This window comes from Trachinotus anak, unplaced genomic scaffold (assembly GCF_046630095.1).
Source record: "Trachinotus anak isolate AG129_WGS33_773 ecotype Australia unplaced genomic scaffold, CSIRO_AGI_Tana_v1 ptg000019l, whole genome shotgun sequence".
NCBI classification, from domain to species: Eukaryota; Metazoa; Chordata; class Actinopteri; order Carangiformes; family Carangidae; genus Trachinotus; species Trachinotus anak.
Genome location: NW_027273870.1, coordinates 3,982,799 through 4,268,839, shown reverse-complemented (window position 1 = coordinate 4,268,839; position 286,041 = coordinate 3,982,799). Strand labels below are relative to the sequence as shown.

Below are 286,041 nucleotides of genomic sequence, written 5' to 3'. Positions count from 1 at the left end.
AACTAGTGGGCTTCCAGTGTGTGTGTGTGTGTGTGTGTGTGTGTGTGTGTGTGTGTGTTCATGCTCCATACAAGAGCATTTGTGGTTTGCTTTTATGACCAAATTCAGGGAGAAAAAATAAAACAAAGATGCATAAAGAAACCCTCCCTCCAGAGCTAAATTGCATGTCATAATTTCATCTATAAAATGATTAAAGTCAGTGGAGAAGTTACATGTTAGTATAGTATGATTTACAATCAAAGAGAAGGCAGTATTTTAAATCACTGCTTTTCAAAGCAAGGGTCGCAACCCACCCATGGGTCATGGGAGAGTTTGAATGTATCCCCAAGAGGTCACTGATGAATGAAGTATTAATCAGCTGTTGTCAGCTACAGGCAAACGCTCAGTCAAATACTTTACAGTCCCCCAGCTGCCCACAAATGTAGTCTCACTTTGAAAGAAAGATTCTTTATTCATTCCTTAAGCTCTAGTTGAGGATAAAAGAATTCATCGTCATGGCACACTGTATCTAAAAGCTGCTTCAACGTTGCATCAGGCTAGTGTGGTGGAAAGTCTCAGAGCTTTATGATACTGACAGATGTATAAACGTTAGTGCCCGGAGCCGCTGGCGCACACACTCACAAAAACAGGATCTTTCCATATGGAAACGCAGTCGATGGATCATAATCACACAGTTGCAGTTGCCGTTTACATCCTGAGACTCAGTCGGGAACAGAGACAGAAAAAGCTTTGGAAAAGAACTTTGGAGCTTTTCATTGGTTTTTAACCAACTCTGGTCAACTCTCTCATATTACTTTATTTTCCATGCGTCAGTGGTGGAAAGTGGAGGAAAGCTGACTCTTGATTGAAGAGTGAGGAGATTCAACTTTCTGTGTTGCCATCCACTCAGTTGCCACATCCTCTGTCCTCCCCCTCTCACATCCTTTTCTCCTCTTTTCTCTTTCGAGTGTCAGCACGTCCTGTATGTTGACTTTTCTAATATTTCTTTCTTATTTACATCTATTTCTATTAATTCCTATCCCTGCCAGAGAGATGTAGTGTCTGTAGTCTAGCTCTGCTGCTCCAGTCCAATACTCTTAACTCTTAACCTAATACAAGTTCATGAAATTAAAACAGGGGCAAATGTTACAAATTGCATTGGGTTACAGAGAGTTCATGGGTAGTGGGTTGTGCAGCCTTAGTGAAAATGTACAGAATTGCCTCAACATTGCTCATGTTCATATGTTTTGTTTTGTTTTTTCTAGTTGAATTACTGTAAATGGGCAAATAATCATATGTTTTCATATGTCACTATTATTGATGGTGGGTCACTACAGAACTATTAATTTAATGATTTATATCCCAATGATAGCAGTGACAATAATTGCAAAGAAAATAGCTGATTTCATTCATTCACAAAATAGTTTTTATTTTGTTAAACATTTTGTAACAATAAAGAGGATCATTTCATTTCCCCGACTAAACCACACTAAAACATATATGTTGTTTGCTGTGACAAACACATAAGGTCATGAATGTTGTGTTTTGTACATGTTGTACCAAAGTTTCTGTCTGTGGCTTTCGATCAGTCTGAACGCCTCCCTCTTTCTTCTGCTTTTATACCACGTATTTTTAACCAGAAGTGCTTCTCAAACTTTTTCACAACCTCAAGTGGCTTCCTTCTGACGCCACAAACACCAGTGATATAATGTCACAAGGAAGAAGAGCGGGCCAGTAAAAGTGTGTTTGCACTATGTGTGATTAACATGGCCTGTTTTGTGGTTTAAGTTTCTAGTAAAGAGCTCCAAAGCCATGATTACAGACCAGCCTGACAGTGGTTTGTATTAACGGTGCCCAGCAACAAGCAGCAGCAGCCTCTTTGTAGCCGGATGGAACTGTCTGTGTTTTAATGTGCAACCCTACTTTTAAGTCTGAAAAACAAATATAGTCAGAAAAAAAGCTGCTTGTAAGAGAATCAAAATTAATTCACTGAGCACATCAACTTAAGATAAACCTTAGTGTGTCGTGTCTGCTGAAGTCAATCTAAGGCAGGCGTTGAAAATGGTGTGAAAATGCGCAGCTTTACAGCCGAGAATAGAAACAGCAGAAGCAGCCGTGTGTAGACGCTCACAGTGCACATGCAATCTCTGATGCAAAGGATGAACCAACATTTACCTACAGTATAGAGGCATGTGTGTCTGTATTAACCAGCATTTTAATACAGGTCCATCACAGTTTACAAAACAATCAAAAATTTCAACTAGAAATTTCTTATAGGGCCTCATAAAATTGGTGTGATGAACATGTATATGGCTATTTACACATCCAGCAGTTACAACATTATCATTAGTTTGGAGTTGTGTTTGTGGTGACCAGGTGAATGTCAGTTCCCCTCCTAGCCCTGTTTTCAGTCTCCACAAACTGAGGGGAATCTCTAACTTTGTCTCTCTGCGGTTTAGTTCTGGGCAAAAGCCCCAAAAACAGAAATCTATTTTTCCTTCTCATCTCTTAATTTGTCTTGTGACCCCCTGAGGGCTCCTGACCACTTGGTTGTGAGCCGTCATCTCTGGTGAATATTAGCACTGATTGGTGATTATTGTGTCATATGCCAAGGTTGAGCTTTAAGCAGCTTCATATAATATTCATCCAGATCAGATGGAAGGCCAGAAAAATAGTCCCTCAATGCAGCCTATAGTATTTCCTTGTTTGGCCCAGGGCCTACTCCTTCCTGTCAGCAGTTAAACCCCATTTCCACAGACTTCCTCTCTCTGGACATTCGACCAATTAAACACCAGTTTCAAACAGAAACATTTTATTAACACGATGCGAGATCAGATTTAAAGCAGTGTGTGATTTGATGCCGACACAACAGACTCTACATGCCGCTCTGTATCGCCCCATCAGCCTGCCTTCCTGGAGAAACTGTTGTTATAATGCTGCCACGCCGCAGTGTGTCCGAGTTCACCCAGTGGAAACCATAGCAACAGACTTGACAGGCGCCCCCCTTCCACCTGTCACTTCCTGAGGAAGCTCTCACCTCATTGGTTCCTTCCTGAATGATCTGATTTCCCCATATTATCACTGCAGGGCCAAAAGCAGTGAAACTTTTCAATTATTACTGGAATATAGAGTGCAAAGAAAAATGAATATTTGGGAGCATGTTTCTTTCCTTGTGCATGACTGATACAGCCAGAAGACTGACCTGTTTTTTTCTCTCCTGGCCTCTTAAGGCTAACATAAGCAACATGTGGTCCAGAGTAAATGTAGCACTGTTGTGTACTCCTACAGTAATATAAACTAATGTAATGCTTCTGAAATTGTGACAAACTATCTGTGTGAGTGTGTGCGCAAATCCTATTTCTGGAACGTCATCTGAACTGCTATGAATCTCTCTGTTTATATCAGACTCCATTAGAGAGCATATGTCCACGTCTAGTTAATATGTATACAAAGGCACACACAGAGGAAGAAGGGGAGCAGATTTAATGAAGTACAGTTTCCTCCCTGTCAATGATACATTCTTTCTGTCTTTTCCACCTTGGTGGTTCCTTACCACTCTAAGTTAAAAATGTGTATGGATTTCCCCCCTTTACTATCCTCTTATTTTGTCCCTCCACCCCTCAGCCTGTCTGTGAAGTGAGGGGGTGGAATGAGGTGACAGAGGGCAGATGTTTCCTTCCCAGCTTTGAAGATGCTTGTAAAGATAGAAGGAGGAAGAGCGGTAAGGGTAAAAGCCTGTTACCCGGTGGAGGTGGGGTGTTTTACGAGGGGGGGCCCAACCACACACAGCAGACACAGGCTTAGCTGTGTAATGGTAGCTCTCTTGCCAATCTTCTGCTGCAGCCACAAACCCTAAATGTCGAGCTAACACCTCATTTAGGCAGAGCTGCTTTGAATTTTTTGTAACCAGTTAAACCATCAGTGCGTCGTTTTGCAACATGGATGTTTGATCAAACTGAACTTTGCCTGTTCACAAGGAGTTTACAGTCCATATTTACACAGAGGACGTTTTTTCTTCCTTTTTTTTTTTTTTTTTTTTGCTTTTTTTAATAAAGGATGACATGTAGTCATCTGGAAAACAATAGCTTGTTTGACTGTGCACTGCATCTGTCCCTCCAGTTGTTAAGGGTGTGAGGGCTCAGATTGCTTTTCCTTGGCCGGAACACAACATGTCTGCTTTAAAGCTACATATTGCCATCATGTGGTTAAAGTGATGCATGTTTCACATGTAAAGGCATTCACCTGGCAAAACATAAAGGGACTGTACAAAAATTACTTGGGTTGGGGGGGTTAACCATGATTCACATTTTAAAAAAGCAAGGCCCTCCCTAATTATGTGGAAATTTAAAGTTCCCCTCCAGACAAGTTTTTAATTATGTAAAAATACTATTCATACTTTGTTCAACATTTGTTTATGTTGTTTGTTAGCTTGTAACTGGCAGTGGCTGACACAGTGTTAGTGGTTTAGTTAATGCAAACCCTTGCTCTTTGTAGTGACAAGGGTTCAGGTTTATTTTGCCCACCATCCCCGCAAGTTGACAGGATTGGCTCCATAGGTTCGTGGCGTATTATACGCTGGCTGACTGAATCCATTTTTGTGAGACTGTCATTGGTTCACTTAACTTCCAGTGTGGAAATACTTAGTTACAGCGTTGGCTTGCTTATTTTAGTCAGGAAATGTCTTGCTTGTAACATATAAAAACACAATATGAACATGTTAACAACGTTAAAAACTTGATTCATCAGTTTAAAGTAAAATAGGAAATTTGGAAAATTTTGCTTTTCTGTGTTTCTTAACATTTACATAGCGGGGCGTCCTGTTAGCTACCAATTTTACAAATAAAAGTCTGTTTATAAGATGGCCTCAAATCATCTCTGTCCTCTGCACACAGCAAAGTGCAACTTTTTGGTATAATGATTTTGATTGAACTATTTATGTGACTATCAACTATATTGAAAGGGAAGACTGAAATTAAAAAAAGCCAAAAGAAGCACGGCCCCCTCCCACCTTTCTGACCCTTCACCCTGACTAATAATTTTTCTACAGTCCCTAATTTGGAGACACTGTAAACACCAATTTTTAAAAATATTTTCATCTTTATTGAGTTGGGAATTTGATGGCATAATAGAGGCTTTTTTTTCCTTTTTTTTTGAAGTAAATCAGGGTTGGTTGTTTCGTGTCCTCCTAAGTTTACACAACAGCGTAAACTTAACAGATGACATGAAGGGAGGAAGATAGGGTGCAGAAGCATTCCAGCTGAACAAACCACTCCCACGCACCCTGCAGGAGCTCCAGAGAAAAACTTTCCAAGGACATACATGAGATAGGGGTAACAATAGCAACAGTGTCAATTTTCTATAAAAGTACAAAATTAACTCTATATGCACAATAATACCAAACATTTCAACTGCTTTGATATCTTTCACCTTCATACATATATATGAATGTATTAAATATAATTTTCTGTGGTTTCAGTATTAACCATGATGGATCCAGGCTTGGAGAAATTGTAAGCTCTGCATAGATGGTTTGTCAATCCGACACAGTGTGATCACAACGGATTAAGCTGTAAAAGAAAAAAAAGAAAAAAAGGAGACGAGACATGATTAGAGAATAAAAGAAAGAGGAGAAAGTCAGTTCAGTTATTCTGATGGAGTTTAAACTGGCCAAGCCTAAACACCATCTCACCCTTTATGATGACTTTGGCCAGTGCCTCGCTGGAGCCGATGTGGTTGGTGGTGACACATTTGTATGTTCCACTGTCGCTCAGTTTAACGTGGGCTATCAGCAGCCTTCCATCCTTTGTGGTCTCTGCTCCTGCAGGCATGCTCGCCCTGCCAACCCGACTCCACACAAACTGGATGGGGTGAGAGCCGTGGGCGAGGCACTGCAGGCGCAGGGAGTCACCGGGCTGAAGCCTCACCTGGTCAGGGAGGCAGGTGGCATATGGAGGAGCTGTATGAAGGAGAAGACAATTACTCTTAACCTGTGCAGTGACAAAGAATACGGATGTGCAGTATTTGTGTTATTGTCCGTTTTGCTCACTCACTCTCCACCTCCATCTCCGTGTACGCCTCACTGTAACCATGTATGTTGGTAGCATTACAGATGTACTGTCCCGAGTCTTGGCGGCCCACGCTGGTCAGCGTCAACACGCCGCCAACCATTGTGTGTTTCCACGGCAACGGTGCTCGAAGCTTGGACCAAGTGATGATGGGAGGAGGAGAACCTGGAAGGACGAAGAGAAAGCAAGGGCAAAATGAAAATGAGAAGTGAGAGCAGAACTGGGACGTATTAAAGCATACGGACATCTTACCACTGGCCTGACACTCCATTGTGACTGTGTGGCCCTCCACCACTGTCATTTCTGTGTTGCTCACTGTAGCCACTGGTGCCCCAGCCCCCCCTTCAACAATCATTTCAATTTTGACCTCTGTCAACCCTTCATTGTTCTCAGCGTGGCAAATATAAACTCCTGAGTCCTCTGGACGCACGGCAGCCCACTGAGGAAAGAGATCACAGTTATGATGTTATATTTATCCAGTTAAAATGTGCGAAGAAACAAAGTATAACTTAAGCACGTGTCCATGATTTACCTGTATGGTGTTGACGTCGTTTGTTTCCGAGGTCACCAGCTGCAACGTGGAGCCTTGGCGTTTCCATGTGACTGTGGGGCGTGGCCTGCCTGTGGCGTGACACTCCACTGACACAGGGACACCCATCCTGACCCGCAGGGGCCCTGTTGGTGTCAGCCGCGCTTTAGGAGCGTCTGAGCAAAGGACACAGGGACAGGACTGATCCTTTAAACCTTACAAGACTGACATGTCATGACCTTTTAAGTTGATAAGCCCAACTTGTTAGCAAACAGCTGCCTAATATTCACTCTCTTTTAGCTCTGTGTTGCTCTCTTCTAACTCCTCAGGTAAATGTCTGGCTCTTTAACGGCTCAGTGCTCCACTATGTTCACCATCTAGTGTCTAACTGTGTCAGTGTGCTGTTTGGTTTTTTTTTTTTAGAGCTTTATTGCAGCTGAAAACGACACTATGAAAGAGAGTGAGAGTGAACCAAAACAAAGTTACACTATTCTGAAACTCACTATGAAGCTCCATAAAGCCACAGCAAGCTCCAAATTTGGGTGATAATTCTCTGTAGGTTCATCACTACCAGAGACCCCTTTCACATTGTTTTCACGTGGTTACACTAATACATAGCATAGGTGAAAAGAATCTAAAATATAGCTGATGAACTCAGTGTAGTATTGACCTCAGGGGCCCACAGCTGGAGGAGGGGTTTATAGGGGCCAATAAGTGTAAATTTTGTCAGCTACTTTTAGACTTAGTCTTAGTCCAGCGATCAAAAGTCCATGTTAGTTTTAGTCACATTAACCCCACAACCCCATCCTTATTATTTCTAGTCAATTTTCAGTCTACTAAAATATTTGACATTTCAGTTTCAGAGGATTAGTTTACTAAAATGTTGTAAACATTTTAGTCATGTATTGTTGTACATGACTTGTAAAGAAAATATTTGGCGAAAAAAATTTAAAAAAATGGAAACTGAAATTCAAAAAAATAAAAAAATCGAATTTAAAAAAATGTATTTATTTATTTCTAATAAAAGGGAGCCCAGATAAAATACTCTTTCAGGAGCCCCACAGTTTCTACCATTACCACTGCACACACACACACACACACAGTTGGAGAGATACTGAAATGTGAAGACAAGCTCACGTTTGACATTCAGCACAGCTGTGGCAGTGCTGCGGCCTGCAGAGTTGGCTGCCACACAGCGGTACTGGCCCTGGTTTCCAGGTCGGGTGCTAGCAAGCGTCAGCACAGAGCCATCAGGACCGATCTTTGCATTGTCTACGGGAAAAACAGAATTCAGTTAAACTTCACAGATGATAATAACAGTGATAATGTGAGAGCAAGGCTTATGCTTACTCCTCACCTGGTAACGCTTGGTTATTGGCTCTCCTCCACTCCAGTTGGACTGGCTGTGCACCTCTCCCCACTTGGCACCTAAAGCTGACAGACTCCCCTTGGCGCACAGTAGCAGTCTTGGGCTGCACAGAGACGACAGGAGCCTGGCCAGCCACTGCACAGAAAAATGAGGACTGGTGATACCACACATACACACACACACACACATACAGTGCTAGTCTGTGAACCTTTAGACAGGCCTGGGTAAAATACAGTGTAAACAAAAACCACCCCAAAGCAAACAACCTGAGCAAATACACCGATTGAACAAAAGTGCTATTTGATGACAAAGCAAAAAAGAAAAATGTTCATAAAATATCTACAAAGTTCTCTAAAGAAGACATATTCCTCACATGTTAGATTGATAATATTTTCACTTCTAAAAACTTCTATATTGTTATATCAAAGGTTGATTTACCCAAATGAAAAAATGATGGCCATGCAGATTGTTTTGGTTTGATATGCCCAGATTTTGAGTTTTCTATCTTGTTTGTGGGGCTTAAAAAAATGTATACGACAACGAATCTTTCCAGAAATGTCCCTGTTTTTCTGGATAATCCAGAAAACACACTTCATAGGGGACTGTTTTCCTAATGAAAATGTGGTTCCTATAAAAACTGTTGAAAACTGCAGAAAAGTCTGTGGATTATCCACAGTGATGGAGAAACACAGCTGTTGAAGTTTATACACATATTTATCTTATTGCCGTGTGAGCTCCAGTTTGTGTGACTCTTTAAAGTACAACAGTCATACACATCTCTACAGACATGAAGCAGATGAACAGACAACTGTCAAGATAAAAAGCCTCATCTGCTAAAGCTGCCGTATTGCAGATGTTTGTCTGCTGTTAAAATGAAATCAGATTCATTACCTGCACATAACAGAGAACACAGGATCAGAGCCCTGGGTGATAAGTCCATGATGAACACAGAACAATCCCACTTTCTCCCCAGTGTCCAACCTCTGTCTCTCTCTGACTGTCTCTGTCTCTTTTTCATACAATCACTTTCAACCTTTAACCCCAGGTTTACCATTACCCCCTCCCTTATTCAAACACCGTCCACAAGTGCCAGTCACGTATGAAGCGTTTCACTGTAATATTGTGTTCTTGCAAAGAAAAAAACTACATTTTTTGAGCTAGTAATTAATAATTACTTACAAAATCCAAACTTGTCTGATGAGCCTGACTGATATCCAGAGTGTAGGCTAAGTGCTAATAAATATCTCATGCCACAATAATACATGCACAGAAGTATATACTGATGAAAAGTAGAATAGCTGGACTTTGTGATTTAAATACTTTTTAAGTGTGTTTAACTGCAGAACATGGGGGACATTGATTTCATCACTTTAGTCTTCAGAGTATTATTCTGCTTTCCAAGAAAATGATCTCACTGCAGCCAAACTCTGCATGTGTCTGTATTGACCACTGGGCCTACAGTGATAGCGGCTGATGAAAGTGAATTCAAAGGAATCTCAAAGTACAATTGTCCTTTGTTTTTTGTCCTGTTTTTTTATCACAGAATTTGAGAGGTGAGTGAGTCAGCTGAAGTAAAGGTGGAGACACACCAAGCACACCAAAGAATCACCAGAAATCACTGAGAAGAGTGTGATCACTATTTTTTTCTCACTCATTCTTAGATTCATTTGGATGAATTCTCTCATAGTACACACTGGCTATTAGACCTTCTGTATGAACTATGAACTATGAACTATGAAATAGTCCTCCTTATTATAATTATTTTAACCGCAGGGAAGGACAAGGACATTTAAAAGCAATTAATTATAATGTTTGCAGAATAACAGAATACAAAATCCATCTAAATGGACTGTGCAAGGGAAGAAACCTGTTAATTAATACTCCAGATGTTATATAATTATAATTGCATCATCATCCTATGTAAATTGAATTGTGTCAAATCCAAATCACAATAAATGACATTTGCAGTGATTTTTTTAACTAGAATTTTTTCATACTCAGAAGCTGAGTGGCACTTTCTACATTCACAGATAAGGACAAATGTGCACCTCAGCAGTTCCTATAGAAGATAAATGGCATTCATATCTACTTCAGATCTAACTTCATCAGCTAGATTTGAAACCTGTTCTCTGTTTGTCAGGTCTCAGGAATTTGTTGACATTCACCACTGAAGATAAAACTAAAGGAGCTACAACAAGAAGAAGAGGTGAAAACAAAAAAGACAGAGAACAGGGGTTTGTGGAGGAAACGTTATTTGGCGAGCCTGGTTAGGCAGGAAAAACAAAAATATCCAGCAGCCAATTACATGTGGTGACAGCGCTCAACACCAGAGGGCACAGATGAATAAAAACACACATGATCCCATAAGTAATTTATGAGATTATGAGAACCATTAATGCTTAATGGCTTAGTAGTTCAGGTGTGCACGTGCACACAACAAACTGGGCCTGATCCCTTGGGTCTAAAGCCTGTTCAGTTTGGTTGCTTCAAGTGCATTTAAAAAAATACAAGTACCTGTTAAATGCAATATTGTATTTACATTGACAGAATAAATAGAAGCAAATACGACACCAAAATAACACAGGAAACAAAAATGTAATAAGTGACAATGTGTTTATTCATTTTTGGTTATTTCTGCCATTTAGATGTCTTTGTTGAACTGTGTCTATACATTTTCTATGACAACCTCTTCCTTAAAAAGAATAAAAATAAATAAATTAAAAAAAGACTATCCTAGTTCAACATCTACATGCAATGTTTCTTGTCCTTTTTTTCTTATTTTAATTCTTTAAATTTAAAATGATGAATCCACATTTGGGTCAAGGCCACAAACAAGCCCTGACCCTTCATAGTGAAGCAGTACTTTTTAGAAAAAAAAAGTTTTTTTTGATGAGAATAAAAATGTGATGAGTTATTATTTTTTTAAAATGTGTAGTGTCTACACATTTGTTAGTGTGTGAAAAGGTGAAAAACTCATGGGAGAGGCAGAGGATAGGATCAGCACCACGAACCAAGTTTTTAAAAAGAGTTGAAATGTATTTTTTGGGAAATGCTGGAGAGCCTGTCTGTGGCTCAGCTGGAGGTCAGCCTGCAGTCCAAGTTTGTATTAGTTTGAGGAGCAGGATGAGGAGTGGGGAGGGGTGGAGGTGACGGTGCACACTGCCTGGTGCTCGAGGTGAAGGGAGGGAGCACCACTGTCCTGTCAGCCACCATCAACCTGCAGAAGCAGACATTCAGAGCGGGACAGGATGTCAGCTGTAGATTCACTGACCGTGTTCATAAACACAAGTTCAGTGCATCATTCTAAATTTAAAAAGGGTCACATTGTACCACATGCAAACTCAAAAGGCTGTTACCATGACTACTCAGTGGGAGAGTGTGTAACTATAGCAACAATATGTAACCATGTAGCTACTCACAATGGAGACAGTGGGAAGATGGTTCCTCATAAGCTCACATCAGGAGTGTAACACAGAGCTTGGTTAGGGTTAGCAGATTTTACACACACACACACACACACACACACAGAGAGAGAGAGAGAGAGGATTTTAATACAGCCTCAACACAACCTCAACCTAACCTAACACAAGCTCAACAGAAAGGGCCCCACATTCTGACTGGGGGCTGGCAAGACTCCTCCACAGATGAACAGGAGCCAGGATAACTTATTATAAAATTAGAATCATACAACCATATGAATGACCAGGTTTATTTTATTCCATACACTGAATGTGATTAAAACCAGGAAAAGACATAACAGAGACCAGTGTGCATTAATAGGCACTAACTGACAGACTTGACGATGACCAGGCAGATGGTGCGGCTAAAGCGCTGAGCAGTGACGAAAATACTGAGATATATGGGATATAACGCTGCAGGAAAGACACCTGGTTGCAGTCCTAACTGAGGCTGCACTGGAAAGGCTGCTGAAGTGAGGAGCGGATGATTTATAGGCCCTTTTCAGGAAAAATGGTGTGTGTGTGTGTGTGTGTGTGTGTGCGTGTACCTGAGTTTGGTGTGGCTGGGGAGGTGGCTTGGCTACTCTGTGAAGACACACTAGCAGCATCCACCGCTGTTGTCATGGCGTACAGATTAGCCTCCTCCTGGAACTTTGTGATGTTCTTCTTATACCGAATCCTCTTGTTTCCAAACCAGTTGGCCACCTGGGAGAGTTAGAGAGGTAAAAAAAAAACAAAAAGACCAAATTACAGGCCAAGAGATTCATCTTGATTCATTACACTAAACCGTTTCTAAGTACTAAATCTGTGCTTCATCATTTCCTTTATGATCCAAAGTCCCCTTTTTTTCCTCCCTTTGTTTTATGCCCTGACCTGAGCAACAGTGATGGAGCACTTCTTGGCCAGCTCCTCTTTGGCCTTCTCACTGGGGTAGGGGTTTGCCAGGTGGGAGTAGAAATATTCATTCAAAATCTCTGTCGCCTGCTTGCTGAAGTTTCTTCTCTTCCGCCTGTCAGAAAAGCGGCGATTGCAACGAGTAACCGTCAGAAAACAGCAAACACTCTTGCTGAAAGTCCACTGTTGTTCACACTGGAGGACTAAAGTTAAGAGGAATCAGGAAAGTAAACAACCTGGCATCCATGAATCTGGAGCGTAGGATCATGACAGCTTCACATGTGCTCTGCTTTAACTGCACCTGGATAGCGCTGAACTTGCGGTGGATGATTTCCACCGTTCGCTCGATCTCTTTGGGTGAGATGGGACGTGTGCGGGACTGTTCCCTCAGCAGGTTCATCACATGGCCGGTGAATTCACTGCACGCCTGAGGGGTGAGAAGATCGCACACGTTAGATGTTGTTCAGCCGTTCACTGCATTTCCAACCAAAACCCCCAGTGGGAGTCATACATTTTGCTTCCCTGGCATCTCAAAACAAAAATACTATATTCAGAAAAAACATTTGGTCCTCGGTTCTGAGCGGTTCAGTCATATGGAATATTATTATTCTGTAAATATTACAATTAACCAGTGTATTTTTTCTTATCATAGCAGCAGGTTTTCTGTGAAACCTCTTGAGATTCTTGCTGAAATATCAGACCTGTTCATATTTCTCCAGCTCAGCATGGTAGAGCTGTCGTATCTGAGCAAGCTTCTCTCTGTAGTCTGCATGCTCCAAGTCCCCATCATCGGGCAATCCTCCAGCTGCTGCTGCAACAGCTGCTGCCGCTGCACAGGCCCCGCCCCTCTCTGGACCCGCAACCCCCTCCGCTAACAGCATGTTGTCCAGTCGCAAGATTTGAGAGTCCGGAGGGTCCTCCTCTTTGACAGCTCGGATACTCAGGGCTGTGGAGATGGATAGAAACTGTCATGGCCTCATCAGGTGTGATTTAATCCTCTTTTTGCCAAACAAGAGCCTTGTTTGGTAGAAAACTAATTTTCCCACATGTGCTATCAAAGTCAGTTACCACGTGCTTGGCACTCAAGAAACAAGCTCCAGTTTTTTATCTCACATGTCCCAGACACAGGATTGGGCCAGTCTCATCTAAGACAACACATAACAACATCTATTTGATGATCTTATGGTGGTAACATTAGAGCAGTGGGTACAAACCTTTTTCAATTCACAGCCCATTTGAAAATCTTAAAACCGTGTAACAATACAGAGGCCACATAGAGCTCTTTTTATTTCAGTGATACTGGCTGAACATTCAGGACTGAAGTAAAAGCAGGGGAAGCTCAGGTTTTCTTTTTTTTTGTTTGACATGTGGGTGGGGGCCCACTTGTTGATTCACCAACCGTCTCTTGACTCTCTCTTTGTAATTTGTCCTGTTGCTATCCAGCCATGTACTCTAATACTCCAGTTTTTACCATGGACGTAATCTTTTAGCACACAGACTGAGATAGCAAACAAGCAAACAGTGTGGCCAGGTGGAAGAGTGGTTCAGCCGGCCACAAGATAAAAGTTCCTGTCATTGGCTTATCACAGTGACTGGCCTTTATATGAGAAAAAAAACTATGAAAGTATACAATATTTATAATGTCATAAAGATCATTTCATTTAAAAAAAAATGTAAACATTATATATGTTTGTTTTTTTAATTATAATTACAAATTGTACAGTTTTGCTAATGATTTGTCGGGCCGCTTGCAATACCTTTGTAGCCCACCAGTGGGCCCCAGCACACAGGTTGGGAACCACTGTAGTAGAATAACCTAGTTTTCAAGTTTTCCCAGAAAACACTAGAACACTACAGCTCTTCACTGGTTCAGTCACAGAGCCAACAACACAGCTGAAACTCAGGGAAACCAAGAAGACCCAACAACATGAACACTGGATGTTATGAGAAACCTCATTTACACCTCTGTGTGGCTGTGTTCACTGTAGGCAGTAGTGGAGACCAAGTCTAAGGCAGCATCTGTTCACTGGGGCTACTGGAGTGAGAGAGCAGAAGACGGAGACAACAAAAACACACTGGGGGCGGGGAGGTTTCAGAAAATAGCAACAGTAGCTGTTGCTATGGTAGCGACGGCAGCTTTCTTTGGCATCCCCAAACCAAAAAAAAGACGAGGATCCCTGCACACACACACACAGCCGTAATTAACGGCAGCTCTTAAGGAGTGAGTAAAGATCCTGTGAAAAATGAGAGCTCATTTGAGAGGTCGTTAATTTGTACTGTTATGCAAATTAGGTGGCAATTACAAGGTAGGTGCAGGGATGGTTTCACATTCATAATCCCATAATGAGGGCAATCAAAGCCTCTGCATCTGGCTCACCTCTACAGCACACACACACACACACACACACACACAGACACACACACTTTTTTCTTACCCCTCAATCAGACTCAAGTGATAATACACCAAGTGCACTGCAGTGAATCCTGATATTACATTTGAGGAGGAGAACACTGCTCCGAACACACTGATATGGCAGATTATGCCGGTGTTAACATAAATGTGCCGTATGTGCACATGTCTAAGTGACTCCCATGGCTGCAGACTATAAAGAGGGTCACCCTGTGTCTCAGAGGTAAGGATGAAGAGAGAGGGGGGGCGGGGGCGGTATGACCCATTTACAGTTTACAAGGATGTGCTGCTCCATGTCTCCACCCCTTTCCCTTCTTCCTTCATTTACACATCCCTACTTTCCAACCCCTCTATTTCCATCTTTTGTCATCTTGTTGCATCCTGACTTCTGTGAGTTCAACTGCTTGTCTAGAGGCAAAAATTAAGTTGTAGAAAAAAGGGAGGTGAACAATTCAACTTGATACATGTGAGAAACAAGGTAAAAAAAAGATTTTTAATTATACTGTGTTGTTATTGTGTTACACTGAGAGATGTTTCTGATATGACTAAGAAGTCTGAGGTGACTAAATATTAGAAACACCTCTTAATATAATATAACACGATTCAACAGCACCACAAACTGCAGCCTCCAAAATAACTGAATTAACACTCTTTTAAAAACACTTCAACAAAACCTTCACATCGGAACATGTAATGTTCAAGAATGGAGGATTATTGTAGCACTATGGAATTAGACTTCTAGACAGGTGTACCTAATAAACTGGCAACTGATTGGATAAGAGGGGCAGGAAAGTGAGTGACAGACACAGAGTGGGTGAGAGAGGAAGAACCATATTTTAGGGCAGTGAGGCCTCATTAATGTCAATGAATCCATAATTGGTTTGGGGCAACCTCCAACACTACCCACTGACTGACACTGGGCAAACATTCACACACACACACACACACACACACACACACAAAACACACACACACTCACACACACACTTTGTGAAGTGAGCAGATGAGCAATGGCAGAGTAAATCCAGCTTTGCGAGTCCAGTTGAGGCAGTGGGTGGTGAACTGTCCCCCACTGAGAGTCTGTTTGTAGCGGAGGCTGACAGGACTCTGGGGTCTGGAGATTATCGACTCTCTGCTAAGCCATGACACACAACCATTACAGCCTCCACCTCCAACTCATCCATCAAGCTGTCCCTCCCTGACCATATTCCCCTCACTCTATCTCCCGTCCAGCAGCTGCTGTCACGTGAGGAGTTACACCAATGAGTGCATACCGATGACATCATCTTTTTCACACGGGATTTGACCTGAAACACAGAGTGTAACCATCACATTCCCTCTGTTTCTGGTCTTTATGCTATGCTAAGCTAACTGTTTGCTGACTTTGATGTGAGATGTGAGAGTGGTATCCATTTTCAGTTCACTTCCTGCCTGAAAGCCAATAAATGTATTAAACTATTCCTTTAAAAACACATCAGCGAGCCACACAGTTGGCTCAACATTCATCCCCATGAACAAGGCCACTTCAGTTTATTTTGAGTCGATCCCACTTACACTGTCCTGCTGCCATAAACACTCAATTAAGCACCAAATGTGTTAATGCACCACTGAAAATATTCCCCAACAAATGCACTGTTCACTTATATTGGAGCAACTTTTGGAAAAACCTACGGGAACTAATCTAAGAAATTACACACCCCTTTTAAAAGTCAAATTATATATTTGTGAACAATTTTTAAAGAATTACATCTACAGTCGGAGCAAATGGACTTGGGGCTGTGTGCCACAAACAAGGGGAGTCAGAAAGCACTGATGGATGGACTAACTGTTGGTTCGGAGGTTTTCGAGGGATTCGCATCTTCACAATTCTGTAAATTGAAGCTGCGAGAGGGTGAAAAAGCTGAATGACAGTGAGGAGGGAAAACAACAAGTTGCACCAAGAACTTATACCTCCTGCTGCAAACCACAAGCTTCCCTGTTCCAAGATAAGTGAATGAAATGAGTTACAGTAATAATAAGCTCACATGTCTCTGTACTTTGTGTGGAAGGAGCGCTCCACTCAACAGTGAAGTAAAGGCTGGTTACTGTAAATTCAAAACCACTGCTGTGCATCAGTGGGGTGGGACTGAACGAGCATGACTCAGTCAGGAGCTAATATTTAAGTATTCTTAGTTACAAATCTATGTATCGACCATCCTGACACCGCTCAGTTTATCCATGTAATTAACAAGAAATTAGAGCCACTGCGACATTCATCTTAACTTCCTAATATTAATCACCCAGATTGGACGATCCTGTTGCTCCCATGAATTTCTCAGTCAAAAGCGTCTGTTGTTATGACGCTCCTCCAGCTGTAGCGCCTCTAGCCTTTTCACCATCTGAGCATTTGGAGGAGGTCATCACCACAAACCACCAAGGCAGCCAGCAGAGGATGAGTTTTAGAAAAATCCCACCACAAACTGACGGCGCAAGAGTGCGACACACTGAGCACAAGAGCAAGAGAGGGAGAAAGAGAGACAATGCATTAATAACAAGTGGCAAGAGGTGGAATGAACGCTGGGGAGAATGGAGCTGGACTAATATGAAATCTGCTCATCTGTCTCCAATCTCTCTCTCAGTCTCTGTCACAGATGTGTCATCACAAGACTCACTATCAAACATATAAATTACAGTGAATTACATTGTCTAAATATCGTGAATTTATTTTTATTTCCCCTTTAAAACCTTTATCCTTATAGTCACAGTTTGACCCAGTGCGAAGCCTGAGACAGGAAGTATGTAAACTGTGTCGCTATGCTAAACTGCCATCATGAATGGACTGAAAAAGCTGAACCTTATCAGCATGCAACCTTTTTCTTCACTGCCTTAAATGAAAAATAATAAAAAAAATAAATAAAAAAATAAAAAAACAAGTGACAAATGGACAACTTACCTGTCTTTTCTTTCATCTCACACAGGACACTGAAGAGGGCTGGTTTCATTCGGTGGTAGTTTAAAGCGTGTTTCCTTGTATGGAAATGAAAGGCAGAGAAACAGCTCGTTACGTTATTTGGTGGATTTTACAGTCTACATGTTACAGGCTCTGATATCCGACAGCAATAGATCATGCATACGAATAACAAGTAAGTGAGCGTGTAACCAGATCTGTTCAGGCCTCTGACTGAAAACAGGCCCGAGCACAGGTCTGTCGAATTCACCTGAACTCACTGAGGAAAGAGAAAAAAGGGGAGAAGAGAGGAGGAGAACATACTGTGTGCCGGTAGACACGTTGGGGGCAAATAATCACTATTATAATAAACTGTGAACCTCAAGGTGTGTGTCCTGTAAAGCATAAAAGGGAGAATCTGCCACTGGTTTCTGCTGCATTACTGAAGCAGAGGTGTTTATTTTTTTTTCCTTCCAGTTTAACTTTCAAGTGTTTTTTTTTTTGGCAGATTTTCCACACAGCTGTTAAAAGTTGAAATTCTGGCACATGCTCATGTTGCTGTGTGGAAACGTGTCCACTGAAAATGCTCCTATATGCTCTGCTCACTTTGACTCAGGTGTCTCCAGTGTTCTCTAAAACTGAAGGTCCTTCTCAATGTAGCAGATGAACCTAAAAGAGGTTTAATTCCTTTTCTTTCGTATCAAACTTAAGTATCTAGTGAATATCTAACCAGACAAAACAAACAACATTTTCACTGTTCTCTGGTACCTCTTAGATTAAAAGAGGAATTCATCCATCTTTACTTTGTGTAAGTGCGTTTCCACTTCCACTTCTTAGACACAAAACAAACCACAGTATCATCTTATAACATTATCTTGATACTGCAGTATCATGGAGGTCCTTCCTTCGTGTTGATATAATAAGTGATAAATCAGAGAGGAAGCAGCTTCACAGGGATCACAGGTCAGAATTAGAGCTCTACAATGAAACATTGATGAAAAACCCTTTCTTTGTGCGTTGGTTGTGTTACTCAACATTAAAGTGGGTCTTAAAGCAAAACAGCATGGTGATTTCTCAGAAAATAGAACTGTTTTTGCTCCTAGCAGAAGTTATCAATTGCCCACTGTCAGTGCTGGCTCAGCTTTGCATCCAGTGCTGATGATCAGGTATGTGGGGCTAAAGTTGGTAATGGTTGGTGGTCCACAGTTGGAGAAGTTTAATTCCAGGAGTATTGGGGGTGCGGGTTGTCATTACAGTGTGTTACAGTACATGTTGTTTCTTCTGGTCTTGTACCTCTGTTATTACCTGGCCTGGGCCTCATCCAGACTCTCATCCGTGATGGCCATGATCTGCTGGAGGATGTCGCCAATGTGCTGCTGCTGCTGCTGGCTGTGGTTGTGATGTTTCCTTATGTCGTCAGGGTCACCTGCATCCTCCTGAAACAGTCCAGTTAGCCCAGCATGACCCGACACCAGGCTGGCCCGGTCCTCCATATCTCCAATGTGGCTCTTTTCCTAGTGTAGAGGGAGAGATGGGAGGAGGAGGGGGTCTACAAAGAGGCTGCTCTCTCCAACTTTCAGAGCTTAGATCAGTGAGTGTGAGTGGTAGAAAAGTTCTTCAAGCTTCAGGAGCAAATTAAATGTATGGTAGGCGGTCATGCCAGCAGAGTGGCTTTGATAAGAGCAACAAAACGGCAACAATCACCAAAAGTGCACTGTTACACAGCGAACTTATTCCTGCCCGAGATGGCACAGCCCTCCCAAACCGCAGTCTCTTAAATATTTAAAAGAGAAAGAGACAGAAGATTTAACCAAAGGGCTGAAAGATGTTAAAGGTTATTATCTAATGAGCTGGGAGTCCCTCTGATGTCTCCGTCTCTGCCTGCCCCCCCCCCCCCCCCCCCTCCTCTATTCATGAGTCCCGTATACCTGCTTGGTCATTAAAAGTGTGAACCGACACGGGCACCTACAAGCCGGTCTAAGAAAGGTATTCCCGGGGCCCTTCATCCATCTGGCTCGGTCCTAGTCTCACACACCGGGTTCGTGCCATAAGATGTTGCCTATTCCTGTTTCCTTTCCCCACACGGCTGTGGGCTTCGCCGCTCCACTCCTCCCAGAGAAACACCACGGAGCAGAGCCGTCCACTGTCAAGTTACACCACATGAATACAGGCAACTTCCGCTCAAACATTTCAAATTAATAGGCTACACAAAAAGTTTGATTTGACAGCAGGAGTCGATGTAAAATGTCAAAACATCAATTAATTAATTAATTTATTTATCTATTATTCCATTTATTCATTTAACCTTAGAAAATCATTGAGGTTTCCCTCTTTTACAATGATGTCGAGGTAGATAAAAAATACAAATTACAAAATACAAAAAAAAAAAAAAAATGCTCTGGTCAGAAGACAGATAGAAGAATACAGTCATAAACAATATTAATTGTTTCACAGTTTTTACAATTGCATTAGTTGCCAGGTCTGTGGCTGGATTTCTGGCTTTTATTTCTACTTATCATCACCTGACAATGGCAGAATTATTACATTAGCATAATAATATCCATCATCATCCAAATAAACTGTACCCAGCACTACACAATGGTAGAGAGGAGAACATACTTTGGACAAGTCAAACATATATTACAGTGCTGCAAGAACACATATCACCCTAATCTACTAGCCTTCTGACCTCTATTGTGAAAACATTATGTTATAAAACACCATTACGCTATTTTAGAGCACAGACAGCAGGTATGGCTACTGCACCACAGACTTGTCCTGCATTTCAGCAGTAAAATGATTTTTTACAGCCTTCTCATGTCAAGCCACCCAGACTGTGATGGTCGCTGAAATACAGGGACTGTAGAATATTCATAAAAACTTCAGAAACATTACTTACATTCATGTTTACTACCTTACAAAAACAGATAACCAACACAGAAAGGAAACAGTTTTCCAAGCCTGATTAGTTTTATCAATTTTATTTTGAAATCAACATTGATTGAATTCCGGTCTTGTTCTGGCTGTTTGTGGTTATCTTGATGCAGCTCTCCATCAGTATGTCGGCGGCTCCGGGGGATGCTGCAGTTTGATTTGAAACCGGGAAGAGGCCATCATTTCACCATGGAAACAATGTTGTTGTTGTTGTTGTTGTCTGTAAATAAATTGTACTTCGACAGGCCGTTGTGTTATGTTTCTGTGCAATTCAGCATGTGTTTGTACACAATGGCGTACAAATGGGCTGGTTCCCAAACTGGGTTGTAGTACAGACTTCAGTTTGCAGATCAGTTTGATGTTTTGTTTTGTTTTGTTTTTTTTATGTAAAGATTAATATTCAGATCAGATATTTGAGGCTTCACTGTTTTATTGTGTCTTTACTGTGCTTCTGATATGTTACATATCTTCACCACTGATTCATATGTTGTGTCTTGAGTTTGATTGTTTCTGTTGATGATGCTAGTATCGTAGTGCTAAATATATTTAACACAAAAAATGTTTCTTCAGTGACACTTTGAACATGAGCGAGCCCCAGGATACTGTCAGAATTATACATGTATGTACAAGTTGTGTGTACAAGTTATTTGGCTGACTGAAAATAAAAGACGCAAGTATTTAGGGTTTTTTTTGTGTGTGTGTTTTTGTTGTTGTTGTTGTTTAAAATCTTCGGTTCAGTGTGACTGAGGCTTCATGCTTCCGAGGAGCTTGTGCTTGTGTCCACATGAGTAAGAGCGTGTGTCTGCTGCAGATGTGAGGCTGGCCTGATGGAAAAGATGAATGAATTGCAGCACCCAGCATAGCAGGAAGCACCAGAGGAGCTAAAGGTGCTCCCTCGCTCAGTCCATCACTCTCATATTTACTACCACTCACACACAGGCTGATTCACAACCAGCAGGCATCAGCACACACACAGATGCACTCGCTGGCAACTTGCCTCCCTTTACTCCTGTTTTAGTCTCAGCAGATTACAGACGGCTCAGTTTCATTCATTGGCCAATCAGCGAATAAAGCTAAATGCTCTGAATAAACACAGATCACCTTCTTCATCAAAATGGAACAGTCCACATGCTTCAACCCCCGCCCCCCCCATAACCACCCACTGTGGTCTGCTCGGAGTGTTGCCATGTCAACAGGGACCTGAGCACCTCTGGATGCTCCAATCAAGTGTCCTCTAGTCAATTTCACACTCACACACAGCATTAAAGCTAATTCAGATAAGTGTGTGTGTCTGTGGGGAGTGTGCATTGTCTGTAGCTATCAAAGGGCCTTAATCCTAATGACATACTGAACTGAAGTCTTTAGACAGAGCAAGCCTGTGTAAACAGCTGCCTCCATGTTGCGTGAGGAATATAATAAAATATGATCATGATGTTGTTCACATTATTTGTGCAAATTTAAATTCGTAATTAGTACGCACAACAGATGATAATTTCACCTTGGGAATAATAACGTCAGAATACAGTCCTCAGTCAAACATTCTCTCCCTGGATTTGATCCAGCTGCAGCTGTTAATATTATTTTGTGTTGGACCACAAAGGGTTCAAATCAAAACAGCAGATTAAAAGATGAAGCTGGCGCTATTCTATATTTTTTATTGTCAACAAATCCCATAAAAAGACCATAATCATCAGTCCATCTACTCCAGTCTTATCTCCCCTCCCTGTGGCACTCAGTTCCATGACACTACTGCTGATTTTAGCCGGAGACAAAAACCTTTTAAAACAGCTCTGAAATATATGGTTTCATTTCATAAAAACACAATTGACACAATTTTTTAATTTTTTTTTTAATTACTACAGGAGTAAACAGTGCTTTTGTTAGGGACTACTTTCAGCTGTGGCTGAATAGACATTTTATTAGTGAATTTTACAACAGCAGTGCAGTGTATGTGGGAGGGATGTAAAATAAATGAATCAAGGTAATGAAAGAATATGTCACACAGTGCAACAGTATAACTCACTATTGTGTTTTTGTATTGTTTTTAGATAGAAACTGAGGTCTGTTGCACAGAGGAATGAGCTAAAGCAGCAGTTACCAACCTTTTCAAACTCATGGCTCACTTGGAAATCTCAAAAACGCTGATGTCCCACATCTGAAACCATAACAATACAGAGGCCAAATAACTCTTTCTCAGAGCACCATTTATTTTAATGATAATGGTTAAACATTCAAGACTGTACTAAAAGAAGAGAAAGCTCAATTTTTCATTTTTTGTTTTCGGAGGGGATCACTTGTCCATCCACCATCTGTCTCTTGACTCACTTTCCTTTTCATTCTTCCTGTTGCTAACCAGCTATCATTTTGTTTTCGTAACGGATGTTGCACTATGAGACTGAGATAGCAAACAAGTGCATGATGTGGTCCAGCGGCAACAACATAAAAGTTCCTATCATTGGCTTATCACTTGTTACAAGAAAAAAAAAATTAAAGGAGTTTTAGAATATTTCTGTTTTTAAAGATCATTTCGTTTTAAAGCATTTAAAAAGATTATTCATATATTTGCTTTTATTTATAATTACATCTTTTCACCAACATTTCACTATTTACTGTATTTACTATTTACTATTACTAAAAGAAAGGCAACATAGCCGTAGTGCTGCCCTCTTGCGTTCACACTTGAGTTTGCATTTAATGACGCCTGACGTCTTGCCCCGTGGTATGACGGGAGTTGGAGTCAGAATGGATTCAGTACTTCCTGCTTTGACGAGGAAGACCAAGAAATTTCGGCTGATAACTAAAAAGTTGTTTCCTTACCTAACCACAGCACCTCGGAGGGACAGAAGTGAACACGGACGCAAGGTAAGTGTGCGTTTTTATGATTTTATTCGTGGACTGGCGAAACAAAAGGAATTGAGCTAATTCTGAACAAGAAACAGCGAAGTTTTGTCAATGGAACAATCGCTGCTATTGTAAAGCAAACTGAGCTTGTCATTTAAGTACAGGGGATATAACTCTGAAACAGTCTTCATTCATAATATACACATGTATTACTATTATTATTATCATTATTATGAATAACTCATAACTTTGGAAAATATAAAAATGCTGATGTCAGAGTTGCTGGTAAAGCAGTTAAACTGTCAAAATCGGATTGATTTACCCGCATCTGGCTGTTATTGATTTCCCTCCCAGAAGCTGGAATAGATTTCCTCAGTATCAGTGCCACGTAAGTAACCGTGGGCGAGTCAATCAATATCTCCAACATCTGCAACATCTTCACAGTTCACAGTAAATGATGTTAATTCATCACTATCTGACATTTGTTGGTTTAAAATGAATCCCTCATTGTCATACTTTTTCTTCACTGATTTTTGATCTATTCTGATTTTTATTTAATCCTTTTTTTTTTTTTTTAAACTTTGCCTCATCTGTGAAAACTGAGGACAATTGTCATCCTCTAGACATATGACAATAAAATCTCAAACAGTCACAACCTAAGCGCGTTGAGAGTTGCTGCTGTACTGATGGTTTGTACTTGGTAATTAAATAATATACCAGCAGACAATATAAATTTGTTTATCAAATCAATTAGAGAGACTGCTGTGGATATTATATGATTTTTACACATTGTAATTTTGTGCTTTGATTTGTGGCGTATGTGATCTGGATCTGCCAAAACCACAGGGTTGTTCATTTCAAATTAATTGTACAGAAAAGGTAGAATAAAACAATATAGCAATACCAATATCATGATATAAAATTACATACACCTTGATTTTTATTCAACCTTCAGCCTTCTTTCTACCAGAATGGGGGTTCTTAGAATATAAAAACCACTTATACAAAGGGACCTGCAGAACTTCCCTGGGCAAACTGCCACTTCCTTATGAACTAACTTGCTGCTGTAGTTTGGGATGAACTCTCGCACTCAACAGTTTCTCTCTGTCCCTGAACGGATGACGATAACCCGACTATTTAGACTGAATTGGGTCTTTCTGTCCGAGACAACGTAGCCTTGGGATAACATGAGTTCTTGGACTGAATCGTAGCCTGTTTACCTCTGTGAGTCCCCACTGTTTGTCACATGGACACAATGACTTGGCTCTCGTGATGTAACAGAGAGAGCACATCCTGTTCACACAAAAAGTTAAAGACGAGGAAAGCCTCTGCCACCACAATAGTCTTATTTGTACAATCATGAACGGACTAAACTTGGTGTTTAAATACTTTTATTTGAATGATTTTAAAATGACTGAAAACTCTGCAGGCAGAGAGAAGACGGACAAGATTTTATTTATGCATTCATGTTTGTGTTCTGACATACATTTCTTTACGTTTCTTCCTCAGATGTCTTTGATGGAGCATGGGGGAGTCCGGCCAATCACAGCAGTGGCGTGGACCTCCAACACCAGCACCTGCCCCAAAGACTTCACCATGGTAGGAACAGAGATGCAGATTAAAGGTTTATAAAGATTTCCAGGTGTAATAGTTCATAGGTGAAATACCCGCTCCCCACTCTCTTCTGTGCTGTCGTCTGAGGCATAAGCCAATCTAAAAAAAAAAAAATGTAACCAGACAGGCTACAACAAGGGTGGTATGATCCATGTCCCGAGCCTCAGCAAGCACAGGAGCAGCTGTATTTATAGCTTGGCTTTGCTGAGTGGTAAACAATTAATAGATTCTTTCTGAAGGCCAAGAGGAAGAGTGTTGCTTTTGGTCAGCTTGGTTTCCGACATTCAGTTTTGTCTCCTTGTCACAAAGGTGTGTACAGTATTTTGTAAACGGAGGAAAGGTCTGACGCTTGCACTTTAGGATTAAAATGAAGAGAAGATGAGATTTTTATATCCATAATGCAACCTCACAGTGGATGGAAAAGCGGAAAACACATGCAGTGAAACACATATGGATGGCGCTGAAATTTGACCAGCCATGTTATTTCACTCAATACACAGCATGTCAGCAAGGTCCAGCACTAAGAAAATGTTGCCTCTGAATCAAATGTTGTTGGAAACTTTAAGTAGGACAGTGTGAGTGTTTTGATAAGCTGGAAACTTGACCTTTTAGAGACAGGTTGGTTGTTTAGAAGTGCCGCCAATTTACTGTAAACTTCCTTCTCGGAAGATCGAGTCAGAAAGAAAAGGATGTTGCGCAGCCATTGAATGTAAAAGTTTTAATATTCGTAAGCATCAACGAACTATTCAGTATTAACTGTAGTCTTAATTGTACCTATTGGTTTGGTTTTTTCATCTTCTTTTCATGAGCACATTTGTTCTTCTTAAGCACTGCCTGCTTCTAATAAACAGTTACACACTCAGGAAAGACGCAGCCTGAATCACAGTCTCATTCTGTGGACTGCAGGTAGCTGGGAGCAGTGCCTGAAGGGAGGCAGTCAACTGAATCAAGTGTCACCTGTTGACCAACTGTCAAACCACCACTAACATCAACCGCTCTCTTCACGCCTCAGCTCGTCATGACTTGTTACTTGTCTACTTTTAATTTAATGAGGCACGATGTCAGATGTGGTATATCTAACTGGAACCCCTTCTCTTCCCTGCCCCTCTGCAGATCAGCATCACGGAAGACGGAGCAGCAGCAAACTTTACACGCAGCTTTGCAATGAAGTCTGGATATTACCTCTGTTACAGCAAGGTAACAGTGATGAGATTAGAACGAGCTTTGCATCGTTTTTAAAATAAGGCGGAATGATATGTAAAAAGAAAAAAAAAATCATATTGTGATTATTTTGGCAGATATTTGGAGATTTGAGTCATGATTTCAATTGGAATGGTCATTTTTTACATTGAATTTTCACAGAAAAAAAATCAAGAATGATGATAATGTGATTTTTGCTGGGTCTTGTACCAACAAGCATGTTCCCATACATCTGGAGAATATGATTTGTAGCCCAGGGCACATCTGTAGCACCACAATGTTTAATTTATGCTCTGTTGTGACACATTTTACCTTCATCAAAAAGTAGCAGCTCCTGCAATTTGGATATTGCGCTTGGCCATATTGCAATTATATTTCAATTAATTGTTCAGCCCAACTTTTTAATAACTATATTACCTATGCAGCACCACAATACATCATGTATCCCACCAGCCCTTGCACTTGTCCTTCACATACGGGCTGCATCTCTCTCTCTCTTTTTAGGACTTGACAGGTGGTATGGTAGTGTCAGACATTCAGCTGATTTCAGACAAGGACTCTATTCCTCATGGTTACTGCTTTATAGCAGAGCACCTTGAACCCAGTGAGTACATACACAGTTGTACACACACATTCCTAATATTTGTTGCAGATTTCATAAGTATGTTTCATTGACTCACTGCTTTTCTCTCTTTCTCTGTGCGTCCAGAGGCCTCTGTTTCGAAGAAGAAGCGGGTGTGTGTCCGCGTCGTTCCGGTCGGCAGCGTGGACACAGCTGTGTTGGATATCAAACTGACAGCCAAAAGCAAAATGATGTTGCAGCACTACACATATGTGGGGTTGGTTAGCACTCACACATGCAAACGTTTGACTTTCACCTTTTTTTTAATCAATGCATTCCAAAAAATGAATCAATGCAACCATTTCCTTTCAACTTGTGCAGTTTTTAATGTATCATTAAATGTGCCTTTTCTCCAGAGACATCCATGGCTACGTATTGTGGAGCAGGAAGGGACATTTTTCCAGCCCCATGCCCCAAGCCAAACCCCGCAGTGTGAGCCTGGACCTGCGCAGACTCTCACTGGAGCAACCGTCGCCTCTTCTGCCCCTCAGACCCAGGTATAGTGGTAATGTCGAATATAGAGACTTTTATTGGAGGATATTGTACAGCTCCACTTCTATACAGGTGTTTAAAACATCGTCATTTCAGAACAGGCCCCTCTTTATAAATTTATAGGTGAAAATAAGAGAGAGGATGTATTTTATTTTACTCTTGTTTACTCGTGTTTCCACAGCAACCCTCCTCCTCCACTGCCACCTGGTAGACTGAGTCAGCGACGCTACAGCCTCAATGCCAAGGACAACTTTGACAAACCTGCTGACGCCAGTGTCCAGGGAATCACAGGTACTCCAAATGTCTCCTCATACACAAGATCACTGTTATCGGTGTATCACAGTTTCTCACTGCTGACAGTCCGCTCACCTGTAACCTACCCTCTCACTCTCTGCAGCTCTAGATGGAGTTCCCTTTTGTCTGCACCCAAAATTTGATGTCCAGGTAAGTGGGACGGTACGTTTGACATTTTCAACGATGCTAAAGTGAAGGATTCCCCCTCACTTCATCGCTCCTTCTCTCCTTCTTCACTTCAAGCATCTAATAAAAACATGTTCTCTCTTGTAGACTCCTCAGCAGAACTCTCAATTAAACATTCGTATAAAGTCTCTCCAAGACATTGAAAACGAGGTAGGCTCTCATCTGACTCTTGATTTCAGCCATATCATTCTTACTTGGAAAGTGAGTACATAAACGTCTCCCAACCAATAATATACTCTGTTTTCTTTTCATTTTTTCAGTATACCTACACTTTTGCTGTGGAGGAATCTGCTGCCAAGAGGACAAGACCGTCATTGCCAACAGGGGGCACCTCACCAGCTCAGTGATCTGTGCACTTACACAGAGCAATAATTATTTTGTTCTGTCCAGAGGGTTTTAGGATGACATCTCAAGTCATGATACAGATGAAGGATGATCATGCCTACATTTAGATTTATACTATGCAGCTTTAAATGGCTTTGTGTGTAAAGAATTTATCATAATGGAGTCAACTGAAAGGTCATTTAAAGGGCACTTCTATTCTACATGAGACAGACAATCATTTAGATAGTTTGGCCGTGTCATTTTTTTTTTTTTTTACCCAGAATTACTGTCTTCAAACATTCCAACTTTCTGTTTTCCAAAGGCAAGACCTGTTTGAATGAGGTCATAAATGTGATTATATTGTCTTAACGCATCTTTAGATTGTTCACCGTCGGTTGGAAAACTGCCTTTAAAAATGTTACAGGTTTAAAGATGTGAAGGATTCATGAACCTCTCGAGTATCAGCTGTGTGGGGCTTCTCATCATCGCTGCTTTCAAGATTTAGAATAAATGTTAAAGATGAAGATGCACTCGCTTTATTGAAGATGTGTTGTTGTAATGGTTTCAGTTCGTAATCATGTCTGAAGAGTAGCTGTAATATACAGGCAGCGCTTTTCTTTGTGGATGAACCTTGCTGCAGATGTTGTTTAGCTGCACTCAGCAGATACACACACACACACACACACACACATATATCTAAATGTAGGATATAGTGAATTTCTTGTGTGAAGAGTAGCCTATTATTAGGTTTGTGTTATTCCCAAAAAAATAATATGTCCTATTTTAAGGTGAAAGGAGGAAGGTTATATGTTTTTTTCTTTGTGTTAGTTTTTAAAACAAGATATGTTGGGAAACAGGGAGAGAATCTGTTTTTTTTTAACTGTTTGGTGGAGTTAGGGCCAAATATTTATCTGTCTCACTGTACAATATATAATATTATTATTTTGTTGTCTATATGACTGTGAGGCAAACTTTTATTGCATGGGAAAAAATAAAAACCTAAGAAACACTATTTCAGGTGTGTTGGTTTTTGTATACAGTATCACCATTCTGCATTTAGGCACATTTCAGAAATACAGTTTGAGAATGTAAATTATGTTCAATATAGAAACATGCAGTTGGCCAATAGAAGAGGTGTGGTACAGTATAGGTAGACTTAGAGCTAAAGGCAGGAAGGTGCTGGAGCCAAACTGGAGGTTCGACGTGCATCTGTCTGCAAGAGTCTGCAGGAAGAAGCAGAGTTTGTTGTTTTAATCTTGCTTTTTTTTCTTGGTTAATAAAGTTTGAAGTGATCTTGAATCAGGTAAGGTTAAATGAATTCGTAGATAAATGTTTTAGTTTCATGGTGATTGGCTTTATGGTAATTAAGTAGTAATGAGACAGAGGTAGACATCATTTTTTTTAGCAGTGGTCCTCACAGGAGTGACAGAAACAGGATCCATTGTAACAACACTGCAAAGCAAAACATCAGTCATGGGGAGGGCTGACTTGAAATGTCTGGTGCTTAAAGTTCACGTTTCTCTTGGAAACTATCTTAAGGAGTGATGTGAGGTGACTGATGTATATCTATCTATCTATCTATCTATCTATCTATCTATCTATCTATCTATCTATCTATCTATCTAAAAATTTAAACATTCATAGATTCAACTTGAGTCATTGTATGAAGTCAACTCACAGGGAAACAGCAGAAGACATTTATTTAGCAATTCAATTCAATTCAATTCAATTTTATTTGTATAGCGCCAAATCATAATATACATTATCTCAAGGCACTTTACAGGGCAAGGTCAAGAGCTTACTTTGTTACAGAGAAAAACCCAACAGTTCCCTCAAAGAGCAATGAATTCAAGCATGCATAATACGTTATTCCTTTCATTATCATTTCCAACCAAAGCAGTGACACTTGCTGGGCATTTGTTCTTATGTATGTGGCCACTTTCTTTGCAGCACAGTAACAGCATCCACACAAAGACAAAACGACAAATCTTAAAATGCTTTTAACACCTAAAAAAAAAAATGATGTGCATGACTACATGAGTATATTCAGGTTGTTTTTGTTTGGGGTTTTTTTGTGAAAATGTCCACATTGAAATGCCAAAACAATAGAAAAACTTGTAAATCTCTTCTTGGCAATGACAGGCAGACTTCTGTGCCAGGTCCCAGGAGGTTAAGCCTGTTCCATCCCTTCCTGCTCTCCATGATAACATGTAGCCTACTGTATTTTAATATGGCCAAACTCACAATTAAGCTGATCTCATTTGCATGTTTTCGGTGACTGTTTTCAAACAACTGTGTAAGAACATAAAACAGGGACTTCATTGGTCCTGATCATTTCTACCTGTGAATCTAAGGTGAAGAGCAATGTCTGCACTGGCGCACTGGGGAGAGAAGAAGTCACATTCCTCACAATTCAAACCAAAAGAACGTTATTGTGAAACAAGAATAATTATCCTACAGAATAATTCACCCGAACATATTTAACACATTAATACATATTCACATTCACAGTCACATCACAATATGATCATGAAGTCATCTGGCAAAATAAATTAAGATGAATGACAACATTGTGTGATCGGCTGAATTGGCATGGTGAGAGATCCGGAGGCAGAAAAGGAGTTTTCTGAGTGTGTTGAGTTTACAGTCCTTTTTTATTCCAAGTAAACTTGGAATATAACCTTTTGATGAAGTTAATGCAGGAGGCGAACTCAGAATTCCTTTCACCAATTTATTGAACAAGCTTCCACAAAATTAAAAGAGGATTGTTACAGAGCTCCGGGTCCAAACTATTCTCTTCCTGACAGCAACATGCAGCTGTGCCAGTTCATGAAGTCTGACACACTAACTTCCCCTTGCCCAGTCTTTTTTTTAGTTACACAAAGGAAATAGAGAATGTAGGTTGAAAATCATAAAAATCATATTAAACTCATATTAAAATCATACTTTTACTTTTACTGTGTCCCCGTGATCATTAAATGAAAAATAAGCAAATAAGCAGTGTGACATATTCTTCGAGTGCATCTGAGCAGGCACTCGTTATTATTTATGAAAATCAGAATCAGAATCAGAATCAGAATCAGTTTTATTGCCAAGTATGTTTTCACATACGAGGATTTTTTTCTGGTGATTGGTGCAATTGATCAGCAACAGTGGGGCTCTCTAGCCTTGTTGATGAGGCTGCTAGCAGATGGGAAGAAGCTATTTTTTTGGCGAGAGGTTTTGGTCCTGAAGGACCACAGCCTCCTGCCAGAGGGGAGTGACTCAAAGAGTTTGTGTCCAGGGTGGGAGGAGTCAGCTACAATCTTCCTTGCACGCCTCAAAGTCCTTGAGGCGTACAGGTCCTGGAGGGATGGAAGATTGCAGCCAACCACCTTTTCCGCAGAGTGGATGATACGCTGCAGTCTGTTATTGTCCCTCTCCGTGGCAGCAGCGTACCAGATGGTGATGGAGGAGGTGAGGATGGACTCAATGATGGAGGTGTAGAAGTTCACCATCATAGTCCTTGGCAGGTTGAACTTCTTCAACTGCCTCAGGAAATACATCCTCTGCTGAGCTTTTTTGATGAGGGAGCTGATGTTCAGCTCCCATTTGGTCCGCATTGAGGTGAGGAGAGAGACAGGGCAGAGCAGAGCAGAGCAGGCACTCGTTATTATTTATGAAAAGCTCACTTTTCCCCATCCACACTAGAATCCAGCATTTTCCACATGAAAAATGTGGGCTTAGTGTGGATGTGAGGCCAAAACAGACACAAAGTGTGGATGTGGTTTCAGTAACACTTATGAAGACTGTCCTGGCTCTGGTGAGTCTGGATTGTTGAGTTACAGAAGCAGTTTCATTTCACAGATCCAGAAGTTTGACTCGTCACATGGTTTATCATTCCAGTTTCTTTCCATATTGTGGTGCATCACTTTCACACAGTCTTCTTCTCTGTATTCACTGCCATCAGGCTCATTAATTGCCCAGTAGCTGAAATCCAGCAACAAAAAAAATGCATTTTTAGGAAAGAATACAACCCAAGAAACATTTAATCTGCAACTCAATATCAGTTCAGTCTTTTATTGACAGTGATGCCATTTTCAGAGACTGAAAAATGTGTGAACCTTGTTTCCAGTCGAGTCCCATCAACCCATTTCCATGTCCCCTCTGTCTCTGTGTCACTGAGTCCAATCCACACATTATCCTTCAAATGTCTCATGAAATCCTTTTGATGCAGAGAAAAAAAAAATCATCAATAAAACTGTGAATTTAAACAAATTTGAATTCATCCTCTACCACAGTCAAGGTGGATTCATCAATGTGTTTAAATACATAAACACACACACACACACACACACACACACACACACACACAGTACCTGTTCTTCTTTGCTGTCGATAATAATCAGGTCTGCACCTTTTTGAAGACAGTCGTCTCTACTTCCTTGCCAGGTTTTCTTGGTAGCAGAAATGTAATAGACACTGTTGCTGAAATACACCCAACCTTTTTGAGCATAGAGAAAAACAGAAACATCTCATTAATAACAAGAATTAACAAATGATTTCTTGTTGGGGTGAAAGGGTAATTTGTTATTTGGGAAAAAAGGGGAAACAACAACAGCTACTGCTGCTGTATGAATGAACTGTAACTATGTCCTGTGCTGTTAATGTAACAGACTTTGTTGTTTTAGTGAACAGTCTGAACCTTGAAGTAAACGTGTCTTTACTGTATCAACAAGAACCTGTGACACCACAGTGACATCAGTATATTTCCTCCAAACATCAAACTGAGCTGATGCCCAATCTGCCAGAGTAACTTCAAACACCTGTGTTTCAGAAGCACAAGCAGACTGCACTGAGCTAACACGTCAATTAACAATGACAATTAAGAAAAACACAAGTTGCACACTCCCTAGCATCTCCACAGTAAACACAAGTAAAACCAGAGCTGCTTCTGCTGATGAGGTGAAAAACCATCAGCGGTGCAAGAAGTAGATTCTTCATTTAAGGAAAAGTAAATATACTTTTAACATAAAAGTGTTCATTACTCAAAATCTTATACTATTATATATGAATGATGAAGCTAACTCTCCTTAGTACTTTATGTGTGGCTGGGTCATTTTGTTTTATTTTATTTTGTAAGATGATCTTATGTTTTGTTTGTAAAATTTCAGTCCTTTAAAGAACTAATCAGAGTAACTTTCAGGTAAAAGCAGTAAAAAGTAAAGTATTTCTCACTGCAATGTAACAAACGAGGTATAAAGTAACATACAATGGAAATACTCAGGTTGAAACTGTGTGTAAGTGTAGTACTTGAGTAAATGTGCCTCATTAAGTTTCACATCTTTGGCTGAACACAGGGTCATGGACTGCCAACAGCCTGATCATCATCATTGATTATTGGTTCAACTCATTTCAATCTCATACTCACCTGGGGTTTCCACTATCTCCTTCAACTCGTCTTTCCGTTCAGTCAGGGAACTATACTGTGAAGCTTTCATTTTAAGTGGAGAGATTACAATTATTTTCCATTTCAATCAGTCATGTTCACAACCAAACAGTCAGTTCACTTTGAAACTTAATTTCCATATTACTTTTATTTATTTGTTTTATCATTAGCAATTTGTTTAGTTCTGCGAAGACAAGCTATTTGTGTTTTTTCATTATTACATACTTACCAAGGGTATCCATCTCCCTCTTCCCCTCAGCAGTCGTTATTTCATAGTCTGAAACAGAATTTCCACAGTCTTTTGCATCAATCTGTCAGGTGCATTGTTGGTTTCTTCTTGTTGATCTAAAACTCTATCTTTAGCTTTCTCAAGTCTACTGGAAATTAAATTTATACAATAAAACAAATATGTTTTGTAGGAAACATAATTGCCACTGAAGTATAACCCATAGTCATGTTCATGAAACCAGTTTGAGAGGACCTTCGCTTTGTGACATGATGCATTTTCATACTGGATGTAGCCTTCAGAAAATGGTAAATTGTGGCCACTAATCATTTAAACCATGATTGATTGGTATCAAGGGGCCCAGCTTGTGCCAAGAAAACATTCCCCACTACGTGACACCACCACCAGCAGCCTGGACTGTTGACAGGTTGGGTTCATGGTTGTTCATGTTGTCGATGCCAAATTGTGACCCTGCCATCAGCTGCTTCAGCAGAAATCCAGATTTCAACACCATTTGGAATGAACTGTAGAGACTGGTGAGTGTGAAAATCCCATTTAGTTTCATTTAGTTTGCTCACAGATGGTTTACTAGCTTAGTTAACTGGCAGCTTCGTTACTGTAAAACTAGTTCACAGTGTTTTTTCATACTGATGTGTTATTTAGGATGATGTAGATATGTTGTTGTGTCACACTTGTTCTATTTAGATTTATCTTAAACTCAAGACCATTTATATCATATGTTTATTTCAGACGACACAACTTCACATCCCTGTGCTGTTGATATCACCAAGTTGTGGGAATAAAGTAACTCTCCAACAACAAAGGGTTCTCTGACCAGAGTCATTTCCATCATGTAACAGGTCATACTCATTTACCAAGGTTACACTTCCTCACAATGCCTCTTGGAGGCAGCAGTGTGTGTGATCACTGAACCTGTGGTGGTAATCCACTGCACTTTCCTGAGTTTAAGAGGTGAGATGTCAAATTAGAAACAAAGATTCAGGTTAAGAGTACTCACAGAGAATGATGGCAGTGATGAGAAGAATGAAAAAGATATGCAGTCCAAAGGTCACAGTAGGCCGTGTGTACCATTTTACTCCTGTGTGTCGGACACACACACACACACACACACACACACACACACACACACACACACACACACACACACACACACACACCAATTCCCTGGAGACTTACTCCTAACCTTCACATTTCTCTAAGTATCACACATTCATCAGTATGTGAAATTATATCACAACTTACACATACACTTGCAAATACATTGGCAGATTGCAAAAACCAAAAATTTTGACTAAAATTACATTTAAAAAATATAATCACATCTGCATTTGATACTGAGATAACCATTTTTCCTTTGTAGGATTTATTTCTAGAATTCTAATAAAAAATGTTATACACAAGATAAGATTATTGTGGACATTTTTGTCCATGTTGCTGTTTTGTAAGACAACCTCAAAATGATTAGGATTTCTGCCTCACCAGGTGCTGCAGCAGGAACTTTTCTGGCTCTCGCAGAGCGACTCCTTGATGCATTGCCCCTGTCTGACAGCGTACGTCCCTCTTCAAGCGTAGCCATCTCCATATGTCAGCCTCTGGTGAGTGATGAAGCTAAGGTGCATAAATGGTGCTGGTCTTCTTGTTCTTCCTTATTTTTACAGGAAGTTGTCTTTAAATCACCACCTCTGAAATAACTGCAGAGTTTCACCTGCACAGTGTCCACAGGCACACACTCCTCCTTCAGTGACACAGTATTCTTATATCAAATACTTACTCTTTCTCCCTGTGCCACCCCCAGCCAACAGGTTGGCACATGCCACCCTTATAATCTGATCAGCCTCCACAAGTGCCCCCCCCCCCCCCCCCCCCCCCCCCCCCCCTTATCAGGGTAAATAAGGTGCCCACCCAAAGTTTGCAAGACATTGATACCGTTGGGCATGAGGTAACTTAAAATGAATTTATTTCTGCGCTTTTAAAAAACCCTGGCAAAGATATCACTCAAATAGAGCATGGTCCTGCCTGTTACTGGCTTTGCTAACATGTCCGTTTGAGAGGATGTAAATGCATAATTTATTATACATCCAAATGTAATATCTGTGTCAAGAATAGGCATATAAGTTTCAGCTTTAGGAAATATATAATTTTGTGACTTGACTATGTAACTGAACAATAAGCACAGTTATTTCTTCAGGGACAGAGAGTAGACACACAAGGAAAGAACAAGCAGCAAGCAAGGCACGTCATGCATGGAAGGACCTGTGTATCAGTAGATGGTGGAAATGTTGTGAGCTGGAGAAAAAGACAATCACCAGGAGTTCAGGTGTCTCAGAAGTATTTTTGTAAGTGTGGCAACGCGAGTGCTAGGGGGAGGAGGACACACACCTCTAGGTTTTATACATTACAACAAATACTGTAATCCGACAACGCCACCCTGGGAATTTCACCCAAGGAATTGCAAACCCTCAATTGATACCAGATATTTCAAAAAAGGCATACAGGTTCGTTATACTCAGGAGGCCAGAGACATGGTTCCATCCATCAATAATATTTATCAACAATTTAGTAACATAAGGATGATCATTAAAAACACAATTCACTCAGTAGCAGGGTAACTGAAAGTAACTGGAGCTTAGGGGGCTTACTAGTGGCAGGGTAGGTCCACGGAAGAAGGATCCCAGGAGAAGTCACCCGAAAGCACACATGCATACACACCCACACAAGTGGACTCAATACTGGGAGACTCAAGACACTGCACACAAAAAGAGGGCTCCACCACCAAAGGAGTACACCAGCCCCACCACCACCACCACAGGTGCCCAGCTCCTAAAACGAACAACATAACTAGGGGATTACAACTTCCAACATAAGATATAAACCATGCAGTGGCCAAATGCTGAAACATTGACACTGGTTATCAGCAGCTCTCAAAATGGCCTCCTGCCAGTGGTGTAACCAGAGAGAAAAAATAAAATAAAAAAAAAAAAAAGGAAAGGACAGTAAACTAAAGAAAATAGACTAAAGAAAACAAGAAACTAATTACTGCTAAACAGTCAACTCAACAACAGCCGGAGGCAAAGCAGCAGCGTCCTTACTGTGTGCGCCACCGCAGCAGCCGTCGCTCCAACAAGGCTGCGCACGCCAACAGCAGCCAGTTCCTACAACGCATACAAATCAAATTAAACCAAAATGATAAATAAAATAGAAAACTGATGTCAGAGCAGGCTACATACCAATCGGACAGCGTGAGCTCTCACCCGCAGGAGGACAAGGGAATCTGCAGGCACTGGTCTGATACAGCAGTCAATACCGAAAGCAAAACTGTTTGTAAAATGCCACTTTCAGGAAGTTTGCGCACGATGAAACTGGGGAGGAGCCTTCCAGCGGTGATCAGCAGGAAGGTCACTGCTCAGAACACGGGAAGCAACAGCCAGGAGATCGATAAAGTCATAAGCAAGAGCAACCGAGAGTGACCCGCTTTTATAGTGCGTCTCCTTATGGTGATTGGCCAGTGATTCCCGAGTGGTCCAACAGAAAGATCCTCTGAAGCCAAAAGCTGCTACAACAAATCTCTATTCTGCTACATAAGCTTGGAGAAAATAATGAGTACAGAGTCATAAGTACAGAGTCAGCATGTTAATCACAGTAGTGCCACACCAATGTCCTGAAGATGTCTTGTCTGACGGTGAGTCTATATTCCCAGGTCTCACCGCACCTTACTCCATGTGAGGTTAAACTTTATCCTAAACATTCATGTCTTGGAGCGTGAGTGAGGGTTAGGAAAACGAGAGGAACACTGGAGTGAGAAAAATCTCCTTCACAGTGGGCGGTGACCGCTCAGATCACCAAGATATAGGTATCAGCCGTGTGGGGCTTCCCGTCATCTTTGCTTTCAGGATTTAGAATAACTGATAAAGAGGAAGATGCACTTGCTGTTCAGTGAAGATGTGTTCTACCTGCTCTGTTGTATGTTACCTGATATCCTGCTACGCATCTTTAATGGTTTCAGTTTGTAATCATGTCTGAGGTGGAGCTGTAATATTCAGGCAGCGCTTTTCTTTGTGCATGAACCTTGCTGCAGATGATGTTTAGCTGCACTCAGCAGATACACACACACATATCTAAATGTGTAGTGAATTTCTTGCATGAAGGATCGCCTATTATGAGGTTTGTATTATTCCTATTTTAAGGTGAAAGGAGGAAGGTTATGTTTTTTTCTTTGTGTTAGTATTTAAAACAAGATATGTTGGGAAACAGGGAGAGAATCTGTTTTTTTAACTGATTGGTGGAGTTAGGGCCAAATATTTATCTGTCTCACTGTACAATATATAATATTATTATTTTGTTGTCTATATGACTGTGAGGCAAACTTTTATTGCATGGGAAAAAATAAAAACCTAAGAAACACTATTTCAGGTGTGTTGGTTTTTGTATACAGTATCACCGTTCTGCATTTAGGCACATTTCAGAAATACAGTTTGAGGATGTAAATTATGTTCAATGTAGAAACAGGCAGTTGGCCAATAGAAGAGGTGTGGTACAGTATAGGTAGACTTAGAGATAAAGGCAGGAAGGTGCTGGAGCCAAACTGGAGGTTCGACGTGCATCTGTCTGCAAGAGTCTGCAGGAAGAAGCAGAGTTTGTTGTTTTAATCTTGCTTTTTTTTCTTGGTTAATAAAGTTTGAAGTGATCTTGAATCAGGTAAGGTTAAATGAATTCGTAGATAAATGTTTTAGTTTCATGGTGATTGGCTTTATGGTAATTAAGTAGTAATGAGACAGAGGTAGACATCACTTTTTTTAGCAGTGGTCCTCACAGGAGTGACAGAAACAGGATCCATTGTAACAACACTGCAAAGCAAAACATCAGTCATGGGGAGGGCTGACTTGAAATGTCTGGTGCTTAATGTCCACGTTTCTCTTGGAAACTATCTTAAGGAGGGTGATTGACCACCTCTTTATACTGCATTCTAAAAATTTAAACAATCATAGATTTAAATTCTGTCATTGTATGAAGTCAACTCACAGGGAAACAGCAGAAGACGTTTATTTAGCAATGAATCCAAGCATGCATAATACGTAACACTCTTCATTATCCTTTTCATTATTTTTCCCAACCAAAGCAGTGACCCTAGCTGGACATTTGTTCTTATGTATGTGGCCACTTTTCCTGCAGCACAGTAACAGCATCCACACAAAGCCGACAAATCTTAAAACATTTTACTACATGAGCATATTCAGGTTTTTTTTTTTTTTTTGTGGAGATGTAAGTCCACATTGAAATGCCAAAACAACAGAAAAACCAGCCAACATCTGGTGAGGAGAGAGACAGGGCAGAGCAGAGCAGAGCAGAGCAGGCACTCGTTATTATTGATGAAAAGCTCACTTCTCCCCATCCACACTAGAATGCAGCATTTTCCACATGAAAAATGTGGGCTCAGTGTGGATGTGAGGCCAAAACAGACACAAAGTGTGGATGTGGTTTCAGTAACACTTGTGAAAACTGGGACTGTCCTGGCTCTGGTGAGTCTGGATTGTTGAGTTACAGAAGCAGTTTCATTTCACAGACCCAGAAGTTTGAATCGTCACATGATTCATCATTCCAGTTTTCTTCCCCGTTATAGAACAACAATTCTCCACAGTCTTCTTTTCCCAAATGATCATTAGGTTCACCACTCAGCCAGTAGCTGAAATCCCAAAACAAAAAAAAGCATTTTTAGGAAAGAATACAACCCAGGAAACATTTCAACTGCCAAGTTGAGATGTATCTTTTTCTTGCATAGAGACTGAAAAATGTGTGAACCTTGTTGTCAGTGGAGTCCCATCAACCCATTTCCATGTCCCCTCTGTCTCTCTGTCACTGAGTCCAATCCACACATGACCCTTCAAATGTCTCGTGAAATCCTTTTGATGCAGAGAAAAAAAATCATCAATATAACTGTGAATTTAAACAAATTTGAATCCATCCTCTACCACAGTCAAGGTGGATTCATCAATGTGTTTAAATACATAAACACACACACACACACACACACACACACACACATACTGTACCTGTTCTTCTTTGCTGTTGATGATCATCAGGTCTGCACCTTTTTGAAGACAGTCGTCTCTACTTCCTTGCCAGGTTTTCTTGGTAGAAGAAATGTAATAGACACTGTTGCTGAAATACACCCAACCTTTTTGAGCATAGAGAAAAACAGAAACATCTCATTAATAACAAGAATTAACAAATGATTTCTTGTTGGGGTAAAAGGGTAATTTGTTATTTGGAAAAAAAGGGGAACAGCAACAGCTGCTGCTGCTGTATGAATGAACTGTTACTATGTCCTGTGCTGTTAATATAGTGAACAATGACAATTAAGAAAAACACAAGTTGCACACTCCCTAGCATCTCCACAGTAAACACAAGTAAAACCAGAGCTGCTTCTGCTGATGAGGTGAAAAACCATCAGCGGTGCAAGAAGTAGATTCTTCATTTAAGGAAAAGTAAATATACTTTTAACATAAAAGTGTTCATTACTCAAAATCTTATACTATTATATATGAATGATTAAGCTAACTCTCCTTAGTACTTTATGTATTGCTGGGTCATTTTGTTTTATTTTATTTTGTAAGATGATCTTATGTTTTGTTTGTAAAATTTCAGTCCTTTAAAGAACTAATCAGAGTAACTGTCAGACGAAAACAGTAAAAAGTAAAGCAAAAGTAAAAAGGTATAAAGTAACATACAATGGAAATACTCAGGTAATACATATGTACCTTCAAACTGTATATAAGTACAATACAACAGCCAACAGCCTGACATGCAGTTCAAATACTAATAATTTCTCATGCAGAGTAGAGATGAGAACTGTCAGATTATACAGTAAAATCCTGTGAACTCATTAAAATGACTGAATATTCAATATGCATCATTTACAATCGTGGCTCATCAGACAAGTCTTTGTGACTGTACATATTTTTCCAGTGTTCCACTCATATGTCTTTGGATCATTGATTATTGTTATAACTAATTTGAACCTCACACTCACCTGTGGTATTCATTGCCTTCTTCAACTTGTCTCTCTCTTCAGTCAGAGAATTATACTGTGAAACTGTCATTTTAAGTGGAGAGGTTACTATTATTTTCCATTTCAATCAGTCATGTTCACAACCAAAATATCAGTTCACTTTCCATGTTTTTTCCATCATCACATCACATTAGCTTTCTTACTCTCTGTTACTTTATGTTATTGATGTAGAGAGTTTCATCATCTTACTTACCAGAGGTATTCAGCTTCCTCTCCAGCTCATCTCTCTCTTCAGTCAGTTTTTTACATCTGGCTTCAGCTTCTGAAACTGTCATTTTAAGCGCAGAGATTACCATTATTTTCCAACTCAGTCAGTCATGTTCACAACCAAACAGTCAGTTCGCTTTATCATCACATCACATTGGTTTTCTTACTCTGTGTTACTTTATGTTATTGATGTAGAGACAAACCTTAAACTAGAATATGTAACTGGGAACTTTATAAGAAACATAACACTTAGGACTTGCATCCTCTGAAATCCAAGCTCTTATTACTGATTCTGAGTTTCATCATCTTACTTACCAGAGGTCTTCAACTTCCTCTCCAGCTTGTCTCTCTCTTCAGTCAGTTTTTTACATCTGGCTTCAGTATCTGAAACAGAATTTCCACAGTCTTTTGCATTAATCTGTCAGGTGTATTGCTGGTTTCTTCTAGTTGATCTAAAACTCTAGCTGTCTATATGCAACTCTTAAGTCTTCTAGATATTACATTTATACAGTCAAACAAATTTGTTTTGTAGGAAACATAATTGCATATATTATAAACCACACCTCATTTTCTATTAACATAATGAGGAAATGTTCATTTACATAAATGAGTGTAATATAAATGTTCAAACTCAAAGCCACTTTTACTGTACCACTTATTTAAACTTTACAGCAGTGGATTTTTGTAGGAGTCATTTTGTTGGCAACCATTAGTAAAAGCTGTGACACAAATGTGCCCAGTATTGTACTTGCACCCCTTCAGATCCAAGCTGTGACTATTTGGAATAGTTGTTTCCTCATATTTACCAAAGTTAAAGAGGTTAATTCAAAGAATACAGGTTTTCTATAGGCTAATCCAATAATCTATCAATCATAAATAGTATAATTAATATTTTTAAACAAACACCGTTCTCTCATAAAGTTACAAACCAAGACCAGATGCCACGTGGTAATCTGTGACTAAACGTACTCTGGGCTGTAACATGGTTTACTGGCTGATAATTGAGACACTGGTTTCATTTTACTTTAAAGGAATAGTTTGACATTTTGGGAAATACATTCATTCACTTTCTCATTGATAGTTAGATGGGAAAATTAATTACACACACATATAAAGGAAGTGATTAGTTTAGCGTAGGATAAAGACTGTAAGCAGTAAAACAAGTGGCAACCCGCTGTGACATCATCCATTGGTTTGTGAACTGCTGTTCTGAAGCTCTGCTCTATCCTGATTGTCAGGCAGGTCGCCATGTGTGCTCCAGTCTGTCAATTACACGGTAGCCCCGCCCTCATGCATACCCAGCTTTATCATCTATTTTCCTCTAAATGGGATCATAATTTAAAAAAATGAACAACATGTTGTATAGAAGAAGACTTGAAACTAGTGATTGAGACCATAAACTCATTAGGAAACATTTACTGAGGTCATAAATCAAGTGAGAAGTTGGGCCATTTCCCCATAGACTTCAATACAATAGGACTTCACCCACTAATGGTCATTAGATAGAACACAGGTTTAAAGAGCTTCTGCATTGGCCTCACTTCTCTATGTCCATTTTAATATACAGTCTATGGTAAAAACATGTTGAATAACATAAAATAAAAAATAGATTTCCCCCTGTTGGTCTGTATAAGGAACACTAAGTGATAGAATTACAAAGTAATCTACAGGTGCTGTGGTTGCAAATAAGACTAGTATTTGTTTAAAACCTAGTTTCATTCCTTCAGATCTGAGCTCTGTTTATTGGAGTAGTTTCATCCTCAAACTTAGCAGAGTTGATCCTCTTCAACTTGTCTCTCTCTTCCGTCAAGTTTTTAAAACTGGCCTCTATAGCTGGTTGATGAGTTACCAACACTGGCAACACAATGAGATTATACTGACAGTCAAAGAGAGAAGAGTTACTTTAAAAAGTAATTTAAACATACTTCCATTAATCTATTAATGATATTTTTTAATATTTGTCAGTATAAACCATTAAGCTGTACGGCTATAAACTGAGCCCAGTAAAAATAATCAAATAAAGTGTAATATAATGAACATCAAATTTGTTGCAAATTAAGCAGGTTCAGTATTTCTTTTCGTTTTGACTATTTCTGTTAAATGTGTTGACTCTGTTTGGACTTTTGGTTGATTTCCTGTTTTATTTTGAAATGACTTCCCTTGTGTGTCTTGTGGTTATTTTACAGTTATTTTATTGTATGAGTCATTTTGTTAGTGACTGCAGCTATCGTGATGTGTAACATGTGGGATCCAAACCATAAGTATTATTCATCTTCATTACCAGAGTTGATCCTCTTCAACTTGTCTCTCTCTTCAGTCAGGGACTTACTCTGTGAAACTGTTGTTTTAGGTGGAGAGGTCACAATTATTACTTTGAAACTTCATTTCTATATTACTTTTATTTATTTATTTTATTAGTAGTTTGTTTAGTCCAGTGAAGACAAACTGCTTGTGTTTTTTCATTATCATAAACTTACCAGAGGTGTTCAGCTTCCTCTCCAGCTCGTCTCTCTCTTCAGTCAGTTTTTTACATCTGGCTTCAGTATCTGAAACAGAATTTCCACAGTCTTTTGCATTAATCTGTCAGATGTATTGCTTGTTTCTTCTAGTTGATCTAAAACTCTAGCTGTCTATATGTAACTCTCAAGTTCTCTAGATATTACATTTACACAGTAAAAAAATTTGTTTTGTAGGAAACATAATTGTACATATTATAAACCACACCTCATTTTCTATTAGCATAATGAGGAAATGTTCATTTACATAAATGAGTGTAATATAAATGTTCAAACTCAAGGCCACTTTTACTGTACCACTTATTTAAACTTTACAGCAGTGGATTTTTGTAGGAGTCATTTTGTTGGCAACCATTAGTAAAAGCTGTGACACAAATGTGCCCAGTATTGTACTTGCACCCCTTCAGATCCAAGCTGTGACTATTTGGAATAGTTGTTTCCTCATATTTACCAAAGTTAAAGAGGTTAATTCAAAGAATACACATTTTCTATAGGCTAATCCAATAATCTATCAATCATAAATAGTATAATTAATATTTTTAAACAAACACCATTCTCTCATAAAGTTACAAACCAAGACCAGATGCCACATCGTAATCTGTGACTGAACGTACTCTGGGCTGTAACATGGTTTACTGGCTGATAATTGAGACATTGGTTTCATTTTACTTTAAAGGAATAGTTTGACATTTGACATCAGCAGAGTTGTTCCTTTTCACTGAGAAAATACTCATTTATTTTTTTCATTATCACAAACTTACCAGAGGTGTTCCACTTCCTCTCCAGCCCTTCTCTCTCTTCAGTAAGGTTTTCACATCCGGCTTCAGTATCTGAAACAGAATTTCCACAGTCTTTTGCATTAATCTGTCAGGTGTGTTGCTGGTTTCCTCTAGTTGATCTAAAACTCTATTAGTTTTCTATATGAAACTCTCAAGTCTTCTAGAAATTACATTTATGCAATAAAACAAATATGCTTTGTAGGAAACATAATTCCATATATTGTAAACCATACCATGTTTTTTTATTAACAATAACTGTTTTGTAGGAAACATAATTGCCACTGAAATATAACTCATGGTCATGCTCATGAAATCAGTTTCAGAAGACTTTCACTTCGTGTCATTATGTCTATTGTGAATTTTCATTCAGGAAGTAACCTTTTGAAAATGGTAAGTTGTGGCCAACAATCATTTAAACCATCATTGATTTGTATCAAGGGGCCCAGTGTGTGCCAAGAAAACATGCCCCACAACATGACACCACCACCAGCAGCCTGGACTGTTGACAGGTTGGGTCCATGGTTGTTCATGTAATCGATGCCAAATTGTGACCCTGCCATCAGAAATCCAGATCCATCAGACCAGACTACGTTTTTTAGTTTAGTGACCCTGTGTCCACTGCAGCCTCAGGTTCCTGTCCTTGGCTGACAGAAGAGGAACCTAACGTGGTCTTCTGCTGGTGTAGCTCATCCACCTCACCACAGTTGTAAAGAGTGGTTATCTAAGTTACTTTAGCCTTTCTGTCAGCTCCAACCAGTCTGGTCATTCTCCTTTGTGAAAGAACTCTAGAGACTGATGTGTGTGAAAATCCCATTTAGTTTCATTTAGTTTGGTCACAGATGGTTTACTAGCTTAGTTAACTGGCAGCTTTGTTACTGTAAAACTAGTTCACAGTGTTTTTTCATACTGATGTGAGTTATTTAGGACGATGTAGATATGTTGTTGTGTCACACTTGTTCTATTTAGATTTATCTTAAACTCAAGACCATTTATCTCCATATGTTTATTTCAGACGACACAGCTTTACATCCCTGTGCTGTTGATATCACCAAGTTGTGGGAATAAAGTAACTCTCCAACAACAAAGGGTTCTCTGACCAGAGTCATTTCCATCATGTAACAGGTCATACTCATTTACCAAGGTTACACTTCCTCACAATGCCTCTTGGAGGCAGCAGTGTGTGTGATCACTGAACCTGTGGTGGTAATCCACTGCACTTTCCTTTGTTTCAGAGGTGAGATGTCAAATTAGAAACAAAGATGCAGGTTAAGAGGACTCACAGAGAATGAAAGGCAAGGCAATGATGAGAACAGCTAGCAGGATACACAGGAGTCCAAAGCCCACAGCAGCCCGTCTGTACCGTGTTACTCCTGTGTGTCAGACCCACACACACACACACACACACACAAACAATCAGATCCATTTTTTTAAGTTACATTGACTTACATCAATTCCCTGGAGACTTACTCCTAACCTTCACCTTTCTCTGAGTATCACACATTCATCAGTATGTGAAATTATATCACAACTTACACATGCACTTGCAAATACATTGGCAGATCACAGACCAGGGGGCAGATGCATAAATGATGTGTACACACAAAAACTGCACACAAACCACCACTTCCTGCACATGAATTGGTATTTTTGAACACAGAATGTACAATGAGACTCTCCATTACTGCACATGGAGTTATTGAACTAAAGTAAACTGATGTGCTCCCATTTGTTATCTGACCAACAAGTTGTGTTTCTTTTTTGTCGTTCTTTTCTGTGTCATACCTGATAACTTGTGGCACAGACAGTGTTTTTGTCTGTAAACTGATGGATTAAGGGAGAATCTTCCTCCATTTACAAACAAACAAACAAACAAAAATCTTTCTAATTAATTTAAAAGTTCAACATTTGTAGGAATCTGGTCTCAAATGATTGCAGCAAGGATTTTAAAAGACTCACTAAAACTCAGTGGTTTGAACTGCAAATATAAAAGTTGCTGAGGATATAAGCAAACCACACAGTAGTCAGGCTAGTGAATTGTAAATCATCATGTACATGTAAACTATCAAACATGAGCCACCTCTGTTGACTTTAACAAGTGGTCTAAGGTGAGCATCACAGCTACATGAAAATAAAGTAAAGCAAAACAAGAAAGGAGCTCAAGATGCAAAAATGCATTGATGATCAATGTAAAAGCAAAAATGTTTGACTAAAATTATATTTAAAAAATATATTCATATCTGCATTTAATACTAAGATGATGATTTTTTCCTTTGTGGATTTATTTCTAAAATCCAAATAAAAAATGTAATACACAAGATAAGATTATTGTGAACATTATTGCCCATGTTGCTGTTTTGTAAGTCAACCTCAAAATGATTGGGATTTCTGCCTCACCAGGTGCTGCAGCAGGAACTTCACTGTCTCTCGCAGAGCGGCTCCTTGATGCATCGTCCCTGACTTTAGCATAACGTAAGTTCTCATACAGCTCAGGTTCATCTTCATGGACAACCATCTCCATATTTCAGCCTCTGGTGAGTGATGAAGCTGTGGTGTATAAATGGTGCTGGTCTTGTTGTTCTATTTCACAGGAAGTTGTTTTTAAATAACCTCCTCCAAAATAACTGTTTCACCTGCACAGTGGCGAATAGTACACCGCACCACCCCCACCCCCCATCCCACAGGAAGAAGCAGAAGCAGGTAGGTTGCATGCAGAGGCTGTAGTTGGTGGTTCAGGTGGCCACTGCTGGGAAGAATCTGCAAATGAAGGGGCAGTGCTGGCAGCTTGAAAAGGCCGTGGGTGAAGATTTGGATTGCAGCTGTCTGTCTGCAGGTGGAGGAGACAGAAGGTGGAGCTGCTGCTGCAAGTTGCTGGACATGGCAGGAGATGGAGGTCAGGACTGCAGCTGTCTGACAGAATCTGAAGGTGCAAGTTTCTGGCAGCCAACTCATGAAAAATTGGAGCAAAAACAAAAGTTTTGCATTTTTATTTTTGTATATACCATGACCGTGCTTTTTACAGATGTCATGTCAAAGACAAACTCTATCTGCAAGTTATGTCTTGAAGAAGTGGAGCAAAGTGAACATTCAGCCCAAATCTTTCCTCAAATTATAATATTTCAATCAGTCAAGATAATTCACTTGAGCAACGGGGACTCTCCTCCTTCAAGATGTTCATATGGTAGATATGATACGAACTGAACTGACAGACCAGATACAGGCTCAGTGAACATTACACTTAGACAGAAGACATTAAGAGCATATTTTCCCACAGAAGAAGTGACAGGATGTGGTCACTATGGGACAGATGAGGTACCAAGAGAGCTGCTGTTCACTCAGAGGACTGTTTTTGATTAAATGGTCAGTGTAAAACCAGAATTTCTTCACTAACTGTATACAATGAATGAATATACATTATTGTCCTGGCTGAAAGAAAATGCTACAACAACACAAAACTCTTAACAGTATTTTTACACAAAATTTTACTCACATTTTACAAAATTTTTTACACAATTTTTTACACACATTTTTACACAAATTTCAAACTGAGTTTGAAAGAATGGAGAAGGAGAGTGAAATTACAGGGCAATATTTTAACAAAGGACATACATATGATGTAATTTTTTGTGAAGTCCACATTGAAATGCCAAAACAACAGAAAAACCAGCCAACATCTGGTGAGGAGAGAGACAGGGCAGAGCAGAGCAGAGCAGGCACTTGTTATTATTTATGAAAAGCTCACTTTTCCCCATCCACACTAGAATGCAGCATTTTCCACATGAAAAATGTGGGCTTGGGCGTGGATGTGAGGCCAAAACAGGCACAAAGTGTGGATGTGGTTTCAGTAACACTTGTGAAAACTGGGACTGTCCTGGCTCTGGTGAGTCTGGATTGTTGAGTCATGGAGGCATTTTCATTTCACAGACCCAGAAGTTTGTATCATCACATGGTTTATCATTCCAGTTTTCTTCCATTTGATTCAACTTTACTTCTCCACAGTCTTCTTCTGTATGTTCATGGCTGTTAGGCTCATTATCTGCCCAGTAGCTGAAACCCAAAAACAAAACATATGTTTTTACAAACCAAGAAACATTGAATCTGCCATGTTGAACTGTAACCCAATGTCAGTTCAGTCTTTCATTGACAGTAATACTATTTTCAAGCTATTTCTTGCATAGAGACTGGAAAATGTGTGAACCTTGTTGTCAGTGGAGTCCCATCAACCCATTTCCATGTCCCCTCTGTCTCTCTGTCACTGAGTCCAATCCACACATTATCCTTCAAATGTCTTGTGAAATCCTTTTTATACAGAGAATAAAATTTATATATAATTGAGAATTTAAACAAATTTGAATCCATCCTCTACCACAGTCAAGGTGGATTCATCAGTGTGTTTAAATACACACGTGCACACACACACACACACACACACACACACAAACATACTGTACCTGTTCTTCTTTGCTGTTGATGATCATCAGGTCTGCACCTTTTTGAAGACAGTCGTCTCTACTTCCTTGCCAGGTTTTCTTGGTAGCAGAAATGTAATAGACACTGTTGCTGAAATACACCCAACCTTTTTGAGCATAGAGAAAAACAGAAACATCTCATTAATAACAAGAATTAACAAATGATTTCTTGTTGGGGTGAAATTTGTTATTTTTGTGTAATTTGTTATTTGGAAAAAAGGGGAAACAGCAACAGCTGCTGCTGCTGTATGAATGAACTGTAACTATGTCCTGTGCTGTTAATATAACAGACTTTGTTCTTTTAGTGAACAGTCTGAACCTTGAAGTAAACGTGTCTTTACTGTATCAACAAGAACCTGTGACACCACAGTGACATCAGTATATTTCCTGTGTTTCAGAAGCATGAGGTATAAAGTAACATACAATGGAAATACTCAGGTAATACAGACGTACCTTCAAACTGTGTGTAAGTGTCGTACTTGAGTAAATGTGCCTCATTAAGTTTCACGTCTTTGGCTGAACACAGGGTCATGGACTGCCAGCAGCCTGACATGCACTTCAAATACTAATAATTTCTCATGGTACCAGAAACAGAAAGAGCAAAATGTTGGTAGACAAGCTTCCATTTGAAAACAAATGTGACTCTGCAGCACAATGTAGTGTTGGCCTGATGGTATCAGCAGAGTAATAATGAGAACTGTCAGATTATATAGTACAATCCTGTGAACTCATTAAAATGACTGAATTCAATATGCATCATTTACAATGGTGGATCATCAGACAAGTCTTTGTGACTGTACATATTTTCCCAATGTTCCACTCATATGTCTTTGGATCATTGATTATTGTTATAACTGATTTGAACCTCACACTCACCTGTGGTTTTCATTATCCTCTTCAACTTGTCTCTCTCTTCAGTCAGAGAATTATACTGTGAAACTGTCATTTTAAGTAGAGAGGTTACTATTATTTTCATTATTTATTATTTTCATTTTTTCAAAAAGTTAGTTCACTTTAAAACTTAATTTCCATGTTTCTGTGTTTTTTATCATTACATCACATTAGCTTTCTTCCTCTGTTACTTTATGTTCTTGACGTGGAGACAAACTATTAACTGTTAACTACTTTCTTCATCATACTTACCAGAGGTCTTCAACTTCCTCTCCAGCTCATCTCTCTCTGCAGTCAGAGAATTATACTGTGAAACTGTCATTTTAAGTGCAGAGATTCCCATTATTTTCCAACTCAGTCAGTCATGTTCACAACCAAAAAGTCAGTTCACTTTATCATCACATCACATGAGTTTTCTTACTCTGTGTTACTTTATTTTATCGACGTAGAGACAAACTATTGACTAGAATATTTAACTGGGAACTTTATAAGTAACATAACACTTAGGACTTGCACCCTATGATATCAAAGCTATTTTTACTGATGTGGTTTCATCACCATGCTTACCAGAGATATTCAGCTTCCTCTCCAGCTCATCTCTCTCTTCAGTCACATTCTTACATCTGGCTTCAGTGTCTGAAACATAATTTTCATGGTCTTTTGCATTAATCTGTCAGATTGTTGGTTGTTGGTTTCCTCTAGTTGATCTAAAACTCTGTCATTAGCTTTCTGTCTCCTACAAATTACATTTATACAACAAAACAAATACATTGTGTAGGAAACATAATTACATATTTTATAAACCATACTATGTTTTCTGTTAACATGATGAGGAAATGTTGTTAGTTTACATATTTGACCCTTGATATTTTTATGCATGATGACATGATCGCATCACATAATTTCTGTAGATTTGTCAGATGAACATTCACGCTGACAATCTTGTGTTCTACCAAATCCCAAATGTTTTCTACTAAATTCAGATTAAACATTGTCATGTTCATGAAACTAGTTTGAGATTACTTTTCTTTTGTCACATGGTGCATTATCATAGTGGAAGTAACCATTAGAAAATGGTCAATTGTGGCTTTAAAGCAACAATTATTCAAACCATGATTGGTGGGTATTAAGGGACCCAAAGTGTGCCTAGAAAGCATGCTATTCCACACCATTACATCACCACCAGCAGCCTGAACTGTTGACACATCGCAGGAAACAGCATTGATTCATGCTGTTTTTGCCCAGTTCTGACCCTACCATCTGCAGCCTCTGCAGAAACCCAGATGCATCAGACCAGGCTACATTTTTACAGTTTTGGGGAGCCTGTGCCCATTCCAGCCTCAGATTTCTGATCTTGGTGCCATGGTCTGGCCTGAAGGGACTCTTTCTGTGGACTTTTGTATGAACTTTATGTTTGGATTTTGCATTTTTCCTGTTTTACTTTGAAATCACTTACCTTGTGTGCCTCATGATTGTTTTACTTCCTGCCTTTGACCAGTTTCCCCTATTATGATTGCCTGTCCCGCCCTGATTTGTTTCACCTGTCTCCAATCATCTCTGCCTCCCTTGTGTATTTTAGTCTGTCTCTTTCCCTCAGTATTTCTTACTTCTTACTGTACTTTTGTTTTTGGAGTTTGGTTTTGCAGCTTCATTTCACTGGATTTGTTTCTGCATCAAGAAAGACTTTTCTGTTGTTCTTTGTTTTAGATTTAGGCCTCCGTGCCCATAATAGCCAGAGCCGGTTAATTGTTTTCAGGTTGTCTGTCTCTCTGTCCATACGTATGTACTGTATGTAGGTATGTCCATCCCATTCTCGTGGACGAGATATCTCAGTAACACCATGACAGAACTCCCTCAAATTCAGCACAAACATTCACTTGGACTCAAGGATAAAATTATTTGATTTTGGTGGTCAAAGTTCAATAACTTAAAAAAAGGACTCACAGAGAGCAAGACGCAGAGAAATGTTGAGAGCAGCCTGCAGGATACACAAGAGTCCCAAGCTCACAGCAACCAGTCTGTACAGTTTTACTCCTGTGTCACACACACACACACACACACACACACACACACACACACATCAGTGCAGACTGCTTCATGAATGTCCCCGACAGTCTTCACATCAAAACATGTGATTAATATAAGGTGAGCATCACAGCTGTATGAAAATAAAGTTTTAAAAAAAACAAAAAAAAACACAGTTTTCAAAAATGCATACATTAACGACATTACAAAAAAGTATTAATATCTGTTTTTAATACTGAGACGATTAGTTTTTCTTTTGTAGGATTTATTTCTAAAATTCAAATTTAAAATTTAACGCACAAGATAAGATTATTGTGGACATTATTGACCATGTTGCTGTTTTGTAAGTCAACCTCAAAATGATTAGGATTTCTGCCTCACCAGGTGCTGCAGCAGGAACTTCACTGTCTTCTCCAGAGCGGCTCCTTAACGCATCGTCCCTGACTGTAGCATCATCAGTGCTGTCACTGAAGGCAGACTTCTCAGGTTCATGGGCAACCATCTCCATGTTTCAGCCACTGGTGAGTGATGAAGCTGTCTGTTAAAGTGTGCTCTACAAATAGTGCTTGTCTGTGATCTGAAACTTCCTTTATATTTTGCTCTGCTAACACAGCAGTGCACTTGAGCTTGAGCTTGAACTTCCTCATTTTTTTTTCAGGAAGTTTTCTTTCTTAGAAGGCTTTGACACACTGGGTGTCTCAGTTCAACACTAACACCTGTAAAACAACTATCATCAACAAGTAACCCTCCTCCTCTGATAACACAGCGTCCTTATCACTTAAATATTTTCCTTTTCTCTCTTTTATATTTTTGCACTGTCACTTTCCAAACACAGTTTTAAATCATTTCCCCTATATATGTGAGATGTTCTAAGCCTTTCCATAACTTTGTACATATATGTCTCAGCAGTTTTTGGTGGTAAAATTTGGTTAAAAAAAAATTTTGATTTCCATATTCTTACTCCTACTGTATGACTGTATTAATAAAACAGTCATCATTAATGGCCATCATGAAATAGAATCTATTTTACACAAGAGTAGTACAACTGGAATTGCCATGGCACATTTAGCTCTCTCTTTAAGTGAGTGATAAACCATAAACTGAGCATTAATCTGTAAATGAGCTTGTATTTCTTGGATGTGTGGCCGAATATGAAGCCACATAAAAGGAAACTCATGTTTTATTTTTTGTGGTGGATGACGTCCAACCCAACCTTTGAGGGTGGCTGCTCGATAAAACTCAAATACACTACTACACTATAATGCAAGTTTGTGTAACTTATTTGTGCATCACAATCTACCAGCAGAACACACGCGGTTGAATGTGTGTGTGTTGTGATGTGATGATGATCTGATGTTGCCACATCTGCTCCTCTTTATCAAATTGTGTTGCTTGATTTCAGACCTTGACTGTGACAGAGTAAGTGAAGGGAATGTGAACAGCTCTGCTAAAAAAAAGTGAGCCACACCCATACATACTAGTTGCACCAAAAAGCAAAAGTAATAATGTGACAAATGCCCTTACCCACGCTGATCCCTACTCTTCACAGAGACATCCATTAAAGGATTCTAGAGGCTTGCTTTCTTGTGTAGTTAGAGTTATATTGTACTCCTTAACTTTAAATGTATAGCATCTCCAAATACTTGCTATCAGATAGATGGCTTGTACTTTTTAATTGACTGACACACGTATTTTTCATGGTAAAGGAGGAAGTATCTCTATCTGTACCTTATCTATTCTACAGTGAACACATTTTCTCAGTTCTGTGCATAACCACATGTTGCCATTTCTTCTATCTCACTGTTGATTTGGTAAACACTGATTTTTGTCAACAGTTATTTATGGTTGTGTTGTGTGTTTGAGAGAGTGTGTGTGTGTGTGTGTGTGTGAGGGGAATGAAAAGCAAAACCTTGTGTGTGATTTCCTGGTTTTAGTTGGTACGTTCTTAGGTCCAGATCATTTTCTTGTTTTCTGAGTTTTAATTACAATAAATTGTCTCCATATCAGACTTCAGTGAGTTTTATATTTTACCGAGTGATGATTTTAGATTTTAGAATTGATGCTGGGGAAAATCTGAGTTCCTCTGGCCCTGGTGGAGATTTATTTCTAAAAATGTAAACAATCATAGATTTAAATTCTGTCATTGTATGAAGTCAACTCACAGGGAAACAGCAGAAGACGTTTATTTAGCAATGAATCCAAGCATGCATAATGTGTAACACTCTTCATTATCCTTTTCATTATTTTTCCCAACCAAAGCTGTGACCCTAGTTGGACATTTGTTCTTATGTATGTGGCCACTTTTCCTGCAGCATAATAACAGCATCCACACAAAGCCGACAAATCTTAAAACACTTTACTACACGAGCATATTCAGGGTTTTTTTTTTTTCACATTGAAATGCCAAAACAACAGAAAAACCAGCCAACATCTGGTGTGGAGAGAGACAGGGCAGAGCAGAGCAGAGCAGGCACTCGTTATTATTGATGAAAAGCTCACTTCTCCTCATCCACACTAGAATGCAACATTTTCCACATGAAAAATTTGGGCTTAGCGTGGATGTGAGGCCAAAACAGACACAAAGTGTGGATGTGGTTTCAGTAACACTTGTGAAAACTGGGACTGTCCTGGCTCTGGTGAGTCTGGATTGTTGAGTTATGGAGGCATTTTCATTTCACAGACCCAGAAGTTTGAATGGTTACATGATTTATCATTCCAGTTTTCTTCCATGTTATGGAACTTCACTTCTCCACAGTCTTCTTTTCCAAATTGATCATTAGGTTCACCACTCAGCCAGTAGCTGAAATCCCAAAACAAAGAAAATGCATTTTTAGGAAAGAATACAACCCAAGAAACATTTAATCTGCCAAGTTGAGATGTAACTTTTTCTTGCTTAGACACTAAAAAATGTGTGAACCTTGTTGTCAGTGGAGTCCCATCAACCCATTTCCATGTCCCCTCTGTCTCTCTGTCACTGAGTCCAATCCAAACATCATCCTTCAAATGTCTCGTGAAATCCTTTATATAAAAAAAAAAAATCAAAAAAAAAAATCAATATAACTGTGAATTTAAACAAACTTGAATACATCCTCTACCACAGTCAAGGTGGATTCATCAATGTGTTTAAATACACACACACACACACACACACACACACACACACACACACACACACACACACACACACACACACACACACACACACACACACACACAAACACACACACACACAGATACGGAGACATACTGTACCTGTTCTTCTTTGCTGTTGATGATCATCAGGTCTGCACCGTTTTGAAGACAGTCGTCTCTACTTCCTTGCCAGGTTTTCTTGGTAGCAGAAATGTAATAGACACTGTTGCTGAAATACACCCAACCTTTTTGAGCATAGAGAAAAACAGAAACATCTCATTAATAACAAGAATTAACAAATGATTTCTTGTTGGGGTGAAAGGGTAATTTGTTATTTGGAAAAAAAGGGGAAACAGCAACAGCTGCTGCTGCTGTATGAATGAACTGTAACTATGTCCTGTGCTGTTAATATAACAGACTTTGTTGTTTTAGTGAACAGTCTGAACCTTGAAGTAAACGCGTCTTTACTGTATCAACAAGAACCTGTGACACCACAGTGACCTCAGTATATTTCCTGTGTTTCAGAAGCATGAGGTATAAAGTAACATACAATGGAAATACTCAGGTAATACATATGTACCTTCAAACTGTGTGTAAGTGTCGTACTTGAGTAAATGTGCCTCATTAAGTTTCACGTCTTTGGCTGAACACAGGGTCATGGACTGCCAGCAGCCTGACATGCACTTCAAATACTAATAATTTCTCATGGTACCAGAAACAGAAAGAGCAAAATGTTGGTAGACAAGCTTCCGTTTGAAAACAAATGTGACTCTGCAGCACAATGTAGTGTTGGCCTGATGGTATCAGCAGAGTAATAATGAGAACTGTCAGATTATACAGTGAAATCCTGTGAACTCATTAAAATGACTGAATTCAATATGCATCATTTACAATAGTGGATCATCAGACTTTTCTTCGTGACTGTACATATTTTCCCAATGTTCCACTCATATGTCTTTGGATCATTGATTATTGTTATAACTGATTTGAACCTCACACTCACCTGTGGTTTTCATTATCCTCTTCAACTTGTCTCTCTCTTCAGTCAGAGAATTATACTGTGAAACTGTCATTTTAAGTAGAGAGATCACCATTATTTTCCATTTCAATCAGTCATGTTTACAACCAAACAGTCAGTTCACTTTATGTCTCCATGTTTTTTATCATCACATCACATTAACTTTCTTACTCTCTGTTACTTTATGTTATTGACGTAGAGACAAACTATTAACTAGAATATTTAACTGGGAACTTTATAAGAAACATAACACTTAGGACTTGCATCCTCTGAAATCCAAGCTCTTACTACTGATGTAGTTTCATCATCATACTTACCAGAGGTCTTTAACTTCCTCTCCAGCTCATCTCTCTCTTCAGTCAGAGAATTATACTGTGAAACTGTCATTTTAAGTGCAGAGGTTACCATTATTTTCCAACTCAGTCAGTCATGTTCACAACCAAAATATCATTAGCTTTCTTACTCTCTGTTACTTTATGTTATTGACGTAGAGACAAACTATTAACTAGAATATTTAACTGGGAAACATAACACTAAGGACTTGCATCCTCTGAAATCCAAGCTCTTATTACTGATTCTGAGTTTCTTCATCATACTTACCAGAGGTCTTCAACTTCCTCTCCAGCTCATCTCTCTCTGCAGTCAGGGAATTATACTGTGAAACTGTTATTTTAAGTAGAGAGATTACCATTATTTTCCAACTCAGTCAGTCATGTTCACAACCAAACAGTCAGTTCACTTTATCATCACATTAATTTTCTTACTCTGCGTTACTTTATTTTATTGACGTAGAGACAAATTATTAACTAGAATATTTAACTGGGAACTTTATAAGTAACATAACACTTAGGACTTGCACCTTATGATATCAAAGCTATTTTTACTAATGTGGTTTCATCACCATGCTTACCAGAGATATTCAGCTTCCTCTCCAGCTCATCTCTCTCTTCAGTCAGTTTTTTACATCTGGCTTCAGTGTCTGAAACAGAATTTTCATGGTCTTTTGCACTAATCTGTCAGATTGTTGGTTGTTGGTTTCCTCTAGTTGATCTAAAACTCTGTCTTTAGCTTTCTGTCTCCTACAAATTACATTTATACAACAAAACAAATACATTTTGTAGGAAACATAATTGCATATTTTATAAACCATACTATGTTTTCTGTTAACATGATGAGGAAATGTTGTTAGTTTACATATTTGACCCTTGAGATTTTTATGCATGTTGACATGATTGCATCACAAAAAAGTCAGTTCACTTTATCATCACATTAACTTTCTTACTCTCTGTTACTTTATGTTATTGACATAGAGACAAACTATGAACTGGAATATTTAACTGGGAACTTTATAAGAAACATAACACTAAGGACTTGCACCCTCTGAAATCCAAGCTCTTATTACTGATTCTTAGTTTCTTCATCATGCTTACCAGAGGTCTTCAACTTCCTCTCCAGCTCATCTCTCTCTTCAGTCAGTTTTTTACATCTGGCTTCAGTTTCTGAAACAGAATTTTCATGGTCTTTTGCATTAATCTGTCAGATGCATTGTTGGTTTCCTGTAGTTGATCTAAAACTCTGTCTTTAACTTTCTATATGCAACTCTCAAGAAATTACACTTTTACAACAAAACAAACACATTTCATAGGAAACATAATTGCCACTGAAGTATAACTCATGGTCATGTTCATTATGTGTATTTAGCATTTTCATGGTGAAAGTAGGCTTCAGAAAATGGTAAATTGTGGCCAACAATCGTTCAGCAACAATCATTTTAACCATGATTGATTGGTATCAAGGGGCCCAGTGTGTGCCAAGAAAACATGCCCCACAACATGACACCACCACCAGCAGCCTGGACTGTTGACAGGTTGGGTCCATGGTTGTTCATGTTGTCGATGCCAAATTGTGACCCTGCCATCAGAAATCCAGATCCATCAGACCAGACTACGTTTTTTAGTTTAGTGACCCTGTGTCCACTGCAGCCTCAGGTTCCTGTCCTTGGCTGACAGAAGAGGAACCTAACGTGGTCTTCTGCTGGTGTAGCTCATCCACCTCACCACAGTTGTAAAGAGTGGTTATCTAAGTTACTTTAGCCTTTCTGTCAGCTCCAACCAGTCTGGTCATTCTCCTTTGTGAAAGAAATGGGTTTTTTCAACACCATTTTGAATGAACTACAGAGTCTGGTGTGTGTGAAAATCCCATTTAGTTTCATTTAGTTTGCTCACAGATGGTTTACTAGCTTAGTTAACTGGCAGCTTCGTTACTGTAAAACTAGTTCACAGTGTTTTTTTCATACTGATGTGTTATTTAGGATGATGTAGATATGTTGTTGTGTCACTGTAAGATGGAACACTATTACGGTTGGACTGTACAGCAAATAAATGACTCACAGGCAGGTTTTGCAGGTGTAACCGATGAGGCCTTTTATTTATCCCTCTTCTGGAGCAAGCAGCCCAGCATCAGACCAGCAACACACAAGTTGTTAAAATGGCGCCTTTTTATACTGTGCACCGGCCAATCACCTCGGGAGACTCCACCCAGTGCTTTCTCACAGATTAACACCTTTTTTTCTTTTCTTACAACCCCACACACATACATATTCTCACACCCTCATACACACACTCACTTCCTCACTATCAAACGAAACCCAAACTCACACTACATCTACTACAATAAAATACATGTTTCTGAATCACCCCACACCAATTTGGTTTAGCCCGGAACTATAAAACATGGGGACCGTTGGCAGGGGAAGCCTTTTGCCCGAACACCCTGCAGACAAAAGACTGGTAAGTAGTTAACCCACTTATGCTCCCTCATTGCACCTTCACAGACTTATTGCACATACACATTACATCCACCATTACATTATTTTGGCTCAACTCTAAGTTTATTGTCTTGTTCCTTAACACATAGCTGCACATTTACTCACATGTCCCTCTTTTCCAGGTGGAGCTGCGTGGCCTTCACAGCACCCGCCATCCAATCACAATTAAAAAAGGACAAAACCCATGGACACAAATATTCCAATCAATTGTGCAAAGTCTAGCCATACCATGTGCAAAATGCAATGTTGTCAAATGTATTGTGCCAATCTTCAATAAAGTGCATGTGTTCCTATTAAAGTGTCTGTGCAATTATTGAGGTGCATATGTTCCCATACCCCTAACAGTCAAAGTGCATGGTGCCATATTTACATTGTCTGGTGATGAAGCGCTCTTCGTCACAGTCACACTTGTTCTATTTAGATTTATCTTAAACTCAAGAACATTTATTTCCATATGTTTATTTCAGACGACACAGCTTTACATCCCTGTGCTGTTGATATCACCAAGTTGTGGGAATAAAGTAACTCTCCAACAACAAAGGGTTCTCTGACCAGAGTCATTTCCATCATGTAACAGGTCATACTCATTTACCAAGGTTACACTTCCTCACAATGCCTCTTGGAGGCAGCAGTGTGTGTGATCACTGAACCTGTGGTGGAAATCCACTGCACTTTCCTTTGTTTCAGAGGTGAGATATCAAATTAGAAACAAAGATGCAGGTTAAGAGGACTCACAGAGAATGAAAGGCAAGGCAATGATGAGAACAGCTAGCAGGATACACAGGAGTCCAAAGCCCACAGCAGCCCGTCTGTACAGTTTTACTCCTGTGTGTCAGACCCACACACACGCACACAAACAGACACACATACACACATAGACACACAAAATCAGATCACATTTTTTAAGTTACATTGACTTACATTGAATTCCATGGAGACTTACTCCTAACCTTCACCTTTCTCTAAGTATCACACATTCATCAGTACGTAAAATTATATCACAATTTACACACATTGGCAGATTGCAGACCAGGGGGCAGATGCACAAATGATGCGTACACACAAACTGCACACAAACCACCACTTCCTGCACATGAATTGGTATTTAGGAGCACAGAATTTGGGGTGAGACTCTCCATTACTGCACATGGAGTTATTGAACTAAAGTAAACTGATGTGCTCCCATTTGTAATCTGACCAACAATCGGTGGCAACCAACTATGCTTCTTTTTTCCTCGTTCTTTTCTGTGCCATACCTGATAACTTGTGGAAGAGACAGTGTTTTTGTCTGTAAACTGATGGATTAAAGGAGAATCTTCCTCCATTTATGGCGAACTGTGGGACTGATAATGAGGCTTGTGCCTGTGCCCAATTTCTCAACAAGTGAGATTTATAAAACAGACTCCTGCGTACACACACCTTGATAATTCTGATGAATAGAATATGTATGAATTTTTCTAGTTTTGTGCACACACATAGTTTTAGTAATGAATTTACACAGAGCTTTATGCATCTGGCTCCTCCCTGAAGTTTGGTCTTTTGTTTTCCTTCCTTTTCTTCTTCAAAAATGAAAACAAACAAACAAACAAAAATCTTTCTAATTAATTTAAATGTTCAAATTTTGTAGGAATCTGGTCTCAAATGATTGCAGCAAGGATTTTAAAAGACTCACTAAAACTTAGTGGCTTGAACTGCAAATATAAAAGTTGCTGAGGATATAAGCAAACCACACAGTAGTCAGGCTAGTGAATTGTAAATCATCATGTACATGTAAACTATCAAACATGAGCCACCTCTGTTGACTTTAACAAGTGGTCTAAGGTGAGCATCACAGCTGTATGAAAATAAAGTAAAACAAAACAAGAAAGGAGCTCAAGTTGCAAAAATGCATTGATGATCAATGTGAAAGCAAAAATGTTTGACTAAAATTATATTTTAAAAATATGTTAATATCTGTTTTTAATACTGAGACGATTATTTTTTCTTTTGTAGGATTCATTTCTAAAATTCAAATTTAAAATTTAACGCACAAGATAAGATTATTGTGGACATTATTGACCATGTTGCTGTTTTGTAAGTCAGCCTCAAAATGATTAGGATTTCTGCCTCACCAGGTGCTGCAGTAGGAACTTCACTGTCTTCTCCAGAGCGGCTCCTTAACGCATCGTCCCTGACTGTAGCATCATCAGTGCTGTCACTGAAGGCAGACTTCTCAGGTTCATGGGCAACCATCTCCATGTTTCAGCCACTGGTGAGTGATGAAGCTGTCTGTTGAAGTGTGCTCTTCAAATAGTGCTTGTCTGTGATCTGAAACCTCCTTTATATTTCACTATTTATATTGAGCTTCCTCGTTTCTTTTCAGGAAGTTTTCTTTTTTAGAAGGCTTTGACACACTGGGTGATCAAAACCAGTTTGTCTCAGTTCAACACTAACACCTGTAAAACAACTATCATCAACAAGTAACCCTCCTCCTTCGATAACACAGTGTCCTTATACCTAAAATATTTTCCTTTTCTCTCTTTTATATTTTTGCACTGTCACTTTCCAAACACAGTTTTAAATCATTTCCCCTATATATGTGAGATGTTCTAAGCCTTTCCATAACTTTGTACATATATGTCTCAGCAGTTTTGGGTGGTGAAATTTGGTAAAAAAAAAAAAATGTTTGATTTCCATATTCTTAACTCAACTGGAATTGCCATGGCACATTTAGCTCTCTCTTTAAGTGAGTGATAAACAATAAACTGAGCATTAATCTGTAAATGAGCTTGTATTTCTTGGATGTGTGGCCGAATATGAAGCCACATAAAAGGAAACTCATGTTTTATTTTTTGTGGTGGATGACGTCCAACCCAACCTTTGAGGGTGGCTGCTCGAAAAAACTCAAATACACTACTACACTATAATGCAAGTTTGTGTAACTTATTTGTGCATCACAATCTACCAGCAGAACACACGTGGTTGAATGTGTGTGTGATGTGATGTGATGATGATCTGATGTTGCCACATCTGCTCCTCTTTATCAAATTGTGTTGCTTGATTTCAGACCTTGACTGTGACAGAGTAAGTGAAGGGAATGTGAACAGCTTTGCTAAAAAAAAAGTGAGCCACATACTAGTTGCACCAAAAAGCAAAAGTAATAATGTGACAAATGCCCTTACCCACGCTGATCCCTACTCTTCACAGAGACATCCATTAAAGGATTCTAGAGGCTTGCTTTCTTGTGTAGTTAGAGTTATATTGTACTCCTTAACTTTAAATGTATAGCATCTCCAAATACTTGCTATCAAATGGATGGTTTGTACTTTTTAATTGACTGACACACGTATTTTTCATGGTAAAGGAGGAAGTATCTCTATCTGTACCTTATCTATTCTACAGTGAACACATTTTCTCAGTTCTGTGCATAAACACATGTTGCCATTTCTTCTATCTCACTGTTGATTTGGTAAACACTGATTTTTGTCAACAGTTATTTATGGTTGTGTGTGTGTGTGTGTGTGTGTGTGTGTGTGTGTGTGTGTGTGTGTGTGATTATTTCACCAAAGAACATAATTTTTAGGGTTTTTAATAATTGAATTAACTCCTGTGGGTGAAACGCCTAAAATGAGGTGTTGAACACCAGTCTTTAACGCTGTTAAATCCTCTGTGTCCTGCTGTTAAAACATGGCTGAACCTTGTAAGTTTGAAGATAGTAGAAAAAAATGGGACGATGTAAGTAACATGTTGGATTTACTCACAACTGCATAGATGTTGTCAATAAACAAATCCAAAGTAACAACATGACATACTGTATCAGTGTGAGATTACATAAAGGGTGCTGACATTTTTAATATCATAGATTATTACACTTTATTATTATTAGAGCAACACAAATTAAATAAAAACTTAATTTGGCTTAGTTGGTTTTGTACAAACATGTTTGAACAGGATTTGCTAATTATGTTTTGGCAATTCAGGGTTAACAACTGAAAAATACTGGTGTATTATCAATTCTCAATCCATTTTCTTCATCATTTCCATTATATCCAAAATGTAGTATTTAATTTCATCTGCAAGTTATGATGCATCTTTACACAAAAACTTTACTCCTGCAGTTGAAGAACATTTTTACAGCTCTTGATGGTCAGATTTGTCAATGCAGATGCAGCATCCTGCCTTTTTACCTAATGGGAGTTGGATATTCACATAATGGTACATTACTGCCACCTGCTGTTTGTGCTCAATGTTACATAAACTGCACATTGCCTTTTATTTATTCTCCCACTGTCTCCCTGTATAGCTAACTGTTATCCAACCTGCAATTTTTCATACTTTTTGTTGAAATATTATCTTTTGGTTTCAACTGTTGTGATCAAGGCAAATTGAAACTTCAAACTCTGTGTGTATATTTGAGGCTGCAACTTTACTTTGATTATGAATCTACTGATTATTTTCAATTACTAGTTATCTATATTATATCTATAATTGTGCATTATCTATATTCATATTATAGTTAGGCCTATATTTTATATAACAAGGTACAATTTTTTTATATAATATAAATAAAATCTATCTATAAAATATATAAAAGCAGCTGTGACTTTACATGTGCTGTGTGCAGTAAAAAAATTAATAGTTTTGTTTGATTAATAACCTTAATGTATTGTTTCTTTTTTGTGGTAATTTTAGTTATTAATCAAATGTACTGCTCAGAGGTTAGGGTTAGGGTTAACACGGTTCATTATGAAAGTAAATTAAAGCAGTATTATATCATAAAATACAATTACTGCATGTCCTTAGAGAAATAAGGTGTGTGTTTTTGTTTTGATAGCTTATTGACAAACAAATGAATTAACTGAATAATATAACTACAGTGACATGATGGACCTGAAATCATCAGGCAGACACACTACAGTTTACTGTCATTTGAATAGTCACTTCAATTACTGATGTTCATATCATAGGTTTTGAATTCTATTAATTGATTAATTGATTATTCGGAACATGAAATATTGTTAAGCTGCTTGATTTGAAATTCTAAGTATTATTTCAGCATATGTGTGATCTGATTCACTGATTTCAGCTCTGAAATGAACACGTTTTCTTATTCTTGCTGATGAATTATGTGATCACGCAGCCGCTTGCCGACATGTGCTCTGCGAGGATCTGATTTGTTCCAGTTACACACTGACTCTTGCTGGTTTGTTTGTTCTGCTTTCCGGAAAACGGTCTCTGATTCCAACCAGCTGTTTCCCGCCTCACACAGATCAGCTGCACACACACACACACATAGAGTAGTAGGCGGGGGCGGCAGACACACACACACACACACACACACACAGACAGACACAGACACGTAGTAGGCGGAGGCAAGAGGCCACACACACACACACACACACACACACACATTGGAGGGAACCCCATCAGCTGTGGGAAGCAACACAGCGATAACTTACTTTTATTTTTCCAACTCGTCGCCGCTCAGATTCGCCTTTTTTTTGAGGTGGAGCTTTAGACATTGCGCCGTCGAGGAGCACAGCGAGAAAACGAGCACCTTTATCTTTTAGCGAGGGGAGCAGAGGAGGGAGCAGCAGACAGAAAACACGGACCCACAGGAGGTGGCTTTGAAAGCATGGAATATTTCATGATGCCGACAGAGAAGATACCGTCCTTACAGCAGTTCAAGAAGACGGAGAAGGATGTGATAGGAGGTCTCTGCAGGTGTGTGGCTAGCTATTCCTTTCTTATTTGTTGTTGTTGTTGTTGTTGTTGTTGGTACCGAAGTGCTCGCATAAATCATCTTTCGTGTGACCGTAGCACTGTGTGTATGTGTGTGAGGGGGATGCAGTGTGACTTCAGTTAGCATGCTAGCCGTTAGCTTCGCCGCGATACCTTTGGCAGCAGCAGCGTGGTTGTGGAAATTAGCAGCTTGTTGTGCCAGCTGCTGCCGCCGCTGGCGACCGGGGACGTGGGGGGATCGGTTCACCCACATTATTACATTTGTTGGCCGAGTGACACGCAGTGACCCACGGAGCACATTTGCAGCCTTTCGGCTCAGAAACATGTAAATCGATGGGATGAAATCGATACATCTGCGTCCAGTTGAACACCAACCACGTGGTGGTTAACGTGCCGCCTGGCTGCTACACACAGCATCACATGTTTGTAACGACATACTTTATTACATTATTCACTCTTTTCTCCGATTTACTTGCGTGGACAATACATCCCACATGTATTAAAGAAGGAGGTGGGGTGATTGGGGTTTCGGCTGCTGTGTGTGTGTGTGTGTGTGTGTGTGTGTGTTTTTGAAGTAATGCTCCGCGCAGCAGCCATGGTTGTGTCGTGTGCTAAAATTAGCTTAGCGTGGCTAACGAGCTAGCTATCACTGCGCAGTCGTTTCCTGACAGCTCCGTGTACGCCCTCGCTCATTGTTACCCACATATACTGGCTTCACTAACTGTAACACGTCGTCTTGTAGGTGTATAGCAGTGGACACATGGGTGTATCTGTGGGTAGCGGGTTAATAAGTCGGGGCTAGCTCGCCGCTAGAGGTGGAGCGCATTGTTCTCCATGATGCCAGGGGGCCTGCTGCTGGAGCGGAGTCACATTTCGCTGCTGCCGCCGTCCAGACGCGCCCTCCGCCGGCCATGTTGGAGGACCGCAGCTCCTGGCAGCTACAGATGACAACAGCTGATTTCCGTCCCTCAACTTCACAAACCAGATGTGGTTGTTCCCCCCTCGCTCTTTGTGGTCAAATATCTGATAGATCCGCGTCAGTTCATAAAGCAACATTTGTGCCAAGGATGCTAAATGTACACAGTTATAAAAATGTGTTGTATGAATGTACAATATACATCAAATTACTATCACAACACTTCTTATTTGGTGATGGATTAAAGTGGATCTTTCATATTTACAAAACATAAATTGGTCATTTTTGTTTCACTACATTTTTAACAGATGGTTTGTGCATTGCACAGCACCAGGGGATAAAACCCCCTCATTATATTCCCTGAAAGTCAACTTAAACATCTCATTAAGTGAGTATGTGATCAATAAATAACTTTTGTGATTGAACAGTTGAATTCTAATAGATCAAATTAAGCCCTAGATATTACTTATGCTCATGGGTCTGCTAGTACAGTGATCATAAGGGGTTTAACCGGTAGATTAAGATATATTTAAGAGAGCCGTTCCCATAGCTTTCAAAATAGGCTGAAAATCGAGGCACAAAATTAAGAAATCCAAGGACCCAGAGCTTATTTTGAAAGGCAGTGTGGGCGCGATTTTAGGCTCCTTTTGACGTATGTTATGACTGTCTGTCATAGCTTTTGCTTAAGCTGATGTCACTCACTTGTAAACACACAGTTTTAAATCAGATCAGACCACTCAAATTCAGCCCTGACTTTAGCACAGCCCCCACGCTCATCTTTTGTAGAAAAGAGCTATGCAAGCTGTGGCCGCTGTCAGGCCTCTCTCATTTTTGTAAACACTGAAGATCTGGTTCTTTGGGTTTGTTGTCTGCTTGGTGTCATGGCCGTTTTTTTTTTTTTCCCTTAATGGTTCACCCATTTCTCCCTCAGAGTAAATAAGACAGAGATCGGTTTTGCCACCATAACATCCAGCCTCATGGGGTGGAGGTGTGCGAGGGGGCACTGAGTTCAGACACACTCAGAGACCCCCAGGCAGCTAGACTGAGGAATGTAGAGGTCAGGACTAACGCCTGGTGAAGTTCCAGGTTAAAGGTTTAAAGTGTCAGATATTGCAGCTGATTGCGGATTTTATTGTTGCTTTGTGTTGGTATTATTTGTTTATCTAGCCTAGAATTGCAGATTTCTCTCAAGGTTGTGTATCGTTGGCTGTAGAGCTGCAACGATTAGTCATTTTAATCAAGTGGCAAATTGAAAGAAAGTGAATCACCAACTATGTTGAAAATGGATTAATTGTTTTGTGTATTTCCAAGCAAGAAAAAAAAGCAAACATTTGATTCGTCCAGGTTCTCAAATGTGAGAATTGGCCACCTTTCTATCTGACATTAGAGTAAACTGTATATTTTGGGGGTTTGGGCTGTTGGTCACACAAATGAGATGTTTAATCATGTTGCTTTGTGCAGTTTTTTTTGCTTTTGCTTTGTGGTGATTCTTTGCAAACTATTTTTTTTATGGCCGAATTATCAATCACGAAAATAATCAGCCAACTAATGTGTTTTGAAAATAATAGTTAAATTCCTCCTTTTCTTGTATCTGCATTGTCTGTGATGTTAATTGCTTGTTGAAATAATTTGTAAGATTAATTTTCCACATTTTGCATAAATCAAGATTAAGCAATCAAACATTTGATCAGACAGGAGCTTGTACGGCCTTGTTGCACACAAAACAGTTTTTTTATGGACAGAATAACAATCATCTTTCTCCCTGCAGCCTGGCCAACATCCCCCTCAGTCCAGAGACGGCCCAGGACCAGGAGAGACGAATCCGCCGGGAGATCGCCAACAGCAACGAACGCCGGCGCATGCAGAGCATCAATGCAGGCTTCCAGTCCCTGAAAACACTCCTGCCCCACACAGATGGAGAGAAACTCAGCAAGGTGCAGCCAGCACTGCAAACACTCACACATAGAAAAGACCTCTTTTGTGATGGTGTAGATTATCACATGTGATGATGATGATGATGATGATGATGGTGGTGGTGACGACTTAAATGATTGGGCGCAAATGTTTAAATGAATGGCAGGACATTTAATTTTCAACACTCTGGTCTTAATTTGGGTTCCCTACAGTTTTATAAAGTTAAATGTCCGTGCACTGGTCCTGTGTTCACCTTTTGGCTTCACCCCTGCCAGGCGGCCATCTTGCAGCAGACGGCAGACTACATCTTCACCTTGGAGCAGGAAAAGACGCAGCTCCTGGCACAAAACAACCAGCTCAAACGCTTCCTCCAGGTAACGGCCTGTGCCGCTGTTTTTCACCACATTTGTGTCTCCATGTGGATAAAGTTGGGTTGCTTAAATGACAGTATGGGTTGATTTAGTCCATTTTATATAGATCACATACACCTTACATCACCACTAACAACTTGTTAAGTCAAACTGTATAGATTCCTTTCTTTCAGGCTTTCAGGTGCATTAATCTGCAGAGATTTAAAACTTGATCACACTAAACCTCATTCATGTCCTCAGTTTGCAAATGCATTACAGTCTATAAATGCATTAGAATTTATAGACTGTTAAAACTGTTCTTTCAAATGCATTACCGCCCAAAAACTTGACTTGTGTTTATTGTGATGGACATCTCACAGGCAGTTTTTGAGATTCCTGAAAACAATATGTAGGTTAAGTGAACAGTCACAATCTAATGGGAAAAAAAATTCCCTTTCTTGCTCCTTCCTTTGGAAAATGTCATGGATTTTAATGTAGAGGCAGGTAGGAGGTTTGTTGCTGATTCACTATCAAACGGCTCCATGTATGTGATGGATGCTCGGATAACACTTAGTGTTGAGGTTGAGTTTTTGTTAAGCAGCTAGAAACAGACAAAAGTCAGGTGTTGAACATGTTCACATTTGCTGCAACCACCTGCAGCCTCACGCCACTTTGATATTTGGACAGCTTGCGACTGTTGGCAGTGACAGTACAGTGGCTTTTCAATCTGTATTCAGTCATGCCACGCTATGTGAAAAATGTGTGTTTACCAGTCTCCTTTGTTTATTGTGCTGTTGGTTCACCTGGTGTTTTTATTTTCTTGCCACTCTGGCCGTTTGTCTAACTCCGTGTAAGCAGCATGTGTTGTCTTTGAATGGAGAAGGAACTCCTGCTCTGCCGGTGGGGGTATTGAGTTTAAATATGCACTCTGCACATTCACTGTTTCACATTTAACTTAACGCGGCCTTCGTGTCACTTCAGGAGTTCAGTGGTTCCTCACCGAAGAGGAGGCGAGCAGAGGAGAAGGATGAAGGGATCGGGTCTCCGGACACGCTGGAGGAGGAGAAGGTGGAGGAGCTGAGGAGGGAGATGTTGGAGCTGCGACAGCAACTGGACAAGGAGCGCTCGGCTCGTATGCAGCTGGAGGAACAGGTGAGATAAAGGGCGGAGCCGGAAGAGGTCCTTCATGATTCGTCACCTGTTCCCTCCTCTTCACTCTGATTGCTCTCAAAAGATTCTTAACATTAATTTCAACTGTGGAGGACTGAAACCACACAGATGAACATAATGAGCTATGAGGACCATAATTCATTTCTCTTACTACTTTCCACAACTACTGCTTCTTTTCCAAACTTCATTTTTGAATGTCAGAACAAATAATACCTCAAGCTTTAGTTCAGAGAGACACAAAACAGAACAGGTGAACATAAAGAGGAAGAGATATCAGTTGAATTTAACTCCACATTTCCAGGCTACACAGTGATCTTGTCTGGAGGTCACAGTGGACGCTAACACGTGAACAAACAAACTAGTTTTTCAGGTTTACCTGCCTTTTCCACTTCTAAACAAAATGCAGATCGTCCTCATGATCACTAGTCCACTTTAACGGGGTGGGAGGGGGTGGGGGTGGTGGTGACACCAGCCAGTTCCTCACAATGTCACGCTCTGGATTCCCCTGAACAGCAGGTTACGACAGAGGAGACTGGTCAGTTGGTGAAGACAAACAGAAACTTAAACAGGAAGTGAAAGAGAGAGGAAAGTAAACAGTAGGAACAATGCAGGGGTGAGAGTGTGTCAAATGAGCTGGGCATTAATTAAGTATTTTTCTGTGATTTGGATTAGACAGAGATTTAGCTTGGCATTTTAAAGTTAGATAGTTCACAAGAAACAACAACCCAAAAAAACAGCAGCAGAGGACTTTTAGTTCCTCGTACAGGTCAAGCTGCAAAAACACTGGATGTTAGATTTTGTTTGCAACAGGTTGAAGTCTCAGCCTCAAGCCAAGATAACCCTGTTGACATCAGGGCTGTTCTTTCAAACCTCACAAAGCTCAATTCAGAGCCACAGAAGATATTTCACAACAATAGCACTCCCCCCCGTCATAAGCAAGCTGATCTTAATGTGTAACAACCAACAATTGTTGAGGTTATTATGACTTTTTTCCCATGTTTGCTCAGTAATTTAGAGGCCCTGGATATGTGTGAGTTGGTATTAAATTGGTGCTGAAGTCACACTTACCTTTGTGTTGTGTGTTTGTGTGTGTGCACAGGTGCGCTCTCTTGACACCCAGCTGCACCCAGAGCGTCTGAAGGTGATCACCCAGCAGGTGGAGGAGGAGCAGGCACTCATCCAGAGCCAGACGCTGTTACGGCTGCAGCAGATCCATGCTGCCGACAGACAAACACACAGTCCACAGGTTAGAGCCACACACACACACACGGTAGGCATCTTTGCTGCAATTCCCAAACCTCAACAGGCTACATTTTGCTCAAACAGCTTCTGTAGTGAGGTGTTCAGGATAATGACGTACGATGACTTCAGCACTGATAAGTCTGTCATGTGAATATAGATCATTGTGCGTCATGAAAAACAAATTTTCATTTTTATTTTATTAATTTTTTTTGTCTATCCTCCAGGTGCTGGCTCCTCCCACTCCCCCTGCCCCAACCCACCACCCCACGGTCATCGTCCCAGCTCCGACACTAACCCAGCACCCCCACCATCACGTCACTGTGGTGACCATGAGCCCGTCTGTCCACACCAGCACTGTGTCCACATCCAGACAGAACCTGGACACCATTGTGCAGGTACGTGCTTGTTGTCTTGTCGTGTAGAAGATTTTTTTTTTTTTTTTTTTTTTTTCAGGAAGTTTTCACTTCATAGTGAAAATATTTGTTTTCACCTTATAAATGTCGGTGTTTCTCGTCCCCTCCTCTCAGGCCATCCAGCACATCGAACGCACTCAGGAGAGGAGAGCCAGCGCCGAGGAGGAGCAGAGACGAGCCGTCATCGTTAGCCCCGCCCATGTCGCCATGGACACCGCCTGCTCAGACACAGACACTGACACAGAGGGAGAAGACTGCTCAATGAAATGATCCACTCCATGAACCAACACATACACACAGACAAACACACACAAACACTTAAAAAAAAAAAAAAAAACTAAACAAAAAAAAAACCTACTCACTGTAAGATTCCCTCCAGGAGCTCGACTACTTTTAAACAAACAAATCTGTCTTTGGCATTATCCAAACTCCTAAATCCAGTGGTTAAGCTCAGTGTCAGTCTTGTACTGTAAAATCTCTGAAGATTGAAAACGTAGGATGGTCAGCGTGCAGAGGAGGCCCTGTGGGATTTCTAGGGGCCGTTTTTCGATGTCTGAGCCGGCGTCTCGGGGTCTCCTCGTGTAAAAAGCTATCAGCATCCATCCGTCCTCCACGTGTGTTTATGTGTGCTGCATACAGTCACAGTATCAGTTACCCGTCGTCACTGGCACGCTGACAGTATTATCTGTGCTAGAAATTGATGGATTTAGCATAAAGGAGAGTTGAATGTAACAACACAATAAGCACGCAGCTCCTGATTCTGAAAAGGGGCATGAGCTGCAGTTATTTCTTCCCCAGTCTTAATTTTGTTTTTCTTTATTTTCGCGGTTCCTTTATTCCAGTGCCAGTGGCCATGAAACCCAACTGAAACTACAACTGAGGGCATTTCTAAATTTAAAAGTTTGGGAAAAAATACACACTTAATTGCAGAGTTAATTTTGAGGATACATGTGGAAAGAAATTCTGTCTGATTTACTTGAAAAAAAATAAAATAAAAGTTGTGTTTTTGATATCTAAATAAGCCCTTAAAAGATAAGCTGTTGAACAATTTACATTGATCATATTTTGGTTTTAATGTCGTTCATGTTTTTGTTAACATTTTCTTTTTCTGTCAGGGTTACTGAATGTTAAAGGTGAACATTTTGTTATATTGAGATTAACAACTTAAAATTGGAGGTTTGTCAGGTTTTTCACAGGGAGCCGGAGGTCTTCACATAATTTCCTGAGCCCGTTTGACTTGTTACCTGCTGCTGATACTGGTTATCGCACCCCTCACTTCAAAAAGGAAAAAAAAAAAAAAGAACCAAATGTTGGTTCGCTGCTTGCAAACATCTGCCGGCATTTTGTTACTGACTGGTGTTAATTTTCAGTCAGTCTCCAACAATTTCTCCGAATCAGACTTGAAATATGGAAAGTTTGTCTGATGGGAAAATGTCAAAGATTCGCACACTAACAAAGCGTGAAGGCTTCCGGTTTCCCTCCAAAGACTTCAGTCTATCTTCTGGTCTTGGTTTGTTGATTTCAGTGACTATGCACTAGAGTTTTTGCTATTTATGCAATCCCATCTTCAGTACATTTGTTGGTGTCATTTATACATGAGGTGAAGTTATCTATGCACCGTTTGGTAGGTGTGCACATTACACCTACAGTATATGTCTGAAACTTGACATGCTTGTATCAAAGAATGTAGTAGTCTCTACGCGAAAGGTGCTCTTTATCAACCTGGTTCTCTGCTGACGAGCAGGGAGCTGAGGCCAAAACCCGTCATGTAACTTCACACTTGATCACGTTTCCTGATTCTTTTTCTTTTTTAAATAAGGAAATAACGTTTGTCATTTCCACATTTTGGAATTGCTCAAGAGAGTAGGGGAGCAGGGAAGACACATTTTGTGTTGTCTTGTTAAAAAAGTGACTTTTAGAACATAGTAGGTTCACATTTTAATGGACTCCATCCCTCAACATCATTTTTGAAAAGAAAACTGTAAAAAGAGATTTCACCAGCTTTAGTTGGAAAACTAAGGATGCAGTGATGGATTGATGTTTTTTTTTTTTTTTTTTTTTTCTTTTTTTTTCAGTGCATCAAATGCCACAAAAAATGCTAAATCATTGTCCAGGGAGAAAATAAAAAGGACTGAGATGAAATGCAGATTTTCCCCTACAATTCCTATCTCTCTGTAAAACGCACCAAATCTGTCCACCTCATGTTAAGTTGCTTGTACTTCTCTCGGGAATTTGACTGGAAATCCCTGCTTGGAGCCTCTGTCCTGTCATACTCGATTTGATACGCTGACTTGACGCTGTAAACATTCCTTTTTATTTGGATTTGTATCTGTCTTTTGATCTCTTACATGTTCTGTTGCCAATTGAATGCATGTTACTAATTGCTGTTTCCTCTCATCTAAAGCGGGCTTTTGTTTTGACGTTTTGTTTATTTCCGGGGGGGGGGGGGGTTCTTTTTTTTTTTTTTTTTTTTAATGATCACATGACTGATGTCTTCAGTGTGAAACTGTCTTGTGTGCGACGTGTGGACACTATTCATTCACTGATATCAGTTTTATATCTGGTTAGATTAGTATTTTTCATGCCAAATGAGGGAGGGGTGGGTACTCGGTTTTTTTTGGTTTTTTTGGGGGGTTTTTTTGTTTTGTTTTTTTTGACGCTTTGTTAAAAGGGTTTGGTGTTCTGCTGACAGATGTTTAGCCACAGCTGGAGTTTAGGTGAGGTTTGTTATTGGTCAGAAAAACATTTTGCCCTCAAATGTTTCTGTACATTGTGTTGCAGCACTGCTGTCTTTTGGTGGACTTTAGAGATATTTGATATGAAGCACTTGCTGTTCTGTACTGCCTGAATCAGTGATGAGGAAGATATTATTTTGTAAGCTCTTTGCTGTGACGCAATTTAACATCTGTTTATTGTGTTCTGCCTTTTTGTCTTTTCATTTGTCTTTCTTGTCCCGTTTCCTTATATATATTTTTTTTTTTGGTGACAAGCATTTTTTCTATTTTTGTGTGTTTTATTTGTTTGTTTTTTTTCTTTTTTTCCCATCAGTCCAGGTCGATGAGAAGCTGTTATATTTTGTTTATAAAAAAAAAACTTGGGTAAACAGGCCTTTGTAAAGATGAAAAAAAAAATAAAATTTGTACTTTTTTTATTACACCCCTTCTGTCTGCTGGTATACTTCATTCACACGTATTCCCCTTTCTGTCCACCAGGTGGTGATATCGAGCAACTTCTCATTTAGCGGTGGCAGAGTTCACATAAACACAGGTGGCGCACAGGCCTTGCTTGAATCCTTTTAATAGGAATACAGTAACCAGAGATCCTCAACTGAGAAATGTGTTTATTATGCAGCCATATTTGAATTTCATATGAATGTTGATTAAAGAAATAGTGGTAACTCGAAGGTAAAAGTTGCACATGTAAGCTTATCAACACCTTTGGCCTCTTACTAAATCAGTATTTTTTTACAATTAGTATTAAAACTGCGAGACCACAACATAAACAGCCAGTCTCTTCCTGTTTCTTTCTGCTCTCGACCTTCCTGATTGGGCCAGGCAGCTGTTCAGACACACACTGGCTGATATGGGTGCAGTTGCTGCGCCCCGCCTCCACTGGCATGCCCTCTGACCTTCAGCCGGAGCAGTGTATATATAACAGGGGTGGACGAGGAGAAGGCCCCTGGCAGTCAAAATGAAGTCGCTGGTGTCTGTGTGCTGCATGCTGTCTCTGCTGGCCCTGTCCGCTGCAGGTATGGTGGAGGGCGATGGGCTTTGGGTGAAATACTTGAGATCTGTACCTCTGTTAGATGCATGAGGGGAATTATTCAAACAGGTGTGTGTGAAATTGAAATGCTGATTCACTGCATTTGGATGGCTACATATGAATTTGGTCTGTGTCGGAGCTTTGTATGTTATGTATGCCTTGCTGAGACTCGGAGGGGACTGTTTGTAGGGTCATTACTGGTGGAGCAGCTAAAAGATATGTATCCATTGAATGCCTACACATTGATATTGCACAATCACTTCAGTTTTATGTTGTGAGCAAATGGGGTCAAGGTGAGAGCTGCATTCTCAGGTTGACGTTTGTCAGATGCCCACACAGCTTTTCCTTAGACAACAGCATTAAACTATTCCGCATTTCATAGCTTAATATGCCAGGAGTTGTGTGAAATGACAATATCCATAAAAGTTTCCTGCATGTTACCATGTGGTGCAGAGTTTTGTGGTTGTACAAGGGGAAATGTCAGGGCTGAGGTGGGACACCAGCTGATGGAAACCGTCCTGTCTGCTGCTTATTCTCTCTCCCCTGGAGAGAAACACAGTGACAGCACTGACAGAGTGACTTGGACTTGCTACAAAGAGTCACACACTCTGCTGGAGCCAAAGCAAAAGCTGGCTCAAATGATGCTTTTCCCACTGGATCTGTTTTTTAGTTTTACTGTCATCTCACTGTAGTTTCATGCACGTATGTAACTCCTCTCCACCAGTCAGTGCTTAAGTGAGTTTGGCATTTCATTTCACAGCCGCTCCATGTTTTACAGGTTAAACTCTTATTCCCTGTCACACTTTAATGGATTTTTAAACTGAGTAAATCAGAAATAACAGCCACGACACACTCATTCACGGTTTATACATTGCAAATACCTGCTCTGCTTGTTTCCACAAGTTTCAGGAAAATGTCAAGTGACTTGTGATACTTGGTTAAAGCTCAGGCAGAGAATACCCTTGTCTGTCCTTGCGCTGGTTCATTTTGGTCCCCACAAGTTGCCGTAGTCAGGTGTCAGGCATCAGCCAGACAAAGTCGTCACCAGATACTGTGGTCATCAATGCCATGCGCTGATACACATCTCTTTTAGACTCTCAGGAATGCGCACTCATGTTAATCATGTACATATACACAAAGATTCGCTCACATGCTTGAAGTGATAAGACAATTACAAAGACATACATGAATACAAATAGACTCCATATATATACAGCTAAAGCCGGATCTGCATTTAATGCCTCAATAAAGCCTCATCACTCCCACTCTGCTCTGTCTGCAGAGCTGCTAATCTGTCATTCCAGTCAGCAGGGTCCATGTCCAGGGGATGTCCCAACTAAAAGAGGCATGAGAGAGCTCAGCAGAGGGCATGTAGGACCAGAGTACAGTAGCCTAACAGTTGGTCTCTTTAAAGTTACATAACTAAATGATCAAGTACTATTAAAAGTTGAGGTAATTGGAAGTTTATTAGAAGTGAGCTCAAGTGGCAACACCCCCCCCCCCCCCCCCCCCCCCCCCCAGTTTGATTTGAGAGAGTGGGCATGTTACAGGACAGTGACAGGCAGAGCTAAAACTGGTTGTGTGGAGTAAGAAATTAGAAAGCACCCATCTACCTAGGTCTAATGAGCCATAATTAATTAGCATCAAATAACCAGAAATGCAAAACCACTGCTGCTTCCATGCTTGTTCCTGATTACTTTAGAAACTGATGACTAAAAAGGAGAATTTTGCATGTATGGAAGCATACTGACTTATCATTCATTCAATTATCCCCAAGTTACACAGTCAACAGGTTGTCATCGCTCCTTGTGCTAATGCACTTACTGTTTTTGGTATTTGAAAAGATCCTGCGTCACGCACAGCTGCAAACTGTTGCAGGAATGTGAGCAATAGTGCAGCAGAGCTGCAGGCCAGCCTCATGACAATCACAGGGAGGAGAGGAGCGTCACACTTCCTGAAAATAGGAGTGGAATTATCCCTCCTTCTTTTCACCCACTGAGTCATTGTGGGACTATTTCCGTCTCAAAGATGTACCATCCAGCACCCAGGCACCTGTCCCACTCTGTCCCCACCACACTGCAGCTCTGCCTAGGCTTCACTGCAGCAACAGCAGGTCCTAGGAACAGCCTCAGATGAGACGCACATTACACTATAGTGACACTTTGATGGTGACAAAAACAGGCAAAAGATCTTCACACTGGACTGATAACTCCTGATGTAATAAGCTGGTTTTGTAATTGCACACTCTTCATTGACTATCCTTTGTTACTTCAAAAATGTTCAGGACCAAGTTGCACACACATTTTGCACAGGATTCTTGTCTGTTGATATTGTACCTTTACATTCTTTAAAAAAAAAAAACTTTTATTTTAATCTGTAAGAATGTAAGATGTAAGAAAAGACTATTAAAGGGCTCATTTTAATGCTGCACTGATCAAAATTCCTATATCCACAATGGATTAAATGACTTTGTGTGATGTGAAAGGATTCAATCATAGTGACTAAGCCACTGAGTATTGTAACCCAACTCTGCAGTTTCACACAACATTATGTTGCCGTGGTTCTGTAGCTTGGAAATGTCAGTGTCACCACTCTCATTAACCTTGTGTCACAGCAGGCAGCTGTGTTCAGCAACAAAACGTTACCTGCCCAGCAACAGCACACAGTCAAAGTTAGCAGTCGTGAACACAGTGGAGCATTCAGCAGCTAAAGAGAGAGATATTCCCCTCAAGAGGTGGTGGAGAACAAAAAAGAGCTAAAAAATAGTTAATATTGGACTTAGATTTGGTGGCCAGACACACAACTCCAACTCAATTCAAATGTTGCTCAGTACCTGCTCGATTTGTAGACAGTTAATTGTTTGCTAACACAGTAGCTATAAGAACTTGCTATAACAGAAATTTTCAATTTCAATTTACAATCAGTACCTGCCTTAGAATCAGGTTTATTGCCAAGTAAGTTTTCACATACAAAGAATTTGCTTTGGTGTTTTGGTGCATAATAAGAGAAAATGTAGAGCATTGAGCTAAAGGCCAGCATTGGCATGCTAATATGCTAACAATGACAACGCTAACATGGGGATCTTTAGCAGGTATAATGTTTACTGTGTTCACTATCCTCGTTTAGCAAGTTAGCATGCAAATATTTGCTTATTAGCGAGCCGCTGTCTTTAGTTTTGCAGGTATTTAGTCATTAAAAAAATGTAGTGGACAAATTGTTATTTTGACCTGTTAGTGCGGCTGAATGAAATGTTAAAGGATCCACAAAGTAATCTGAAATTTATCCTGTGCTGGATGTGAATATTGTCCTATATTTTAGGGAAATCCACACAATAGTTGAAATAATTTCAGTCTGGACCAAAGTGAACAAGCAATCAACCAACAGACTCACATTACCATGTGATTGGAAAACTGCTCATTTGATTCTCTCAAATAATATAGTAATGTATTATTATTATTATTATTATTATTGTGCATTGGTCTGCTAACCCTTCCCTCTTTAATATCTTAATTGTGACAGAATGTGTCTCAGAAATCCCACAGTATGATTTTCACGTGTATTATCTTTCGTATTTTCCTCCCCCACTGGCCCATCTTTTTCCATCCTCCTAATTATGTTAACTTAAATTTGATTTGGCCATCACTAGCCACTAGCACAGTGACAACGATCTCTTTCGTTTTATTTTCCAAACTATCTCAAGGCATGCAGTGTGGGGGAAAGCCAGTAAACTAAATTTAGCTTCTATGATTGCAAAGGCCGCGAGTTTATATGATTCATGTGAGTAGCATTTTTTTTTTTACACTGTCTACTCTTTCTGCAGTTAGCAAGACAGAGGGTTCATCTCTAAATCATGGCATCACAGTGTAAAAAAATTCTGCTTTCTATGTAAACCATGCAATAAATGGATAATTTATCTCATCAGATAAAGAAACAAACTGGTAAATGCTCATTGGGAAGTGACCTTGTTATGTAGTGTCACCTAACTTTGGCAGCCCATCTTCAACAACTCATGTCAGGATCTTGGCCACTGCTGCTGTTCATGTTACAATGCAGACAATGCTGTAGCACTATGTCTTTGGACAATATCCACACTTCCCCCATCCAACCACTGTCCTCAGGTTACCCCTCACTGATCTCCCTCTCATTTGTTTTACTCATTTACTGACACCTACAGTACACTTAAGTCTGGCCAAGACACTTTTTACGAGCCCTTGGCCATGCTGAAAACCAGGGTGCCGGACAGCCATGGCTCACACCTCGACCTCTGCCAGTGACAGCCAGGGATAACACAATGAGTATGTGACTGTCTCTAAATCATTTGCATCCGCTTTGCATCCACTCACTGTCTCCCTGAAGTTGTCAAAATCACACTCAAAAGAGCAAATCTAGCTTTATGCACAGGTGACGTGCTGGACTTCAATCTTTATTTCTCTTTATCTCTGTTTGGTTTTGTTTTTTAATTTGGGGCATTACCCAGTTAGAATACATTACTATTGTCATCAGTGATGGCCAAGCCAAACACTGGCAATCCATTGCTTTCAATTGTTGTTGGACTGGGTTGGTATTATAATTCACTGTGGCCTGCCATAATTGATTAGTGCATAAAACATTATAGAACAAAACAGATTTTCAAATAGTCTGCTCAGAACGTGGATGCTCAGGAAATATAAGCTTGATGTTCTGGTCACTAACACTGACAATCCCCCAAGAAGGTGATAAGCTAACAAAGCATCTAGATATTAGAAGTGACAAGCAACATGATGAGAACAAAATTGTCTGATGTGTGATTCAGGGTCTTAAAATAGTGGAAAGAAAGCGTCATGGGGGATGGTGCAGGAACAGGAGAGTACATGGAGTCCTGCTAGCATCATTTAGGACAGCTGATTGAGTGTTAAGCCCTCCATCCAGACCCAAAATACAAATATATCTTGACTCAGAAGCAGCTGATTTTGGTTTGGTGGGCTCAGCTTCAAGGTGTCACACTGGTACTTTCACATCCACATGCACAGCAGAAACAATGGACTTAATAGGAATTTAAGTTTTAGTCAAAAACTGAGGTGGTGTGTGATTCAGAGGTCAGGAATTTAGTTATCTTGATACAGGAATTTCATCCAACAACTTCATTAACTTCATTAGTCGGCCACAGTGATTGAAAACACTTGTGTGGGTGTGTGCGGTCGTTAAACAGTCAGGACTGCGGGCTGGTTGGTTGGTTGGTTGGACTTCTGGTTCAGTATCATTGGTTGTATTCTCAGTGTAATTATGTGGAAATAAAACAATATATTTCTTGAAAACTGAGTACATTTAAAATAATGAAATTCAGGTTGATGATGCTGGGTTAGTCAATAAATAGTGGTTAATATCCAGCCTTACTCTGGTGGTGTCAACCATCATTTTGGGAAAGAAGGAATTACTCTCTGAAGAGGATTTGGCAGGTGAAGGGGCTAACATTAAAAAACAAAAAACTAATTAAATGTAACTAAATTAATACTTAAAGCAACATTTTTGTAATAAAAATGCATCAAATAATAATTTGAAAACAATGTGATACCGTGAAAGCGCTCGCTCATAGTGATGAGAATTATCACCTGAACCTGCAGCTCCCAGCAGCTTCATGAAGCTTCTTCCTTAGCATTAGCCTGTGTGGTCACGACGGCACTCTTCCAGAAGCTTTACAAACGTGTAAAACCCGTACCAGCTTCCTCCAGCTGTTATTCTTCCTCCCTCACACCAACTCCATCTTGTAACATGGACTGTGGACATACATTTAGCTGCCTCATATCACACCGTGCACCTCTGTGTGTTCCCGTGTCTTAAGACCACACTGGCAGTTATAATTAAATAGAGGTCATGACCTTGTGCCCTTTGCATACTGTGGCAGTGAAGAGTGTCTATAGTACATGTATCATATGCATGTGGCGTAACAGAGAGGGAGACCCCTGTTTTAGATTGCTGTGCAGCCATAGTAACTGCAATCCGCTGTATGATGTTGAGCGGTGCATGTCTGTTCGCCTCGATGTGATCTGTGATCTGTGAGCGCAAACAGCTCGTAAATGTCTTTGTCTGTAGTTTAATGACCCTAAAATAGAATGAAATTATCTTTCATTTTGATCTTGAAGAAAAGTCATGTCAATAAAAATATAAGTCTGAAGTACTTCAATCACTAAGTTACCAAAGATAAATGCACAGAGTTATTTAGGGCGAAGGCTAACACATAAAGTCAATGCTGAGTTAACTGGCATATATACAGGAAGTGTATGCTCTGTGTCAATGGCAGTCCTGAAGCTCATTTGTATACCATTATACAAATCATATACAATATTGTTATACAATATCATTTGTAACATATTAAAAAGAGATGTCATATGCATGTTTTATATCTATTATAAATATTGGTAGTACTCTTGTAGTTTGGGTATCAGAATTTCACTTTCACATAGTGACATGCTGTTTTATTCTAGGGAAAGCATTGGATAACTCTATTTACTTTGCAATTATCAGATTTTAGGCATGTTGAATATCAGCAAAAAGTATAGGTACAAAGTGTTGTTTATACTCGTCAAGCTCTAGAGTCATCTTACAGTTTCACATTCAGTTTGGGTGGCGTTTACATACTTAATTTAAGTGGTTAAATCAACAGCAATAAATCTATGCAATTGCAGTGAATACATTATTCTATTCCAAGCCGTCCTGTCCGCTCAGCTGTCTTCTTTGAGATCCTCTACACAACTGTCCACTGTGCGCCAGCCTCAAATAGTCCATGCCTTAGTGTGGCCATTCAAGGAGCTGAAATCTGAGTCTTGAATCAGGGATGTGCTGAGTTTCAGATCTAGTACAGTGACTGAGCACTGGTCAAGTGCTGATGTAACGAACAAAGGTGACCAGTGATTGCAGATGTCTGGGTAGTTTACAGCGTGCACTCTGATTGGTCAGATAATCATTCCAGTGCATTTGTTTTATTTCATGTTTTTCAGCCTTATGGGTGCACATAACTTTGAAGAAAACATCTGTCATTGGATTTGCCAAATCATTGTTGTACTCATTAACATTAAAATGAGTCCACTGAGCTATTTGACATACTGACTTTTTGCTAGACCTTGTTAGTTAATAGGTGGAATATAACAGGATTACAGGCCTCTGTTGTTGTGTATAGGTTTTGCTGATGAGGAGGGAATTCAATACATTTTTACATCAAGGTCGGTTTTGCAGTAAAATATTGTTAAAATGTCTGGCAGTCAAAACATATATGTAAGCTGAAGTGTTTCAAAAACAGAAACAAGCAAGTCTGTCTAATCACATATTCTTTCTTCTTTCGCCCTCAAAGATCTCCTGGCAGGGCCGTCCATCCACGATGAGGAGCCACTGGTGCGTCTGCAGCTTCAGCAGCCAGAGGGAGATCTCTTCTCCTGCAGATGCGACACAACAGAGGAGCACTCCAGCCAGAGCTCCTCCAACGACACCCCGGCCCCAGAGAGGACCATGTGTCAGCCCTGCAAAACCCCATCAGCTTTAAGCGCTGATGCTGAAGTAGAAGAGCCAGCCTCCACCTCAGAGCATGAAGAGCAGGAGGAGGAAGCAGCTTCTGCCGAGGAGGTGGCAAGTGAGGGAGAAGAAGAGCAGGAGGAGGCAGCTTCCCAGGAGGAGGTAGTAGAGGAAGAGGAAGAAGAAGAGGTGACGTCTGAGGAGGAGGCTGAGGAAGAACCTTTGGAACATCAAAGTGTGGAGGAGGAGAAAGTAACTGAGGAGGTTGCATCATCTGAAGAAGAAGAGGAGGAGAAAACAGAGGAGGGAGAGGATGAAGCAGTGGAGGAATTATCTCACGAGGAAGAGGAAGTGACTGAACCTCAGGAAGAAGTTGCAGAAGAGGAGGAATCTGCTGCTGAGGAAACAGTTGAAGAGACAGTTGAGAGACCAGAAGGTGAAGACACACCGGAGGACAGAGAAGCAGCAGCTGAGGAGGAGGAAAGTGTGGAGACTGCCCTGAATGAGGCTGTGGAGGAGGAAGCTACTGTTGTTGGCGATCCAGCTGAGGAGGAGGTTGCAGTGGCTGAATCTGAACCAGAAGCAGAACCTGAGGATGTTCCTGCAGCAGACTCTGAGCCCGAGGAACCAGAGCCAGAAGTCACAGCTGAATCTGAGGCTGAACCTCAAGTGAAGTCAGAGCCTGAGATTGAAGTGGTTTCAAAGCCGGAACCTGAGCCAGAAATCATTTCAGAGGCAGAACCTGAACCAGAGGCGATTCCTGAAGTCGAACCAGAGCCTGCTGTGGAGGAGGTTACAACAGAACCTGATGAGGAAGTAGCTTCAGTGGATGTACCAGTGGAAACCACAGTGGAGGAAGCTCTTGTGGTGGAGGAGGCACCTGCTGATGTTGTTGGGGAGGAGGCAACAGTGGAGGAGGTGACTTCAGAGAAGCCCGTGGAGTTTCACAGCAAAGGTACACAATAATATAATACCATATGACATTTTTTACAGTGAAGCTGCATCAGAGAGGTAACTTAAATCTTTTCACTGACGCCACGGGCCAATATCTTGTCTTTATTCTCAGCTCCAAGTAGAGAAGGAGGGATCCTGTTACAGTAAATCTGTCCCCATCCTGTTGGTACTTCTGTAATTAAAGAAGCATGCCATTATCTGGTGTCTGGGTGTTGACACCTGCTATCGAAGATGAGGGCTGAGTCTTAAAAGAGTTTCCTATGTCTTACCCTGGTCCCACTTCATTACTTCATTCATTATACTAGGGTGTGTCAGTGGAGGTGGTTTAATGTAATGTGTGCTGCCCTTTTTTGACCTGGTCGTTGAAAATTCTTTGGACATTGAGGGTAATCATTTTGGAGTTAGGCAAAGCTTGCTCTTTTTATTGTAAAATGAGTATTGTCACTTTTTAGTTTTTGATCCTCTATGCACAGTGAGTTATATATATATATATATATATATATACATAACTTATTATATATTTATTATCTTTATATCTTTATATTTTATTTAATGTGATAATAAGACAGATTTTTGTGACCTTGACATAAGTTTTTAGTTGTTTGGGCCATATTGTTTAGTGATGATGAGAGACTACCCTCTCGTTATTTTGTGATGTCTGGCCTGGTTCAATATCAGATATAAATACTTCAGGTCAGCCTAGGTTTAGGTAATAATAAGGACAGGTCCTGGGTTTACATGTTGCGCAAACCTGGTGTGGCTGATGTATTCATTTTCGAGAATAACTTGCTTGGTCTTTCTAGCAAAGACTTGCTGGGAGAAATGGATTGACATCTTAGAAAATACTAACTTTTTACATTTTATTGCCAAGAGTTGGATGAGAAGATTGATACAACTTTCTCGTCTGTATGTTAAATATGAAGCTACAACTAGCTGCCAGTTATCTTAGCTTAGTGCAAATACTAGAAACTGGGGGAATCAGCTAGCCTGGCTTCCATACTAGTGTAAAAATAACATGTTGTGCTTTTATGCAGGGTTCTGTGGCGAGAAATAGTCTGGCACAAAACCCCACCTAAAACCACAACATGTGGTTTTTACACTTTGGTTTTTGTACAAATGAAACAATAGATTTTAATTAGTGGCCTCAACAGCCAGGCCAGCTGTATCCCCCTGTTTCCAGTCTTTATGCTAAACTACACTAACCAGCTGCTGGCTGCAGCCTCATGCTGTAGAGATGTAAAAAGTGTTGATCTTTTCATCTAAGTCTCAACAAGAAAGCATGTTTCTCAAACTAGTCCTTTAATTCATACAGATGATGCCTCTGGATGGACCATTCAATGGCTAACACTGTGGAAATTAGTCCACTTATAAATCCACTTATAAATGATGTATTCACATTTACAAAAAACAAATAAAGCTGGGAAAAGGGAGCATTCAAAGCATTCAAAGGGAAATTTTCACAACCTGGCAATGCAAAAGTTGTTAAAGTGCTCATAAATTTTTATAAAGCCATTACTAACAACTTACAAACCTAATATAAAGCATGCCTCGTGAGAAAGTGGAAGCCTACTAAAAATTCTATTTGGAAATATGAATCTTGTTTCACTGGATGCATTTAACTGATATGGGTCATGATTTTACAGCAAAGATCTCTAACCTTCTCTCTCTCTCTCTCTCTCTCTCTCTCTCTCGCATGCTAAACCCCCAGAATATGACACTGTGTGTAGCTAAAGAGGAATTAGCAACAACCTCTTGTTACAGAAATAAGCAGACTGAAATAGCAGAGGAAAGGAATAGAGCAGATAGATGGACAACAGCATGATATAACAGTTGGAGCTGTTCTCAGCCCAGCTGGTCTGGTCACTCACAACTAAAGAAGTCATTTACCTGAGGGGGGGCGGGGTCACATTCATTTTGTAACCACGTCAGCTGAGTTCTGGTGATTAACTTTTGAAACCTTTGGTGGATGAGAGGCTGCGGTTCATTCATTCATTATCAGTGTATGCCACAAAAATATGCAAAATTGTTTTCACTGCCTTTTTTTTGTCAGATTAAGCATTAATAATTTCCTGCAGTCATGTGTAAACGCATGTCAGGGCCTTTGACCTGACCAGTTGTCTGATCCCCTTGTCAGGACATGCGGGTGATGAGGCAGCAGGCCCGAAGCTGAGGGACCGCTCCCATATTGAAGAGACACTGCGACTGGCCACTGCTGAGCCCTCAGCAGAGTTCTCCGGTAAGAAACAGATTCATATCATCTCAGAAATCACTGACATGAGAAAATATACACATCTAGTCCTTACATTTGAAAGAGTACTAACACTACTACAAGCACCAGCACCCATACATGCAAACACATCCTCCTGCTAAAAGACTGGGCCTCCAGTGATAACACTGCTCTGCTTCCCACCGTTTCAAATGTCTCTTGCAGCGGAAATGCCTGAAGTTCTGGACTGAAATGAAAACGCAGCAGAATGTTTACAGCTACTTTGTCAATGGAAAAGAAAAACAGATGTTTTTGAATGTGAACAAATGGAAGTTTGAGACAATTTCGGGGGCTTTTCTGCTGAAGCTATTCCGGAAAATTGCTTCACGATGTCTAGGTCCCGAGGGCTTTATATGTGAGCGTGTGTGTGTGCTGTATGCGTGCATGGATTGACGCGTGTATGTGTGTGTGTGAGTGCAGACATGTCTTGAGGCAGGTGATTAATCAGTACAAATGTGTAACTCTCTCCTCAGCATGAAAGCCCTCTCTGTTCTGTTAAACCAGATTCATTTCGGTGGAGGCCAAAGTGCTGCAGCAGAGCCAGTCTCTTAATCACCTCAGCTCAATTCAATAAACTTATTGAGGGCAATTCATCATATACTGCCAAAGCAATTGTTGTAATCAGTAATAGTAGCTAGAACATTAATAATACTCTTGTCCAAAATGTCTTCTCACCATTATAATCCAATCATTTCATCCCAGTTCCTCTCTCTGTCTTTTCCTAGCTGCTATGAAGAAGCTGTTGAACAGCTACCACACGGCCATCAAGCCAATGGAGCAAGCCTACAAGTACAACGAGCTCAGGCAGCACGAAGTCACAGGTAACAGGTTCCTGCTGGAGATTAAACAGCAACGTTTCCAGTGCAGTTCTGTTCACTTGTGTTGGCAAATATCTCAAACAGCATATCAGCTTTTTATTGGTCCGCTTCAGCAGCACCGGTTTATGTCTGTTTATCACGTCAACTGTGGTTCGGCTCATATAGTGTAAAGTAAACTCTACATTACACAACAAGTAAAAAAGTCTGAATTTCAAATGCCTCCCTTCAACTGTCATAAATCATCTTGTTGTGAGTGCGTGAGTGAGTTGCCACAACTCTGGCACCAAGACAAATAAAACAGGAAAAGCAGGTACCACAGCGTTGCAATTCATCGGATGATATAATTAACTTCTCCTGTTTCCTTTTCAAACAGTTAACAGTCGAGTATAAATCCGTGATCAACACATCATAAGTGCTCACCTGCGTGCCTTTATCAGTTAACCGCACATTTAAATACATACAAAACATGGTTGCACAGAAACAGTGAAGTTAAGAAGAAAAAGAGCTTGGACCTGACATTATTCGAACCAGGCACACAACGAAACACAATAAGTTCTCTGTCTGCTGAAAATTAAAGGGAACGTTGTGTGGGCCAGACACCCAGAAACTTTGTTCCAGCACTTGAGGGCAGAAAGTATCATTTTATGCTAAGGAGCAGAATGAAGCTGGATGTATGGGGCTCTGGGACACCTGGTGGTGCAGAATGGAAGAACACGTTCACGTCATTCAGTCGTTATTTAAACAGCACTGTATCTATCTCAGAGTTTATCATTCAAAACCAAATGGTTCTATTCCTTTTGAACAATTTCTTTGGCTATTTCATGGCAGCTACCTGTTGTGCAATGAGATATAAGCTGGTGTGCTGAGCTGGTATTTTGGGTGAGGCTGGCACTAGAGAGCAGCTCATATGATGTCAGGCCAGAAGAAATGACCTCAGTATCATTTGATTTGGATATTTCCTGTGGACAAGTTAAAGTTTTAACCTAACTAACCCAATAACTCTGAGTTCCTGCAAATGTCACAAGAATTTGGTGACACGTGAACAAAGTGCTATATTCAGCAAAGTCAATTTGTATCATGAAAAAAGGTGCTTTTTGCCTTAAGGAGTCCTTTTTTTTCCAGTTTGTTCCTCTTCTCTCAATCCTTCTTGTTCTGTGTGTGTGTCCCTCTCACACAAACACTGCAGATGGTGAGGTCACCTCTAAGCCCATGGTTTTGTTTCTGGGACCCTGGAGCGTTGGCAAGTCCTCCATGATCAACTACCTGCTGGGTCTTCACGGAACCTCCCAGGAACTCTACACAGGTTCGCACTGAAAAAAAAAAAACAGTCATCATCAGGCAGGCTAAAAAACAGACCCAGCTACTCTCCAGTGATCACGGGTGTAAATCACCAGGGCTGTGATGAATAACAAGTTGCTCACTCTTTCACATTATGTAACTATTCATGAACAGCAGCCCTTATGTTCACAAGCAGCAACTGCAAAATAATTAGCTATATTTTCCATTCTTCTCATGAGTCAGTTGCTTTAAAGAGATCATCATTAGGCAAACTGACTGAAAGTGAGTGGAAAGAAAGGAAGAAACAAAAAACATTTCTCTTAGCTTCTGGTTTTACTTTTGTAATAAAACCCTTGAAATGTTTACCTGTTACATGCTAAAAAAGAAGTGTAACAGTAACGCAAGAAGAGAACAGTTTCAAATTCAGAGAAAGATTAGCCACCATAAGCTAAGGAAGGCTGTAACTGGGGTGTATATTGTATTGAACATGAGTTGTTTTGATCCTTATTAGTTCAACATTTCATCTATAAGTTAAAGAATATTTTATCTCTTCTTTCTCTTTATTTCTTCTTTCAAATTTACACAGTGACACTTTAAAAACTCTATTGCTAATAAACATTAGCTCAACATCTCCAAACATGTTAGTTCTTGAGAAAATATGACGGCTTTATTGTGTCATTTAATGCTTAATAAGCTAGTAATTGAGCATTAACTAGTTCATCCAAAATTACTAGTTAATTAAGCATTTTTTAAAAGTTTTTTTAAGTAAAGTGTTACCATATGTATACAACCAGGTATCAGGTAAAATGAATTTAAACCATAGATGCAAATAATTTTAAATCATTGCCTCTTCATCTTTCCACCAGGTGCTGAGCCCACCACCTCTGAGTACACCGTCATAATGCACGGTGAGAAGTTTCGGTCCATAGAGGGCATCGTCATGGCGGCAGACAGCTCACGGTCCTTCTCTCCCCTGGAGAAGTTCGGCCAAGGCTTCCTGGAGCGGCTGGTGGGTATCGAGATGCCCCACAAGCTGCTGGAGAGGGTCACCTTCGTCGACACACCGGGCATCATTGAGAACCGCAAACAGCAGGAAAGAGGTGTCTTCATATCAAAGCAGCCAATGTTCATTATCTTTATCTTGTTCCATTGTCAGGCTAAAAAAAAAAAAAGTATTCTCCACCTGAATGAAAAGGCTTCTGAAAACAGCATCTATGACTTTTTGATTTTCCACAAAAAGAAATTGCAGTAGCTGCCGTTTCTGGCAGGGTGACTCACTCCAATAAAACTTCAGGCTCACACACACAGTTTTGCTGCAGTGGTTAAGGTGGAATCTCAGTCGATCACTGACAGAGGGCAGAGTCTGTTTTCAGTGTGGGCACACTCAGTGCAACGGTATCTGCAACATCAAACAGACATCATCTGACAGTGACTAGCAGTCTACACACAACATCAATACAACACACACAGACATACACAGACAGGCAGGCCGCAATCACTTGTGAGCAGACACACAGATACACACTTACCACAACCATTATAAATAATACAATATATTCAGGTTGTGGAGTGTTGTAGGATTATTTATAATGTGTTTTTAACAGACGTCTTCACCACTAAGAGTTGTACAGAGAACAAAGGGTGCAGACTAATAAAACGCGCGTGACTCATGTTTAACAAACCCATTTATGTCTATTACAGTTTGAGTGTGAGATTGTTGCACTGAAGTTAATAGTTTGAGCTGAAAAACATTAAATGTGTCTGGGCTTGAATCGTTTGTCATTTTAGAAAAGCCTGTCTTTCCTGGTTTTCTCTCCTCTCTTGCTATTTCATGAAGAAAACAATCCCATTAACAGTTTTGAATCCAGAGTTTCACGTGTGCTTCTGATGGAGAATTACTTGTGAAGAAAGTTTCCTATCTGCTAAATTTTGTGTCTTGTGTCCATCACACTGCATTTTGTGTATTTCGCAGAGTGAGAAAATCTTAATTTTTCATGTTTTACATCTCCAACATCCCTCGCCTCCCTCAGGTTACCCTTACAACGAGGTGTGCCAGTGGTTCATCGATCGAGCTGATCTGATCTTCCTGGTGTTCGACCCCACCAAGCTGGACGTGGGCGGGGAGCTGGAGATGCTCTTCAAGCAGATGAAGGGCCGCGAGTCCCAGATCCGCCTCATCCTCAACAAGGCTGACAGTCTCACCAACCAGGACCTGATGAGGGTCTACGGGGCCCTGTTCTGGAGCATGGCTCCATTAATCAACGTCACAGAGCCGCCGCGGGTTTACGTCAGCTCCTTCTGGCCTCTGGATTACGCTGCAGACACCAGCCGAGAGCTCTTCATGAGGGAGGAGATCTCACTGCTGGAGGACCTCAACCAGGTACGACTTCCCGACTTGTTCATGTTTACAGTAAGATTCCTTGAGTAAAGATGCACAGAAATATGTTTAATGATTGCTCAGCTAAACAACAGGTTCGTTCATCCTGAGATAGACTGGCAACAATGTCTTTGAAAATCTGAAAAGTAGACAAAAACCTTGCAGAACACATCTACTTTGCCTGTTTATCTTTGTGTAAGTGGTACCTGAGGTGAAGATTGCATTAATAACTGTGCCATTTTCAGCTCTCCATATTTCTATAATTCCCCTGTTTATCTCTTCTCTCACACCTCTGTTCCTTGTTGTTTCTCTCTCTCTTTGCAGGTGATTGAGAACCAGATGGAGAATAAGATCGCTTTCATCCGCCAGCACGGCATCCGGGTGCGCATCCACGCCCTGCTGGTGGACCGCTACCTCCAGACCTACTACGACAAGATGGGCTGGTTTAGCGACCCCTATGAGGTGTTCCAAGACATTGTCAATGACCCGGACAAGTACTACATCTTCAAGTCCATTCTGGCCAAGACCAACGTCAGCAAGTTCGACCTGCCCAACAAGGAGGCCTACCAGGACTTCTTCGGTGTCAACCCTGTTTCCAGCTTCAAGCAGCTCTCCTCCCACTGCAGCTGGAGCGGCGGATGTCTGCTGGAGAAAATAGAGAAGGCCATCTCGCACGAGCTCCCAGCTCTGCTCAGTGGCGTCAGCAAGGCCTCGGGCACGCCCGCCCCAGCGAAGGCTGCACCAACAGCCCCGCCGCCGCTCCCTGGTACCTGCGAAGGTCCCGGGTGTGAAGAGAAACCCAAGAATCGCTGGAGGAGGCAGTGAGATGGAGGAGAAGGGTGCAGGAGGAGGAACAGAAGAGGCAGATGGCGACAGCAGCAGCAGCCAGAGGGTTTCCTGAAGTATTCCCCACTGCTGCGAGTTTTCGGGACTGGATGTGGGGGGGACTGAGCAGAGAGAGAGAGAATGAGGGATGAAGAGAGTACAAAATGTGCACAGATCTAATGTACCAAGCAGACCTGAGTCAGATAGTATTTAAGAATACTTCTTAGTGCTTGTTTTATCTGTTCAATGTACCAAATGGATGGGTTTTACCATGATGGGACAGTGTCGATAAGTTGTAGATGACTGAAAACCATGAGGTGTAACTATTGTATATTGAGACTGGGCTTGTGTAGGTCGAACCAGCATTAGTGTCATTATTTAATAGCCACACTTCCTATACCCAACTTTTCAAATACTTTTCTATGACTGTATAACAACCCTCTGCTACACATTGTCCTATCTGACACCGATCTAGCACTTGTGCAGGTCAAAACAAGCAATGAAAAGTGTTTGCATGTAGTATTTATGACGACGATTTGGAAGAGAACAAGTGTAGGAAAGGAGACATGTAGTCAACTTTCTGTCTGCAAAATGTAAATGTGTGGAGCAGGTAAAAAAAAAAAAAATATCAAAGGCCTTTATTTCTACATAACTGCTCATGATATGCTGAGGAAATCTGAGAATTCTCACAGTTTCAAGTTTGTACATTATTTATTCAAGTTTCTTTCATCAGAGAAAGGTGCTGGCAGCGACTACACTCCTGCCGCTCTTATGTCTCCTGTGTTGTTTGCAAAGCCTGAAGATTCTGTCAAATCTGCTGTGCTGTGTTTTTCCACTCAAACCAGTGTAGGTCAGTGTCATGTCAGGGTACATATTTTTAAAATAGGCAGAATGGTACTCTCATAGTGTTTTATTTATTGCCGATTTAGCCATCTGTAGTTACTGTATTGTACTGCACTACTGTATATTGTTCTGTCATTTTTCTTTGTATGGTACTATACTAGATTTATGAGAAATTATATTTGACCTTTTCTCTGTACTGCACAGGGACTGAATTGACTGAATACCAAGCCGTGGTATTTTCCTCAAAATTCCATCATTTCATGGTAACTTTCTGTCCATTGAAGTTTGTATTGGCTTTTTGAGCCCTCTGAACTGTTGCTATACATGGCTGTGTACCACATGGGCATTTCCTTTAACATGTAATCTTTTCCTGAGTCTTTTAGGCCTGTTTGTAATTCTCTGTCTTTCTTTTGTGTGATTTCTTTGGAATAAACAACAACAACAACAACAAAAATAAATCTGCCAGCCTGTTTCCTTTGTGAGGCTACAAAGACATTACAGATAAAACCTCTTCCACTGAAACAATATATAATTCATATCATTTGGTTGTTTAGCAACAAAATGCAGTGAAAGAGGGTTTGGGAAATGTGGGACATACACAAGATAAAAGCAGCTTCAGATGGGAGATGCTGCTGAGTGCTCTCCAGGTTTCCAGGCTAATTTGTTCGCACATGAGAGCATCATATGGATTAGAAACGTTACTAAATGTGTAACTGCTGGATGAGCACACATGCGCCCACAGCCTTAACAACAGTCAAATAAAAATGCTGTTCTTTTTTTAAATGCTGTTGGTTAAATGTCCCCTGCAGTATCAGGAAAAAGGCACCAGGAGGCGCCTCCATTCAATGTGTTGATCAGACTGGCTACAGTACAGAGGCTACGGCAGAAGGAAAGATTTGTTTTTATCAGCCACTAAAGTGAAACTTTTAGAACAGGAAACGACCAAAACTAGGGGAAGCACGAAGGAACAACACGAAGGAAGCATCTCCACCTATATCTATAAAGTAATACTGATGGGTTTTACAATATGCTGTATGCTAAAATAAAAATTAATCTAGTACAGAATTAAACAGTCCAGGATATTGTGTAGACAGTAGAAACAAACCACATTATAAATGTGAATTCAGTTATGTCAAGTTGTATTTGCACACAGCAACTTATTATAAATGGTTAAAATACTGTAACTATGACTTTCTCTTTGAGGAAACATACATTACGACATTAGAATGACAATTAGCCACATCATCATGACAGATAATGTCATTGTTGATCAGATTATCACTCCCAGTAGTAACTAGTAGCTAACTGGCCAATTTGCTTTAACTAATAGTTCATTTCTACCTTCCGATTTACACTGTGTGTGCTCACGTGATGATTAAAGTTGGTACACAGTGTGTGGTTCCGAAAGGTCCGAATCACCGCCCACATCTCAGATTTGTTCTGTGACTCAACCAGAATAAAAAAGTGAAACAAAGTGACAGTTCAGTCAGTAGATCGAGGCAAAATCTTTCTGTTCTGTAAAAACAGTGAATAAAATCTTTAAATTGGTAATAACATGAGCAGTATTTCAAACTAACTGTTTCTAAAAACTGTTTTATCCATATAAATACATGCAATGTAAAAGGCAGATTCTGAGCTTATTATGGAAAAGCTAAATATAAGATATTCTGCCACAAACATGTTCGCTCTCATGATTTTCAGTGTCACCTGGAAACCTCCAGTACAGTAACATAGATATTTTTGAATATTTACATTTTGTCTCCTTTTATTCATGTTTTCACAGCGGGTCTAGAAAATACACTATTTGGATGGATCATTGTTCTTTTGGCTTGTAAGTGCTGAGTTCAGAGAGGGACACTTATGGGCACTAGGAGGCCACAACATGCCGGTTGGTGGAAATGATAATAAACAGGATAGTCTGTCATTTTTAATCAGTATAGATTCAATTAGTGGGTTTATTTAATTATCTTACAAAACATTTGTTTGAATGATCTAAAATAAAATATAATATGAATACTAATGAATGGCCCAGCAATCCAAGTAGTATAGCCTGGAGCTGAGTCATGCCACCAGAGGCAACACGAGTATGTAAAACAGAACAAGTCTACAGCCAAGCCAGGTGCCTGTGTGAGCTTATACACAGTCAGAGTAACATGTTTACATGTTAACACTGACAGCACCAATATACTGATGTTTAAAGGGTATACCATGTATATGATCATACACCAAAATCCTGGACAAATGAACAGTTTGACCTGATGGTGGCACTAGATGAAAAGTCAGGTTATCAGAGTTGTTAGATTTTATCATGAAGGACGGGAATGTTTGCACCAACATTTTGTGACAATGTTCTAATATTAGTGGGGACATCTCACGCAAAACCCGTCAGTCTCATGGTGGCAAAAGAGGAAAAGTCAGAGGATCACCACAGTTGTTTGGATGCATCATCTGGGAACCATAAAGGCCTGACAGTCCTCCCAATAGCTGTTATTTCAGTCTGGACCAAAGTGGAGGAACTACTGACCCACTTTGCCATCCTCAAGCTGCGGTGCTAGCACGGCTAAAAGTGCTAATACTGTCCATGGGCTTTTAAGAAGTAGATTGCATTTAAGGAAAAGCCCTCACTGTTTCATAGGAGGAGTTAAGCCATTTCTTTTTTTTGGTGGCTTGTTCCAACATAAAAATGTCTCCTCAACGGTGCTTCTCCACCTGCAAGACAACCTGCAGCTGTCCTGCAGCTCACCCTCAGCTCTAGCAAGAGGTTAATTTCCCCACAGCGGCACCAACACATCTGTGCACATGCAGTAAATATTATACATGTAAATATGTGTTTGAGCTCATATTCTGTGTATAATCTGTGTTTGCTGAGCTGACAGGCAGCACTCCCAGGTTTTACTCACAGTGTTAACACAGACTTATCAGTGTAGCTTTATCAAGTCTGCAAACAGGCCTCTCTTGTAAGCTCTTCAACATAAGCGGGCACATGTACACACACATACACACACAGAGACACACACAGACAGACACACACACATACACACTTGAACAATGCACAGAGGATTACCTGCTTTATTGGATTCAAAGTTTAAACATTATTGCTTCTTCAAAGGAGGACACACACTCACACACACTCACACACGCACACACACACACGTGCACACACACTGAATCAGCATCAGCACTATGACCCTGTGTTATCTTATTTATCTTCTTCCTAATTACCTGCTGTTCACAATCTCATCTCTTCACTATCTCCAGCTAGAAAAAAACAGTGTGGCCCAACAATAATGAAGCACATATCACCTTGGATACTTGATACTGAACATGCCTCAGTCATAAATAACAATACTTCTGTGTTTCCTCTGCAGTGCTTGCCAGGAATATTTGTCGTATCATAAGTCACAGCACAGTAAACAGTCCATCTTTCTTCTCATTGTTTTCCCTTTCTTGGTAAATTTGGCCTTTAAGATTGAACTTTTCCCAAACTGACACCTTCCTTTCACAAGTCTTTTTTTTTTATTTTATTTTTGTGGTCATTTGCATTGTGGAAATGTGATTTTGAGCCCACTCTGAAACTGTGTGCTATAGGTACAGTATTTAACAGTGGTGTACTTCCACTCCCCAGACAATATTAACTGTGCCTCAAATTGCATTTTTAAACATTATATCAAAGTATAATACATAAAAAATGGAAAATAAAATTCAGAATGGTGAGGAAAATGTATAGGATCTATCTATCTATAACATTACTTTTGTCAATATAAAGACCACATTAAATTCCTTTTATTGTTGTCACAAAAATCACTGCTTGAAATGTGTTCCTCGTCGGAAGTGGTTTTTCCACCTGGCTTTTATTTTAAGAGCAGATTCTCCACCAAACCTGACGCCACTGCAAATACAATCAAGAGCACTAATAAAGTTAAAAAGAGTTCCCATTTCAAATATTAGATATACATATAAAAGGTAGGCTAACATATTAGATTTTATATTTTTCGGCTTTATTTCTATTTTATTTGTGTGCACAGCTTGAGCATCCTCAAAACAGCCATGGAAAGATATATACTTGATACTGTGTTGATATTTCAGTACAAGACAGATGTAGCCTAAGTAATATCATCTGCCTCTAACAAGAAGAAAATGGTACATATGAAGTATTGGATCACATTTTAAACAGGGTAAACAATAACAAATTGTTCTTTTTTGTAATTCAAGTCGAATTTTAGAACCATGTTTCATTCATGTCTATAGAGAGTACACTACAGCGATGTCAAATACTGTGATTAAGGCTACGTTTAGTGGAGGCAGTTATACCCAATACCTATATATCAAATTAGAAAACCCATGGCACTTACATCTGGTACTTGGTTAGTCAGTACAACAAAGTTTAACTCATTAACAAATTCCCTCCAGTGTATAGTGTTGCTGCACTGCAGTTAGTAGGAAAAATAGGAAAGACTGACACCTATGAACTGATACCTTGAACGCACCAAATGACCCCCCCCCCCCCCCCCCCCCCCCGTTCTAAGACGTTATAGCAAAGCTTTATGTGTCATGAACGCACCTCCAGTGTAGACACCCAACACGATCATCGTCAAGTTACACAGAGACAACCAGGGAGATACCGCAGGCCTTCAAAATAAAAGCTCTGTATTTTACTTTGGTGAAAGTTACATTTCAACGTCACAGTTCAGTTAATTCTGTGTCTCAGGGTTAAGGTCAGCATGTAAGACTTGTTGCTGGATAACCACGTCGACATGTTGCTAAATTATACCTGTCTAGACACCTGTCTTCATTTTTTTTTCAAAGGAATAAGCAGTGTACAGTAGATAGCCTAGTAAACAGTAGATAGATGAATCATTTTAAAAGCTACTGTCAATTAAATGAAAACTACTCAAATGCAAACATGCTTGACTAAATGGATTTATTTCTTGGGGATAATGCTTTATCCGACATTCAGGTTGCCTATTTGCATAATAGTTTGTAAAATAAAGTCACAAAAATTGTATAAAGTTAATAAAGCTGCATGACATAGCTAATATCAGCAAACAGCGAGTTTTTAAGTCTAAGATCTTGGTTCAGTTATTACCTTTTACTATTCCCTATACAGACAGAAACTCGTGATTTTGAATAGTTTCTTTAACCAGCTGAACAGTTTATTGCATTTCAACGCCTCCTGTCGTCTGCAGCTTTGCCACCACCACCGTTTTGTAGGTTTTAAGCCACTAGGCTACACGTCAAAATATTGAACTATAGACTAAATCTTCTTGGCCTCCTTGAAAGGCAGACCGGAAACCGTGTTTTTTAAAAGTGTGGTTCGCTTGACAGGCTGGTCCCCCCCCCAACCCGCACCGCCACAACAGCTGGGGGAGGATTTCCGACCCAGTCACAGCGAAGATGGTGGCGGCTACAGGAGTGGAGATTGTACGTTTGCCCGCATAAGACGGAAAACCAGCCGCAAAACTCCCGCTGCAGGTCTGTTTCTGTTTCGCCCCCAACTCCAGCAGAGAGATATATCGGGGGGGGGAAAGGGTGGCAACCAGCGGCGGACGGAAGAGGACGCACCACAGCCAGAGCGCACAGTGTTGTGTTTGTTGGACACATGCATGCCAGCGAAAACTAGAGCTATCCAGACCCAAGGAATTGCTTGAGATAAGGAGACATTGCTGTTTGTGGGGGCGGTTTTTGATAATCCCACCGAGGACACATCCAAGGGGTTTCCTTTACTGCTCTGGGGATTTTCTACTTCTTTGCTCTGGGGGGAATGCGAGGGGAGGAAATCCAGCCCCAGCTCCAAATAACCAGAGACTCCTAACTGGGTCTCCTCTCCAAACGCAGGAAATACGGCCTGGGAAAAAAAGTTTGGGAGCTTTTGGAAGCGAGAGGGGGCCTATCGCTGACGTTTTGCACGCGTTTTCCGACTTGATTTTTAAGTTTTACTTTTTGTATCAAGCGCTCCTGCTAGTCCGCAGAATAAGTTGAAGAAAAGCATTCAAATGTTACACACCGTTGGTGTTGTTATTGCAAGAGTTTTGATCATCACTATTTATAGACCAGCCTGTTTCGACCAAGGCTGTTCCTCATAGCTGTATGTTTTGCCAACTGCGCGCAACAAGTTGCAGACACTCCCAGCAGAGGCAAACCTACGCTAATTCGGGCCAGCGGATGGTATTTTCTGCGCTTCTCTTTTCGGATTACGCGTCTTTGAATAGCGCATACCCCTCCCCGACCCCCTCTTTGGAAGGCAGAGGCGGAATAAACGGTGCAGATCCGGAGAGGGAGTTCAGGAAAGGACGGGGCTGGATCCGTGGGAATAGGCCTGTCTGTCAGGCCTCTTATGATCTGATTCCTGGACTGGACAGGGCTCCAAAATAACTCAGCCCGGAATATTTGCAAAGGCCCGCTGGAATAAAGATGGAAGGAGAATGTATGAGCATAAGAAACGCAAATCCTTAGGACACTGAGCAATGCATGAGAAGGGATGTAGTGGAAGGTAAAGTCTCCTTAATTACAGATCACCCACTTTCTTTTTCTTAATTAACGGAATTAACAGTTTAGCCACATTTTAAGGTTGGCATTACTTTACACATTCACAGCATATAAAGTCCGTGTAAAACGATAATGCTTCTTTTATAAGAGAGGGCTGATTGTTACTTTCTTTTTTGACACTATTTTTTCATTGAAGCTAGTTTTGATGCTTTCTAATGACAGAGCTCATGATGTCCACTCATTTCTGTTCTAGCGCTACGAGCTGCTCGTAAAGACTTGGGGGCGTTTTTCAGAAGGGGAATCGACAATTCGTCGCGCATGTTGTGGAGATAAGAGGACAGTGTAACTTTTGTTGCCACTTGCTGTGCACAACGCCAACTGCTGACAGCTTGTATCTGTGTCTGCTCATACAATGAAGCCCTGGACCTGAACGCTGTTTTTTCCACGCAAACAGAGTTATTTCGGAATGAAGAGAAATCTGGGCATTTTTCCTGAAGCTGTCTGACTTTGTAATGTCAGCAGTATCGAAAGATTGCGCACATCCAGAGGAGGCAATTTCCAGTCATGTAACGTCAGGACTGACTTGATGAAGGCATAAAAAAAAAAAAAAAAAAAAAACCGTTGCATCACTAACCAGTCCTTTCCGAGAAGGATGTTCAATTCAGGAGGCAGTAAGAGTGATGACAGTGTTTTTACCGCAGCCGGAGAGAAAGCCGGGCTCAAACCCAGAGCCTCTTTGGAGAAGGATACATGTAATGTGAGTACTGACGCAAACCCGGGGTCGGATAATGAACTGCTCAAGAAACTGGAACGGCGCGTCTTGTGTGAGTGAGTGTGCAGGCTGCTGTGTGCGTAGCAAAGACGTCTGTGCCGTGCTCGCCATTCATGCAGTGTGATTATTCCAACAAACACCTTTGCTCTCCCCCCCCCCCCCCCCGCTCTCTGTCTGCCTGCCTGCCCCTGTCCCGCAGCCGCGCTCTCCCTCCTCTCCCGTGCCACATGTGCACACACACGGCGCCCACGCACCGCGTGTAATCGCCTGAGCGCCATCAGAAGATATCATATTAATATTTAACACCTCTACCCGCACCCCACCCCCCCTCTCCCGCGTTTCCGCGTCACACCAGTCAATATGGCCACTCTGCAACATCACCGGCAGCTTCTCATGCATGGCACGGAAGTGAGCTGCGACTCCAGCGGGGATGGCGCCGTCACCGTGCGGATCACCAACAGCGCGCCACACATGCATCAACATGAGCCACTGAGGGCTGCCAACAGTGGAGCAGCAGCAGGAGGAGGAGGAGGAGGAGCTGCGGGCTATGGGGCTGTGAGTAAAATGAACCCTAACCTCCACAAATACAGTATCTCTTCCAGCTGCAGCTCAGCAGACTCCAGACCCGCCGTGACCTCCGCCCCGAGGGTGCGCAGGAAGGCGCCGCCGTTGTTCGAGCGCTCTGCTGCGCAATGCTGGGACCCCAAGTTTGACTCCCCCATCCTGGAAGAGGCGTGCCAGGAGAGGTGCTTTCCTCAGACACAGCGGCGCTTCCGTTATGTCCTGTTCTACCTTGCAGTGGCAGCTGTGCTCTGGGGGGTGTACTTTGGGGTCAACAGTGACCGCTGCGGCCCCATGACTTTTCTAGCCCCCACGGCCTCCTTTTTGCTCCTTCTAGTGCTCCTGTTTTTGTTCACCTTCACCCAGACATACGCACGGCTGTACAACCAAACCTCCTTGTTCCTGATAGCGGTCACCTTCGCCATCACCTTAGCCCCACAGACTCAGACTGCGGGGTACACTGAGCTGGAGTGGGCCGGCGGTGGGAACGGCTCACGTCTCTCACTAGATGAAGTATCACCATCTTCAACCCGTTGCATCTCCCCTGTAGGCACCTTCTCCCTGTGCATGGAGGTTCTGCTGTTGTTATACAGTGTCCTCCATGTCCGTCTGTATGCCTCGGTGATGCTGGGGCTCCTCTATTCTATATTATTTGAGGCATTAGGGTGGCTACCATTGCTTCGGAGGAGTTATGACGCTACCGAATGGGGAACAGTGTCCGGGGGTTCTGGTTGGGAAGGAGACACACTGCGCTGGCTGGGCCCGGCCAAAGCTCTGCTCCACCTGTGTGCCCACGTCATCGGCATCCACCTGTTCATCATGTCGGAGGTGCGTTCCCGCAGCACCTTCCTCAAGGTGGGCCAGGCTATCATGCATGGCAAAGACTTAGAAGTGGAAAAGGCCTTGAAGGAACGCATGATCCACTCGGTCATGCCACGGCGAGTCGCAGATGAGCTGATGAAGCAGGGTGACGATGAGGGCGGTGGTGAGAACTCCGGCAAGCGTTACTCCTCTGGCGCCTGCTCGGCCTCGGCTGTCTCGGTGGGTGGCGGAGGGAGTGGCGGGGCTTCACAAGCCCAAAGTGCCACAAGCCCCAAAAATTACCCTCACAACAATCACAAGCGCAAGAAGACCTCCATCCCCCGCGGACAGATCATATTTAGGCCCTTCAACATGAAACGCATGGAGCCCGTCAGCATCCTCTTTGCAGACATTGTGGGTTTCACCAAAATGTCTGCCAATAAGTCAGCGCCAGCCTTGGTGGGGCTCCTCAACGACCTGTTTGGACGCTTTGACCGGCTCTGTGAACTGACCTGTTGCGAGAAGATCAGCACTCTGGGAGACTGCTACTACTGCGTGGCGGGGTGCCCCGAGCCGAGACCGGACCACGCCTACTGCTGCGTGGAGATGGGCCTGGGCATGATCCAGGCCATCGAGCAGTTCTGCCAGGAGACGTGCGAGACTGTCAGCATGCGTGTCGGCGTCCACACGGGCACCGTCCTGTGCGGGATCCTTGGAATGAAACGATTCAAGTTCGACGTGTGGTCAAATGATGTCAACCTGGCGAACTTGATGGAGCAGCTGGGTGTGGCAGGCAAGGTCCACCTGTCAGAGGCCACCGCCCGGTTCCTGGATGACCGCTACCAGAGGGAGGATGGGCGGGTGGCAGAGAGAGCCGGGCAGAGCGCGGTGGAGAAACTGAAGGGTGAGTGTCCCTTTACATCTGACTTCTATGGATTTTTTTTTTTTTTTTTTTTAGATGAACTGAAAATCAGGGTACAGAAGTTAGATATTAAAGAAATTGAAGGCAGTTACAAAGAGAGAATCACTGGGCTGGAACAAGGGTTCAGGTGATTCATGATTTGACTTTGAAAGATGAATTTGTAATTTAAAAATTATCTATAAGTTTATCTCCCAGGTTAAGTGGGCTTGTGATAACATGCTGAGCTGTGAACTGTGAAGAAGTGCAGTAAAGGCTAAAAATGCACGATAAGAAGAGGCCATTGCATTTCAGTAAATGCACATGATAAAGGTTGAACGTCTACATTGTCTGAACATGGTCATCGAGGTTGAGTGGGGTCACTGCAAGCCTAGACAGCACTAAAATATGTTATCTGACCAGTTAGTCCTGTTGACACAGTCGCCCAACAGAAGCAGATCAGGCTACAAGATGCAGAGATTAGAGCACCAGGAAGAGAGAAGCGTTTTGGTTTATACCAACTGGATATCTTTCAACACTCAGTTAATATTAACTGCCTCTGTCTCTATACCTGTAGAATATCTTTCTTTAAGAAAACAAACCAATTTAAGTCATTTAACACGTGAAATTTAGTGTAGTCAGCACACACATTTAATGCCAGGACATATATTACCCACTGTAAAAGGGTGAATTCCCTTATGCGATCAGCATTTTTTGTACAAATTTGAATGAATTATTTGTTTGTTATTTTGGAGGAGAACGCTACAGATTTGTTTTGGAGCTCCATATTTAAATGACAGAGGGTTGTGATCTTGAGATTAGAACCTTTAATCTCTAAATACAACAAACGGATGTGAAATCCTCGCTACAGACAAATGTTGCATAGTAATACTATTAATGGATAGTTACAGCACGAGGACGACATGACAGCTGCGTGCGACTGTGACACACACTGATACATCTGATCATTTCAGTGGTTCAAACGAGGTTAGTTTGGCTTCACAGATCAGGCCTTCTCTTGTAAGTAACCTCAACAGGCTGTTTTGTCCTCCCATCTCTGACTGTGTTTGTGGCTTGTTGTGTTGTGGTCGGCCAGAATGTTGGAGCTAGAGATCGCAGTTGGTACGAGGAGGGCTGGCCGGCTTTACTGTTCTGAGGCAGGTATTGTGCTGGATTCCACGGGATTAAACAGTTGATCACCATATTGTGTCCGACACTTGTAGGATAGGAATAGTAGTGGGATGGTGCACAGGCTAGACAGACACCAGACAGAGGCTGGTAAAATATATGGAAAGAAATTTGACTGGGCTGTCTGCAACTTGTCCATCATGCTATTTGCTAAGTGGAAAAAAAAAAAAAAGGAATTAGTTTCAGTGGTTCAGTAGTGCAGACAACTAACATAGTCCTGTGTACTTGGCAGTGAATTAAAAAGGCATTTAACGGGAAGACCTTGCAATCTGGTCATTCATCAAATAAAAAATAAACATTTCGATGGTTACAGCCTCAAAATCGGCAAGATTTGCTTGCTTTTCTCTGCTGCTGGTTCGATGAAGTTAGGTTTTCTTTTTTTAAGACATCACTTGTGGCTCTGGTAACACGATGGACCTTTGTCATAAAACACACACACAAAGACACAGACACACTCAGCCTGTCTCAATACTGTGAAAAGCAGCATCAATGGAGCTAATCTCTCCAGCAGGGAATTCCTCGTGGACCGTCTAATCTTAGGTCTCTTGCGAACAGAGACTGTCTGTTCTATTGTCAGGCCTTATGTCAGAGTATATTCACACTTGGCTCTAAATGGTGCCATCACTCTCTATTTCCAGACGAGTGAACAGTGACAGAGTGAGATATTGACATGCAGCTTTTGTTCAGGGAGAGAAGGGAGGGGGGTTGGCATCTCGTTTCCAGCTGAAACAGAGACCCACAGCTTCCTGCTCAGAGAAAGAGATGCCCTTAACAGTTAGCTTCTGTAGCACAGACGAAGAGTTTGACTTAGTCTCATTTTGAGAGAAATCAACATACCACCTCTTGTTGATGTAACTACTGTTTTGCACAGGAGGCTGAGTGGTTGGAGAAATCAGATTTTTTTCTAGGTGTTCATGTTGTTGTCCACTCCATTTCAAACTCACAAAAAAAAAACCCACTTAATACCTGGTCAGTTATTTAGTTTGAAAAGAGTTGCACAGTATTTAAAAATTCAGTAGAGGCAGGTTCAAAATTGAGGTTTTAGAAATCATTTTTCCTGTTTCCCTCGTCTGACACGTTCTGTAGAAGAATGAGTGATAAACCCACTCACGACGACTGAGTGTATTTCTTTCATCCCCCATCTCCCTCTGACTGTCTGTCCTTTTCTCTCGTTCCTTTTTTCACGCTCCCCCTGCTTGTCCTTATCCTCGTTGTGTTATCACATTCATTGCCCCAGACTCTCACCTGTCACCCCGGCCTGTGCATGTGGTCTGTTGTGTAACACTGCTTTAGCGCTGTCTGCCTGTCTTTAGTCAAGGCTTTGCTCCAGATCCCCCCAGCAGGCTGAACGATTCGCCTCAGATAGCATGTTTTCAACCTTTCTCTCTCTGTTAGTCCCTGAACACCCATCGCCCCGCTCCGCTTTAAACAACAAGCGCTGAGCAAACCGAGCCTTTGTTTGACCATGAATTCTGCCAGTTGGTCCGACGCTGTAGTGCGCCAGTGGTTGTTTCAGAAATGCACTCTAAGTGATCTATGTGATGGATTGTGAGGGATGATTGAACCACAAACAGTGCAGTGCACGGAAGGGATGAGTCATGTCTCCGTTGACAAATGCATTAATTATGCAGGTATGCAGTGAGGGGTTTAACTACGAGGCGAAATGAGCGAATATTTTGAAGGCTGGAAGCACTTCAGAGATAGATGAGAAGTTTAGGATGAAGTGTGAACTGTGCAAACTCCTGAAAAGTAATCAGATACAGTGTACTTGTATATCATATCCACATTAATAGTTCTGTTTCATGAAATTAGAATATAATAACACAGTTGCTCTAAAATAGAAAAGGTAAAACCGGACTTTGTTCATCTGCAGACACAAGCAAAGGCACTGACTAGCAGTTACTAACTAGCAGCAATGGAGTGAGAATTGGCCACGTATATGTAGATGGCAACAGGTATGACATGTCAGATATTTTAGGAACATTGCAGGATTTCCAAAACCACTTTAAAATTTGCATGTTTATGGCCGTATTCAGGTGATTTCATTAGGTTGCAATGATTTTATTAGATCTTAACCCAGTGATCATCACACTCTTCTCCTGCCTACACTTCCTTCATCCCATGTGTATCTCTGATCTGTCTCACGATAACGAGTTTTAGGTCAACACATTTTTTTTTTTACATCGTACATCCGTTTATTTCCAGAGATAGACAATGATTTTACATCCTCCATTTTCCTGTTTGGCCTTGTATCTGAACCTCACTTGTGTCACTGGTTGCTCCCTGTCCTCCCCTGCTTGACTGCTTGCGTCTCCTCCATCCTCTATAATCCAGTCCTGCCATGTCTCTTTCGGTTCCTAGCATGGAAACACACTTGTATTTCACTGCAGGTGGTGACGCCTGCAGTTTTCTGCCCTGGGTTTTTGTTTGGCTGGTCTCAATATCCTGCTTGTATCTGCTGCGTTGATGCCTTTTTAGGCTCCCCTTGCTGAGTGTTGCAGCTTGGGGAAATGAGGCTGTGGAGTTTCCAGGCATGCCAAGTGTGTGCATCAGGCTGTCTAGATTTTTATTTTACAGTGGAGAATAGCAGGATGTTGCACATCTGGAGACTCAAGGTTTGGACCCTGAACTGTTCTCATTGTATCATAGGTGACGCTGGCACCCTGTCAGTTTCAATCTGTGTGGGTCTGGAGATACTTTCTGTGTGTGCGTGTTTGTGTGTGGCGCATGTCTGCAAGTATCATGTATTCCAGTCGCAGTGTGTTGTGGTGAGAAGTCTGTGCCCTCAGGCTGGTTAATCTGCGCTAAATCAAATGTGTCACCTAAATATGTGGCAGCAAATGGCAGATCCTTAATCATAACCAGGCCGGCCCCAGTGGGTCATGGGCTTTGATATTCTACTCTGTATTCCTGTAAAGTTATTTGTAACTGTCTCATTTTCAAACATCGGTGACATATGCGTTCGCCAGCTGGATCATTTCGTTGTTAAAAAATCTGTTCATTGTCAAGGTACCATATGTTGTATCATAGACTTGCCAGTAGTGTTGTTGGTTGGCAAATCCTTCTCTGCAGACTGAGGACAGTGAAAATCCCCTCTTTCCTCTTGTGTTCTCCCATGAAGTCATGGAAATTCTTCATGTAGATCACCGTAACACACCATCAGTTCAACGACTCTGATCTAAGCGCCGCATTTCGTCGAAATACATTCATGAGATTTTGTGAAACCCAGTAAGTTTCAAAGGAGGAGGCTGATACAGTCAGTTCTCTGATGGTGACGTTTTCCTCTCTCATCCATGTCATGTAATGTTTGACTTAAATTCAGGCTGCACTGCTCTGCTTTAAACTGCTCACATCAGACGGTTTCACAGACAACATTGTGACATGTCACAGAGGGAAAAGCACAGGTGTATATAATAAAATGAATGATGGCTGAGTTCCATTTAGCTGCTTCAGGGTCCTGGTATTATTCATGCCGCCTCACTGTCACACTGCTTTCTGGGACACTTGAATAGAACAGAGCCATTGTTAATATTTTTAGTAACACCTCTGCTTCTCCTGTTGTGACAAGTCAAAACTTCCTCTGGATCAAGTGATCAGCTGACGAACAGACAATTCTCAATTGACAAACTTAAATAAAAAGTCTAATAAAAAAGTCATGTCCAGGCAAAGCTCAAATAATTTGAACAACTACTTTACCCATGACGCACTCCTTCGACACCACTGAAAACAGCCAGTTTTTCTGCTGTTTGTAGTGGATTCAGGTTTTATTGCAGAACATGGGAGAAAGAAGATTTGAGCAGGAGAGAGTCACAGCAGAGACAGACTCCAGCCCGTTTGTTCTCTCTGCTGCATTATACCTGCCTCCCCTCCGCAGATCTTCAGCTGTCAGTGAGTGTGTGTGTGTGTGTGTGTGTGTGTGTGTGTGTGTGTGTGTGTGTGCGTGTGTGTGTTTTATAATAGAGATAAGACATCCAGGACATAAAACAAAATTACTGATGGAAGTCTTTGTGACTTCCATATATAGATGCACACAGATTTATCACTGAGATGTGAGCACAGAGCGCAGTTAGAAACTGATGTGGGTCTTTAGATGTTGTCTTTGTGCAGTGAGCTCATTTTCTATCTTTTTTTTCTTTCTCCCTCTCTGCACACACCATCTTAAAGATACTCTCTCTTTATTTGTATACATGCAGCACATCTCTCTTCCCCCCGCGTGTCTGTGTGTTACTCGTGCGTTTGTGCGAGAGCGATGCTCTGTACGAGGTTGAGAGGAGACAGTTGCCCTCAGGCTCATGACCCATTGTGGCGTTGCTTCGCCCCTGTTACTCCTACATCACCGGTTCTCAGAATCACTGTCACTACAAGGTTCAAAGGTCAACTGTAATCACTTGACTAGCTGCTCTTGCAAGTGTGTCTGTGTGTCTCTGTCTGTGTGTCTGGCTGTCGGTTTGTATGATGACAAAATGAAAAAGAAAAATGCTGCCCTGTAGCATCAGAGCTGAACATGTGAAAACCGAGGAAGGACAGAGACCAGACACAAATTTACTGGTGAACGTTGCAGTGGTGATCACCTACAGTAGGTTGTTGTTTTGTCTTTACCCTGCGAGGGACAGTCATCTCTGTGGCAGGAGTGCTGGCATCCAGGGTTCATGTTTTATCGCTCACTTTCTCTCTTGCAGTGTTTTCAGGGCACTTGGTGGTGATAATATACTTGTAAAAAAAACACTTGTCTGCCTTGTAAAACTGCCCTTTGGTTCCACAACTGTGTGTGTGTGTGTGTGTGTGTGTGTGTGTGTGTATTTAATAGACACTAAAGCAGTTTTTTGTTACTTGATATGAATCAATCTAGTTCTCAATGGTTATTTTTTATTGTATTCAGGATTGTTTGACAGCTGAGATGAAACTGTGGAAGGTCAAGACAGGAGGAAGCAGAGTGTGTAGTACAGGGAAAACACTGCCTTCAGTGTGTGTATGGAGAGCTCTCTTTTCTTTGTCTGTTCAGCCACGGCACATGTTGTTTGTTGCATCAATATTCTCTTTGTTTGAAACTAACTAGAAATATAAAACTTTTAAGAACAGAAAATGTTAATTGAAAAAAAAAATGCAATGCCATTCAATTAAAATTTAAACTTTCAAATGTCCCTTGTCCAGGTGTTAAAGTCTTTTAGACAATTAATCATATTACAGCATTGATTACTAAGTCTATTATGCATTGATAATCTGGTGTTTATTGCTATTGTAGCCCATTTACTTCAATCTGCATATATTCTACATTGTTTTCTTCAGCATATCATGTGCTTTTCCAGGCATGAGGTGTTTCATTCAGTGTGCTTCGGAAGTTAGCGTCCTCTACATTTGACAGTGCTCAGTGAGAGCAGACAAAGGTAACCTGTGTAAAACAAAGAGGAGACAGTATTACTCGAGTGACTTTCCAGTGCTGCACACACACAAACTGCACAGGAGTGAACCCACAATTACTGACATTATGCTCTTCTACAATATTATATTAGGTACATCCTAATTCCTTATTACATTAATGCTGTGTGTTGGTGTAGATCTGACACTAAATCATAATTTAATAGCTATTAGCTGATGAAGCAGCAGAATATAAGGGGAGGCCAGTAGCTCTGATAGCAGGAACTTTCTACAGATAGTTCTCCTTTTGCTCCTAATAGAAATCCTTCGTTTGCATCCGAATATGCCTGTAAGAACACTTTCTGTTGTCCTCTGCATCTCCCTCTCTTAATGCTTCCGTAGTAACCTTCAGTCATTCTCTCAGTCTCCCACACAGCTGCCTAATCACCTCTCTTTTATTCATCCACCCCACATATTTCACGAGAAGTTTGTCATTCCTATTGCTCAAGAATTTGTTGAGTCAACTGTGTTCTCGTGTGCGTGTTCAGTGTTGATAAGCATGCCCAGCCCTGTCCTAGTCTGATTGCAACTGTGTAACACACACACACACACACACACACACACACACACACAGACACACACTCACTCAATCACTCATTCACTCACATTCACATGTACACTTTGACTAGTCTTTGCAGAGCGTTTGCTGTCACTGCAATACACTGTGCTATTTTTGGTAGAATTTCTGTGATCAACTGAATTCCAAACAGATGAGTCACCTGCTCTTATTAGATTGAATTATTTTGACAGGTCTGTCCAGGTGTGTTTGTGTGTGTGTGTGTGTGTGTGTGTGTGTGATAGAGACCTAAGGTTGCACATACTCATATTTGTATGAGAGTAGTCAGGTCATTCACTGAAACATTACATAACAGTGTTACATACAGTCTATACATGTGTGTGTTGCCTATGTTTAACAGACACTATTATCACAGTATTATCTAACAGGCTTTATCACGGCCACATGAAGCCGTGTAATGATTTACTGGAATGTGACTTGCTCCAGTTAGATTCTCTCACTACTTGCTCTCATTTGCTGTTTCATTGCACACAAGGTGATTCGTGTCTTATTTCCAGGTGCTGCCATGCAGCAGTTCTGGCTCTTAAAATACCCCGAAAATATTTCATTATTTCAGTAGATATTGATAAAGCTGGCTTGCATCAACACTCAAGTCATGCGAAAATATAATAAAATCCAGTGCTCTGTCAGTGTGGGCTTCTTTGGGCAAGATTACTTTAACGTCATAGCGTGCAGGACAGAGGCAGAAAAGAAACGTGGGAAAGAAGCAGGGGATAACATTCATCGAGGTCTGTGGCAACGGACATTGTGGTTATGTGGTCAGCGGCAGCTCGGACAGGCCACCATCAGTGGCTTTTTTTCAAAACTTCTGCAGGCATGTTATTTTGGGAAAATGTTTGAAATGTTGAACTCTACCTTAGCGTGCACATTATCGCTCATCAGACTCTGGAAAGTCCTGATAATTCACTTCCTGTGGACAAAGGCCTACCTGACACGCCTGCCAAACTGTTACTAATTGACCTGCTCACACAGAATGCATGACTCGCAGCATAGCTGAGGTAAAAATTTGAATGTGTGTGTGTGTGTGTGTCTGTGTGTGTGGTTCAAGGCTGGGTCAAGGCTTGTGAACTTTCATTTTAGGTTTGCACACAGGGTCACAGGACCACACAGTTCTGCAGCACATTAATATTGTATTTTTATTTTTGCCAGTTATTTTTATTTGCATTTGTATGTATGTTATATGACAACTCTTTAATATTCAACTTCTGTCACAGCTGTGTGTGTCTTTGTATGTGTGTGTGCGTGTGTGTGTATGCCACCAACAGTATGCTGAAGTCTGAAAAACATGCAGTGACATTTTTATAGTTTACATTATTTATTTAACTGTTCAATTGTGTCCAAAACCAGAGGTTTACAGGTTTAAAGTGTCCCACACAAAATTCCAGACAAAATCACAGAATATATTTTTTAAGAAAGCATCACTTTGTCCCAAAGTTCATTACTTTCATTATGAAAGTATCAATTTGGATAGCATCTATTTTTGACCATATGGAGGTAGACGGGGCTTGTATCAGTGTTTATTCATGCCTTCCCCAACAATGTGTGTGTGTGTGACTTCATCAGGACTCACAATCTGTGGTGAATCTCTGGAAGGGAGTTGTCTGTTTACCAAAGGACCTTACTTGCTAGATGTACCTGCTTCTCCTTCCTGCCTGCTTCAGTCAGTAGTTTTGCCAGTGTATCCTTTGTTCTCAGAGAATCATCATGAAGTTGTTTTGTTGAGTATTTGTTGATGTAGCACAGTGAGAACCAGAGAGCTTTACATTACTGCTCATGATATATCCTGTCATTTCATTGGATGCTGGTCAGTTGAGTGGAAGTTGAGAGGAGAAACCAGCATCTCTACCTGTGCTTTGGTGGATTTCTGTTGAAGTGTTGAATGTTGATGCAAATGAGTAAAGCTGTTAGCATGAACATGGATGTATGTTTTCAGATCCACTGTTTCATTATCTGAGATATCTTTTTTTTAAAAATACATCTACCGGCCTTCAAAACCTGTATCAGTCAAGTCCTACCAGAAAAAGCATGTAAAGCTGTGTTCCCTGTTGGTCTGAGGAAAGAGAGAGTCGTGTGACATTAGAGGGAAGAAGAGAAGAGAGAGGGAGAGAGAGAAGAAGGAGAGGGAGCATGTTTTCTGGTCATAACCCTTTCCCAAGGATTTCCCACAGTCTAGCTTAGGGCAGTGGGGGAGGTGTGTGCGTGTGTGTGTATATGTGTGTGTATGTGTGTGTGTGTGTGTGTGTGTGTGTGTGTGTGTGTGTGTGGTTGATGAGGGGCATCGTGAATCCATGTCATACAACAGAATGAATCACCCCATGCAACGACTGTGTGACTCAAATGAGACGAGCACATTTGTGCTCACCTAAAAATATGTCATGTGGAGATAAGGCCTTATAAGGAGAATAAACATCTGGCACCCTGCTTTAATACCATATACCGTTAACCTGGCAGCATGTGCAGAGTTAATATGTGGCCAAGCGTGTGAACATGCATAAAACAAGGTGACGTGCCAGTCGTCATCAGCGTCCCCTTTGCAGCAGGACCAAGGTTGGTCACTCCCCGCTCAAGGACCGTCCTCCGCCGCTGGGCGACAGATTCCCCGAGAGGAACTCAGAGCCTCTGTGAAGCGAAACGCTGAAATGCCTTGTTAACAGCTGTGAGTATGCGTGTGTGAGTGTGTGTGTGCCTGTGTATGTGTTTATCAGAGTGACGCAATGACACTTGGAGTGCGTCACTGCTCCTGTCAACCCACTGCACTACATGTCACAGACACATACACACAGTCTTGTAGGAGCTCCACAGAAATGGTGGATGTTGTAAAAGGGACACGTGTTCTTTAACCACTTTGAGGAGGGAGAGGGGGCAACTCGTGTTTGATTTTATTCCAATTCTGCTCATCAATATGTTGTTATTGAGCCCGGGTTCCACTTCATGTCATGTTTACTTTCAGCAGATTATAGGCCTGCAGCTGTAAATCAGCAGATGGTGCTGTTTTTTTTGGGCTGATTCAGGTGAGAACCAGGTCCTGATACCCCACCCTATGTTAGGGATGATGTGACACAGGTCCTGTGTTTGACCCCAAACCCAAGAACTCATGGCCACATGGTACATGATCACTGATCCACCGGACTACCCACAGATGCTTTCTTGATTCCCTAGAGTGTGATTTAAAAAAAAAAAAAAAAAAAAAAGATAAAGGAAGTGGAGAGAAAAAAAGAAAGGGAGGAAGGAGGGGGATAGAACGAGGAACTCCCTGGACTAAAATGATGGCACAAAAGAGGGAAGGGGGAAGGGATGGATGGATGGGAGGGAGGAATGGGAGGGTATTTTGAAGGAGGATCGTGTGAGAGCCTCATCCCTCGGTTCCATCAGCGTGTCCAAATATGGAGGCATGTGCTGTTGCATGAGGCCTGTAGTCGAGACCCACCAGGAAGACGGCTGAAAAATGAGAGAACAAGACAGCAGAGTAGCTAGATGTAAAGAGACGTAGCGAGAGGTGGCAAGTGATGTGAGGTTCGGCAAGACTAAGTAGAAAACGTTGAAGACCGAGGTCAGAGATAGATGAGGAAAGTTGGGACAGTTGGAAGGCCAAGTCTGCGAAAAGGGAAAACAACTTGAAGAAGTCTATTTTTAGTGCTGAAGTTGTTTATTTTCTGACTGTTCCAAACAGCAAGATGAAAGTGAAGAATGGGAGAAAAGGTTAGGCGAAGCTCGAAGAGAAAAGGGGAAGTTTAGCCCCCTGTCTGTCTTCTCCTTCTCCTCTTCTGCCTCGGTTTTCAGGTTGACTTGAGCTGCTTTGATGCTTAATTGGTTTGGCTAAATGCTGAAGTGCCTCTCTTCGCCTCCCTCTGTCTCTCATATTCACGCACATGTTCATTTTTCTGTGTGTGGGACCAGAGGGGCGCTGGTGACCTTTGGGTCACTGGGAATAGTTTTGATCATGTGGTTGGAGGCCGCCATCAGGTCAAAGGTCACTTGTCAGGAAGTGCAGAGTCCGGATTGGGACGGCCCTGTGGGGATTATCTGAAATGTCAGCTACAGTCTAAAATGTTCAGCCAGACACTCAACAGCAGGACTGCTGAGCATTTGTGGATGGACTGTCTGTCTTACAGCAGTGTGTCTGTCAGTGTGCAGCGTGGTTAGAAAGGGGTGAGTGTGTCAGTATTTGTGTGTGTGTGTAGGTATGCAAAGCTGTTGGCAAGAGCTGATGTGCAATGTAGGGCTGCAACTAACAGCGATTGCGACAGTCAAGTAATGATTTTTCTTCAGTCCTTCATTCAGTTTGGTTCAGTATAACGGCGGGACTTAAGAGGACATCTTCACGTAGGCTGTTTTCTCCACGAGACAGCCCCAAACCCCAAAATGTTCTGATTTACAATGATATGATGAAGAGAAAAGCAGCAAATCCTTGAATCTCAGAAGCTGGAGGCAGCAAATGTTATACATTTTTGCTAAAGAAATGACTTCAATTCATTAGATTTCCAGTCATTTCAGCACGAGTGCAATGTGTTTGTATGAGTATGTGTGTCAGTGTTAGGAAGGTGGAAGGGTGTCAGTGATGTGATCTGTGTGTGTGTGTGTGTGTGTGTGTGTGTGTGTGTGTGTGTGTGTGTGTCCACAGTGTGCAAAGGTCTTCACGTGTACATGTGGAATTTGACGGCTCGGCTACGCTTCTTCTCCATTCATCCCTCTGTTCATTCATTCATTCATCGATTCATTCATTCATGTGTTCACACTCAGTCCTCTGAAAGTGACTGTGCATGAGGTGTGTGTGTGTGTGTGTGTGTGTGTGTGTGTGTGTGTGCATGCTAGATGGATGTATGTTGAGGATGTGAGAGACAAAGACAATCACACTGCAGGATGAGTCATACACATAGTAAATGCCAGGTGTGTGTGTGTATGTGTGTGTGTGTGTGTGTGTGTGTGTGTGTGTGTGTGTGTGTGTGTGTGTGTGTGCGTGCGTTTGTGTGTGTGTGTACCTCCTGCCTGTTCATCCATCCAATATGTCTTAGGCAGACAGATGCTCCATATTTCCTGGAAAAGGTGTCTTGTGTGTAAAGCCCTTCAGATGGATGTTGGTTGTAGATGAACTCACACACACACACACACACACACACACACAACACTGTACAGATGTTACTATTTTCATATGATTTTGCACATGTAGAACAATATGCAACTTGTCAAATAAATAAGTAACAAGACAATAACGATTATAACACTGTTTATAATATGACTTAATACTGTAGTCGCTGCATCATGGACTTAAAGACCGGTGACAAATCAAAGGAAAACCTGAATAAATCAGTGGCAAAAAATAACTACTGCAGATGTTCTTCTCACTGAATTGTTTGAAATGATGAGTATGAAAACGATGTTTCTCATTTGCTGTGGCATTCGCAGTCACCAGATTTCAACCCAATTTAATAGCTGTGGGAGATTTGGGATTTTTAGACAGAGCTCATTAGCACACATTAAATCACAGAAGAGGAATCTGCTGGGGTGAAATGACATCCTGCAGTCTCTCTTTATTGCTCATCCCTGATGTAGGGGTCAGATGTGGCACTTCAGAATCAGTTAACAGTCTTGGTATGTGGTAAAGTGCGTGTTCAAGCCCAAATTAGTGTATGCCTGCTGCTGAGACCATCTTCAGAGTGAGGGGCTGGATTGAAGGACAGACTCTGCTTTTTTTTTTTTTTTTTGTCCCCCAGGGAATTCAGGCTGCAGGTGTATCTGTAATTACCAGTGGTAATGTCTATACTGTATGTAACCTAATCTTGGTGTGATTTCACACGTGTGGCTTACCTGTTTCTCATTTGCAACAAGCTGCTCCCAACCTGGGTTTAACACAAGTTTTGACTTGAGCAAGCTTTATTAGAGATGGGAGTTTTTTTTAGGTGACATTATTAACCTTAATTTACTTTAAGAAACTAGTGTTAAAAAAAAGAGATGTGTGAGAGAGGGCAATTGTACCTGAGTGGGAGAGCGAGAGATAGAGAAAGTGCTCCTTAATTTGATTTGTAGTGATCTTTTTAAAGGTTATTATGTGTAATTGTATGTAGTTCAGTGGTTTAGCAGTGGTGTGTGTGTGTAACTGCAGGTGCAGACTGTCTCACTGCATGGCATCAAACTTAAGGTAGTAAAGTCTTCACTAATTTTAACTTTTGTCCCTGACTTAAAAAACAATTTCAGCCCCTCACACACCCTAATTGTTTGCTCAGGTCAGTTTTACAGAATATTTACTGTCATTAAACGCTGGCGTTTTATGCATTTAAAAAATCAAGCATGGTTAACAACCCAAAACTTTCAGATAAACCCACAAAAAATCAGTCTTTTGCATGTTTTATTCACATTATCAAACATATCATAGTGTAGGTTGGGTTGAGACCTCTGGTCCAGCTATTGTGGTTATGAATGGGTTGATGTTTATACAGTATAGGCATTTCTGTCTATTTTCTTGTGTGTAGTGGTAGTAGTAGTAGTTGCTGTCCTCAGATGAACCCTCCCTGCTCCAGCCAGCTGGTCTAAATCAATAAAAACCATTGAGCTGCATTGAGACTTTAGAGTGCTGGTGTCAGTTTCTTTCCCAGAGTGCTGCCTTTACAGAGCCTGGAGAAGATCAATACCCAAACACACACATGTGCAGATACACACACACACACACACACACACACACACACACACACACTACAGTGTGTTACTATGACTTTGGCTGCAAAGACTCAGTTGTAAAGGATTAGCTTTGCTATGCCTTAGAGCTTGGATAAACACACAGAAGCTACATGTGGCACTTTAATCTTGAAGGTAGTCGACACAAAGGTAGTTGATACCTTTGCACTCAAGCATACGCACATTAACCCACTGTGCACTTGACTGTCGGAAAACTACAATTTTCACACCGTAGTTTTGTCGAGGCTTTCAGCGCCCTCACAATTCAAGGCCTGTTTTAGAGTTTAGAGCAGGGCTGTTGATAAAGTTAGAAGGATGAAATGGAAGGAGACAAGGAATGTGGGTTATGTGAGGCATGCTAAACTCAGTGACCTTCAAAGTGCTCTCGGTCTCTTCCTCCCCCTCGCCGTCTCCACGCCGTTTGCCACTTTGCCTTTGCTATCTCCTTTATCTCTGTGTCTCTGACTCATTAGCATTTTGTCTCTCATGCGGGACACATGCTGGAGTAAGAGTGAAAATGGCAAAAAAAAAAAAAAAAAGCACCTAGTTCCCCCCCACCCCTACATCTCAATCAGTGGGCTATGCTTGATAGATTCCGTGTGAGATTTTGCATTGGCGTAAGTTTTGATATCCGCCTGATAGATCTCTCTCACATCGGACATTTTGACATGTCACAGTTGGAAAAGTGCAGGTGTAAATAATGAAATGAATGATGGCTGAATTCCATTTAGCTGCTTCATTTTAAATGTCCTGGTATTGTTCATGCTGGTTCACTCTCACACTGTTATGACTAGCAGAGACATTTAAATTAAACAGAGACATTATGACCAAGGCCTAGCCTCCAAGACAAACATTACAAGAAGCAAAATAAGTTGTTTTTTTTAACTTCTTATGTAATAAAAATAATAATTTACTGTGCTTGTAGTTTAAGATAATTTGGGGGTTTTCCCGGCCAGTTCAGTACAGTCAGATCTTTCTTGAGGGAAATTGCATCTGAAGCTCCTGCTGCATTGGCTTCAGTGTTCGGACATGGTGATAACTGCTTGGGTGATATTTAGCTGCACCGCATGATAAGCTGGACACATTTTCTATCGATCGTTCTAATGGTACACAGTTAAAACCTGGGATGGGAGTCTGTCTAGGAAAGCAAGAGCTGTTCAGCCAGATCCTCAGGTCCTACACTCTACACTCCTTTCTGCTGATTCTTATCTAATCTGTGAGCCGAACATCGTTCTTCCAAAAGATACTCAGTTCGGTAGAGACCTGGTGACTGCGAAGGGCACGGCATTTAATTCACATTATTCTCACTCTGTAAAACCATTCACCCCTTGTGCCCTGCATTCCTTAATGTTTTCTCCAACTATTTATTGTTTTTTTTTCCTTTTTTTCTTTCTCTTCTTTTTTTTCTTTTGTCATCCATCTGTATACAATCCAGCCAACAAACATCTGGTTCAGAGATTCTTTGTAAGGAGATAGTAGTTCAGGATTTTCATGGGAAAGAATGGTGAGCATAAAAAAAAAAAGAAATTACACTCTCACTATCCTATGATTATTTTTTGTGTGTTTTCATGTCTTTTTACATCTTTCTGTTCTGCCCGTGAGCAGACTCACCTTCCGTCTCTGACAGGGGCCTGCTCTATGTAGGTTTCTGTGTGACAGTCGGTGAGAGATTGAGGATCAAGAACAAAACAGACAGAGGCAGACATCATTAGCCAATTCACAGCCATATGCTTCACTTGCTGTACAGAAGGCCCCTGTTAACATCCATTAAATTCTGATGGAGGAGTCATCTCCTGCCTAAGAGCTAATGGACAGCAGAGGATAGCAGTGAACCTTTGCATGAATGTGTGTGTGTGTGTGTGTGTGTGTGTGTGTGTGTGTGAGAGCGAGAGAGAGAGAGAGAGAGAGAGAGTGTGTGTGTGTGTGTGTGTAGCTCGAGATCTCATAAATGGCCTTTGTCACTTGTTTGGCAATGGACTCAACCCCTAAGTTAGGACTGTTGCTGTCCTGAAGGCTTAGGACATCTGCCAAGACTACATTGTCCCAGGGCCTGGAACAAAACACACAGAGCCTCCAGACTCCCAAGATAGGTTCATTGTTACTTACGCATTCATAACTAATTTTATTTATGCAAACAAGGAAGCAGGACAAAAAGCTGTAGTGAAACTCAGCCACGGTCATTGGTCCCACAGTGACCAGCCTCTGGCGTATTGTTGTATGCCTGCAGCTGGAGGCAGATTAACCCTGGGTTACACCAAATCTTAGAAACTGACTTTAGTTCTGCCAATAATGTGATCAGTTTGAGATTTTTAAGACAAGTTCTTATTCAACTTTATTACATCTTTGTGTTTCCTTAGGCTATACAGCATTTACTGGCATTCAAATCCAGGGGTGGTGGTAGCAGTAGCAGTAGTAGTAGTAGTAGTAGTAGTAATACAGCTGCTGTGCTTCATGTCCTGTGTGTATACAGGTTTATTTAAGGTGTTAGTCTACTAGCATATTAGATTTGTTTTACGCTGAGTAAAAAGTGGGAGAAGTGGAGGAAGTAGAAGAAAAGGAGTAACATATTCAGAGAAGAGGGATGAAAGAAATGGAAGGATGATTTAAACTGTAAATGCATCCAGTGAAAGGAGAGACAGACATCAGGGGGAGTGTGTGTGTCTGTGTGTGGGTGTGGGTTTGACTCACTTACATATACCATAGGACATAGACCTCCATACGAACACACCCACTCAGCATCAGACTGACGCACATGAGTTGGGAGCTCATCAGTCACACTTACACAGGCTGACTGACACAACGTCAGAAATATTTTCCTCTTTCTGTTTAATATAAAAATTGACATCATGCATCAAAGAGTTCAAAGGTGAAATGCTCTTGTGCCAGAAAGGGGCAGGATGAACTTCTTTAAAGGATAATGCGGTATATTAACAAACCAGTTTCACCCAGCCCCTTGGGATCATTCACTCCAGAAAACATCTCTTAATTTGATCAAATGGAAGCTTCTTTGTCCACAGTTAGTTACTTGCAAATTTCTTCTATACTACAAGTAAAACACTATATATTGAGACAATACAAAAGTTTGAAACATTTGATATTTTGAAATGAACTGCAGTGATAATCCAGTCAGAATACGCCAAAATTCTTCAGAAATTCATAGACAACACTGAACCTCCTGGAGTTCTTAGTTACCTAGTGAAGTAGGATTGAGTGATTGTAGGTTTGTTGCGAAATCAGTGCAGTATTGAAAATTGGCTTCAACTCATGCCCATGGAGAAGGGATACCAAATGAGGAGTTCCTTTTCTGAGTAAATAGTTTCCACAATTATAAAGTGTAGGATGGGGCCGGGAGCCCATAAAGACAATGTATGGCCTCCAGTTGCTCCTCCAGTCATCACCGTGCTAACATGGTTAACATCTTTAGCTGTTTGAACAAAGAGGCCAGCTAGCCAGGTTTCTGTGTGCTTGGTCAGGCTGATAGCGGCTGGATATGGGCCACCACTCTAATCCACTGTTTGTGTATTTCCTTGTTGGCCCTGCAACAGTGTGAACATGGCCTGAGCTCAGGGCTGATTTGCAAACATTGTTGGTGAAACACCCAGTATTGCATTACCACCTGCTTGTGCATGAAGAAGGGTGGTTGATGAGGGAATGTCTGCAACTACCCTCTATTTATTTATTTATTTATTTTTTTACAAAATAGCAAAACTCATTAATGCTCATCACTCAGAAGTTATGATCGCAGGTCCGCTTTAAACTGATCAGCAACCAAAAAACATTGATTTAGATCATATAAAACAGAAAGAAACACAAGGTAATTTTAGCACTTGAAGCTATAACCAGCACGCGTTTGGTATTTTTATTATTTTACAATTGATTAGCAAAATTATAGATTGTAGACTGACTTAATGTTTCAGCACCAGATCAGAGTACGCAGATGTAACATGCAGCAATCTTCACATTAGAGGATTAGTTGCTCATAAACAGTTTGCTTATTACTTTGTGGTGGCCAAGCCTCCTGTGCCAACTCCTGTGTTGTTGAAAGGATTTCATTCTCAGTGTAACCATCGAGACTAATGAATTTTAGGAACGTCTCGTTATCAATTGCCACTATTTTAATCACTGTAGATGACAACAAAATACAGGAGTACTGAAATGCGACCTCTCCTGTGCCACTGATGACTTTCACTTTTGTTTTTCCTGTCACTTTTAAGCCTAACCAAGAAAACTGAAGTATTAAACAGAGGGAATTTTCTATTCTTGCTCCCCTTAGGACTGAGGACCTACCTGATCTCAGGGAGGAAGGTGGAGCATGACTTCCAGTGTGGCTGTTCTCAGGTGGGACTGCCAGGTGGGGACTTTGTGGGAGTCGGCCTGCCACCCTGTCCTCAACCCCACACACCAGACCTGATCCCTGGAGGAGCGCAGGCCGCCGAGCCCCTGCTGCCCCACCAACCCTCAGACAGGATCGGGGTAAGTGAGGTTAAAAAAACTCTGACGATGATTGTTGCCTCTGTGTAACTAACAACTCAAACTAACATTCGCTCTGTTTGTGCATCTTATGATGAATAAATTACATAAATAAATGATATAAGTAATTTGTTGCTGTAACAGCTGTGCAGCTGCTCTGATTCTTATTTATTCACCTAGTTGTGGATGAAAGGACACTGAGCTCTGACATTGTGAAAGTGTTTTTTAAATATCGGGTGGTGTGTGACCTTTTTCGTTACTCCCTAATGTGGCTCATGCTCCCAGTTATTCTGACTCCATATCTGCTCATATTCATTTCTGAGTGAGGGAAGTTATTGGGAAAGGTAAAGATGTCAGAGACTACACCCTTTGACTGAGTCTGACTAAACTGTCAGTCATGTATAAAGTGATGATGTTACACTTCATGCTCCTTCTGTATGATGTGTTTTTATTTGTCAACCACTCCCCCCACTGTCGTTTTCTCCCTCTAGCCTCCCTGTGTGTCCCGTAGTGTGGCCTTGTCTGTGGCAGCAGAGCAGGGTGATGATGTGGCTGTGTTGAATGGCTGCCAGGACGAGCACAAAACTAGTAGTGCAAAGGTACAGACGGGTGTTTGTCATTTAAGCTACTCAACAATCGTCCCCGCTGTCACTTCCCTGTCGTGTCCTTTTCCTTTGCTCCTCTTCCCCGCCCTCTCCTCCATCTTCCGAATCTTGTTCCCCGTACCCTCTTCGTTTTCTTCACCTTCTCCTCCTCCTCCTCCTCCTCCAGTTCATCCCGGGTCACAGCCCCAGGGCGGCCAACGGCCTCCTGAGTCCTCCAATGGATGACCCAGTGCGGGCCAGCCAGAGCTCCCTGTGTGACATGCTCCAGGAGAAAGAGAAGAAGACCAGCACCAGCACAGGGACCGGCACCAGTCTAGGCATGACAGGTGGTACGGGGACAGCGGGTCCAGGTATGGACCATTCCGCCCTGATCCAGCTGCGTGCCAAGAACTTCAGAGAAAAGAGCGACGCCCACTTTGTGGATGTTATCAGGGAAGACAGGTGAGCAGAGACGTTAAAGGTTGAATTTATGGCAGATAATGCCACTCAAGGGTGTTAATGTATGATTAGAGTGATAGAGTGAGTAGAGGTGAAGGTATCTATTAGGTAAACATCATTTATCTGAATAATATAAACCTTTCTACTAAGGGTGTGTATCTATCCGCTGAACCATTTTTCAAAACCGCCAGCTTATCCCAGCATGCACTGGGTGATGGTTTGCCAGTCTCTCACAGGGATAATACACATCATTAAACAGATTAAAGATCCATTCTTACATCCTACATGTCTTTGGAGTGTGGCAGGAAACACGCACGAAGGCCTCAGGGTCCAGTCTGTAAAATCGTACCACTCTACTCAAAGACATCTTATAATCTTATTCATACTCTGGAAATCTTGGTGTGTTTTGTTAGCAAAGGTGTATTTTTTTCACTACTATTTAATTTCCACATATGACCTTATATCTGCTCTTGTTTTTTCCCCTCTGGTTCACAGTCTGATGAAGGATTACTTTTTCAAGCCACCCATCAACAAGATCAGCCTCAATTTCCTAGAGAGACCTCTGGAAAAGGCCTATCGCAGCAGCTACAAGGAGGAGGTACTCACACACACACACACACACACACACACAGACTGCCATCCTCAGCGCTAACCTTAAATCAGTTTCCCACCAAACAGAGGCCTGGTGAGATATTCTGACCTCAGAGACTTTTCCTCATTTTCATATCCCTGTGATGATATTTGTTATAAATACACTGACGGAAAACAGAAGCACAAACGGATCACACATCTAGGGGTCTTGGTCAGTGTTTTTTTGTCTATGTGTGTTTGTCTTTGTGTGCATATTTGTGAGTGAAGGGGGAGGGATTGTTGTAATTTGTTCCCTGTATCCCAGATTTTATGCCACATTAGTGCCACTCTCTCACACACCCAGGACCAGTTCCAGTTGGCCTGCACTGACCTCACAGTCTTGCGGCCCCCTGCTGTTAAACCACTGTTACTACAGAGAAAAAAAAAATCTTTCCGGTGCCTGTGGTTCATTTGGCTTTTAGCATCTCTCAACAACAAGGCAAATCAAAGAACTGTGCGTTACAAAGGATATAAAAAGGCAGATAGAAAGGCAATCGATAGAAATAAGATAAAATGGAATGAAACAGAATAATAAACTAAAATGCAGTTATAGTACAGTGAGTGATATAGATAAACAGCCTTTTAGATGAAAAGTTAAGTCCCAGCCGTTACCTTTTAATGGATTGATGTTGTTCTCTATCTTTGATTTTAACTATCTATTAATGAGGCTTGTCAGTAAACCTGGAGCTTTGGTGAATATTACAGCCACAGAATGATAAGGAAAAATAAGAAAGCAACATAATCTAATATAACATCATCAAACAGAGGCAGGAACACGTGGAATTTGGATGATACAGGAAGAATGATGTCTGACTTTTTGGTGTGAAACCCATCATGTTGGAAGGTTTTTGAATGAAATTGTTTGTTCTGTCCATCTAAACACTGTAATCGTCTCTAAACAGCCATGTAAATACTGGTAAAATATGAATATAGAAGCAGTGTAAGGTGTAAGCATAATTTCTGGGAAATTTGCATCTCCTCATTTTCCCATCCGTCTTCCCCTGCAGGTGAAAAACAAGGCTCAAGTGCAGACATTTGCGAGCTCCACCTTCAGCTCCTTCCTGGATGTTCTCCTCAGCTGTTTTGTCTTCCTGGCCCTGACCCTGGCCTGCTTCCTTCCACCTCTCGTGAGCCCAGTCACGGTGGGCCCTCCTGCCCCCGCCGCCCTGGCCCTGGCTCCCCTGGCTGGTCTGTTGGAGCTGGCCTCTCTGGTGCTGTCCATACGGTGAGGAGGCTCAGGCACATGTCGTGGAGATGGACTTTGTGCTTGTGGTTGTGGCTATCCTGTGTGGGAGTGTGCACACATCTTTCACAAAAGTTTCAACCAATATGTGTTTTTAAGGCCAAAAAAACACATATTCATATCACATATCTATTGCCTCAGGCTTTGACCGTTTTATGAAACAAAATGACCGTGGGTTCAATGTTTTCCACAGATTGATGTTTTTTCCTGGTGGGATGGAAATCCTCTGTCATTCAGGTTGTTGTTGTCAGTGCTGTGCCATCGGGGCCCAAGCAAGTGTTTGTATCGCATCAGCTGCTGCAGTGTTTGGTGGGAATAAAAGCCTGTATCTCTTGGGCCTCAGTGGCACAGTATGGAAAACCACTGATAGATCCCTTTAGCACCACAACTCCCCACTGAAACCAAAGCTAATTATTTTATGTGTTGGTTGGCTCCCACACCACAACGGATTAACTTCCCTGGTCGGACACAACTGGCTCATATTCAGCTTTTTGTGAAAGACCAGTATTGATTCAGACACTGGTATAATGACATACTGGTACCAGGTACAGTCCCAAACCTGCAAAAACAATTTCTAGTTGATTTTTCCAATATTCGAGCGCATTAGATGGTTTTTATTTATTCTGTGGTGTGTTTTCATGGGTGTGGATGTGTCTCAGTGGAGACTATTAAAAATGAATCAATTTCCACTTATTGCCACTCCTAAATGGGCAATAAATCTCCATCCTCTAGCTGGGAATTTGACATCATAGTTGTGTTTTAATAATGTGTCTCAATTAAGTCTGATGAGTGCTGCAGTTTTTCCCCTTACTGAGTGGGAAGAGGACTGAGGGTGTAGTGAGAGTTACAGGGAGAGAGAAAATATCTTTTTGCTCTGCTTGCTGTGTCATTTTGTTTTTGTACAGTACACTCATTCAGACAAGTTAAAAAATGAACCGATACTGGTTTGGAGTTGTGTTGCTGGAAACTCATCCTCATCGTCTCCTCTCCTCTCCTCTCCTCTCCTCCTGCAGTATGGCCTTCTATTTGGAGGAGGTGATGAACTGTACTCACTCCCTGCTGCTGGTGGTCTCTGGATGGATTCCCCGCCATGTAATTGGGGCTGTGTTGGTTTCCCTCCCTGCCATCTCTGTCTTATCCCACCTCACCTGCAGCGTCCACCTACCCCTCCAGGTAAACATCAGCATTGGAAAACATCGTGTCCATCACTGTTTTAAGAATCCTGCTCTGGACAAAAGCGTTTTGTATCTCTTTATTCAGCTTGGTTGATGTCTTATGTGGTCCTAAAACAATTAGTTGAATAATTGGAAAGTCAATTAAGAGGATAAGCAATAATTACAGTAATACCTTTAATTTTAAGTAAAATGCTGGGCCAAAATGTGCATCAGCCACATCTTAACTCAAACTAGTGCCTCAGTAGATGATAATGGGATTTGCAGCACATGGTTATATTAGGAGCATCAGTAATACTTTAGTTTATGGGTTTGTAAATTCCAATTTATTTACAAATAATCCTATGAGATTTCCTGGAAAAAAATCTCATCCTTTACTACTAATTCCAGGTAAAATAGAGAGGGATCAGTTGGTTCAATTCCAGTTACTCCTAAATGCTAAGGTATGAGAGTTTTATTCAGAGGATAAAAATGCTAAATGTGAAATGTGTCAATAAACAAATATTTTTGCTTATTTTTTTGTCTATCAGCACATGAAAAAAAATCTTTCCACACTTTGACATATTTTATATCTCAATTTTAAAAGTAAAAGTGTAACTGTCCCTACACTTGCTGCTGCACTACATGCTGCAAGACACTGCTTCTTACTACTATTTTAATGAAATGAATGACATTGCTGGTGTCAGCATTACTGCTCTCACAGTTGTGCTACCTCTGCTGTCACAGGGGCTACTGCTAATTGTAGCAGTGGTAGTACTTGTGATATTCAAGCTATCATAGTTTGCCCTCACTGATATCTCGAAGCTTAAGTAAGCAGAGAGGAGTCAGGTGGTTTGAAATGTTGCCCATAGTGGTCTGAAGCCAGAGATCCTCGGAGACCAGCGGAGCCGTTAGCTGGCATTAGCACTGGTAGGAGCTGTAGAGGGAAAACAGCTAGGAGGCTTCAGGAGGTTTTGACTGTGGACCTTGGCACCAGAAATGTTGACATTTCTTCTGCCCTGAGTCCTACATGTGAGAAGATTGAGAGCAGCCATACTTTGCAACGTCTTTGTGCTGTGTCGAGTCAAGGCCACATCCAGCTCTGTATAAGTTTGACTCTCACCTTCCAGCTCTGAGCCAGCGGCTGCTTGCAATATGTGTGGTGTTTTGATAACTTGTTTTTCAAGGATTTTCAACACCCCATTTCTCTCCCCATTTCTCTCCCACCCTGCTCTTGTCTATCCTCCACTCTCTCCATCTCTTTGGGGCTTACAGATCAAAGCAGCAGTCTCATGGAGAGTTGTTAATTAGACATGCAGTTTTCTGGACTTTAATGCCTTTGAAGATATTAAGACCCAATAAGAGTGCTGGGGGGGGGGGGCATGACTAGGAGAGAGGGAGGACATGTGTAGCAATGAGAGGGAAAAAGATTTTATCCTGTCAATGTAATCTTAAACAACCTGTGAATGTCCCTAAATTACTACTGCTGTCTCCATGTTTGTTTGCATGAATCGATCCATGCACGTGGCAAATTAGCATGATTCACATCAAATCCTCTACTGACCCTGAAGGATCTTTCCCATGGTTTGACTTATGAATGCATTTTTTTTTTTAAATGCAATATGCTCAGGGTTTGGTTTATATTGCATTTGACATTTAGACTTTGGATACCCGTTGAATTGCATGAGAAGACTGGCACTGCAAAAGTAATGAGTCATATCTCCAACTAATTAGATATATTTGTCTTTGTCTTACTTGTAACCAGTGTTTTTATCTGTAATAAAATAAAAATAAAGTTAGTAAAAAAGCAAAAACAAAACAACTAAAATAAAACATGTTTGACACTAGTATTATGTTATCCTGAGTTGTCTATTCTATGTTACTGAACGATAAGTGACCAAGGTTAAAATCATTCAGGTCAAGATATGACATCAGGACCATGAAGGTCTCTGACAGTAAACACAGAGGTTCAGAGATTTCACTTTCAGTTTATTGGGTGATTGTTGACTTTTATTTTGATAGGACTGCTTTTTCTCATACATCTGGTTAATCTCATGTCTGAATATTTAGTTATCGTTACCTTGATAACTCAATATTAACTCTTAATATTGTTTTAAATAGTCAGTGACCTGAGTAGCTGCTGTTTGACTTTTATATGTATCATTTTATATACACAAACAGTAAAACCCCAGTTTCATGTTTTGCTTTTTATAGTTCATGATCAAAGTTGTGAGTGAGACTCGAAGAGCACACATGAAACTTTCAGTCTTCATTAGAAGAGTCATCCTTTCACTAATCTTTAATCCTAATAAAAAATGCCTGATAATGAAAAAAAAATACAAAAACAAAAACTGAAACAAAGAAAGTGAAACTAAAACTGGTCTTAAAAAAATGAAAACTGAAACTCTGAACAATCTGAACTAACTAAAATGAAACAAGGACCGAAAACCTAACCTCAACCTTAAACCTTTAAAAATTAAACGTACAGATTTTAGCACCACTAGTTAGTTTGCAGTGTAATAAAGGGGAATGTTATATGAATAGACAGATAAAAGTCAAATGAAGTTGTCTGTAAGCTTTTTAAAAAAAAAATATTTAGTGACAAAGGCTATTGTACGAAAGGGTACAAAAGTTGTTTGCTCAAAACAAGTGAAAGAAGAAATTTGATTTATGTTGCATGATAAGATAACCAAAATTTTTTTTAGACCAAACAGGCAAACAAACACATGTTAACACATGTTGTTTTTAATTAATTTAATGATTTTTTTTAAAAGTTACATTAGCCCACACTGACTGAAGCCTGTTTATTTTTCCCTGTGTTTCTTTACTAAGTCACTTTAACACCCAGCTTTTTTTTTCCTCAAGGTGACCATGTTCCTGTGCTGTGCCACTATTCTGGCCATCATCCAGTATTGTAACTTCTGTCAGCTGAGTTTTTGGATGCGTTCAGTCCTGGCCACTGCCACAGGGGTCGCTCTGCTGCTGCTGCTGTACAGCCCTTTACACAGGTACAGGTGAACAGTTCTTATTTGCACATGTACACAAATACCAAATGCAAACCAAACATTGACAGATATACATGCAGGAGCTCACGTACTCCTGTCTGTATCCATGGTATGTACCTAGTGTGGGATCTAACATTACCTGCAGTTAAAATACTTGTAATTCAGTCTGAGCTCTATTATGTTCATGCACATGAAATACATAATGATCATTGTGCAGTTATACAAAATGCTCTGCTATCTAAGGAACCAAAAGCAGTGCTTTAAAGTGAACACAAAGTGAAAACACAACTTTACAGCTTTGTTTTTGACATGTAGATTTTACACATACATGTTACTGTGTATAATCCTCATCCACCTCTGTCTTTGAAAGCCAAAGGTTTGGCCTTCAAATATTACTTCCTGAATAAATTTTTACGTGAATTCATTGTTCATAAACATTGTAACTTACTCAGTTGCTTTGGTGCTACATACCTCCATCTACCTCCGCCAGTAAGGGTGATTTAATATGTATTTAAAATGTGTATTAGTACGTGCATTCATGTGTGTGTATTGTGTATACGTGTGTGTCTGTGTGTATATATGTGACCGGTGCTCTCTCCTGACTGACATCACTCTTGTCGCTTTCAGCTCCAGTAATAACAGCTTGCCAGTTCATGGGTGAGTGTCTCCGTGGTAACAGCGGGGTTTGATGGATGAGTGACATTTGAAGGGTCAACATGAGCAATGTCTCTCTTTTATATTTTTCATTACTCCAGCTCTTTCTGGCTTTGCTGCTCTTTGTTCCTCTATCCTTCTCTCTCTCCTCCTCCGTCTCTCCTGTGTGCACCAGTAGTAATGGCTGCTAAATGTCACTAGTGGTGAAAATGACTCATGCAGCCTGTGCTGGCTTGAATTTTGTATTAGAGAACTAACTACACAACTGAGGAGGAGAAAGACACTGGTAAAAACTGTTTCTTCATCACTCAGCATTTTGGATTTAGCCGCGTCAAAGAAATTAAAAAAAACAAATTCAGCCAATTTTTTCCCCCATTCAGTGACGGATCACTGAGGCCACAGCCTTAGTGCTGAGAGTTTATGATGCAGTTTGCAAAGTTTCAGTCAGAAGAAATTCAGCATTTATTAGTTTGTAAACCAGAGGTTTCCAACAAATGAAACAATATATCTCAGGGCTTCATGTGCATCATCCACTATATTGTACTCCTTGTTGCTTTGTTGTTTTTTGCTGTTGTTTTTTTCTGGATGGAAATCTTGCTATCAAACTTCTTTAAGGCTAGAGCAGAAAATTTCCATCATGATGGCATGACGTCTAGATTTAGCTCACGTCACCTCATGCTTAACTGGAAATATCTGTATCTCCTAGCTTTCCTTCTCTTGTCACTTCCTTAATCATAATTTTATTTATTCCCACATCCCTCACATTCCAGTTTCATTCCCCCTGTTTTCTCTCTCTCTCTCTCTCTCTCTCTCTCAGACTGAACATCTCCACACTAAGTGATGGTGGTTCGGAGTCGGGCCCTGACCCTCCCCCACGGCCTCTTGACCTTTTGGTCCCAGAGGCTGTGCTGGCCTTCTTCCTTCTTCTTCTCCTCGTCTGGTTCCTCAACCGTGAGTTCGAGGTCAGCTACCGTCTCCATTACCATGGCAACGTGGAGGCCGACAAACATCGCTTCAAGATCCAGACGATGCGAGACCAGGCTGAGTGGTTACTGGGCAACATCATCCCCATCCACGTTGCTGACCAGCTCAAGGTTTTCATTGTTGTTTAATCAAAAATCTAAGACTTATAATAGTTACGAAGGTTATCAGAACAATACGTCATAGTATTATATATATACAATAAACAACACGACATTTTTAATGATATCCAAAAATACAGTCTTAATGAAGGAGGAGAACGATTCTTAATTTTAATCACTGTATCATCGCTCATTATTAGCTCGTCTTTGTTTCCTCAGGTGACCCAGAGCTACTCCAAGAACCACGACAGCGTGGGCGTGATCTTTGCCAGTATTGTAAACTTCAGTGAGTTCTATGAAGAGAGCTACGAGGGCGGGAAAGAGTGCTACCGTGTCCTCAACGAGCTGATCGGAGACTTTGACGAGCTCCTTCGCAAAGACGAATTCAAAAGTGTAGAAAAAATCAAGACAATCGGGGCCACCTACATGGCAGCGTCGGGACTGAACGTCCGACAGATGGCTGAGAATGACGATGACTCTCCGCACGCTCACCTAAGGGCTCTCTTCAACTTTGCTCTGGAGATGATGGGTGTCCTGGACGATTTCAACAAGAACATGCTAGGTTTTGGTTTCAAGCTCCGTATTGGATTCAACCATGGGCCCCTGACGGCGGGGGTGATCGGCACTACTAAGCTTCTCTATGACATTTGGGGAGACACGGTCAACATTGCCAGCCGCATGGACTCCACTGGTGTGGAGTGTCGGGTTCAGGTGAGCGAGGAGAGCCACGCTGTGCTCAGCGCCATGGGTTTAGAGTTTGACTACAGAGGTACAGTGAATGTTAAGGGCAAAGGTCAAATGAGGACCTTTCTGTACCCCAAAAGTGGGGAGAGTGTATGTCAAGATCGCACAGAGCAGGCGATCAGAGTCGGACCCTCGTCCGTGGCGTTACCAGCCAATAAGACTTCAGGATCTGTTGCCCAGGTAGCAGCTCTTCCTTCTTCTTCTACTCTCCCTTCCCTCTCTTTTTCCACACTCCCTCCTCAACCCCAAAGTGCTGTAAGGCCTTCAGGAGCAGGGCCTGAGCCTATTCCAGCTAAGTCCACAGAGGTGAGAGAGGAAGGATATAGGGACGCTCCACACCTCCACGGGCAGTCCCCTGCCACAGACATTCGCACACCTCCCTGCTCTGAACTAGGCCCAGGACCTAGTGCAGTACAGGTGGCCTCCCAGGTGCAGCCTGCTCCTCTCGCACTTCAAGAGGAGGAGGATGAAGAGGCGGAGGCCAATGAGCTAACACAACTCAATGAGGAGTTTTATGCTCGTCTCTGATCCACCCTCTCCCCTTCCCCTGTCTTCTGTCCCCCTGCTGCCCCCGGCTGTGGCCTCTTCAGGACTGTTTGCAGGTGTGGGCAGGATGTCCCTTCCATTAGGCATGTCTTCGGCGTGGATGAAGAAGAGGGTGTTTGTCACTCCAACGCAAAGGGTGGCTACAGTGGCTGATAAAATGGCTACTAACGTCTTTCATGGGATTGTTGCCTGAGTGCTGGGGTGGGTTGGACCTGTGTTGAGCACAGCAGTTTAAATGGAGAACCGGCTGAAAGAGGGTAAGAGGGAAAAGAAGATTTGTTGGTGTTATTGTTGATGTTTTTTTCTTATTCATTTTTGTTATTAAGTGCCTTCAGGACTAGAACAGTGAACGAACAAATATGAATACTGAACAAAGTTTTATCAATCTTAGACTACGGAACATGCTGTGGTTTCTTACTCCATGCTCTTATTTTCAATGCAAGTATTTCTTTAAAAAACATTATTGTTGTGCCATATCATTTGTTTTAACTTGATCAAAGTCTTGACCTTACTTAAGGGAAAATCATTTTAGATTCTATAAGTGCCAGTGCAGCATGATGGGCTGAGCAGGGAATTAATGGAAGAATGAGGGAATCACATGAAGCAGTGTTAATTTATGTATTCTGCTTTGACATGAGGGCTTAATACATTATTCATTTGTGCTAGAGTCTCAGTTAAAGGGGACATGCTACAAAGCAGGCTGCATAGATTTTAGTTTGTGTAGCAGCTAAATGCACATTTTAAGCACGGGTCTTGCACAGTGTTTTCTCGACCACTTGTATTTGGTAGTTATTACCGTGTGAAAGCTTTTAAGAGTTTAAACAGAGTTCATGTCTTTCACAACAAGTACAATCAAAAGCACAAAATCAAATCAGATAAGGGAATACAGATTTGGAAGAAGAGGTGGTTTTAAAAAAGTGAGATCATACAAAAGCAGGAAGGCACTTTAAATATACTTTAAGTGATACTCTACATTTGAGTAAGAAACACTCACCCCATGTAGACCTGACAGGTGGCTGTAAAAACGTAGGTTTGTCCTAAAACGCATATGGCGACTGTGATCAACTCGAGCTGACGGTGGTTAAATTGGATTCCACAGAAACTTCTCGAACAAGTCCTGCACTAAAATCCACTTTTCTGCTGTCGTACATGTATTTCTACAAGAGCACGGCTAAATACTCTGCTCCAGTGTCAGGCGGCTTTTTCATTAAGTCAGAACCACTCTATTGGAGCTTACTTACAGGCCAAATTGAAAGCTGTTATGCTGTATAACAAAGGCAAACTAAAACCTTTTTACACCCACCGTTCGGGGTTAAGACTGACAGTAATTGTATATTTTTTATTGCCAAAAAAATACCATGGAGACCAAAACTAGTATGTGTGTAAATGCATCTCTCAATACTTTCACACTTTCCTTCCTGTCTGTGGCTCACAGCCCAAATTTTAGTATTTTTAGGGGGGGCATTATATGCCTTTTTTTTTATTATAGCAGACAATAAAGTGATGGCAGGAATTAAGTAGAGCAAGAGAGAGAAAGAGAGAGAGAGAGATGGAGAATGCAACAAAGGTCCCTGGTCGCACATGAACTGAGGATTTTGTGTTTTATGGTCAGCACCTTAACATACAAGCCAGCAGGGCAGTCAATAGTATTTGCTGGGAACTATTTTCAGTGGCGATTTGGTGCAGAAGTATTTATGGTAACAGGACAGTGTATGTGGGATTAACTTAAAATAAACTTTGTTTGTTTGTTCTATGAAGGAACATGTCACCCAGTCTAACAGTGGACAACAATGCAGCTCTAAGGCACAGAAAGATTAAAAAATATATATACTCAGACAATATATGTTTGTAGGATCAGTTCATTGTTAATAATTGATAAAAAAGCAGAATATTACCAGACTTTAAAACCTACAGTGGGGTGAGAGTTTGATACCCAAACGTTTTTGGATGGAGTAGCACTTGAAGTGGGACTGTGAGGGACAATCACTGTGTAGTTTCTTGATAAATGATAGGGCGGTCCACATTGCTGTTGGTTAACGTGTCAAAGCACAGATCATCTACAGTTTCTACAGTACTGTGTGTAAAACCTCAGACGTTTCATTCGTTGCCTTCATTTGTTAGAATAAAGAAAACAAAACATGGGTCAGTCCATCACCATAGATTTATTCAATAGTTCAGTATTGTCTGCCTTTAGCTGTGTGATTTGCTGTTGAAGGGGTGGGACTTTTCACTTTGATCCTGTCACGGCCTCTTCACTGAGGGGAGCCTCTACTGTATCAATATACTTAAATTGTGCCACTTTAATTGAGTGATCTATAGGTGCAGTGCAACCTAAACTAGCTGATTGTTTTTGTGGTGCCTAAAAGTATGACTGTATTTTTGAGTACTTTGGTTTTCTTTTTTTTATCATGCTGTTGTCATAATGAGGATAGATAATGATTGTATGTTTGACAAAATTATGGTCGTTGTGCAGGTTTTGCTGCATTTTTCTTTTGACAAATTCCATCTATTGTTTTTTTTTGTTTTTGTTTTTTTTTTCTCTTTTCTAGTTTTTTCATTCAGTCATTAACCAGCGGCCTGGCATAATGTGGTTGAATATCTGGCACCTCTGTAGTTCTCTTTGCTCTTTACTCACTTCATGCTTTGTCTTTACTCTTGAAAGCACTTGTCTCCTCCTTGTACTTTGAGTGTGTGTGTGTGTGTGTGTGTGTGTGTGTGTGTGAGAGAGAGAGAGAGAGAGAGAGAGAGAGAGAGAGAGAGAGAGAGAGAGAGAGAGATTTAACTTTTAACTTTTACTCAAAGTCAATAACAAAGAAGAGATCACTGTCATGTGATCAGGAAATCATTCAACTACATGGCCACTGTTTATCTGTCACTGCCTTATCTGTAGAGGAATTACATGCACAAAGTTGTATTCTTTGAAAGGGAGAAAAGAAAAAATGTATAATGATCCTGCAAACGCATATCGCCACCACCCCTTTTAATGACAGATTAACGTTTGGACTAGAATCTTGCCTTGAGAAGCTATGGCCACACAGACGCACAGATGGCATGAAAAAGGAGGAACCATCTCTATGTAGTCGTCTACATCTGTAGCATAGAAAGCATCTCCAAACATACACAACCAGTGCCTTTTCAATTAGGAATATGTGTGCTGTTATTGTTTGTATCAAATAATGGTGATAAACCTAGTAGCGTAAATACCCTGAAAATCCAAAGAAGAAAAAAAAATGACGGGAGATCAACTTTGTTGGCCAAAATCTTTTAGACTATTTTCTAACGAGCACATCTCTCCTTGTACTCTTGTAATTAATATCGTCAACATGCTCACGTTTGTCAAACCTAATAAACCATAGCACACAGAGTTATGAGACTATCAGGTATCAATTATGAAGAAAGGTTCTTTTCACTGCAGGTCACTGTAGTTATCCATATCCGAAACTATCCAAAGTAAATTTGAGGTGTGGGACTCCACAGGTTGATGGGCACACCACCTCTCCCATAGCGCACATCTGTACACACGTATAAATAAAGTATTAAAGTGAACACTGCTGGCTCTGTGATCTGTGGTACAGTCGGGGGAGAAGTGAGCGTGATCTTGTTTGCATGGGAAAGAGTGAATGATTTTCTTCTTTGCTGGACACACTACAATTTAAGTTTGGTTCTGCACCATACTCTCCTCCTTTTATTTCATTCCTGTATCATTCTCTCTACAGTTACGTTGAACATTAAGCATGTACTGCCAACGCGCAGGATTCTTCAAAATCACCAAGCTTGGCTCACTCACATAGTTATTTGGATTTCGTTCCTCTCTTAACAGTGTTTTGACAGCTGATGTGTGTATGACAAGGTTTCTTTTAGTTCTGGCAGAGGGAAAGAAGCGCCCCCCCCCCCCCGAAGTCAAGCACTCCAATCAAAAAAATGCAATCAAGAAAAGATGCAGAGGGGAAGTTTAAGGCATTCGGTCATCCCGTTTTGTCGAAGAAGTGTGATTCTGCTCAGTGACAGAAGAATAAGGGAGAGGCATAAAGGAACTGAGTGTTTTATTAGCACTTGTTAAAAGCATCACAGCAAAAAAAAAAAAAAAAAAGCATTGCCTAATCACTCATTTAAATGGTGACAACTCCACATGTTTTCATTATAAATTTTCAAGTAAATTCTACCCGTATGTGTTTTTAGTTACACTGGGACAAAAATTAGAGTTGTTTGATTTTTAAATCTTTGTGTATTTGTTTTTATGTTTATGAATGAGATGTATTATGTATGTTTTGTGCACATTACCCATGTATCATTTATCAACACATGATCGTAATCTGTACACATTTGCACAAAGCACTCAGTGTTTGTACATATGCAGTTATTTTATGTCACGTATGATTTTTTTTTTTTTTTATACATGTGCATGTGTCAGATTTTGCCAGAAAACAATGAAAAGAGACATATTATCAAATTGATTCAATGTGTGTCTATTTGAGTAAGTGTGAGTGTTACGACTTTATTATTCTTTATTTCAGTATGAGAGAAATAAATCTCAAAGGAGAAAATAGTTGAGTGCACTGTGAAGTATGAAGTGAGGACGGGTTTATGTCAAACCATTAGCCAGATAATCAGGCTGAATTTTCATTGTGTTTTGTTTTGTTTTTTGTTTTCTTTTAAATCAGAGGTGTGGAGCAATATCGAGGTCTGGAATCAGGATGTATGCACATTCCAAGTTTGACCAATGTTAGGATGGCTTACCAAAACCAACATGGTTCCAGTGCTGTCTGGAGGGTGGGGGTCTTTGATCAGCCAGCTAATGGCTGACATGAGGCTTACCCAGTGTGTATCTATAGTTTATAACACTAAGTATTCACTGCCAGAACCTGTATATAAGTGAGTAATTAGCTTTGCACATCTGCAGGGATTCACTTGTAGCAGCAGAGTAAAAGAAAGATGTGTTTATCCATCTAAAAATAACACTGATCAGTAAAATGTGATCCAAAAGAAAATCAGTAAACTACACGACCACCAACTCACAGTTGGCATTTTTTGTCTATTTTTGTTGTAGCAGGTAGGACTGACAAGCTCTGATGTACTCAGCTTTACATTTGTTATCATATTATTATATATAAAAAAAAAGAATTATTTATTTTTCCTTTTTAAATCAAAAAGATGTGTTACCCTTGTTTTATTATCTACTTTTTAAGTGAGCCATAGCTCTAGGCCTATTAAATGTAATCTCTAATGTAATGAGTAATTTAACAAGAATTTGACTGTTTACTACATAAAGCACAGTTTTTAGATACTTAATTTAACACGTAGTTCATAATAATATTGTTTAAACATATTTACACGTAATTTATGTTCATGCAGTAATTAATTTCTGAAAAGGTTTGAACTGACCTGGTTGTATCTCCGGCGGTGCTGTGGCGCCCCCAGCGGTGAACAGCAGCGGTGTTTTCACGTAGGGCGTGATTGCGCGGCCCCTCCCCCTCCACCGCCGATCTGGAAAAGAAAAAAAAACTTTTTTGTATCGAAGGAATCAACAGCCGCCATCTTGTCGTGGCTCGGAATTAGGATTTCGATCCAACACTGGTTTTTACGTAGAAATCGAGCATCCTTACCGCGATATGAAAGCGTCCTTTCCCCGAAAACGAAGTCTTAACATCGCCTCGGAGACATTTTGTGAGAAAAAACGGGAATTGGATCGGTGGTCGTCGGGCAGAAAGGCTCCGTATATCTGATTTCCCCTTCAGAGTGCGGCGATTCAGCCCCTGTCGCCGTTCGGGAGCAGTATTGTTTACCGTGGGCAAGCGGAGACCAGATCGTGACTTTCGAAGTGATTTGCAAAAACACGGCATTTTTATGCAATTGTGCATTTTTGTGGAGCTTCGCGCGATTTTTGCATGAAGAAATTTGACGTCACGCAAAATGGGTACTTTGAACATCTAGAAATTACGACTTTTGCCCCGGAATGCAGCAATCCTCTTGATTTTATTGGATTGTCATTTTGAAGTTCGATTTTTACATGGGGAATATTTCAGTCCGGGTTATTTAACGATAATAATGTGGGTGTTGGGTGTTGGATTATCATGGGGTGAATGGCGGTGGCGAAGCGGGGCGCTATTGCATCTCTTTTGAAAGACACTGACTCTCGCAGTAAGGAGTAGCTAACGCTAACAGTTAACTTAGCTGGTAGCAGGCAATTAGCTAGCTATTAGCCAGTTAGTTAACGTTAGCAGGCTGTCAGCTTGCTAATGTGCTAACCGGGAAGGTTCTGATTGATAGAGCAACTTCCCCGTCGTAAGGTAATCACAACTATCATCTTGAGCAACCAGCCGGACCAGATAACAACTATGGCTGAAAACCTGCTGGACGTCGGACCTCCCAACTCCAAGCGGCCGAAGCTGAATTCACCTGCCCTGTCAGCGTCAGATGGACAAGGTAAAGGCCTCGACACTGTCTGCACATGTAAACACCAATATCCCTCAGGTTTGCACTTAACGTCCCCGTCACCGGTTCTGAAATCCACTGACCACCCATGCAGCGCAGATTGAAATTAGCAGGGTCAGCTGAGTGTGTTGAGCTGTTTATTGGCGGTAGTTATTGTGATTTTACTGCTTTTGCTGCAGTGTTGTGGTTATGTTCTGTGGTGAGCAGGTAATTGCTAGGACCTACGCTGTGCACTGCAATGCCAGTATAACACAGTCCTAATAACAGTCCTGCAACTAATTCTGCCTCCACGACTTAAACCGTGATTCACTTGCAACAAAACGAGCAGGCAGCCTCCAAAATGACCACACGGATAAAGCAACGCGACTCTAAAACAGTTTCAGTCGAAAACTGAGCGTTAATGGAAGCTGGTTTTCTTGCAGTGTTGTTGCATTAAGCTGCTGAAGTTTTACCGAAGTATGCCTCACAGGCAACTGAGCATATGTGCGTGTTCGCAAGGAGCATGGCTTGCATGTGCTGGAGTTATAGTTAACAGCCCTGTGTTGGGAGTATTAACGTTAGAGATGATTATTCAGTAGAGATGTGGGTGCATAGCAACACTGTGGTGGTCTGACACATGCATAACATCAGGTAATGATGAAGACACAGTGATATGTTAGACCAGATTATCTCACATACTCAAGTATTGTAAAGTCGCCTCTAAAATTGCACCCGTTCTAAAGTCAGATGCCACTTCAGTCCATTGCGCACTGTGCATCAGACATCTGCATCTAATATAGCTAATCAAATTTCCAGGCAGGTCCTGTTAAAGTGGTTCCATTCATTAGATGAGAGATAACATTTTATTTATGTGTTCAGGTCTGCCGAGTATGTTGATCAGGCCTTAGTTGCCAGTGAGAGGAAAGAAACAAACAATGTTTGACGCTGGTGCTTCATTCATCTGTGAAGTGTAAAAACATGAATTAACAGAAACACAAACTCCGGCATCTGTATGGCCACAGCGACTCAAGGCAAGTATATGAACCCATACACTAATCTGGATGTCAATGGACTGCATTTGATTGTGCAGTAAATATTTTGCCAAAGTTCTTGCCGATTATGTTTGTGCAAGCTTCAGATGTGAAATTTCCCATTGTAGACACATGCACCAAGACAAATCCCTTTTCTGGAGTACTGTCTCTGCATGAATATGTTTGAGATGAATAAGACCATAACATGCTGTAGGCTGACTGCATGTCAAACATATTTTACGTGTTTTGTTCAATTTGAATAACCTTACAGTAACTTAACACAAATTAAATAACTAAATGAGGTTGTTAGTTGTGCAGTAAACATTACACACTTCATCACATACTTGCACACACTCTTGGAAGTGGTTGGGTTGAGGAAAAACATTTGTTCTCCTCAGGCTTGTCATTATGTGATATGATGATATGGTTCTCTGTGACAGGTGTTTCTTGGCCGCTTCACAGATGATTCTCTGATACATTACTGAGTCAAGAAGGTTGTTAAGAATTTATTTTCTCTGCGACACCAAAACATCTAACATTAGTTAGCAGACAAGTCCTGCAGCCCAAACTGTGTTTACTAGATGCTTTTGGGACTCATTTACAAGAGCAGAAAAGATACTTAAGAAAACTTTTGCCTACTAATTTAAATCATAAGCAACCCATGAATGAAACACTCTGTTTAACCTGCATCAGCCAGCATTTTTGATATTAAGTTAAATTAAAATCACAGAGACTTGACTCTTAGCCCCACGAGGGTCATTGCTTAAGTTTGTAGCCTGCAGATTTACTATATGATTGATTGTCAACTGGTCTCATTGAACCCTGTGGACAACTGTTTCCACCAAAATATGCATTGGTAAACCCACTGTTCAGCACCAAACAACAAAGTTATCAAATGGTTAGTGAGCAAGAAGTCAAACGTCTATCTGGTAAAGTTATGTCAGGAGTTTGTGAAAACTAAAAAAGCACTTAAAGACCATTAAAGACCAACATTAACACAAATATGTGTATGAATGATCAGAGCAGTTTTTTGTAACATATAAACTGTAAAAATCTTTATAAGCCACTGATATATACTGGCTGTTTGTAAGTCAACTGGGTTTGAATTTTTTTTTTTGCCTCCTACTTGTAAAAAAAATGAGTAATAGAGCTTTAACTGAACTGTGGAACATGAGCTGGTACTTGCTTGGCCTGTTGTGGTGAGTGCTTAAAGGTGTAGTCTGCAAATATAATGGCATCCTCATTATTCATAGAAGTTTTATCAGGGGGAAAAGTCTTATACTTAGTCCAATAAAGTATGTTTTGCAATCTATATCATATCTAAGTAAAGTTGCAAGGCTGTAGAACCCCTGTTGCACATTGTACATAAAGCACTGAGTAAGATGTATGTTTTAATATGCTCTTGTGGCTAAGCTAATAGTTTTCTTGAGTATCACATGTTGTCACATGGCACGTGTTCTTCGTTGAGTTTAATTTTGTCTAGTCTGCCAGAGAAATAATAAGCTGGACAGCCTCTGAACAAAAACAGCAGTAACAACAACAATGAATACCAACGCCCATCACACATGGCAAAAGCACCACATGTCTGCAGTGATCAATCATTAAACTGGCCCCGCCTCCTTTTTTATAGTTTGCAGTTGGGACTTAACGGACCCCATGGGACAGCACTGGGCAACACTATCATCAGCCATAAATTACTGCAGATAAAAAGTTGACTTTCACTCTTTTGACGACTGTCACGCCTGGAGCTTTGACATTTGGCCTTTGCCTTTGGCTGTATAGCCTGCTTTGAGTTGTTCGTCCCATTTTGAGGTGTAATGTAGCACATTTTATGGGGAATGTTTGTGCTTTGCATACTTATGTGTGTGGTAGATCATGTATGCCTGCGGTGGCGGCTCACTTGTGATGTTTTTATGTCGTCAAGTTTTGTGTTCACTTGGGGAGGTTCCTTTCATTGTAGTGGCAGAGAGCAAACACGTGCCCCCTGTCTGTCTATTCACGCCATCTGTCAGCCTGCAGGGTGCCTCAATTCCCCTTGCTCCCTTGTCCACAAAAAATACATATGTTGTGTGAATAGGTTTTAACAAGATGTCTTGACATTGTAGTGCCTCATTGGAACCCGAGACAGTGGCTGCTGTTGTTTAAAAATGTGTTGAAGCACATCCAGAGTTTCTGTATTTTGATCACATTTTAATCAAAGTCTGATGGTCTTTGGCTAATAGACCTCTTTTCTCTGGTAGAGTTCGGGGGGGGGGGGGGTCTCGGTGCAATCGGTGTTTGTCTTGTTGATCAAAGCCGCAAGTGTGCTAAAAAAGTAACTAGTGAATATTTGTTACGTGCCTTTCTTAGATCGTAGTTCAACTCCATGTGTCATTCGTGGCCATGTCAGTGAACTCCCACACTCACCCCGCAACATCCAAATATTCCCTTACTACTGCACAAATGGCATCTTGAATGCCCAGCAGGCAGACAGTAAGCTCATGATGCAGGCGCTAATGGAGCCATTTATGCTTCTGCCTGCGGGCAACCAGAAAAACCCTGAGAAAAATGAAGGGGGAGCAGACGAGGGGGGATGGAAGGTAGTGTGTCACCGCCCTAAAATCCCCCCCCTTATATAAAGTGTTTATGACAGCGTCTCCTCTTTTTTAGATGGTTTAGCTTGCCGCATGGGCTGATGAGTAATTTTGGAACGGCAGTGTTTATTTTCAATGCCTCTCATTGCTTGTGTCCATGCTTGTGTTTCAGGCTGTTTTCCCTGTTGTAAAAATGTCTGTTTCCATCAACCAGTGTTGTTCCTCTTGCTTATTGCACTGACATCTGTGTGTGAGGTATAGCAAAGTGAGAGTAAGGCTGAAAAAAAAAACACATTTTTGTTTCTGTAGACAATCTAGAAAGTTCTGCTTCTTATTGGGCAAACCATTCTATGAAAACAAGCTGACTCGTCAAATGTAAATTTTCCACCACAAACTTTTATATATGAAAAAGGAAAGAGATCTTTTTTAGTAATTCTGATTTGTCCTAAAGCATTAAGCTTGCGAACGCAACTCTATCCAGCAGACCAGAGAGGAAGCATTGCATGATTATTAAATCTCCTGCATTTCCATTTGGCCAGACCTCCTCACATTTTTCATCGGGAGAGTTTGCCTTACTCACTCCAGCATGTGGCAGTTCTTCACTTTGACTTAGTAATTACTGAGGTGTTTAACCTAGTGAAGATACAAATCAAGAAAGTCCTATGAGGATAGAAAATTAGATTTCAAGAATGGATTTCAGATGGAAATGCATGAATCAGCTTTCCAGACAAAAGGCAGAAAAACAGAATGTGTGGCGTAAGTTTTAAAGGACAAGAAAACTGAAATCTGAGGAAAGAAGATGGAGAACTTAATTAAAGTAACTATAGAAAGTAGGAGTGATTAAGTGGAGTTTGGCTCTTTGAAAAGCCAACTAAAAGCGACTATAATCAGTGTTCTGAAAATGACAGTGCATCAAATTGCAATGTAAAAACAATGTGAGAATGTGAAAGGGGTCAATCATAGTTATGAACCTACAGAGAATTATCACCTGGACCTGCAGCTCCGCTCAGCTTTACAGAGCTTTATAGTGAGTTTCATCTCCCTGTTGTACGGCCTGCAACCTTAGGGCTTTGGTTCACTCTCACCACTGTCACAGTGTCGTTGTCGGCCAAGGCAGGCAGCTGTTTCATGTTTCAAACTCATCGTACACTACTTGCCCAGCAGCAAACAGCAGGCAGACATAATTAGCTTGTGGACACAGTGGAGCATTTAGTCTCTAAACAACCAAGTGTTTCGCTCAGAAATTGGTAGAGACCCAAAACATAGCTCAAAGATTGAATGTTCGTCTTACTTCCACTCGGTGGTCATAACTACTGGATGTGTAAATAAGAGACTCTTGGCTACATCAACCTAAAAGGTGATAATATAATATTTCCCATACATTGATTTATTTGTGGCAGCCACCACAGTATCAATATTGACTCCCACATATAATTATCATTTATGGTCGCACTGCTTCTCTGTCCTCCGTTCTTCTCTCTGCCCGAGGCAGGGCTGCATCCTCCGTGCATTTTACACACACACACACACACACAAACACACACACACACACACAGCAAACACACAGCAAACAGCAGAGTAGAGAGGCTGCGGTGGGCACAGTGAGCCAGGTGAAGTGAAGATAACTTGACTTACTTACTTACAACCAACCTGTTCTTCATTCTCTCTAATCATCACTCAGTATTTTGATGTCAGATATATCATTGATTTCACTGACATTTTCATATTTAATTGTAATTATAATATAAATCATCATTAATCCTGTATTTTATTCTTTTCTAAAACTGATGAGGGTATGGATAAGATGGAATCTGCTCAGCTGGTTAGTGGCTTTGCCCTGACTCTGGCAGGGTGAGCAAATCGGCTAAAATCCTTTCACAATAAACCTTGTTTAACCAGTGTTATTTAGTGATTATAATTTTTTCTAATGGCGTGCAGTGCTATCACTCAAAGAAATGTGACGGCTAACTTAATTTTCCCCATATTAAAGTTCAACTTCAGTCATTTTATTTGTAAATTTTGATAGACATTGAATACATGAAAGTTAGGTAACAGATTAATGCTTCCTCTGCCGTCGCTCATGTTACAACAGTAACGTCGGCTGTCGCCATTTCCTTGGAGACACTTGCACATCCGCGTTTTAGCTTGAGTAATGGCAGTCGGAGCCACTGAGGGAGACAAAATAATAAAAGGTAGTCACGTTATCGCAGTGATATGGAAATTGTTTGGTTTTGCAAGGTCTAACGTGGAACATACCGCCATGCCGTGTAAAGTTTTATAAAACTTATTTCCTGGCTACAGGCCAGTCTGAGTTGCGTATGCTGCAGTAACTGAGTGGAGGCTAGAGGCTTCTCTGTGCGCAGTTAGCTTCTACCGACAGCATGTGAGGCGTTTTCAGAACATCAGTAAATTGTGGTAGTAGTCTGCAAGTGAGGCATTTAGTGGAAACTGCATGAGTGTGCATGCACATCGGTCACACGCCATGCCAACCAAAAAAGTTATTGAAGGTTTAATACTGAGAAAAAGAAAAATGCTGCTGCAACACTAAAGTGAGTTTGTACTGTGTCTAAACTGCACCCAGATGGTCTTCTGTGACTTTAATGGGCAAATGCAATTTATAAAATTTACATCCTCCAGTCAAAAAGTAACACTTTTTGTCTAAGGAGTGGACTTTAAAGCATGTCTAGTTTAAAACCACGCATCAGTTGCTGCAGGTGTTTGCTTCACACACATACATCTGTAGGCACCGTTATATTATATTATATATTGAATTTTAGTTGCATTGCAAATTTGTGTAATACAATACTTGTTACAAATGTTTATTATTGATAATAATATTTCCATATTCAGATTTTTTTTTTTTTTTTTTTAAACACAACAAATGTTAAGTCAACAAATCTTAAGAGGTGTTACAACCTTTTCATATCACAGTAGCTGCAGTGTCTTTGCCTGAACCTTTGTTGATCAGTAATGTGACTTGAAGTCAGGAAACACAAGGGAAGTGGGCACTTCAGGCCTAAAGGCAGTAGTAGAGGTGTCTTGTGCCAATCTGCAAGAATTAGGATTGAATATTTTGTTACATTTGTTATGTAAAATATAAATCTTTCATCATCATTTATGATCCTTTGTTTGCTCTGGATACATTAGCTGTCAGCAGTTGTTGATTTCCATTAAAACACTGGAAAGCCTCCTAACACACAGTGTTAGGGGCAAGTGAGCCCAAAAGTGCACTGCATCCTGCTGTTTCAGTTAATGATTATATGTCAGTAAGTGTCATCGAGCAATGAGAGAAGACCTAGATAAAAGCAGAGGTCTGTGAGGGTTACTATAAATCTGAAGTGTTGCTTGAAACTGAATTTAAATTTCTGTGTTTTTTTTCTGTTGCTTTTTGGGGGAGATGAAGTTCTGTCTGATTCCTGTCCAGGCTTCTCTAGTGAAACAGATGCACACTGCCAAACCGCTCTCTCCTAACTCCTCATGTAGATTATTTTCTGAAAAATGTTGGACCATTAAATTATATCTAGCTGGAGCTACTGGATTTAATGATGGGATGTGTCATGATTAGCCTGCAGTGCTGTGAACACCTAAACTTCATACAAAATGTGCATCTTTGCTATACCACAGTAAATCAAAAGTCTAAAAGCAAGCATAATCTTTGGATCAATATATATTATATTATATTATATTATATTATATTATAGTATATTATATTAGAAAAATAAATAGCTCTCTTATGTAGCTTAAGTTGATTTCACTCACTATCACACGTCTACCAGATAAGGGTGGAGACCAAATCATTACAAGCACCTGATGTAGGTTTTGGCTGAATGATATCATGGGGAAACTAAGAACTCGGTCATTAAATTGGACGGGGTTAAGACTGAATGTCTGGTTGGCAATTAGTTTTTTCGAGCCTGCTACTCCAGGATTTATGTTGTGTAGAGTTATTCCAAGACTGACATCTCGCTGATGTGTCCATAGCCGACAGGAGTCTGTAGTTAGCCCAGTGGCCCCATGAGGCTGTAAAACTTAAACACTGTAATAATGTACATGAAACGAAATTGTCAATAGATGATAAAATTGGAGATAATTTTAATGTCTTTCACTGTGTTCTGTGACCGCCCTTCTTGCGCAACAAGATCTGGTCATGTGAGCATAGGTGTAGTGCTGCCGGAGCGCACTGGAACAACTTTTTTTCTTCAAGTGATAAAATAAAACATCTGCATTTCACATAATCCAGTTGAAATTTAAGGGCTCCAAGATCTGATCATTACTAAAGCGTATGTCATGCAAGAGTCCTAATAAAAGTTGTTGACGAACGTCAATCTTTTCCGTGCGTCAATATACCACTTGGGGTGATAACAATACGAGCAAGAGCCATAGAATAGCAAAAATCAGGCTGATAGGAATGTATCATTAGTCTCAAATAATTTAGACAAAAGTGAAAACCGCATCCTGTTGGTGCTAAATAAAAAGTCGCAGCATTACAGTAGGATTCATCCCCCAGGGACCATGCACCAAGTGTTGATTTTTTTTTCACTCTGGATGAAAGTGTTTGTCCAGCTACCGACTAACACTGCTATCCCACAGCTAAACTCAAGAAAATGGACAAACCTGGCTGAATTTGTCTCCAATAGTTGCAGTGAGCTGCTTGTTTCCAGTTGGAGATGCAGCTGTTCAGTGAAAATTATACCCAGAGTGATAAATTGTGTTTTTAATAAAGTATCACTTTCATTATGAAGAGACTGGGCCTCACATGCTTGGCTCCCTCCTCTGCTTCTCATACACATTTTCTTGAAAATTTCAGGTGAAACTCTGAAAACTCTTCAATTTCTCAGCAACACCCACTGACTCATTTTAAAAAGGCTACCATTTTCTAACCTCTTTGTTTCACACATGTAAATAAAGAAATTAAAACAAGATTCATAACATACCTTTAAAATTAGTTTGTTTTGATCAGTTGATTTGTCCATTAATTGAATGATACAAGACAATAAACCTGGTTAACTTACAAATTTCAGTCAGTCAGATCCAGAAGTGATTCATTTTTCACATTTGATGGTTTGGAATTGGTGTAAGAAGCCGCTGTGGTTTGCATGCTGCGTAGCTGACACAGTTGTTGGATGTAGTGTTATGCCCTACATGATTGGCCTGAATGGTGAAAAAAGCCAGAAGTTGGATAGTTTATTATGCAAGCAGCATTGATGATTTCTTGATGAGTCCACGGTGTTTTGGAAATTTATTTTTTGTTTATTCATCCATGATTCTGTAAAGAAAATGAATCCATGCAGCCATAGCTGAATAGTCATATGTCAGATTTTTTTCTCCACACTTCCTTCCATTGTCACATTTCTTAAACAGGTTAAAGAAAGTTATTACCCACTCCAAGGAATGTTTAAGTGCTGTTGAAAAGCAGAGGATAGGATAATTTTCCCGCTGTAAGTGGCTTTGTTTCTCCCGCTGCTGTAATACTGAACAGTAAGTGAAAGGCTGCCAGCAGCCATGCTGCACCTGTCCCTCTAAGGCCAGACACTCAGCCCTAAGGCAAGATGACAGACAGCCCCAGTCTGGACCCCTGCTGGAGCTGCTTTTGCGGGTATTTATAGCCACCAACTCCCAGACAGGAGCCACAGGGGATATAACAGGAAAAAGTCGAGAGCATTGTGGCGATCAGTCAGTTAAGGAAGGATAATTGAGTAAAAGACCATAGGAAGGAAGGATTGATAGGAAGTAAATGTAACCAAGGAAAAGGGGGGAAAAAAAGAAGGCTGCGAGAGGAGAAGAGCAGTACTCCATTTCTGTCTCCCTTCCCCCTTCTTTCATGGTTGGGGCTCCCCTGACTGCGTGTGGCGCTACCTAACCAAAACATTGCTTTGCATCGTTGGCCTCCAGCCAAGGAGCCTGGGGGCAAGGTCGTACTGTGTGTGTGTGTGTGTGTGTGTGTGTGTGTGTGTGTGTGTGTGTGTGTGTGTGTGTGTGTGTGTGTGTGTGTGTGCATTCAGAAATGAATGCGAGGCCAGTCCTGAGCACATGTGGTTGAACTGACTGCTGCTGCCAGAGAGCATCCATGTGCCTGCTGGTTAGAGAGGAGGGGCTGAGAGGAGTGAGTGAGAAAAAGACGAATGGTTCCTTCAGCCTTAAACAAGCTTCCACCACATGGAGCACCTGCCTTCCTGATGCCAGGGACAGATAGTGGGTTAGCATGGCAGATCTGGAGGGCTGTGCTCACTCAGGAAAGTATGTGGGCCCAGTGCCCTTATTAAAGTCAGGATCCTGACTGAACCTCATTATAGACATCCAGCAGCAGATGGGAGGGTGATAGCCTCACTTTAGCCCCTTTTACACCAGACCAAAAAACCTGCTAACACTCGCTGTGGGAGGTTGTAATCAGCATTCACTACCAGGTCAAACGACTTTGCAGAAGTCGCAGGTATTCATCATTTCCAGCTCCAGTTGGCAGTGATGTGTACATGACATCGGTGTGAACATGCTAATTTTCTCCTCTTGTCCTGTAAACAGACCTGCCACCTGCTGTTAAACCAGAAACACCTCGACTACATCTTCCACTAAGAGTGTGCTGTGCATGGGGGAGACCCAAAATAAGTTTTAAAAACACACAATCACTGACCAAAGCTTCTCACTCTGCTCTGACACTGTTGTGCACTAACATGGGGTCGAGATGCAACGGATCCATTTTTACCAGTCTGCACTGCATCTAGAGCCTTGCTCTTTAAATCTGTGAAGATGTTCCCTCCTCTGCGTCTGTGTCTTTGTGCTCTGTAATGACGTGTGTTGATGTTGCCGTTGTATGTCTGTGTCTGAATGGAAAGGCAGACTTTTAGTGGACATTCACATCGAAAACAGCTTTTTGTTTACACAGTGCAAAGGACTGCACTGTTCAGGGCGTGTTTCTTCAGGTATTGTTGAGACACGCATTGAAATATAATCCAGGTTGTCCAGTTTGAGTAATAGATCCATAAGGTTGGAGGCTTATCTCACGACATAACGCAATAATTTTATCTTTTGTTTGCAACATCTGCGATCTAAACAATAGAAATATTGGCCACTCCAGCACCCAGCTAGATGATGTCATATTGCTTTGCGGCAAAACTTAAAACTTTTTTGCTCCAGCTCTTTGCCACTCTGTTGGCTCTCTCACTTCTTAGCAGCCCCAGTGGAATGAGAGGGCTGCGTTTATTTCACTGCTAAAGTTGGTTGGAATGCAGCTTGAGGCGTATTTAAAGGAAGAAAATGTTATTCATACAAGTTTCCCATTAAATTACTCAGTGGGTTACCTAATAATTCTATAATTTTTAAAAATGGTTGGACTATTCCCTGCCGTGTGTGGAAATTTGCCCACTGGGTAATAAACTAAACTGGTGTTTTACAAGAACAGACGGGTTGGCTCAGTATCTGTAGATTAAAGCGTTTTTCTCCAGATGCTGCTTTAAAGTTTGCAGATTGCCCTATCAATGCTATCAGTTTCCCTTTTGGCATTTGGTTTAAATTTGAAATATTACCACATTGGCAACTTTGTTTTTTGCTTCGACACCAAATCCTCCGGTGTTGTCTGGTTGGTCAACTCTCCCATTGTCATGTGGTAAGACTCCACTACTCTGACACGACCCTGCTCTGCTGCCGCACAAAGCAAACACGTTCAGTTTATAATTGTAGTGTCTAAGTATTGACAAATAGTATTTTACAAATAATTTTTTTATTTGATGAACATGAGCACTATCACAAGTTGTACAAGTTGTGTAATCAACGTCCACCTGAACACTTTGTAACTCTTGTGTTCCAATACAGTACCTTACTAAGTGAAAGGACTTGCAGTTGGTTACTATTTCTTAATGTTGATCATTTTTTTTATCATTTTTAGAAGGGATTGTTTTGCAAGAGAGTCGTGGTAAAAACAGGAACCAGACACCGGTGGTTGGTTAGACAAAGAGCTGCAGGTAACGTGTGGTTTCATTACTGTGCGTGTGTCCATACCTCTGACATGTCATGAAGGTAATCACTGACAATGGCTTTTACTGCGGCTTCTTTCGTATCGGAAACCACTTGTGTCCTGCCTACCTCACAGGTTGTGGTCACAGTTGCTCACAGTACACACAGTTCAGCTCAGTGAAAGTCATTAGCAATACCACACTTCATACACAGAGTGCAGCACTCCAGAACGCCAACAGTGATGCCCCCGACTTTTCGTTTTTTGTCGAGGTCCTGCTTATTGATTAGTCAGAGAGGTGGTTTTCTTGAACGAGGACAGCTCTAATGCACACACACACACACACACCTCCCCATCCTTTCTTGCTGTCTTAATCACTTCATCTCAAACAAATCGTGGATCCCGAGGCAGTCAGCATTATGCTCACACCTCTGGATGGTGTGACACAAATATTCATCCGCCACCCAGCACGAACCCTCAGTGCTGCTGGATTCTCTCTGTTGTCACACTGTGTTTGTCAGCCAGTAGCGATGCTCTTATTATCACACTGCGTCTTGTTTCTGTCTTGTGCTGCGGGGACAAGGCCACGATGCAGCACAGATAGCATGTTGCTTCTTAAATACCCCATAATTGGGAGTGTTTGTGAACATTTGGAATCAGAAGGAGGGTCAGCTGAGAAATAAGAGGTTATTTGTTTGATTAGACACTTACTGTCATATGTGGCAGTATTTACTTGGCAGTAAATGCTTCGTGTACAGGCTTATTTGATGGATCACAAAAGCAGTGTGGCTTAGGAAAGTTAATGTTCCTTAGTTTACTGATGCTTACATGCAACATTTTCAATGTGCCCCCCCTTGAAACCACCAACAAACTTCTCTGAAATGTAGTTATTTAATCTTATCTTTCTTACCTCCTTCTTCTCTACTAGATCTGGCATCAATATCCTGGGATGATTTAGAGAATGACCTTCCAGATGAATTGATCCCTAATGGTGGAGATCTAAGCCTGATGGGTGGGATGTCTTCAAATGGTGGAGCAGCACCTGGAGCTGGTGGGCCAGGCGGTGCCCCTGCGGGTCTTGGTGGTGGTAGTGCCCCTGTTGTCCCGGATGCAGCCGCCAAGCACAAGCAGCTCTCAGAGCTCCTTCGAGCCGGTAGTACCTCCAGTATCACAGGCGCAGGGATGAACTCAGCTAGCCCTCAGCCAGGCGGTATGGGGCCTCAGCTGGGCACGCCACTGGGTAAGAGCCCCCATGGTCAAGGCTCTCCCAACAACCACCCATCCCCCCAGGCCCAAAAAGCAGGAACACCAACTGGAATAGCAGGACAGAACAACAATACTGCAACAATGGGTTTGAACACTGCAGGCTTCAACCAGGCCATGATTAACAATAACCAAGGCCATGCAGGGCTGCTGACCCAGGGAGGGCAGCCCCAACCTGGGCAGGTGATGAACGGTGGTCTCGGACCTGGAGCTGGGAGAGGACGGGGAGCAGGAGTAGCAGGCATGCAGTATCAGGGACCGACAATGCAGGGAGCCGCACCAGGACCAGGAGGAGCTGGTAGTGCTTTGGCAGAGACACTCACCCAGGGAGGGCAGCAGATGGGAGCTCACGCCACCCTCAGTGCAGCCCAACAAGCAGGCAACATGAACAAGGTGAGTCCATCACTGCTACTTTCAGTATAGTGTTTGTGCATGCACATTTTCGGGCTACAATGCATTGAGGAGAATATTAAATGTATATCTGCATCTATCATCTGCATAGAATTATTAATTTGTCATTCATTTCATAGACACATCCTATGAATGACAAATTAATAATTGGAGTGTGGGTGGAAGCCATTTTAACATTGGACACAAATGAATGTGAGCCAATTTGAAGCGTGCAGAATCCCGTCAGACACACTCAATAAACTGGTTGATGATGATGATGATGATGATGATGATGAGTTTTGTGTTTGCGTGTTGGTGCTCTGAGCCCTGTTCTTCCTATGAGACTTGATTGATCCAGACTAACAAGTTAACCAGTCAAAATGATCTTGTTCATTCTCATTCTGCAAACTTTGAACTCAAGTGGATGCTTAATATGTTAATGTCAGATTAATTTACTTTGCGTGCTCTTTTTTTGTAATACAAGAAACATTAGTGAACAGTAGGGAAAACAATAATTAGCTCTAATATGATTGGCTAGTATGGTGTCACAACTGTGGACATTCAGTTTCTTTTCTTTTTTACTGCAGTGACACAGCAGAAATTAAATTAAATGTACCCTGTGGAGTTTCCACTGTAAACAGTGTTTTTGTTTCCCCCCAAAAATATGACCTGTCTTAAAACCCACACAAAACACAGAACTTCCTCAAAAAATATTTTCAGTAGCACTGATGTTTACATTCATGACCTCTTAAACATTGTTCAGCAGCACTATTAGTGGTCAGAATCTAAACAGAGTACCTTTTAATTTTTGGGTATGATAATAATAATATAATGATAATATAATAATAGTTTCTTTGTATTTTTGTCTTCTCCACAAAAGGATGTGAACAGTGGTCATTGTCACTGCTAACTTCAGTACCTCTAACAACAGCTCCAGACATATGGCAAACAGGCAAATCCCAACGTAATATCAATAAAGAATCAAGCAACCTCAGTTACCCTCATGTTAAGAATGGGGCTCTGGTCTTATAGTGGCTTGTTTTTGAAATGCATTTGTGACGGTGTGGAAATTGCCAGTGCTCAGCTTTATGTAGCTCCTAATTGGTTCGTTAATTGGAGTAGGGATGTTTCATGACCGACCATAACACCATTGGACATTGATAATGAACTTGATTAAAGCCTCCCACACTTCAAATTGCTCCCTTTTTTCCATTTGTGGTGTGTGCATCAGAATCTATACATCTGCTCTGTTGGTTCATCTGCACGGTCCTTTCTCCCTCCCCACGCATTTTCACCACTCTGATTAGTTAGAAATTAAATGTACACTCTGTACTTGGCAGCTCTGCTCACACTTTTGGCAAGGAGCTGATATTGACATGGCTGTCAACTGCTCAGTCATTGTTAAGATTAATTTTGGGACTCTTAAGTAGTCGTGTGTGTGAGTGTGAGAGAGAGTTCATAATGTCATTGACTGCTTTAACATAAGCTTGCCACCAATGTGGTTTCACAGGAAATCAGCAGGAAGTCATCTCTTTTACTGGCTATGTGTCAGAGACAAGACAGTAAAGCAGTACGTAACCACAACACAGACAGATGCTGCAAGCTACTGAGAAGAGACTTGGAGAGATAGTGAATGTGTGTGTTGAGATTCATTCTTAAATAGAGAATATGCACATGCTTTAACCACAAGAGAGATTAAAAGCTGATGTGTAAGTATCTTTGAGGGGACTGTCAGCATTTTGAAGTAGGCCTGTGTGTGTGTTGTAAGCTCAGCCAGTTTCCTGTGATTATCATGTCACCAACAGCTCTAGAAAGGAAAACCACTAGACCCAGTGTGTGGCTTCCTCTATTGTGCTTTAATCGCAGGTTGTAAATCTCTCTCTGGGCATTTGTGTTGGAGAGAGGCCGCTGTCACTCCTTCCCGCCTCATGCTCCTTTGTTATTGTATATGCGTGAACACTCCCCTCGCTTTCTCTGGCTTATTGGATGGCTGCTTGCCCTGTCAGTCACATAGAGGAAGACAGGTATTGTAAACCACTTAATCAGTTAGAACGACAGAGGGCGAGTGCAGTGAGAAAGGAGGGGGGAGGGCAGCTAAGCTGAATAGTCGCGCCTGGCAGCAGAGCGGTGAGATGATAGGTGGCAACTGTCCCGCCTGCTGATGTGTGGAGTGTGTTAGAGAGCAGTGGGCTGAATGGGAAGAGTGAAACAGAGGGGGCATGCATTTTTGTGTGTGTGTGTGTGTGTGTGTCCGCCTGCTCAGCTGTGTTGAAAGGCTGCCAGCGTCTGGTCGTCTCAGCTGGGTCTTTTTTTATCTGGTCTGTTGGAGCGGTGTCAACAGCCTGAGGGGACACAGCCTGGCCTGGCATGGCAGAGTCTGGTCTGGTCTCTCAGCAGCTCAGTGGATGAGAGAGCAGCAAGTTGATCAGTGTGTAAAGCATGAAAGTAACAGGCGTTTTAATCCCCCTGGCACCTCACATCTTAATGTATGCAGTCATGGCTCTCCAAGGTGGGCAATATGGGTAAACTCTTATATCACAGTAATTTCACACTGTGATATACACTCTGCCTTTTTTATTAGGTATACTTAGCTAAAACTAATAAGTTATAATTCATAAGTCCTACAATTAATGCTACATTTTATGAAGTTAGTTCAGTTTTTGTTGAAACAGTTTACAGATGTGCTGTTCAAATTTACAATCATGTATTGGGTTTTTAGTTTGTTTCTATTATTTTATCTACCTCATTTTAATCAGCGTGTGGGCTGAATAATAATACAGTGCAGAGCAACAGATGATTATATAGTTGAATCAACACTTCAAAGAATTTCAATAAAAACTGGTCATTAAAACCTGAAGATGTTAAAATATATAGGAGAACTGTATTTGATTAGTTGGAGCAATAAACTGGCAACAGAGTGTATGTTGTATATGCACTGGTAATATCTCTGGGGCTTCAAGAGCGGAAACAGAACTAATCACACCGAAGCTAAATTCTTGTAAATCTAGTATTGCCATAAACCTAAAGGGAGAGCTGCCTCAGCAAAAAGTATTTAACGAAAACACTGTAATAGTATTAATAAGAATATAATATTTTTGTAATAAATGTATTAAAGATCACATAAAATAAATTGATGTTCAGTGCGATAAACTGTGATAAAACTCTGCACTGTAGTGATATTGATAGGAATACTTTTACAATATTGATACTTATGTAACAGATGTATTAAAGGTCACATAAAATAAATGGATGTGCAGTGCAATAAACTTAGATAAGACTCTGCAGCTTTCTTCAAATCACAAATTGAGTTAAAAGAATTTCATGAGACAATATGATCATATCATCACAACACAGTTCCACTGGAAGTCACTAAACAGTGGAATGAAATTGCCATAGTCTCTTGATATATATTTTCTTCCTGTGGGGAGAACCCTGAGTGCAGAAAGTTCATTTAAGGGCCTTAATTAGCCTAAAACTTAATTTGCTCTAAAACCCAATAGGATCTTGAGAATAGGACTGCCAAGTTGTGCTTAATTACCTGTCAAAATAGAACAGCATTTATCTGGTGGCTCCCTAAGCTACTTGCTGCGGTGTTACATATGTTTTTTTTACTGTGTTGTCTCTGGTGGATCTACTGGTTGCAAACTGTCTAGTAGTAGAAGAGAGGAGAGGGAGGCAAAGGAGCAGGAGAAAGGTTGGAAATGTTACTGTAGACGGGGGGGGGGGGGTGAACAAGTCCTTCCTGCCAATAGCTGGTGTCATGCTGAGCTGTTATGGTGCCAGCGCATCAGTGGGCTGGTTTAAATCAAACCAGCACAGTCAGCCTGGCCAGCTATGTTAATGCCTGCACTGGCGGAGGGGGTCTTGTAATGACAAATTGGAATGGAGGCGGAACCTTTGCTGGCACGTTGGTGCTGTTTTGACAGAAGTAGGTGAATAAGAAGACACCAAGAGAATCATAATCCATCTTGCATCTGGACTTCTCCAAACACAGTATTCTGTGCCTTTTGCTGTTCAGGAACAGTCATAAGTCTTTGTTTGTGGACACAGTTAAGTTAATGTCGCCATTTTCAGACAGATGACAGCTGCTGGCAGGTAGTAGTCGGGGTGTGTATGACTGGTGCGGACAGTGAGTTATAAACCCACAGATAAACACTTAAGCACATCTTAGCTTAACTGATAATAGGAGTTTTGATCATTTGGTACAATCAGTTAAACAGTTAAAATATCCCGGGACATCAGGACCATCTGAGCGGGTGTTCTCGGCCACGTGGTCTGACACTTAACAGACTGTGCACCAGACTAACCACACAGCATTTCGACATGATGCGATTTCTGAATAAAAACCAGTAGATAAGTTGTCCACTGTGCTGAGGACTTGGGTAGGTCTGGCCTGTTCGTTTTATTTTGAGGTTTAATGCCAGTCCAACTCTTTGTTGCGCGATTAGTAGTCTGGCTGTTCACACCAGAGGTGCATCTTTCTGCGCTGGTCAAGAAGCAATTATGCTTCTTTGCTCTTTTTTCAATCAAATTTAGAGCCAATCTTGATAATAACCACATGAATTTATAACATTGAGCTTTTTATGTGTACCTGGATAAGTGGGTGTCATTTATTCTGCAACAATGAAGATAAAAAGACCATCGCCTTGTGGGATGATCTGCCAGGAGGGGCTTCTTTCCTGCGTGCTTGTGTGTCCCGCTCTCTGTTTAGACACTTTGGATCATTACGGTCCACTTCTACCCCTGTGTTTTAGTATTTTTAATTGGCTACAAACACTTGTATATTCTAAACAGTACATTTTAATGTCATCCGTGAATGGTTAATGGTCGGTTAACAAGCGTTGGCTGGCGGTCCGAAAAAAAGAAATTAAAAATGAACATCCCCTCTTTAAACTTCCTCATACTTTCAGAATTCAGGTCTCTAAAGTAGCTTGTCCCATCTGCTAACACGGCCACATTATTATATTAACTTTTCTGTCAATTTGTCTTGTTTTTCCAGATGGGCCTGGGTAGCAATGGGGGTCCGTTTGGGGCTCAGCCCTACGGTCAGAGTGCCGCGGGGACGGGCCAGCAGCTAAACCCTCAGCAGCAACTCCAGAACAAGGCTGCCCTTGCCAACAGTCTGCCACCCTTTCCCAGTGAACTCAAAGGGGCTGCTGTCACTAGCGTGCCAAACATGGTTAGTGCTCGTTACACATAATTAGACATAACCATACAGATAATAACACAAGATTACTCTCTTTATGTTTAAGACACATGAATTTCCTTTGATATAGAAATACACTCACGGACAGTACTATTTGCTTATTAGGTTACTAAGCTACAAAGTTTATTTGTGACAAAATAAGTTTATTTCTGTAAAACATTTTTGATATTGTACTGTATATCAATGTTGTAGTGATTACTAATCACATTTACATGTCTTGATGATTTCCAAATGTGTGACCACATCGTTAACTCCTACTGTCTGTGATCACTGTTTCAGTGTTGATTATATTTTACTGTCAATGACTTTAGAAGCTTAAGTTTTATTGCCTTTTTATAATTTTCATTTAGTGGTTGCAGCTCTTTGCATTGTTTTAAATCTTGCTTTGATTGATGTGCATTGATTCATGATAATTGCAAGTTGACAGACTCTATAATCAGATGACTAATCTGCTCTATTAGATATGACTTTGAAGGGCTGGGAAATTGCCAAGAACTTTTATAACTTCATATAATAACAAGTGCAACTCTAAAGGCTGCTGAACAAATATTGTTAAGAAAAAAGTATTTAGACTTTGAACAGGCATATCTCATGTCTCACTTCAGATAACATGTATTAAACTGGTAATGGCATGTGGGGAAAATGATCAAGTGACAAATGATCAAGACATTTTTTTCTTGAACATGGGTGAAATTATGTCTATCTGCTGCATACCAGTTAGTTCGTTTTTTACTATTCAGTAAGAAACATACTTGTTTTGTTCTTTACTACTTTGTTAATCATTCTCAAATAAGTGAACAGATCTTTAATATAGAAATAATCAGAATTGAATCATCAGATTTCATGCTTTGTCCGACCAAGTCAGTGGGATACATGTGCAATTATATAAAATGGAGAAAAGCTAAATCTTGACATTTTAGAAGCTGTAACCAGCAAGTGTTGATATAATACTAACATATACTTTATGTTTCTAACTGACTAACTGTTTTAGCACCACTTGAAGTCCTGGCAAAGTTTTGTTACTAAAAATGGAGAATCACCTCACCTTAAGTGACAAGAATTAGCCTCTGTACATCTGTGATGGCACCACAAGCAAAAAGAGATTGACAACATTATTTTAACCCATTACAACTTTGACGAGCATCTGCCTTTTTCTTTGTCAACCATGCAGCAGCTACAGCAGCAGCCTCAGCAGCAGGCGACAATGCTTCCCCTGGCCGGCAGCGGAGGCGTGGCGGTGCCTTCGGCAGGCCCCACAGCCGACCCAGAGAAGCGCAAGCTGATCCAGCAGCAGCTGGTCCTGCTGCTTCACGCACACAAGTGCCAGCGGCGGGAGCAGGCCAACGGGGAGGTGAGGGCCTGTGCCTTGCCTCACTGCCGCACCATGAAGAACGTCCTCAACCACATGACCCACTGCCAGGCCGGCAAGTCCTGCCAGGGTGAGTTGGAGTGTTTGAAATAAATAGACAGTGAAATCAAATAGATAATTTCCAGGTGTTGTAGAAGTGAACGCCCCTTTGCTGTTGTGTGGTCACCTTACTAAAGGGTCAGGACACCATAAACTCCTTTCTTCTCAGGTTAGTTTCAACAAAGTAAAATATACATTCTAGTCATAAACCATTTGATTTCTGGATCATTTGTTAAATTCCCAGCTTGGATTTGAACATTAGTGACATTTAAATAACCATGTTTTGGGATATTGTGTAGCTCAAACACCTCTACTGGATTTTTCAAATTTAATATGCGAACAGAGCAGAGTATACAAGCTGCTGATTTTCAGTGTTGCTGCTGTGAATTGGTTGCAGCAGACAGGGGAAGATCATTTAGAAAATCCCCCAGTTCCCTAAAGGTCTGTATCATAAATAAAAAATATGATAGTTTGCAGGTCGTGTCTCCTGCTTGTGCCTCTTATAAGCAGAAATACAACAAACATGTTTTCAGTGTAATTGAACTGTCAAAAACAAATTGACCTCACTGACAAATGCATGTACCCATACTGCTGAATAACTTCTGACCAGTTCTCATTGTGCAACTACACTCACAGATCAGTCAGAGCACTCACTGCTGCCAGTCTCCAGCCAGTGTCATTAGTTAAGGGTGTGGGTGGAAACCACTTCACAGAATGAACAACTTTCTGAAGAACATGTTTTGTACTTTTTATAAAACCTTTGTTACTTGGTCATAAAAATGTCTGACTAAAATCTGTGTTTACTACTTTTAAATTCTAAAAAGCTGTTTACTGTATAGACAGTGTATTTAAAGCACTGTAACATCAAGTTGAACTGTGACAACAACACTGAAGGTCAGACAATATTGTGTCTTAAAATGTAATTTTTTGGGGGGGATTTTACACCTACCATGTAAATAACACCTACCATATCAGGTTAAAAAAGGAAGGAAAAAAAAACACATCATTCAGGACGAAAAAGTACAGAGGTACAGATGGGGATTCACCTAATGGAGCAATCAGGTGTGCCGTGGGTGTTGAGTAGGCAATTAAGATTAAATGTTGATAACTGCATGTAACGTATAGGTCAAGTAGGAAAGATGGGGTTAATGGCAGAATTTTTTTTACTGTTTTTTTACATACTGGTGTTACCAGTAGATGCAGAAAAATGTTTTCTTGATGCTGCTGCACAATGATGTGATCAGGAGCTTTGTTTCAGGAATAAATCATCTCACATTTGTACATTAGCACTTTGCCTTTGTAAGGTTAACATTTCTTAGCAGCAGCAGCTAGAAAGGTTTTTTCCTATTTAAATCATTCTCTAGATAGAGCATGTACATGACAATGGCTACGGTGTTTGTGCTTTGCTACATTTGGGAACAACTGAATTTTTTGACAACAGATTTCAAAATCATAGCATCACCCGAAACTATAGTGGTAATGAATAATAAATATAAAAAGAGGGATCGGTTGCGAGGTTTACTTCAATCATATTCAGTTATGCTTCATTAATTGTGCAGCCTTGCTTCCTCTTATCTCTTGCTTTACATCCCTCCCCGGTCTCCATGGGGAGGTCAGTAGCCAGGCCAGGGCCAGGCATATGTTTCCCTTCACTCCTTGTTGGTCACACCATGTGTCTCTGCCTAATTCAGACTCAAACGGGGGATTTCCATCCAATCAAAAAACACAATTCTCCCCTCCTGCTGGTTTGCCTTCTTGGCCCTGCATCTTGCTCTGCTGCTCCTCCCACCACCACTTTCTTTATCTAGATTGGCGATATTGTCTGTTTGTGTCTGCTCTTGAATCCCCTGCCTCTCTCCTCCCCGTTTCGCCCTCAGCATTGCTGTGATTAAATAAAAATTCCCCTCGAGCTACTCTACATTAAGTTTGACTCCAGTGTGTTTGCGCTGCACTTGGACTTGAACGCTCAAGTTCAATTTCAAGCCAAACATATTCAGAGGCTAGGGCGTGTTAAGCGTAAAAGAGTCTGTGTCTCTGCTCCCTGCATGCCAGCTCATTTCCTCTCGCTCAGGATCTGTGCTTCTCACTGCTACTGAAATAACGATGGTGAGAGATTTGGTTGCCTAACGCGTAGTTATCGTCTCTGGGATTTTTGATTTATCTGATGTCTATTGGCTTAGTTCATGCTCACCTGAGGGACCCTGGAGTCTACGGGCTGCTTGGTTTGGCTTTGGACCTAATTCTGAGGCCTGTTCACTGACTGCATATTGAATCACAGAAAGCCACCAACATGATAACACTGCTATGTTTGAGTTTTTGCCAGTGGTATTGGCGTTCTTACAAAGATTATAAGATTTCATTTTGTTTACTTTTGCATAGCCCTTGAAGCTTGAAGCTCTGTAGTAATTGTATACAGAGCAGCACAGTTGAAGAGCTTGGACACAAACAAAATGCCATATTGGTGACGGGGCACACCTGAGCTTCAGTAAACACGCTATGGATCTTTACTGGGTTAAATGTAATAGCCATGATATTGATTTCAGGCGATATTGCCCATTCTTTTTGTCACTTGTTGGTCACTAAGTGCAGAAAATTGTCGGCGTAAAGATTTTATACCTTGTTGCTCACCCCCCCCCCTTTTCTCTGCTTGCTTTTCTCCGCAGTGGCTCACTGTGCGTCGTCCAGACAGATCATCTCCCACTGGAAAAATTGCACACGACACGATTGTCCCGTCTGCCTGCCGCTGAAGAACGCCAGCGACAAGCGCACCCAGCAGCGTAAGTATGAGCAGCAGGCTCTGGCCCACTGTCACTTAACCATTGTCAAGTCGTTCACCTTAAACCACACACCAAACACAAGGCTGAATTACCTCCATTGACTGTGTCGAATAAGCAGGACATTTAGAAATGGGTTCCTTTTTAAAAAGGCCGCAGTCTTTACCTCAGTCATGACAGAATATTATGTTGGGATTCTGAGCTGTAATAGTCCGTAGCGACAGCTGTAGAAAGAATTAGACCTGCTTGTTGCCTTCATGAAAACCAGTCAAAGATGTTTGTGTGTAGAATGTGTTTATGTTTCGCCATTCAGACCAGTCGAGCAATTTATTTCTAGGCTTGTGCTCCTCCACAATGACTAAAAGCGCTCAATGAGTAAGAGTGTGGTCCTGCTGGGCTTGTAATCTGACACACAGAAGGGATAGGAGTGTGATGGAAAGAAAGAGGGGGAGAGAGAGAGAGAGAGAGTGGAAACAGAAAGCGTGTGCTCGAGAAGTCCCGCTGAGCCACTGGCTGTTGAGCTGTTTACCGCTGCTCCCCAATAGAACAGAGCCGAGTTTGACACTGTCTGCCTCATACTAAAACTTCTCTTCTTTCTGTTTTGTTTTTCACTTTCTCCATGTAACTGTTGTCATGGGCTCATGGTCTGTTTTTATTTAATGCCCTGCTATCTCTTCTCTGGGTAACTTGTATTAGGTCCTAGATTATTCATATTAGTAACTTAACTTTCTCTCCCATTTTTGTTCTGTTGTGTTTTTTTCAGTACTTCACCACTCAGCTTAGCATCTTTCATCACTTAGAGCATTCCAGTGTTGGTCTGTCCCTGTTTGGCTTGCATGTTAAAGAACATGATGCCGGGGCTTATGTCTCTCCTGCCAACGCAAACAGAGCACAGCATTACTTTGTTCTGCCTCCTCCGATTTTTGTCTTTGCACAAACCAAGTGTTTTTTTTAGCCCAACCAAAGCCTGAACCCAGAAAAAAATGCTAATGCTCTGTCCCCTGAAGGGATTTATGCATTTATTCAGTTCACTGCTTTTTAAAGCATTTAGCCTTACATTAATGTTCTCACTGTATAATGCTGCCATGTTATGACTTCATCTTGCCAGAGGTCAAAGTGTCCAAATGCGTGTGTATTTTGTATTACCTGTTTTAAGCAGTGTACTTCTTTGCCATGTTTTACACCAAACCAGATTTTTTGTCATATTTATTGAGCTTGGCACATTTGCATATTGTTTATGTACTCAAGCTGGTGCAGCAATAGAGTAATGAACATGGTCAACACTGCAAGCTGCTAACAGTAGTTAGTATGATAGTGTGTGTGTGTTCTGGACCAACGGATCTGTCTCTCTCTCCAGCCATGCTGAGCTCTCCCAATACGGGCCTCCAGAACCCCATGTCTTCAGTTGGTGTGGGCCAGCCCAGTGCTCCCACCATCAATACCTCAACCCCCATAGACCCCAGCTCCATGCAGAGAGCCTACGCTGCACTTGGGCTGCCTTACAGCAGCCAGGCCACTGGGCAGGCCCAGGCCCAGCAGGCCCCAGGCCCAGGACAAACAGCAGGCGCACAGAACTCACAGGCCCAGCAACAGCTTTCGCAGCAGATGAGACCCATCAATGCACTTGGTAAATCCAGATGAGCTGATTTTAGTCTTAGGTTTTCTATGAGCACTGTTACCAACACCGTATCCACTCTTAAGGTTGTGAATGTCTGTATGTATTGATGGACTTGTTAATGCACAGCACTACAAGGATCCTAAATAAGTCTGAATTATTTAAAAGAGTCTGAGACCACTTTCCCAGTAAAGTGAATGGGGATGTTCAGACATCCCCATTCACTTTACTGTTCGGACATAAAACTGTAAACTTAAATACTTGCAGTCAGACTGCCATTTTTACATTTTTTTTTGCTGTGCAGAGTGCACCTCAGAGAAAGACACGGCGGCCATCCAAAGCCATTATACATGTGCTGAGCTTGATTTTGAAATGGGGCTGTGCTGTTTGCTCACTGTGTTCTGTATTTACAGGTAACCAGATGGCTCTTGGAGGTGCGGCAATGGGTGTGACCACTTCAGAACAGACAAACCTGCACACAGACTCCCTTCCCAACACACTCAACACTAACAAGTCAGTCCCTGCCAATAGACACTGGCTTACATATACTGACCTGATTTTTTTCTGTTATGAATTTCGTTCACTTGTTTGCAAAATTTCACATTATATTAAAAAACACAGATGATAGAAACTGTGTGTGACGTCTCACCTTCTTTGTTCCTCCTGTTCCACCTCCAGTCAGCTGCTGTCAGACGGGTCGGCTGTGGGATCAATGGGCAACCTACCCACAGCAGCACCCGTCTCTGCCACAGGCACCAGGAAAGCCTGGCATGAGCACGTCACTCAGGACCTGCGCAATCACCTCGTACACAAACTGTAAGTGTATACCCCTGCTGGATGTAACGGTTGGAGATTGCTTGTTAATCTCCTGACTTGTTACTTGGCCCTTCTTGACTTTGTTTCAGGGCCAAAATTGCCATAGTTGTTCACTGCTCTAAATTCTGCTCTTCTGTGACAGAGTACAAGCCATATTCCCTACCCCTGACCCGGCAGCTTTAAAGGACAGACGAATGGAGAACCTGGTGGCCTACGCCAGAAAGGTGGAGGGCGACATGTACGAGTCAGCTAACAGCCGGGTAGGTCTTCTGAACAAGCCTTCAACCATGGCATGACTGTCATTTGGTTGCCTTATCAAAGCCACACACAAAGGCTTTTAGCATAGCCACGAAATTCACAGTTTGCTTATTATTTTTATTTTTATTTTTACCTCCATCACTCCCTGCAGGATGAGTACTATCACTTCTTGGCTGAGAAAATCTACAAAATCCAAAAGGAACTGGAGGAGAAGAGGCGCTCAAGGCTACAGAAGCAGATCATCAACCAGGCACCAATGGCCACCCAGGGGACTCAGCAGCCTGGCCTGGCCCAGCCCAACGCCTTGGGCCCAAGGCCACAGAGTAAGTATAAATATGATAACAGAATTTCAGGTACAATCTCAAACAACTTTATCCATATTGCCTTTTTTTTTTTTTGGAAGTTCTTGGGTGTTTTTCATTACATCTGATAATGTGGTGGTTATTTACTTATATAACTTCTTGTATTGTGTTTTTGTTTTATAGATGGACCTGTTCCTCTGCCCAACATGCCAAATCAGATCATGAATCGAATGCAGGTTTCACAAGGTACGTCTTTCATGTTGCAGGTTACACACGGTCATTTCAGACTCAGATTACATAAGTGGAGTCAGATAAAACAACTGTCAGCCAGAATGCAGAGCAAAAGTGAGCTGCTTTCACTACAAAGAGAAAGCAGGAAAACATGAGCAAGAGACAACAGGACTGAAGTTGTAGAAAACCAAGATGAACCAGTAAAGAAGAACAGAACAGATTGTTTAAATAAAAGGCGAGATGCTAAAATAAAAAGGTGGAATATCACCATGTAGCTTAAGCTTCAAATTGCACTGAACTGGAAAAATCTATCAATGTTAGACACCATCTTGGTATTGTGTAGTCCTTCTCCACGTCCATTGTTTCACATTTCTTCCTACTCCTCTGTCCAGGAATCAACCAGTTCAACCACATGGCTCTGCCCAACGCCCAGATCTCCCAGGCACCCATGGGAGCCCGAGCTGCCTCACCCATGAACCACCCACAGCAAATGAACATGAGTTCCGTTCCAGCGGTGAGGAGGGCAGGGGGCAGAGGGGCACACACACACACACACACGCACACGCGCACAGACCCACACAAGTAACACGAGCAAACTCTGCTCAAGGTACCTGAGGCTTGTTAAAAATGTAGTCGACTGTTCAGGTCATGAGTGTTTGGTGAATTTTTTAAGATGGACAAGTAGACAAAGTAGACAAATAAGTAGACAAAGTACGAAAAAGCAGAAGACCTGCTGTTGGCAGAAGCTTAAACCAGTGCTGAATGGATTTTTCCATTGTGCCGCAGGACAGCTTCGCTTTTAGCCAAACTGTGAAAGGTAGGCACTGGAGGGCTTTTGGGAAGTCAAGTGTGGGATAGAGGCGCTGACCATTGAGCAGAAAATAATGCACCTTGTTAAAGAAGAGGCCAGCGGGGAATACAAAGTGTGTGCCATTTCAATCCTGGGTAAAAGTGAACCTTAACCAGTACAGCTGGAGAGAGACTAATTTAAATGTTGGGTTATATTATTTTTTTACTGGCCGGCAGTTTCATGTCGGTTGTGACCTCTCAGCATTTTTGTTAATAATAACTTAACGAATGACATCATGTGTTCGTTGTTAGGAGACTGCGAGTCAAACTAACAAGAAGGTCATTGAATTATGGGATATAATTTAGACAATTTAAATGTTGCAGCCCTCCATCCCCCTTCACACACACTCTCTCACTGCCTTATTGTAGATGGAAAATATTTATAATAGATCATAACTGCATTATTGTATAGGCGGAATGTCAGTAATGTGATAGATCTTTGCGATGGCGTTAGTGGAAATACTCAAAGAATTTGTGTCGCTGTGGTCATAGTAACGTCTTGTTTTCCTGCCTTGTAGATGGGCATGTCTCCCTCTAGGATGCCCCAGGCCCAGGGCATGATGGCCGGACACGGCGGCGGCAACATGGTGGGCCAGACGGCCAGCCAGGGACAGTTTCTGGCTCAGACCCAGTTCCCTCCAGGATCTGCTGCAGTCGCCGCAACAGGCGCCATGAGCGTCACCGTGGGCCCTGGCATGGGTCAGCCACAGGCACAAGCTGCTGTCACCCAGGTGAGACACGGAGAAAGACGTGAGCTGTAGTAAACTTTAGTTGGACAGCTGATCGGTTTGGTTGTATTTGGTAATGCTACCCCTTAGAGATGCTACAAAGTTGCGCTAATTCCAACTAGCTGCTGCGAAACTAAACTCAAACTATTTTAACCAATCATACTACACACTAATGGCTCTATAATTGTTCTTGTACCAATCACAAGGTGCCCTCTAAACTCCAAATTTTATGTGGTGTTGTTTGTCTGTTTGACATTTCGACTGTATGTTTGTCTGCTTCTCGTGGGTGCACGCGTGTGTGTGTGTGTGTGTGTGTGTGTGTGTGTGTGCGTGCGTGCGCGCGCATATATGTGTGTGTGTGCTTGCGCGTGTGGGTGTATGTGTGTCTATGTACCCCCTGCCCTTTATGTGTGTGTCCTTCTTTCCAGCAGCAGCAGCAGAGTGCTAACCTCCCCATGAATGCACTTGGCCCCTCGCTGGGTCCTCAGCTAGCCTCCTCCCAAACCCCCTTGCACTCCACGCCTCCGCCTGCTGCCTCCTCCGCCTCCACGGCTGGGGGGGCCACTAACCTGCCGCACCCCCAGCCCTCCAGCCGCAGCTCCACCCCCACCCTCCCTGGCCCTGCCCAAGCCCAGGGTGCCACCCCACCCTGTCCCACCCAGCCCCAACCCCAGGCGGAGCTCCCCGCAGCAGCACAGAAGCAGCCCCCGCCTCAGCCCCCTACCACGCCGGTGAGACTGAGACCCTCCGCATGCCCTCCGCTCTGAACCCCCCACCCCTCCCTTCCCGTGCAAACTCCCATCCCTCTGACTGCCATGTATCAACCCGTCCCATCCACATCCACCTCTCTGTCTCCTAACTGCATCCTCACCATTCTTTGTAGCATCCATCACAATGGGAATATCACATCTTTCACCTTAAGGGAGCAGTGAAATGAATATGGGAGGTGTTCGTCTGTGTCATAGCGTCAGTTCTGCATGCAGAAAAGGAGTGGAGCTGTTGCACAAACCTCATATGTCTTTTTTTTTTTTTTTCTCTCCCTCCCTGCCCTGCTGTGTTTCAGCTGTCTCAGCCAGGAGCCAGTCTGGATAATCGGGTGCCCACGCCGGCCTCAGCCACCAGCGCCGACCTGCACTCGCAGCATGTTGGAGCTGACCTGCCTGTCCAGGAGGTCAAAGCAGAGACACACCACGACCAACAGGAGTTTGAGGCCGCTGGCGGCAAAACTGAGCCCAAGATGGAGGTGGGTTGGGGCTGCACGGTCAAATAGACTGAAAGCGTCAGTCAGCTTCAAAGCACTTGTCAGATGGTCAAACAGCATCTGAAATTCCCTCCAATGTTGCAATTGGAAATTTGACAACCACACACACTTGCAACAATTGCATCTCCAGTCTTTGATCCACCCTGTGTTTTTCTATCAAATCAAGCTGATGTGGCTTGATCAGTTTAACATCTTATTTTTTTTTCATTTGATCATAAATTCATGCACTTACTGTTTGAATAAATGTAACACGTTTAATAATATAAAAAAGTTTTTCATGTACATTTTTAATCATACTCCTGACTCCACGCTGTCAGTAGCCAGTGAGCTTGTTTTTCCCTGTTGATTAAGGAGCAAACCATCATTTCTTCTGTGGACATTGCAGCAGCATGATAAGCTTTTTGCAGCGTGGAGTCGAAGCAGCTGCCTCAGGGATCTACACAAATGTCTTAACACAAGACACAATTAACCTTTTCCATATTAAAGTCATGAACGTGTGTGAGACAAATCAGTCATCAAACCCCTGTGAGTGTTTTAGTTTAAGAAAAAAAAATGACAATGGTGTAATGAGTCGTTTGCCTGTTTGTCTGTAGACTGAGGACGACTCTGCTTCAACGTTGGTGAAGAAGGAGGAGCCAGAGGAAAAGCCAGAGCCGATGGAGGTGGAGGAGAAAAAGCCGGAAATGAAGACAGAACCCAAAGAAGAGGAAGAGGGCGGAGCCAACAGCACAACATCCTCATCCCCCTCTCAGTCACGGAGGAAAAGTGAGTCTGAAGCCAAAGGATGAATAAAACCAACTGTGAGACAGTCATGACTTATTTGAAGTTTCAGTAAAACTTGCCGGCTGCGCAGCTGCTTGCAGGTTATCCTTGACAAATCACAATACCCACTTGAAGGCCACCTGACGCAGTGATTCAGTTACGATTGATTTGCGAGCAAGTAATAACATGGGTCAGATTTAGAAACAATCAAAACTCTTGCTCAGTCATGAAGTGAGCACTGTTGAATTAGTGGAGACTTCCCAGAGGGCAGGCGCAGCTCACGGTTAGCTTTAGTCAAACTAAACATTTCTCTGATGTAAGAAAGGTGTCCCCTGTGTCTCAGATGTTTAGTCTGTATTTGTGAAGGTGTGTCCCCAAATTATGTGACTGGGAACAAGACACTTATTTTGCACTTACTGATTAAATCAGGAAAAGTTTGAATAGCTTCAGAAAGAAGTTGAACAACATGTGCTAGAGTGGCCTTTTCCCCCCTTATATTTAATGTGTAGAAAACATTTTTCCTTAAACAATTGTCTCTTTCTGTATAACACTTTCTTCGTCTTTTCATTGCTTCTTTTTTCAGTCTTTAAGCCAGAGGAGTTGCGCCAGGCTCTGATGCCAACTTTGGAGTCTCTCTACAGGCAGGACCCTGAGTCTCTCCCCTTCAGACAGCCAGTAGACCCCATGCTTCTCGGTATCCCGGTAGGTGGCATATACACACTCGTCACTTAATGCTTTCACTTTTGTGGACGCACATAGTTCAGCTGCCCTATTTTCAGCTCTTTGATGAGTAACACAAAGATTTTCCTTCGTCCTGCTCCCTTTAGGACTACTTTGATATCGTTAAGAACCCAATAGATCTGTCCACAATAAAGCGTAAGCTTGACACGGGCCAATACCAAGAGCCGTGGCAATACGTCGACGACGTCTGGCTGATGTTCAACAACGCCTGGCTCTACAACCGCAAGACGTCCCGTGTCTACAAGTACTGCTCAAAGCTGGCTGAGGTGTTTGAGTCAGAGATCGACCCTGTCATGCAGGGCCTGGGCTACTGCTGCGGGAGGAAGGTGAGATGAAAGGAGCAGTTAAAGATACAGTAAATGGATTAGGAAAGACTGAAACGGCATTGATTCACTGTCAGTCATAAATAGCTGTTAGGTGCTGGCTGCCAAGTTACTAAAAATTCAATTTTAACTTCCATCTTCACTCTTGGATTTAGTTTGGTAAAACACGCAGAAGCAGTGTGACTCAGAAGTTATGAGCATGGGTTTTACTTTCCCCCATGTGACTGAATATTTTGGTGTTTTATCACCCAGCACTAACGCAGAGATGAGGCAAATTTAGCTGCTAAACTTTAAATAATAACCTTCAGACTAATTGATTTTCCTACTCTTGAAGGATTTATTGAAAAATTGTGTTTTGACCACCTTTGTCATCTCACTTGTGTCGACAGTACGAGTTTTCTCCTCAAACCCTCTGTTGCTATGGCAAGCAGCTCTGCACCATACCTACTGGAGGCACATACTACAGTTACCAGAACAGGTACAGTGTGTGCGGATGAATGCCTGCGTCCGTCTGTGTGTATACAACTGAAGCATCTCATACATGTCACACATGCACAGTTGCTTATTAAGTGTTTCGATGGGCAGTAAATGCAGCCATCACACAGCCCCTGCAGCCTGGGTTCTGTTCCTCTGTAGCTCTGGAGGGACGGCTGTCGTCCCGGCACGACTGTCATCCTGACAGCTACAGATTTAATGGCTCTGCCTCTCGGTCCTGGCATGGCATAAGACGACTAAATGGGTTTTGCTCACAACAACATTTATTAACAGCTAGGTTCCAGCATTGCGTCCCATTCCCATGAAGGGAAACACTCCGAAGACCCAAAAGAGTGTCGGACACTGAAAGCAGCAGAGCAAAGTGTTTGTTTTTCCCTGTGCATCAAGGGACTGAGTGAATTCAGGATGGCCGCCCCCCTCTCTTGTGTCACAGATGAAAATATAACGCTTTGGTGAAGGCCACAAACAGCATTGCCATCATTGCCTTTTCCTCTCAGTTGAAAGCCAGCAGATATTTACACTGTGTTCCCTTGCACCCCCTGCAGTATAAACTGTGCATCTGCAGCCCTTTTTTCACACTTGGACTAGACACTTGGAGAGCAGAGTAGCACAGCAGCAGTAGTGAAACAGCACAGCTTGACAGACAGCATGAGGCTCCTGCAGCGCAGTCCATTTACACTCTCAATGGGAGCGCAGGGATTGTGCGCTCTCTATTAGAAAACAAAGAAGACAAGTGTTATTTTGTGCATAGTTGTATTGGACACACACAGACGAATATCTGGACACTGAAATTCAGTGGAAAAGAACATGAGGGTCCGCATTGAAATGTTCAGCTGTGTTAATAGTGTTGAGTGAGCTGAATGTTGAATGTGTGTTCTTCCAGGTATCATTTCTGTGAGAAGTGCTTCAATGAGATCCAGGGGGAGAGTGTGACGTTAGGAGATGATCCTGCACAGCCACAGACGTAAGTAACCTGGCTATTGGTGTGCCCACTGTGAGAAGAAGAAAAAAAAAAAGCTCTAGTTTTAGTGTGACGCATTGTGAGAGGAGACCTCTGCCCTCTTCATTGTTTCTGGAACTTGTCAAATTATTTTTATAACAGCAAAGGGAAATGTCCCTTTTATTCATTAGAGTACCGGGTCAGATTCAGAGCCGCTACTGTACTTGCTGAAGAAAATAATGTTTAACAACAGCTGTGGGCGGAGGCATCACGTTTTCACGTCCGTTCCACTCCTGTGAACACGATATCTCTGGAACACCGTGAGGGAATTCTTCAGATTTGGCATAGATGTTCACTTGGTCTTGCTGATGAATTTGTTAGATTTTGGTGGTCAAAGGTCAAGGTGACAGTGACCTCACAAAACACACTACGGCCATAACAGAAGAATTAATATGCTAAATGTGACACAATCTGTTTTATTACACTAAATTCCTTCAAAGTCTTAAATTATAAATTAAATGAGTCTGGACGGACACTGATGTAAATTACAACTTGCCTGTTTGTCTGAAGCACACAACTGTGAGGGGGTAATTCTAGTTCCTCACGTTTCATAGTATTTTACAACCTAAGCCAACGAACTGTTACGTTCCCAGCATCGAACAAAGTGCTTGTCCGTCACAGTTTCCAATAAAATATTGAGAATGTCTCCAGCTGTTAGAAACATGTCATTGTGTTGATCTATAATGTGACTTGATATTGACTTTTTTAGCCCATTTACTGGATTTTAATTTCACATCCGTCAATGCACATATTTCATAAACAGTATATTAGATGTTTATAATTTGTGCATTACTGAAACTGCACCGAGCAGCAGCCCACATGCCCATGCATTGACTTTCAAGGCCGTTTTTTTTGTAGTATTGTATTTAAATTGTTACCATGACTCAGTCAGCAATAAGAAACACACAGAGCACAGAACTGAAAAACTGTTAGTGTGTGTGTGTTATATCTCTTACTGACTGTCCCCTCTTTATTCCCCGTCTCTTTCCTAACGCTTCAGGATGATCTCAAAAGACCAGTTTGAACGGAAGAAGAACGATGTTCTCGACCCTGAACCGTAAGTAGACACATGCCCACCCCCCACCCACCCACTCTTTTAATGACTAACACTGGCACTCACGCTGACAGAAAGCATGCTCTGTCTGTGCTTCCTTTTAGAAGTTAGTTTCGTGTGTGTTGAATAATGGCAGGAAATAATTCCTACTTTTGTGTTCCGGATCACATCTTTAAAAGTTATTTTCTGCCACCCACATCTGGCTTTGTTTTTGTGCTTTTGGTGCTCAGTCTGCATATTTTCTCTCTGGAGCTCCCTGATCAATCACTTCAGTTTCAGTGGAGCCTCAGGGCAACTCAGCAACGCCCCCTGTTGAGTGGAACTCAAAACTCTGCGTGTCCAATGAGAGTTTTTCCATCAGATAGGCCCTGAGACACGCAGTGATTGCCTTTCTTATTGCCGTTGTGATTTATTGTTAATCAAGATGCAGAAAATGTACTAAACCTCCCACAAAGGCGCACTTGCATTGGCTGGCTTGCAAGTGCGTAACGACTGGAGGAACATAAACTTGAATGGAGATGTTAATGTTGCTTGCTGTGTCAGCAGTTGAGATATCAACATTCATACAAATGATGACCATCAGACACATGATTTGCACAGTTTTGAGATCTGGAACAATGTTTCTGCATTGGTGCTTTTTAGAGGAGTGGGCTGGATGGTACAGCTTCATTCAGTACTGCTAGATTTAGCATTGTGAACATTTGGCCTACTTTATATGTGGAAATATGACAAGTCTCATTAATGCATTTTGTTTTTTGTCAGGTTTGTTGAATGTAAAGATTGTGGGCGGAAAATGCACCAGATATGCGTCTTACACTACGAGGTCATTTGGCCATCTGGGTGAGATGTCAAACTCAAATTCTTATCTTTTTTTTTTTTTTTTTTTCCCATATTTCAAGTGCTAATTGTAACAATAACTTTTACCTTTCTCTCTCTTTCTCTTCCCAGGTTCATTTGTGACAACTGTTTGAAGAAGAGTGGAAAAACACGGAAGGAAAACAAGTTCTCTGCAAAAAGTTAGTGCTTGCCTTTGTATTCATCCAAAACCCCAGTTTTTTATAATACATGACAAACACAAGCATCATCCTCACATTTGACATTTTTGCTTAAAAATTACTAAAAGGATTATATTTTTTGCTCAGTCGACTAATGGATTAATTGACTAATTGTTGCAGTTGTAATATTTGCATAAATAAATCTTCTTGCTCCAGCTTTCACTGTAACGTGTCTTGTCAGTGGTTCCCTGCAGTGACAGCTTTGGTTGGTTCTTCTTAGGTGTTTATAGCCCTGGAGAACATATCTGACCTTTATGGCACATGGTGCAGACAGATGTGAGCTCTCATTGTCTCACATAAACCATCACTAGTGTCGCAGTCATCAGTTCTAGTGCTTTCCTCTTGCTGAATTGATGGCTGTTGCAGGTTGTGTTTGACGTGGTATAACCCTTTCTTTCATCCCGGAAAGTTAACACAACTGACAGTTTTGAAATATTTCTGCTGTGTTTGTTCACTGTAGGGCTGCAGTCGACACGATTGGGAATGTACATAGAGGACCGTGTGAATAAATACTTGAAGAGACAGAACCACCCAGAGGCCGGGGAGGTGTTTGTGCGAGTGGTGGCGAGCTCCGACAAAACGGTGGATGTGAAACCGGGCATGAAAGCCAGGTGAGAGCATCACTGACCACAGGGACACAGGAGATCTGGGGGATGATGTTTAAAATGAGATTTTGATCTGGAGTTTTCACTCAGGACTAAAACAGACTCTAAAAACATGCGTATAATTAATGTGTGCTTTGTTTTGTTAAACAGTGTTATTGCTTTAAAGTTCATATTACTTTATTATTATTTATCAACTAGACAAGATGAGGGAGGCTGTAACACTGCAGACGACCAGTTACCTGCCTCTTTGATGTATAGATGCACTGGTAACTCGTATTTGTCCTGAGCTTAGTTTTTATTGTTCTCACCGTACAAAGCTGAATGCCCTCTATAAAGCTTTTTACCACTCAGAGTCAGTATGGAACCTGTGTGTTTGACTAGATGGAGTGTGTGTACACCCTCCCTAACCTCAGAGGGTTGTTCACTGTTTCCTCACAGGGAGGAGGCCGTCATCCAAGAACTTGTTATCTTCAGGTGGACTGATTTAAGGCCGTTTGCTTTTTATTGACTCAAGGCCACTTGGCTTGAATTGTCCCATTATGTTCTTGAGGGTCTCTAAAACCAGCGACACACAAGGAAGCGTCTCAGCTTGTGACTCTTGTTTCCTGGAAACCTTTAAAGTTACAATAAAATGGTGAAAAAAGCTGTTTATGCTGGTATTATAAAATGTTTATGTTCTATATTATGTACCTATTGAATTTAGTTCAATAAAATATCATTGTAAAAAATCAGCAGCGTTTCACAATCCACACATTTGTGTTGTGTTCAGAGCAACATCTCTCGTTTTAGTTTGCAGTAACCCAAGACCGAATGTCACAAAATGTTCTAGCTCTTTTGTAGATCACGAGATGTTGACACATTTTAATTTTTTTTTTTTGTTGTTGTTGTTGTTTTTTTTTTTTTTTATTGTTATTATGACAGGTTTGTGGACACGGGTGAAATGCCCGAGGCCTTTCCCTACAGAACCAAAGCACTTTTCGCCTTTGAGGAGATTGACGGTGTGGACGTTTGCTTCTTTGGCATGCATGTGCAGGAGTATGGCTCCGAGTGCCCATTCCCCAACACTAGGTCTGTACTCCTCATTATTTCATGGCAATAGAGAAACGGCATTTTATCTGACCTGTGTAATTTACCATGTTCCCTCTCTCTACCTCTGCAGACGGGTCTACATATCATACCTTGACAGTATTCACTTCTTCAGACCTCGGATTCTACGAACAGCAGTATACCACGAGATCCTCATCGGCTATCTAGAATATGTCAAGAAACTCGGGTAAGCCTCGCCCTTCTATTCTTTCTGCTTCCTCTCTGGAAAGCTGACAACGTGGACAAGAGTCTTGGAAATCCAGTTCTAGGCCAACAGATGTTAAAACCTTTACGCCGTCTTGCTGGTCTGATTTTTGGTGTGTGTATCTCCGCAGGTATGCCCAGGGCCACATCTGGGCGTGCCCTCCCAGTGAAGGAGACGACTACATCTTCCACTGCCATCCTCCTGATCAGAAGATCCCCAAGCCTAAGAGGCTGCAGGAGTGGTATAGGAAGATGCTGGACAAGGCCTTTGCAGAGAGGATCCTGCATGACTACAAGGTAAGATGGAGAAAATTTATTTTAAAAAGGCCAAAGAAAAGGTTAACTTCCAAATATACAGCCTGTAAATTTAGAGCAAAGGGCAAATTTAAAGTGCATCCAAAATTGTATTTGTTTGTCAAGGGAGTCTTTTTGGAGTTTGGGTTTTGTTTAAATTTTGTGTAGTCAACACATTTGTCACCATGAAAAACATGTAAAAGCTCAACATGTTGGATTACTGAAAACAAGCTAAATACATTTAAAAGTTCTGAACGTTTAATGTTTTTCTTCTGTTTCTAAGGACATTTTCAAACAGGCAACTGAGGACCGACTGACCAGCGCCAATGAGCTGCCCTACTTCGAAGGCGACTTCTGGCCCAATGTGCTGGAGGAGAGCATCAAGGAGCTGGAGCAGGAGGAGGAGGAGAGGAAGAAAGAGGAGAACACAGCTGCCTCTGAAACTCCTGAGGTTAGAGCTTTGTATCATGGTTTAATGACGTCGAATTAGAGTAAATATCAATTTACATTTCCACTGTTTGGTCAGGTATTATGATCTTTGACAGCTCTTCAAATAGATTGAATATTCTTTCATATACAACTCCTTCTTAAGCATTGGAATATTGTCATCAACACATTTTGAATTGAATTTGATTAGTTTTAATGATCTCTAATGAGAAGTGTGGTTAAGGTGTCAGGGAGTAACATAATTACCTGGAGAACACAAGGCAAAAATCCTCTGTCAATAATCGACACAGTGATAAAGTGTAATGATTTAATATGTTGTTTTTTTTTAAATTTTCTGTCATTACATGACTCCCTCAGGGTACGCCAGGTGATAGCAAAAACGCGAAGAAGAAAAACAATAAGAAGACCAATAAAAACAAGAGCAGCGTGAGCCGAGCCAATAAGAAGAAGCCTGGGATGCCGAATGTTGCCAATGATTTGTCCCAGAAGCTCTACGCCACCATGGAGAAGCACAAAGAGGTCAGACTTGATTTGGTTTTATATTGTGTCAGACTAACAGCTGTTTCATTATGGCAAAAATGTACACTTGTTTCCTATACATGATATAGTTTAATAAATGATAGTTTCACACGAGATGTAATCTTTTGAAAGTAAACCTTTGAATGTGATTATATACCTGCTTCAGTTTTGTTTACGCTCCTCTGACCTTATCTCTGTCTGCTGAAGGTGTTCTTTGTGATCCACCTCCACTCTGGTCCCATGGTCAATACCCTGCCGCCCATCGTTGACCCCGACCCCTTGCTCTCCTGTGACCTGATGGATGGCCGCGATGCCTTCCTGACTCTGGCCAGGGACAAGCACTGGGAGTTCAGCTCCCTCAGGAGGTGCAAGTGGAGCACCATGTGCATGCTGGTTGAGTTGCACAACCAGGGACAGGACCGCTTTGTCTACACTTGCAACGAGTGCAAGCATCATGTGGAGACACGTTGGCACTGCACTGTGTGTGAGGTGAGTGACTGCGATTACTGTGTTGTACTGCGTTTTTACACTTGAAATGCTCGTGTGTGAGAGTTTGAATCACACCGTGAATTATAATTGGAAATCTGTCAGATGAATGTGGAATAAAATGGACGGATTATAGTAAAAAGATCATTTGTGAAACTTTTGATAAATATATTTATCAGACTTTGTTAGACTCCTCTTAACGACCCCCCTCTCTCTTCCTCTTCTCAGGACTTTGATCTTTGCATCAATTGTTATAACACGAAGGGCCACGAGCACCAGATGGTGAAATGGGGCCTTGGCCTGGACGACGACAGCAACAGCCAGAGTGGAGAGGCCTCCAAGAGCCCACAGGAGAGCCGACGCCTGAGTATCCAACGCTGCATCCAGTCCCTGGTCCACGCTTGTCAGTGTCGCAATGCCAACTGCTCTCTGCCGTCCTGCCAGAAGATGAAGCGCGTGGTTCAGCACACCAAGGGCTGCAAGCGCAAAACCAACGGTGGCTGCCCTGTATGCAAGCAGCTTATTGCTTTATGCTGTTACCACGCAAAGCACTGTCAGGAGAACAAGTGTCCCGTCCCGTTCTGCCTGAACATCAAGCACAAGCTTCGCCAGCAGCAGCTGCAGCACAGGCTCCAGCAGGCCCAGCTGATGAGGAGAAGAATGGCTACCATGCAAGGCAGAACCATGCCGCTGCCGTCCCCACCGGCCTCAGCTACACCCAGTACTCCCACTTCCCATGCCCAGCCCAACACTCCCCAGACACCACAGCAGCCCCTCTCCAACCAGCCGCAAACCCCCAACTCAGCAGGCGTCATGTCCCCCTCTTTCCCCAACACACCTCGCAACGGGCAGCCTCAAGCACCAGTGTCCCAGGGCAAGCCCGGGCCACAGGCCTCCCCACTACACCAGCAGCAGTCTCCTCTCCCCCAGCCACCCCAGCCACCTCAGCAGCTACAGCAGCAGCCTCCCCTTGCTGCAGTCAAGATGGCACGACACATCGAGATGATGGCACAGGCCCAGCAGAACCAGCAGAACTACCGCGTCAACATGAACGGCTTGCCCATGAACCCCCAGCAGCCACAGCAGCGCATGACTGGACCAATGCAGCCACCCATGCAAATGGTGCCAGGGCCCCGTGGACCACAGGTCATGCAACCTGGCATGGCCCCAGGACAGTGGCCCGGAGCTGCAGGGCCCATGCAGGCAGCTCAGACTCAACAACCAGGTCTTGTCCCAGGCCAGACTCCACAACAGGCCATGACCATGCAGAGAGCCATGATGCCTCCAGGACAGCAACCTCAGGGCCAGAGGATGCTGATACCACAGCAACCCGGTGCCCGGCCACAAACACCCCAGAGACCTGGTGCTATAGCCCCCAATGCTCTGCAGGATCTTCTACGCACCCTCAAGTCTCCCAGCTCACCCCAGCAGCAGCAGCAAGTCCTCAACATCCTCAAATCAAACCCTCAGCTAATGGCTGCTTTCATCAAACAGCGAACAGCCAAGTACCATGCCAACCAGCCGCAGCAGCAGCAGCAAGCAGGTCAGCAACAACAGCCCAGCATGCCAACAATGCAGACAATGGCCATGCCAGGAGGGGCGGTGCAGAGGCCGGGGATGCCCCCGCAGCAGCCACAGCAGCCTCCTGCACAGGGCATGGCAGCATTAGGAGCTCAAGGTCAGCTCCTGAATGCAGCACACAACACCAACCCCCAGATCCAGGAGCTCTACCGTCGGCAGCTCTTGAGACAACAACAACAGCAGCAGCAGCAACAACAACAACAACAACAGCAGCAGCAGCAGCAGCAGCAGCAGCAGGGAGTGATGCCTCAGGGCCACCCTGGCCAGTTCCCTGCACAGACGCAGGGTACGGCAGCTACGTACTCCCAACTCCGTATGCAGCAACAGCAGCAGCAGATAGCCATGCAGGCAGGCGCAGGAGCAGCTGGGGGACCCATGGGCCAGCTCCCACCCATGGCTCAGATGGCCCAGCCCGGCATGGGGATGGACTCCACCCAGAACTTGCTGCATCAGCGAATGCTCCAACAGCAGCAGCAGCAGCAGCAACTTCCCCAGCAGCAGCAGGCCGTCCTCAAGCAACAGATAGGCTCCCCTGCCCAGCCGAGCCCAATGAGCCCCCAGACCCATTTGCTGGCCGGCCAACCCCAGGCAGGAGCCCACCTCCCCGGCCAGCCCGCACTAGCCAACGCCCTCAGCAACCAGGTCCGTTCACCCGCGCCCGTCCAGTCGCCTTGTCCGCCTTCGCAACAGCAGCCGCAGCCACATTCCAGTCCCTCACCGCAGGTCCAGAACCAGCCCCAGCCCTCGCCGCAGCACCCGCCTCCACCACACTCGGGTTCCCCGCACCCGGGACTCGGGGGCCCACTGCAGTCCATGGAGCAGGGACACTTGGGGACACCAGAACAGAGTGCCATGCTACCGCAGCTTAACACACCCAACAGAGGGGGGCTGAACAGTGACTTGGGGATGGTGGGAGATGCTACAGGGGACACTCTGGAGAAGTTTGTAGAGAGATTGTAGCATTTCTGCTGGGAACTACAAAACACAATCTCGCTCCCAGGGACCCATTTTCCCACTCCTTCCTCCTTGTTTCCCCTCAGACTCTTTATGGCGTTAGAGGGCTTTGTTTGTTCTTTCTAAAGTTGAGAACGGTTTTTTTGTACTGACATGTAAAAAATTTCAGTTGTTGTAAAAAGAAAAAAGGAAATTTGGTCGAGAAAAAAATAAAACAAAAAAAAAGTCAACACTTCTAGGGAATGAAATTGTTTCCTAAACCCAAGTGGAAGGGTGTTTCTTCCTTAGGATGTTGAGGGATTTGCAAGTTGCTTCTTAAATGAAATTTAAATCACAAAGAATATATTTTTTGGTTGAGACCAAATGTGTTCAATACTCAATTTATTTTGGTTTGTTTTTGGTATGGTGTCATGCCTTTCTCATTTCTTTTCTTTTTTTTTTTTTTTTTTTAAGAAAATGTACAATTGCATTATATTATTCATATCTTTTTATTTTGTACCTTTGGAAAAACAACTTAAAGCATTTTTGTGTTGAAAATGTAAAATAATTTGTCTGGGAATTGGGCCAGGTTTTTGTTCTCTTCTCAAACTGTCATTCCTGGCAATTGTAATCTAGTGTTGTACCATTACTCCAAGATGATGCGTTCAGGGACAGAGACTGCTCCCTTCCTCTTTGTGTGTATGAAGAGCACTCAGTTGTATTAAAATAGGAAAACGGACTGCGCCAGGTTGTGTATACACGGGCATGTATGCAGGCACACATGAAGACACTGACACAAACCCTCACGGTCACTAAGAGAAACACAGCTCAGACTGGTTTCACCAACACAGACAACAAGGACTGCAACCTACATCTCAGTGGCCTGGAATTTGGAAAATCTGTCTTGCAGGTGTAGAAAATTGTTGCTTTGACATTAAAAAGAAATTTGTCATACTTTTTTGTCATACAAATGTTGTAAAGTGTAAAGAGAGTGTGAGAAAGAGACCAGCCCCCTAAGCTGAGGTGGAATGATCACCGGTTGTTTGTAGGCCACATCTCGGATGACGCCCCATCTTCTGAATTTTACACTAAGTTGTGTGTTATCTAGAGATGAAGGGCACACTTGAGATTCACCCCGAGGAAAACTAAATGTTATATCAACCCTCGTTCCTCTCTCACAAAAACTTGAATTAGGGGGATTTACTTTTTCTCCTATTGTAAATCAAGTTATTAAGCAAAATACTATAAATATAAGGAAGAGAGAATGAAATCACTGTATAAACTGGTAAAAGACTCATTTCTTACTTATATACCATATTGTTAAATAAACTGTGTGCAACAGAAGAACTCCAGTACTCTGTTGACTAAATAATGAGGCATCACTCCTCCTGTTGGTTTGTGTTCATTTGTTTCCACTCAGCAGTGTTTCATCATCAGCAACAGTGGGGAGAAATATTAGTGACGCAGGTCAGAAAAGTGTCTCTCAACCGTGTTAGTGAGGTTGAAGCCGTTTCTTCACATTTCCACATCAAAGTAACATTTATTTCTAAAGAAAACATTTCTATTCAGGTTACCCTGTTTGTTCACCACCTGAGGCTCCACAGATTGGAAAGTGAGTTTGTGGCGTTAGAGTTGGGATAGTTTATGTGTAGTGATGCAGCACTTTTCACATAGAGCTCACATTTCAGAAATTATGAAAGGGTTACTTCAGTAGGTTGTGTATCAGTTAGTTGCAGGGGTGTGGTGAAGGGTAAACATGTAACCTGCTGCTTCACCTTTGTTTGACAGAGTTCACCCACTTCCAGTCTAAAGCATTAACAAATGGCAAAGCCAGCTCTGCTCAAGTCTGAAGTAAAGACTAAATTTAGAAAACTTGGTGAAGCCAGAACAAATAATGACACCACTACTAATCAAAAATATGAAATTGAAATAAAATACTTTGAACCTTTCAAAGGAATTGTAATTGATAAGAAAACATTCAAAACATGCCAAAGTCACATGATTGAGTCCCTCCACATCTAATCAAATCATATGCTTTGTATAGGTTTTGTAAATGTGATAAAAGCGCAGTACTTTTCTTTAAATGTATTTTTATGAGATCATTGAGTTAGTCTGAATGCCAAGTTGATAAATACATTTAGGACCCATAATTACATTTAGGCATCATAATTAAAGATGGAGGGAAAGTTTTAAGTTTGAGGGCGTGTGTGAATCCTGTCTTAAAACAAGGCGAAGCTTGTGGCAGTGATTTTTAATGACAGTTTAGTTGCAGACGTTGTCAAAACCCCAAAATTAGGAAAAAGAAGGAGGTTTAAGTGGTGGGAGAAAAGAAAATGACAGATTTCGGTCACTTTAGTTATGTACCTGCAACAGACAACATGTAATTTTAACATACAGAAGATCCGGGCCTGTGTGTATCAAACTCCTAAGAATAACACTTAAGATTGAACTAAAGCACCAACATAAGAGTAAAAACGTTTGAGTGTGTAAGACAATGTGATCACATGTATGTTCGGGTAAGGAATAACTAATCAGAGATACAGATTACATCAGCCACACTATAAATTATTATTCAGTAGTATGTTTTTCTGCGAGGAGCAATTTTTAAAGTTAATTTTATCTGTGTGAAATCTTTAAAACTCAAACAAGGGAGATTAAGAACAATGTAATATATTTTTACGATATATTAATAGAGATGAAATGGACCAAAGGAGAATTTAGGAGATAAGTTAATGTAGGATAGTAGGAGTAAAATGATGAAATAAAATGATTTTTTTACTTTTAGATTTCAGTTCAAAATGTAACTTTTGACAGGTTGATAAATATATGCCCAGATCGCCTTACTCTCAGTTCCTGCATGTTTTGTGATGCTGTCAAAGCAATGAAGACAATATTTTATTACTCAGAGTGACATTGAAAACATGTCAGATCCTTAAGGGATTATAAATTACTATTTTACCACAGTTCACTTTATTATTTTATTATTTCTTACTTATAAACTGCATTGTTTTCTAATTATTACACTTATTTACATTTAGTATTCACAAAAAAAAAAAATTATTGTGACTACAGATGTTACAAATGACCCTGCGGTTGCAGTCACATGACCTGGACGACAACCAGTCATTGGTTCGCCTACCGTCACATGACCGGAAGCTCGAAGTGAAGCGGTTGAGTCTGAGTCGTTTTGAAAAGAAAACAAACGTCGCCAGGCTCTTGTCCGTTTTAATCGCCAAATAAGTAATACATAACATTTAGTTTAAAAAATATACGTGAATCACCACTGCGACAGACTCGTAAATGAGCAGCCATGAGGCGGAAAGCCAAAGCTGAAGAGCTAATTCATTAAAACCTGGGTGAGAAGAAGGTGTTAGCATGAGCAGCTAGCAGGCTACCTGATATTTTCACTAAAAGCAAACGCCTGTAAACTATTTATAAAAATGTCTCAAATACAGCATAATTCTGTAGATGTAAATTTGCAAGATAGCTCAATGTGCAAGATCATCGTTGCTGTTTTGGAGTAAAAGAACAAAAATTTCACATGTAAAAATTGAGCTAATGACACTTCCTCTTTTGGACCCTGAACTCAAATTTCCAACCTAAACCATCTATCTGTGCAGGCTGGTCGTTACAGCCGGGGGCATGCTGACATGGCCTTTTAATGTGAGGAAAAGTACACCATCATGGATGACTCGGACCAGGATTTTGTAGATCTCTGCTCAAAGCTGCTGAAGCGAGTCCGCAAGAAACCGGTTGAATCCAGGCCGCCTCGGAAAGCAGAGCACCAGCCCTGCAGCCAGGCAAGTGAAGGTGAAACGAGTAGGAGAAATAACAGACAGAATGGCGACTGTGGGTCCAAGGTCGCTGGGACCCAGTCCGTCTGCACTGAAGCAGGCCAGCATACGGGCAGTGGAGAGACTGGATGTACCGCAGGAGATGCTGGGCCGTCGGCTGTGCTTTCTGCAGCAGGACCCAGAGCCGAGAGACGCGTGACGGCGAAAGACAAAGTCCTTCACAGAATGCAACAGTTCAAGAGAGCCAGTCCTCAGAGGATGGTGCACAGGGACAAAAGGCAGCAGACCAACCATGAGAACGACTGTGGACCTCTTTCACAGCCACAAAGACAAGGTGAGATGACATGATGCTGTTTGCACAGGTTTCCAGTACACTGCATCCTTGACGCAGTAAGCGGCAGGGATAAATATCTGGTTTTCTTCCCCTGGTCTTTTAAAAAGTGTCATTATGTTTGAGATAATACACCTTTCCTTAGGGTTGTTCCTAGGTTCAATTCTTTTTTGAGCTCTGGCTTAAATGCACCTTGATGCCACATGCAGAACCACTACACTACTATATGTGTTTCATATTTGAGGGAACTGTGGACATGTGTGTTCTTATTTTTCATCCACAATACACAGTAGGGTGATATTGGGCTGGGTGATATTGAAAATATAAAATAAAAAAATACAAAATATTCTCATTTTGCTAATGTGATGGTGTTTTGGTGCTTTTAGAAGGAGCTTATGAGAAGTGATTATGGGGTTATAGACTAGTTTAATCATTTCAGAGAAAAGTAATGCAACTTTTAAAGTTAAGGCTGCAATATTTTTATATTAACAATAGACAACATGTAATGTCAGCAGTGTCACTCATTATGACGAACCTACAAAGCATTATTACAGGTCACTTCAGCTCTGTGGAGCATCTTAGTGTCTTTCAGCTCATTGTTTTTGTTCTCTGGCTCTCAATTTCACTGTTTTCTTTTTGTCTTTTCTATTTGTTTGTTTGGTATCTGGTCCACCCTCATCTCTGTGTGCAGATCCTACAGAACCCTGCAGCTCTGGTGTGCACCTGGACAGTGACGAGGCGCTGGCCCTGCGGCTGCAGCAGGAGCTGGACAGGGAGGCAGCGGAGGCTGAGTCGGTTGACCTAGAGGACGGAGGCCTCTTCTTCTGTCAGATCTGCCACAGAGACTTGTCACACATGAGCCCTGATGGGCGAACACAGCATCTCAACAGGTCTGGACATTTATATTATTGATGCGTGACCGATGGCCTCACCCAGAGAGATTTGTAGCAGAGAGAAGTCAAATTTCAAGTTCAAGCCGTAGAAGAGCAATAGAGTAGTGGACACACTGAGACTGAGAATGTCTGATCCCTCTTTGTAGGTGTTTAGATGAGAGTGAGGAGAGTGCCCCAGCCCCTCCTCCTCTTCCTCCACCTCCTCCTCCTCCTCCTCCTCCTCCTGGTGTCCCTGACTGTCCCATTTGTGGCAAGAAGTTCAAGTCCCAGAAGAGTCGCTCTGCCCACCTGAAGCGCTGCTCATCGGACATGGGCGTCTCTCCGGCTGTGTTGCTGCAGGCTCTGCAGAGACAGGCTGAGGAGACCCAGAATGTCCCCGCTGCTGACACACTGTGAGTCAGCCTCAGTGCTTCAGTCCAGCACAAGACAGCACCATAATACACCTCTGAGCTTACTGGTATTGTCAGTCACAATAATTGATTCACCTGCTCCACAAACATTTTTGTGATGTTCAGAATTCGGCTGTTGATGATGACTGTTACCATCCATCCATCCATCCATGTCTAGAGGTTGCATCATTTCAGTCAGACTGATTAACAGAGAGAATGTTAATCTTAACCTTGTCATGCTGCAGTGCTTGTCACTCTTTTCCTATAATAGGAATAGCTTGCCTATTACCAAACTTCAGTATATGACTTACAAAGCTAAATCAAACCTCATTCTAGCCTTTGTATATTCTTTTCCTCCTTCAGTGCACAGCCTGGAGGCACTAAAAGGAAAGGCCCCTCCAAGCCGGGCCTCCCAGCGAGGAAGAAGCCCAGGAAGAAGACAGATCCCTTGGATGAAGACACCATGGTGGCTCTGGCTCTGTCCTCCTCCCTGCTGGAACAGGAGAGGGAGGTAGAGAGAGAGTTACAAACCGAGACTGCTGCCCCTCACTCCTCCATGACCCCGGTGCTGAAGTGGAGACCAGATGCAGGTACAGTAGCATCACTACATCATCTGTCAACTCAAAAATGTATTTTATAATAAGTTAATACAATTTAAGGGGGAGTTTTGTATCTCACAGTGTAGCACAGTATATTCCTGTTTTTATAAAATGCTTTGAATCAACCAAATCCTCAGTTCAGTTATACAACGTCAGAAGCTTTTGATTTGTTTTTATGGAATTACCTTTTATGTGTATTTATTTATTTTTTATTTATTTCTCACAGTTCAGGCTCATCATCAACATTTAATTAGTAATTTTAATGAATCCAGCTCAGCTCTGATGCCTTTGTGTGTCTAGTAGTATTACCATCTTTAGGGATAATTTTAAAAGGATGCATACACTTCCTTTAATTTTATCCTCCACTCTGAGACTGATCATTTCTTCATGGTCATGTCTAGACAGGATGAATCAAAATTCAGGAACTTGGTTAATTATATGTGAACAAAGAAAACCGACCCTGCTAAACCAGAACTTTGGCTGAACTGGCTGGATTTTAACACATGGCAGTTTTTAACGTTTTGTCCATTGAGACTCTCGTGGGGGCGGCGTGGTGGTGTAGTGGTTAACAGCACTGCGGCCTCACAGCAGGAAGGCCAGCATGCAGGTTAGGTGTGAATGTGAGTGAGATTGGTTGTTTGTTTATATTTTGGCCCCGCCTCTTGTCCAGTGTCAGCTAGGATTGGCACCCCCCCACCACCCCCCACCCCCCACCCCACCCACCCCACCGCGACCCTCAAAGGATGAGTAGTACAGCTGATGGATGGAGGCTCTCATCTGTGTGTGTGTGTGTGTGTGTGTGTGTATGTGTGTCTTTTGATTTATTGTGTTAATAATGTGGCGATGTGACACTTATGTTAAGACTATATTTATCTCTCTATTAATGTGTATTGGACATTTAACATTCAAATGCATGGCATAAACTGTGGGAAATAATTGGTTTTAGAGTACAGTGGTGTTTTCATTTTCAGTGCAGTAGCCAATATTATAAATGATGATATAAAGATTGTGCTTTAAATACTCAAATTAGGTGTAGATTTATGGGCTTTCAGATGTGTGTGAAGATTCATCCAGGTCGTGGTATTTATTTGAAGACATTTAACATTTTATAAAACGTCTTCAAGAACCTCAAACAGGCCTTTTTATAGCACTTAATAAAAAGGGCTTTCAGATGCAGGCAGCACCTGAACACTGTCTCCTCTCCTTGGTGCAGGTAAGGGGCGTGGAAAGAGGAAAAAGGGCGCCGTCCCTCGTCCTCCTCCGCTCCTCCTCGTTCAGGATGCTCAGACGGCCCTGATGAGGCTGCAGGAACGCGTTTCTGCTCTCCTCCTACGCAACCGGGCCCCTTCTCCCCCCACCCCGACCCGCTGCCCCAGCAGTGTGTGTGGCTGGAGCGGTGCTGCCCCCCTCTGGCAGAAAAGCTCACTGCTGAACGACGGCTCCACCTGTCTGTCTGATTTCTACACTCCAGAGCTCAGAGAGTTCATCACACCTTGGGAATCAGCAACGGTGAGAGAGACCACAAACATGATTACATGCCATGTTTGCACTGAATAGGGGATGGAAATCAGACTGACTGAACACTGGTAGCTCTGTCCTGTTATAGAAATGAAATTAGGCAGGTTAACATTGAGGGTTTGAAACTGTGAAAGGAAGAGGCTGTGTTTTCTCAGTAACAGCTGACCGTGGAGCCAGAAGTTATTGTCATGGTCTGAATTTGTGGTTGACATAGGTAAGATGTTAGTGAATTCAGTAAATGTATTAAAATGCCTTGACTTTAAGGCAAATCTGTTTTGCTCAAAAACAAAAAATGAAAGGGGTATAAAAAAAAAAAACCCAAAAAAAGCTAAACAGAAATGCATTATGGTGCTTTGATCTGAGACTGTGAAGCCAGCTGCTCTGAATTAAGAAGTTTGAATTAATAAAACCATGTGAACATTTCTCCTGTTTTTTCCCCCAAAGAAATACTAAACAGACTTTTGTCCACCCACTCAGATACATGATCCATGTACATGATACTGAGCTTGATACAGTATTTTTAGATTTGGTTTCCAAGTTCACTTTTCTCAAACTCTTCACACAGACTGTGGCTCAGCAGGTCGTCTGCTAATTGCAGGGTCGGTGGACTCCTCCAGTCCACATGTCAAAGTGTCCTTTGGCAAGACACTGAACCCCAAACTGCCCCGATGTACCATCGGTGACTGTATGTGGGATAGAGGTGTGCTGTTTATACAGAGTGTGTGTGTGTGTGTGTCAATGGGAGGATGTGACCAGCAAAGAGCTATAGAAATGTCGTCCACTTACCACAACATCTCACATCCACAACACCAACCACAACATTTCATACACATCTCACCACAACAAAAGAAGGCATGTCCTTACTGCTTGGATTGTGCTACCTTATAGTCTGTGTCACAGAAATGAGTCACGAATGCTGCAGTGAGCTTGGCTGTAAACAATACATGAAACATAATAATACATATTGGCTATACACGCATGTGCAGTATAGAATAGCTACAGATTTAGAAATACAACAGCTTGTCTCAACCCTGTCTTCTTCAGTTGACCACAAGATCTCATCTATATCACACCAGACGTCCTCTCCTGCTTTCATTACATCCAAGAGCAACATCTGATCATGTGGCTGGTGGTCATAAAACTTTCCTCCTCGACGAAGAGAAGAATTCCTCTGTGCTGTTTCTGTGATGAACCAGAATTGTAGCAAATTTCAGTCTAATTTGCAGTGATGTCTATGGTTAATTTAGATGAGTTAATTTAAAAAACTGTTCTGAAAAAAATAAGTAAACGTGCAAAAAGTAAACTGAGAAGCTTAACTAAGGAAACAGGTAATGAAATTTGAAAGATGTGTTGATTGTATTCATTTTGCATTAAAGCAGTTAAGTGATCCACAGTTAAGTCCACACTGGCTGTGTGAAAAGTTGTAAAACAGTGAACTCTGTATTGAGAAACCGATGTAATTAATTGTAATTGTTTTTAAAAAGTAGTTGTTATCTTTCAATTTTTTTATTTGTAGCTTTGTTATACTTCTTGCTTTTTTAACTTTTTTAATTCAACAGAATCATAGGTAGAATGTGAGTTTTCATGATGCTTCGGCAGCTGAATTAAATCGAAATTGATCCTCTCCATGTTTAGACTAATGCAGCCTCCTCCGACGCTGGCGACAAGCCCGAGTCTTCTCTCCAACCTGTGAGTGAAGGGACTCCTGTCACAGGGGCCAGGGCCTCCATCCTCCCATCTTCCTCTCAGACTGCAGCCTCCTCCCCGGCTCCCTCCACCCCGGGCACAGGCCAGGTCTCGGTGGGTAGCCAGGCCCTGCGGGACCTGATGGAGCTGGCTGAAGACGGCATGACCCTCACACAGTGTGGATACACAACCTCAGGCCCAGACAAAAGTAACACAGACACACACATTACACAAACTGTATTGTCAAATATCTTTTCACCTTTTGGTTTTACCTGTATTCAGATAAATGGTACAAACATTCACAGTGCCTATGAAACATGTAAAACTTTTCTCATGTTTTTGTGACGTTGAAATAGAACAACTCTGTCAGTGACAAGCACAAATCTGTACAAATGAATCAGAATGGTGAATCAGTTTCCTGAATACTTGAGTGGCACAGACAGCGCAAACTGACAGTTATTTACCGGTTTAACCTGTCATTGTAGTGAGTTTTGGTTGTCTCATTGTAAAATATGTCCTTTTATCTTGGCATGAAGTGCTTCCCTTGTTTCCTCAATTTAGCATTGTCGCTCAGTTTTCAAATAATCATCCCACTGAAAAAAAAACTTCAAAAAAAAAATCACTATTTATTTTGTATGTACTCTACATCTAGTGTTCATTATTATGTTCATTATGTTTATTTTGAATATTAAAAAAATCACGATTAGGATATTACAGTCAGCTTCAGCATTGCCTTGCAGAAGGAAACAAAAAAGCTTGGATGTGTCAAGTAATAAAATGTGGGAGAAAATCTGTTCAAACTGATCTTTTGTTAAATTCTTTTTAAGTGAAACTAATAAAAACTGAGGATACTGATATCACACTCCCTAACCCTACAACCCTAACCCTTTTTTATTGACATATACTCTTGAAGCCTTTGGGAGCAACTTGCCAACCTACACTGTTCAGTAAAAACTCATCTGGTCTTAAGCTCTGGTCCTGATTGTCTCTGATCCCACAGACAAGCAGAGGAGTGCCAGTCTGTCCACAAACCTTCATCTCAGTGGCTTTGTCCCTGAGGAGGCAGAGGAGCAAGCTAACATGTGTGTGAGCGGCTTCCTACCAGAAACGGCACACACACACTCAGAGGACACCCACGGCCAAATGAGGAGGAAAACTGATCAGCCAAGACCAGACAGAGAGCGAGGCAGCCACCGATCGGTAAGACCACAGTAATCTCATCTTTTCTGTCATCGAGTTCAGGTCATTTCGGATTGACTCACCTAGAAGAAAATGTAAAAGTTTTACCTATAGATAAAAAGTCAGCATTTGATTTGAATTAAAAACATTTAAGAAACATTAAAGTGTTTCCTGTCTGACGTGCCTGCTGCTGTGAACTGACCCCAGTGTTCCCTGCTGGTGTTTTCCTCTGTAGGTGGCACTGTCCAGACTGGCCTCAGACCTGAGCAGCATGGTGAACAACCCTCAGCTCAGTGACTTGCAGCTCCAGGTGGACAGTGGAGAGGTCTACTTTGCCCATTCCTTCATGGTGTACGCTCGCTGCCCTCTGCTGGCAGAAATGGTAAAAATGATCACAGTGTGTGTTGCAAACATAAGCACGGCCCTGATGGATCCAGGGATATTAGTAGAAATCTAGTATTGTTCAGTTTTCATAGTTTGCTTTTAAGTAATCAATGTAGTACAATTAAAGGAGAGAAGGGGATTCATTAAAAGGGCAGAAAGACAAATCTGTCTGTCACAGCGCTGGACACTGAGAGTCTCAGTTCCTCTAATGAAGCTAAAGCAGAGGCTTTCTAATAGATGTATTGAGAAGTGATGTGTGGACCTGAGGTCGTCTAATACAGTTGTTTGATGATGTGGAATTTTGTATTGAATGGAGTGTAATGTGTGTTTTTTACTTACTTATGAGGTACAACAAAGACAAACTGCCTGTTTATTTAGGTGGGAAAAAGTGTGGCTAGAATGAGAAATCTTGTCAATATTTTTACTCCCTTTGCTTTTCACCGCTCCCCTGCTCCACTCACAGGTACATGAAAGTGGTTTTGGGGTGCAGGAGGAAGGCATGCCTGCAGCCCGGAGGGTGTTGATGAGCGACGTCCCAGGACAGGCAGTGTTCACTCTGCTGCAGTACCTCTACACAGCCCACTGCTCCATTCCAGCCTCACTGCAGCCTTGTGTACTGGAGCTGGCATCCAGGTTAGTCCACAGCTCAAAGTCCAGATATTTATACATATTTCTATAAAGAGACATTTAAACTTTGATGAGTGTGCGGTGTCTTTGTGATCGTCCTTGCTTCTTCCTGCTTCTAGTCTTATGTGTTAAATTTTATGTTTAACAGCATATGGGCTGCCTAGTGTTTAAAATAAACTCTTTTGCGTTGTACTTTGCTGCTTTTCTTCTTTAATGGCTATAATCAGAAGAAAGAGCGCCCTCTCATGTCAAACCAATTTTATTTGACCCAATACTTTTTACGTGACACTTTTTTACAGATGAAAATTACAAGAGAACACTGGAAATTCAATATTTTATTTTTACAATGACTCCTCTCTCCTCTCTTTGTGTTTCATTCAGGTTTGACTTGCAGGAGCTGCAGCAGCTTTGTGAGCTCCACCTGGAGGAGGCAGCGACTCAGGGAAATGAGGGTGACTACGTGAACCAGGGCGAGAATGTCAACAACCAAACAGACCAGGTCTTCATGGAGCTCCTCCGCTCCATGTGGAATGACGGGGATGAGGAAGATGAGGAGATGGATACAGATGGAGAAAAGGATGAAGAGAGAGGGTTGGAGGAATGTCATCAAATCAGGGATGTTACATCTGGCGAGAGAGAGATTTGTGAGGAACGAGTGAATGAGGAAGAGCTGGAGGCGATCTACGAGTTTGCCGCCACGCAGAGAAAGAGGGAGGAGGAGAAAGACAGTGTGGAGGAGGAAGAGGAGGATGAGGAAAAGGTAGATGATGGAGAATATGTGTTCACAAAACTGACAGAACCTAAAAGAGACTTCACTGTGAGCACCTCGAAGCTGAAGTCTCAACCGAAGCCGGACCCCAGCCTGGATCGCAGCTACAGTCGCCTCTTTTCAGGCTCATGGGGAGTCTACGAGGAAGAAAGCCCCTCCTCCTCACCCTCAACCTCTGGTCCACCAAAGACACCCACCTCTCAATCCCAGAAACACCAGTCCTCTCATGAACCTTCACACGAGCTGTCCGGGAGAACTTTGCTTCTGTCCTCACCAAGCGTAGTCGACAACCTTTCCCCCAGCCCTCCACCCGCCACATCCATCCTGCCGGTCACAGGTCTGTCCCCTGGTCAAGGAGGTCACTGCGATGGTGGTGGAGACAAGGGAACAGATGCTGTCAAACTGGACATGCCTAAAGAATGTCCGTCTTTGAAGCAAAAAAGCCGAGGTCCTCGTAGTATCTGTGTTCCCGTTTCTCCTGATTCAACCCCGAAAAAGAAGGAACCTGAGCTCATAGTTTTGTCTGATTCAAGCGAGGAGATGGAGGTAGACGTTGCTGTTCTTAGTTCCCGCAGTCCCTCACCATGTTCTCCATGCTCCATCCAGAACCTACAGCGCTTCACCCGCATCAAACCGCAGTCAATCCGGAAACCTACTGCGTCCACCATGGAGAACAAAGTCTCCAGTAGTTCAGAGTTTAGCCCCCGTGATCCATCTGCAGCCTTGCGTCAAAGTCATCCAGGTTCCCCTTGTGATCAGAGTCCAGTAGACTGTTCTCTAGAAGTTTCCTGGCTGATCCCGTCCACACCGGTGCATCATAGAAGAAGCACCACGACCAGCTCCACCCAGACCAAAAGCAGCATGTGCAGGACGCAGCTGTTCCCTAAACGTGACACCTCCTCATCCTCTTCTCCCGATCCGCCAGTGCACAACAGACCTCAGACCTCCAGCAGTGCAACAAGAGTCTCTGCCCACAGTGGCCCAACAGAGGGCAGTGTGCCCAGGCTGAAACCGGAGGAAGCAGTTCCCTGTAGCTCCAGCTTGGGTCTCAGCTGTTCCCCTAAAAGAACCAGTAGTTATGATGGAAGTAAGAGTAGAGAAGAGTTTTCAGTTCCTCCACACCAACCTAAGCTTTCACATCTCTCCAGCTCGACTCACCATCAGCCCCTCCGAGCTTCCTTCAAGCAGGATAAGCCCCTCCGCATCCAGCCACAGCCCTACAGCAGCACTCCCCTGCATACAGAGCTCCACCAGCCCCTTGTCCTTCCTTCTGCCTCCCCCCTTCACAGTAAGCATGATGAGCAGAGGTCAGTGAGTCAAAGGGCTTCGTCTGAAAGCCCAGAGAAGACAGAGTTAGTGAGCTTTCATCTCTCCCCCTTGTCCGACCCTTCGCATCCACCCTCTTCGTCTCACGGAGGTCTTCAAAGTTCACAGAGACACAGCGAGTCCTCTAGTGAAAGTCGCCGTTCTGTGGAGTGCAGCAGCAGTCATTTAAACACAGGGGCTGAGCTCAAGAGGAGAGGAATAAGAGATGAGGAAGGAGAAGGAGGGATAGAGTGTGAAAATAAACCCACATGTGATGACGTAGAGCAGGAAGAGGGAAAAGAAGAAAGCGGAGAGGCAGAGGTTGCAGAGCCCAGTGTTCAGCAGAGCTTCATGGACGAGCCTCCCATAGCTTTTAGCGACTCGTGGGATGCCTGCATTGAGGCCAACCCAGGCTGCTTCAGTCTGAGGCTGGAGGAGAGCGGAGGATCCAACCAGCACGAGCACAGCCTAGAACGAAGTGAAACAGCCAGATCAGCCTCTGCTCACCCTCAGACTCCACCATCCACCAAGGGCTGTGGTGGTGCGATGAACTCTTCTCCATCCAAAGCCCACAGTGCACAACCATCCACCGGCATGCAGCCTCATACAAGGCCTTCCTTCACCCCGTCAGCACCAGACTCTAACAGCAGCCTCCTGGACTCTAAAATATGGGACAGCTGGGACGAAGAAGAGGAGGTGGCTCTTCCTCTCTCTCAGAGAGTGAACCCTTCTGTTCAGCTCAAAACCCCAGGTATGAATACACAGAATCTGAAGTTTGTAAATTGACATCTGACGAAGAGTGACTTACTGTCACTGTTACAGTTACTGTCTTCACAAAAGAATGGTAATGATCTGCATAGTCTCCAGTAATAATGAATAAAGTGTAGCTTCTTTAATAGAGTTACATTTCTTCTGTTCATATGCAAATATTTTTAGAAAATATTTCTGTATTCACGAGACTGTGTCTGAGGAGCTAAGAGGTACACAGAGGCCGCAATGCAGCACACAGTGTAACTCTGCACTGGGACAAGAAACTGCATGTGTCCTGGATAACTTAGCACAAGGCTACACACGTCAGAACAAAATGGTCATCTCAAGTGCATCTGGATAGAGGAAAAAAATATCCTAAACCAATAAAGGGGAAGTGCAACAACCTCAAACATCCTGCACAACAATCATAGCAACTACAAATTCAATTGTAACAGAAATTCACTCTAAATTTCGAAATGCTTAAAAACACATTTGTGATTTATTGTTTATGAATGGGTCTACTTTTTTAGTAACTGGCCAAATGTGGACAACTTGGGGCACATCACATTTTTTCTTGTGCATCTAGTTTGATAACAGAAACTTCATGTGTCAGTTTTTCAGAATCACACGAGACTGTTTTTCACTGATGTTTGACAAACATGCTGTGAGAATTGTGTTGTTTAAAAGATTTAAAAGTCGTACTTCATTGACAACAACCTGAACAGACCACAGTGCAATTCAGTCCCAACATCTAGTGACACTTAGTTTAAACATTTGTGTTTGTGTTGCTCTGTAACTGTTCTGGGCAATATAGGAAATGAAATAGTGACATCAACGTGCAGTGATCATATCAATGAAATGTCACAGTGTGAGAGACGGTGGATCTTTCATTTAGGGCTCATTTCAGTTTGGATTTATTTTAAAATACATATAAACCCAGTGGGTTGTTTATATTCCATAGATTCATTTGTGGTAAAGAAAATTTTCCTGGTTCTGTCTCATCAGCATCATCGCACAATAAAAACCGTCGCTCCATGGTGCCGATCACTCCCATGCCCCACTACTCTGACATGGACACACCGGAGCTCAAGAACAAGCTCAACAGGTCAGTCAGTTCACTCTCATCTCCGCCCTCATGTTAAAGAAGGGCTACTTTTTTTTTTTCTAATGAAAGCTATTAACTGAGGAGCCTGTCTGATTACCTCCCCTGGTGTCCCTGTCCACTTAGCCTGTCTGGCTCTCCTCTCTGTCTCAGCCTGTCTGTTTGTCAGTCAGTCACAGATGCCTCTTACTTTCTCCTCTGCAGGTTCGGCGTTCGGCCTCTACCGAAGCGTCAGATGATCCTCAAACTGAAGGAGATCCACCAGTACACCCACCAGCTGGTCAGCAGCTCAGACTCGGAGGATGAGGCACCCTCTGCCGGGCGCGCAGCTCCGATGAAGCCCCATACCACCAGCTCGGCAGCCGCTGGCAGCAGGCCAGTCTCCTGTGCCAAGATAGTGAAGTTTAAAGAGCCCAGAGCACCGGCCGCCTCCTCCCCTCTGAAACACAAAGGCGAGGAGGAGGGAGAGCTGCTGTCTGCCTCACAGGGCTCCAACACCTCCTCGACTGCCGCCAGTGAAGAATCTGAAAGGTACAGTGTGGGTCGTCCCAGATGTCATGTCACTGCACGCCTGAGTGAGTGCGTGTTTGTTTTGTTGCTAGTTGCTAGTTTGAACTGTTTTCAGCTCAATCAGTATTCTGTTCACTAAGACAACTTTTCATGCTCGAGACTTTGAATTATCACCAGAAATCCTGTCACGCAACTGTACACTGTTTGCCAATGTGATACTTCAATAAATATGGTTCAAAAGATGTTTCCCAAGTGGAGTAGAGCTGCAACAACAGAAAATAAGTTTGACAATCAAAACATCGTTTGTCTCCTGTCAAGCAAAGTTGCCACACATTTGCTGGCAACATCTCCTTGAAGTATTTTTGGATTGTTTTTCTGTTTTGGATGATCGTAACCTGAATATCTTTATTATTTTGTATTTTAAATCAAGTTTTAGTTTGTCTTTTCTTCTTAGCAGGTAACTGTTTTTAGTGAACACAATCATTTTAAGGGCAGATTTAACAAGGGGAATACAAAATTCATTTATTTCTAATTAGGGCTGTAAGACAAGCTATTGTCAGTGTATTTAACCACTTCCTTCTCTCTCATCAGGTCCAACCCAGAGCTGTGCCACTCCTCCGACGGCGACTCAGACAGCGATGGCGGCATCTCTGCTTCCCAGGCGGTGACTCGCCTTCAGGATCGCCTCCAGGCGGTGCGCTACTTCATCCTGTCGGACTCTGGGCTGTACAGTCAGATCCTCCAGTACCAGCCTCTGGTGCTGTCCCAGCTCCAAGAGCGACTCAAGGCAGCCGGGATCCGCCTAGGCGCCGCCAAGCTGGTGGACTACCTGGACTCTCAGTGCATCACCTTCACCACAGCCAAGCCGGGTCACCCAGCGCCCAGCCACAGGCGGGGCAAGAGGACAGGCAGGGGGGCAAAGGCAGCAGGTGAAAGAGGAGGGTACAGGAAAAAAGCTGTTACAGCCATGATTTAATCTACTTCAGTGTTTGGAACGTTTGTCTGAAAACTTTCAGGGAAGGAAGAGGATGTGAGAAAATTTAATTATGAAGAGTCCTAGAAAGATTGTGTGCTTGTCCCTGGAGACTCGGCGCGCAGCTCATTCCTCAAAGGTTGACTTAAGCTTTTACCACTTTGATTAAAACTATTTTTCTTGAGGACAGGTTTTATTTTAGGTATGTTGTTTCAAATGTTGAACTCCCACTGTGAAAATAAAAAAAATGGTAAATGTTGCTGTGTCCCATGGTCACAATTTTTTTTTTTTCCCCCTATTCAGAAATTGTGAGAGAAGCTACAATATAGGTTTTACCTTCATCACCTGTGATGATCCAAAGATGAATCCTCACCATGTGGTTTCTCACCTGTATTAGTAGCAGCTCAGGAATATGTGCAAATCAGGACAAAAGGAACTGAATTAAAAGAAATGATTCTACACAGAAACTTTTGAAAAACATTTTACTTTTTTTGCTCTTCAGTAGATTTATATCCAAACATCAGCCAAGACTTACATACATACATAGCTGAGCACACGTGAGAAAGGAGGCGGATTCTTTAACAAGAAAATTCTCACAACTTCTATTCGATATGTCATTCAAGGAGAGAGCGACGGGTCCTTTGCAGCAGCACAACATCGAGTCAGCGCTGTGTTCACAGTCAGGTCAATGTTGCGTCGGGGGCAGTTTTATGTTGTGCACCCAGTTTTCTCTACAGCAGCGTGAAGCACAGGGCGTCAAATCAGATTCCAAATTACACATGACCCTCTCGCTCCGCAGATCCTGGAGACGGACTCTGCTTCTCTCCACTCCCGTGATGCCTTCACCAGTGGAGCATCACCGCAGTGCTTCCTGTCCGGGCTCAAAGCCTCAACCAGTCATGACAGGTTGGCAATGTTGGCAAGGAAGCGCTGAGCCCACCACTCCTCCAGGTCTATGGGCACAAAGTCTGCACAGAAAAAAAACACAAAATTAAAGCATAATCCCTGTTCTATGATTGATTCATTTTGTTCATCAATTATTAATTTTCTTAACAAACCAGAATTGTTTTAACAAGAAACAAGAGATGATGATCTGTGCAGATGTAAAAAACCTAAAACCTGAAGGGCTGACAAAATGCCAACAGTACAGGTGGATTCCTACACTAACTTACTGATTTAGTTTAGTATTTTTTTATCATTGCTTTTATTTGGTGTTATATCTTATTTTATTAAAAAAATGAGGATTCATTTTAAAAGAGAATTTTAAAATCTGTGCTGCAAAGTAAAAAAATCTATCTAGAATTTGAACGAATCCTTAGGGATATGCAGGCAGCATAAATGTCCAAAGGGTGCAATATATAACGCACACACAGTGCGTTTACAAAGTGTTTAGACCCCTTCACTTTTCCATGTTATGGTGCTTGGTAAGAGAGGTGACAGAGAACCTGATGGTCACTGGCTGAGCTCCAGAGATCCTGTGTGGAAATGGTGAAACTTCCAACTCTACATTAATGTGATATTTCACTTTCCTTTAATAAATGTGCAAAAATTACTTAAATTACTTACTCGAGCTAAATGCTAATGTCAGCATGCTAACATGTAGATGTTAAGTGTGTCCAATGTTGACCAAGTTTACCATTTTCGATTAGCATGTTAGCATGCTGACATTTAGCACTAAGCGCAAACCTGCTGTCATCAGGGTTAGGGTTATACACATATACATTTGGTCATACACCGAAGAATCGGACAAAATGAAATTTTGCTTTGATGACATTTGAGGAAAATAGATGAAATAGAAAATAATCCTGAGGGGGACATGAATGTCTGAACCTCATTTCATGACAATCCATCCAGTAGTTTCAGACATTTCACTCAAAGCCACAATTTTCAGCCTCTTGGTTGCAGAAGAGGTGCAGAAGTTTATGGCAATCCAAACAATAGATGTTGAGATATTATAGTATAGTCTGCAAAAGAGACGGACCAACTGACACTGACATTCCTGCAGCTTAAAAAACTCATTTCAAGACATTGTTTATGATAAACCAAGGCTCACCTGAGCTGAAATACACTAGATTATAATTATTTTATAACACAGACTTTAACTACTGTTCGTACAAACCGGAAGCTTCAGATCCTCTAATAATAAGATTATATATGAGAGAGCGACGGGGAAATGGCCTCAGACGACACTGGAGAGATACACTACAGTCAGCAGTCGGGGCTGGTTTATCTGGAGTTAACCAGGTTCTCACAGACCGTAGAGGAGTTAAAAATTAAAGAAAACTATTTCAACAGTGTCCCTCTGGCTACAGATAAAAGCTGAGCCAAAAACCACCGGGCGTGTGATTCATGCAGAGAGGTGAGAGTAGCCATTCAGCTTTCCTGTGGTGTTTAAATAGCCGGGAAGATTACAGGTTCAAAGTTCAGGAGGTGATGGAGCAGGAAGAGGGTTATCTGTTGGGCTGCTGTAAAACTATGAGTAGTGAGATTAGATTGATCGGTTTTACTTTGTTGTTGTATTCTTTGAAGTATATTAGCAGGTAAGTGGCTGGGAGTTGAGCTGATCATCAAAATCACCCCCCTGTAAAAGTGTGGTGAGGAGCCTCAGGTACTTACTCTTCATCGCAGCACTGGGGGTCTTCTCAGTGTACTGAACGGGCCCCTGGCTGTTAGATGACTCCCCACCGTCCCCATCCCCCAGCTTCTGCTCCACCTCCTGCCACGCTGCACACAAACGACAACACAGAATATACTGAGAATTATCTTCAATGCATTTACAGTTAATGGGAATTTTCTTTTTGTATAAAATACAACTACATAACTTGTTAATAAGAATTTATATGTTTTGTTTTTTTTTTTTTTTACATTTCTGAAGTCATTTTACACTCAAACATCCACAAAACATCACAAAAAAGCCTCCAATGCTTCACAGCAGCATCTGCACAGTTCACTTCAAGGATAATATAAATATAAAGTTAATGTGCAAGCACGAATGCAGCGCGGCGCCTTGAGAGACGCCTGGACTGGCCTGTGGTGTGTGTTTATCAGCTGGGGGGGAAGGTTTTCCAGCTTCGCCCTGAGATAAACCTCAAGGTTCAGCTCACAACCCTTCAGCCACACACTATTTACTGACAGTTAGGACAGCGTGTGTGACTAATATAAGGATGTTAAATATAAAGAACAAATACCAAACAAAAAAACAGTTGGATGTGTGCATGAGGGGGGGGGGTAAAATGCTGTCTGCAGGGCACGTGGGGGTGGTGGTGGGCAGCAGTTCAGACCCATCAGGTTTTCTGTCTTAAAGCGACTCGACAGGCTGTGACAGAGGTTTTTCTGTGGGTGTGAGGGGGGGAAGGAAAGTGAAGCGCTCTCCAGCGGCTGAACTTCACGCTCACAAGGGAACGCCACGGAGCGGTCCTCACTGGCCGCTGTCCAACGGTAACACAGCGAGCTGATTCCTGCAGATTCAGCCCCACAAGTCACTCGTTTCCACCAGGGCATGAAGTACTGGCCAGCGCCAAGGCATGCTGGGTAATCATCAAGACCGGGTGAATAGTGCACAGTCATAGTTTTTAATCATTGTTAGGTTTTACTGACTATAAGCGGCCCCCTCCAGCCTCTCTGTGGACGGTTCGTTCGGTCCTTGCAGCAGTGGCACCTTAATCCTCATTTGTGCAGCTGTTGTTTGTTCATTGTTGTGTTTGTTCTTTCAGGCTCGTAACAGCCAGCAGCTTGGAACACACAACATGTTCTCACTGTAGTTTCTGAGAGTCTAACACGTCACAGATTTCTGAGTAGAGAGCATAGGAATTAGCTCAGACAGTCAATGTGCTGTAAAAGGCAAAGACACAGAAGGCAGGAGATTATCTTCCAACCACAGTGTCCCAGTTTTCCTCATGACCTCTGACCTTGTAACCTCGAGAGCATGATCTCCAGTCTCTCCTGGATTCAGGATTTTGCCCTGGATGAAAATGACCCTCACCTTCATACACAAATCTGACGTTCTCCTCATGTGCAGGAGTGAATCCCTCTGCCGGGCTGTCGGTTTTCTGCGTGGCTGCACTGTGGTAGCGCTTCCCGTTCAGGCGGTTGAACACGATCTTTGGGGGTGGCGAGCTGAAGAGACAAGACTGGGTTAATGACAGAGTGTCAGCTTACAGCCTGCATCGCAACAAAACAGAGTTTCAAAATGAAATCACAGTTTTTCCTTTCTTTCATTGTTTTGCTTATGTGACTGAGGGTTACTGACTTTCTCCCAGAATGCCTTTCAAAAGCTTCCAGGAAAAGGGAGGTGCAATGTACTGCAATAGCAAGACCACAAGAATTTAGTGGAGGTGAGATAAAGCAAGACTTGGAGCCTTTGTTCAAAATGCAACACAGCTTCTCGTTGCAAGGCATTCTGGTCAATTGAGGCTTATGGTTGCTACATGAATTACCTATTGTCTGTGCTTTGTTTAGAATGAATTTCACCCTGTATAACAACACGCTAAATACTAATGCACATATCAAGTCTTAAATTAATTCCTAATGCATTGACGTTGAAATCTTGAGATTTTAACTTTATTGCTAAAGCTATTTAAAAAAAAAAAAAAAAAAGTTCTTCAAATTTTTTCTGCTGTCATTTTAAGCTCAAGTTGCTGCGGAAATGCACTCAGTTGTTTCTGCTGAAAACACTTTTACAAAGGTGTTGACCGTAGTTTGTGCTTCTGTTCTGATATTTTGTCCACCCCATTTATATTAGCGCAGGTCGGTTTCACATAAGCGTACATGTAAACCTGCAACCGACTGGGTCACAAGTGAGGTTTGCATTTCCGAGCAGCACCTGAAGGGAGCACAATATTCCTGCAGCTTCTCGGGCCACAAAGTTGCGTCCGATAATGGAAGCAGCGTCGTTACCTAAGTCACAGCGAGATGTTACGTGATCGCACCCGCGGCGCACATGCAGAGGATTTTGGGCCCACGGCGAAATAAATAAATAAAGAGATAAATAAAGAGATAAATAAAGAAATAAAGATCACATGAACGCAGCACTGACCGCGGCTACTTACTTTGACGTGAGCCAAGACGTCGGCTTGAGCTTCAGGTCGCTGAACTTGCTCTCGATCTGCTGCGTGGGACCTGAGAGGCGGAATTCAGAGGGAAGCAGTTTTACTCTCACCTCTCTGCCTGCAAACACTGACCCCCCCCCCCCCCCCCCCAAAAAAAAAAAACAAAACAAAAACAGTCCCATTCACAGCCCCAGAAGCAGCCTGACGCTACATTGCATCAGCAGTCTCACCTGTCCTCCGTTGTGTAACGAGTTTGCTGGGACCTCTGGTGATTGTGTACATCATGTGCGCGCCGGTAACCTCCAGGAGCCCGGGGGTGTCTGAGTCTAAAGCCCGGGGGTGTCTGAGTCTAAAGCCCTGTCCGCCTGCTGGACAACGGTGACCGTCAGCTCTGCGACTTCCAGCCCTCTGTCCGCTCCTCCCGGCGCAGCCACGACCACGACAAGGTTTTCGTGCCGTATCTTGTTTTGCTCGCCGGGTCAGGCGCCCCAGGGTCGGCCTGCAGCCTGCAGGGGACTCTCGTCGACTTGTTGCCCGCTGTGTGCTGTACCCACCCCGCCGCTCCTCCTGGCCGGCAGGTGCTCAGTCCGCTGGTCCCGAGAGAGGTGGCGTGTAGGTCATCCAAGGAGAAAGCGGCTTCACATGCCGGGGATCAGTCATTCACCGGGGGAGGGGGGGGGGCTCTTTGGCTCCTGACGTCCGAGGACAGCGACACTACGCCGGACACTCTGCCCTCTCTGCCGCGCTGATGCCCCGGGACCGCCTGCGACACCTCGGCTCTCTGACACGACACAAGGACACCGCACACTTTGATAATTTCATCAGGACGCACGGCTGCGCTGCTCGGCCACCGTCAAGCCAGACAGCATGAAGAACAGGACGTCCGGTCCCGGTTTTCAAAATAAAACTTGAAAGTGATTCGGATTTCTAGGTTTTAGCATTAACCCATTGCGGTATTACATCATATTGTTTCCGGATGAAACAAAAACATCAATGAAATCAAAACAGTTCATTAATCTACTATTTGACACCCTGTAAATGCTGATGTGGTGCACATGAACTGGGAAAATTGAGATTTTGTTTGAAACTGATGAGGAATAGGAGAGTATGTATGTTATTATTTATCACTCAGTGTGAGTATCTAGCATTGTTGTATGTGTGTACTGTCACAGTGGAGGCTTTGGTTGTCATACTTAATATTTTAATAAATAACTGGAACTTTCTCTGCTAGCTTCAGTCTCTTTGGATGTTGTCCCAGTAAAACAGAGTGATGTCTGCATTTTCCAGGGCATTGTTTCTGGGGAAAAAACAAACCTGCTATTGAGATGTTTGTGTGTGTTTTTTTAAATAAATAATAATTTGAATAAATAAGAGCAATTCAGTTCCACTCTACCGGCATTGCAACAGAAATCTCAGGCACAGATATGTCAAAGCCTGAGAAAAACTATCTACATGGTTAGATGCCATCAGAAGCAAGAGATAAGATCTGTTTCCTGTGGTGTGGATCAAGTGACCCCTGTAAGATGTGCCCCTGCAATGTACATGTCTACATCATCATTCGCCCATTAACCATTTCTTTTTAAGTCTCTGGCTGCGCAGTTGCATTGTTTTGCTATAATTCCATGTGTTCCTCAGAGTGTGCGGCCTTTATTTTGAAGTTTGTCTCTTCGTTTCCGCTCTCGTTGTGTCTGTTTGTCTCTGGTCGGACCACGGCTGGGCAACCCCTTCAGTGACGTCACGACACGCCCCTCAGACAGGGCTTTTGGAGGAGGAGCTGGAGCGATCACCTTTCACCTATAAAACCAAAATGCGCAGATAGATCAACGAGTCATCGATCGTGAAGAAAATCGAAATAAAATTGATTATTTTCTGCAGACTTTACCCTAATTATTACTGAGCAATACCCCGGGAAGTTTGACAATACTTTATCAGTTAACTCATATTTGTTTGGACTGCCAGCATGCATGGTGCCACACAAGGGCTTATACCAAACTTAAATCTTTATTTTTATTTTTTTTTATCTCTAATTGTGCATCATGCATCGTGCTGTACTGTGGGATATCTTTGATATATGACTTTCAAGTGAACTTCACCTGAGTGGCCCTGTGAGGTGACAGTCTGACTTTAGCAACTGAAGATCAGCCAGGACAAGAAGTGGCTCAGACAAGCTTATCCAGGATGATATCCAATGCTACCCCCCCCCCCCCCCCCCCCACCACGCCAATTCCTCTGTACTATCTGGGTCAGTCACCTGAGTCTCCAGGCCAAGAAGCTAATCATCAACAGTCCACACTTCACAGGCTCGGTGTTCACAGGACAGACTCTTAACTGTGCTTTAATGATAGCTGGTTTGTACTGAACATTTTACATTGCCAACTATTGAACGTTTTAGAGACAGCATCTGTTTACAACAGTGTGGGCGGATGCTCAGTGTTAAACAAGGTAGTTAATGGCTTATTTTCTCATCAGCTGACAGCTTGTCCCTTCAAAACACTTTGTTCTCAGTATACCTGAGAAAGGTGGCACAGTTCGTCCAGTTTTTTTTTAGACTTTTCTTAAACTGGTTGTGTGATCGCATAAAAAACATGGCTGGAAACGTGGGTCTCAACACTATTAGTGTTAGTGTGGATCTACTCAATCTTTTCCGTTTTGCACTGCACCTGGCTGGGAAATGTCAGACAAAACAGCTGATCTTTAGGAACCCATTTGGTGTTCTCCCAAGGTACAAGAAAACAAATAATGGCAAATAACAATGAGATTTTCAGCATTTTATGAAATTCAGTCATTCATCACAACTTACAGTCATATGAAATCAAATATTCATGATTTATTTATTTCAATTTTAAAATCAATGATAGTGAACAGTGAAATAAATCTTTCACTTTTCGCTCTCCTTGAAAATTACAAGACACATTTTTAATGATTTTAAAATTGTCAAATCTGCATCTAATGCAGCTGAGGTTGATATTTGGGTCAAAGAGCTCATAAGCAGAAGTCGTCCGGCTTTCTCATCGACTTATTTCAGAGCACTGTCGAGGCTGAAAACCTTTCTTAAAGGGAATTCAGTTTTTCAAACACAGGTGTCATTAATAACATCAATTAAAGCTGCTTCCCAGCTGCAGCGCCCTGATGCTGCAGATGCTGTCTCACTGACTCAGCGTACTTCTATGCCTAAATGCAACGGAGCTGTTGTTAGTGTTATTAGTTACACCTGTGCTTTCCTCCTATGAAACATGTCCACCATGAGGAAGGTCTATTTTCTGTTTTACACACTTTATTGCACTGTATGTGAGGTGCTGCTGCCTAATCTATCAGAGGTCAGTCCATTGCATTTACTCTAAGAAGTCAGTGTGTCATTATGCATTTCTTCAGCTCTACTGCAGTTTTAAAGCCTCATAAAATCTCTGTACAGTCACTCCCTCATTGCTTATTACAACCTATTTCATTGCTGGAACCTTACTGTTCCTCTGCACTGTCCACATACAGTACTGTGTTACTGAATTGCACTCAAGAGCAATTTCTGTGGCTCAACAGGAGAATTCGAGAATAGCTGCAGACTGATTATTTGTTATTACAGATGCACTGACAGAGGGAAAGCTAACATGGTGCTGGTGTCACTGGTATCTGTTCTACAGACACAGTGGGGTCCACTACCCAGAACCAAATGACTTTCCTCAAACCAAATTACATAATTATTTAGAACAAATGTAAATACTAAACTGTGTAGTAATGACATTGTATTGTGTCCAACTGGTTCCACACAGAAGAATGACACAAGCTGAAAAACCTAATATCTGTATACCAGTCCTATTCCCTTCTACATCTCAGCTCCATATTTGCATTTCTCAAATGAAATAAATATGAAAAATTAAATGTTAATTTGTATTAGTTCGCAAACGTAAACATGTATTCATTTTTCATAAAGAAGGGTGCAAATTACTCTGTTTTGACCCCACAGTGAATAATCTCCAGGTAGTTTACTTCAAACCTTTGACCTTTGATGACCTTTGCCAAATACAAAGCACAGACAGCGCATGACATAGTATTCATGTATGTATACAGACAATTAGACCGACACAATTACCAAGACAAAAAAGGTCATTGTAGTCCTGAGTTGGTGAATACAGTACATTTGATTAAGGTCTATTATAGAGACATATTACCAAAATGTAAAATGTTTGTATTAAAATGTCTCAACATGTCTGAGAGAATTCATCATAATATTAACATGATTCAGTCAGAATAAAACCCGTTATATGGTCTGTTATTATTAAGTATGGCACCCAGTCTGATCAGTTTGATGACAAATATGCATGGAAACAAAAGAGTGACACACTGCATGTTCTCTTACTGCATGTCACATCTGGAAGATGAGCAGTGAAATGTTCCTTTTCATGTGCGTTTTATCTTGAGTATGTGTTTTATTCTGCTGGGTTCATGTGAGTGTCAGTAGTGAGGTTCACAGTCTTCCACCAGGCTGTCTGTGATGTAGTTGACTTGTAGCAGCTCCTGGTAATAATCTTTCTCCACTTTGGTGTTGACTGTCCAGGCTACCACCTGCACCCCCCTCTGGGCCCAGTACTGCACATAGTCCCTGCAGACGGCACACAGCACAGAGGAACACACAGTTATTCTCTGATATGAACAACATGATGTGGACATCTAAAGCAACTCTATATCACTGTTACACAGGTTGTTAATATTTTTTGAACAGTCAGTCAAGTAATCAAGCTCAAATCATTGACTCAGATGTGAACATCTTAGCTTGTCCTTTAGTATTGAACGAAGCATAAAAAGCCACAATGTAATGTAATCAGTAATGTGTTCTTCCTGAACTGTCCAAAACAGGAATATCAGTTTGTTAAGCAAGCACCATAGGAACAAATAATTATAGTCATGTGAGTCTAATGAAGTCATTTTAATGTCTATGTCCCATGTATCTGGAATTAAGATTCCAGTTAGGATGAGGGTATATCACTGTACGGTCACAGCTGCAGAAACTCACGGTGAGACAAAATTCTTTTGTATCAAGAAGGCTGAGATGCCACAGAGCTTCCACAGCATGTGATGGTGCGCCAAGTCCAGCATGATATCCATTAGTGTCATCCAATGGTGTTTCCATAGTGATGAGAAACGCGGGGCACCGTCTCCGAATCGACTCAGGCTCCATGGCCGGTGGGTCAATGCTGTCACCACCTCAGGGTCACTCTGTCTCATCTAGGTCGCGGAAGAACGGAAACAAAGTGCTGGTTATACACAGTTACACACAGCAGCTAACAATACAGGGCAGGTATGTACACAAATATTTTGCATGTTAACAATGAGAAAGGGTTAGAGATCTCTCTTCCCCCCTCTGGCTGCAAATAAACATATGCCTTGTTATTTTAAACCAGTCCAACTATGACAGACAGGTCCGTTCTCGATGTGTTTGTTGTGTATATGTGTGTGTGTGTGTGTGTGTGTGTGTGTGTGTGTGTGTGTGTGTGTGAGAGAAAGAGAGAGAGAGAGAGAGAGGGAGAGAGAGGCAAGCAGCTCTCCTACAAAATAGGGTTTTAGCCATTTGAAATAGTAAAATATTTCCGGTTCATTAACAAACTGCAGAAAGTCTAATCAGAGTCTGTAGCAGAGGTCATCAGTAGAGTAGGCGGTCCTTCAGTGTGGCCCAGGACGCATTTGCACTCACATTGCTAACAGAATGGCCCAGACCACCTCTGAATGAGGTCTGAGGGATCGGATCTCACATGTGTTCTCAATGCATCTTGGGTGCGTTCACACATAAACTTAGAGCTGTCCACTTGTGATCAGACCACCTGAACCTGGTCTTAGAGAACATGGTACTTAAGCTTAAAGTCTAATTGATTGAGCCCTGCTACAATATTGTAGGCTAAAAGGAAGAGTGTGTGACCAAAAAAAAGACTGGTTTTGATCTCTGCAGTGTGTGCAGGCTGGTCAGATCAAAGTATCAAAATGTTCACACAGCCTCATTTACTGGATCCTCATTACACAGTCGCTGGCAGCTCTTCAAGTTCATGTTTTTCTCAGTTTTCTCAGCTATACTGTCAGTCCAGCTCTTTCATCTCACATCCCTACACACTTTAGTGCAGCCACTTACCCTGTAGATGACTTTAGGCTCAAAGGAGCAGACGATGCTGCTGTTGTAGAGGACTGGATGTTTCTTATACAATTCTTTAAGGGCTGCAGCTGCCTGGGAGAGGAGGAGAAACACATGGTTATTGTAGGTCAGTCAACTGTTTACAGTGTGTGTAACCACTTGGTGGTAACTAACAGCTGCGTATGCGTAGACACACTATGGTGGGCCCTGAACTCAAGAATGTCACTGCCTGAAACAACAACCACCAGCGCAGCTCTGCGTTCCTTGCTCATGTAACAATGTGCTAACCACTCGTCAAGTGGTTTAAAGCTTTAATTCAGCCACAGAATCAAACTGCATTAACACTGCAGTGAGTGTCTCTCTCCTTCTGTGTGAAATGCCACACACACAAGTCATATTTTCACAGATTTTCAATAACGGATACACAAATCCACAAGAAATATTTAGTGACAATGCAATGTTACCATGCAAACAAAAGAGCTTCACCACTCAATATGTGAGTAGATCAAAATGTGTGTGTGTGTGTGTGTGTGTGATAGTAGATCTCAGTGTTTGCGATCTGGTGACGGGTAATAATGAGGTGTGCAACTAATGATTGGTTAACAATTAAGTAATCTACCAGTTTTCTCACCGGCCTGATCAGCTGTCAGAGTTGTAATCACATTCCTATTTTCAGTAAAGCAGTAGTGTAATGCACTATGCTTTGATTTCCACAAGGATACAAGGATTTGTATCACTGGATTAGAGAGGAAATTCTAGTAATAAGTTGTGGAATGTCTTTCAACCCTGAGTAATAAGTAAAGTAATTTGGAAGTACTTGATTAATTCATTAACTGACCAGTTGTTTCAGCACTACAATATTCGACAACCCTGCAGATATATTATAATCACTTTGTACAAGGACCCAGTAAACACTATATTTTGGACCATTATAAACACATCATCGTGTTGTCTTCATTGTGCAATGTTGACTGGCTACAGATCAATTAAACCAACAAAGTATGACACAGATTGCACATCAAGTCTCAGTCTGGTTGTTGGTTTTGTTGGCCGCACCTCATCTGGATGACCTTTGACATCAAAGTAGATGGTGAGCTGCAGTTTGATGCATTCTTCCACTGCCTCCTCCAGGGTGGGGATCTTCTCTCCAGCAAATTTCTCCCTGGTGACAAAGAACACAAATGTTACAGTGCTATGTCAGGCTCACAAAAATGTCTGTCAAACAAATTTACAAACTCAACTGGGATATCTATATCTATCTTTTCTGTGATGAGATGATGAAATGCATGTGATAACATTCATGAGTCTCTGTGTATAAAGGCTCTTGGCATCTGTCTGACACCATTTAGAGAGGATTCATGGGTAAGGCTGGGTAAAACAATAAATACCAGGGCCCCTTATGTGATTATAATCCAAATCAGACCTGTAAAACCTTTGTGCAGACTTTATGCTCCTGTGCCAATAAAACACTTCTTGTTTCTCTTGTGTTCTATTAAAATGTCCAGTGAGGCTTTGATAAAGTTAAATTGTGTCACAATATTGTTGTGCATTGTCAGCACCATAAGCATTGTGGTGCCACAGAGAAGCCTTGGCCTACCAACAGTTGTAAGGGAGCATGCTTGTTTGGTACAAGCCACAACAAAATCATCATTTAACATTTTGTTTCTGTGAAAATGAAAAGCAAAAATGATCATTCCAGCTGAAATCGTGACTCATGAAATTGCAATTGTGATATCTACCAAAATAATCTCAATCATCATCATGCAGCTTAATGTCCAGTATTATGTAAGGAAAGAGCACGTCTCCTAGTTTTATACATCATGCTCGTACACTCATTGTGATAATATTATTTAATGCATGGACTTCAGGAACCTTGGTTTATTGTTGTAACAAAATCTCCATGAGAGCATACACTCTCACCTCTGTAACTTCAACTGAGACAAATTACAAACATTTCTCCTCTCGGGACAATTATTTATGAATGCTGCAGATGTCCTGTGGTTTTACATTGTCCTGTAAATTTCCCCTAACCTTGATTTGTATTATACTGTAATGTTGGTGTTTAAGAAAGCAACATTTTCTGCTTCACTTGTTGGACTTTTTGATGTTCCTGCTGTTGCAGATACTCAGTGGCGTTTGCGTCTGTATTTATTCCAGCTGCATCCAAACTTGTTATCTTTACTGTTTTGCATGCATCTTTGTTCTTTTGTTTGTTCTGAAGAGAACTGTTTTTAGAAACCCACAGGGCCACTTGTCTCTGCCTGTATTACCAACAGCATGCCTCTGAATTAACAGCAACTTTGCTCTTAAATTTCAGTTCAAGGTTTTTTTGCCACTCCTGGGTTAATTATCGCAGTGTGTTTAATTCTCTTTATGAACTCCTTTTAATATATTCTTAGACATCTTGGAGCCTGCCAATATCCATCATCACAATCAAATCTCCACCTGCTAAAATAATCATTTGAGTGTCTTCAACTGCTGGTGCTGAACAATATATACTGTACCAGGGAGCTCTACTGTACATTTGAAAGAAAACCAGTCTAGCCTTGAGATACTACTCTGACTTGCTGATAATAAAGGCATGCAACATCAGGAAGTGGCATCCAAAAATCTGCCATAGGGCACTAAAATATAACCAACAGCATTCAGCACTTTAAACCTTCAGTTATGACTGGTGGAAACACTGACATAAAATACAAAATATTTCCTTGCTGTATCCTCAGTCTAAACATACTGATATTGTATCAGCCTCAACTAAAACCTCATGCATCAGCTGTAAAGAAAAAAAAAAAAAGCTCTGTATATTTGTCTCTATGATTACATGTGGATCCCTAGATATATTGCTTCTTACCTGAGTCTATGTTTAGCAGCTGCGTCCAGTTTACGCAAGTCAGAAAATCTCATCTGGCTGAGTGGTCCTGACGCGTTGGTGGTGCGGTCCACAGTGTCATCGTGCATCAGTATTGGTACGCCATCTGCTGAGAACTCTAAGTCCAACTCCACACCAGTTGCCCCATTTTTACTGGCCTAGTGCAGAACAAGAGAGTTGATAGCTTCATATTGCAGGAGGGTTTGTTACTGATCTTCACCTTTAAAAATGGAAAATCAGCCCAAACCTTATATTTCTGATGTCACACTGCAAAAACAATGTTTTCCTGAAGACATACTGATTTTCAAGATTGTCATTTAATTTGCTAGGTGAAAACTGCTTTAGAAAACCACTTTAAGGTGAAAACACTGAGACAAAAGAAATGTCACATCAAAAGAAAATAGGATTTAAGTAAGAGTCTATTCAAGCTTGACCAATAAATTGCTTAGGTCAATCCTGAGCAATATAATGTTAGTGTAGATATACAGGGGTGTGTAATCTGAAACAGCAGTAAATGACACTGCGGGTAAGGTGTGCAGCACTAGTGCAGAGATATTGCTGAATGTTAATTACCAGCAGTTTAAAGGGACATGATGTCCTGACAGAGGGGAAAATCCTGATTCCTGATATTACCTGCCCTTCTTTTTAGTTTACATCTAACTCCCTGCCAGCTTACAGATATATAAGACAATGTTTTTCAGTTTTGTCCTGGATGAAGATGTAACATATTCCAGTCTCCAGTGGTAACAGATGCCAAAAGAGAAAGGGAGAACTCCCAGACCTCACCTCCCTGATAGCTGCCATCGTGTTCTCCGGTGCGTCGTGCCCACCGCCCCGGTGAGCGACCACCGACACCTCGCCGGAGCCAGCCGCGCCCCTGGCAGGGTGCAGCACCTGCTGGGCTCGGCTGGCCGGTACCTGGGGGAACCGGAACATGGCCAGAAAGAGGTAGAGGGAGGCGGTGAGCACGGTTGTCCACACCGGGCTCCGGGTCCCCAGAAGGACCACCACGAAGACGACCGAGTACAGGGTGACTTCGTCTCCCAGCTGCAGCATCGTCTTTATGAACGGACTGAGTCCAAACACTGGAAGAGGCAGAAAGCAAATCCGCCGCCTGTCCGTTTGTCGTTAGCTGAAGTTAGCTACCCGTCCGGCTAAGTTCACCGTCTTCAAAAGCCCTGTCCGAGATAAGGTCATACTCCACTTACCAAAAACACTGGCAGCTGAAAACGAGCAATTACACACTTATCTCGGACCAAGGAGAGGAGCTGCGGCTGGTCAAGGCGGGCACTTCAGGTCCCACACCGGGCGGAAATGACAGTTCTGCGGCTGGTTACGAGTCGATTCCGAAACCAGAAAAACCGAAATACTGCTGAATTTTTTTGTTGACAAGTTTAGAGGAAAGGTGTCAGCAAAATGCAAAGCACATATCTAAAGTTACAACTATCCCGCAAGGGGGCACACGGGAAAACAAAATATCGGTCAACACGGCTGAGCACTTCCGGGTCAAAGTGTGCACTTCATGTTAGCTAACAGTTGGCCAAAAGTGTTGCCTTTGGTCTGTCTCCTATTTCTTAAAAAAAAAGAGATTTACTTCCATGTTTCCTCTTCCGACGTCTGTTTAGTCTGTCACCGGCCATGGTGAGCTTCCTTCTTTCTTCTTCTTTCTTTCAATGTTATGCAAGTTGTGAAAAAGAAGATGTGAAAGTTGAATTATTAGCCACATGAGCTAATTGTTAGCTCCTGCTCTGGCAGGACTGAATGGCAGCTCAGCCTGGTTCTTTAATCAATGAACTGATAAACAGAAAACTAACATGCAAAAAATGTGATAACGGATTGTTTTAGTCAGATTCAAACATAAACACTAAAAAAAAAATCAGTGGTTCACAAATTCAGAAATGTAAATGTCTGCAATAGTTTTCAGTGATATAAAATAGATTTTGGACTATTGGTTGGACAAAACAAGCAATTTGAAGTCGTCACTGTGGACATTTTTTACTATTTGCTCTTATTTTATAGACTAACCAATTACTTGACAAGAAAATAACCAGTTAATGAGTTGCTATTGAAGTAAGTCACTTAGCTTTGATGATGATGATGATAATAATAATAATAATGATGATAATAGCTACAGCCCTATTAAAGGAAGTGTTGTTACTTTGTTCACCTCTTGCATGTAAGTTGAAGTCAGTGTCAAATTAATCTTTTTTATGTTATTTTTCTACAGATTAGGTTAGTGCTGCTGCGCAGTTTAACCTCCCACATCCGTTCCTCCACCAGAGGATCTTGTCTACTAGCAGGCCGTATACCTTCTGGCGTACAGCCTCCGTCACCACGTCACACGCCTGTCCAGCAGAGCTTCCATGGACCCCTTATACCTAAAATCACAGCTCTGGTCAGGTATTCGGACTTGTCAGCGCAGAAGTACACTATGATTTACACCTTCCCGTACATTAAATTCCTTAGAGCTGTGTCCAGGCTCAAACTGCTCCAAACTGCAATCACTGTGGTCATCTTGCCCCCAGTGTACGTTCTCTACTTCCAGGGAGACGCCTCCTTCTTCCTTGTCAGCTACACAACAGGGTTAGCGCTGTTTGCTGGTGTCATGCTGTACACTGCCAGTCACTTCTTCAGGAGGGTTGTGGGGATGATGTACCTGGACCCGTCCCAGACTACACTCAAAGTGTCCCACCTCACCTTCTGGGGCAAGCGCCATGATATCTACCTCCCTGTGTCAGATGTTATGACCATTGGGGATACAGGGGACTCTGCAAAAGAGATAATATTGAAACTAAAGAGATACAGCAGTCCACAGATGTTGTATTTCTCCACTTACTATGGACGTGTGGTTGACAAACCGGGTTTTGAGAAGGTGTTTGGAAATTTTAAATGATGGATAATTGCATGAATTTGGATGACAATAACAACAAATCTTCCTGAATTATTTAACAGTCCTAATGCAGCATTGTGATAATGAGAAGAGTCTGTTCTCTATGGAAGATGGGTAATGAATGTGTCATGAATTAAGCTTGTGATTGTATAGTGAGTATGCACATTTGTGGGCTTCAGTTCCACTTTGATCTTTTGAGTGAAACAACAGGCCAAGTAACCAATGTTGGCAATAATACGTCAAGGGTATTAAGATTACCTTCATCCGACCTAATGTGTGAGGCAGGAAAAAAGTAAAATAAGATCTAAGTCTGCTTTATATAAGTGAGATTGTCATAATGTGTTACAGGCATAAGTACACCGAATTCCCTTCACCAAAAACTATTTCAAAGTAAGTAATGAAATTAAGTTAAGTACAGGTTTTCCCAAACAGTTAGTGACTTGTTAATACCATCACACGGTAGATATAAAATTGATAAAATGGATCATTCATATTCATATACATGCTTTTACATTGAATCTGAATACAACTGCTGTCAGGTTACTTGTCAGAACCTTGCACTAAATAAAATACTGCACATGACAATGCACAAGTTTCCATTTTGTCCTCTTCAGCTCTGACAGCTCTGATTGACCAAATGCAATGTACGTTTCAGTAAATAATCCTTAAGCAGTATAGTTTTGGTGACAGGAGAAACATTCATTAAAGAGAAATGTTCTGACTTGTTCCTCAGCAGTGGTGGAAGAAGTACTCAGGTCCTTCACTCCATTACAAGTAAAGCTCATGCATGTCAGAAAATTGTACTTAAATGTATCAAAAGTTGAGCAGTCATGCTGAAATGCAGAAAATGGTTCCTTTGATAGTGTTACATCATGCATATATGCATTATTTACATTATTTAAGCAAGTAGCCGTTTACTTTTGTAAGCCTGCTTTTAATTTGAATTCAATTTGTTTAAAACATGCACTAGATGCAGCCTCTGTAGCTCAAAACAACAAAGCAACAAGGGGACTTGCATCAATGACAGGATGGAGTACTCTCGGTGCAGTGGCAGATCTTCTTATTTTCTTCTGTTTTCTTTTTTTTTTTTTTTAAGGAAAATAAGGCTTTCAGGAGTTAGCTACAGATTAAGATTAGAGTAGATTTTGTGTAAGAAAAATATGATTCTGCAAACTAGTAACCATAGCTGCAAAATAAATGTAGTTAGAGTAAAAAGAACAATAGTTCTTCAGATGGGCAGTAGAGGTATAAAGAAGCAAGATGGAACTGAAACACTTGAAAAAAGAAAAGAAAGGGACCCCAAATTTCTACTTAAGTACATGTACTTGAATAAATGTCATTAGTTACTTGCCATCACTGCTCTTAAATAATAGTGTGTTTCCCACTTAAACAGGAACAGCTATGTAACTGTAACCGCTTTGACTTAGATAAAAGAAAAAAACAGCTGAATGATCCATTTGGATGCAAGACGAGAGTCTCAAAGATCTGTTTCCTGGGCACCTGCCGCATCATTTAGCCCACCTTCAGCTCTGGAGGCACTAACACCGCCCAGCTCGAGGTCAATCTTCTCCTGTCCTCTGGGCTCCTGCCCTCTGGTGTCCTGAAGAGACATGGCAGCAGACATCTTTCATTTCTTACACTGGAAACAGCCGATGTACTCTAATCCAATCCTCCACTTAATAAACATCCACTGTACCTTACTGTAGAAATAAATGGCAGGGAGAAACAATGCCAAAGTCAGCAGCAGGCCAGCAAGTCTGGTGAAAAAAACTACTGGAGAGGCTGAAAAAGATTCACAACAATCACATCAAATCATATAGTATCACAGGTACAACAGCCTTCATTGAAAATAAGGTTATGAGAGATGTCTTAAACCTGTAACCTGACTAAACTGAAGTACCCTTCTAATAGTGTGCAGCTGTTTTATTTGATTAAAATGAATACAATCTGTAGAAAGCTGGGTTTAAGAGAACAAAGGAAATCTTGCTGATTCTCTTTATAATGCCTTTTGTTGTTGAAATGCTAAAATGCTACTAATACAAAATATACATGTCATATTAACTGCCTGGTTCAGAGCCTCAGTGTCAGGAACTGTTCCAGTCTCTTTAGAAATAATCAGTCAATATTAGTTTGGTTCAAAACGTGACATGGAAACTGTTGACTACACAGTCACCCTGCTTTCCAAACTTGAATATAAACATAGCTAGTCCCACTCTTCCCTTCCCTGTCTGACTCAGCTTTACACCCTCCTGCATGTTACCTTTGACAGTGAGAGAGAGGGGCTGGCTCCATGAGGAGAAGTTATGAGCAAACTCATAGATACGATAAACACAGCTGCAGTTCCCTTGGTGGCTGTGGTCTGCAGCAGGGAACAGAAAGTGGGCAGAGTGATTAACAGCTTTCTGGGTGTAGGTGTGTGTTGTGTTGGAAGTGGTGAAGATGATGAGCTGGAAAAAGCCTCCTGGATATTGTGGTTTAATGGAGCAGCTGATGGTGAAGTAGGAGGACTCGTAGACCCAATTGATGGAGGAAGAGATGGAAATCATTGGCTGATGCAGCAGATCTGCAATGGTGGTGGTCGACGGAGCAGATCACAACAACATCAGAGTCTCATCATGAAAATAATAGCATATCTGACCAATTACTGACATAATAATCACTGAAACACTGGGGCAAATGCTTGAAAATCATGCCCTGGGTGATGTCATAGTAAAGTTGAATACATTTCTGGCAGTTGCTCTGATTAATAATGAATTTCTGACAATGTTACCTGAGCAGGCCACCTCCAGGTTGAATGAGGAGTACCAGGGCCTCGTTGACACGAACTCCCTCAGTGCAGATCTGGACTGAACCCTGGAGGAAATGATTCCCCACATAGATTTTACTGCAGAAGACTTTATTTTGGTTGAAACCACCGGGCCACATTTCAGCTGTGTACAAGCTAAATCTGCTGACTTCCGGAGCCCCTCAAAGCCATCCACTGGTTTCCAGTCACCCTGGTGTTTCATTTCCAGTCTACCAGCACAGCGGCTGCCTCCTCCCACCAACCTGACGTTATCAGGCTCTGAACAGAGACAAGAAAATAACTGAGGTTCAGAGGTAATTCTTGACCATGGAGACAGTTGAGAAAAGTCTATTTAGTGGCTCCTCTGGAGTTTTTGATTATATTTCATGGTCTTCATTCGCAGACAGACTTTTGCTCTAGCGATAGCAGTGTTTTGTACAAACATTCATGGTCCTCAGAGGATGACGTGCGATGAATTTGGTGATCACCTGACTTTTCCTCTAGCATCACCATGAGAATGGCATTTGTGGTTTTGAGTGAAGCGTCTCAAAAACTATTGGATGTGATTGCCATGAATTTGATTCATGACATTCATGCCCTTCTGAGGATTAATTGTGAAAACGTGAGAGGTTAAAATTTTAAAACCAATATTTTAGTGGATGACCAAATACCTACAGAACTGATGATATCGGCTATCATCGATGAACATGGCAAACATGTTAGCATTTAGTTCAAAACCCAAGCACAGCCTACACGTGACTCTTGTCTTGTTTTCTGAGCACGTAAAGAACATCTTGTCCATGTGATATGATTGAAAGCTCCAGAATAGCTATGAAGTGGATTAGATTGTTTTGTCAACTGTTGTAGAACCACTGAAGCCAACAAAAGAAGAATTCTTTAAAATGCTCAGAAAAAATGAAAATGTGGAGATCTCCAATTCGATGACAACAGGGCAAACTCCATCTGCTGATGAAGATGATATGATGGGAACCAAACCCTCATTAGAGCTGCTGAATGTGACCTTGTGTTGAGATCGTTGACTCTTGACTCTTGAGAGAAGTTAAGTGACCTTCTTTAAAACAGAGCTTATCAAAGTAGTAGTTTAGCCTCTACCTGAGCAGGTGAGTCCTACAGGTGAGCAGGTGTTTCTAGCTGACTCATAGCTGTCACAGTCCAGGAGGGTGGATTCATTTTCTCTGCACCGGAACTCTTTTGTCCACTCAGGAGCCTGAATGTTTTCGTAGACGAGCCTCTGGAGATTTAAAGGAGCCCCACAGCCAAGCTCTCTACAGACCACCTCTGCATCCTGCCAGTCAAAATCACCGTCACACACTGTGGACCACGACTCCTCAGCTCTGACCTCCACTCTCCCCGAACACAGAGTAGTCCCATTCACCAGCCTGACAGACTCTGCAGAGGGAGAGAGAAAGTTTGAGACTGAGTGCTATTAAAAACTGTGTTATTCATAATAAACATAACTATGATATGAATATAATAAACATTACCCATGGTCCTTGCCTCTTATAAAACACTGCTTCAACATGGGAAATATGGTAAAACGTGTTGAATCTGTGTTCATGATCATATGTCATACAAGGCGCATATAAAAGTTGAATTTAGATTAAATAAAGATGGAAAAGTGCAACACTTCTGCCCAGATAAATAATTCTCTGACTCCCTAAACTCAACTGCAAACTGTGAAGAACCCAGAACAGTCCACAAGCATAAGAGATTTTTTTTTTTTGCCAGGCTGTAGTTTGGGGGATCAACACAATCTGGACAATGCAATGGGGTCCAGACTGCTGATTATTAACACAAGGCCAATCTCCCTTAACCTAAACATCCTTTAACCAGTTTAATCCAACATTATTTGGAAAGACAGGTCAGTTCAGCTGACATTTGTCACTGTAAAGTTTATCATGATAATGTGGTATCACTGATAGTGTTACCTGAGCAGGTGATCTCCAAACTGGAGAAGGAATACTGGGGCTTCATTGATACATACTGTCTTGGCGCAGAATCAGACTGAATACTGGAAGTGTTTATTTTCCATACAAAGCTTGACAAGATACTCTCTTTGATTTTTGCTGAAACAGCAGACCCACAGTCCAGCTGTTTACAGACTGCAGCTGATGTTCTCAGGTTCCAGCCAAAATAGAGGTCATCCACTGGTTTCCAGTCATTGTGGAGTTTCATTTCCAGGCCACCAGCACAGCGGTTAGCTCCTCCGTTCAACCTGATATCACCAGGTTCTGAACAGAGTCAAGAGTGTCATCAACACATAAGATTAAAAGCGAAACGTGACTGTTGTTGTCTTTTTTTTCCATGTTTCATTTACCTGGTGAATCATTTTTTGCCTCAGCCTGAAGTCCTGAAGAGAAAAAAAAATCAACAAATAAAAATGTATGTAAAGCAGTATTAGAATTTCATCAAAGCTTTACAGAGCAAATGCCCACAAGCTAATAAAGCAAGCACAGGGAGGATTAAGGAGGTTTGGGACTTCAACACAACCAGAGATATCTTTTTGTTTTTATAATTCCACTTCTTCTTTGTCAAATCCTGGAGCCCAGCTTCACTGCCAAAAATTAGTCATCAGGGATGTCGGTGTGTTAGGCTAGTAGCAGCCAACGCAGAGATGAGAAGCAGGCTTACAGAGGTCTGGTAAGCTCACGTCTTTCAAACACCACACCAACACATCTTTTTCATTTTCAGACCTTTCAAACATTTTAGTTAAAACTGCTCAATAGCTGTAAATAAACTTTGAAATCAAATTAGCCACAGGAAGTACTTCTTGACGTCTGCAGCTCTGGGGAGAGAAAATAACCCTAATGATGTCATCAGGGTTAACGGGGTTTGAGCTCAGAGACTACAAATGACAAATAATTTGACAGAACTCCGTCTAAAACCATTTTTACATTATGTTTGTGTGTTAGAGAGCCATTAAAGTCTGTATAAATAAACATTAATGAAAATATTCAGTGAAAGAAGGTCCTTAAACATCTAAAAGTCCTAACAGTCAAACAACATTCTAACAACCTTAAGACCTGGCAACATTTCCTTAGTTCTCTAAAGAATCATCTCTTTCTAGATCTAAATGGTTCTCACAAAAGCAGACGTTCAGCGGGACACACACAGCAGGTGATAACTGAGCTGAACTCTAGGTGTTTACCTGCTATTTCACAATCCAGCGTTAAAAACATAGTCTTACCAGAGCTCCAGAGCAAAATGAACCCTGTTAGTATAGAATTCATATCCTGTGAGCTTGTTGTCTCAATTGGTCTTGGCCTTTGCTGCTTTGCTGGCTGTCTCTGCTTACTATGCATCTACATGTTGTGTCATATACATATAGACACTAATCTCACCACTGCTTCCATCCTTAGTCACATCACTAAGTTCCTGTGGTTTCTTTGTAGACTCTGTATCGATTTTAAAACTCTAACTCCAATTCAGAGCTGATCCATGACACCATCCATCTGAATGTGAGCAGAGGCTGGGTCCTTTGGTATTTAATGTTCAAGGTGAATTGAATCAGCAGCTTAACTGACTTGAAAATTATCTAAGGAACAAAAACAAAAGTTAATGGCAAACAACAGTTTTGAGCTATTAACACCGGACACAAATTGCAGCCGCCAAAATGAGCATAAAGTTAAAACACCTCTGTAAAACGATTCCAGCACAAACTGAACATGAATTAGATTGCACTCATTTTAGCTTGGTGTATGCAATAAGCAGTCAACTGAGTGTAATGTGTGTGTGTACTGAGCGATGCTTATCTCAGTTCCTTCTATGAGTGACTGCAGCACTGAACTGACGGTGATAGATTACTGCTGTTTGGAATAACAGTAATAAAGCACAGACTGACAGAGAACTACACACGATAAGGAAATGTTTATTGGCTCATCATCTGCTTGAGAAAAGACATGTTTATCTTTGTCAAATGCAGATAAACCACAACCTTCAGCACGATATCTTGACGGACCAATTTTAGCCCCTGCACTAAAATCCGTTTACTCTTTGTATATTCTGCTGATCAGAGTCATATGAATACTCTTCAGTTGAGGGGTTAGGGTTAGGGTTAGGGTTAACCCTAACCCCAACATTGCACCAAAAGCCATTTGTTTGCATTTATTTATATATAGAATTTAGTTTTTGTCAATGTTATATTGTTGTTATGAGGTAAAACAAATCAGTTTGCAAGTATCCTGCAGCCATAATTTTACTTAAAAATGATAAGTGTGATCCTGATTGTTGAGGGGAGGCTGTAGGCTTATTCCTATGGTAATCCTTTAATGCTTTCTGGAAGCACAGAAGCACAGAAGCAGTAGGCTTGAGTGTTTTCAAACATTTCTAAGCACATAAAATGCAAATATTTTAAAAAGATGTCAGTGATGTCATCATTTTGACAATATGTGCAAAAATTGAACATCAGTGCATCTTTAGGCAGCAACACAGTCAACACAATGTGTAACTGTCTTTCATATTAAATACATTCAACTAAAAATATAATGACACAGAGAAAGAGTATGCATTCATTATCTCTATGTGGTAGCATGTCTCTAACCCTGTATACATATTACCACTGAATACAGTATACAAACCACATGCATCATAAAGTCCCTTCATGGTCACATTACAGTTGCATCATTAGAAAAAGCTGGTTCACTGCTATCTGCACCACAGAATGGTATCATTGAGGGAAAATGAGAAGAAATAAAAACAGAGAACACAAAATGTCAAAAAACATTTGGATGCAACAGGGTCTTCCATTCTTTGCTCAGACGTGATTATTGGCAGGACGAGTGTGTCAGAGCTCACAGAAGGTACCAGGCAGTGAACCCAGCGAGGACGGCCACCCAGGCAGCCAGAGCCACCTGACAGGGCGGATGTCTGAGAAGCATCATGGCTAACTGGCATGCATAGGTGGGATTTCCACTGGCGGCTGTAGAGGAGTTGGAGGAAGCAACGGATAGAGAGCAGAGGAAAAGAATAAAGGAATCAGACCACACAAAGCAGGAAGATTGGATTGATCATGAACATGTCATTTCATGGATTTTAACCTCGTCAGTGTAGCTGCAGCTTATGGTAATTTTCTTACTGCACATGCGCCATTACTACTACATCACTAAACTGTCTATAAAATGCAGAGACTGAGTCTGTGAAACTGTAGCTTTAGGCTTCTTACTTTATTTTTTTTATATCTAAAATTTCTAAAAAATGAAACTCTTGCTGTTTTAATGACAGTCTGTAAAAGTGATATTTGTACATTTGTCTATTTGTTGTTTAGGAAAAAAAGGCTTTTTTTCTAATTATAATATTTTTTAAGGAATGTGTGCGTCTTTCAGACCTATAACCTTCATATGATGTCTTACCCATTTTTGCAGCATAGTAGGGGCACTTGTTGATATCACCTCCCTGCATGATCTCTGCATGACTGTGTCCAAGACCTGCATCTTGGACTTCCTCTTTGACGGTCTTCCCAATCTCTTCCAGCTCTGTGAATACCTGTTTTCAGAATAAAAGTAGGTTTTTGTCATATTTTTATGCCCCAAACAATGTGTCTTCTTGTCAACTTTTTTCTGCATAATGTTTCTCTATCATGATGATTTTTGTGAACATCTGTTACCAGGACTCTCCCAAACCAGCCCCCTTGCTCCCTTACCATCATGTTAAAGCCAAATGCCCGGTTGGACTCGTCCACAATCCTCTCCTTGGTCTCAGCGTCCAGTTCCAGCTCGTTCATTCTGCTTCGGTAGAGCTGCTTGAAGCCCTTGTGACTGTGGATACCCTCAAACTGGTAGAAGTTGAGACCCTCGCCCGTTGAGGGGAGCTTCAGTGCCCTCTGGGCCACTTTCTTGAGGATCTGTCCACCTGAGAGGTCACCCATGTAGCGGGTGTAGGAGTGGGCCACCAGCAGCACTGGGTCCTTCTCTCCCACCTCGTGGATGCGGTCCACGTAGGGCTTGGTGCCTGCAGAGAGGCTGACCTGTGAGAGAGAGCACAGCGAAGATCAGGAGCCTGTGCAGTTGTGTCATGAAACTTGCTGTTATCTAATTTGATCATGGATTTCCACATGAAGTTTGTTTTGACTGCAGTCCATTTTATCACACTTCACAAAGGAACTCACTCACTCTAATAAAACTAAATGAATATTGAAGTTGGGTGAAAAACACTGACTCTATCAGAACTTTAAGTCACACAAGTTCATGTCTGATTTTCATTGGTGGTACAAGAGGCACCAGGTAACTGATGATCCATAAAGGGCAGCCATGTCTCAGATTCCAGCTTGTAAGCTTTATATCATGAGACTGACGTGCAGCCTCTGTCTGCTTTCTGCTGACCTGGCTCTCCCAGTCCTCTCCATAGAAGTGCTCGAGGTCCCTGGCCAGGGCCTCGCGCCTGTGAAGCTCTGTGGGGAAATAGATTGGCGCGATGTGAGGATGATCTTTATTCTTCTCGATCTCCTCCTCCATGGCCGAGTACACGAAGTACAGAGCTGCTGTGCCTCTCTGGAAGCAGAGAGAGAGAAAAAGAAGTGGGACAGGCTCGTAGATAAAACAGGAACTGCAATATAACAATGTTTGGGCTAGGGGTGCTGCAAGATTTGCTCATTTCCATTTTCTTATGAAGTGTTTTGATAAAGTTTCACCATATTACAAAAATACTTTGTATGTGTATAAGTATGTGTAGAAAACCTCCTATTAATGCAGCTAATGGAAAACCAAATTCTGAAGGGATTTAATTATTGATGCCATTAACAATGACACCATTAGAGGTTGGACTTCCTATGTGAAAAAGCAACGCAGGAATACTTGGAGCCCAACCTTAAACAGCTCCCTTTTGATGCGACCTCTGAGGAAATCTTTGACAAACTGGCAGTTCTCCGCTCTGTCATGGGACTCCTTGGTCCCCTCTGCCAACATCTCCGAGAGGTCGGTTGGACTTGGTGGAGGAAGGTTGAAAAAAGACAGGGGAAAGAGAGACAGACATAAACACTCATGCAATTTGGTTGCAATGTCTTCAACGACTCTAACAGCAGATGAGTAGCAGTGGTAGAATAAGCTGCTGATCAAAGGGGCTTTCCTTCATACCTAAGAACTTCATCATCATCATCCACAACTATCCTGGCCCCTCCGTTCGTCACACCGTTGGATTTTGGCTCCGATGTCACTTTGGTTTCCATCTCGCTGGTTGTCTCAATGTTTTTACCTTAAAAAATAGGTAAAGAGAAAAAAAAAAAAACCCAAAATGTTAGAGGCTTTAATTCGTTTTTGTGTATTTATGATTATCTATAGCAAAAAGCTGGAAAGTGAGGCATCAGGATTAGCCTTAGAATAAAAACTTCTTCCTAAATATTTAACATAACAAGTCATTATTGTGTAAAGCTCTTAAAAAAAGGTTCCTATGTGAGTATAGGTTTTGTTAAACATCAGTTTCACCTATAGGGTTACAAAGCACTTCTCTAGAGGATTACAGCAGCAGTTTCTGAAGCAAAGAGCCGAGGCGCCAGACAGTTACAAAACTGTCATTGCAGGTCTTCGGTGTTGTGTAATCAAACCCGGACACGGCTCTTTAAACACCGTGCACACTTATAATGAATCTCTCTGCCTGTGCAGACTCTGGGAGCCGCTGAATATTTCTACCTTATCATCGGGAAATGAGGATCAGATGTTTGTTTACCTTGTGTAAGTGTCGCTGTCTCGTCAGTCACAAGGCAGAAGGACACCACGTACAGGGGGGCGGGGTTCCCACGGCAACGGACCAATCAGAGCGGAGCTGCAGAGATGAGGCCTGCTGATTGGCTGGAGCTGCAGACCCTTAACCAATCATGTTTCTCATCACAGCAGAGAGGCCTCATGCATGTTTTGTTGAAGATATAATTTAATGAGTGTTGTGAGAAATTCAGTTTGCACCTTTTGAATAGATACATATTTTATTTCCAAGCTTTATCATCGAAGGTTTTCAACCATTTATGTTTAAATAAAAACACTTCGGCCGGTGAAAACCCTGCTCTCCGGGTCGGTATATATGTTACTTATATAATCTGGTTCATATTCATATCCTCTCCGTTTGAGATTGTGTGGAAATAAAGTGTTAATTTTTATTTTTCATTATTAATGCAGACCTACCTGCAGGCAGACTCTTAGCTGCCCGTGTATCATCACTGATCTACTGATCACCACAGCCTGTGCTGGAGTATCTTCTTGAGACCGCCAGGTGTCACTGGACACCAGGGAATGTCCCTCGACCTTGCATCAAATTGTCATGCCAGTTTGTTTAACCTCTTAACCTCAGCAGAACAGTGTTAGTAACCCAGGCCAGCATTGCAGATGGAGCAGGAGGCTGCCTTTCATAAATGCACTGGTGATTATTTTACAGCCAGCACCTGCTGTTGCATGAATATCGTTTGTTGTAACAATATATCACCTCATCAACCTCTGCAGCAAATATCCCCGTTTGTAACTGTGAGCCCTCATCATTGTTTTTACTGAGTTATATCATCATCACATTCTTGGCTTGTCATTGCTTCTCCTAAATGAGGCCATGAACATAACCACACGTCCGGCTCTGGCACCAGCTGACAATGCATAGGAACTGTATGGTTTACATGTCACTGTCATATTTTGTATGGTTTGCCCCCCCTCCTTTGGCCTGCTGTTTACATTACTGTGTTCTGTTAATCTATACATCTCCGCAGCCTGAAACATCCACCAGATAGGGACTGTTATTGTGTGCTGGCAGTCACACCCTAGATAAAGAACATCCTCAGTTCACCTACGGGTTCCCAGAAGAACACTTGAGAACATGAACAAAGAAACAAAGGTACTGAATCGGAGTTTTTTCCTCTGCAAAACCTCCGTGTATTGAAAGGGATTCTGGCAGCTCTGAGGGCTTCTTTCATGTGCTGCAGGGCCCTGGAGAGCCCTGCTCCCCTGTAGGAAAGCCCCACTTCTACTTGTTGCTCTCTGCTCCAAAACCTCTAACTACAGACCCACCTCTGTTTGTTTTTGTCATTGTTAATAACTGAGACATGCTTCCTATGATCAACAATATTACATTGACCTCGACTCCATTGCTCCCTGAATGATTTTGCTTTTATATTCAATACAATTTCCTGTGTTTATGAATATTTTGGCCGCTTTTCTCTGACTCATTAGTCACTAACAATATATAGGAAGGCACATGCAGCTTTTTAGAAGAGGTGTGTAATACTCTTAAGTATGCCTCACCGCTTGTGTATTCCCAAAGAGGAATTTATCACAGTGCAACCCAGATACTATCATGTTTGGATCACTCCCTATAAGTACTAAACTAAGGCCACTGCTCCCTGGGGTTTACGTGACGCTGCTATGATCAAGTGCCCAGCCATACCAGAGCCTGGTAATCACACATCACCATGTGGGTAGTTTGTTCCCTTACATTGTTTACCACATTCCAGATTGTTTTTGGCACAATATTTTGGATCTTTATTACACAAAAGGGAAACCTTCCTGTCTGTGAAGGATTTCCTCTTGTTTTCAATAATGAAAAGCCTCAGGCTAAAATAATCCAAAGCTTGATTCATTTTGGCTCAGCTCAAATTTTAGTTTTCTTTTTTTTTTTTTGTTTTGTCAAGACTAGTTGGGGATAGTAGCAGCAGCAGCAGCAGTGATGTGGTGAGCCTTTGGTATTTTCTGATTTTGTTTTGTTCAGTGACTCTTTGTCTTTTTTTTTATGACCAATTGTACAAAACTGTACTTCAGTCCTTGGCATTTTTGGCCTGTCATTGTCAAAACATTTGTCTCATTTCCTCCTTAATTGATATGAACAAACAATACATCTTACCTAGATGAGAAGACAGATACCACTCTTCTGTGTGCATGTTAATCATGGAGCTAAAGGCAGTGGTGTTTAACTTATCATGAAGGGAAACATCTAGTCTGACTCCGTCCAAAAATATACCTACCACCAACTCTAAAGCTCACAAATGAATAAGTTGTGATCTTGTTTATTTAATACTCAAACAAAAATGACACGTTTTGGTTTTGCAGGGAGACACTGCATCCAGCAGTAACTCTCTGTAAAAGTGCAACATGATGTTTTTACACTTCTGCTTGAGTATGGATTATGCAAACAAGATACAGCATGTTAGAGAAGCCAGTAGGAGTATTTTTGAAGAGAGCCAGGCCAGCTGTTTCCCTCGGCTTCAGTCTTTATACTAAGATCAGTTAATTGTCTCCTGGCTGTAGCTTTGTATTTCCAACTTACGTGTACATTTCCAAAATTTTTGAAATTTGTTTCCTAACTAGACAGAGAGCTATGCTGAATATGACATCAACAGCCGTTTTTGCTTTGTTTTTGTTTTTTTTTTCAATGACAAATACATCATGGATAGGCTAAGTGTTGTTTTTGAAAACAGTGTATTTGAACACTGATGGGGCTCGTGTGCAGGAAACTGCATTTCCTCAACAAAGTCCACCACCAGTATTTTTTTTAATATATTCACATTGAATAACATAAATGGCTTTTATCAAGAGCTAATCAGCAGAGATCCCACATTTTATAAAGCCAGTGAAGTTTCTGCACCTGCTGATTCAGACTCTTGTTCCGACTTTCTCACTCCATGCAGAACCTGGTGTGCCATTATGTGAGGCAGATTACTGAAGATAAGGTTAAACATTTGAGAAGCCAGCAAGAACATAGGCATTAAAGTGATGTGTATCTAACAAGAGTGCAAGGAGCAGATTTGTTTCTCACCCCCTGTAGGACACAACACTATCGGTTTGCAACAGAGTGGCAGCTACCGGCCATGCTTCTCTGATTTACAGCCACAGAATGTGAACAGCTTTGCGTCTCTGGTGGGTTTCAGGGGTGGGAGCCTTTGTACCATAAATCCTGGTGGCTGTGGTGGCCTGCAGAGAGTGTGCTTAACCCTGCATCGGGTTTATAATTAGAAACATACCTAACTGCATTCGCAAGCAGGAAATAGCCCGGGCCTCCGTGTGTGTGCGAGGCTGTAGGCTAACAAATAGAGGAAAGTGTACACATGGGGCAAGCATGCGATATGATCATGATCTGGTGTTCGAGCGCTGCGATCACCTCGTTAGAATGTGCAGGTGGATGAGAGGGCAGGATGGAGAGAGCCTATGAGACAAAGTAATGAGACAAGGGAAAGGAATGGTCATACGGTTATTGTATGTTTCAGTTAGACATCAGTGAACTACAGACTCCGCAGGTTGACTCATTCTCATGGAGCAATGGGATTTGACTGTTACAGTGCATATACAATTCTTACTGAAAAAAAAAGGCTGTTTTGAACACATCTGTGAGGTCAGCATGGAACAACAGTGCTTTGTTGTTTTGAATGTATATTTCATACGGATCATTATTTTTAATTTATTAAAAGAATTTTGAATATAAAGCTGTCTACAATATAAAAAAGACAACCAACAAACAGTAAAATTTAGAGTTATTATTTGAGCTATTTAACATGCTTACTGGTATTACAGGTTAGAATAATGTGTTATTTAACTTTACCATGATTTTGAATTTTTTGTTTTTTTTAATTTACTAATTTACTATTTAAAGTAACTCAGATATGCCTGTTGTATCCTCTTTGTATTTTCAGTTTATGAATGGGTGCAATTTTTTTTTTTCATTTAGTCTTATATAAAATCCCCCCCCAGCACAGATCCTGCTGTGCTGCCAATATTTTCACTCTGTCAAACGTCATTGTTTCTCAATTCAACCATTACATCCCCCTTACCTCCTACAATAGGGGTGCAGGAAGTGTCTGAAGCACAGACCTGTCTTTATTCTGGTTTGCATTGTTTTACATTTGACCAGAGAGGAAACCATCTGACACCTTGGAGACACACAAACACAAAATGACACATAACAGCCTCCATCATGTAGCTTTTTAGAAAAAAAAAGGATTCCTGGGGGATCAGATGATGGATTCTGGGAAGCATGTGCAAATAAGCTAACAATGTTTCTAAGTTGATGAGTTAAGGAAACAATCCGTCAGGTATTTTATCAACTGAACACTGAAAGTGTTAACTAAACAATTTAAACTTGAATGTGATAAACACAATTTAGCAAAACCTTTTTTTTTGTTTTGATAATTGGGGTTTTTAAGGCCTAACAAACTCTTATTGTTATTCATGCCAAAGAATATAAGTTGCAGTCTTTACAGTGATGATACAACAAGTGTGCTTCCACTGTCACTAAAAATATGTTTAAAAATAACACAGAAAGTACTTATGATGAAGAAGATCATGCTCTGCTGAGCCTGGCAATGTAGGATATTTGCTTTTTTGACCCCATCTGTAATCCACTATGTCTCCAAGGAAATCTAAAACATATGGGCAAACCTTAAGTCTGATTAGAAACCTTATATATTAGTGATGGGAAATCCTATTTTTTTTTAAGTGAAAACAGTTACATTTGGTAGAAAGCCACAAAAGACAGGAAATCCAGCTGATTCCTGCAAACACAAAATAGACCCAGTGTAATGCCCGACTTCTTCATTACATGCATCAGTTGTATTCGCATTCCCACAAATATTGAGAATATTAAAAAATATAGGAATTTTATCATTTAAAGAAAACGGAGGACTATAGTGCAGACATTCACTAGTTTGGGAAGCCATGTTCTTGGACACGCTTCTGTTTTATCAGTTGTTTTTACAAAGTGTTGCGTCCCACCGCCCAGGCAACACGGGCCAAGACCAGACAAAAGCACTCGCTATTGGGATATGTTTGAAAACAAAACGAGTTAGGGATTCACTGGTTCACTCTATGTTTTTTTCCAGTAATAGTAGAGGGGACGTGTTGTGGGGTAACACAGGGTGAGGCTGGGGGCATCTAACAATAGACAATGGATAATCTACATCACAACATCCATTGTGCTCTGGGGTGAAATGTCTCCTAGTTCGATTCACGGAGCCCAAATATTCCCTCTTTTGAACCAGACCCAATTTCTTCTCTCTTTTTTTTTAAATAACAGCACAGCATTCTTTCACCAGGGAATCAACAACAAAAATGTTCTTTTTTTGTATGTGGACATTTAGTCAGCACAGAGCGGGTATTTAAAAAAAAATTTCTTTTAAGGAAATGGAATATATGTGTACACAGCAAAGGGCAGTTCTCTATTTGTAGTGAAGTATTCCCAAATGACACTAGATTGAACATATGCTTAATTTGCCCTAATAAGGTTAATTAAGTGCTAAGTCTATACAATAGGGAGCCTTTATGAAACACATTGCATTAACACCCTCACTGGGAGCCCTGCAAAGTTCATGGCTTAATATGTACAACATTTTCACCAGTTTGACACGCTGGGCGTACTTCCCCCAATTGGGACTGCATCTTTGTTATACAATTTCCCTCCCTAAAACAACACGTTGCAGCCAGCATACAGGACTGCTTCTCACACCCGACCTATAGAAAAAAGCCTTGTGGGCCATGCTGCACATTCGAATTCTTTGAAAGCGATGCCTCACCCAGCGGGGGGTTCCTGCTGAAAAGAGGAGTGCGGCTCAGCCTCGGCCTCGGAGACTAATACAGGATGGAGAGAGGAAGACTACTCTGCTCCCAGCATTATGGCCCCAGTGTTCCCAGTGCCTTTCCCAATCCAGTTTTCCATTCCTGAATGCGATAGGTGAGAATGGCCCGGTTCCTCATTAGACAGGTGTCAGATGGGCACGGGGGCGACCGATTGGCGAATTTAATGTGTTTACCTTGGCTGCACTCGACAGACTGACGGTCTCCACTTTAGAACTGTGGGGGATTTCCTCAAGGTCAATCTCATCAATACTGAACAATGCCACGTTGCTGGATGAGGGAGGGAGGCAGCAGGAGGGAGTGAGGTAGGGTGAGGTGGGGTGGTAGGTGCCATTCGGGTGCTGAGCGATGTAATCTGGTCAGTCATTGTAGCGCTGCCCCTTGAGGCTTCAAGCACTTACCTTGAATACAGCACAATGAGCAGGGCAGGAAGTCAGTACTTTGTTACATATCAACAGCTGGCAGGTTTATAGCTTAATCGCAGCGTTATCTGCAGCTCCATTGTGTAAACTAGAGTTTGAGATGCAGTATACAGTAAGTACATACACTGAGAATAGACTGTGAGTTATTCTAGATGTAGAATAGGCCATAAAGTGTAGTGAGAATGCAAACAATGTAGACAATACCATGTCATACATTTTAAGCACCAGGCTGCTGTAGGACCTGACCCCTCTCTGTGCTGCGTTCAGGCACCATAGTCCAAACAAATCTCACAAAAAACATATCTGGCCTTAGTCACTGCAGTGATTTTTGCACATCATCACTCTACTACTTCCTGTACACAATTTTCTGCAATCGGCTTCATGTTTTTACGTGTCGGTCTCATGGAAACCGTTTCTAACTCCATACCTCAACATAACCCCGTCTAATTAAACCAATATAAAAACTGTGATTAAAACTTGCTGGTCTTAAACTGCTGCTCTTCACCTGCGGCTGAATAATATGAACTCCATCTGACGTTGATGCGATTTAGAGCTGCACTCACGTCAACATGAAACGTCAACAACTCCCAGAACGTGAAATTTAATCGAGTGATTTCATGTACCTGGATGTGAATTGTTCATGTTTTCCTGACACTGCTGCGAAATTGACAGTAGGCAGGTTTGGGGTCAATGGTGGGCGTAGAAAAAACCGGAGGCCCAGGTTCCAGAGTTCAGTCTGTGGTTAGGTTTAGGCAATAAAAGCATTTTGGCTAAGGTCAGGAAAAGAGGTGGTTTTGGTTAAATATAAATAAACACGTTACGTCTGAAGTCACTGTGAACTGACCACAACCTTTCCCCCACCCTTAACCCAATGATGTGAGTGCCTAAACATAACCATCAAAAAGATTAATAACGCTGCAGTCAGTAAAATTGGTTCTTTTTCTGTCACAAAACATTGGAAAATTCCTGTAAATCTACAGGAATGACATTAAACATTAAATTTCTTAATTACTATTCTTCTTACTATTTCACAGACTGTAAAGTTGTGCTGACTGTCATGGAAAAAATTGACAATTTGTGTCTATGTGCACAAAATCAATAGATTATATTTAATGTACCTGGGCAGGTGAGCTTGACATAAAAACATCTGCATTATATTTACTTAGCTGGTAAAAGACACTTTTATCTGAACTAACTTAGGAGTGAGGGACAACAGTAAAGCGTCCGTGCAGTAGGAGACCTCGGTGTAAGTACTCAATGCTACATCTATTCAATAAATGCGAGGCCATCAGGTAAAGAAGTGAAAAGAAAGTGTATAGCGAGTGTTAGTTAGGCACATTAGGGTGAGGAGAAGAGATGAGTCTTGAAGACTTGAGGAGAGAGAGAGAGACGCTCCCACTCTGATAGGATTTGGTAGCCAATTGTTCCACCATCGGGGAACCACAGCATAGTTGACAACCACGCAAAAACCACACAAAACACCTCTCCACATGAGGCCTGTGCTATACCTCTGTCTCCCTACCATTGTGCTTACGTATAATGTTAGCTTGCTAAAATGCTCGAGTGGCTGTCATGTCGCAGCTATTGTCAACATTTGATTTGATTTGATTTATCTGACATATTGAAACAAACAAGAAATGTTACACAGTGGGACAAATGCATAGCCTGTTCATTTAAAGTTAAGTTTAAAGTTAAAGTTAAAGTTAACAATAACTTATTTGAGTCCACAACCCAAAGAGCGCTTATTTCTATATGAATTCTATTCATGCATGTTGGAATGAATTAAACTTTACTGATCTGATTTTACCACTTTAAATAAATGTGAAGCCCACATTTGAATTTGCTGACTTCTGTTTTACCCAGAGTTCACTGTGGCTGGGTCACATTTCAGCACAGACATATTTTTACCCTCTGCTTACTGTTAGTCACCTGACAGCCTCAGAGAAAAATAGAAATCTCTGCCAGAAAATAATTCATTTCTTTTCCAGAACCCCCTGTTAATGAGACAGTGCAGCTGATTGTTGAAAAGAGCAAATGGAAAAATCAAATGCTTCATGTGTAAATTAATACCTCATCATTTTTTGAAGACAGCAGCTAAACCACAGTCATTTTTAAAAAAAATTCCTTTTCCCATTATACAGAGAAAATGCTGTTGACAAATGAGCTCAGTATGCATTCATTTGTCAACATCATCTCCCCTAAATAACTGTGGCCTTGGGGAGGAAGAATATCAAGGTAATAAAAAGATTATAACAGCAAAGATTAATGTATGTCTTTAATATCTCTTCATAAAGATGTGCATGAAATGAATTACACTAAGACTGGCTATAGCTCATTTAAAATAAGTGTGTTTTCATATGGTCAGAACATTCAGGTAATTACCCAAACATTCAACTGTCATCCATCATTTTAAATCCAATAATACAGTTTTATTTATTCTTGTTTCTTTCTTCACCATTTCTAGAACTGCACAGAAACCTTGCGTGTGGCATGTGATCTTGGATTTGGAGATAATGTATATGTGACATGTTTTCATGACGGGATCAAGAATATGAGATCCTTTTATTCCATAACCACAATAAAGAAATGTCACTTACTATTCACAACTCATTGAAAACATCTTTGAAAGTGTGCAGCTACTGATAATAAGGTCATGCAACAATGCTGGATAATGTAATAACATCACATCATGACTAACTGAGGTATCAGTACATCTTACACAAAGTTTTTCTTTGTGCAGGTCAAGAGAATGCTGAAACATTTGGTTTCCACAATTTGACAGATTTTCAAGGACTCAGATAAAATCTTGGTATTTCTATCCAGACCTCAAGGCCCATTTTTTCTGCACATACTACACCCTGCTGTAACTATTAGCTCCAGCCTATCATTCATTATTTCTGCTGTGGACTCACAGGGTATTGCCTGGTATTTCCACCCCCCCCCCCCCCATTGTCTGTGTAGGGCACACACACAATTGTTCTACCTTTTGTTTTTTGGTATCTGTGAGGACCCCCTGGAAGCCGCAGAGTGATGTGATTGTGTTGTAATTCAAGTCATACATCTTTCACATTTAAACTGATTTTTTTTTTTTTACGACTTTACTGTCCTTTGATTTAGATCAATATACTGATGAACTGCCTTCAGCCATGTTGGCGCTGTGGATTTAGGGCGACAGACATTTGTGTCCACTTCAGGATGACATGTAATCATCCAAACTTTCCATCTAGTACTATCATCACCTCCAAATCTCAATATTTCTGATAGTTTGTGTTATGTGCAAATACCTGCCTCAGCTGTACTAATTAGCTCATGTTAGCATGCTGACACGCTAAAACAAAGATGGTGAATATGATAAAGATCACACCTGCTAACATGTTAGCATTGCTGTAGATCCTTGGTCTGATTAAATTGTGCTTGTTTGTTTTGAGATGAAGCTTCTGAATGCTTGTTCAAGGTAGCTATCATTGTATCCTAAAATATCCCTGCCTCATTCCCTACGACTCTGTGGCGCTCGGAGCCTCTCCCTTTGGGACCACTAGCTAATAACAGCATACAATCAGTAAGTGCATCACTTTTTTGTCATATTAGGGCATATCGAAAAAAAGGGAGAGAGAGCTTTGGAGCAAGAGAGAGAGAGAGAGAGAGAGAAAGAGAGAGAGAGAGAGAGACAGTTCCTCCTCCAGATTCTCAGGCCTCTGCAGGTCTGTCTCAGTGGCAGAATGGACAGTTCCTGTGTTTGTGCCTGTTCCTGTCTCCTGCTGTCACCCTGAGGCGCGTCGCCATTGTTTCCTCATCTAGCGCCGGAGGTCCGGGCTGCTCCCTCGCTTGCTCATGCTCTCTCGCTCTCTCTCTCGACCTTGCTGCCCAGGCGAGGGAGGGGAGCAGGGACAGAGCAGGAGGCGAGGCTCCAAACAGGGCTGGTCACACCTAAATGAACTAGAGATACAGTGTGGAGATCAGGCTGCTGAGCTGGAGCACTGCTGCTTCTCAGAGTGAATGAGGGCACAGGCACACACACACACACACACACACACACACACACAAGCAAACACAGCTCGCTTGCACATGCACACGTCCACCTTTTGTTGTGCAGCAGGGGGATTCCAGGTTTTTTTGTAAACACTGTGCAGGTAAACAGACTCACTGTCTGGCACACTGAGATTAGAAGAAGCCGACTGTACTCTACTCTTCTCTGCTGAAACTCAAATCTACTTTGTTTCTGTAACATTTCCTTTGGCCTTGTTCTTTGGCCACAACTGTACACATCACTTTTCCTTGAATTCAGTTTTTGAAACACTCTCTTTTAATATTTGTCTCAAATCCACTGACACTGATGGACATTAAAACAGCAGATGGCTGCACTCTTTTTGAAAATACAATGTGTAAATACAGTGAATGTTATGATCATATCTCAGTGATACTCCGAGACAATATGGTGTGTTTGGTGCCAAAGTAGTTTTATCATCTACTCTTACAGTACCGTGACATTGAATTGTAGATGTGCACTTGGCCATTTCCTGTACATGCCAGTTTTGTACTATCTTTCCTGCCTGAACAGATGTTTCTCCGAACAATATTCTGGCTTCATCGTCGTATAAATGTGTGAAGAATTGTGCCTGGTTAAATTCCAGCTCTGATATTTCAATACATACAGATTTAACTGAGCTGCTGTGTCTTGGCAGCTCTGCAGGATTCAGACTGACATGTTTACACAGTCTTCTCACCTCACAGAGAGCGTTAATTGGGGTAATTTACACATGAAATTACTATGATATTTGTGCTGGCATATGCATCGGATGCTCTCATCGTCCTCCCAAAATAAATTCAGTGTGTTAGTACGATGGGTCATGAATTATTGTTTCTAGATAAATCATCATGATAACTGTCTTAATGGAGTGTTGAGGGCCTGTCATAATTGCTAAATTCATCTCTGTGCTGTATCAACTTGACAGCAGCGGCAGTGTAACTTTCTGAACTGTGGTCGACTTCCATATAGTTCTCTCTGTGTTATAAATTATACACATTTGTTTATTCAGGGAAAGTACACCGACCACATCACCCCGCTTCATGTTGAGACCCACATCTGGGAGCTGCCTGAGAAATCCACTGTCTGCTAGATTATGGGTGGCCATGGAGGAGAAGGAGTCACTGGAACTACTGAGCTCGGTGTTTTGATGAAGAGTGGGTTATGGTTGCTGCTGTGAAAGGGTAGAGCATTACACTCATCTATTCATCACATATTGATTTCACTTTATACTGTTGCAAAGCAAGATCTGCAAGACTGCAAGATTTTAAAGATTTACATGCAGGCTGTAAACAAAAGCTATGTTTTGTTGAATAATGGCCCTTTAAATCAAAGCAAATAATATCCCATTTAGAATATTGATATCGATCACCTGTGTTATTTACAGTTACTCAGATGGTGTTGTCTGTTGCAGAGGCCATAAAAAACAATGTCAAGCTGTAAACTGTTCAGTCCAGTTCTGACTTAAATGAATTCACACATGTACACTGTCTGGCCAAAAATATGTGGACACTGTACAGAATACAACAAAATTACAGACGATAGTGTGCTTTCAACTTTTCCAGCCAAGTCTGGGGAAGACACGCCCCTGTTTCAACCTGACAATAACCCCCGTGCTTGAGTGAAATCCTTCAAGAAATGCTTTTCTTAGTTTGGTGTGAAAGAACTCGACTGGCTGTGACCTCAGCCTCGCTCAACACCTTTGGGATGAACTGGAACGCCAACTGCGAGCCAGGCCTTATCACGCTACTTAAGTGCTGTAATAATGCTCCCGTGGCTGAAGTTCAACCAGATTCCAAAAACTTGTGTAAAAAACTACTTCTCAGAAGAGTGGAGGCTGTTTCAGCCACTGATTCATGTCTGTCGCTTTGGAGTGAGACGTTCATATATGGGTGTAATGTTCAGGTGTCCCTATACTTTTGGCCATGTAATATACACGATCACTGCGCTGCAGGAATTACTCCCACCCAGTCTTCCATCCATCCATCCATCTATATATCTCTCCTAATGCAAACAGTGAATAGAAAGGTCCCACATCTCCTCCACTTTGTGTCCTGTGGTGTTATTTGCTCAGCTGGCAGCAGATGCCGGCACTCGAAGCTACGCAGACCTCCATGTGTTAGTCCCCGCTTGCTTCATATGTTATACTGATCGACATCTTGAAAGGCTCTTCGCTGTCCTCCACCAAAGCATGCATCATATTTCCCCTTACACCTCCAACACACATCAGGCTCATTTCTCAGCATCTAATGTCATTTTTTTTTTGTCATGTCCATATTCAGCATGCCTATATAAACAGTTCAAGCTGCAGGGTCATGTAGCTTCAGGGAAAATTATCCCAAATGTGATTAAAAAGCTATAATAAATGCTGTGGGGCATGTTTATCTTTTCTATTTTTGATTTAAGACTATTAGAAATGGGTTAAAGAGCATCTGCATTGCATTGTCATCAGCTGCAGGTAGCTCAGCCACATAAGGCCTCAGATTTGACTGTGAAATCCAGCATTTTCCAGCTGAGCTCAAGTTCTTAACTAATGGTTGATACCATCTGGTCCTGATGAGGAAAGGAAACACTCTGTAAGCTTTACGTTGAAAAAAGGCCTGCCTTTTCACTGCGCATGGGGTGCGAGTTTGTCCAAACAGAGGCAAAGTGTTAGTGATAGATTCCAGTCATGATAAGGTGGTTTGTTTTTACTATGACATTAGCAATCTCCTGTTGATCTCAAAGCAGCCGTGACCACATCACTTTTCAGAAGGGGGCCTCTGGTCTTTGGAGGACATTGCTGTAAGGATAATTCCTCATCAAACATACATAGATTCTGATAATCCTATCAACAGCAATTGTCATACACTGTATAGTACAATCTGCCCAGGGGTGAAAAAGTGCTGAACACAAAGTGTAAGATTAGTTTGGGTGGAAAGCTGAGTAAGGATTATAATGAATTCTGTTGCACTTAATAAATCCCACCCACGGGCTCTTAGCAGTTTTTAAAGTAATGTAAAGGGATTTATTTTGCTGTACAGAAACCAGCAGTCAAAACTGTAATCTGAAAAATGTATTTCATGTTTATTATTTTGGTTATTTCAGTGGTAAATTTTGTCAGAACAGAAAAGAAGAATCCACCATTAGTCATGCTAGCACAGAGTCCCTGTGATGTTACACATATTTAGAACATAGACAGATGTAAGAAGGAAGCTATATGTCGGCACAGCGGTGCTTTGAACAACATGCTTTTTTTTCAGGTTTTTGGGCACATTTTAATTTTGGCCTGATGGTCAGAGTCAGAGGATCATTAAAGCTATTTCACTTCATCCTGAAGGAGACATGATTGTGTACATCCAATACTTATCCAGACATTTCACTAAAAAACCACAAATGTCAATTTGCTGACGGCAGTGAAGGGAAAGTCAAGGGGTCACCAAAATCAGATGATAAGTAAAAAACTTCCCAATCTGGTGGAGATCCCTGAATGTCTGTACAACAAAAAACAACAACAACAAAGAATAATCTGACACTGCCTTCCCTTAAATCAAACCTATAAGCTCCCTTAACATTAACTTTATCTTCCTATGATTCATCGTACTGTTGGACCACTATAGTTGTGTAACACCACGGGCATTTTCTTGGCCATGCAGCACCTTGCTGTCTGCCTTGAAGCAGACACTGAACAGGACTTTCTCCTGAGGCGCTGCACCGTCCAGCACTAATCCTCAAGTGACTTTACATCAGGCGGCTCAATCAGGAAGAATCACAAACACCGCTGACAGGAACGCTGTACATTAAGACATATACATTGCTGCAGTATCTGCATGCATTACATACTATCAAAAGAATGATCCCACTTCCTTGTTAAAATCCTACATCATTATGCTTGAATTTAATTTGTAACAGCTTGACCCTCTTAAGTCTTGAAGTCTCTAAGTCTCCACAATGGGCTGATGAGAACCTGAACAAAATGCATCTGCTGTTGGTGGATTTGAGCTTTTGTTTGAATATAGTGGTTTTGCATTGCCAGCAGGGTGCAGCACCCGTGGGAGACGTCGGAAACAAAGGCTGCTGTGTAGACAGGCTGTTTTTATGAACCTGACTGTTTGCAGATCATGGAGAGGACAGTTTAGGTGGTGCTCATGATATTTTTAACTCACTGTAAGTGCACAATTTAATTTAACTACCCTAGATTGTGCATGTTATTCCCATGTGTTGGTGTAGTGTAGTATATTGAAAGGTTATACATGTTGATTTTAAACTGAGATAACTTCATGGTGCTTTAAGTGAACTGGCACAGTCTCATTTGCCATGTCAGCCCAGTTTTGGATGAAATTTGAGCACCTTTAAAGTTTACAGCAGGACTCAGATTTACAGGATTGTTGAAACACATTAGTTGTCTTGACAGAGATGTGCTGTTTTTTTATAAAAATACTGGCAGCATCAGCCATTTTCCACGCCACTGTTATTTTACTGCACCTTCAAACACACAGAAACCTGTGTATGCTATTCATTTATAACCTGTGGATTCACACAATCACATAACTACTAGAAAAACAAGACACAACTTGAAGATTTAACAACTTAAAAAAAGTAGGTCAATGTCTCTGTTTCTGAAGTCCAGTCAATGACAGAAACATCTTCTTTTTCTTGGCTTTTCTCCTTTTTTACTTTTAGGTTTTCATCCTCCCAGTTCATCCTCCAGTGATCCAGATTTATTTCCAGTCCCAAGCAACTACAAGTTAGTTGACTTTGTGTTAAATGGATCTTTTGAAACAGCAGCCAAGTGCGTGAAGAGGGTCACCAGAGAGGCCGTACCCGTAAATCTGTCAAGATACAACAAAATTGCCATGTGTGAGGATGGTTAACTGAAATATTTTGTCTTCACAGTTGCAAGAGAAAGGTTTGGATAAAATCATAGAAGCACAAATGAACTAATGTTTAGGCTATGTCAGAACATGTCCAGAGCCAGAAGTATTAATACCTGCTGTAAATGTCCAAACTCAAAACAAAAAGCCTGATCTCTCTCCACATTAACCTTGGCACCTTGACATAATCGTACAAACAGGGATAACAGTGCACACTTTCAGACAGTCTCTCCTTGAAGACTTTTCCTGATGTCGCACTTGCACGGAAACTAACGGAAGTAGTTAAGTTTAAACCCTGTGTGTTAAACAATCCAACAAGCAAGTTTACAAGGCCTTAAATTGAGACTATGTATCTTTTGCTGATCAATAGCAAATGAACAATACCTGCGACAATTACATGATAATGGTGAATGCTAATATGTAGCAGAAGTTGAAAGGAGTCATTAAGTCAGACCCACAAATGAGCAGACACACAGCAACATCTGTCCAATGTTTGCTAACATTAGCCAACAGCTAACATTAGCTACTGGTCTTACCAGACCGAGTAAGGTTGTGGCATCAATGAAAGGTTTGTTTTATTGCTTATGAATTCACCTTTTCATTTATAAGCGGAATAATGTGGTGTTTCTTCTTTCCAAAGTTACACAGTCTCACTTTGAAGGGCAGCATGGCGGCTCAGTGGTTAGCACTGCAGCCTCACACCAAAGTCCTGGGTTTCAGCCTTGGTCCTAACTGTGCGGAGTTTGTGTGTTCTCCCTGCGTCTGTGTGGGTTCACTCAGGGAACTCCAGTTTCCTCTCACAGCCCAGAGACATGCACATTGGGCTGACTAAATTGCCTGGGAATCTAATTTTCTCTTTTTCTGAAATCTTTTACATAATTTCATGAAGTATACGCAAACAGATACTAAAATGACTTGTGTTATGCACAATTTCAACATTTTTATTTTGTAGAAAAACATCCACAGATTAAGAAATTGCATTAAAAGGTCCCTCCAACCACTGTAATTTAAAACACAGTATCAAAACCATCAGTCGCAGATAGATGGAGAATGGTTTATGTTACGCTGCTAAAAGTTTGTTTTCACCAGAGATGAGTTAGGACAGACACAACAGTAGCAGCATAGATATAGAAATGACAATGTATATTTTCTAATTTATTCAATATAACTATTGGAGATGGTCTGATTCTGATAATACCTGCACCTCCTTACAGAAATGACAGACCTGAGACAGGCTTGAGACGTGGAGGAGTCAGAGACACTCCTGCACAGGTGAACACAGCCATGCAGGATGAAATTAAACAATATGAATAACCAGTTTTCTTATGTTCCACATCCTGAATGTGATTAAAACTAGAAGAAGACATAACTATCTAACTACTAAGAAGCTGGTTGAAGTTGAATAAATAAGATTAATGTAATGGTTAAATACATTTTATTTAATCATTATTTAAATAATGTATTATGAAATTAGCAACATTGCTGTACAATATCATAATAAGATGATAAATCCCCTTTGGGACACCAGTGGATGTCTGGCTAAGGGGCACCAACATGTCCAGAAACAGCCCTGTAGTCTCGACTGAGAGTCTCTCTGAGAAAACTCATCACATTATGTCATAGCCAACGTTTATTCAGCAATTATTCCCTAACTCTGACTCGCCTGATGCTTACATTCGATACTGCATAAACACATAATGACAGCAAGAAATCAATGGAATGTATTTAAATGTTTATCCTGTTGTATGTAGGGATAATACAATAATTTGTCTTGTCTTGTGAACATGTTTATAGGTTTGATTTGGCTTCTTAAACCATTGATTTGAAAGAATCATGTCAGCAGTGCATACTTACTTTGGCAGAACAACATGACATAGCTGCTGTGGGTAAAGAATTTTGCTTTTTGTGTACTTTACCCTGCTTTTATTGCCCATTTTCATTTTCATCTCTGTCACTCTGTTGGTCGTTGCCCCAGTGCACATTCATACTGCAGTGTGAATACAGACAGTCTGTGTGCAGTTTGCTCCGTCTTACAGGCTTTGTGAACTTGTGCTGTCAGAATTTGCCAGACCAGATGGCAGCATTTGGTTCTGCTCATTGTAAAGTGAATAATTACAAAGATAGCTAATCAAGACTAATGACTTTTTAACACACAAGTTTTTCCCTCAGAGGTTATCACTCCCCCCTCAGTCAACAGATAACATGCGGCGTGAACGTCATGCTTTATTGACAGAGCTGTCGACAGAGACACCAAGGCCTGGGCAGACCCCTAGCATATGGTTAAATGCCCTGTCATGCTGGTGGTGATAGTCTTAACACACACATTCATGGATACATGTATACACACATCAATCCCCCCCAAACGTTCCCCAGTCACTCCTAATTTTTTGGTTAGGACACCAGAACACATTAATCACTGTGTAATTGACCTGGGAAGCAGCAGTGGACAAAACAGCCAGGACAGCTCAAAGTTGGGTGACTGGAGAAAACTGGTCGTAGATGTAGTTTGGAGTCCAGGAGGTGCTATGGAGGAAAAAAACCAAAACAGAATTTATGCACTCAGTTTATTAATCACATCCATGCTATTAGTCTTGTGTGTTTCCTGTTAATATAATTCAGGTGGTGGGTGTAAAACACAACTTTGTGTTATTATAGGCATCACTTAAACATGTTTTACAAACTGTAAAAAAACAATCCGTAAGAACTTACCTTAAGGTTTCTGGAGATTTTTGAAGTCTTCTGCATTGTCTTCCTCAAACTTCCAGGCTCTGGCAAAACATGTAATATGAATAAAACTGGGAACACAGATTAGTAATTTGTACATGCACATTTTTAACTGACAGCACAGATGATTATTTTTGCTACCACGACCAAGCTCAACAGAATTGTAAACAAATGATTATTTTTGTTTCCATGACACTCCCCAGGCTCCACAGAATTGTTATAACTTCGGTATCCCCTTCATTTTTCCATAATCAGGTCAGAAAGTTTATTTCTCCAACACATTGGTTTAGAACCAAATACCTGCTAAATTGACGACAGCTTCAGCTGTTTAGTATTATTGTTTATTATGTGATAATTACCAAATGTTGGCACGTTAACATGCAAGAGTAAGATATGAACATGTGCATTATACCTGCTAATGTTAAGGTTAGCAGCTAGCTCAAAGCACCAACTGTGCCCAAGTACATAGATGTACCCAAAGTGTCACTTATGACTTATATACTGATGTTTTCCAACTTTTGGTGAACAGTTTTAAATTCCACCAAATCCTGTAAGATGGGTTCACGTGGGCGGGGCTTGGGGCATGGCTGAGAGCAGTGGCTGCTTTGTTGTGAAGTCACATAGTTACTGAAGTCCTGACGGCTCATTTTAAGGCTTAGTTTCTGAATACAGGCTGTGTGCATTTCTCTGTGGACTGAGGCTTTAATACTTTCACAGTATCAATATAGCATCTAGACCAGCTTTATAATCCATAAACACATTGACATCTCACACAATATGGGACCTTTAAATACTGATTATGGAATCAAAGCATCTCCCACTATGATCTCAAAATTTGGATAACTTGCATGTCTCCCATACCAGCTCTTACTTCCGCCAAATCAAACTACCTCTGGAATTGTCAATGATGCTTCCCAGATGTCATATTCAGGCACTGGCAACCTGCTAATTGACATTGGAACAAGCATGGCAACACAAAATGTTGGATTCATCAGAAAAGTTTGCGCAATATGATATATCTTGAACATTTCCATGGAACTGACAGATTTATGATTGTAAACAACTGAGGAGAATACTCCACAACGAGTTCCACTTTAGAAAAAGGACAGATTACGTATTGGACTCACAGGCTCACAGAGACCTGTCTTTGCTCACCATGCAGACTTACACATGACTCTGATGCATCTTTCGACTTCAAAACGCCATATTTCTCCAACAAAGAATGCACTGTTTAGTGAATATGGCAGCCGTGACACTAGATTCTCATTTCTCATTCTGATTTACATCTCCGTTCACTGTTCCTGAACTCTGGTCCTCCCTTGAATTTATCAGAGTGCTTTATGTGTGGCGGCAGTGGGCTACGTCTAATGCTGCCTCTGTCTCGCCCCAATGACGACCTGCGCTCAGAGTTATGGATCTACCAGCTGTATACAAGCGGCTATCAGGCCATCTATGAAGACTGAATGATGACTGAAAGGTTGGGGAAAGCACCAGCAGTCTTTATTTTGGTTTAGAGGCCTCCTGTGGCCTTCTGAAATCCCCTTTAGACCAACCTTACCCCGCCTGCAGACTCCCTCCCCTTATGTCTATTCAATATCTGAGAGATTGTCTGATAATTGTTCTGTTTATGTCCTGTGTTCTCTAAAAGGTACTTTGTTGTAAACCTGTATTGTTGAAAGCACTTTATAAATACATTTGAGGTGAATCAGGTTATGCTCACACACACGTACACACACATGCACATCCGCACACAATACAAGGCAAACTGTGTGCATCGCGTTGTAGTGAATTTTCAGATGATGCGTGTTAGAATAACTCAGGTGAGTTGTTGTTATTGTTCACTATGTTATAATTGTCACAAAGATCTTGGTTAAGATGAATGTACACATTTACTATTTTCTCACCTTCACTCCCTTATTAACAACCCTGTTGAAAGAGACCACTCAGATTATGAATGAGAGCCTCTTTTCTATTTCATTTCAACTGTTGATTGCTCAGTCAAACAATGTCTTAATGTTGGCAGATAAATCTAGCTGTTCTGAAAATAGTTTTTTGATAGATATTTCAGGTCTCAGAGCAGCAGCCCAGATTAATTACTGCTAGCCTTGGCTAGTTGGCTGGTAGCACAATCGATTCTTGTTTAAATTTTCTTTTGTATACTTGCAGCTGTCTAACCCTGGTCCAGCATGATCGTGGATGGCCGTCTCACAGAATCTTGACATTTAACTCAACTACATAAAATTAGTTACACAAAGGAAGTTGAAAATAGGATCATGACAACTTCATAGTAATTTTCAAAGTGAAAAAAAAAAGATTTCTGATGGCAGTATCATAGAGTGACAAAGTCCACACAGGGATGGGGTCAGGGTGGATGGATGGGTCACCAATATTGAGAGAGCGCTATGTGTTTCCTGTTTTAATTTTAATTCCTGCTTTTAACCATGACTACAACTGTTCCCCAACCTTAACAAAGTGGTTGTTATTGTACCATGACAACAAAGGTCACCTGACCTTTATGACATCATTTTAACCCAAACCATGACCTTTCCCTAATTCTAACCAAGTCATTTTGTGTGTAAATCTAACCAAACCTTAAACAGAGTGGTGTGTATTAAATTTGAAACAGCAATGTTGTCCTGTTGATAGTTACATCAGATCTGAAAACACATTAAAACACGTATATTTTGTTTTATTTGTATTTTATTTATCTTTTATTTTATTTTGGAAAACCTCTTGTAAAACCAAACCATGTAAAACCAAAGATGCAGCAGAATTTCTTCTTTGCTCATCGACTGAAACATTTCTCAGCAGATTTTCCTGTCACAAGTTTATTAATGCCTAATTTAAAAGTGTGGTTCAGGACTGCAGTATTTAGTATGAGAGTAAACACAGACAGAGTAAGAAACAAATGAGTAACCAAGCAGAACTTCCACCGCCTCAACTTTAACAGAACTAATAAGCAATTCTGTTCTTCATCAACTGGCAATAAATCAAAAGAGGAGTAAAAAGAAGAGGAGAAGGAGGAGAAAGTATTTGATGATAACTTTTGGCATGCAGATGGAGTTTTTTTAACAACATTTTTCACATCGGTGTGGACATGCCCTGAAAGTCTCCCATAACTACTTCTGCCTACAAAAACCCAGCTGGGCCGCCGTCTTGTCTAGTCCCTAAATCTATACACTCATCATCAAAATCTCTCACCAGCGCGTTCCCAGTGCGCCCTGATGTTTAGCAGGGGAATAGTGTGTAGATTTGGAGTCGCAGCAGGAGATCACCGCACGTTTGTCCGTGTTCACATCTATTATAAGTCTCCTCATGGGTCCCTGAGGGAGGATTTTGCAGGGGAAATCCAAACTATGCCACCCAAGGTAGTTCCACAACCTCCGACCTCTGTGACATCCCTCTCTGGCTGTCAAATCATGTGACCTGTCTCTCCACAGGAGGGAGTCACGGCTCAGTTCATTTTCACTGTGGCATTTTATTGTACTTTCCCACCCATAGTGAGCACTTTGAGTTATTTGTCTTCTATAGCTGCAACTTGATAAACCCTGCAGCCTAAAATTACACTATGCATTTGTGCGTCTGTATGTATGCATGCTTGCGTACAAGTATCCTGCTGTAAGTGGCTCTCTGTGCATTTTGCATTTTTAAATGGGTCTTTGTGGTCAACCAATGTTTCTCATGAGAAGAGGGATTTCCATGTTATGAATCAAGTTTGACCAACAGGGCCAGTGGCTGTTGTATTTCACTTGTTGTCAGTTTAATGTCTATAATATAAAGCTGTCAAGCCATCAGTCATGAGCAGTTTTCTCATGACTGATGAGGGGGAAAAAGCGCCATTCTTATTTATAGCCAACATTTCTTGGATGCCATTTAAGGAGGTGCCTCTGCATTGTTGCTTTAAAGCCAAAAGATAAGAGTGAATATTTAGATCGAGTTTTAACCTTCTATGGCTGTACCCTGTAGCTGGAGAGCACATTGTCTGGTTGTGCATCAAATGATGAGACTATGCTCGTGCAGGCCTTCTATCAAAGTATCTACCTGTGAAATCTGTTTTCTGATATAACATGAGACACTGTGATAGTTGTGGATATTTAGAAGCTAAGATAGTAAACTAAGCCGGGAAGAAGGTAAACCAGAAGCCTTGTTAGGTAGTTTCATCAAGACACAAACTTAGTTAACAAAGGTTATGTTAGGAGGTGTGTTTACTTGACTAACAAGTGTCTCAGCAGATCACACTCAGTTGTCGTGGACACAACATTTTCAGTCCTCTTTGCGAGACGCCCGTTTAACCAAATGTGGACTTTTGTCATTAACTAGTAACTGATGAAGACGGCAATGGGCAGTAAAGCTAAATAAAATCTTTAAAATGTTAGTGTCGATAGAGTGTACCAACCTGGTCTCATGTCAGTTTGTGTCCAGGAACATGAAAGGTAATCTAATGATTTCGTGTACATCGACATGAATTGTCTGTGTTTTTTGTGATAATCTGCATGACTTTTAGTTTGCAAAATATTAAAGAAATTTAATTTTGTGATTTCTGTAGCTATACGGGAATTTTCTGTTGTTTTTGTGACAGAAAAATGTGTAATTTTGGTGACAACAGGATTATTCTGCTGCATCTTTGGTTTTACATGGTTTGGTTTTACAAGAGGTTTTCCAAAATAAAATAAAAGATAAATAAAATACAAATAAAACAAAGTATAAGTGTTTTAATATAAGGATTTTGGTATTATTAAACATTTTAATGGTTATGTTTAGGCACTCACATCACTTGGTTAAGGTTAGGGAAAGTTGTGGTCTGCTTTCGCGCTGACTTCAGACTTCAGACCGTGTTTATTTATAATTAACCAAAACCACGATCTTTCCCTGACCTTAACCAAAATGCTTTTGTTGCCTAAATCTATCCACAAACTGAACTCTGGATGTGAACCTGGGTCTCTGATTTGAAAGTTGTGCACGTTGTGCAGTCCCCCCCCATCCACACCAACCTGCCCCCTGTGGACTCCTCAGTGAATGTAGCACTTCATTTATGCAAAACACATGTTTCTATTTTGTGCTAAGCATCACAAAAAACATGGACATTTCATGTCCAGGTACATGAAATCACTAGATTCAATTTCCTGTTCTTGGACATGAACTGACGTGAGACTGCGTCGTTTGTACTGACTAATGATGATAAATGCAACACAACACCCATCGATAAGACCTTCTTAAACTTACACATGCAGAGACACACACACACCTGGCTGCCCTGTACAGCGCACATATTGGCTACTGAGCAGCTGTGTTGTAATAGATGGGGGTTAAGAGTATTGTTGATGAGGGAATGGAGAAGTGTCAGTGTGTTTTCCACCCACACTGTGGGGATTTGAACCGGTGAACTTACACTTAACAAGCCTGCATCTCTAAGGTTGATGCTACTGCTGCCCTATTTGGGTTAACTCAGAACAGAAATACTAAAGGAATGCATCCAGGAGATGTGCAACATTAACATAACATTAACATTTGTATAATCATGGTTCACATAGGAATAAATGGTGAAGATATGTCTGAAATCTTGGCAAAGATGCTGAGTGACCCTGCCTCCAGCCATGAGAATTTCTCTGCAACATCCAAAAGGCCTGAAGTAAATCAGAGCCTGTAACGCTTCGCTCAGTGCTGAATTACATGTGGTGGACTTTGATTTGACATGATTAAATAACTGTTGTAATTCAGTTTCCTGTAGTTTATCTCCAGTGGGAGTTTGCAGTATGTGTGTTTACATTTGGTCACTTCCTTTGGTGTTTGTGTCCCGCCCGTGAGTCCATACACTGTATTTAACATTACACCTACAAAATGAGGCCATATGAGACAGAAACTTATGAAACACATATGAGGACTTCACTGTGCCCTTTTCCCAAGTAAAGCAAGTTCACGATCTGGATTCCATGCTGGGTATGAGAAAAACTTAACCTCTTGAGGGTCAGCCAGAAAAGTCCAGTCCAATATATTCTGATGTCTTACTCCAATAACCACACTGGAAAGAAAATGTTGGGAGCTTGTTTGTTTTCTACTTTGGGCCAAAATCTTGGAAAATGTACAAGAGGAACCAAACTTGTTGTTACCTTGCTCAGATTGTTCGTTTTTCACAAACTGACACATTTGGTAATATTATCATTTATTTATCTTGGCTTCAAACCAAATCTGACTCAAGTCCAAACCACTGAAATCTTTGTCTATGAACAATATTTTAAAAATAAAATTAACTTGAGGATTTTTGGGGAGGAATTTGAATTCGACAGAATGCATTTAATGTTGTATTAAAGCTTGTACAATATTACATTTTCTTCAAAAAGTCAAAAGATGCACCTGCAGAATGAAAACATGGCAAAGATTTAGTTTGAATATGGTGTATGATATGAAGTGGATGACCAGATCTTTTGAAATACTAATATGAGAAAATTCTAAAAAATAAACGTCTACTCCTCCATCTTTCTGAATGCAACATGAAATGCTTTGGATGGACATTGTTATGTGTGTTCTGCCACAGCACCTCTGTGATGGAGAGCTTCCTATTGCACAAAGGCGAAGTTTCACACCATCTCCTGTCATCAGAAAGTGTTACAAATGTTTCCAAAAAAACTCGGCAGATGACACAGCAGATGGTGAATTCAGTGATACATTGAGAGTGATGGTAAACAGTGAGGAAACTGAGAGAAAGCAGCAGCTTTAATCTGTGTTATTTCAGAGCTGAGGAGTGAATTATGGTGTGCTTCAGAGAAATGTTGGCAGATTTGCCTGAACTCTGCTCTCTGTGGTTCATCAGATTTCAAGGAAACATTGCTTTCAAAGGCCGCGCTCTCACACTATAAAAAATCTCTCTTCTGAGAGACGGTGGTGAAATCGCATATTCAAATCTTCAGTCACATACTTGGGCAGGTTTTAATATCTAAAAATTTCATGTGAAAACCTGCTTCAAATACTGGTGAAGTAATAATAGCTTAAAAATAAAGTGGTAATTTTCATTATTTATGAATTAAAATAGTGAACAACTTGATTAAAGGCAAATCTAATCACACTGGGATTAAAATTGCATATTTTCACAAGTATTCAGATCCTTTTTCTGACATAAAATTGGCAATAGTCCAAAATACAAAAAAACAAAAATGCTTAATTACAAGTTCTGCATTGAAAAAGTCATAAAAGTACAAAAGTACTATTATCAAATAGTAATTTTAAGTTTCAAAACTAAAAGTACACTAATGCAGAAGTAATGGCTCTGTGAGTGTTAATAATATCAAATATCATAATCCCATTATTGGATTGTCATTACTGATCTACTACTACTGTGTAAGTAATATTTTGGAGGTTGGTCGAGGTGGAGCTTAGATAAATTTGATCTATGTATTAAGAAGCACAAAATGAAAATACCAAGGTGAATTAAAAAGCACCTCAAATTTGTGGTTTTGAGTGGATGCACTTTGTTACACTTCACCACTGGTAATATGTAGTGTTATTTGATACATAATAAATAATGTGCTTTATTTTTGCTTCAAAGTGTGCCAGAAACCGAGTTTCATATGTTAGAAATATAAATTATTCTTTTTTCTTCTTGAGCAACTCCATCAAACATCTGCATACTATGATCATTTTCTTATGTCAAACTGTCAAATTCTGCTGGACGCACCTCAGATAGTGGATAAATTGTGTAATCGTTCGGCACCTTTTACAGTGGAATCAGATTGGGTCAGTAGTGCTTGCCTGCAGGGCATGTCGGCCTCACAAAAGGAAATAGCTGGGAAGTCAACTCTCCACTAAGTTAATGATGCTTGTCTGTTGAATGCCAGCTGAGGCGTCTGATAACCAGGCAACAAAGACACAGTCTGCTTAGTCCTGCATCACAGTGGAATGATTCACTGAATGAGGATCATTACGAGCCTTTTGTACGTGACGCCTCCCAAAATGAGCCGTGAATGATCACATCCCTGTTTTTCTCTCTCAGACCTTTTTTTTTTCAGAAAATGCTAATAAACAAAGATGTATTACATCCTTTTCTCTGCTATGGAACAGTTGGGACTCATTGCTGATAATTGATGATATTTATCTCTTCTTCGCTTTCTTTCCCCTCCTCTGCTCTGCCTTGTGTATTGTTCAAACATAAGGGATGTCCTTGCACGGAAACAGTGATCAACTTGTTTCCAATAGCATTACCTATGACCCTTCTCTCCTCTGTAAAGTTAGGGAAACATTGAACACTCAGTCATGATGGATCTGTGGACATTCCAACCCCCCCGGAGCTGTTTGCACTAATTCCTATGGATTTGATAGAGAAGAAGTGTCTTGTGGGAAATGTGGTTTCTGTGGCAGTGTTGTTTCTCTGCCGGGACTGCCTTTGACTCTTTCTAAAGAGAAAAAAAGTGAGCACTGTGGGCAGCTCAAACCCTCGTCTGTCTTTCTGAGTCTTTCTTTGTCGATGCTGATTGTCGACTGTGTGTTTAAGCCTGCAGTTAGTGCTCTGTAGGGGGTAACCAGGGCTTGCATATATGTGGAGGGGTCACCACACAGTCAGCGAGATGAGGGACTTGCATCCGTTTTGTTAAATGGATCACAGAGTGGTCAATGATGGGGCAGCTGTGGCTCAGCAGGTCATCCGTTTATCGCAGGGAAATGCTTTGCTATAAAAGTGCTACATACACACCCTGTCTGCTGCAGCCTCACAGGTTTCAGTGAGACGGTCCTCACTAAAAAAGAGCCCAGATGTCTTTTGTGCAGCAGGTTATTATGACCCCCAGTTACATTTTGTTGTTAGGTGACATCTAGCAGTAGCAGTTCATGTTGATCTATTATCCATGACCGTTCAACAAAGTCAATCATGTTGTTATTATCTTTTCCTAAACCTAACCAACTTCTTTTACTGCCAAAACCTAACCAAGCCATGACTGTTATTATAGTAACCATGGTGACAAAGGTAGGTATGCCGCTCTCGATACAGTCGGCATGTTAATTATTGTAATCACGACATCCAAGGTCCGGTACGTGGTTGTTCAGGTTAGAGGACTTGTTGGTTTCAGTGTATTTTCACAAGATTTTAATTGCCATTTAGAGTAAAAGACGTCATTACAACAGCCTGTTTGAAGCACAGGGCCAAATCAGATTTGGACATTATGTGCAGTGCCCACAGCTGTATTTCTCCATTTTTATGTAAAATTAATCTCAAAATTTTGGAAACTGTGTTAAAATTATAATTCTAGGTTGATAAAGGTCGATATAATGGAAGCATATATGACTTAATATCACAACTTTTACCTTGATAGTTTGTGTGTTATGGAGAATCATAACTTTCTCTATGTGTGTTTGCGTGTAATTGAATGTGTGTGTTTGTGTCTGATTCAATCTAAAACATAAATTCTTCATCCAGATGGGTGACATGTTCCTGTATGTGTTTGTGTTTAACCTTTCTTTAGAGTTGTGTGTGCATGTGTGTGGGTCCATGTTCTTCTATCCTGGACAGGAAACATCATGTTAGCATCTCCCCCACCCCCCCGGCTCTCTTTTCATACTCCGACTTTCTTCAGGAAACTAGAGGAATTACATTTAGATTCGTAACTTGTCCCACTGACATCCTTCACTGTCACCACACACACACACACACACACACACACACACACACACACACACACACACGGCTCTGTGTGGTTTCACAACCAACATGTTTCCTATTAACTTCCATTCAGCCTGGCCGGGTATTAAGTTGTTCAAAGATGTACGATTGAGAGCCTCAAATCACACAGGATTACCCACAAACCTCCAAGACCAAATCAACCGAGCAATTTGTTGTCCAGCCCGGTCATGTTCTCTGTCTCAGGTGATTCGAGTTGAAAGCTGCTGTGGGCTGAGTGAGGTGGTGTTGTTTTCATGTGGTTACTGTTTGATTCAAGATGAGAGAAGATTAGCATACCGAAAATATCTCTGCGTTTCAGGTGTTTTGTTGAACATCATCTTCACTGCAAATGCAGATGTAGAAAAAGTCTTTACATCAGCAATATCAAAACAAACAGTGGAGTATAAGGTTTAACACCAGCACTGCCAGCTACTGATTTACTCATTCCTTTAATATAGATCTATAAAAGAAAATAGCTGGATTGTTTCCTGCCTTTATTTCCATTCTGTGGAACAACCTTCTATTAAATGTCATGTTGACACAAACAAGAGATTTAAAGAGGAGTGGTCAGAACTTATTCATGGAGCAGTGTAAAATTTTATTTGAGCTATTAATCTGTTGTGTTGTATTTATGTGCATTGATATAGACATTTATTTATTGGTTTAATTTGCACTGATGTGGTTTGGGTTTCACAGTAAGATACTTGTTCAATTTTATATTACATGTTTTATATCTGCTATAAATCTCTATGGCTCTGGAGCAGCACTGTGTTGTTGTTTGGCACTGGAAAACTTTACAGGGGAGGTTGAAGGAGCAGGTTTGTGGGCAGGAGTAAAAACCAAAAAAAAACTTATTTAGTTTCAAAATGTTAATGAAACAGATAAGACATTAATGAACACCGGGAAAGTCAACAAAAATGACTGCTGAAAAAAAGCAGCCACCTATTCTCCCTCACAACTGAACAGACACATTTGACCTTCTCAGCCTCATAAACCTAATCACTGGAGTGAAATCAATAAGTTAACACATGAGTGTTTACCTGACACATGTTGCCCCTCCAAAGATAAACAGAAAATATAATATTATACATTAAATAGGAGGCTGATGAGTGACTCTTAAATGATGAATTAGTGTATTTTGATAAAATAATGTGACAAAAACCAGCTGGGTTTTGTCAAAACACGAAGGAAGTGTATATTTTCAGCCAATCTTCACTGTCTGAGACATCTCCTCAAATCAGCCTGATCAGGTGAATTAATCTCCAGCAGACAGATACAGACAGTGTCAGAACAGTATATACTATATACACAATGACACTTTCTTTCTAAACCTCCTCAGCCTTATGATAACTGTTTATTAACTTCTTCCACATTTATAAAAAAAAGTCACCATCATGGACTGTGTTCTGATATACGAGTGTAAAAATCTCAAAACCACAAGTTTGACTTTGATGACAACTGGGGATAATAATGCATTGTGTAGTCAACACAAGGACCTAATACAGTTTGCGCATTAGCATGATGTTATATTGACTTTAAGCATGCACAGAATGACCTTTTATACTGTGGAATACAACAAGCGTGTCATGTGTTGTACACTCAAATACTTTGCAGTCTCCCTGTGAGGTCCTTTTCTCCTGCACCATTTCTATCAACATTTACTCTGCTGCTTCATCTGTTGATGTGTCTCTTCATCAGTCTGTGCTTTTATTGTTTTCAGTTGGACAGTGCAGACTATAATTAGCCCCCTGGACTTATTTTATTAGTCACAAGTGGCTTGTAACATTTTATCTAGTTTATTAAGAATATTGCACACACTGACCCGTCACCTCTTTGTGTTTGGTTAGATCTTTTTTTTTTTTTTTTGTCTTGTAAAAATCTCCAAATTCCTCAGCTGAACTGGATCAGAGCGCTGTGTCAGTTAAAAACACATATTAATAAACATTCTGCACGTATGTCAGCCACCTCCATCATGGCCGAGTCTCAGCTGAGTAAGCACGGTATAGAAATCCCATAATCATTTCTGAATGTGCCCAAAAGGCCCAAACATGCAACTCTGACCCTCTAAACTTCTTGGTCCGCGTCCAAACCATGTCTCATGTTCCTCGTATGTATCTCCACAGAGGTCAGAGGGGAGAGCTGTACCATGAAATTAATCCGCTCTACATGGTTCCACTTTATTAGAGCTGACAGCTTTATAAAGCTACATGGGCTCCTTGGTGCTGTGGTCAAGTAATGAACCAGCACAAATGAATACTTCTGAAATCTCAGGTGCTAAAGTATCAGATGTGGATGTTAATGGGCATTACATGTGCCTTTCCTCTTTACGCCTTCACTGGATAAAGATTTGCTGAATAGGTTTCAGTTTGAAGGTGGAAAATGTCAAGTGATAGTCCCGTTGAATTATTCATTGAGCCTCAAAGTGAATGTTCATACACAATGCCAGACTGTTTCTGTGAGGTTTTGGCTTGCTGATGCTTTTCTGTTTAAACTGGTTTAGTCTGGTGAACCTGCAGCAGAAAGTCTGGTCTCCAGTGTTTTACTTCTCTCTGTGGAAATAGAGGTTGCATGGTCTGTAGCACAGCTTATTCCACCTGTCTGAGGTGTGTAGTGCCACTGTTTATTACCATCAAAGTAAGTAAGTAACTCCTCGTGACAGTTCTTGAAAGAGAGAAGTTTCTCAACCTGCCCAAACACTGCTTAGCATTTCCCACTCCAAAGCTGGTTCAAGTGATAGTTAAGATATTACTTTAAAACCAAATGATCCCTCATCACTCATGGTGTTGAAAGCACCATTTGACCTTACAGTTGTGCATCTGTTTCCACTTTTAAGATCATTATCTAATTTTCAAGCATCTGCTTCAAGTGGCTTTTTTAATATTTGACCAACACCACAATCTTTCTCTGTTTGTGCTTTGAGGGCCCAAATATAAACATGATGAATCCTGCTTGAGTCGCTATAAGCACATACTGCAACAGCTGATATTGCCCAGAAAACAAATGTCATATATTGTCATATATGTTAATAAATACTTCTTCTTTTGAAATGCATCTGTTGTTGTAAATTAGTAGTATAAAAACTACTAAATACTAAGTACTAAATGACTATAGACCCATTGCCCTGACCTCTGTGGTCATGAAATCATTTGAGCGTCTTGTCCTGTCCCACCTCAAATCCATCACTGACCCACTCCTGGACCCCCTGCAGTTCGCCTACAGAGCCAACAGGTCTGTAGACGACGCCGTCAACATGGCTCTCCACTTCATCCTCCAGCACCTGGACTCCTCAGGGACCTATGCCAGGATCCTGTTTGTGGACTTCAGCTCTGCCTTCAACACCATCATCCCGGCTCTGCTGCAGGACAAGCTCTCCCAGCTGAGCGTGCCTGACTCCACCTGCAGGTGGATCACCGACTTCCTGTCTGACAGGAGGCAGCACGTGAAGCTAGGAAAGCACGTGTCTGACTCCCAGACCATCAGCACTGGATCCCCGCAAGGCTGCGTTCTTTCTCCTCTGCTCTTCTCCCTGTACACCAACACCTGCACCTCCAGCCATCAGTCTGTCAAGCTCCTGAAGTTTGCAGACGACACCACTCTCATTGGACTCATCTCTGATGGCGATGAGTCTGCCTACAGGTGGGAGACTGAGCGTCTGGTGACCTGGTGCAGGCAGAACAACCTAGAGCTAAACGCTCTGAAGACAGTGGAAATGATAGTGGACTTCAGGAAGAGCCCAGCCCCACCCACCCCCATCACCCTGTGTGACTCCCCCGTGGCTACCGTGGAGCATTTTCGCTTCTTGGGAACCACCATCACACAGGATCTCAAATGGGAGCTAAACATCAGCTCCCTCATCAGAAAAGCTCAGCAGAGGATGTATTTCCTGAGGCAATTGAAGAAGTTCAACCTGCCAAGGACTATGATGGTGAACTTCTACACCTCCATCATCGAGTCCATCCTCACCTCCTCCATCACCATCTGGTACGCTGCTGCCACGGAGAGGGACAATAACAGACTGCAGCGTATCATCCACTCTGCTGAGAAGGTGATTGGCTGCAATCTTCCGTCCCTCCAGGACCTGTACACCTCAAGGACTCTGAGGCGTGCAGGGAAGATTGTAGCTGACTCCTCCCACCCTGGACACAAACTCTTTGTGACACTCCCCTCTGGCAGGAGGCTGCGGTCCTTCAGGACCAAAACCTCTCGCCACAAAAATAGCTTCTTCCCATCTGCTATTAGCCTCATCAACAAGGCTAGAGAGCCCCACTGTTGCTGATCAATTGCACCAATCACCAGAAAAAATTCCTTGTATGTGAAAACATACTTGGCAATAAAACTGATTCTGATTCTGATTCTGATTCTGATATATACTACTATACAAGAGTAATGTCATCAGGAGGGGTCTTTACATAGACTGTGTGTTTGAGCGTCTTGGTTCACTGACCCCATTCAAAACCACTGACAGTTCACTTTTTGAACTAATGTCTCACAACCTGAAGACCAAGATATTTTTCAGGAGTGAACACTGGGCCTGGTCATGTGGGCAGAATCTCTATACAGATTCTCCCGTCTCCTGAAACAGCGTCCCTATGGCAACAAGTGTACTGGACCTGTGTTGTCATGGTTACAGTGATACACTGGTAGTTAAGATTATGGGATGGTCATGATTTGGTTAGGTTTAGGCACAAAAACAACTTGATTAGATTTAGGAAAAGATCATGGTTTGGGTTTGAATAATAGGATACTTAAGGTTAAGGTTAGAGGACTTTGGTTGTCATGGATACCAAAATAATAAACACAGTCAAGGTGGTGGAACAGTCATGGTTGAAAGAAACAATATCGGTGTTCTCCTGTCCCGTGTTATGTTGACCCATCATCCACCAAACCCTCCTGCTAATGTGGTCTTTCATAATTACTACGGCCACTAGAAACCGCCTAACAATGAAACACAACTAGACACAGAGACATGTGGGATCATTTTTTACGGGGACGAAACCTGTCTCAAATGGGATGCTCATGTTACTCCCTGTCTGCAAATCGGCATTTGTTTGCAACTGCGTTAGCTTTAACACTGAGATAAGTCAAGGGTCTATCCAGGTTGTGTTTCTGTAAATTAGATTTTTAAGGAAAAATCACTTACTGTTGCTTTAAATAAATACACTCTATATAGAAAAAAAGATCTATTCTTTAAAAATAAAGACAAAAAGATTTTAATGTCATATGACTTTATTGAAAAAGGGCTTGAGTATCATAGCTAAAATACTGCCTCTTGGTTTACAAACAGTGAAAATACACAGGGTAATACTCTTATACATTTCCCGTATATGAAGAATATGTTTCAGAAGCTGCCTCAAAAGAAATAAAGTTATTTCACATTGTCTTGGGGTCCAAAGCAGAACACATGCACCCACTTTGATACTTTTCACTTGACACTAATGCAACACGTGTCAAGTAAATGTGAACCTGAATGTGTTTTGACATGTAAAACTGTTGTGCACATTTAGTCTGAAATATACACTGTTATTGTAAAAGCTCTGGTGGCAAATGTGCATGATAACAAAGTTAAGATGATGCAGATTAATCATACTAAATGTTGTCTACAGATTGTTGAGAGTGGCACCAACAGCGTGAGGGATAAATGGGACCACAGTACTACAGAAATGCACTTTAAGTCTACTACAGCTAATTACTTGTTGTTACAAATGTGTCTCATTCACATAAATCATTAAGGAAACAAAAGCTGCTAACAGTGTGGTAAACTCGTTTCCCATTAATCTAATAGAGTTTACCACTTTTTAATGTCGTAACTTTTTGCTGTTATTATCACATTATATATTAAAAAAGTTGAACTTTACAAAGGTAACTACACAATCTTCTTTCTAAACAAGTTAGTGTAATAATATAAAATGAATGTCCATTAACTTCTATTACATTAATGGGAAATAAATTACACTTACAGGATTATTGCACTATGAGATGCAAATTGATAAGATTATCACCTGTATCCAGTCAGTCAGCAAAAAGACCACATGCAATAAACCAAAACAAAACAAAGACCGTAACAATTACTACAACCACCAGGCCTTCCATTACAGTTTTAGGGGGAGAAAAACAGGCTCTAATTTTGCGGCATGGCAGTTGTTGAGTGAAACTGAATGAAGGCCTGAGGGATGCTGGGAGTGTCCAGATTGAAAGCACATGTTGGTCGCTTGGCTCTCAACTCAAAGGTTTTGTTCTGTTTTGGCTCGGTGGCTCAATTGACACATCATAAGTCAATACGTCAAGTGTTTGATGGGGACGACTGGTGGGCTGAGCTGAGTATGTTCCTGAATCGTGTAACACAATGACAGTGGTCTTTGTTTTCCATCACTGTGTGTTGGACTTAACAGATTTTATCCAGTTCACCCATTTTATCTCTTGGAGAACAACAAACTAGGACAATATTTATCTAGTTTGGCTGATTTTTGTATCTACATTGTAAAAAAAAAAAGAAAAAAAAATGTTAATAGATAATGTTTTATTCCTTTGGAGAAGGAATGTGTTGCATACTGTGTATTACATTTGCAAACAAACATTCACACATATGTGAAACATTGCATGAAACCTTAAAAATGACATCTAATACTGTTTTTTTGCATCATTATGGAATAGCCTTCATTTAGTAGCTACTGCCTACTGTACATTGCATTAAAAACATTTAGTAAAATTATACACACAATATAAAAATAAAACCATTACATATAAAAGAGACATCTGATAATAAAGTGGCTCAAATATATATAAAAAAGGATGATCGGAAACTTTCTTTTTGCCACCGTGAACATTCCCTTTGTGACATTTATCAGTCAGCTTTATGTTTTATGTGACAATTTATTAGCTTGTCATTCCTACCAAGGACAGGTGTTGGTTTGAAAATACTGCCGTTCACTTGCTCTGTTGTCATGATGACTTACATTTACCCAGTCCCTTTGATAAGGTATAAAGAAATGCACAGAATGATAACGCTCTTCTTTTTTCTAAAAATAAAGTCATGCTATTTGAGTTTCATAGGTTTCTTCATGATTTTTTTTTTCTTTACTGAATAAATATTTGGTCTTTTCTGATGTTCAATCAATGAAAAAGCTGCATTGATAAGTGTTTTATTCCACTTCTTTATCGTCTGTATCAGTACAGTATGACCTTCGCACAGCATCATCTTTCCTTTTCACTTTCTTCAGTCTCCAACAACAGCGCTTTAAGTATTTTGTGACTGGTAAAAACATAACTGTGTTTCATATAAGACATAAAGGTCACAGCATCCCGTCTTCAATCTTGCATAAAATAAACAGTGAAATACAATTATGTCTAAGGCTCTGACGCTTTATAATGAATGTATAGCACCATAAGATCAGTGCTTGTTACTTAAACAGTTTCTCTGTTTTGTTCCTGCAGCAAGCTCAAAGACAATGCAAGACCTGTGGTAGCATGGCCTGCCCTGATTGGTCCCCCTCCCCGTGGAGGGTTAACCCCACTGGCCAGCCTCCATGTCTGTCCCATGACCCCTCAGTCTTGTAGTAATGCCAAGTTCACCTTGATCTTATATTCACTTTTTAAAAATGAATATAAGATTAAAAATAAAAGTAAGTGGGATTTACTTTTTTTCAAAGAATGTCAGAGATGAGGTAATCGATCATTTTCACTGGGGTGAATTCCTGATACACTTCTTCAGTTTGCCAAAACAAATGTGGGCCATTTAGACAGGACCATGAAGGTAGCATTACCCACAAAACCTTGTGTGTGAGACAGATAGGTCAATTAGTTCCCTTATAGCTGTTTGAAGTAAAAAAGAAATACTATGTACAGACACATAGTCAGAGTTAGTTCATGTGACACACATTCAAACACACACACACACACACACACACACACACACACACACACACACACACACACACACACACACTCTCATATATCTGACATCAACATGCATCCCATCATTTCAAGGTGTAACTGCATTTTGGTGCTAACATAGAGGGGCGGAGGTGCCTGCTTGAGCGTCCAGAGGGTTCAGTGGTGGTGCTGGGGGCGGGACTGATTGGCGGTGAAGTGCTGGTTCTGTGAGCGGTCCAGAGAGGTGGACAGGTACATACAGCGTGTTTACATGCATCCATAGCAGTGACTGGGAGGTATACAGGTTCGACACAGGCCTGACGGCGTGCATGTCTTCCCTTGTCATTTAGTTCTTCTTGTTACTGCGTCTTCTGGATTTCTTCACCCTGGAGAGAGATTCAGGAGGATACATATTCATGAGACTGAAAACAACTACATTTCTGAAATTAGCACCAATAGATTCTCTGAATATGCTGCTGATAAATGGATGACCTGAAACTTTTTGGCTTGTGACCCCTGAGCTAAATCTGTGTCTACTTGAGACCTCTTATCAGATTTTTAGCTGTTCATCAGGACAGATTTCCCTCTAACTTTACACAACTATTTGTGGTCCAATAATATCAAATGATACAATAAATTATACAATTTTATAAAAAAAGAGAGCAAAGACTAATTAATCAGTTTACAACCCCTCACATTTATCTAATGACCCTGGGAACCATTAGACTATACCTAACTATACCGTGTAAAGTAAACTAGCTCCATGCTCATGCATTGATGCATCAGGATTAACAATCTATTAGTGCCACATATAGTTCTGTATCAGTCAGAAAGACTGTTCCTCTGAAGGATGAGCACTTCTACTTTTGATACTTTAAGATCCATTTTGCTGATAATACTTCTGTATTTTGTCTTGAATTGAGAACTTTTACTCGTAGTGGAGTATTTTTACAGTGTTGTTATGGTGCTTTTAGGATCTGAATACCTTTGACTTACATGCAGTTCATAAATATAGTGCTTCCTACATTAGACAAAACACTGCTGGGGAACATAGTCCAGGCAGCAATGATGATTCCTCTGAGAAAGTCATTGGAAAACAATGTGGCCGTGTATGTTGTGCTCAGCAGTGCACTCGTGTACATGTGAGCATGTAAGGGCCTCAGGTGTTGCAAACAGTTTTGATAGGTGAGCACCACAGCATATAAATGTAATCTATGTGTAACTGTAACTGAACATGAAAGAGGGTGATGCTGACAAAGAGCAGCCATGCTCACAAGAAATATTTTCAAACATAGAATAGGATTAAAATGAAAAATAATATCAGCTGTGATTTACATGAAGACATAGACACAAATACCATATTCTTCATATTAATTTCTTAAGTATACAGTGAGTGTTTGTATGGTCACACCTAGAACATCAATATTTTATTTGCCATTTTCTCTTATTTCTGACAACGCCGTTTTAAAACATGGTGTTGATGTGAATGAACTGAGTTTTTAAAGTCACTTTTAGTCATTTTACATTGGGCTGCCTGTAAAACCTTCAGGAATAAGCTCAAAACGGTGGGTGGAAAAGCTTAAAAACAGGGCTGCTCCTCGGCTGACGCACAGGAAATTTTTCTCTCGACAGTTACGATGTGTAATAAAAGCCCGGCTCTCTTCATACAGTGACACACACACAGAGTGGTCTGAACACGAAAGGTCAGTGTTTTGTGACCAACCCTGCCTCTGAGAAATTAGGTTCGTATACAACTAAACTGCAACAGTAAATACATTTAGTAGATAACGTAATATCAACCAGATTACACTTTCTGTTCATGTAATGAGGAAGTGTTGTTAATTTTTGACAAGTTGCAAATGCACTGATACTGAACGTTTCAGTAAAATGTTTGCCACCAAACTATCTGACCTTCCAGTGAAACATCCACTTGTAGTGACCACAGTCTTATTAAACCTTTTTCTGGTTATGTTTAGACTCTCACAGCACTTTGTTAAGTTTAGGGAAAGATCATGATTTGGTTTAACAGAGAAAATGTTCACAGAGGCTTCAGACCCAATGTGTTTATTTACATTTAACCAACACCATGATCTTTCCCAAAGCTTAACCAAAGCATTTTGGTTTAGGGCTGTTTTGCCACGGATGGGACTCTGGGCTCTGACAGTCATTCTCCCACCATGCAACACAACCACTCCACGGCTGTTAATAAATGTATGGTCATTCATTCATTGATTCAATAAAAGCCTCTGAATATACTGCAGCCTGTGATTTCTTACAAAATGTGATTTCTGCTTAGCTGTATATAAATAACACTTCTAGGAGACAGTGTTGGTCTGACAGACTGTTTGCTGCTGTGCCACATGCCAGCTTCAATGAACTTTAACGACTCCCATGATAAGACTGCATTTTTAAAAAATATCCTTTACTAACACAATAAACAATAAGTCGTAACTGCTCAGAAATCGCTTTATTGTTTGTTTTCACATTGTGCACTTTAAGTGTTTATGGTGTTTTAAGAAGCAGCCCGGCGATAATCACCACCAGACATGTTGGGAACATTTTTTTATGAGGAACTGCACACGTTTTAACTACATAGCTCATTAAAAACTGAATGAGCTGCTGCAGTTTTTACTATCAACAGTCTGTGACCACAGTGCTGCTCCCCAACCAGGACAACTCTGTCTCTGATGAGCAATAAGTAATGGTCATTATGTTATGCTAAAACATAGTGGGTAAAAATGATGAATGACTGGTTCCTCTGCAGTCTTTGCTAAAGTCTCAGACACATGCTTATGAGAAAGACGGAAGCAGAAACACCAGGGGCAGATTTATCACTGCTCTTACTTGATGCTAATTATGTCACAGATAATAACTCAGCTGCTTAGATCAACCGTGTCAGTGATTTCAGAGAGGAATTGTCAGCAGCAAAGTGAGAAATGGCCACTTCTAAACGATGGTTTATTTCTTCTTTGCAAACTGCAAACTCAGAAGAGGGCCGTATTTCACTTCTGTGTCTGTCAGCCACGCTGGTGTCTGAGCGGAGAGAGTGAGCAGGTTTCTCTTACTTGTTAATGGCGTTCTTCAAGTACTGCTGCAGCCACTTGGTCTCTGGGTTGATGCAAACTTCCCGGTTGCTCTTCAGCTTGGCACTGTGGGAGAAACAAAAGGGATGAGACTCCACAACGTATTTTGCGTGCAAGTGCACATTGGCTTCTATAATTTCTACACTTACACTGGTGTTCACATGAAAGCGCGGCGGCAGAGATAAAGAGGAAGCAAAGTCTTTGAGTCTAAACTAAACTCAAATGTAATAAATCAGCTTTATGCACATGTCCTGTACTGGAGAATATTGTCACCTCTGGGCTTCCTTTAGTTGTGTATAGTACAGAGATTGAAGGTTGTGGTTAACCAAACTGTATCAGGACCTCTCAGTAACCTGAAGGAAATGTAACTGACATTTTAAGTAACACTGATCCTTAAAGAAGCTGCTGTAAGTTCCTAACTCTGTTTCCATTTTAGGTGTTTTGCTGATTTTTCCTGCAGACAATTCAACAGGGAAGCGATGACTGGCTGTCGATGAGATGAATGACCTTCTCAGGATCACACCAAAGACTTCCTTCCTGAGTACACTAAGTTGATTTCCCACATTTTAGGGAGCCAGCAGTTTCGATTCATGTCAGTACCCAATAAATCAACTTGTAAAAACTTGGAACTTGCTCAGGAGAGGTAATTCATCACAACAGAAATCTATCACCTATAATCTTTTTAAAGCTACATAATGGCCAATTGGGAACTTTGTTAATGGAACCTTTGGCAGTTTAAACTGTAGGATATCGGCAAAGTTGCAGTAGTCATCTAGCAAACAATAAAAAAAAACATATGTGAGATGTGCATTGTGAAGATTGTTTTCTGTGTTTAAATTGTTGCAGCAGTGTCAGATATTGGAGTGAACTTGAACGCAGCAATATAATTTTCAGAGCCATCCCTGCTCAAAACCTGCAAGCAACAAACAAACAAACATGAAGTGTGATTTGAAATAAAAGTGATAAATTCCTCGCTGTGATGGATCGTCTTGCTCAAGCAAGTTTCAACTCGCTGATGCATAAAGTGCTGAAAACTGTGGAAAAGAATGGCTTCTTGCAATGTGGGAAAATTAACAAAAAAGCTCATTGTAGCCTATAATTTAGTAAATGTTGGCAGAAATGTGCAATGTAAGTAATTTGCACTTATTAAACCTAAACATACAAACCACTGGTATGGTCCTTTAAACTTAAAGGCGCCAGGCAACCTTTATAATTCCCCTAAGCACTATAAAGAGCTTAATATACCTTTGGGTGGGTAATAATAGTAAAGTTGAAGAGATAATGCTCTAAAGATGCTGTATAGGTTAAGCACAATGTACCTATATGTCTTTAACTTGACCTGAGGCTAATAAATCACAATAATGTCATCTATTTGTTGATTTTTGTGAAAGCCCACTTCAACAAAAGCTCAACTTAATCTCTGAAAACTCAAAAACATCGTCCGACACATCCCAGGTAGAAACAGAGGATTACTACATCTAACAAGCTGTCACCTTAATGTCAAGAGTAACTGGTGCTAACCTGCATTATTTTTTAACCAAAAAAGGAACACAGATCCCTCTGTTAGTGCGTATGATAAGATGAAATAAAAATACCCGCCATTTTGATCAAATCAAAGGACCTTGATGTTGAAATGAGCGCAATACATCAGGATAATATCTGATATGGTTTATGAAGGCCTAGCTCAGCAACGCCTCAGCTAAGCTCTAAAAACCTCAGCACATCCTACAACACATCCAAGCTGAAAAGCGGAGGATTAACTGCACATAACGGGCTGTCACCCTGCGGTTGGCGGTGAAAAATGGCAGCTCTCTGTTTCCACTCAGGGACAGCTGGGAGGGAGGCTCCCATCGCACATCACACTGCACTGTAGGTCTTGTAAAACTGTCTCTGCGCGCCGCACAGAAAATCTTAACACGTAGTTTGATGCAGACTTTGTATCTGGCAAAAGATTTCTGAATTTATCAGCGATGTTGGCCTTAAAGAGGGGATATGCCTCATGTCACACGTCAAAAGGTGCACTGTCAGTCATTTTCGCAGCCACATTTATTTTTGGACACTATAAGACAGCTAAAGCACTGGTTATCAAAAAAACAGTTCGGGCAAATGTAAGAGAAGCATTTTATGAGAGTGGACGACAGTACATCTGAATTCCAGTAAAACGTCCAAGAGGCCCCTTTAAGTTCTCAGTCACTGTTGCTCTCAGTTTTAAGGTGGTATTAAGGTTATGCTAGGATGACATGACATCTTTATGACTGAAATCTTATTGATAATGTTATGGTTGCATTTCTGTCTAACTGATTGCTATTTGTGCCTCTTTTAAAGAGATTTTTAATCTCAGTGAATCTGACAGAATGGTTTAGTAAATGAAAAAATAAAGTGCGGGGACGTCCTCGATAATGATCCCTCGTTATGATTTACAGCTCCGTGGTCACAGAGAGCGTGTGTTCCTGCGAGTGATGCCTGGCCTGTTGATGGAAAGCTGAGCCAAATATTTAGGAGAGGATTTGTTCTGTTATCAGACACTGCTCCGCTGTGCTGAACAGGAGGTTGGGTGGTGGTGGTGGTGGGGGGTCGGGCAGTCGTGTCTCGCCCCTTCCAAGCATGTGGGTCTCACACCTCGGTGGCAAAAGGTCGTGTATGAGAGTTAACAACTCGGAGGTGTAGCGCCTCACTGCTCCCCTTTCTCCTCCTTCCATCACTCCATCACACGACTCTGCAAATTAAACACATTCCTCTCCGCCTCGAACTGCTGCCTGATTCAATTTGTACCCCCTCCACCACCACCACCTTCTCCGCCACCCCTGCTACCCCTTTAATGCACCACCTCCCCTATTTCTCACCCCATTTAGATGCACACACACACGAGCAAATGAGCAAATGGCCCCTAAACTTAAAAGAGCGTTTCAGGAGCATCAATCCAAGCATCAGCCCCAAAGCCCTCAAACTAACACGTGAGTCAGGAGGCCAAACAGCTCAGTAACTGGATCCGTGTTTGCTTTTCCTCCAGGGATGTCCCCTTCTTCCCCTCCTCTTTTATTTCATTAGGGATGGCCAGCTCATCCGCTCGGGAGCCCTCTTCTGTTTTGATGTGTCTCCCTTCATCCTGTTTATCTGTCTGCTTGTCTGGATGACCAGCTGAGAGCCTAAACCCTAATTGACTTGGCTGAAATTTGAGGGCTGGAGTTCCACAAGCAGCAGGTAGTAATTACTTCACAGCAAGTTAATACCAACAGCATGCTGGGATAGGTTGGGTAGGTGGGGGGTAGGATGAGGGCGCACGGTGGGGCACAGGGACAAAGGAGATTTGGGGGGGGGGGGGAGGCTATAGTGTTACTGGCTTTCTTTCATCTGTCTGAATAGAGATACAGGAGCAATGCTCTGACTTCTTGACTCCTTGGGCGGTTTTCTGGAGGGAAGTTAGAGAGAGTTTGTGGCCTGGCCAGAGCACTGCGTGTCCTCTCTGACCTTTCGCCATTCAGTCACCCCTTCTAGCAGTCAAACCCACTCCCCCCCTTTCCCATTTTTGGCAGAATCCCCACGGACTTTAACCTTTTGACTGTGAGGCTTCTGCCATCCCATTTTCTAAAGCGAACAAATGAATGAAGCTGTTTAGTTAATGTGTTCCAGACCACTGACATTATACTCAATGTTACTGGGCAGTTTGAGAAGGGAAATAAAAAAATAAAAAAAAGTGAATGAGGGACACAGGGGGTCAGCAGAAATACAAAGGTAATCACTTTGACCTTTAATTATTGCTTCCTTTGCAAAACATAAATGGCCCCCTTGAGTTCTGGCCGTCACCGCTTTCCTCTTTCTGAGTGGATCATGTTGTTTTAAAGTCAGGCCTCTCATTCAGGAAATAATGGAAGGATATTAACACCATACTTCACACGTCCATCTCTAATCTATGCTGTATTTAAACAACAAATGTTTTACTAGCTTTTTTATCTTATCTAATCCGTCAAGTAACAGTAAAAGTAAGAAATTAAAGTTAAGTTAAATGAGAAAAAGACTGAAAGAATAAATATATAAGGATAATGAAACACTTGGCCTATAACATATGGTCAGAATGATTAGGTGTTAGGTAACATTGTCCTCAAAAACTGTGCAAACTGTACAATAGCTTAAGGGGAATAAGGGGTGGTGAAACTGAGTGCCGGAGGCTGTAAAAAGCACCATCAGCTTGAAGATGGGGTAATTAGTCGATAATGAAAATATGTCCTTATTTTGGGGCACAAGCAAAATGAAATAAAATACAGCATCTACATATTTGGATAACTGCTATTTTCTTCTGCTAGTTTAATTCTGTGATGTTTTACTGACAGATGAGCACTTTTAATTGCGCAGTAATTTCAGCACATTTTGAACTGAAGCTGCTGATTATGATAATTGCAGTCCTTCAGTTTTTTATTGTACAGTGTATGAGTGCATATGTTTGGCTGCATGATTTTTTTAAAAATATGATTTTTGAAGAATTCACTAAATAAAAATTTGGATTCTTGTTGCATGTTATTTTCAAATAGGCAGAAATAATTTGATAATAATATTTCCATGGCTTAAGGATTTCTGTAGCAAACATGTGAATATGTATCACTATAAAGATACTCACTCATAGCGAATATATCATGTATGTTGAGATCAGCTAGATTCCACCCGCACTATTGCAATAAATAAAATCTTTGCATTAATGCAGCACCTGATGGACAGGCAATACACAGCACATCATTTCAACATCCCTGTGAGTCCTGTATGAGGATCCAACAAGAATCATCCACAGATTGTCCCGTCACTGGCCACCCAGCCATGTGAGTCTCCAGTAAAAACTTAAACGTCAGTTAAGATTATTTGTCAGTGAGTTGGACCACGTGTTTTAAAGTTCTGCTTGTGGAAAGGGGCCATGGTATGAAATATGTCCAAAGGCTGCAGGATACTGGAAGCTTGACTTGTCTTTGATCAACAGTCATTAGAAGCCACCTCAGTACACCAACATGTAATAGAATGAACTTTAACTGGCCACGTGAGCGACAGAATAATTGAAACAATCATCATCACTGCAGTAATTTCATAATTATTTACTTACATGACTTGGAAGGGGCAGTTTGGCGTGTGGAGGAACTTGAGCTCTTTGATGGAGCGCTGAGGAACCGTGTTGAGGGTGGAACGACACCAACACCGCTCAACCAGACTGATGGGCTTTGCTGCAAACACACGAGGAAGAGGACAAATGAGCAGCAATGTTAGAAAAGAAACTTAACAAGGGAACAAGAAGTAGACACAAGCACTGACTGTATTTGAACTAAAGTATCATGCAGGCCAGTTTAAACAATTAAAATTTTTTTATATCAACATTAATTAATTCAAAGACTGTAGCTTTGACTCCATCACAGTTGCAATTAAATGCATCACTGCCCTCAGAGGACGAATTAAAACATGTTTAATCTACTGTAACAAGTCTTAAAAGCCTGGGAACGTATGAGTTTACCTGCTATAGCTCTGGACAACATGTTCATTAAAAAGAGATTAGCCCTTTCTGTCAACACACACACACACACACACACACACACACACAGAATTTTAGCTTTTCACTTCCAGAGCATTCAGCCCTGCCACTCTAAAGGAGAAGGGCCCTCAACATTCAATTTCCAATATTCGTCTCTTTTATGAAGGAGCACTCTGCGGCTCAGACGGCATCAGCAGCCTCTGTGGAAATCACCTCGAGAACATTCTTAAAATGATTACAAATCACCCCCGTGGCTCCATGGAGGCTTGTGGGGGGCCCAAAGGGCCACAGATGCACACGAATAACCCTAAATACAGGCAATTACAAACCAATTGCAGTTTTGTGCTTATTTGCCTTCTTAAAATACAGCAGAGTTTCCAGGGAAATAGTGAAGGCACTTGTGAAAAATGTCAGTGAAAGGCAACACCCTGCAATAAAACTTTAAATGAATTAAGAAATCAGTCCCATGGCTTTGCCTTGAATCCTAATAGACTGGGTGTGAATGAAAAAAAAAACTATATCAAAGCTGCAGTGAGCGTCAAGAAATGATAAAAGGTCACAGAGCAGATGCTGATTTTGCAGGTATTTAAAAAATTCCAACAACTCGTTCTTTGTATTTCCTGTCCAGAGAAACACACAAATCAACGAAATCCAGTGTAACTAACAGGCCTTTGTTCTGGGGTTCAGCATATTCCAATTGATATGCATGTTAATAATGCAACACCAAATGTCCTGCCACAAATGGCTAAATCCTCAGTAATATCAGCCTAATGATTCACACCCATTCAGGCTCTTTTCTCATGCTAACTACGGGATCATTATGCAGCACGCAGCACCAGGGCCAGAAGCGAGCATCCACTGCTATCACCACCGCATTGTTTATCCCTAATTAGAAACTAATGAAAAGAAAGCAAAGAGAAAAGACAAATACACACATTTAGACCTAAGTCTTTAATGTGCTACCAGAGGTCTTGCTGGGGCCGAAACAACAAGTTTAGCATCATTCAGGACTCACTTGTCCCCTACCAAGGTTAACATGAGGGAGATTAATGTGAGGTCAAAACTGCACTGCATCTCTGATACATGAAGGATTTTAGCTCAAAATAATAAATATAGTGATTTGTGGAAAAATTTCACCTTCTTTTATTGCTGATCAAAAACATTACAGTTACTAAACTGTTATAAAAAGCTCCAGTAGTGATGTAGATGACCTTCTGTATCAGTAAACCAGGGCTGTAACCATTATTTTCTCATTTAATTGTTTATTTCCAAGTTAACATCTTCAAGTTGCTTGTTTCCTCAACACCAACAGTCCAAAAACCCCAAAGTGAGAGATTTCAGAAAACCAGAAAAAATTCACACTTGATAAGTCAGATTCTGTTCATTTTTGTCACTGTTCCTTAAAACATAGCTTCAACTATTATTTGATATCGATATAACTGCAGAAATATTTTCAACTGATCCAATAATTTAACACAGATGAATCACTATCTAACATAAGTCGTCTCTCTGCTCCCTATTTGTCCAAGTCTAACAAAACATGAGATGAACCAAAATAGAAACAAATCAAAAGTGTAGGAATTTACCATAACAGCCAGAAGAGCAACAGCACTACAGCCATTTCTTTTTAGTCTGCCATAAGTGAAAGTCATAAACCATCAAACTATCAAAAAGTGGAGGAATAAAACCGGATAAAGGGCTAACAGCAATGCCAAAAGATAAGCCTTGATTATTAAAAAGAAATGAAAACATGAAGCCAAATATAATCCTCATTTAGATTTGAGACATTCAGCTGATATTCTGATACAGACAGTCGATCACGCAGAGCCTACATAGCCAATATTAATATAAAAGAAGTCCAAGCATCCACATCGTCCAAGCAGCAAAATTCTTTCCCCATCTTTAACAGTAAAACATCTCGTAGCAAAATTTCCCCAAGAAAAAAATCTATGATCAGTCTATCGACCCTCTCCTGGACTCACCATTGGAGGTTGGTGCATGTGTGGCCACGGCCAGCAGAGCCATCAGTGCCAGCAGTTTGACATCCATGGTGGTGGGCGAACGGGCTGCAGGAGGGCTGCTCTCTCTCTCTCTCTCTTTCCCTCTGCTACAATCCAGGGCACAACTGTGACTGCCAGCTCCGCTCTGCGCTGTGTTAAATCTTCAGATGGGAGAGAGAGAGAGAGAGAGAGAGGGAAAGGGAGGGAGGGAGGGAGGGTGGGAGTCCCACTTTCTCAGGAGGGAGGGGGGTCCCAGCATGAGAGGAGAGGAGGTGAGAGGAGGGGAGGGGAGGGGAAGGAGGGAGTAGCGGCGAGTCAGTAGAGACTTCCTCGACTGTAAATGTGTTGGCTGGGAATCAAGGAGAAGGTCTGAAGGGGATTCTTTCTTTCTCTCTCTCTCTCTCTCTCTCACTCTCTCGCTCTTTTTTCTTTTCTGATTTCTCTCAATTTTTCAGTTGTTCTCTTTTCCTCACTTCTCCTTGAGTTTTTCTCTCTTTCATTGCTTTATTTTTGACACCCCTTCATAATTTTTCTGTGCATTCTTGCATTCTGTCTCTTCCTGCCATCTGCCACACACACACACACACACACACACACACACAACTTCCACCGAGTCCCACCAGTCACTCTGAGTATTTTCAGAGCCAGAGCTCCCTGCTGTTGCACTAATATTGTTGTATATGTCAGATGAGTGTTGTGTTATTGTTTACTGGGACACAGACCCCCCCCCCCCCCCCCCCCCCCCTTCTCTGTGCCTCTTTGGCCATGTCTCTCTGTCCCTTTTCCCCCTTGCTGACTCCCCGTCATCTGTCTCGGCTCCCATCCATAACGTCTGTTTCATGTCTTCATCAGACTCCTCTGGAGTTTTATTGTCCGCTCTTTTATGAAACCATTAAAGGACAGTTTAGGCTCCACAATTGTCCTATTAATAGGAGAAAGGAAACGCTGAGTTGAATAAAAATGGGAATAATGGCAGATCCTAATGTAATTGTGACAGACGTCTGTGACCCTGCAGGTCTTTTCTGTTGGTGAAAGATGATTAAAAAGAAGCTGGAAGTGGAAGTGAACCTTCAGTGATGAGGCTGCCATGTTTGCAAAGTCAAAGAACTAAATGATATTCTATTTTGTCACAGCTTCAAAAGACACATTTCCAATCAAATACAAAAGGAAGGTGGAGAGGAGGAGGGGGAAGAAGGAACTTTGCATAACACTAAGTGTCCTGTAGAAGGAGATTTTGCTGAAAGGAAACAAAAACTAAAAGATGATGTCACATTTTTGCATCATTAGTATGGTCTAAAATTATCAACTGGATTTTTTTTCTTCTATCAACAAATGAAACCTACAACATATTGTTATTTGTGTAATACTAACTTTCTTGCAGAAACTGAAAGCAGAGTAGGAAAAAAAGCAGAACATAAATGCCATCTATAATTTTTTCTTGGCCAGTGGCAAAAATATCAATTTTCTGTTATATTATTTTCTATCCTTATATTTTTTCCTCGTCCAGTGTGATAGTCAGTGGGAGAAATTTCCACACTGACGCGGCTAAACTGCACGTTGTTGAGCTGATGTCCATCAGTTTTCAAGGCATCAACTCGATATTTCATTGTTAAGATGTGTTCTGAGTAATGAATAAAGTGCTGACTTGAGTTTTTGTCCACTGAAACAGCTGATATGATATTTTATTTATTATGTATACAATTAAAGTAACTTGTGCTTTTTTCTGAAAACCTCATGGTTATTTGATCTCCTGCTTATTACCAGAGCGGAAGTTGTAACAGGTGGGAGGGGAAATAACAGCCTTCCCACAGATGTAAGCTCTCACATGTTTCTGGAGCACTTAGTCTAACCGATGATCTGATGGACAACGTCCAACTTCATCTGGAAAAGAGAGACTGAAACAGTGAGCAACAGCGTAACAGGACACAGATGTGTGTGTAGATGTGGCTGAGCAGTTAGTGTAGTATGTGCATGTGTGTACATGTCTGTACATGCGTGTGTGTCTGCACAACACGCATGCAATTATGCATGTTTCTGTCTCCTTATGCGCCGTTCTGCTGCATTGAACCCGGCAGCTGGTAAACTGAAACTGGTCTTCATGCCAGAACTTGACGCCTTCTCTGCTGGAGGTGATTCAACACCACCCCTCCCCACCCTAACCTGCAGCCCCCTTCCACCAGCACCACCAGTAATAAAACCATACACTGCCTGTCAATTCATACACTGAGACCCCTCCCCTGCAGTTTACAGGCCCAGACCATGGCAGCGTGCTGAGAGAGTACACGCAGGTCTGAGTCCTGCTGTAGGCTGTAAACCTGAGAGGGTGTTTACTATTAGCCAGAGAGTCATCCAGTATAACGGCTGTTAACAGTGAGGAGATGAAACTGAACAGAGAGGAGGCAAACATCAAATTATCTTGAAGGAATTTGATTTATTTATTATTATTATTACATTTTAGACAAACAAGGCATTTTTATGGTTTTATGGTCCAAGTAACAAAACAAAATTCAGCTAATTTAATTTGTTTGTGTGGCTGTATAAAATATAAAATATATGTTTTCTAACCTACTTCCAGTGTATCTCCATCTAACCATGCAGATAGATGTGATTTTATTGTCCCAGATTATCCCAGACTAATTTATGGATTTTCTTTTTGGTGCTTGAAACATTTAAAAATTACATTAAAAAAAACTATCCACATTATTTCATTAAGAAACAACGTCCCATTTATTCTGGATAAACCGCAGAGCACAGAGTTAAAGTGTGAGAGGGTTATGTGCCCTTGAATCCAGGTTTTTCAAAAGACAGTGTCAAGGGCGTGGAGCCAAAACTGACCCTGTAATGAAATAATTTGTGTATTAGAGTTTGGCCTTTAAAAAAAGGACCCTAATACTAGATTTTTTAAGCAGGGCTGGGAAACAGATGTGGGTTTACTGGGTTTATAAAGTTTGATTTGATTAAGCACAGTCCATCACAGTGAAGCTCAACCTTGCTACACCTTCATCGTGCAGCAGTGTTTGGATTGGCTCCATGGATGTAACCTTTCCATGATGGGATGTTTGGCAGTGTAAAATAAGTCTGTATTATGTTTCATGCAAGCGCAAACGTTTACATGTTAGCTCAGATAAACCCCAAATTCCCAAACTACCTAAACCCTTGTCAATCTTCTCATCACAGCGCCGAGGCCTTGTATTTACCGAGACACAAAAATAAATGTCAGAAAGGTTTTAGCTGCTCCTGCGCTAACACGCCACAGAATGGAGGCCGGGAATGCGTCTGGCATGTTTACCACAGACCTGTGGGACAACACTGCCACTTGTATCACACGTGGGTTCAAAGGTCAGCGTTTCATGTCCCTGGATTGGGTTACCGGCGGTAGAGCTGCCAGGTCTTTGTTGTGGACCAGTAAGGATAGACGAGCTGGCACAAATGGCCTCCATGATGAGGGATATGATGGAGAGCAGACGAATGTTTGGTCTGCATCAGGTCCACACATGCAGCGCTTGCCACACCATCCTATCTGAATTAAGTAATTGCCCAACTAAAGATTATTATGTGCAATAATAGTGTTTGTCTCTTGCAAAACAGATCTGGATGTGTGAGGATGTGGTTAAATAGGAACTAATGGGGTTTTTAATGAGGGAAAAAAAGCATCCAAATGTTTTTCTGCTGTCTGAAAAAACCCACTCTTTTCCTGCCATGTCATCATTCATGGTTTGTAGTGGATTTGTGGGATAAAACAGGGTTAGAGGAGAATATTAGGAGTTAAAATCTCCCTGAAATAAACGAAAGTAATATAATATACATCCTCTCTGTCCACTTCAATAATCATCTTTCATCAACAGGTGTGTCATGGCACTTAAACCAAACGCACACAAACACATTATAAACGTCTTTCATGGCCTTCCGTGTAAAAATGAACCCAAATAAACACAGACTAATCTTTTCAGTAATCGCCCGTGTGACGGCAGATCCCGACTTTCCTGTTGGGCTCTATGTGTGGAGATTTCTTTGTGGTCCGGAGTTGATTGTGTTTGTCCAGCAGTTCGAGTCTGGTGCTGAGTTTTATTTTATGGTGGCAGAGCAGATGAAAGGTTTCCCTCCACTGGGCTTAGATAAACAGTAGTTCACAATCACTGCTGGACCTGTACGAGGGGCTCAAAATGTGCAGTGTAAACACACATTAATCAACATGTGGAAAAATTCTCAAGAGCATCAAATGTATCGGCTGCTGTATCATGCACGGGAAAGTGTTGAGTAAAACCTATTCCTATTTCTGGTTAGTTTAATTTTAGTTAGTTTTGATTCAATCCAGACTTTAAGATGTATATATATATATATATATATATATATATATATATATATTTATATATATGTCCTGACTTTCCTGTTTTAATATCGAATTTGAAAAAATTCTTACTTAAAACTTATTTTGGAGTTGTGTGTGTGTGTGTGTGTGTGTGTGTGTGTGTGTGTGTGAGGTGAACAGGATAGACAGGAGGTTATGGGGGTTTGAAGTATGTGTGAATGTGTGTGTGTGTGTGTGTGTTGGGGTTGTGGGAGTGGGGGTTGGGTGTGTGATGTGTTTTTTGTGATGAGGGGGGTCCCTGTTATCAGTTAGCAGTTCTCTGGGCAGCTGGAACACACACACACACATGCACACACATGCACACACACATCCTGCTGTGCAGAGAAAACATTTTCATTAAACACTTGAGTCCATTAATCATAGTGGATCAAATTTTCTCTCCAGTGGCCAAAATGATCATCTGTTTAATTATTAATGGATCAAAAATGCTTCAGCTCAGTGGAGGACGATTACGCTCATGAGAGGTTCAAAGACTAATCTAGTTGTGAAAGTGTACGAGTGGCTTGTTTAATAATTAATTAATGTAAATTCAGATGAATATATTTAGTTATGGAGCCAATTTGGCACCCTGACTATTTCAGGATGGACACTGGAATTGTGCACAGGTTTGTCAGTGTAGCTTTCATCGTGAAGCGCCAATTCACAGCAAAACTGAAAAATCTAATCTCAATCCTGTATCCTGTATGGGCTGGAGCATCACTGCTGGCTAATCTGCAATTCTCACCCTCCTGAATGTAATTCTGTCCAAAGCTGCAGCAAAACTACTACACTTTAGAGGAGTGTGTAGGTATGTGAAGAAGGAAAGAGGAGGAGCACATCAGTGATCCAGCTGAGTCCTGCTCAAATGCAGACGTAATATACAATAATTTCAAATTAGAGAAGGCTTTGCTGGAGGCGGGCGGTGGGGGTGAAGTGTGATTAAAGTGCAGTGGAAACACAGACCTGCATATTTTTTAAGATGTTTTATTTTGTTGACAGATAGAAATTCTTCCAAAACTGTTCCTAAACTGATCATCAATATGTTATATGTACAGACTTTCCCAATGTAATCAGGACTGTCAAGCATTCAGTGCACATACTATGGTTAGTAACTAAGTATAACGTAATAAAAAAAAAATAACACTGTTGTCTGAGTCTTTTGACTGCAGTGACATTCAGTCGTGATGAAGCATGGTAGCTTTTGACAGTATTATCTCTCAATGGACAAAACACCGCCATGAAATGTTGCAGGCAACACTGCGCAACAATTTTAATGAGTAACGTTCACATAATAGCACAGCGCTATCTGAGGGCAGCAGTCTGGTAGCAGTCCTGAAGAGACAATGATTAAAGACCACAGAGGTCTTGGCTCAACAAAACAAGCAGAAAGCTCCTCATTGAGTTAGCCTCTTGACCATTTTAATCCTGCACTTCCCATTCACATGTACAGCACATACAGTCAGAAAGCTATGGATGCCAGCGGGGAGTGATGATAAAGGCATTTCCATTTGAATAAGCATCTGGTCTTTAGGTAGAAACGTTTCTGAATGCGTTTGAAGTTTTCTGCTCTCCTTGGCTGTCAGTTATGGGAGAAAGGCCTCTCAATGACTAATCCAGTTTACTTTGTGCCCGTTGTGGAGGAGAGAATCTGGCATGACACCAAATGCCACTCTATAGATGCTTTTCCAAACAAAGGCAAAAAAATGGCTGCCCCTCCTCTGCTCTCCTCCTCCTCGCTCCCGTTTCCTGCTTGACAAGCACATTGAGTCTGTGTCGTCTTTCATATATTTGTCAAGAGCATGGTTTGTATCTGACCCTGTTGCCATGGTTTCAGCCCCTGTATGGGGCAGGACATGTGTTTACTGTATATATTATGCGACGTTAAGAAAAGAGAGGGCGGTCTGGAGTGGTGGTGCCCTTTGGTGCCACATTCAAGTGTGTGAGACTGTGAGTGTTTTTAATGCTCGGCAGTTGTCTGCTCCTCTGCTCAGGGATGTGCTGAGAGCAGGGGGCCGTATGAAAGGATGGTCATCACGAACTCAGACTCTAATTGGATGGGATGTACCGTGAACGCTCAGTGACCACAGGCGTGTGGTCAAACCACATGGGTGTGGTTCTGTGAGTGAGTGTGTGTGTCTGTTGTATGTAAGGGCCGTCAGTGATAAGAAAAGAAAAAGTGCTTGAGACAAGACCGCCCTTGAAAGTTCATCAAATACCCATGAATTCTTAAATATGGAGGCAAAAAATGCCCTTGACAATTTAGGAATTTATCCTATTCATATTTTCCTAATCATATCTATTATTTAGTATAATTATGTTGTCATTTGTGGGAGCCCATGATGCAGAGCTGAGGTTTTTGCTCAGCAAACAATCAAATAAACAGTCTGAAGTTGAAGAAAAATTTGGCCAGAAGTATGAGAAAATATTGACCTCAGACAAATGACTGCAGCAACAAAAAAATAACAAAATCAACGGGGTAAAAACCCCCCCAAAAAACCAAAAAAACAATAACTGTAGATTTGGATGCAGATTGGAAAATGAAAAATGTGAAACAGCACACACTGTAAAAGAAGCATGAAAGGTATTGTGCAATTCAAAGTGAAAGAAATGTTAAATATAGAAAGCGTTTGCATTATTTCACAGATCAATAAAACTTTCTACAGTTTTGTGAGAGTGCACTGAGCATGACAACACACAACGTTTTGAGTGTTCTTCTTTTGTGCCAGTGATGGTAGAGACTTCATCTGGATGTGACAGTTTTCATGACATCACCTCTGAGATTCTTGTTAGAGAAGACACATTAATGGCGGCAGCTGTTTACCCCCCTCCTTTTGCCGTCCCATGACGATGTCTGATTGAGGGGTCCTTTTCAAATTGACAAGTTTAATTTCCACGAGTTTGTCTTCAGCCAGAGCTGGTGGGGGCTGAGAGGCCTTGGACAGAAAAGGAGATAAATTGAAAACACCAGGTTACATGGCAGAGTTTTAAAGAACATATTCCTCTGTTGAGTTTTCAGGGTTGGCAAATGAAAGCCGAACTGGCTCGCACACATCTTTCAAAGCTGTTGCTTTGATAGTAACAACTCTGCAAACAGCAGTGTTTTGTTGGGTTCAGTCTGCAGTTTGTCTGCTCTGTAGCGATTCACTGTGTAAAACCTGTGCAGTCAAATGAGATGGATGCTGTCTTTGTGATGTAAATTACTTATGGGCTCTGAAGGCTTAATGGGATGTATGCCTGGCACATAAGGAACAAATCTGTTGGCTTTGGCGCGTATTCACATAACTTTTATTTAAACACCCCACACACAGACGCCCGCACACACCCACGTTATTTCCAGCACTGGTTTCTCAGCAAGTAGAGCAGCGCTGTGGAGCGAGGCCAGAGCTGTGATCCTCAGTGTACTGCGACGGAGCCGAGGTCATGACCCCGGCAGAATGGACAGCCAGTGGTGGTGTGAGTCCTGGCCAGAACTTACAGTCTGGCAGGTGGGGGGGGCAACAAGAACGTTGTTGTCTTAATCTGTTAAAGTCACAATAGATGACAGATTGTTTGTGCTGCAGCAGCCAACATACCCCTGTGTTAAACAGAGAAGGTCTGTTCTGGATGGATGTTTTATTCCAAAACACCTGCCAAACAGAGCATTGCTATGGTGAGTTTGTTGACTGATTGTTGTCATGGTTATTATTAACAAAAGACAACACTGACACTCCGGTGTTAAAGCTGAGGATGCTTCCCCTAAATCCAACATGAATAATGAGCAGCAACAAAACTGGTTAACCACAGGTTAGTGATTTTTCTTTAAGGACAGCCAGCCTGTAACCTAGTGCCCCTGTGTTGGATGTAAAGGTGTAAACTAGACCCACCTGGTTGAATGTAATCTTTCCTAACTGTGTGTGTGTGTGTGTGTGTGTGTGTGTGTGTGATCAACTCACTGCGTGGTCTGCATTTTATTATCTTATTTCCAGTCCAGGACCTGTCGCTGCTGCTCTTCAGTGTGGATGTTCAGTTTATAAAGTGTATAGCAAACAGTTTGTGGTGGTGTGTGTGGTCCTTTCGTCTCCAAAATGTCTTGCCCTCAGTGTCTCCCTCCTGCTGTGTCCAATCCCACTCAAACTCAAATCTCCTCAGGTGCAACTCCCTGTGGCCAAACAGCCACAGTAATACAATACACATGTAAACGTGAGTCATCTGGTGGCTTGTGTAGGCAGCTGGAGAGATTGAAATAGCAGAATATACAGTATGGTCTGTCAGATGTATGAGGGATGGGCGACTGAAAATCGCGGTCGGAACACTTTCTGCGAGACACACTCTTGGGCTACATCAACAGTGATATGATTTTGTTTTAAAACGCTGCTGCCTCCGTTTCAGTTTGAAAACTCCAGGGTTGTGTTGTACTCTGGACGTGCAAAAACAGAGACCACTGAAAACCATGCCCTAATCAGCCTTGACAACCAGTGGTGAAAGCAACATGAATAATTAATAACAAGCGTTAACTGGGGTTGCCACCTGTCCCGTATGATACAGGATCGTCCCGTATTTGAAAAGAAAATGTCCCGTATATTTGTATATATCGTTTCATTTATAAATTATGTTCTCAAACTGCTGTGAACAATGTAATGCCAAGTAAAACCAAACCAGTTATGGCCTACAAGTTGCTTGGAGAAGTTTATTTATGAGCAGTACACTGACAAGCTCTGTGTGGCGTGAGAAAATACATGTCACATGATGATGATGATAGCGTTCTGGTGGCTCAGCTGGTAAGGAGCATGACTTAAAGGCTTAGTCCTAACCACAGCGGCCCGCGTTCAACTCCCCTCTCTCTCCCTGACTTTCCTGTCTCTCTCTCACTGTGGCTGTCAGAATATATATATATATATATATATATATATATATATATATATATATATATATATGTAAAACAGGCTGTCAAGATATAGGGCTGAATGAGAGGGCAGAATATCGGTGAGTCAGCTCTGTCCCTGTCGACACATACAGCTGTTTCAGTCTCCATGGAGGATGTCTGACCTTAAACAGCTGAAGAGCAGACTGCACAGTGTGAGTGGAATCGCTCACCTCCTTATACCCCTGACGTCCCCTGACAGGCATTATATAGCCCATTGTTTAATTCATTGTATATTGCCAACTGTAGCCTCAGGGATCAGCCTCAGGATAACATCGGGGATTACAAAAAAAGGGTTCTGGTAATTTCATCTACCTATTTAGCATGTTTAAAAAAACAGGAGTGTTTTGCTTTCATAAAGCATATATGATGATATAAAAAAGTTTTGTTTGTTATCACACAACCCACTTTTAGATCTCATTCTGATAAATATCAGATATCCAGATGAGACAGATTATTTCATGAGGTATTCTGGACCCTCTGAATGGTCTCTTCTTATTGTTTCCTCTTTCATGACTTTCAACCTGTCTCACTTCTCACTTTCCCCCAGTTTAGTGATTTTCTTTGTCATCACTCACCACCTCTCCATTTCTTTGAATTTTCTGTGTTTTTTTTCTACTCTAAACTGTTCTTTGCCTTCTTCTAATGTTACCAGTCATTTATTCTGTCCATCTACAAGACTGCAGCACAGGCTTGTTTTCGGAGCATTAGAGCCTGTTCTCCCCCCGTCAGCGGGGAAACGCAGCAGTTGATAGGAACCGGGAGCCGTCCTGCCAACATATTCTGGAGAGAGAAAGATTAAAGCACGCAGCGCCGGGCCAACCAGACTGTGGTTATCCACTCAGAAACACATATGCAGCAACATGAATCCACAGGCATGCCAGTACTCCGAAAAATACACTAGTTGTCATATGAAGGTATGTCGAGTATATATATATCCACACACACATTTATTATCAAACCATGTTCACGTGTTCAGCTGCTCTGTTTCTGAAACATACTGTACATCACCAGCATCACCAGAAGTCTTTCTTTCTTCTGTGTTTATTACAGATGTGTTTCCGTTACTGTTGTGGTCACTAGTTTGCGGCTGCAAATAAAAACTGACATCAGCTGTTTCATGCACACTGCTTCAATCACTGACTGACTGTCCAGTCATATTACTTCTCCTGCAGAATCCTTATTGCTGCTCAGACTTTTTGAGAGCAGGGCCCGTTTCACCACATTTAACTGTAAATGGCCAATTACTTGAAGTGTTTCTGAGTAAATTAAAGCATATGTGAAAACCCACAACTTCCATGGAAATAAGAACCCATTCTTTCACAACCATTTCAATTTTTAGTATGTAATGGTGGGTATTTTGCAACACAGTGACATAACAACGTGAAGAGTTATGCCTTCTTCTAATGCCTTCTTCTGTCCTCCTGTACAAAACCACCCGTCCGTGCAAACAGCTCATTACAACCTGTAGTTTAAAGTGATATCAAGCTGCTGTAAGGAGAAGTCAGGTGACGTTAGGAGGAGGAGGTTGTTGGGGTGGATGGATGGGTTGACAAAACTCAGGACTTTGGCTCCTGTTGCTCTGAGTGTAAACCCAAGCTCAACCGGCTGCAAAGTTTCCTATTAGAAAAAAAGAGACAGAATGAGACTGTAAATTCACTCTCAACCTTGAAAGCAGTAACTGACCAAACAATCTCGCCTGATGTTTTCCATTGTATTACACAAGCTTTCTTGATAGATGGAGTTCACCATTGGAGTTTGTTAAAAAGTGAACATAAATTAAAGTTTTAAGTCCACTTGTAATTTTTTTTGGTTTTGTAAAGGCAAAAACTGACCCCACCTTACAGCAGCTATCACTCTCATTACTACCCTCTGCGCATCAATTTATTAAGAAGACTAGTCTAAGTTATGGTTGCTCAGCTTCAACTGGTTTTGTGTGGCTTCACATCTTCTGCGACAACATCTGCAACAATCTCGCATGCTTGTTTTAACACAAGCATGCAAGATTAAAGTGAGGAAGTGAGGAATAAACACAGATGTTGCCAAATTTCTTGCTCTGTCTCCCTCTGAATTCTACTTATTTCTTTCCATCTAATGTAAGAAGGTCTTTTATCATGAACCACTCTAAAAATACAGACATAAAAAAATTGTAACTTGCAATCAGTGAAATGACTAATCATACATCGGCAAATGTTTTGAACGGTGTCCATGTATATTTAGATTGTACAAGCAAGAAAGAATAATGTGACAAAACTGGTTCCATTAGAGCTGAGAGGTCCTGAACTTCAAAACAAGCCTTCTGTAATAAATATAAAGACTTTTGAGTCTTAATCGTGCAACGTTTTTGTGTAAACATCCCTCTTTTTAATTGTACACTTTATCTCAATCACACTATCCATTACAATGAATATTTTGATGTTCGGCATTGAGTTGAGTTACATTTGAGACTGAGAACTGGCTGCTCCTCAAACCACTTTTGACCACTCAGCTTTTTGCTGGAGACCCATTAACTGGTATTATGAGTCCTCTCCTCTCAGTATCACCAATTTATGACCCGTCTGTGAAAACATGACAGGACTTTCTCTCTCCTCCTCCCAGTCAGAGGGATAACAAGAGGAGAGGTTCACCCACCCACTGAAGTCTCTGGAAGATGGTTCCCAGATGGAAGAGAGGTATAAATCCTCTCGCTAAATGTGACGTGACAGATCAAAGTCCACATGACGCTTTCCTCCGAAACAGTGGCACAGGTTGGTCAGAGGTTTCGTCTTTTTGCCTGTGCTGAAGAAAAACAACCCTCTCATACCCAGAGGAAGTAAGATCCGAGGGGGCTTTACAGAGCTTATCCTTGCAGACGGAGACAACATGGATTTGATGTTACAACTTGATGTTACACACATCCGGTGGAGCTTTATGTCTGCGCCTTTATCACAAAGCAACAACTCTCATAAGATAATGCATCGCACGAACAAGACAGTTTGTCACTTCATGTCGTCAGCTCACTAAGAAATTCATATTTATTCACTGTGAGTCAGATTTGCATCCTTTGGGGTTTTACCGCTTGATATCTGTCTTTAAGATGACACACTCATTTTCACATTTACCACATTAATGAGACAGAAAGTAGCATCACCGTACGTCATAAATCTCTTTTTGCTTTCACAAGAAGCAGTGTAATATGCACTATGTAAAGTGATTTATCCAGTGTGTCACAGTTCAATAAGTGCATACAATTTTAGCACGGAATCAGGCCAGAAATGTAGCAGTAGTGGCAGTTAGTGTTTTAGGATTTCATCAACTAAAATGGAGGTAAAGAGAAATCTGGTGTGCTATTTATGTTGGACTAGCAGCTTTTCAACAGGTGTTAAAGCAAAAGTCTGGTCTATTTTCTCTACTGTCAGCAAATCCCATAAAAAAAACAAAACCAACAACATCATTTCAGACAGACAGACTTGCTTTCCTTTTACATTTCTCAGTTTAAAGAGTCAGTTTTTCATCTCACGTGAAGAATTTACAGCTGCAGAGTTGTGATTGCACTGATTTCATTATCGTGAAAAGAAGGCAACCATAGCGTGATTAAACACATATTAAAGACAAAAAGCCTGTTTCTATTAACAAAACTTACATGTTTTAGCTAATTTTATTCATACCAAGGGGAATGACAGCCTTCATTTGTCAGGGACAATTTCAGCTGTGGATGCATACACATTTTTGCGCTCTTTTGTGCTCTGTTGTGTATTTAAAGCAGAAGGACAGTATCTGCAGGAAATAAACTACCATTAATGATAGTTAATTAATTAATGATAATTAATGCTGCTTTTGGTCTATAATAGGATTTGTTGACAGGTGCCTGACTATAAGATAAGTCTAAATTATCTAATTAAAAAAAGATAGATAGATATTTGACAACAAAGTATTTGCTCAGAGTTTGCACAATAAAAAGTATAGCCATATACCCAGCTATGGTGCACCACAGACACAAAATCAAATGAGGTGTGTGAGATGACGCATGGCAAAAGCTTTCCGGCATGTTCGGTCCTTTAAAGCTTTATCTGTGGTAACGGTAGAGTTGTCCACAACTGAGCCATGAAAGAACATGGAAAAAAAAGGAAAAAGCCTTAAGTGTTTTACGGCTCAGCCACCCATAATGATCTCTCCTTCAGAAATCAATGAGAGTAAAGGCTAGAATTACTTTGAGGAGACGAGCAGACGGTGACACTTCTAACTGTGGACTGTTTATATTGATCAGATGCTCATCTGTGCAGCTTTTAAGGACCTGATCCTCATGTGTATGAAATACTGATGGATAGACATGTGGACGTGAGTAGACCAGGCTCACATAGAAGTAGAAACAAACACTTCACATAAACTAAAACACACACACACACATAAATTCCGTCTCGCTCTCACCTCTCCATGCACCTAACACCCATCTTGAAAGATGCCTGTGGACCGGTCGCGGTGTAAGGTCTCAGCGACCTGTGTTTGAAGTGTGTGTGGGGGGTTTTCTGGCCACCAACACACACCCACACACTCTGACCTTCGGTGCCAGGCCCGGGGCCGGAGACCCTGCTGAACAGAAGAGCAGATGGTCAAGAGATGGCTTCAATGGAAACTGAGAAAGAAAAGAAAAACAGCACAGGGAAGAGAAGAAAAGCTCAGGAGGACGGCCAGGATTGAAGATGACTGAACAGTGCGCAGGTGTGTCTGTGTGTGTCAGTGAGTGTGAGTTTGTGCAGGTTTGTGTACTTTACTCAGTAGTCAGTAGATCTCACTGTCTCTCTGTATCTGTCTATCCAGGATCAGTCTACTAAAGCTTTACAAATGAAATGTAATACTGTAGTGTTTGTGCAGTATGCATATAATTCCCAGAGATGGTCCTACTGCAGGCCACACACACACACACAGACACACACACTGAACTCCCTACAGAGGAATACTGTGCAGACAGCTGCCTCTATGGTTAGCATCACTTATCAAATTCAAGGCAACACACTTAACTGAGTGTCCACACACAGAGCAGACACACAGTTATTTATCAATTTTCTGCAGCTGTTACTCTAACAAAACGTTTTTCTGTGTGGCCTACATTAGATTCTTTCTACAAATCAAGCCATTTGTCTCTGAAACACATTAGCAGATTAACAGAAAAATATAATCAGGCTGACGGAGAAGTATTTTCAAACCCTCAGAGTCGTTTACGCAATAATATTTCATGTCCAAAAGGACATAAGGACCATGCCCTTGCCTCATCTTTGTTAATGTACTCAGCAGCTTCTGTAAACAGATCCTCAAATGAAGTTTCCATTAGATTAGCAACTTTTAAACCCCAGAGTGCAGAGCTATGCATCAGATGATAAAATGTGCCTAAAATAGTGGCAAGAACTGACCTTGGATCTGCCTATTGGTGCAAAGTTTCCATCGCTTTGGCAGTACTCAGGGGCATTATGGGTTCCCAGATAATTAAATTAAAAAGCAACAGTGCAGCAAGCTATTGCCTCAATATCCAAAACAACTGCATGTGAGGTAAGATAAGGATGTACTCACCTGCAAACTTACAATAATGCGCTTTTTGGTTTATTCAGTGATGTGCCTAAATACTGAGGTTTGAAAAGTATCTGTGTATCTGCCTGCACACAGACCACTGACTGAACACTGAAGGGAGTCACAGTGACCTCTGTCATTCTCATGTATTACAAAGCTCAAACCAGGCAGATCTGGATCAAAGAGGTGCAATGAAGAACTAACGGTGTGCAGGAGGTCAGAATAAGTAGCAGCCAGGCTAGAAATGTGAGACACCCACATGAGAAGAAGGGGTACATCCAGGTGGCTGAGATATACTGTATTTGTATTGTTGCATGTTTTTCCCTTCACATTACACTCCACCCCTCCTGGTCTCATCATCTGTGACCATTTGTTTGTTTTTCAGACTCTCCAGATTGTTTTCAATAGCAGAAGCCTTGAAAACTGAGCTGTGGAGATGTCTTAAAGGTTGGTTGAAGGTTGATTTCAATATATATTACTGTTTGTAGCTACAGTGTAGCAAGGGTAGTAAACCTGCCAAACATGAAAACATTATTGATCATAGATCATTTAACAACAGGAATTCCTTTCCCGACTGGATGAATTGTAATTACTTTGATGTTCCTTTTAAATTTTAGTGCCAAAATTTGGCTTTCAACATTTTCTTTTGTCCAGTATTTTGATTTATGATCAGATGTTTGGAAAACTAATGATGTTCGAGCGAACCGAGCAGCTGTCCTTTGAGTATTGTGCTAATTAGCAAATGTTAGCATGCTAACATGCTAAACTTACACAATGAGTATGGTCACTTTACATCTGCTAAATATCAACATAATGAGTGTGTTAGCATGCTGGTGTTAGCATTTAGCCTAAGCTGCTAGAATGACTGTAGACTCATGGTCTTGTTAAAACTCGAGCTTCTCCTATGTTAAAAATTTCTGCAAACATTGGTTTGAAGAAGGTATGTAAGGGAAAATATGTTCACACTTATAATCCCAACACAGAGTAACATATGCTAATGCAGATGTGGTTTGTCCACCATTTATGGACCATTCGTGTCACCGGTGATTTAGATTAATCACCACATGAAAGTAGAGTTGGAGAAGCTGAAGAAAGGAAGGAAGGGGGAGAGAGGTGAGGAGAGGAGACACCTGGTTTGTTTTCACATCTTTGACTAAATCAACACTCACTGTGTGGGACCAGCCATCTGTTGACAGCTCGAGTCACTATAGTGGAGGCTGAGGTTACAGGGGTGAGAGGAGGAAGAGGGGCAAACGGCTGTTGTGTAACGACAGTAGCTGAGGGCCATGTTTGCATATGTGTATGTTTTATGTGGTGGCCTAGATGAACACATGCTTGTCACTCATACATGACCTCATCCTCCATCAAGTCCTTCAAAACAAATAAATACATAAATGCCTACATCATTAATGAGAGCATGATATTAGTGAGGCCGATGGTGAGGGTATCAAGGCAAAGTGGAGGTTCAGGTCACCAACACAAACATTTACAGCAATTCAAGCACACTGGAGGATGAGTTTGCGCCACGCTTCCTCCAAAATAAACACACCAGAAAACACTTGACATGTTTCAACATCAGCTTGTCAACACGTCCTGCTGGACATTGACGTGGCTTCCTCCGCCATCTGAAAACATTCGGAAGCGTCAATGAGTCACTAAAGTGTTTACTGTTGGGATTGAGCGCGAAGAGCCGTCTGTGTGTAGCGTTGTGTGCGGTAGCGTGCGTTGAAATGCGTGCCTACTTGCTGTTGCATGTATGCAGAGCGTGTGTGACAGGAGGAGAATCTGGTAGACATTATCACCACTCAGCTCTGTCCACAATCAGGAGGCACTTAACCGCGCGAGACAATCACTGCAGGGTTCATGAGGTCAACACATCAACCGTGCAGCGGCAAACAAAAGGAGAGCACGTCGGAGGCTAACACAGCAGCCGGTAGCACCGAAGACACCACTTACAGCAGATGCCCAGTGAATGGAAAAAGAAAATATCTGCCTGGATTACATGGTCCAGCTGAGAGTGTGTTTGCATTGCGGGTGTCAAACTACTTCTTGTAGTTTTAGGATCCCTAAGTGCAAGATTTTTGCCTTTTGTTTACACCAGCTCATATTGGCAGGGTAACTATCTCCATAATAAATCATAAAATACAATTTCCATTGGTTACAGCCTCAGCTGTCCACTTATTAAGAACAGATCATTTATTTCCACTTGGACTGCAGAACGACAAGCCTCCCATTTTAGATTCACATCATTCACAGACAGCGACGGTGAGGGACAGTGGTTGCTTTCCCATGTGAATGGTGGCTCTTCTTGGCAATGGAATCAGTCTGCAATTAGGTCTCCTATATTTACATTTATTGAGAACACATTTTTTATTTTTTTGCCAATTATGTTTTACAAGAAACTTAATGACTGCCTGAATAAACTTTTTTTCCCCCCACTAAATTAAGTGCTGCATTTGCTGCTATTTATAGGCAGGTGGTCGGGGCATGTGAGGGGAGGTTTAGGTCACAAACCAGTTTTAAACCAGTGATAATAAAGTGAATATTTCCTCTGTTGTACCTCTACTGACTTTTTCAACATTAAGCATAAATGTCACTTGTTGGAGAGAGTTTGGTGAGAGTGCTGTTAGAGTTATAATTTCATGTTAGCATATCAAAAAACTATCATTCATCTTTCAAATATGATCATAAAAGTGAAACACTGATGAAAAAGTGCTGCATAAATAAACTTTGCTTGCTTGCTTGTGTGGTCATCGTCCTTGCTGAAGTGTCCCTGTGTCCCGTCCAGCTCCAGGGCCGCTGCTTCATAACCCATCCTGTGGTCTGACCTCCCTGAATGAGAGAAAGTAAATCAAGAATTTGCTCTTGCGGATCAATGAAGTAACACCATGTTATTGCTGGAAGGAAAACTGGTAAAATTGGCAGATGGAAAGAACAGGACAGGATTGTGGGTTTATTTTATTTCACTGCAGTATGTCCACATTTTGCACCTTTTATCTTATTCATGCAGTTAGTGCTTTTTGGCAGATTGACTAACAATAAATAAGCTGTAAAAATTAAGTTTACCAGGACTGCAAGAGGTGTGTAAGAGCCCCACAGTGCCCCTAGAAAAACTGTAACAGAATCTTCCTGTGACCTCCACTGTGATCCTGTAGGAAATGCCTGGAATAAGAGAAAGAAGAGCTGAGGAGATGAGTACAAAGGGTTGTTTTGTTAAGATAAAGTGTATTAGAGCATTTAGAAGCGGCAGATATGGGAGAGTGGAGTGTGACTCAGGAGGGACTGGGAGCTATGAAGTGGAATATATTGTATTACTGGTATACCTTCCAAAATATCTGTCCAACTGACACACAAATGGCCCAGTACTTGATATTAGTTAATTTATTTTGAAAATGTTTCATGAATGTGCTTCTTCTTAACCTTTTCCCTCGACCTAATTCCAGACAAGAAATGAAAAATCTTTGTGGTTACTGTGTCTAGGTCTCAGTCGTGATACCATGGTCCATATATCAACCTGGGCTTAGATCTTTCCTCCAGTTCATCTCTGTCAGTCGGCTCAGTATCTGTTCAGATGTTCAGTTAGATAAATGTAGTTCCACACACACATCATGCCCTCAGATGCACTGCAGACCTTCCAGTGGGTGTGCACACACACACACACACACACACACACACACACACACACACACACTCATGACATAATGCATTCACTAGCCCCTTACTCTAACCCTAACCATCACACTAAATGAAGAAGGTTATTGTGTGCTTCTTGATTGAAAATCAAATAAAGCCAATAAAACAATATGAACAATTACAGAGGTTAAAGGTATAAAAATGTATAATTGTATAAAAATGAGAATTTTGCAGCACTGACATCAGACAGAAAGTGAGAGCTCCATGAGTTTTTCTATTATTGTAACTTCAGTAGGAGTGGAAGACAACAAATGTAAATCCTCAGGTAAATACTGGTTCTTCAAAACTGTGCTTCTGTACAGGATTTAAATAAACCTCTGACAAACTCACATGCACAAACATTCACATGCATCATAAACTTTGACTTCTTCCTCAGGACAAACCCTGTAAAAGAAATCACCTCTGAGAAAACAAGCGTCAAAAAGGATTTTTCAAACGTGTCCGGAGCGTTAGCCTCCAATGAGCTGTTTCACAAGTTTACACTCAAGCACCAACCTTCAGCTAATTTATTGTTTTCCATCCGGCTCAGTCAAGCTGAACAGGTTAGTGAGCCAAACAGCAGGACCTGTCGCCCAGGTGGAGAGCTGAACACATCCATCCACAGCAGGCGGAGCCCAGACTGAGTTATGGAAGGAGATGGAGCTCGGCGGGGCGCCAGCGCTCGCTTTACTGTTTATTTACCCTCCTGTTTAACGAGCTTTATGATTCATAAGCCAGCGCTAACGGCCTTTATGGGACCAAATATTTATGTTAGTTAGACCTCTGGTCACTGGCGAGGAAACTCGCAAACACACACACACAGACACACACACACACACACACACACACACACACACAGATACACATACAGAAACACACTGATCTGTTTTTCACTCTGGCCAGGAGCTATTTCTCATTATGAGCACGTGGCCCCAAAACACCTCTAAGCAGACAGCTGAGATTAGCTGCTGATGAATGGCTTAAACACAAGTTTCTTTGGTGTGTGTGTGTGTGTGTGTACATATACTGTATGGGTGTGTGTGTGTGTGTGTGTGTGTGAGAGACAGAGAAAAGACAGAGAGTGGGAGCTTAAAGCAGGACTGACCGATGGAAAAAAGGGGCACAACAAAGAAAAAGTAAGCGTGTTGACTGTGCAGTAAAGGTTTAAGAAGGATGAACAGTGAACGCAGCAGAAGCCAGCTGGGACTAAACTCAGGCCTCAGTTATACGAAGGGAAGAAAGAGAGAGTGATGTAGTGACACAGTGAGAGAGTGATAGTGCGGCTGTCTTCACTGGTGGCCGTGTGTGATTAGCTGAGGAAGCTCTGGTTCCCATTACCACCCAGGTCATTCCTCTGGATCTGTCTGGTACACGGGACGATGACGTAGGCAGGGGTGGACTCAGTGATTTGGGACCCCCAGGCAAACTCACTCATGGGGCCTGTGTCATACCCCTTTCACCCTTTCTCTAATTGAGAATGTTGGTATTGGCAGTGGGTGAAGGAGCACTCGGATGTTTGAATCAAATTTGGTATTTTCACAATAGCAATGTAGCAAATGACACTGTGAAAATAATGTGACGGTGTGACTGCAGCTTTACTCCTAGATTCACTCTCACTGCTCATAAGCAGCTGTTTTCTTCAGGCCCCACTGAGAACTACCTGCTCACCACCTATCTGTTGAAGTGGAACTAGTGGAACATTTAGCAGCTGAAGAACCAGATACACCAGAAACTCCATCTCCACACTGCTGGAT

At 41.5% G+C, this 286,041-nt stretch overlaps 15 protein-coding genes and 1 long non-coding RNA gene across 24 annotated transcripts; 7 read left to right on the top strand and 9 right to left on the bottom strand.

Moving 5' to 3' along the window:
• Positions 1 to 5,056: 5,056 nt before the first annotated feature.
• LOC139635761 (basement membrane-specific heparan sulfate proteoglycan core protein-like) lies at positions 5,057 to 8,986 on the bottom strand. Its single transcript, XM_071503171.1, has 8 exons — positions 8,834 to 8,986; positions 7,931 to 8,077; positions 7,711 to 7,845; positions 6,577 to 6,749; positions 6,297 to 6,483; positions 6,030 to 6,209; positions 5,669 to 5,935; positions 5,057 to 5,546 (listed from the first exon to the last, which is right to left on the bottom strand). Exons 1-8 carry the CDS (start codon positions 8,958 to 8,960, stop codon positions 5,542 to 5,544), a joined length of 1,221 nt encoding a protein of 406 aa, XP_071359272.1. The 5' UTR covers positions 8,961 to 8,986; the 3' UTR covers positions 5,057 to 5,541.
• A 1,550-nt stretch (positions 8,987 to 10,536) lies between these two features.
• On the bottom strand, positions 10,537 to 19,773 carry LOC139635762 (pre-B-cell leukemia transcription factor 1-like). The gene is made up of 9 exons (XM_071503172.1): positions 19,559 to 19,773; positions 18,936 to 19,144; positions 17,637 to 17,710; positions 12,996 to 13,240; positions 12,531 to 12,721; positions 12,274 to 12,409; positions 11,949 to 12,105; positions 11,362 to 11,419; positions 10,537 to 11,159 (listed from the first exon to the last, which is right to left on the bottom strand). The coding sequence occupies exons 1-8, from the start codon at positions 19,634 to 19,636 to the stop codon at positions 11,388 to 11,390; spliced, it is 1,122 nt and encodes a 373-aa protein (XP_071359273.1). The 5' UTR covers positions 19,637 to 19,773; the 3' UTR covers positions 10,537 to 11,159; positions 11,362 to 11,387.
• A 3,523-nt stretch (positions 19,774 to 23,296) lies between these two features.
• On the top strand, positions 23,297 to 29,149 carry mvb12a (multivesicular body subunit 12A). Its single transcript, XM_071503173.1, has 10 exons — positions 23,297 to 23,426; positions 24,915 to 25,004; positions 26,133 to 26,216; positions 26,724 to 26,823; positions 26,929 to 27,058; positions 27,198 to 27,338; positions 27,515 to 27,624; positions 27,731 to 27,777; positions 27,901 to 27,963; positions 28,074 to 29,149. The coding sequence occupies exons 1-10, from the start codon at positions 23,307 to 23,309 to the stop codon at positions 28,158 to 28,160; spliced, it is 972 nt and encodes a 323-aa protein (XP_071359274.1). The 5' UTR covers positions 23,297 to 23,306; the 3' UTR covers positions 28,161 to 29,149.
• A 685-nt stretch (positions 29,150 to 29,834) lies between these two features.
• LOC139635976 (C-type lectin domain family 4 member F-like) lies at positions 29,835 to 60,977 on the bottom strand. Its single transcript, XM_071503590.1, has 15 exons — positions 60,851 to 60,977; positions 57,343 to 57,411; positions 56,823 to 56,891; positions 56,513 to 56,575; positions 56,230 to 56,292; positions 50,305 to 50,373; positions 49,990 to 50,052; positions 43,563 to 43,631; positions 43,367 to 43,423; positions 41,401 to 41,469; positions 41,072 to 41,146; positions 40,840 to 40,902; positions 39,860 to 39,984; positions 39,609 to 39,709; positions 29,835 to 32,106 (listed from the first exon to the last, which is right to left on the bottom strand). Exons 1-15 carry the CDS (start codon positions 60,975 to 60,977, stop codon positions 31,959 to 31,961), a joined length of 1,230 nt encoding a protein of 409 aa, XP_071359691.1. The 3' UTR covers positions 29,835 to 31,958.
• A 3,092-nt stretch (positions 60,978 to 64,069) lies between these two features.
• Positions 64,070 to 71,773, top strand: LOC139636677 (transcription factor AP-4-like). Of its 2 annotated transcripts, none has more exons than XM_071504926.1 (7): positions 64,070 to 64,442; positions 67,145 to 67,310; positions 67,566 to 67,664; positions 68,622 to 68,792; positions 69,910 to 70,056; positions 70,277 to 70,447; positions 70,580 to 71,773. In XM_071504926.1, exons 1-7 carry the CDS (start codon positions 64,354 to 64,356, stop codon positions 70,733 to 70,735), a joined length of 999 nt encoding a protein of 332 aa, XP_071361027.1. In that variant the 5' UTR covers positions 64,070 to 64,353; the 3' UTR covers positions 70,736 to 71,773. The 2 variants fall into 2 exon arrangements, with proteins under 2 accessions (XP_071361027.1, XP_071361028.1); XM_071504927.1 differs by lacking the exon at positions 64,070 to 64,442 and adding an exon at positions 64,603 to 64,882 and having other exon boundaries at positions 70,580 to 70,875.
• A 2,362-nt stretch (positions 71,774 to 74,135) lies between these two features.
• Positions 74,136 to 91,528, top strand: LOC139636527 (sarcalumenin-like). Its single transcript, XM_071504665.1, has 8 exons — positions 74,136 to 74,213; positions 81,552 to 82,664; positions 84,798 to 84,899; positions 85,655 to 85,750; positions 86,934 to 87,050; positions 87,892 to 88,125; positions 89,056 to 89,405; positions 89,727 to 91,528. The coding sequence occupies exons 1-8, from the start codon at positions 74,156 to 74,158 to the stop codon at positions 90,225 to 90,227; spliced, it is 2,571 nt and encodes an 856-aa protein (XP_071360766.1). The 5' UTR covers positions 74,136 to 74,155; the 3' UTR covers positions 90,228 to 91,528.
• A 4,290-nt stretch (positions 91,529 to 95,818) lies between these two features.
• adcy9 (adenylate cyclase 9) lies at positions 95,819 to 133,459 on the top strand. Of its 4 annotated transcripts, XM_071504660.1 has the most exons (12): positions 95,820 to 97,560; positions 97,810 to 100,594; positions 118,711 to 118,910; positions 119,399 to 119,506; positions 119,679 to 119,953; positions 120,446 to 120,548; positions 121,588 to 121,805; positions 122,837 to 122,996; positions 125,840 to 125,988; positions 126,607 to 126,636; positions 127,451 to 127,727; positions 127,935 to 133,459. In XM_071504660.1, the coding sequence occupies exons 2-12, from the start codon at positions 98,689 to 98,691 to the stop codon at positions 128,985 to 128,987; spliced, it is 4,479 nt and encodes a 1,492-aa protein (XP_071360761.1). In that variant the 5' UTR covers positions 95,820 to 97,560; positions 97,810 to 98,688; the 3' UTR covers positions 128,988 to 133,459. The 4 variants fall into 4 exon arrangements, with proteins under 4 accessions (XP_071360765.1, XP_071360761.1, XP_071360764.1 ...); XM_071504661.1 differs by having other exon boundaries at positions 95,822 to 100,594; positions 125,840 to 125,982; XM_071504664.1 differs by lacking the exon at positions 119,399 to 119,506 and having other exon boundaries at positions 95,819 to 100,594.
• A 923-nt stretch (positions 133,460 to 134,382) lies between these two features.
• On the top strand, positions 134,383 to 177,033 carry crebbpa (CREB binding protein a). Of its 3 annotated transcripts, none has more exons than XM_071504658.1 (31): positions 134,383 to 135,428; positions 147,894 to 148,621; positions 153,618 to 153,797; positions 154,996 to 155,263; positions 157,896 to 158,009; positions 159,364 to 159,633; positions 160,035 to 160,134; positions 160,300 to 160,437; positions 160,580 to 160,697; positions 160,847 to 161,018; positions 161,181 to 161,243; positions 161,621 to 161,742; positions 162,596 to 162,808; positions 163,237 to 163,536; positions 163,869 to 164,048; positions 164,660 to 164,831; positions 165,412 to 165,530; positions 165,656 to 165,895; positions 166,282 to 166,370; positions 167,271 to 167,351; positions 168,388 to 168,444; positions 169,204 to 169,281; positions 169,390 to 169,457; positions 169,957 to 170,107; positions 171,023 to 171,169; positions 171,261 to 171,374; positions 171,523 to 171,688; positions 171,969 to 172,136; positions 172,490 to 172,651; positions 172,859 to 173,140; positions 173,366 to 177,033. In XM_071504658.1, exons 1-31 carry the CDS (start codon positions 135,341 to 135,343, stop codon positions 175,676 to 175,678), a joined length of 7,461 nt encoding a protein of 2,486 aa, XP_071360759.1. In that variant the 5' UTR covers positions 134,383 to 135,340; the 3' UTR covers positions 175,679 to 177,033. The 3 variants fall into 3 exon arrangements, with proteins under 3 accessions (XP_071360759.1, XP_071360758.1, XP_071360760.1); XM_071504657.1 differs by having other exon boundaries at positions 163,234 to 163,536; XM_071504659.1 differs by lacking the exon at positions 163,237 to 163,536 and having other exon boundaries at positions 134,390 to 135,428.
• A 1,749-nt stretch (positions 177,034 to 178,782) lies between these two features.
• On the top strand, positions 178,783 to 192,718 carry slx4 (SLX4 structure-specific endonuclease subunit homolog (S. cerevisiae)). The gene is made up of 14 exons (XM_071504353.1): positions 178,783 to 179,007; positions 179,272 to 179,779; positions 180,468 to 180,666; positions 180,816 to 181,061; positions 181,422 to 181,648; positions 182,871 to 183,166; positions 184,811 to 185,069; positions 185,862 to 186,061; positions 186,276 to 186,422; positions 186,888 to 187,057; positions 187,433 to 189,876; positions 190,881 to 190,980; positions 191,182 to 191,508; positions 192,079 to 192,718. The coding sequence occupies exons 2-14, from the start codon at positions 179,335 to 179,337 to the stop codon at positions 192,461 to 192,463; spliced, it is 5,445 nt and encodes a 1,814-aa protein (XP_071360454.1). The 5' UTR covers positions 178,783 to 179,007; positions 179,272 to 179,334; the 3' UTR covers positions 192,464 to 192,718.
• A 210-nt stretch (positions 192,719 to 192,928) lies between these two features.
• Positions 192,929 to 198,370, bottom strand: mcrip2 (MAPK regulated corepressor interacting protein 2). The gene is made up of 5 exons (XM_071504354.1): positions 197,739 to 198,370; positions 197,509 to 197,578; positions 196,443 to 196,576; positions 195,077 to 195,184; positions 192,929 to 193,428 (listed from the first exon to the last, which is right to left on the bottom strand). Exons 1-5 carry the CDS (start codon positions 197,791 to 197,793, stop codon positions 193,358 to 193,360), a joined length of 438 nt encoding a protein of 145 aa, XP_071360455.1. The 5' UTR covers positions 197,794 to 198,370; the 3' UTR covers positions 192,929 to 193,357.
• A 1,945-nt stretch (positions 198,371 to 200,315) lies between these two features.
• On the bottom strand, positions 200,316 to 207,545 carry gde1 (glycerophosphodiester phosphodiesterase 1). The gene is made up of 6 exons (XM_071504616.1): positions 207,276 to 207,545; positions 206,472 to 206,647; positions 204,677 to 204,782; positions 203,621 to 203,713; positions 202,514 to 202,725; positions 200,316 to 202,102 (listed from the first exon to the last, which is right to left on the bottom strand). The coding sequence occupies exons 1-6, from the start codon at positions 207,543 to 207,545 to the stop codon at positions 201,955 to 201,957; spliced, it is 1,005 nt and encodes a 334-aa protein (XP_071360717.1). The 3' UTR covers positions 200,316 to 201,954.
• Positions 207,546 to 207,974: 429 nt separating this feature from the next.
• Positions 207,975 to 210,757, top strand: tmem186 (transmembrane protein 186). The gene is made up of 2 exons (XM_071504617.1): positions 207,975 to 208,130; positions 208,717 to 210,757. Exons 1-2 carry the CDS (start codon positions 208,128 to 208,130, stop codon positions 209,380 to 209,382), a joined length of 669 nt encoding a protein of 222 aa, XP_071360718.1. The 5' UTR covers positions 207,975 to 208,127; the 3' UTR covers positions 209,383 to 210,757.
• Positions 210,726 to 215,467, bottom strand: LOC139636495 (CD5 antigen-like). The gene is made up of 8 exons (XM_071504615.1): positions 215,373 to 215,467; positions 214,503 to 214,535; positions 214,114 to 214,416; positions 213,278 to 213,574; positions 212,150 to 212,443; positions 211,640 to 211,942; positions 211,076 to 211,161; positions 210,726 to 210,979 (listed from the first exon to the last, which is right to left on the bottom strand). The coding sequence occupies exons 1-8, from the start codon at positions 215,413 to 215,415 to the stop codon at positions 210,857 to 210,859; spliced, it is 1,482 nt and encodes a 493-aa protein (XP_071360716.1). The 5' UTR covers positions 215,416 to 215,467; the 3' UTR covers positions 210,726 to 210,856.
• Positions 215,468 to 216,033: 566 nt separating this feature from the next.
• Positions 216,034 to 219,955, bottom strand: hmox2a (heme oxygenase 2a). 3 transcript variants are annotated; one of them, XM_071505224.1, is made up of 7 exons: positions 219,842 to 219,955; positions 219,253 to 219,370; positions 218,986 to 219,103; positions 218,503 to 218,670; positions 217,824 to 218,147; positions 217,534 to 217,666; positions 216,034 to 217,103 (listed from the first exon to the last, which is right to left on the bottom strand). In XM_071505224.1, the coding sequence occupies exons 2-7, from the start codon at positions 219,342 to 219,344 to the stop codon at positions 216,976 to 216,978; spliced, it is 963 nt and encodes a 320-aa protein (XP_071361325.1). In that variant the 5' UTR covers positions 219,345 to 219,370; positions 219,842 to 219,955; the 3' UTR covers positions 216,034 to 216,975. The 3 variants fall into 3 exon arrangements, with proteins under 3 accessions (XP_071361325.1, XP_071361327.1, XP_071361326.1); XM_071505226.1 differs by lacking the exon at positions 219,842 to 219,955 and adding an exon at positions 219,805 to 219,827; XM_071505225.1 differs by lacking the exon at positions 219,842 to 219,955 and adding an exon at positions 219,601 to 219,781.
• A 32,624-nt stretch (positions 219,956 to 252,579) lies between these two features.
• cxcl12b (chemokine (C-X-C motif) ligand 12b (stromal cell-derived factor 1)) lies at positions 252,580 to 265,975 on the bottom strand. Its single transcript, XM_071504921.1, has 4 exons — positions 265,809 to 265,975; positions 263,407 to 263,524; positions 258,306 to 258,389; positions 252,580 to 255,626 (listed from the first exon to the last, which is right to left on the bottom strand). Exons 1-4 carry the CDS (start codon positions 265,873 to 265,875, stop codon positions 255,587 to 255,589), a joined length of 309 nt encoding a protein of 102 aa, XP_071361022.1. The 5' UTR covers positions 265,876 to 265,975; the 3' UTR covers positions 252,580 to 255,586.
• A 17,392-nt stretch (positions 265,976 to 283,367) lies between these two features.
• On the bottom strand, positions 283,368 to 284,929 carry LOC139636566 (uncharacterized). Its single transcript, XR_011694425.1, has 3 exons — positions 284,804 to 284,929; positions 283,682 to 283,777; positions 283,368 to 283,447 (listed from the first exon to the last, which is right to left on the bottom strand). It is a non-coding gene; the product is annotated as an uncharacterized lncRNA (long non-coding RNA).
• Positions 284,930 to 286,041: the final 1,112 nt, after the last annotated feature.

What these genes read in the sequence shown, in the direction of transcription:
- LOC139635761 (XM_071503171.1), bottom strand. Translation starts at nt 8,960, where the DNA reads ATGAAAAAGAGACAGAGACAGTCAGAGAGAGACAGAGGTTGGACACTG. An exon ending in ACGACGTCAACACCATACAG is followed by an intron (nt 6,484 to 6,576) that starts GTAAATCATGGA and finishes CTCTTTCCTCAG; the next exon opens with TGGGCTGCCGTGCGTCCAGA. An exon ending in AATGGAGTGTCAGGCCAGTG is followed by an intron (nt 6,210 to 6,296) that starts GTAAGATGTCCG and finishes TCGTCCTTCCAG; the next exon opens with GTTCTCCTCCTCCCATCATC.
- LOC139636495 (XM_071504615.1), bottom strand. Translation starts at nt 215,415, where the DNA reads ATGAATTCTATACTAACAGGGTTCATTTTGCTCTGGAGCTCTG. An exon ending in GGCAAAAAATGATTCACCAG is followed by an intron (nt 214,417 to 214,502) that starts GTAAATGAAACA and finishes GACTCTGTTCAG; the next exon opens with AACCTGGTGATATCAGGTTG. An exon ending in TGTAGGACTCACCTGCTCAG is followed by an intron (nt 212,444 to 213,277) that starts GTAGAGGCTAAA and finishes GTCTCTGTTCAG; the next exon opens with AGCCTGATAACGTCAGGTTG.
- LOC139635762 (XM_071503172.1), bottom strand. Translation starts at nt 19,636, where the DNA reads ATGAAGGGCCCCGGGAATACCTTTCTTAGACCGGCTTGTAGGTGCCCG. An exon ending in CACTTTTAATGACCAAGCAG is followed by an intron (nt 19,145 to 19,558) that starts GTATACGGGACT and finishes CCTCTACACTAG; the next exon opens with GAAAAGAGCCACATTGGAGA. An exon ending in CTGGATGAGGCCCAGGCCAG is followed by an intron (nt 17,711 to 18,935) that starts GTAATAACAGAG and finishes TTTCCATACAAG; the next exon opens with GAAACACGCTTTAAACTACC.
- mvb12a (XM_071503173.1), top strand. Translation starts at nt 23,307, where the DNA reads ATGGATTCAGTACTTCCTGCTTTGACGAGGAAGACCAAGAAATTTCGG. An exon ending in CAGTGTCCAGGGAATCACAG is followed by an intron (nt 27,625 to 27,730) that starts GTACTCCAAATG and finishes CACTCTCTGCAG; the next exon opens with CTCTAGATGGAGTTCCCTTT. An exon ending in ACCCAAAATTTGATGTCCAG is followed by an intron (nt 27,778 to 27,900) that starts GTAAGTGGGACG and finishes TCTCTCTTGTAG; the next exon opens with ACTCCTCAGCAGAACTCTCA.
- LOC139635976 (XM_071503590.1), bottom strand. Translation starts at nt 60,977, where the DNA reads ATGGAGATGGTTGCCCATGAACCTGAGAAGTCTGCCTTCAGTGACAGC. An exon ending in GAGGAAGTTGAAGACCTCTG is followed by an intron (nt 43,632 to 49,989) that starts GTAAGTATGATG and finishes ATTCTGTTTCAG; the next exon opens with ATACTGAAGCCAGATGTAAA. An exon ending in GAAGGCAATGAATACCACAG is followed by an intron (nt 39,985 to 40,839) that starts GTGAGTGTGAGG and finishes ATGCTCAAAAAG; the next exon opens with GTTGGGTGTATTTCAGCAAC.
- cxcl12b (XM_071504921.1), bottom strand. Translation starts at nt 265,875, where the DNA reads ATGGATGTCAAACTGCTGGCACTGATGGCTCTGCTGGCCGTGGCCACA. An exon ending in ACATGCACCAACCTCCAATG is followed by an intron (nt 263,525 to 265,808) that starts GTGAGTCCAGGA and finishes GTGTGTTTGCAG; the next exon opens with CAAAGCCCATCAGTCTGGTT. An exon ending in AACTGCCCCTTCCAAGTCAT is followed by an intron (nt 258,390 to 263,406) that starts GTAAGTAAATAA and finishes TTTCTCCCACAG; the next exon opens with TGCCAAGCTGAAGAGCAACC.
- LOC139636527 (XM_071504665.1), top strand. Translation starts at nt 74,156, where the DNA reads ATGAAGTCGCTGGTGTCTGTGTGCTGCATGCTGTCTCTGCTGGCCCTG. An exon ending in CCGCAAACAGCAGGAAAGAG is followed by an intron (nt 88,126 to 89,055) that starts GTGTCTTCATAT and finishes CGCCTCCCTCAG; the next exon opens with GTTACCCTTACAACGAGGTG. An exon ending in TGCTGGAGGACCTCAACCAG is followed by an intron (nt 89,406 to 89,726) that starts GTACGACTTCCC and finishes CTCTCTTTGCAG; the next exon opens with GTGATTGAGAACCAGATGGA.
- slx4 (XM_071504353.1), top strand. Translation starts at nt 179,335, where the DNA reads ATGGATGACTCGGACCAGGATTTTGTAGATCTCTGCTCAAAGCTGCTG. An exon ending in AGCGAGGCAGCCACCGATCG is followed by an intron (nt 186,062 to 186,275) that starts GTAAGACCACAG and finishes TTTCCTCTGTAG; the next exon opens with GTGGCACTGTCCAGACTGGC. An exon ending in GCCCTCTGCTGGCAGAAATG is followed by an intron (nt 186,423 to 186,887) that starts GTAAAAATGATC and finishes CTCCACTCACAG; the next exon opens with GTACATGAAAGTGGTTTTGG.
- hmox2a (XM_071505224.1), bottom strand. Translation starts at nt 219,344, where the DNA reads ATGGAAACCAAAGTGACATCGGAGCCAAAATCCAACGGTGTGACGAAC. An exon ending in GATGATGATGAAGTTCTTAG is followed by an intron (nt 219,104 to 219,252) that starts GTATGAAGGAAA and finishes TCCTCCACCAAG; the next exon opens with TCCAACCGACCTCTCGGAGA. An exon ending in CTACTATGCTGCAAAAATGG is followed by an intron (nt 217,104 to 217,533) that starts GTAAGACATCAT and finishes ACTCCTCTACAG; the next exon opens with CCGCCAGTGGAAATCCCACC.
- crebbpa (XM_071504657.1), top strand. Translation starts at nt 135,341, where the DNA reads ATGGCTGAAAACCTGCTGGACGTCGGACCTCCCAACTCCAAGCGGCCG. An exon ending in TCACTAGCGTGCCAAACATG is followed by an intron (nt 153,798 to 154,995) that starts GTTAGTGCTCGT and finishes TCAACCATGCAG; the next exon opens with CAGCTACAGCAGCAGCCTCA. An exon ending in AACACACTCAACACTAACAA is followed by an intron (nt 160,135 to 160,299) that starts GTCAGTCCCTGC and finishes TTCCACCTCCAG; the next exon opens with TCAGCTGCTGTCAGACGGGT.
- mcrip2 (XM_071504354.1), bottom strand. Translation starts at nt 197,793, where the DNA reads ATGATGTACACAATCACCAGAGGTCCCAGCAAACTCGTTACACAACGG. An exon ending in ACGTCTTGGCTCACGTCAAA is followed by an intron (nt 196,577 to 197,508) that starts GTAAGTAGCCGC and finishes TTGTCTCTTCAG; the next exon opens with CTCGCCACCCCCAAAGATCG. An exon ending in CGTCAGATTTGTGTATGAAG is followed by an intron (nt 195,185 to 196,442) that starts GTGAGGGTCATT and finishes GTTTGTGTGCAG; the next exon opens with CGTGGCAGGAGGTGGAGCAG.
- gde1 (XM_071504616.1), bottom strand. Translation starts at nt 207,545, where the DNA reads ATGCTGCAGCTGGGAGACGAAGTCACCCTGTACTCGGTCGTCTTCGTG. An exon ending in GCTGCTAAACATAGACTCAG is followed by an intron (nt 204,783 to 206,471) that starts GTAAGAAGCAAT and finishes CTTTGTCACCAG; the next exon opens with GGAGAAATTTGCTGGAGAGA. An exon ending in AGCCTAAAGTCATCTACAGG is followed by an intron (nt 202,726 to 203,620) that starts GTAAGTGGCTGC and finishes TCCGCGACCTAG; the next exon opens with ATGAGACAGAGTGACCCTGA.
- LOC139636677 (XM_071504926.1), top strand. Translation starts at nt 64,354, where the DNA reads ATGGAATATTTCATGATGCCGACAGAGAAGATACCGTCCTTACAGCAG. An exon ending in GACAAACACACAGTCCACAG is followed by an intron (nt 70,057 to 70,276) that starts GTTAGAGCCACA and finishes TCTATCCTCCAG; the next exon opens with GTGCTGGCTCCTCCCACTCC. An exon ending in ACCTGGACACCATTGTGCAG is followed by an intron (nt 70,448 to 70,579) that starts GTACGTGCTTGT and finishes CCCTCCTCTCAG; the next exon opens with GCCATCCAGCACATCGAACG.
- adcy9 (XM_071504660.1), top strand. Translation starts at nt 98,689, where the DNA reads ATGGCCACTCTGCAACATCACCGGCAGCTTCTCATGCATGGCACGGAA. An exon ending in AACCCTCAGACAGGATCGGG is followed by an intron (nt 118,911 to 119,398) that starts GTAAGTGAGGTT and finishes TTCTCCCTCTAG; the next exon opens with CCTCCCTGTGTGTCCCGTAG. An exon ending in AGCCCTTTACACAGGTACAG is followed by an intron (nt 125,989 to 126,606) that starts GTGAACAGTTCT and finishes TGTCGCTTTCAG; the next exon opens with CTCCAGTAATAACAGCTTGC.